General features: G+C 45.2%; 2 protein-coding genes and 1 long non-coding RNA gene across 7 annotated transcripts; 1 reads left to right on the plus strand and 2 right to left on the minus strand.

The window, feature by feature from the left end:
* Nucleotides 1–57,949: 57,949 nt before the first annotated feature.
* MSL3 (MSL complex subunit 3) lies at nt 57,950–180,652 on the minus strand. 2 transcript variants are annotated; one of them, XM_029604347.1, is made up of 13 exons: nt 180,498–180,652; nt 168,878–168,960; nt 157,443–157,538; nt 127,536–127,639; nt 119,967–120,055; nt 118,526–118,648; nt 113,844–114,004; nt 113,142–113,300; nt 96,124–96,386; nt 93,833–93,942; nt 85,773–85,872; nt 65,569–65,653; nt 57,950–58,847 (listed from the first exon to the last, which is right to left on the minus strand). In XM_029604347.1, the coding sequence occupies exons 1-13, from the start codon at nt 180,594–180,596 to the stop codon at nt 58,748–58,750; spliced, it is 1,572 nt and encodes a 523-aa protein (XP_029460207.1). In that variant the 5' UTR covers nt 180,597–180,652; the 3' UTR covers nt 57,950–58,747. The 2 variants fall into 2 exon arrangements, with proteins under 2 accessions (XP_029460207.1, XP_029460208.1); XM_029604348.1 differs by lacking the exons at nt 157,443–157,538; nt 168,878–168,960; nt 180,498–180,652 and adding an exon at nt 147,580–147,635.
* A 297-nt stretch (nt 180,653–180,949) lies between these two features.
* Nucleotides 180,950–207,260, plus strand: LOC115092922. Of its 3 annotated transcripts, none has more exons than XR_003857112.1 (4): nt 180,950–181,197; nt 183,436–183,586; nt 183,940–184,249; nt 206,546–207,260. It is a non-coding gene; the product is annotated as an uncharacterized LOC115092922 (long non-coding RNA). The 3 variants fall into 3 exon arrangements; XR_003857113.1 differs by having other exon boundaries at nt 184,119–184,249; XR_003857114.1 differs by having other exon boundaries at nt 180,950–181,049.
* On the minus strand, nt 205,979–237,074 carry PIGA (phosphatidylinositol glycan anchor biosynthesis class A). 2 transcript variants are annotated; one of them, XM_029604350.1, is made up of 7 exons: nt 236,758–237,074; nt 235,738–235,881; nt 231,084–231,847; nt 212,441–212,573; nt 211,293–211,425; nt 208,937–209,143; nt 205,979–206,768 (listed from the first exon to the last, which is right to left on the minus strand). In XM_029604350.1, the coding sequence occupies exons 3-7, from the start codon at nt 231,790–231,792 to the stop codon at nt 206,496–206,498; spliced, it is 1,455 nt and encodes a 484-aa protein (XP_029460210.1). In that variant the 5' UTR covers nt 231,793–231,847; nt 235,738–235,881; nt 236,758–237,074; the 3' UTR covers nt 205,979–206,495. The 2 variants fall into 2 exon arrangements, with proteins under 2 accessions (XP_029460210.1, XP_029460209.1); XM_029604349.1 differs by lacking the exon at nt 235,738–235,881.
* Nucleotides 237,075–288,358: the final 51,284 nt, after the last annotated feature.

Here is a 288,358-nt window from a genome sequence, read left to right on the forward strand (position 1 = left end):
CCGTACGAAAACGATTCGCGGCGGGAAATCGCTCCCTGACCCCCGCTGGACCTCCAGGAACTTTTGGCCAGCTTGTGGGGGGCCTCCTGACCCCCACGAGACTTGCCAAAAGTCCAGCGGGGGTCCAGAAGGACCTCCTGCCGTCCAATCGTGTTAGTCTATGGCCGCCGCCATTTTTCGGCGCCATTTTGGAAAATGGCGCCGGCTGAAGACAACAAGATTCAGGAGCAGGAGCCCGTTCCGGACCGCTGCCGTTCCGGACCACCGCTGGACCCGCAGGTTATTTAAGTCATTTGGGGGGGGGGGTTCGGGAGGGTGGGGGATTTAATTTAAAGGGTCGGGGGTGGGTTTTAGGGGGTTTTAATGTGCCGGTTTTGCGATTTTTCGATTTTTCGATTTTTCACGATATTTTACCCCCCCAAACGGCAACAATACGATTCCCTCCCCCTCCCAGCCGAAATCGATCGTTAAGACGATCGAGGACACGATTCACATCCCTATTTATTAGTAAGAAAAGCTGTTAGTTGAGACGAATGGAAAAACAAATAGGAAAAAACCTGGAGCTTAATCAAGCATTTACAAGGAAATTTTTACACACTACAGGTGTCTTCCTCCGACACCTGAGTCCCACCACGGCGGGGTTGGCGGGTGGCGTCCTCTCTTCCGGGAATAAAGTTGTTAAGAGCTCTGGGGTGGGTCCTAGAATTGCTGAGCCCCGGTGAACATGGGCATCCATTTGCCCTTCCATTGGAAGGGGGGGAGAGAGCTTCCAGAGCCAAATGCTCCCTTGCCCTTCGCTTGTGGGCCGAATGCGGCATTTACTCAGACATGAACAAGTGGAAAAGAGAGATGCCCAGGTTCACTTCGCTAAAGCGCCATCTTGGATCCTACACTGTTCGCTCACCATCGTATGATTACTTCTCTCTTAGTCCCAAGTAAGCATAAGCATTACTTTTGTCTTCTACCTCCATGTAGTTGATAATCATTTTATGCCCCTGAAAAAGATTGGGAGTTCTGCAGATGTCCATGTCTTCAAGATGCATTTTTCCCTCACTAAGGCTTGGATTTATCAAAATGCACTAAATACCGCATGTGATAGAAAAAGGGGCGTGTTTTATGGTAATAGGCAGTTTATCGCAATTTGCGCTAATACCTGTGCGAAGAGCTATGTTACCGCAAATTGCGATAACTTTTTCGCACTTTGAGATAAGTGCGGTATTCGCAAAACGGTAAACCCAGCCCACTCCCTCCCCTAACTCCTCCTCTTTTTCGGATTTGCATTGCACCATACTTTATGGTGCTATCGCATGCGATAAGCCCTTAACGCATGCGAAAACGACTTATAGCATTTTGATAAATGACCCCCTAATATGGCTATCTTTGTCAACATGTAAGTGCAGAGACCATCTCTAGCTTACCCATTAAAATATTCTACATTGAGACTGTAAACAATTTGATGACAATTTTACTTTGAAAAGGAAGTAGTGATCCTATAAAAGCAGACTGTACACAGTTTCTTTGATTGTTTTATAAAGTTAGCTTTTCAGGCACCACATTTAATACAATTGAGCTATATGGTTATTCTCATTTCATACACTTTTCCTAGCATAATATAGATCCTTGATAAAAGTTTAAGTTGAATTTTTTTTTTTTTATAGTAAATGGATAAGAAAACTCAGCATGCTTGAGAAATAACTGCTAGGCAGAAAATCCAAAACAGATTCCCCTATGTCATTCTGCCATCTAGCTGCAGATCAGCTTCTTCCAGGTGGGAGAAAATTGTTAAAATGCTTGAAAGTGAAACCTGGCTGCCATGTAGAGAGATTAAATCCAAGTATCTAGCACCAGTTCCAAAACAGCATTACCATCCATACTCAAAAAAGAACAGCCATGTCTACAACAATCAGAATTTGGGAAATTAAATTATTTGAATTGTCCCACAATTGACCTGCTCAACGCTAATCACTCAGGCCATTTTAACCCCTTGATCATGCTATTGCCTATAAATAACATTGTTTATGTCTGCTGGAAACTCTAGTCTGCTTCCAGGTAACAGGAAATGTTCTGGATAGGCAGTTATTCTTTACTGAAGAAGGAATCTTATAAAGACATGTATGCAGTAGCATGCTCAATGTCCAATCAGGGGCAATAGTCTTTTCAGAGTATTAACCAAAAATCTGGATGTGTCCTTTAGCCAAACAAAGATACATCTCAGCTATGCGGCTAAACTATACTATATATTCTCCAATTAGGAAGAAAAAAAAATTGTCCTTCACTAGTGGGAAGCAAAGATTATTTTTAAGACGACATTGAGCTTAGCATCTCTCCAAATAAGTTAAGAAACAGAGCCCTCTAAAATATTAATATTGAGGAATATAAGCAGCAATGGCAATATTTGCATCAGGTAATTTAGCTAAAACTTATTTCTACGTGAAACCCAGTAAGTACAGTGTTAAGATGCTCTGAGAAGTGTTTCTAAGTTTAGAGGTGGTAACGTATTTATCAGCTCAGAAGAATTGAGCTGGCATATACTCTGCACTGTCTGGTAAGCTGCACTGCTCCTACTTTGAGATAGATTATAAAAAAATTAAAAGACTAAAGATTTTTCTCTTATTGGCTGTTAGTATTCAGTGTTTACTAGTGCCCCTAACATTTTTGTCATCCCAGATGTGATGGGGAGAGGGGAGGGGGGAGCATGGGTCAGCGTGGCAGGGAAGTCTTTATATCCCCACGTAAGGAAACCCACTGATTTGGGCATTTTACAGCATGCCAATTGCAGAGACACAAATTTAACTTTTACATTTTTGTCATCTTAGGTTTACCTCAAATACAATGGGAAGACTCACGTAATAGATTCAGCGAGAGTATAAAGTTGATATACAGGCCTTTGGAGTTCCATTGGCAGGATCAGTTGGTTATAGTTACCTCTGGAATATTGCAGATTTGATTGGGTGAGCCTAGGCATACCCCAGGCACATGGGGTAGTTGGTTGGTTCCCTGAGATGTGCTCCGCCTAGGAAACAGTTTACCTCTATGGTACTGGGAAGGAGATGTTAGATTAGCAATAGATGTGCGGCACATGAAGTTTCTCAAAGTGCTTTGGGTTATCCAATATAAATGTATGTTTTGTCTGCTTTGCCAGAGTAACGTTAAATTTTGGGAAATGCATAGAGATCAAAATCCTTCCCATTATGATAAGTAACTATATATTTTCAGGTCGGGCCTTGTTGTCTCTTCCTTTTTCTTCTTCATGTGTACCATGAATGCCATGCTGGCAGTGCTTGTGATGCTTAGTAGAGAAAAAAAAAGTGGTGTGGAGTATCTGTGAGAAATTATGGACTTTAATTGCTATGCTTTGTGCGTGCCAACAGATAAACAAAACTGCGCATATTTAGGGGTAGATTTTAATAGGTGTGTGCGCGCTACCCAGCACGCACACATGGACATGCCGATTTTATAACAAGCGCACGCATGTTATAAAATCTGCAGGCTGCGCGCACAAGCACACTGGATTTTGTAATCTGAGCATGCATGGGGTGGGGGGAGGGGCACAGTTTTGTAAAATTTGTGCGGCAATGCATTGCGGACTTCCCCGGTTCCCTCCCGGTCCATTCCAATTAAGGAGTGGACTGGGAGGGAACTTCTCTACCACCCTGCCCATACTCCCTCCCCTCTTCCCCTGTCTTCCTACCTTTTTTTTTTCTTCTTTAAGAAATAAAGTTGCACATGCCAGTAGGCTGCTGGCGCGCGATCCACCAACACGGCGGCAAATGGCCGCTGTACCAGCTGCCTCCAGCTCCGCCCAGCCCCCTTTTGCGAGGCCCGGCTCTTGTGCATGTAACGGGGGTTACACGCATGGCCGGGCCCCTTCTAAAATGCACGCACAAGGCCCAACCACGCATGTTACCCCGGAATTTGCACACGAGGGGGGGTCTGTTAAAATTCGCCCTTTAGTGTATGCTTGTAATTTGCAATTATTTTCTGCTTGATAGGAAAGCTCGAGAAGCAATCGAAGGTTTGGCAGTTGGGATTTAATGCCAAGAAGTGCAGAGTCATGCATTGGCGGCATGGCAATTAGAATGAGCCATATGTTTATTTTAAAAAATGTTTTTGCCGCACAGTCCACCAATCGCAGCGGCATACAGTAACATACATAATTGTAAAAACAAACTTAAGAACATACAAACATAGCCTTACATAAAAAACTTTAAAAAAACATACAATTTGCAATGATATAAAATATCAGCTCCTTTCATTGCCTTATATGCCATTCTATCATATTTAATTGTAAAATGCTGCCTTGCAGTAACTTTAAAAAAGCTTTTTTTTTTTTTTTTTAAACTTCTTTAGCACCTGTCAATGTGGAGAGAGCTGGGCATGATGTTCCATAGCCTTAGACCTGCAACTGAGATCGCTCTTTCACGAATCATCCCTATATATGTGCTTGATGTATTGATGGCAATAAAATAATAATGAATAACACTAAATTTTCATAATCAATTTTTATTACAATAGTTGTTCAATACAAAATAACATTGTGAAATACATTGTTATTTCACAATTTTACAATATTTCACAATATTGTTATCGTATGCAATAATGGAATGTAAACACGATTATGCCCATCGGTCACAGACGGCTGCGACCTCTGTTGTTCACCTCCTTTTTTGCAGCTTTGACTCCGTGGTGAAGACTTGCGGCCTCCGCCAGCTACCACCGGCCTGCCCACCGTTCCCGTGCCTTCCTGCAGGCCGCGGATGCTGCAGACTACCATCTTGCCCTCGGAATTCCCTAGGCACGTGCGCGCACAGACCAGTATATTTAAACTGGCTGACCCTGCCTACCGACGACTTGGCAATGAGTTCTCTCATTGCTGAATCCACTTCGCTTGCTACAGACCTCCCGTTCCAGTTCCTGCTCCTTTGGCGTGAGACGCTCTGGGTACCTACTCATCGGGGGCCCTTCCTCATCTCTGGCTATCCATTCCTCGGAGGGCCTATTGCCTTGGACTATCTTTTACTTTGTTTCCCCAGGACTCCCCTGGAACCTCTACTACTGTGAGTACTTCTGCTCTACCGACCACTACCATACCATCCTTGTCTGGAACCCTCATCAGTGTACCCCACGCTGCGGATCACTACTGTGACATCTCTTGTGAGGAACCCTCATCGGTGTACCCCATGCTGTGGACCACCACCATGACACCTCTAGTGAGGAGCTTTACCGCTGTACCCCGCTCTGCGGATCATTGCCATATCTTCTACAGAGGTATTCCCCTTGGGTATACCCCACCACACAGACTCTGTGACTTTCTCCTTCACTCCCCGCTTCATGGGCAGTGCCTCTCTATTCTCTAAAAGACTCTATTCCACAGCTGTGTCTGATGTCTGCTGAGACCTCACCTCCTGACGGTGAGGCTCACAGGGTTCATCCCTGTGGGCGGTACCATCTCGCACCTCGGCCCAGGGCCTACATACCTACTAATCCTAACAGATTGCCAAGTCCATGGACCCGGCACAGGTCTTGGCGATTCAGGCTATCCCTGGCCTGGCCCAGCGAATTATAGAATGGCAAAAGGTATTAGAGACTTTGGCTAACGCCATTAATCAATTGAGTAATCGACTGGACTCTGTCCCAACGCCTGTCAAGTCAAGCCCTGCTTCACATGCATCACCGTTCCAGCCTCCAGTGCCCTTGCCGGCACCCCCACGTTTTGCAGGTGACCCTTTGTTGTGTAGGGGCTTCTTGAACCAGTGCAGCATGCACTTTTCCCCGACGTAGTGTCCAAAACTACGTATATTTTGCCCCTTCTGGACGGAAAAGCCTTGGCCTGGGCGTCACCTCTCTGGGAGCGAACAGATCAGATCCTCAATGAATTGCCGGGCTTCCTTGCCCTATTTCGCTCCATATTTGATGACCCCAGTCGCAAGACCATCACCGGATCCACGCTTCTGCATCTGCAACAAGGTGCCAGGTCATTGACTGATTATGTCATCAAGTTTAGGACTCTGTCCTCAGAATTACACTGGGATCTGGGCTACTTGCATGCCATATCCTAGAAGGTCTAAGTTCACGCATCAAGGAAGAATTAGCAGCACGAGAACTCCCTGAGGCATTGGATTCTCTCATTGACCTCGCCAGTCGCATTGATCGCCGTCTGCATGAGTGATCACACCAGGCTAGTGGATCCAAGAGGATGTCTTCAGATATTCCACGCATTCGCCCAACACCATCCATCCAGACCGCTCCTACACCAAACACAGAGGAAGAGGAACTGATACAAATGGGTCACAGTCATCTATCCGCAAAGGAGAAGCACTGCCGGCAAAGATCAGGTCTTTGCCTGTATTGTGGCCAACCGGGTCATGCGGTACCTTCCTGTCCACTCTGTTCTGGAAACTCCCAGGCCTAGGATCTGCCGGAGGACTCCTCTTAGGCCTGACCGCACCCTCACCTTCGCTGACACTGTGAGTCTCAATGAACTTGGGTGCTCTGGAATTTCACACCCTGGCACTGGTGGACTCTGGGGATGGTGGAAATTTTATACTCAGACAACTTGTGGGATACCTTTGGATTCCCACCATCTGGAATCCTGCGCCATTGCTACTTTCTTCTATTCATAGCGAACCGTTACCAGGCGATGTCACCTTCTCCACTGTCCTCATCCAACTTTGCACCGGGTCATTGCACATGGATACCATTTCTTTTTTGATCCTGGATAAGGCTATACACCCTGTGGTTCTCGGACTGCCATGGTTACAACTGCACACACCACAGTTCAAATGGGGCACTCTACAATTGTCCCACTGGGGCAACTCCTGCCATGGAAAGTGTTTGGAGGTCGTGTCTCCGAAGCCTTGCCTAGCTACAACAACATCCATTCCGGGTCTTCCGCTGCAGTACTCTTCTTTTAAAGACGTGTTCTCCAAGAAAGCCGCGGACACTTTATCACCTCACCGCTCATTTGATTGTGCTATAAATGTATTACCCAACACAGAACCTCCCTGACTGAGGTTTCTCTGACTGAGACAAAGACTGAGGTTTCTCTGACTGAGACAAAGGCCATTTCTGAATACATACAAGAGAATTTGGTGAAAGGCTTCATTCAGCCTTCTAAGTCTCCCACTGGAGCCGGGTTCTTTTTTGTGGGAAAAAAGGATGGCTCCCTCCGGCCGTGCATAGATTACCGTGGCTTAAATGAGATTACCCAGAAGGCTCGCTACCCCCTGCCATTAATCTCTGAACCTTTTGACAGGCTTCAAGGAGCCAATATTTTTACCAAATTGGACCTCAGAGAAGCCTATAATTTGGTTAGGATACACCAGGGCGACGAATGGAAAACCGCATTTAACACCCGCGATGGCCATTTTGAATAATTGGTAATGCCGTTTGGATGTCGCCAAAGTTCTACAACGCTTAAGGGATAACCAGTTATATGCCAAGCTGGAGAAATGCTCCTTTCACCAGGAATCTGTCTCTTTTCTGGGTTATGTGGTCTCAAGCCAGGGGTTCCAGATGGATCCACAAAAGACCAAGAGTATTCAAGATTGGCCTCAACCAACGGGTCTTAAGGCGCTTCAAAGATTCCTTGGTTTTACTACTACAGGTAGTTCATCCACCATTATTCTACACTGACCGCCCCACTCACAGCTATGACTCGAAAGGGAGCCAATCCCTTGCAGTGGTCATCTGAAGCTGTGGCCGCCTTCCAAGAACTCAAGGAGGCATTCCTACAAGAACCATGTTTACGTCACCCAGATCCCCGATGACCCTTCATCGTCGGACGCTTCGAACGTCGGGGTTGGAGCAGTCCTCCGGCAGCATTCAGCCAATCACACCTTGCACCCTTGCCCATTCTTTTCCTGACGCTTTCCCGAGCGGAGCGTAATTATGGAATTGGGGACAAAGAATTACTGGTGATTAAACTGGCCTTTGAGGAGTGGCGTCCCTGGCTCGAGGGAGTGCAACACCAAATCAAGGTATACACTGACCACAAGAACCTCGCATACTTACACCATGCTCAACACCTGAATCACAGGCAAGCCCGCTGGTCTCTTTTTTTTTTACCCGGTTCAATTTCCTCTTGAGGTACCAGGCAGCCAACAAGAACACCCAAGCCAATGCACTCTCCCGTTCATTCATCATGGAAGATGTCCCAGATGTTCCACAGCACATTATCGATCCCACGAGAGTCCTCCTCTCTGCCACGCACAGGGTGCCATCTGGCAAGACGGTGGTTCCCCGACCACTCAGAAGGAAAACTCTCCACTGGGCACATGATTCCTTGCTCGCAGGCCACCACGGACAAGCTAGAACTCTTTCCACTCTTCAGAGATTCTACTGGTGGCCCACCATGAAAAAAAAAAGACGCTGAAGTATATGTAGAATCATGCCCCACGTGCCCGGCAGAAGCCGCTGGCAGGCCAACCTGCACCTAGTGAGCCGTGGACACACATAGCCACGGATTTCATTGTGGATTTACCCCCATCTAATGGCAACAACACAATTTGGGCCAGCATGGATCGCTTTTCGAAGATGGCTCACTTTGTGGCGTTACCTGGTCTACCTTCGGCCCCGGAGTTAGCGAAATTGTTCATTTGCCACATTTTTAGTCTCCATGGACTCCCAAGACAAATACTCTCTGATCGAGGGGTCCAATTTACAGTGAAATTCTGGAGGTCATTATGCAAGAAATTAGACATATCCTTGGACCTCACATCAGCCTACCATCCGCAGGCCAATGGACAGACAAAGAGGACGAACCGTACTCTAAAGCAGTTTCTCCGGGCATATGTGAACTCTCAGCAGAATGATTAGTCAGACTTACTACCCTGGGCCAAGTTTGCCTTAAACTCCCACCAGTCTGCTTCTACTGGGTCTTCACCCTTCCAAATAGTATATGGACACCAGCCTCTGCTTCCCCTTCCAGTACCCCTGTCTGTGTCGTCTCTGGCAGCACAGGCCTCTGCACAAGAATTACACTAACTTTGGGAACACACCAAACAACTTCTACAGCAAGCTGGTCAAAAAGCAAAGAAGTTCTACGATGCCCATCATCGGGCAGCTCTTCAGTTGAACACTGGAGATAAAGTGTGGCTCAGCACACGCTTTATTTGTTTGAAATTACCCTCAGCTCACTTCGTTCCCAGATACATCACGCCTTTCCCCATACTTTGCCAGCTGGGCCTGGTCACTTATAGCCTTCATCTACCCACATCACTTAAAATCCACAAAGCCTTCCACATCTAGCTATTAAAGCAGGGGTCAGGAACCCATGGCTCGTGAGCCAGATATGGCTCTTTTGAGGGCTGCATCTGGCTTGCAGACAGTCGCCACACTTTCCTGCTGACCCATCTGCTCCCCGGTCCTCCTCCGCCCGGGCTTAAAATTCTGTCAGCCCGGGCGGAACGCAGCAGGACAGCTGGAGTCAGCGGCACCGGCGTGCTCTCTTCTTCCCACCCCCTCCCCCCCGCGGCCCGGAAGAGGAAGTGGAGAGTATCGGGTGCCTGCACGGCAAGAAGAGGCCACGCTAGTGCGCTCGGCATCATCCCGAAGAAAAGATGACTGCAGCGCGGCTCGGAGGAAAATGAAGAGGTTCAACCGCGGCCGATGGGACTCCGCCTCCGTGAGGGCTGAAAATGAAGGAGGTTAGCGTTGGGAGGAGGCTGCTGCTGCCGCGAGTTCCCGGGGTGGGGGAGAGAGAGAGTGAATGAGCAAGCAAGCTGTGTTTGTTCGCTCATTCACTCTCACTGTCTGTGAGAGAGAGAGAGCATGAATGTAAGTTTACCATTGGGAACCTGTATGTGTAAGTTTGTGATTGAAAACCTGTTTGTGTGAAAGAGTATGTGTGTATGATTGAGATCCTTTGTGTGTGAGAGAAATCATGTGTATGTATGATTAAGAGCCTGTGTGTATATAAGTAAGAGAGAGATCATGTGTGTCTGTGTGTGATTGAGAGCTGGTTTAGGTGAGGGAGCATGTGAGTATGTGATTGAGAGCCTGTGTGTAAATGAGAGAAAGAGAGGACATGTTTGTAAGCATGTGAATGAGAGTCTGTGTGTGAGAGAAAAAGACAGCATGTATTTATGTGATTGAAAGCCTGTGTGTGTGTGTAAGCATGAAAAGATAGACAGCATGTGTGTAAATGTGTAATTAAGAGCCTATATAAGTGAGAGAGAAAAAAACATGTGTATATGTGAGTACTGAGAGCATGTGTGTATAGGTGTGTCATTGAGAGCCAGTGTGAGAGAGCGCTGTTATGTGACTGAGAGAGGAGAAAGTTCCAAGCAAACCACCCCACCTCCTGCTAATTCAGAACAATCTCAGGACACCTAGATATCAAACGTTCCCAGGTATGCAGAGCAAAAAAATTTTTGTATCCTTATTATTTCTCATTACTGGGTCTGTGTGTCTGCTATTTTGAAATATTTTGTTGGTATCTGGAAATTTTTTATATGAGTTTTTAATTATTGGATATTCCACTCATCAGCTGTTTCGAAATATGTTCTTTTGTTAGTACAGTTTTACTGCTGATGATTTTATATTTCTTGATTTGTTTTATAAGGATGTGTGATGTTTCTTTTTTCCTTTGTTACACTGCATACAGAGACTCTGGCTTGTTGCAGTTTCCAATTCATTTTTTTCTGCATGCTTCTTGTTATGCGTTTTGGTCTCTTTATTCTATGTTAGGTGAGGGACAGCACGTGATTCAGGTGAGGTTTTCTGCTGGCGTGTAGTTTCTGTGTAGGACTCTATAGCAGCCTGACTTGGTCCGTTTTCCTAATAGGAGATGTATTGGTGTCTTAAGGCCTGGTGTAATATTTTCAGAGACTTATTGTACTTTAAAAGTGTGATCTTACATAAAATGCACACATTTACTTATATTTAGTTTTAAACATATTGTATGGCTCTCATGGAATTACATTTTAAAATATGTGGCGTTTATGGCTGTCTCAGCCAAAAAGGTTCCTGACCCCTGTATTAAAGCCTCTCATCCTTTCTGAATTCTCTAAGAAACCACCTTGTCCTCAACCTGATACATTATATCCTCTTCAGCAGCCAGAGGTTGAGGTTATCTTGGATGTAAGGAAGCGCGGAAGGCATTGGGAGTATCTAATCTCTTGGGAAGGATTTGGCACCGAAGAGAACAGCTGGGAGCCTGAGTCAATATCCATGATAAAGAACTGATCAAACAGTTCCATACTTCTCACCAAAGAAAACCAAAACCCCTGGGGAGGGGCCCTATGAAGGGGGTACTGTTACACCCGGTCACAGACTGCTGTGACCTCTGTTGCTCACCTCCTTTTTTGCAGCTTTGACTCCATGGGGAAGACTTGCAGCCTCCCGCACAGGCCAGTATCAAGCACGTCATGGCGTCAGTATCAAGCACGGATGACGTCAGTCTTCTAGGATATTTAAACCGGCTACACTGCCTACCAACAACTTGGCAACAAGTTCCCGCATTGCTGAATCCGCTTTGCTTGCTACGGACCTCCCATTCCAGTTCCTGCTCCTTTGGCGTGAGACGCTCTGGGTACCCGCTCCTCAGGAGCCCTTCCTTGTCTCTGGCTATCTACACCTCGGAGGGACTATTGCCTTGGACTATCTTTTACTTCATTTCCAGGACTCCCCTGGAACGTCTACTACTGTGAGTACCTCTGCTCTACGGACCACTACCATAACCATCCTTGTCTGGAACCTTCATCGTTGTATCCCATGCTGTGGACCACTACCGTGACATCTCTAGTGAGGAGCTTCACCTCTGTACCCCGCTCTGCGGATCATTGCCATATCTTCTACAGAGGTGTTCCCCTTGGGTATACTCCACCACACAGACTCTGTGACTTTCTCCTACACTCCCCACTTCATGGGCTGTAGGGAATGTGCAGAAGGGATGGATTAGTCTGATTCGGTATTGGACCCAACTCCATTGCATCCATTTTCGGGGAACCCGATTTGTCCATTAGTTACATATGGTATTCGTTTCCTATTAAAGTTGAAAAAAAAAACAAAAAACAACCCATCCCAACCCTTTAAATGTAATTAACTACAGCCCCCCACCCTCTTGACCCCCCCCCAAGGCTTGCCAAAAGTCCCTGGTGGTCCAGCGGGGGTCCTGGAGCGATCTACTGCGTGCGGGCCGTCGGCTGCCGGTATTCAAAATGGCACTGATAGCCTTTGCCCTTACTATGTCACAGGGGCTACCAGTGCCACCCTGTCACATGGTAGAAGCACAAGATGGCACCGGCTGTCCATTGCTCCTAGCATGTGACAGGGGCCAACCAATGCACCGGTAGCCCCTGTGACATAGTAGGGGCAAAGGCTATCGGCGCCATTTTGAATACCGGCAGCCTGAGTGCAGGAGATCTCTCCAGGACCCCCACGGACTTTTGGCAAGTCTTGGGGGGGGGGGGGGGTCAGGAGGGTGGGGGTTTTATTCGTTAATGATACATTGCATTCGTGGAGGTTCGCCATACGTTTTGGGAACCCATGAATGCAACGAATAGGGACCTATAAGTTGCGGATTGCGCATTCATTCAAAACGAATGCACATCCCTAATGGGCAGTGCCTCTCTATTCTGGAAGCTCGACCGGAACTTGTTTCCGGTTGAGCGAGGTAATGTGGGCCCGTGCCCACGGCGAGGAAAGGAGGGGGGGGGGGGCGCGTTAGGAAGGACGCAGGAGAAGGGCAGGGGATTGGACATTGGAGGGTTGCCAGGGGGATGAGGGGCTGGGTCGGCAGGGGGGGGGGTGGAGTCATACGGGGGGATAAGTTAGGGGAACGAGGGGGCGTGCGCGCGAACGGACTCGTGCGTCGGCGCGGCGGAGAGCGGCTGGGGAATTTCGTTGGTTCCGTGGGGGTAGGCCGGGACGCTAATCGGCGGTGTTGGGGGCGCGGCGGTGGGCTACGGCGGAGCGGCGTGCCATGGCGGCCCGGGAGCGAGCGGACGACGACCCGAGCGGCGCGGAGTCCTCGGAGGCGGCGTGGGTACCTGGAGAGGAGGCCGGCGCGGAGTCGGAGGCGGAGTCCGTCGGTCGGGCGCTTTACAGGCACGGCCTGGCGGTGCTAGATCGGGTGAGCTTCTGGGACGCCGCTGCAGAGGCCCGGGGTGCTGTGGGGGAGTCGGCTGGGACCGTGGAGGCGCAAGGGGGCGGTGCCGTTGCTTGCGGAGGGGGCGTGGGGCCGGTAGGTGCGGCGGAGGATGAATGGCATGGCCGTGGGCCCAGTGTGCGGGTCTCGCGATCGCGGGGGCGGGGCCGGGCCAAGGAGGCGCAGCGGGGGGGCCTGGCCGGGCCGAGTGGAGTCGGAGCTGCGTGGGCGAGGGGGGCGCTTGAGAGCGGGGAGCCGCGTGGCCGGGGGTTGGGGCGTGTGTGTACGGGAGCGGGGACAGGGCCCGGACGGCGGGTAGGTCGGCCGGGGGCAGGCCGGGGGCGTGGTACCCGGGGCGGTGCAAGTGGGGCGGCCGCCTCAGCAGAGCGTGTTGCGGTGGCCGCGGGTGGGGGCCTGGACAGGAGGGCGGCAGCCCGGCGGGGGGGTGTAAAGGGGGGCGGGGGGGGCGAGGGGTGGCCGGAGCCGGTCGAGGGGTGCAGGGGATGACTCTGGGGTTTTGGGGTGGTCGGGGGTGCTGAGGGGGGCTGGTTGGGAAGAGTGGGGGGGCCTTGGGGGGGGGTAGCTGTACTGGCAGGGGGCCGGGGGGGACAGGTTGCGATCCGGCAGAGGGCTGGAGTGACGGGGCGGGTTGGGCGCCCTCCCCCTCGCTGGCTGTACTGTCGTTGCGGGGGGTGGCTGCGGAGGAGGATCTTGCGGAAGCGGGGTCGTCCAGTCGGGAGGCTTGGCGGAACGTGGCGCCTGGGGCCGGGCGGAACGTGGCGCCTGGGGCCGGGCGGCCAGGACTGGCGGTGAGACCCCCGGAGCCAGGAGCGAGCCTAGGGGACCTCGGAGCGGCAGGTGAGTCCGTTATTTTCCCGCGTTTGCCTGGGGGTGTGCGGGGAGGGGTGGCTCCCGACACGGGGGGGATGGAGGGGGCGCAGGGGGAGGTGCAGGGGTCGGTTGCGGTGGATGGGGGGGTAGCGTCGGAGGCGGGACCGGGGGAGTTCTTCGGACTCGTCGACGTCCAGTTCCGCATCGTCGTCCTCTTCGTCCTCCTCGCGGGAGCGGGCGACTGGGGTTGTTCCGGACAAGGGGCCGGCGGTGCCTGGCGCCCCTGCGCTTGTGGCCCTTACGGAACTGTGGGAGGAGGTGCCTCGGTCGTTGCGGCGGCGAATCCGGCGGCGCCAATTCATAGATATTTTTCAATTGATGGAGGGGCGCAGGGGGCGCCGAAAGGGGAAGAAGCGGCGCAAGAAGAGTGCCCAGGCGGGGGGCGGTGCGCCGGCAGTGGCGCGCAACATCCATAATTGGATGCGCTCGTTCCTCCGTTTGGCCAGCGTAGTGGGGCATTGGGATCCTACGCAGTACGGGCCGCTGCTGGCGTACGCGGATGGGATCTTGGCGGTGAGTAAGACGTACGAGGGCTGGTCGTGGTTAAACTACGACGAGCGCTTCCGCGATCGCATGGAAGAGAACCGGTTCATGTCCTGGGGTTCCCAGGACGTGGGCCTGTGGCTCACACAGATGGCGGCCAAGGTGTCGCCGGGGGCTTCCGGTCTGGGGGTGTCGGCGGGGGGGGGGAGGGGGGGCGCGGCCCTTTCGGAGCGGGACGCCCGCGGTGGGGGGGGTCAGGCCGAGTACGGGACGCAGCGATGTTTGCTGGCGATACAACCGGACCACTTGCATCTTCCCGGACTGCAAGTTCCGGCATGCGTGTTCCATCTGCGGAGCGAGTCACCCCGCTGTCCGCTGTGGGAAGCGGCCAGCGGAGGGCGCGGGAGCCACTCCCGCAGCCAAGGGTTCCGGAAAGTAGTCTGTCGCGGCTGGCCGTCACGCCTGTGAGGGTGGCGGCCATGCTCCCCTGGCTTCGATTGTATCCGGAGGGGCGGGTGGCTGAATTGTTGCGGGATGGGTTCACTGCGGGTTTCCGAATTCCGTGTCCAGAGGGGGGTGTGGAGGGCGGGGGGGCGAATTGTCCGTCGGTCCGGGGGTTGGTGCGGGTGGTACGGGAGAAGTTGCAGGGGGAGATCGATTTGGGTCGGATCGCGGGGCCGTTTGCGGAGGTGCCGTTTCCTAACCTGGTGCTGTCCCCGTTGGCAATAATCCCCAAGAAGGAGGTGGGGAAGTTTCGGCTTATCCACAACCTTTCGTTCCCCGAAGGGCGTTCGGTGAACGACGGGATTCCGCGGGAGTTCTGCGCGGTGCGGTACGCTTCCTTCGATTCGGGGGTGCAGGTGGTGCGGCGTTGTGGCCGTGGGGCTTTGATGGCGAAGGCTGACGTGGAAGCAGCGTTTCGTTTGCTGCCGGTGCATCCGGGGAGTTTTCATCTGCTGGGCTTTCGCTTTCAAAGTGAGTTTTACTTTGATAAGTGCATGCCGATGGGCTGTTCGATTGCCTGCGCGTATTTCGAGGCGTTCAGTACCTTCCTCCATTGGGTGGTGGCGCAGCGGTCGGGTTCTGAGGACATCGTGCACTATTTGGATGACTTCCTTTTTGTGGGGCGGGCGTCATCGGGTGTGTGTCAGGAGAGCCTGGGATGCTTTCAGTCGGTGGCGAGGGAGTTCGGGATTCCGCTGTCCGCGGACAAGACCGAGGGGCCTCGGACCCGGCTGGTGTTCCTCGGGATAGAACTAGACTCAGAGGCGATGGTGTCGCGGTTGCCGCGGGATAAGGTGGAGAGGTTGCGCGGGTCAGTGCGAGCGGTGCTGGACCGGCCTAAGACGTCGCTGGTGGACCTTCAGTCTTTGGTGGGGAGTCTAAATTTCGCGTGTAGGGTGATCCCGATGGGTCGGGCGTTTTTGCGGCGGCTTACGCGCGCAATGTCCGGGGTTCGGCGGAGACACTATCGGATTCGTATAACGGCGCCGATGCGCGTGGACTTGCGGCTGTGGGATACGTTTCTCCAAGGGTTCAATGGGGAGGCTATTTGGCAGTCGAGCCCCCTGTCCAATCACACGCTGGAGTTGTGGACGGACGCAGCGGGATCGGTGGGGTTCGGGGCGTACTTTCAAGGGGCTTGGTGTGCGGCCCGCTGGCCGGAGGACTGGGCGATCGCGGGGGTCACGGGCAATATAACGTTTCTGGAATTGTTTCCTATTGTGGTGGCCCTGCATGTCTGGGGGGAGCGGCTGAGGGGCATGCGGGTAGTGTTCTGGTGCGATAATCAGGGAGTTGTTGAGGTCATCAATAAGAGAGCGGCGCGGTGTTTGTTGGTGTCCGAATTGTTACGGGAGCTGGTATTACGCTGCATGATGATCAACGTGACTGTTTGGGCCCGGCATGTGCCGGGGGTGGACAACAGTGTAGCTGACTCCCTTTCTCGTTTCAAGTGGGAGTTGTTCCGAGAACTGGCGCCAGAGGCGGACCTGTGTGGAGCTCCAGTGCCGCCTTCCCTCTGGAGGTTTGGTGCCCTGAGGCATGGGACTTGCTGCGGGCCTCGCTCGCCCCATCGACATGGTCAGGTTATGTAGGCGGCGCCAGAAGGGTGGCGGGGTTCTTTTCTGCACTGGGGTGGAAGGGGGGACCAGTCTCGGATGTGGCTTTGGCGCATTATGTGGTATGGGCTAGGAGGGGGGGGTCGCACACGGGCGGCCGTGGGGAGACAGTTGGCGGGATTCTCCTTTTTTATGAGGGCTCATGGGTGGGGGTTCCCTTCTGGGCGCTTTGTGGTGCGGCGGATGTTGGCGGGCTGGTTGCGCATGGCGGGACGCCCTTGTGATGATAGATTACCCATTACGCATGACATTTTAGTGCAGCTCTGGGACGTGCTGGCGGGGTTGTGTGCGTCGGAGTACGAGACCTTGCTGTTTCGAGTGGCGTTTGTGTTCGCTTTTTTCGGCGCCTTTCGGGTTAGTGAGTTGGTGGCTAGGGCGGCGGGGAGGGCGGACAGCTTGGGATTGCTGGCCTGTCACGTGGTGGTGACCAGTGGCTCGGTGGTGATCCGGATTCCGCGGTCTAAAACGGACCAGCAGGGCAGGGGGATGGCGGTGGTGCTTTCGGCGGTTCCCGGCTTGCGGACGTGTCCGGTAGCTAACGCGGGGCGTTATTGCCAGGTGCGACCGTTTGCTCCGGCAGGATTTTTGGTGCACCAGGATCGGCGCCCGTTGACGCGTTATCAGTTCGAGGCGTTAATGCGTCGGGCTTTGGGAGTTGTGGGGCTGGATGCGAGCAGGTTTGGGACGCATTCCTTCCGGATTGGAGCGGCCACTGCGGCTGCGCAAGCGGGGTTGGAGGAGGGGGTCATACAGCGGATTGGGCGGTGGAGGTCGCAGGCGTTCCAGGGGTATATTCGCCCGGGGCCCGGGCTCTCCTGGCAGTAGTCTAACACTTGTTTCCTTGCAGGTGCGGCGGCCGAAGGAACGTCCGTATGGATCTTGGGGCACTCGTATGTGCACTGGGCCTACAGACATGCCTGCGGACGACCTTACGGGCCACACTTGGACTTGACCAGCAGAGGGGTGCGGGTGTACTGGCTGGGGCGGCGGGGCATGGGTTGGGAGGAGTTGCTCCCCTGTGTTCGCAGGGAGCGCGCGCGACTGGGGTCGCCGCGGGCCCTGGTGGTGCATTTGGGGGGCAACGATTGGGGTACGATGTCGGGGAGACAATTCATTCGTATAGTCAGGAAGGACTTGATGGCGGTGTCCCTCCTGCTGCCAACTACGGTGTTGTGTTGGTCGGACATTATTGTGCGACCGGCGTTGGGGGACCAGGTCCGGTGGCGCAGGAGCCGGTCGAAGGCCAACCAGCAGATAGGGGCCTGGTTGGCCCGTCTGGGGGGCCGGCATATCCGGCATGCGTGGTCGTGGGGGCAGGCCTCGGGGTTGTTCCGGGAGGACGGTGTTCATCTGTCCTTTCTGGGGACTGACCTCTTTCTGATAACCATTCAGGAGGTCCTTGAAGACTTGTTCCCGTGTTAGGGCCGCATCTTTGGGGGGCACGGGCATGGGATGTCCGTGTCTATGGCGGTTGGCCCGAGCCAGACTGTTGTTGTTGTTAGACTATGGGGTTTCAGCTGGTACAGGACGGAGGTTGACAACAGGGGGCCGTTGTCAATGTTGGGGGCTCCTTGCTAGTAATGGTGGCGGGAGACCCTGGGGGGCCTGGCTCCTTGCAAGACTGGCGGCGGGAGTCCACCTGGGTTCGGCTCCTTGCAAATAAGTGGCGGGAGTAAGAACCGGGGTGTGAGGCCGGATCAGTGAGCCGGACGGCAGGTAGCAACCATCCTGCCGGGGGAGCGGCGGATGGTCGGGGTACTCGGATGCTGAAACCCGGAGGCAATGTTAATGTTATAGTTAATTGATGGCTCGGGCCTGTGTATTTAATAAAGCTGCGGCCTTATTTAACCCGACTGTCTGTTGGTAAGTTATTGAGAAGTGAGTGAAGGGAGACGAGCGAGTGTGGTCACGTGTGCCCATATTATGGAAGCTCGACCGGAACTTGTTTCCGGTTGAGCGAGGTAATGTGGGCCCATGCCCACGGCGAGGAAAGGAGGGGGGGGGGGGGGGGGAAGCGGGGGCCCGATAAGGTTAGGGTCAGCATGCGGGCAGAGGGGGGGGGGGGGGCGTTAGGAAGGACGCAGGAGAAGGGCAGGGGATTGGACATTGGAGGGTTGCCAGGGGGATGAGGGGCTGGGTCGGCAGGGGGGGGGGTGGAGTCATACGGGGGGATAAGTTAGGGGAACGAGGGGGCGTGCGCGCGAACGGACTCGTGCGTCGGCGCGGCGGAGAGCGGCTGGGGAATTTCGTTCCCTCCCTCCCGCCCTCTGTGTTAGAAGGGTGGGACCATGGTTTGGTTGTCGCAGTGGGGGAGGCGGTTGGCCCGAGCCAGACTGTTGTTGTTAGACTATGGGGTTTCAGCTGGTACAGGACGGAGGTTGACAACAGGGGGCCGTTGTCAACGTTGGGGGCTCCTTGCTAGTAATGGTGGCGGGAGACCCTGGGGGGCCTGGCTCCTTGCAAGACTGGCGGCGGGAGCCCACCTGGGTTCGGCTCCTTGCAAATATGTGGCGGGAGTAAGAACCGGGGTGTGAGGCCGGATCAGTGAGCCGGACGGCAGGTAGCAACCATCCTGCCGGGGGAGCGGCGGATGGTCGGGGTACTCGGATGCTGAAACCCGGAGGCAATGTTAATGTTATAGTTAATTGATGGCTCGGGCCTGTGTATTTAATAAAGCTGCGGCCTTATTTAACCCGACTCTCTGTTGGTAAGTTATTGAGAAGTGAGTGAAGGGAGACGAGCGAGTGTGGTCACGTGTGCCCATATTATCTAATAAAGACTCTATTCCACAGCTGTGTCTGACGTCTACTGAGACATCACCTCCCGACGGTAAGGCTCACAGGGCTCTTCCCTGTGGGCGGTACCATCTCTCACCTCGGCCCAGGGCCCACATACCTACTAATCCTAACATACATAAAAAATGTTAACCACTTATAAACCTATATCCAAATATCATACAAAAAACATACCATTCTATCGCATCCTAAAACAGAACATACATAAACTATTCTCACACTCACAATTAAAAATACAATACTCTTTATAAATCATTCCCAAGTTCAGTATTTTTTTACATCATTTCCTGCCCAACATGTTTCGCTTAGCTAAAAGCTTCTTCAGGGGATTTCAAATATTTTTTCTCACAAAAATATTTTCTTCTGGGAATTATTCAAATTATGTAAATGATATCTGAAAATATTTTTGCTCAAAGAAATATGTGAAAATCCAATTCACCACGATGTAAAATTTTTTCTCATAAATATGACAATATCAAAAATGTACCAACTTATACTTCATCTGTGATCTTCCATATAGAAAAATAATCACTCCTATTTCACAGTTCTCCTCATAGGGTTGTACATCAAAAGATGTTATCCTTTTTTATTAATAAATCCTTCAAAACAGGATGGAACATCTAGAAGTCCAGTACTTGCTGATCTTAGGGAGCAAGTAGGGTTAGATGCAGATTAGCTGCTAACCAAACCATATCTAGTTTATAGATTTTAAGTAATATGGTTAATACTAAGTGAACTCTATAAAAGACTAGGGAACCGAAGTTCTTTAAGAATGGGAGTCATATGATCATATTTAGAAGAGCCTCTCACCCTAGCTTGATGGACTCTATAACAGGGTACCATCAAGCTAGGGTAAGAGAACATAGAACACATTTTTTAATCTTTGTGAGACTTTCCTCACTCCAAATGAAGTCAAATCTTCACCAAGGAGTACTATACTATTCGTACTTCTCACTCTACATGCGAAACAGGCCCCTAAACCTTAAACCACCACTAACACCTCATCTTGACCTATCAGGTGGCCATATATATATATATATACATATACATATACACACACACACACACACATATACATATACACACACACACAAAATGAGGCCCTCCCCAGAGGCGCTCTCTCCCTCTACGCCACACCACTCCTCCCTCCTCCCCTCTCCCCAAGCCCAGAAATGGCCAAAATGCAATTCTAAAAATTTATCGCGAATTGCGTTATGGCCATTTCAGACATATCGCACAGCTTAACGCCAGGGGGAAAGCTGTAAAGTATTTCTGGCGTTAAAACCATGCAATAGCATGTGTTATGCTATCACACGCTACGATATGGCCCATAATTTAACTAAAACCCAACTCCTCCCCTGATCCCACCCACCTCAAAAATTTGCATTCACGCACGCAATACTATACTTTCACATGCGTTAACATGTGAAAGTAATGCATAATGCATTTTGATGCATGATCCTTTAAGATAGCTACTGGAATTGGTTACAAGAAAACAACCAAATTCTTTGTACACTGAATGCAATATAGAAACTTATGAGTTAAAGTACATTAATTCCTTGTTTTATATAATGTTGCATTTGGCTTAGAAAATGCTCATGTCTGGATTCTTCTATTTAAGGAATGATTATGATAGATGGATATAACAGTATGACAAATTGCTTATTGAAATACAACCTGCACAATGCTGAAAAATGGATAAATGTATAATTTGGGAACAGGGTTCAAATCATATTTTAAATACTAGCATTTAAGCAAAAGATTTAAGGATATTACATAAACATTCATCAAAATGCAAATGTATACCATACTATATATATATATATATTTATTTATTTTTTTAAAGCTTCATATGCACAACCAAGTACTTTACAAGAGCTGTCTCTTATGGTTTTTATTGGATCTTGTGGTATTAAGTCAGAGCCACAGGAGATGCTGGAAATATTAGAAAAATATTTACCTAGCTTTATATTTGGAACTTTTATATACCGACATTCATGTGCAAAAGTACATATCATATCGGTTTACAGCGAAACGGTAGATGCATAAACGAATGCGTTACATTGAACAGGAGATACATAAACTGGGATGAAACTTATAAAATACTATGATATACCTGGTAAATAACAGGGTAGTAAGACAGAACTTAAATAGAAGGTGTGTAGTCGAACAGTGAGGGGCTCAAAAACTACAGGAAATAATCTGGAGACCACCACGCTGAAGCATTCCTCTCTGAAGTAAAAAAATATCATCGGAGGTGGAGAGAAGCGGGAGCTATTATTTCTTAACATTTACCCGGGACAGGAGAAGCGCCTTACCCAGAGAACTGTTGCCTGCTTCAGCTGACACCCGACGCTGATTGAGAGGCGGGGACGGAGGCGGACCCGGAAGTGACCTATTTAAACACAGGAAGTAGTGTCGTGCAGCAGAGCCGGCGCGCAGCTTAAGCCGCGCACGCGGTTAAGCTGGGCTTAACCGGGATTTCGCTGGAACTTCGCCTCGAATTTGCAGCATTTGTTTGGATCCCTTTTTTTCTCTAAAGCAGGTATTTAAAAACTTAACTCCACGTTTCCACCTTATGAGATCATATATATATATATATATATATATATACATACATACACAAATACATACACGTGAAGGTAGTGTGAGTCTGTGATCTAGAAATTTACTTTCATGCCACATTCCTCTCGAAAAAGAAAGGCCAAGGAGCGTCAAGCCTCTGACGTTACGATGGCTAAACCGGTATTAGGTCCTATGGACTCACACATTCTTCGTAGGATAAGATTGGAGGCAGAGAGCTCGCTGAACGGTAGGGGTGGGGAGAAGAAGAGGCTCCGCCGTTCCTGAGCTTTTATTATCATCTCTCTCCTCCGAAGGGAGAATAACACCACCTAACCCAGCCGATAGACACCAGGTGAAGTGGGGGGTATCTGGACTAACCGGAAAGGAAGCCCAGTCTGAACCTCCTTTGAGGCATTCATCCCACCTGGAAGAACAGAAAGAACAGCTTACCAACCTAGAAGTGGTGGAAACTCAAATGGAGTGACTGAGGTAAACTCTGGGGGAGAACCAACTGGGCTATCCTTGATACAGTTTCAAGATTTGGTAAGACCTCAAAATTTTACAATGGAACTGATATGGGAAGCCATTAATTCATTAAATAAAAATATTGGTTCTCAAATGTCAATATTACTGGGTAATATGAAAGAGATAGAAAATAGGATATTGAAATCTGAGAAAAATAATGTACAGCTTAAAAGTGAAGTTAATTCCATTAAGGATGATATAAGGAAAGTTAACGATATACAATGTGCGATAATAAAAGAAAATCAAGATATACATTACAAAGTTGAAAATTTAGAAAATGTTAGTAAATGTAAAAATAATCGTTGTATAAATTTTCCTAAATCAACAATTTCTACCCCAATGCACCTATGGAGGAGGTATTTAATGGAGGTACTGGATATACCAGAGACAACATTACCTATTCTTTCTAAAATATATTTTCTTCCTCCTTTGAAGAAACCCCCCGAAGATGCATTGGGAGAAAATATACCTATGCAAGAATTAAAACAGGTTCATGTAGATGAGAATTTAAATATTTCAGAGATGTTGGAGACAACAGAATTTGATTTAGTAAAACCAGCTACACTTCTTGTCACTTTTATGCTGGAGTCTGACAAAGAATGGATCTTTAGGAAATATTTTCAAAATTGAACTAAAGAATTTTTAGGTTGTAAAGTTCAAATATTTCCAGATCATTCTCGCCAGACACAGAAACGTAGAAAACAATTTCTCTTAAGACCTCAAGCTTTACAATTGGGAATGTTTTTTGTTCTAAAATATCCCTGTAAATGTTTAATAAAATTTGAAGGGAAGACATATATATTCCTACAGCCCAACCAATTAACAAATTTTTTGGTAGACAAAGGGAAGCCATTGATGAGTTCATCCCCAGAGGTATCTTAATTTACTCATAGTAGGAGTTCTAGACCCCTTAGTAGTGAAGGTATCCTACAGTCATATTTCTTTTTTAAGTTTATACTATGTATAAAATTAGAGTAACGTAAAGGATCTCATATGAGGGCTTGATAGACAGAATTGAAGGAAAGAATGAATTAATTAAATCTATAAATGATGATGTATTTGGTTGATTAATCCTGTATTCCTGATTCAAGTGTAAATTTTACTTGATGTATAAACATTAAATTTAAAAAATATATATATACATCATCGCTTATTAATTACTGCTGCCCTTGGCTCCTTGTTGAGATATCTAACAGCCTACACCATATTGCCAGAGAAGCCAAATCAACTCAGGCTCTTGAAAAGATATTCCTAGGAGACTCTGTTAAAGGCCTTCTCTGCATCTAAGCTGACAACCAATGGATGGCTGTAAGTTTTGGGCTTCAAAAGAGCTACAATTAACTATTAATCAGCAATATAGGCCTATAGAAATTACAGGATTCGTCCTTCCTATTTTATATGTAAAAAAAAAATTAATGCTAAATTAGAAAATTGATACAGAGGTTTACCACTCAAGGCATGAATAAAAACTGAAAGCTTGGTCCTATAATAGATTAAACATTTTATAATACTTATTACCAAGACCATTTGGGACTTTTCAGGTTTAAGTGTGGAACCCGGACCCCTTTCTGGGGTATCAGTAAGCCCTGGAACAATACATGTTAGTGCAGTTAGAGAGGGATAATTAGTGGGAGGATCCATTCATTGGCAGCCCCTCCCATTGAGGGTGCTGTAATGGAGATCCCCTGCAGGGGGGGGGTTTTGGCAGAGCTCTGCAAAGGGCTCAAGGGGCAGTCTTAGTTGGCAGTTTGAGAGGAAGGTTGGAGATTTTTCTGAGTTGTATTTTCAGCCTACCTGAGGCCTTAAAATCCACCGTGATCCTCCAGTGCAGGTAGGGGCTCCACTGCTGTAATCTCCTCCCAAGGTGCAGCATTGTTGTCCAGGGCCTAATTTGGATTTTTTTGACTTTTGCTTGGTAGGAGCCTTGTTGAATATCTGGGCCTTTCCAGGACGCAGTGAATGGGGAACACTATATTCAGGGTGCCCAGGAGAAGGGAAGACCTGCCCTTGAAGTGGTTGTGACCGGTTGCAAGGGATCTCCGGTATTATTTTTGGGGAATCAAAGAAGATATGTTTGAAGACCTGGGAGGAAGCATCTTCTCTGCTCCTCTTCCTACCCATCTGTGGACCTATGAGACCTGCAGTTCCATCCAGGAGTCCTCCCATTAGGAACCCCATCAAGACAAAGGACATTTAACTGTGAGTAAGAATACATCTGTCAGAGAGGATCCCGATCTGGAGTCTTCACAACCCCTAGGGAGAGAGAGAGAGAGAGAAATCACTCCTGTGCAGAGACAGTTTTTTTGCCATCTGGGAAGGGTTTTTCCATCCACTAAAGGGGGCCCTAACCAAAGAGGGATCACAACCTAAGCCAGGAGGGTGGCTGGATTCCCAGCCTGGAGAAGACTCTTACACAGATAAAGGACCAAGATCTTTACTAAAGAGGCAGAGAGACTGTGGTGCTGCCATTTATATTTAATGTGTCATCAATCCATCCTTGTCTACAGTAAAGTTTACTATTTTGGACACTAACTCAGTGGTCCCTGCATATTCTTTGGGCATGCAACACACTGAGTGTAAAAATTCACCTCTCCCAAGAAATTCAAGAGAGGTCAGTCACCCCATATTGGGATCTGAAAGGACCACTCCCCCCCCCCCCCCAGTCAAAAGGATCCACACCTTGGGATTTAAAGGACGTAGAAGAGCTAGTTAGGGGCCCTGCCCCAAAGAGATCATAGTTTATTTTTTTTATGGCCCCCACCCATGCCAGAGATGCACAATGGTGTGGTGTTACAAGGGTATTAATAGAAAGTACTTCTGAAGAGGAAGTGAACAACATGAAAAATGGAAAGCTTCAGTTGATCTAACTTGGGAAGGTACATAATCTCTAGGACATATTTAAACCAGAGGCATTGTAACCGTCTCTAAAAGTCAGTAAGGAGGTCCAGACAACTGATCCGTAAAGATAGACTTTTATTGCCAGCAAGATGCAGCTAAGACAAAGGCTCAGTACAACTGCATGCCACGCCCCCTTAGGAGCAAACTTTTATGCACTTTACAACTCTTATCTTTCACACATGCGTTCTGGTTTTGCTGAACAAACAATTTACAAACTGCTGAACAAGCATTAGCTAGCGTGGTCCTCTAGTAGGTGTAGCTTATGATCAGTCTATTGTTTCGTCATTTAATTGACGTGTTAGACATTTTACAGCGGCGTTCGTATTAATACAATACAAATTATTATTCCAAAATGGAGTCACATTACACTAAATGTTAGTGCGTAACTGCGTCACTACGCATTATGTGCCGTTTGCGTTGCAAATATTAGTACATTAAAAATGGCCGTGCGTTTCACTGCTGGCGTGGTTAGACGAGACTTTTCAGTTGTTCAGTCTTCAGAGGTTCACGAAATTGAACTCCTTCAGCATCATTAACTATGGGAGCACAGAATAATGCCTTGAGTCTGCTCAACAGTGCCCCAAATCTCAGCCACTGTTACACACAGCCTGCACTGCATCTGTTTGTGTTTCAGCAGCTTTGGACTAACTGCAAGACAGAGAGTATTAAGCCTGTGTGCCTCACTTTCCAGCTTTAACTCAGCATAAGGAAGAGTTTTGAGTCTCTGCGTTTTGTGTACCCATTCCTCGCTCTAGGGGTAAGGCTTTCTGGGGTGCAGTGAATCGCAGCAAGAGAGCCCAGATCAACAGGCCCAGCACTGGACAAGAGGCAGAAAGTGAGACCACAGCTATTTAGGGTAGCTTTGAGGCAGTTACTGAGCTCCTACTACACCTTCCCCCACCCGCTTCCCTGCGTGATCAACCTCCAGCGAGCAGCAGCAGTGCTTCTTAACTGTGATTTCTGCTTCCTCCTCTACCAGCTTTACTGTGATGTTTGAGCCATGTGGGGCCCTGTAGACTCACAGGATCAGGCCCTCACAAACTTCTTAGTAAAGCCAGCAGAGGAGGAGGAAGCAGGTAAAAAGCACCGATTGTGCTTTCTTTCTGTTGGATGGAGGGTGCATCTCATGACATGAAGCTATGCAGAAACAGATGTTAGAAAGAGGATTGTACAAAAACAGGAAAAAAAAAAGGGGGAGAGGGGAGGAAAGGAGGAAGGGGTTAAGAGAATGGGAAAAGAATAAGCAAAGGGAGGCTGGGGAACAAAAAAAAATGAATTGGGGCAAGGGGAGCTGAAGGGGGTGAGATGATGAACGTGGAGGGCTAGAGGGGTAATAGTTAGGGGTCTTTGGAGGGTAGTGTGAGCAAGGAGAGCCGAAGGGGGAGATTACAAGTGAAGGGGGTTTACGGTGAGTGAACAAGGGGGGCTGGGGTGGTAAGATTGAGATGGAGAGGAAAATATGACACAAGAACAAACCCCAATGGGGGCAGCATTTCATTATTTTGATCCAGATTGGAAGATCAAGAATAGGCAAGCACAGTCATCTCTCATATTAAATATAAAAGTAAAAACCTGCTCTTTTTAAAATCATATTTAAATTTTATTTTGGGATTTTTAGCCAGACTTTCCAAATAATGGTCAAGGCAGCTTACAGCAGGTTTGTTTTTTTATGCTTTAGATTTCAGATACAATAAGTCCCTACCTCAAAAAGCTTACACTTGAAGGGGTGAATTTTCAAAACTTTACATACATAAAAATTAGCATATGCTCATGTAAGTAGCCTCTTTTTGCATATTCCATATTTTATTTTAAAAAAGTCAATATGCATGTATTTTCACTTTTGTGCGTACATATACTTGCATTCATAAAAATGGGAAGGTCTATGGGTCTTTCAGGGCAGAGCCAACATTTATGCATGTAAGTTGCTATTTTAAAAAACACACATTTGCCAATTTGCATATATTTATACCTAATTAGCTGGCATAACTGATAATAAACATGTTTTATGTAGTTCTGACTGGGTGGGAGGTCTGGATGAACTTGGGGGAGTTCTGTCTGTAAAGCCAGGAAAGTCTTGATGATGTGGAGAAGGACTGAGCAAACTGGTAGACTAATTGGTAAACTGGTTAATTTCATTTACAAGTGCATGTTTTAAAATTGGCAGACCTCTGGGAGTAAGTCCCACTATACTTTGGTGCATAAAAATATATGCTCAGATTTTGTTAAAAAATAGGAAAATTATGTGCATTCATTTCATTGATAGATGTGGTTTCAATTCATTGAATGTGCATATATTGTGGGGTAGAGATTTATTTGTATTTATTTAAAATTGTTTATATACAGTCTTACAATGAAATTAGTCAAAACAGTTTACAGTTAAAACATACATAGAAATTGTAAAACAGTTATTAAAAAAAAAAATCAAAGGTAGAGACTGACTGTGACTACAAATGATTAGGTAAGTTGAGAGATATATGAGTTGAAGGCTGTGGAGAACAGATACATTTTTATATTTTTCTTAAAACCTTTAGGGTTTATAATTTGATGTAAGGAGTCAGGTATGGAATTCCAGAGTGAGGGACCAGCAACGTATAAGGCTCATTTCCTGGTGATGTCAAGTCTAGCTAGGCAAATGGATGGAATGTTGAGAAGACATTTGTTTAGGGGCCAGAGATGTCTATTGGGTTTGTACATAACAGAGAGGGGATCACAGCCAAATAGTTTATTTACTTGGTTTTATATACCGGTGTTCTGGATCAATCACATCTATTTACATCAGTAAATATATTTTAAAACATAACATAACACACAAAATAACTTACATCAACCTAAAATACCTTATAAAATACAGCATCAATAGAGTAACCTAATATATAGTAAAATTACACAGTATGAAACTTAAAGTTGTATAGTTAAAATACAACAAAAAAAAACTTAAAAAATCTAAATCTGCATTCCTTCTCTAAGTGCTTGCTGTACCAATTATATTACATTCCCATCTTCTCCAAATGCTTGTCTGAAAAGCCATGTTTTGAGTTGGGGGTTTTTTAAGTTGAAAAAATGGGTTCCAAACTTAACTCTATTGGCATCGAATTCCATAATTTTGGCCCAGTTAGAGATAGAGCTCTCTGTTGTACCTTGTTGAGTCTCGCCGTTTTCAAGGATGGGATGGTTAAAAGTCCCTTCTGCCCTGACCAAAAGGTTTTGTTGGGGGAACATGAATGTGTAATAACGCATTTAACTATTCAATATTCTTATTCAAAGATTTATGGATTGTACACAGTGCTTTATAATTGTACTCTGCAAATTATGGGAAGCCAGTGAAGTTCTTTTAATAGGTGTGATGTGATATTTTTTAGTCCCGGTTAAAACTCTGGCTGCTGCATTTTGCTATAATTGAAGAGGTCTAATGGATGATAGAGGCAAACCCAATAGAAGTGCATTGCAATAATCCAATTTTGAAAAAATTAGATTGCAATACAGTTCTAAAATCGCTAAAAAGTAAAAGGTTTTAATTTCTTTAAAATATGCAATTTATTAAAACCACTCCTGTGTTGGAGATGAATTTTTTCATATTAAGTTCGCAAACAACCATGACACCTAAATCTCTGGCATGGTCTCTTACACAGTAGATCAATGAAATTTTATTGTATATCTTAAAGTTCTCGTTGTTTGACTTGTTACTTAATAAGAATCTGTTTTTTTCCTCATTTAAAACCAGTTTTAATTGAAATTGTTAAACGTGTATTTCTCCACCAACAATTGTTGATTCATTTAAAACTGGGTCAACAATTGTTGAATGGCGGAGAAATACACTTTTACCAATTTCAATGCATCTTCTATAGATTGTGTTATTGGAACCACAAACTGTACATAGTCTGCATAAACAAAATACGTTAAACCAAGACCTGACAGAAGTTTGCATACTGGCAACATATATAAATTAAAAAAAGAGTGGCTAATAAAGTTGTCCCTTGTGGAACACCTGTTTCTAATGGCACCTGTTCTGATATTTTAACACTATACATCCGATTACTAAGATATGACTTGAACCAATTAAAAGGTATTCCTGCCATGCCTATTTCTGATAACCTATGAAGTAGAATATCGTGATCGATCATATCAAAGGTGGCTGAAAAATCTAACAAAACTAAAAGATACATTTGACCAGAGTCTATTCTGCTTAGGATAGTGTCAGACAGATTGTATATGAGTGAATGAATAATGGATGGGATTTTATATTGAATTCTGAAGCTGATTGGAAGTCAGTGTAAGGAATATAGTATAGGGGTTATATAATTTTTTCGGGGGGGGGGGGGGGGGGGGAGGAACCAGTTACAACACAGACAGCTGTGTTTTGAAGCAGTTGTAAAGGCCAGAGAGAGGAGTCAGGAAGACAAAGATAAAGAGCATTGCAATAGTCAAGTCCAGAGCAAATTAATGATTGAAGAACTATATGGAGGTCATGGGGAAAAAGAAGGGGATGGAGGCATTTGAGTATGTGTAGTTTGAAGAAGGAATTCTTTATTACAGAGGATATATGGGAAGACATGGACAGAACAGAGTCAAGAAATACTCCAAGGCTTCTGGCTTAAGATAGAATGGGTATAGAAAGGCCGTTAAAGGAGGACTGCATAAGGAGTGAGGTACTGAGGATAAGTATAAAATTTAGGTTTTGGAAGTGTTGAGTTTAAGAGGGTTATGGGATAACCATGTATTGATTATGATGTAAAGACTTACTATAGAAAGCGTATTGGACCAAAAATTAGATGATATGTGCATACATTTTGAATAGAATATCAAGTCCAGAAAGCAAGTGACAGAACTTAGTAGACATTAAATACAATAGCTGATAGGAACATTGAGAGAAATAAGTGTGTGGGGCATGTCTCCAGGTGCAAGGGCACTTGTAGTCTGTCTGTTAGGCCATTCAGGAGTCTTGGCTCAGGTGGAGAGTAGTTTATGCCAGCAAAGCCTCAAATCAGGGATCATTACCTCTTTGTCCTCAGGCTCTACCTTAGCCCTTCTCTCTATAATTCTCAGCCTAAGACGTTCAACCCTAAGTAGCTCCCCTACTGCTAGCAGCTATCTAGACTCCCTCTCTGTGAAGAGTAGTATGAGTGTGAGTCCTTGGTGCTGCGGCATAGCTGACACAGCCTTGTAGGCAAACCTACAATGCCAATGCTGGCAGTTGGAGAATTTGCCCTGGAACAGGAGAGACTGGAACTTCAGCTATACCAGCTGCCTCCCCCACAGATTGAACCCTTGGATTCTGGCAACCAGAAGGTGAATCCCTAGAGTGGTGGGTAGAGAGAAAGTCCAAGGTACACTTGGGTCAGGGCTGGCAACAGGCAGACGGAATCAGAGACAGGTCATGGTCAGGTCCAGGTGGCAGGCAAAATGGGGTCAGGTGGTCCAGGCAAGAGGTCAAAATCCAGAACTCAGGCCAAAGGTGGATGGAGACACACTGAAGATACTAGATGAGATGGACAAGGAAGGCTAGATGAGGCAGGCAAAGGCAACGCTGGTGATACAGGAACTCTGGATTACTGGCAACATGTACTGCTAGGCAGAAAATCTGTTGCTGAGGTGCTGGGAAAGTCAGAGGAGTATTTATGTGGTAACAGCATGCTGGCATCATCAGAGTGCACCACGGAGATTTTCCCACCACGGGCCCTTTAAAAAAGTATGTTGTTCATGTACGCACACCTCAAGGAAGCCATGATCAGGGTAGAATGGTGGAGTCCCTTGCCACTACAGCAGCAGTCAACATTGGTAGCAGGTGAGCAGGGTCAGCCAGGTCACTGTGACGTTGGGGGTAAAAGCAGCAGCTCATGGGGCTGACCCACAAGCCACATATCTTCACTCTCTGTTAAGACCCTGTCTTAAGCCTGCAGAGTCTTTCTATCCATTCAATAGATCAGGTGGACCTAGTCTAGGACTGCTATCAAACTACTCTCAGTATCTAGGATACTGACCTGTAAGTCTGGGCTCTTTACCACTCAGGCATTATCTTAGGTATGTTCTAGTTACAAACAAACTCCAAAAAGCACTTAAAACAACTCTCCGTGTATTTCTCTGAAATTTATTTGCAATTTCCTCAGAACCACCAGTGCAGCTCAAACAGAGACCATAGCAATTTCCCCATTTTCTCTATCCCTTTTATACACAATTCTTTTCAGTATTTAGGCTTGGAAAATACAACAAAGTAATTGCTATTTGAACAGCTTCAAAGCTCTTAAGTTTCCTTAATACATTTTCTCCCTCACTTTTCAGTGCCCATCAGAAAGGATCATTGTCTTTTAACTAAGGACAGCATACAAAACACTACTCTTAGGAGAACACACAGAACGCAAACAGCTGGCTACTCGAGCTTCCCCTTTCAATTTAAGACTGTAGTGACTTAAAACAAAACAATAAATCTCCCTAAAACAGTCAGCCAGCTCTGCTTTAACACAGTAGCTTTCTGAGTTACCATCACTTAGAACTCGAGCCTTCACACTTGCAGCGGTGCTTAGAAAAAAAGACACAACATGCAGCAACACTTCAGCCCCACACAATTACCCCTCTTCCTGCACATAGGTGTGTCACAAGGACCTATGCCTTCTGAAACCTATCTCTGGCTAATGCTTAATTTTCTAAGCTCCCCAATAACTAATAGGTTCTAACCACTAACTGCTTTTCAAAGGAAGAGAACTTAACTTTAGTGCTGGAGATGTGTTAAAGCTGGTTCTGGCTCCTCTCCCTCAGAGGCTTCTTCCATGACATGGCATAAGGAAGCTCAGGTACTATGTTGCCTCCAGCTCCTATAACCCTCCCTTTGCTGTTTGAATTTAAGCAGCTGACAGCCAATCACTATAATTCTGAGCCACTGTGATTCAGCTGCTCCTTGCTCTGCCTTTCAGTCCAAAGCAGCAAGGGATTATGGGCACTGTAGTTCTCATAGCAGCCATCTACTAAAGCTAACATTCAGGCCGCTACATTACAGTGCGCACCGTTATCCCGCGTTTGGACACACATTTTCGACGCGCTAGCTTTACCCCTTATTCAGTAAGGGGTAATAGCGCGTCGAAAACACGCTTCCAACATCCCCGAAACTAATAGCGCCCGCAACATGCAAATGCATGTTGATGGCCCTATTAGTTATTCCTGCGCGATTCACATGGGGCAGATTTTAAAACTTGCGCGCGGGCACAGATTTGTTCATGCAAGCCGGCGGGAACAAATCTACGCCGGATTTTAAATCGGCCCGCGGCTTGAAAACCGGATGCTCAATTTTGCCGGCGTCCGGTTTCTGAACCCATGGCTGTCAGCGGATTTGAGAACAGACGTCGGCAAAATTGAGCGTCGGCTGTCAATCTCACTAACAGCTGCCGCTCCTGTCAAAAAAGAGGCGCTAGGGATCCTAGGGAGAGTGGCCTGTGTGTGCGCTGGGAGAGCGGGCGCTCGCCCGTGATTTTTACTGTATCGGCCTGAATGTCTTAAATAGGAGCATCTACTCAAGCTAGTTAACTGCTGGAATGTCTCATCCTGTTGTTTATACTCCCTTGTCATGTGCAGAGACTAACAAAAAATTATACTACATCATCACAATAAGGCCGATGCAATACCATGGGGTGGCCACAGTGCATGGCTCAATGTGCAATTGGATGCACATAACCCCCAATGCAAAACGACAGTTAGTGTGTCCAAAATGCAAGTACAACCGAACACGTAGTTCATAGCGCTCATTGCATGTAAATTCATATTGATGAGGCTATTGGCTATTTCCCCCGATGCAAAAAAAAAAAAATATGCGCCCGGCGCACACATTTTCACCCTAAAAAATTAACACCTGCCCCATGGCAATTTTAAATCGAAGGAACCAAAAAAGGGACACTCAATTAACGAGCATCCGTCTTCCTAACCCTCTAACAACCACCTCTCCTGGGTACCCAATGGCAAGGAGGTGCTAGGGATGCAAAATTTTCCCTAGCACCTCTTTTTTACTGCAGAAGCTGATTTAAATATTAAAATATTAAATCGGGCACCCGGGAGAGGTGGCATGCGTTAAGAAAGCAGGCGCTCAGTTATGAGCGCCCATTTAACACGCACCAATATTGCATCAACCTGAAATTGTATATCTACTCATGGCCATATACTCGCACGTATGCCACTGCGGAACTTTTTTAAAAGGTTTTTTTATGTGGGTACCTGAGGTAATGATAGATAAAGTGACTTACCCAAGCTCAGTATGGAAGCACTAATGCCAGGTCATTCTGTTTAAAATAGCTACAACCCTTTCATTTGAGAGAGAGAGAGAGAGAGAGAGAGAGAGAGAGAGAGAGAGAGAGAGAGAGAGAGAGAGAGAGAGAGAGAGAGAGAGACTTCCTATAATGCCTATGCCCTAGACAGGTATTTGTATCCCTATGGGAGGGCCACCTAGTAACTCGAGGTGGGGATTAGGTATGAGCGTAGGGGGTTGTGGGCCACTTTCACATTCAACATGAGACCTACGGAAAGAACAGTGGTCTCTAGTGAAGATTTGCTGGCCGTCGGAGTGAGGAAACTCACTCCAAGAAGAGATTTGGGCAACGTTCTCTCAACCTAGCTTGTTGTTGCCCAGGTAGAGTGTCCATCAAGCTAGGTTGAGAGAACGTTGCCCAAATCTTTTCTTGGAGTGAGTGTCCTCACTCCGACGGCCAGCAAATCTTCACTAGAGACCACTGTTCTTTCCGTAGGTCTCATGTTGAATGTGAAAGTGGCCCACAACCCCCTACGCTCATACCTAATCCCCACCTCGAGTTACTAGGTGGCCCTCCCATAGGGATACAAATACCTGTCTAGGGCATAGGCATTATAGGAAGTCTGTCTGTCTGTCTGTGTCTCTCTCTCTCTCTCTCTCAAACAGGCTGTCTGGGAATATCATGAACCATGATACTCCTGGCTGGACACTTTCGTGTACTGCGATGATTCATTGGTTGTTTTATCGCGGTGCACGATATTTTCGCGATTTGCGACTCCAGTTCCACGAATGGCGAAAACATCGCGTGCGGCGATGTTTCCCCACTGCACGAAAAATGCCTTATTTGCATAGGACACGCCCCCCTCATGCGTTACCACTGCGATATTGGAAAATGAGGCCCATAGTCGCCCCTCATAATACTTGGGAGAGGGGGTTGTTGCCATACTTTGGAGAGATGCAAGGTAAACAACTGGAATAGGGCAACTTACTGATGCTGGAATCTGCTGCTTAACTGAGGTCTTTACAAAGAATTATTTTGCAGTCAGAAATGGGGTTTAATTCTTCATAAAGCTTAGCAAACAAAAAATAAGAAGAACATAAGAAATTGCCATGCTGGGTCAGACCAAGGGTCCATCAAGCCCAGCATCCTGTTGCCAACAGAGGCCAAACCAGGCCACAAGAACCTGGCAATTACCCAAACACCAAGAAGATCCCATGTTACTGATGCAATTAATAGCAGTGGCTATTCCCTAAGTAAACTTGATTAATAGCTGTTAATGGACTTCTCCCTCAAGACCTTATCCAAACAATATGACAATATACATTTGGACTTAAAAGTAGGTGCCTTCCACACATTTCTTTTAACACTACAATATACTTACTATCATTTTTTATAATTTTCTTGAACATAACCTCTGTGTAGCAAGATAGCTAAGGAGCAGGAATAAAAAGGAGGTGTGGCAATGGGAGGAAAAATATTGGTCTCCCCCTGCTCTGCACAACTGAGTGCTCCAGATAGTTACATTTCCTACAACCTGAGAGCATGTGCTGTCTGCTTTCAAAAAGGTTAACATTTATTTTCATTTTACTGGAAAGTGAGCCCTTGCATATTAAGGAAGAAAATATCACCCAACTCCTGCATGTACACTCAATAGACAGTATTCAACCCAAACTTAAAAATGAGAAGATTAAAGACAAGAGAAAGAATAAAAGAGAACTGATCCATCCTAAAGCGAATGAATCTGTTTGCACATTATATCTAATCTCGATGGGATGTTAACGACACTCAGATACAGCATTATAGCCCTATTCTTATTAAAATGGCTTTTACTATTTTTAGCTTCTTCTTAGTTTTTTCTTCCATTTGATTTTAATGATAGTGCCAGTGTTGTGATTGTTACTCTATTTTATTTATTTTTATGTTAATTTGTATAGTTGGTCAGAGCAAACTGTTCTCATGTTAGTTTGTTTAAATGTTTTTTGAAGTCAAGTGCAAACTGTTTTATGTTAATTTGTTTGTGTTAAATGATATTTTATGCATGTCAACTTTTATTCTGTTTTACTACCTAGATAAGATGTTTGGTAGGTGGAATATAAAAGTTTAATAAATGAAATAAAAGATAAATTGTTTTTTGGGTTGGCCAAAATATTCCTGTAGGCTCAACATCGTCACAGTTTCTAAGTCCATACTGAGTGAACACTTTCAAATTGACCAGATATAAGAGGGCAACTTTGAAGCCAAGATAATAAAGTTATGTGCAAATGAGGGAAATTATTGTACACTTCTTTGGGCTGACAGCTTAACAGAAAGGTATATGAAAAAAGAGCTTCCATGTCTTGATCCTCCTGGTGGTTCTGTTTTCTGTATGCTCTTTAATATCACAAGAAGCTGACAATCATTTTGTACTCACTAGAAATATAATCAGAAAAAAGGTCAATGGCACCTTAAAGTATGACTGATTTTATTGGTGCAGTATTAAAAACTGAAAATGAAGATTTCTATTTTATTTTACCTAGTAATTTCAATGTTATAACAAAAACAAAAAGTGGAAAAATTTATTTTCCATTGATTTTTCTCCTGTATAACAAAGTAATGTTTTCCACAAATTTTGTTATAACATTGAAATTCCCAGGAAAAATCTAAAAAACTGAAGGTCCCTAAGTATAAAAGGGTGGTAGGAGGAACCACAATCACGCAACATAAAAATCTGCATGATCAAGTCATAAATCATGAAAAACACGTTTTTATACATGAACCCAATATTCTCCTGAAAACTAATTGAAAATAAAAATAAAGATATTTTAAATTTATAATACATGCCCAGGCATGAAAAGAGGAGCATTTAAAATATCTACAACCAATATTTAGATTGATATGATCAACATTGCCATTGAATAAAAATTAGGCATGAGGATACATGAATTAGATAACTTACCTTCAAAAGAAATCCCCAAGGCTCTCCTACACTGTTAAAAATAATTTTGTAAAAATAATAATAATAATTCCAGGACTCCATGTAAAAAAAGAGACTAAACAAGGGGAGGGCAAACCATGGCATATGGGCTCCTTTCATCTGACCCACTCCAGGTACCCAACTATTCCCCATTCTGAAAAGACCACAGATGCTTCCCGAGTGGATAGGAAAAGCCAACTGTCAAAAAGGGTAGGCCTTCCCAGTAGGAAATAGCATCTAGAACAGACAGTTTTTGAACTTCATTTGAGAAATTATGTAGACTATTAAAATGTAGAATTTATAGACAGACGAGAGAGTTAAATTTGTGACTTTCACACTTGATATTGGAAAGTGAATCAAGGAAAAGGACATTGAGAACTCCCTCAAATTTTGGAAAATGAATGACTAGGAGCCTACTGCAGGATAGGTAAAAATTGAAGCTTCCCTAACTTTCTACAGTTTTCATGGGAATTAAACTAGCCCATATTCAATTACACAAGGCCCCATTGTAATAAGCTTTAACTGGAGAGCATAGGCTCCCATTGACGTTAATAATGCAGATACAAAAGGCTACTAGATCGTGGTAGTCATAGTTGATTTTTATTCATAGGTGTTCTTTATGTTTATTTAATAAGTAGCTTCTACCAATGTGTGTTCCCTTCTTCCCACCAGTTTCAGTGGTAAAAAAAACTATAGCCCCGTGAACTAAACAACTTAAAAGTTAAGTTGCCTAGGGTTAGGCTGTTAAAGATCATGCTATCTATGAGCTACAAGTCATTTTCTATCCTGAAGATTATGGCATTAGAGAGTATATAGGTTTTTACAGCTTCCTAATACTAAAAACCATATGAGTAAAAAAAACAAACAAACAAACAATAGGAGTTTTATTAGATGATGATATCTTTGAAAGGTGCAAACAAGGGCAATGCTAGCCATGTGCACACAGAGCTCATGCCCCAAATTTATTAGCGGTGCCTGAATTTCACGCAGCTATATTGTTTGTTCCCAATTCCAGCTCCTCCTTTTCTGTTCCCTGTATAGAAGTAAAGTAATTGTTTTCTCTTCTGCACCATCTACCCCAAATTCACCCTTCCCATTCCTGTGCCCACAAGAAAGGAAGAGGGTGAGATTGAGCAGATGCTACAGGGAGGATGTGGAGAGAAACAGGGGCAGAGTGACTGGACAAAAAGGGAGCAGATCAATTTGTTTTCTGGGCTATGGTATCTTCTGCTCTAGTCTCATTCCCTCTTACCCTATCTCCTTGTTTCAACAAGAGGGGTGGGTCTGGACCAGATACAGCCATAGCCAGTAACCCCAGCATTCAGGATTCAGTTGAAGGCAGAATGGGGGAGGAAGGAAAGCATCTTAGAGCACAATCAGGCTGTCATGTAGGCCAAGTTGGACTCTGGGTGCACTCCCACAGGAATGGATTAGGGTTTTCCTTCTGCCTAGCCAGTCCCCTCTCCCACAGGTTGAGCCCAGAAGGGCTTGGCCTCTATGGCTGAACATCATGATTGCTAGACATAGGGCAGGCTGGACTGGATACTGGAGCAGACTAACAGCAGGATACCAAACAAGGACTGGGGCTGGATATCAACACAGACTGGGGTTGGATACTGAGCAAGGACTGGGGCTGGATATCAACACAGGCTGAGCAGAGCATGACAAAGATCAGACAAGGGCAGGACCAGACAAGGCAGACAAGAACAGGGCCGGACAAGGACAATACAGAACATAGAACACTGAGGCTCAAAGGCAGAAGTTCCATAGGCCACAAAGTAAGGAAAGGCCTGAGCAAGCCGCAAGCAAGGAGCAAGGTAAGAGCAGGCCCGGAGGCCACAAGTCATGGAACAACTTAAGAGCGGCCAGGTCAAAGATCCAAGGGTGACTCCATGAAGAGGCACTGAGGTACTAACAAGGCAGGGTTAAATAGGCCTGGAGCTTGGGTATAGTATGACTAGCAAGGAGGTACTTGGCAAGGCTATAGGTGAGGCTTGCTGAGGACTTCTGGAGGGAAGACTATGCAGCAGGCTGTACCTTGGCACAGAGACTGTAAAACAGGTGAAACTGTGACACAGGGAGCGGTAAATGATTGAATAGGAGGGAGAGGAGGAAAATAAGGAAAGGGTGTGAGATGAAGAGTGGGTGGTGCAAGAGGATAAATAGGGGGATGAATGTCGGTGAGAATATGAGAAGGAGAGGTGAATGCAGTATTCTCCACCCTTTCCCCTGAAGTCAGCAATGCAAAGCTAGGCTGGCTGAGGTAATGAACGAGAACCAGGGTATGTGGTTGCATGAGAAGTTTAGAAGGAGAGGGATATATGTGGGGGATCGCACAAGGGAACAAAGCATGGGGGAGGAGGTGCAAATGAGCTGGTGCTAATGGGATAGAAGAGAGGGGCTGTATGAAAGAAAGTCAGAGGTGGTGATGGGTGTGAAGAGAGTCAGAGATGGGGTAGGAGTGAGGACAAAGGAGCAGGTAGCTGAGAGAGAGCCACACGGGGTGATAGGGGAACATGTATAATACACATCCAGAGAGGATAGTGGGGAAGGGGATGATGGAAGGTGAGTGAATCAGAGACAGGGTGATGAGATAATTAGGGGTAAAGGAGTTTCAGTGAGGATGGTGGGATAAGACAGACAAATTGGAGGAAATGGGAGAAGGTGAGGTAATTAAAATGAAATGGATGAGAGTGAGAAAGTCAATGTGGAGATGATGGTGGGTGGTATGAGAGGGGGATCCAGAAGAGACTGATGGAGGGAACAATCCAGTGAGAGGGAGATGGAAGGTGAGAGGAGCAGAGCTTCATTTGTGAGGAAACAGCCTGGATTGCAGGTCCACCGCTTCTTTTCAAATGTAAGACAGAGGAGCGGGGAGTGTTCTGCTCCAGCCCCTCCACTCTAGGCAGCCTGCAGGGAAGAAGGGGATGCGCAAGCAGAGCAGACCACAGTCACTCTGCCCCCTCCACTCCTGAACTTCAGGAACAGGAGAGGACGGTGTGGTCCTGTGGCAGACATTGCAGCACAGAGAATAATCACAAGAAGGGGCTGAATTAGCACAAGTTTGAAACTTGTAAGCTGGAATGCCAATCATCAAAGCTTCAAGCCTGGCTACTTTGCTATTAATCACACGTTTCAAACTCGTGCAAATTCAACTCCTGTGTGTATCTGTTACTTAGGACTTTATTTCTGGTGGCATAACCTAGAACATTTTTATGCCACCTTTTTTCTTGGACCTGAGGAAGTGGTGTAAATCAATTCTGGTGGGTAAAGCTGGAGGTTGAACACTGGTGGGAGCTGGTGGTGGAGGATCACTTTGGTAAGGAGGAGTGAGTGTTTAAGAAAAAAGAGTTCCTGGCCCCACTCCCTCACACAGGTCACACCACACCATGACCCTGATCTTTGCCCCTCCCACAGTTCCACATCCTATTTCTCTACAGATTAAATCCTAGAGAGAAGCAATGAAAGGGAGAGTTGGGGAAAATTTTGGGACAGGGAGAACTGGAGGGTAGGAGGAGGAGAAAGAGGATAGGAATGGGAGAGAAGGTATGAGATCCAGGTGTTAAGTGGCTAGAAAGCATAAAATGATGGTGATGTAAAGGATAGATTTAAAAGCACAGAAGAAAAAGCACAGAAGAAAAATTAGATGTCAAGGAGGAAATGATGAAGCTAGGAGAGACAGAAAAGTAAGATGGAAAGGAGAGCCTGGAAAAAGAGTGAAGAAGGCGAGACGAGGTCATCAGGGAAAAAAAAGACAGAAACCAAGGCAAAATAAATCCGTTCATTTAACAAAGGGAGAAAAAAAAGAAGTGATTGGAATATGTAACAAAGTGATCGAGTAGCTGTATTGATCCTAGAGAAAACTGTATTATCTGCATGCTGTGAAGGCTTTTATTGGATCAATGTAAGTATTAGACAAAAATATTATGCATGCGCTATCAAGACTACAGCGGTCTCTTCATGTGAATGTCTCCAATGTGACATCAGAAGGCGGAATCTCTAGTTTCAAAAGCTTGTGTACAATATTTTAGATAATTTGTACACTGATGCAGTAAAAGATTTCAGAATCTGCCTAGAAATCCATGTTTGGAATGTAATTTTCAGTGTTATTGTATGTTCTACATAAAATGTATTTTTTGTTATATGGAAAGAGGTAGTGGAGGGCTAAATTTTGTGAAAGTGTCTTAGCATGTAGATCAGAACTGATGAGAGCGCCTTGATAAGTGGTGATATACTGTCAGTTTCTTATCTAAGAATCAGCTATTATAATGCATCTCTTTAACTCTTCCAGTGCAGATGGTACCAATTTATTAAACTGTCTCCATAAGGCTAGAAGATTTTCTGTAACACTACTATATCCTGTGCTTTCACACACTCCTTCTTGGGTGGGGGTGAAGACTGATCATGATTGTTGAATTTAATCTCAGGCAAACCATGTGAGCCCGTGCCCAGTCTCTTTGGTGCCTAGCAACACCCCGAGGCTCCAATGTTAATAATGTTGGTCTTTCAATAAGGGTAGTACAACCTTTCAAGAACCCAGTTTTCACCAGCACTGGAACTGTATTAAGACAAAAAAAAAAAAAAGGTTATGCCTTGACTTTACACCTTGAAGTACCAAACCATAATACAGCCCTCTAACTTGGAAATACCTTTTTCATGAGAGAAATGAACAAGTGTCATAGTAACATAGTAGTGACGGCAGAAAAGGACCAAATGATCCATCCAGTCTGCCCAGCAAGTTTGAGGTAGTAACTGCCAGTCGGTGCAGGTTACTAACCTTAAGAGAAATATGAGAGTAACTGTCACTGTGTGCAGTTATCCCCATACCTTATGATACCCATAAAAATTTCAGCTAATAATTTTTTACTGGGCAATGAGCTTTCTTGAAAATGTATAGTTGCTTGATGTGCTTTGCTTATGGACTTAGCTATAGCAGTCCTGTGCTTTTTCCCTTATGTCTGCATATCAGTACCCTAGACTGTAGAAGTCGGGACCCTCAGTTGTTCTATGAAACCAATTCCCCTTTTCCCTCCTGCTATTTCCACTATCCATTTCCATCCTCTAGCCATTGAAGTAGGGGGCAATGTTGCAGTTGCATTAAAACCATCAAGGCTATTTGGTTAATAATAGTAATTCCATGCCTGCTGCTAAGGGTAGTAACGGACTGCTGCACCAGCAAAACATGCACCTGCAGGCTTTTCTCATTTTCATCTTCTAACCTTTAGAGATCCATGGGGGCGGATTTTAAAAGATTTACGCGCGTAACTGCTCTGCGCGCGCTGAGCCTATTTTGCATAGGCCAGGCGATGCGTGCAAAGCCTCGGGACGCACATATGTCCCGGGTCTTTGTGAAAGGGGTGGAGAGGGGGCGGGACCAAAGCCTCAGGCACAGTAGGCGTGCCGGGGGATCGCGCGCTGGCACTCAGCCGGTGCACGCAACCTACGCCTGCCCAGAGGCAGGCACAACTTATGAAATAAAGGTTAGGGGGGGTTTAGGTAGGGCTGGGGGGCGGGCAGAAGGAAAGTTCCCTCCGAGGCCGCTCCGAGGTCACATGGTAGGAGCAATGCCCACTCCTACCATGTGACAGGGGCTGACCAATGGCACCGGTAGCCCCTGTCACATGGTAAGGGCAAAGGGTCACCGGCACCATTTTGATTACTGGCAGCCGATGGCCCGAGTGGGGGAGATCGCTTCCAGGACCCCCACAGACTTTCAGCAAGTCTGGGGGGGGGGGGGTGTCAAGCCGGTGGGGGTTTGTAATTAATTAAATTTGAAGGCGTGAGGTGGGTTTGGGGGGTTTTTTTGTTTTGTTTTTTAAATGTGCCTTTTCTCCCCCCCCCCAAAAAAAAAAAAACCCGATAGGAAAACCACATGAAATTTCATGTGTTTTCCTTTCGTTTTGTCAGCCCCCCCCCCCAAAAAAAATGCAACAAAATAGGAAATAAAGACGATATTTCCTATTTTGTTGCAAACGAATGCACATCCCTAATATATACTCAGATCCTTCAGCTTCTGCACACAGGTCTTCCCATACAGACTCCACACCATTTTGGTCATCCTTCTCTGGCCAGCTTCCATCCTTGAGCTACAGTCTCCAGCACTGAACACAGTACTCCAGGTGACGCCTCACCAAGGATTTGTACAAGGGCATTATCACCTTTTTCTTGTTGGTTATTCCTCCCTCTATGCAGCCTAGCATTCTTCTGGCTTTAGCTATTGTTTTGTCACATTGTTTCATCATCTTCAGATCACCAGCCACTATCACCCCAAGATCCCTCTCTTGGTCTATGTACATCAGTCTTTCACCCTCCCTCATCCACAGTTCATTTGGATTACCACAATCCAAATGCATGACTGCACTTATTGGCAATGAACCCCAGCTGACAAATCTTCAACCATTCTTCAAGTTTTCTTAAATCACTCTTCATTCTCTCTCCTCCTTCAGGCATGTCCACTCTATTACAGATCTTAGTATAATCCGCAAACACTATCTTCTATCCCTGCTGCAATATCACTCACAAAGATATTGAGCAAAACAGGTTCCCAATACAGATCCCTGTGGCATTCCATTTAATCCCGATCTCTCTTCATAGGTTCCATTTATCATTACACATTATCTCCTATCAGTCAATAAGTTTGTAATCCTTGCCACCACCTTCATTCTCACTCCCAAGCTTACCATTTTATTCACACGCCTCCTATGTGAGACTATCTCAAAAGGTTTGCTGAATCTAAGTAGATCACATTAAGCGCTCTTCCTCAATCCAATTCTCTAGTCCCACAAGAGTCAATCAGGACCTTCTCCTGGTGAATCCATGCTGCCTCGGTTCTAGCAACTCACCAGATTGTAGATAATTCACTATTCTTTCCTTAAGCAGCGTCTCCATTAATTTTCCCACCACTAAGGTGAGGTTAACCGGCTTATAGTTTCCAGTCTCCTCTCTGCTACCACTCTTATGAAGCAGTACTACCACCACTCTTCTCCAATTCTGTGACACCACTCCCGAATCCAGAGATCTATTGAATAGGTCCTTCAGTGGTCCTGCCCGCAAATCTGAGCTCCCTTAGTATCCTGGGGTATATCTCATCCAGCCCCATGGCCTTGTCCACTCCTCCCATACATTCTCTTCTGTAAATGGAGTTTCATTTACTCCATCCCCATCTATGGTCTTGTTAAGCAACAACGATCCTGCTCCAGGATCTTCTTTAGTCAATACAGAACTGAAGTATTTGTTTAATATTTCTGCTATTTCTTCATTACTCTTCCCACATTGTTCCTTGTCACCTTTCAATTTCACTATACCACATCTGGCCTCCCTTCTTTCACTGATATACATCTTTGTCCATCCTTTCTTCTGCCTGACTTTTTGCTTTCCTTATTTCTTTCTTCATCTCCTTCCGGTTTAACAGATATTCTTCCCAGTGTTCCTTTTTTGGGGATCCTTTATACTTCTTGAACACTGCTCTTTTTGTCTTTATTTTTTCAGCTACCTCCTTAGAGAACCAGATTGGTTACTTTTTCCTCTTAGTTTTGTTTATTTTTCTAACATATAGATTTGGTGCCTTTATAATAGCTCCTTTTAACTTGGCCCATTGTTGTTCCACCTCATCCATTTTCTCCCACTCTTACAGTTCCTCCTCCTGGTGCTTCCTCATTTTGACAAAGTCCGTATTTATGAAATTCAAAACTCAGGTATGTGTGTGACTTCTCTGTATCCTATTCGCAAAATCGACCCATACCGTCTGATGATCACAGGTGCTCAAGTAAGCCCCTACCTGAACATTAGACACATTATCACCATTAGTGAGCATTAGATTGAGTATCACACCCTGTCTTGTGGGTTCCATTACCCTTTGTTTGAGCAGAGCACCTTTAAGGGCAGTCACAATTTCTCTACTTCTCGTAGATTCCGCAGAAGGTATACGCTAATCCACATATGTTATGGCTGCGGGCCCAACTCACGTCATGTCATGGTTGGCTCTCTACTCCTGCTGTACTCGTGGCTGTAGCTAGTTGCCACCACCACATTCCTCCAGGCTCTCTGTGCTCCCCATGCTGGCTGGGACGCCACCAACCAGCGTTCCGACCCTGGGCCTCCCTAGGCGTGCGCGCCATCTGTCCTCCCTTTAAAGGGCCAATGGTGGGAACTTCAAGCTCGTCCATGACTGATGACGGGCCCGGGCTATTTAAGGACCACCTCCAGTCGCCACTAACCGACTTGGCAACAAGTTCCCTGGTTCCTTTCTGGTGCTTACTCCAGTACCCAGACCTGTTCTTCCTGCTCTACGGTTCCCTGCGCTTCTCGTCAGTATCCTGTCTCAGTGCTTCCCGCTCCTTGGGGCCTGGCTCAGCGCTTCCACACCTGGGATCCTGTCTCAGCACTTCCCGCTCCTCAGGGCCTGGCTCAGTGCTTCCACACCTGGGATCCTGGCTCAGCACTTCCCGCTCCTCTGGGCCTGGCTCAGTACTTGCACACCTGGGACCCTGGCTCAGCACCTCCCACTCCATGGAACCAACCTCAGCATTTCTTCATCGGAGATCCTGCTTCAGTGCTTTCACTCTTCAAGTCCTGACTCAGCACTGAGACATTACTGGACTGTGTCTCTGGGTCCCCGCCCCTTGGGACCCTCTTAGCGCTTCTACATGACAAGGTCCTGTTACTGCACTGCTGTGTCTCAGGCAGTCCCTCTGTGCTCACACCTGCTACAGCAAATTCCTTGCTGTAGCACTGCTTCAGCATACTACATTACTCCTCAGGGCCACTCCATTTGGTCCTGCCCTACTGTCCTCGGACCTGCAGTGGTCTCACCCCTTGAGGTTTTCTCTCTCCCTTCTTCTGAATGTACCTTGGTCTTGGACTATACCTAACCTCACTGACACTCTCTCCTTCCAGTCGCCTACTCTCTCCTGGACCAGCACTCCTAAGACCAGCCGGCCCCAGCACCCAAGGGCTCAACCTGTGGGGAATGAGGGCTGTTCCTGGTGAAGTTCCTGTTTGCCTCTGTTTCTGGCCAGCCTCGCTTCCTGACGGTGGGGACCTGCGGGGCCCAACCTCTCAGGTAGCGTCAACCCCATCTCGGGCCACGGGTCCACAATTCCTAACATCTGGCAGAGTAAAATCTCCAACAAGCAACACTTTGCCCTTCTTTCCCACTTTTTGGAAGCTCTCGATGAGTTCTATGTCTAGTTCTTCTGTTTGTCGGTGGACTGTAGATCACAACAGTAAAAATGGAAGCACCATTTTTTTTTTATTTTTTTTTTTAACAGTCCATAATGTTTTTTTTCTCTACCCCACATCCCTTGCAATTCAGTTGCTTGGATATTGTTTTTGACATAAAGAGCTACTCCTCCCCCTTTCTTTCCTCTGTCCTTTAAGTTGTAACCGGGATGATTGTATCCCAATCCTGAGAATCCGTGAACCATGTCTTGGTAACAGCAACAAATGTCCAAGTCCACCTCCACCATTAGGGCCCTGCAGGTCTGGGATTTTGTTGTCCAGGCTACGAGCATATCTAGTCATAGCTAGGGAGGAGGAATAGAGGGGGAGGGAGTAGGGAATAGGGAGGAGGAATAGCCTAGTGGTTAGAGCAGTGGACTATGAACCAGGAGACCAGGGTTTGAGTCCTGCTGTCACTCCTTATGACGTTGGGCAAGTCACTTTACCCTCCATTGCCTCAGGTACAAAAAACTTAGATTGTAAGCCCTCTGGGAATAGAGAAATACCTACAGTACTTGAATGTAAACCAATGTGATATCTCAATTGAGATCAAATATCGGTATATAAATAAATTAAATTAAAGCTTTACAGCTGCCCTTCATAGTCACCTTTTCTGCTTTTTTGAACTCATTGATTTTGTTACTTTCTCTTCCTTCTTCCCATTTTGATTGGGGGTAATATGCCAAATTCACTGGCCACCTCCTGCCACCCCCGCTCCATAGTTTAAATTCCTGATAATATATGCTCTCAATTTTTCACTTAGCTCCCTCTTTCCTGACATAGACAAACATAGACCATCCCTTACCATAAAATCTTTTATTCCTCCATACATTGCCCCAGCCTCCAATGTATCCAAAACCACATTCTTTACACTAGATTTTGAGCCAGGCATTGAAGTTATCTATATGGTATAACCTTTCCTTTCCCATGAACTGGTAATACTTCTGAAAAGACCATAATCTTTACCATGTGAATAATCTTTTTCCATAGATTTTGGAAGTTTATCTGTACTTTATGAACACTGTTTCTAGCGAGGTCATTGGTCCCCAGCTGGATGTTAACACTGATATTAAAGTTCTTACTTTCTTCTATAATTGTGTTGTCTGTGGAAGGCATTGCAGAAGCAGCCATTTAAAAAAAAAGAGAAGTTAATTCTAAAGGTACTATTATGTGCATCCTGAAAACTGTGCACTGCTGCCTGCATTAGTATACAGGTTACATTTAAGAACTGACCTATCAGAGGGCCTTACACATGTTTCACGTCAGAAATATCAGTACTGCTCACTGATTAGGGATTGGTCCAGACCAGGATTTCCTGATATCAGAAAATTACTGGCCTATATTAGGAGCATGAGCACAAAAATTAATGCTATTTTTACATAGCAAAAAATGAAAGTAGTTCTGTTATTCTGAAAAGAAAGAAAAACAAAACAAAACTGAGCAGATAGACCTTGGAAATTATGCAGCTGGGACATATATGGAGTCCAAATATTTAATTTCACTAAGTAACCTGCAGCACTCATCATATTAATTGCGTGGGAGTAGTATTAGTTTCTTACTACACCAAGCCAAAAAATCTTCTCATTTCATCTGACTTTTCAGGAAGAAATTCCTTCTCATTTAAAATCAGAAAAGCTAAAATCTGCCTTGATAAGCTTTTCCTGTCCCTTAGGAATAAAGACAGTTGTAGCTCCTTTTGTAATGGGCTGAATGCTAGCCTGGAAACATGACAGGAGCTCAACTGGCAATTTCTTGCTTAAGGACAGATGAAAGCATTTCTTTATTCAAGTGGAAATTATTTTATTAGCACTTGGGTTAATTTACCAGATTATAAGACTATGATGGTAGAAGACAGAAATTCCAGTTGGTTCCTTATGACAAGTACACTAGCAATACCTGTCTCCATGCTATCTCAAACAAATTCAGAAGAACAGAGTGATCATATCTGAATAGGGAACATTTGAAAATTAGGCTAAGAACTAGAGTTCTTAAACAGATAAATGTTTAACAAAAACAAAACAGTGCAATGAGAAACACATTTTTTAGATTTTACAATAAAATGTGGCTTAGCCCAAATGACAAATCCTCTGAATAAAACTAACCTCCCTTAATGACATTATTTGTCAAAATGGAACTCTCTCAAAATCAAAGCTCATAAAGTCTAAATTTCAGTCTTACCATTCTAGTAAAGTCCAGAACCATACAAGTCAGGTGAATTCACTTTAGTCTAACATGTTTACAACGCTATAATGAATTTCATGCAGTCCGTCCCCCCCTCCCCCTTCCAGGAGAGGTCCTAATGGAGTCACATTCTCTCCTGCTCTAGCTACCTTATCGATGGTCCCATGACTCAGCAAGGCCAGCCCTATTTAGCCCTGCCTCTCTCCCAACTCTGTGCCTCTTCATGTCACTTTGGCTCTTTGCATTGCCCCAGCTTGTCTTGTTACTGTGTGACCCCCTATGGGTTTCTTGTTTCGCCTTGTCCTGTGGCCTTTGGGCCTTCTAGCCTCACTCTGTCATGCAGCTTGCTTTGGCCTCCTTATCTGTTTCTTCCCTGTCTGGTTTTATATGTACCTTGCTTCATATTTGATTCCTATTAGCCTGTGTTCTACATTATTTGTCCTGTTCTCAAAGTCTTGTCCAATCCTAGTCTTGTCCTGCCTTGTCCTCCCTATGACCCCTGCTCGGTATGGGCCTTCACTTCCAGCCCTTGTCTCAGTCATCTGCCTTGCCTCCTGAGCCAGTCCCAGCCCTGGTCTCCCGTGTCACTCCCCAGCTCCCACCTGGTTGCTTTGTGCTGTCTTAAATTGCCCTCCTTGTCAGCATTCCTAGGACCAATTTTGTTGTTGCTTTGGACTGTCTCTGGCCTTAACTTTGTCTGTTCGCTGCCTACCGAGACCTCTTGCTTGGATTCTGACTTCATCTGAACTCTGCCTATGTACTACTCCTGGAAAGCCCTGCCAGCCACCAGAACCTGTAGGCTCAACCCAATGGGAGATGGCTGGTCAGGCAGAAGACCTTGTCTGGCTTCAGTCTAGAATCTGGACCTGCTCCTGCTGTGGAAATCTACCATCCAGCTGATTCCTCACTCCGTGACACTCAGCTGCAAGACAAGCTTGCCCTTCAACACATTTATAATTTGAAGATAGCTGGATATATCCTGTAAACACTTCTTACTACTTGTGCTCTATTCAAGGTCCTTGGTTTTAAGAAAGGATAATTGCAATCATACCCTCACACCAGATCTGCACCCACGCTAGCCCTGCTCCTGCTACTTCAATCCTTGCAATTAAAAAATAATAAGTTCTGGACCATCTCTAGCTATAACAAATAGAAAAGATGCTCGAGCAGTTCATTAATAGTGAATTTGGTATGCCTCTGCACCCAATCAAGAAGCTTGAATTATGCTAGATTCTACTCATACAATGGTTAGAAAGTATAAATCACATCTGTTTAGTTGAAACAGCTAAATGCTTTTCATCGATTAAGGCAGTTAATATTCTTAATTTTCCACTCAAGTATTGACATCAAATGCCAACTCTCCAGCGATAACAAGTTTGCTTAGCTGTGATCAGAATTCTCCATCAATAGCAGGATGAATTAGCCATTATGAATGAGTGATATCATCTAACAGTGCCAACATGGACCAAGCTTTCAAACTCAGTAAAGCAAATGTTGCTTACCTGTAACAGGTGTTCTCACAGGACAGCAGGATGTTAGTCCTAACATATGGGTGACATCACAGGATGGAGCCCAATCACAGAACACTTTTGTCATAGTTTCTAGAACTTTGACTGGCACCTACTGGGCATGCCCAGCATGGCACTAAACCTGCAGCCAGCAGGGGTCCCCCTTCAGTCTTGTTTAAAGCTACAGGAAGTGCCGAAAAATAAAATAAGAAAACGTAAAGAACCCAACACCGCGGGGCGGTGGGCGGGTTTCGTGAGGACTAACATCCTGCTGTCCTGTGAGAATACCTGTTACACGTGAGCAACATTTGCTTTCTTACAGGACAAGCAGGATGGTAGTCCTCACATATGGATGAGTACCAAGCTGAGGATGTCCGAGAAATGCACCAAATGTACAAGATGTGCAATAGGCACAAGGACTGGAGTGGAATTTGGTAGAGGGCATCCTGAACCCTAACAGGCAGGTGGAAGGGTGTTGGTACGTCAAGTTGTAAAAAGGTTGCGCAAGACAGATTGGCCAAAGATGGAATCTTGTCTTCCGGCCTTGCTTAAGCAATAATAGGCTGTAAAGGTATGGAGAGAACTCCAGGTAGCAGCCCTGCAAATGTCAGGAAGCGGCACAGAGCGTAGGTGTGCTACCGAAGTCGCCATGCCCTTCACAGAGTGTGCTTTAACACTGTCTTGAAGTGGAATGCCTGCTTGCTGATAGCAAAAGGATATGCAGTCCACTAACCAGGAGGAGAGAGTCTGCTTACGCACAGGCTGCCCCAATTTGATGGAATGGAAAAAGAGACAAACAACTGAGTGCTTTTCCTATGGGCAGCTGTATGGTCTAAATAGAATGCTAGAGCCTGTTTGCAATCAAGGGTTTGCAGAGCCTGTTCTCCTGGATTGGACGGGGCCTGGGAAAGAAGGTAGGTTGTATAATGGATTGATTAATGTGAAACTCCAATACTACCTTAGGTAAGAACTTAGGGTGAGTGCGGAGTACTGCCCGATCCTGCAGAAGTTTAGTGTAAGGAGGATAGATAACTAGGGCCTGTAACTCACTAACTCTGCAAGCAGATGTGATTGCCAAAAGAAAAAATCACTTTCCATGTGAGATAGCGAAGATCACAGGATTGGAGAGGCTCGAATGGTGGTTTCATGAGCCAACCCAAAACCAGACTGAGGTCCCAAGAAGGGGCCGGAGGACACATTGGAGGCTTGAGGTGAAGCAAGCCTTTCAGAAAACGTTACGAGGGGTTGTACCGAAATAGGAACGTCCCCGATACCTTTATGGAAGGCGGCCACCGCACTGACATGCATTCTGATGGAGGCAATTTTTAGACCTGATTCTGATAAGTGCCAGAGATAGTCTAGAAACTTTGTGGTGGAACAGGTAACGGGATCAAAGGATTGAGAAGAACACCATGACTTAAACCTGTTCCATTTGTAGAGGTAAGACTTTCTCGTGGAAGGCTTCCGTGAAGCAATCAGGACACGGGAAACTGGCTCCGAAAAGTTAAGTGGCTGAAGAATTAACCTTTCAACATCCAGGCCGTCAGGGACAAAGCTTGAAGATTGAGGTGGCGTAGGCACCCGTCGTTCTGAGTGATCAGAAGTGGGTCCGTTCCCAAGGGAATGTGCTTGCAAATGGAGAGATCCTGAAGTATTGGAAACCACACTTGGCGAGGCCAGTGAGGTGCTATCAGGATCATGCATCCTTTGTCCTGACGTAACTTCACAAGAGTCTTTGATAGAAGTGGAGGGAATGTATATAGGAGACCAGTTGCCCATGAGAGGGAAAACGCATCTCTTGGCTGAGAGTGTTGACTGCGAGTGAGAGAGCAAAAAGTTCTCTACTTTGCGGTTTTGAGGTGACGCAAAGAGGTCTATCCGAGGATAACCCCAATGTTGGAATATTGAGTCCGCTACTGTGGGGTTGAGGGACCACTCGTGCGGATGGAAAGCGCGACTTAGCTTGACCGCCAACACATTGTCCACTCCCAGCAAGTAGGTGGCCCTGAGGTACATCGAATGGGAGAGGGCCTCCGCCCATATCTGTGCAGCTTCCTAACACAGTAGCTAGGAGCCCGTCCCTCCCTGTTTGTTGATGTACCACACGGCCACCTGGTTGTCCGTCTGAATCAGGATGACCTGATTGGAAAGGCGACCCTGAAACACCCTGAGAGCATATCTGATTGCTCACAGCTCCAGGAAATTGATTTGGTGTTTGGCTTCCTCTTGTCTGCAAATCGGCGAGATGGGCTCCCCAGCCAAGGTTGGAAGCATCGGTGGTGAGAATTATTTGAGGGTCTGGAGCCTGGAAGGGTAGGCCTTGGAGGAGATTGATCTGATTTTACCACCAGGCTAGAGAATGACGGAGTCAGTGATGTGGACAGTGGTCGATAGAGGTTGGACAGACTGAGTCCATTGTGACCGCAGAGTCCACTGCATGACTCTCATGGCCAAGCGGGCCATTGGGGTAACCTGTACTGAGAACGCCATGTGTCCCAGCAGGATGAGGAAGTGGCATGCAGTCGTGCGGTGCTGAGACTGTAGCTGGTGTGCGAGAGAGATGAGAGTGAGAGCTTGCTGTTGAGGCAGAAATGCCTTTGCCTGTAAGGTGTCCAAGTCTGCCCCTATGAATGATAAAGTTTGAGATGGGACTAAGCAGGATTTCATGTAGTTGATGAGAAATCCTAGCAAAATCAGAGTATGTAAAGTAAGACGTAGGGAGGACAGAGCAGCTTGCTGAGTGGGAGCCCTCATCAACCAATCGTCTAGATAGGGGTAGACTTGAACACCTTGAGTCCTGAGGAAGGCTGCTCTACTACGAGGCACTTGGTAAAGACTCGTGGTGCAGATGCCAGGCCAAATGGTAGCACTCGGTACTGATAGTGCTTGGGGCCTACCAGAAAACTCCATCTCATTGCAGATTCCTGAGTTATCGCATTGTGTGTGTACGCGTCTTGGAGATCATAGAAACATAGAAACATAGAAATGACGGCAGAAGAAGACCGAATGGCCCATCCAGTCTGCCCAGCAAGCCTCACACATTTTTTCTCTCATTCTTATCTGTTCCTCTTAGCTCCTTGTTCTATTCCCCTTCCACCCCCACCATTAATGTAGAGAGCAGTGATGGAGCTGCATGCAAGTGAAATATCTAGCTTGATTAGTTAGGGGTAGTAGGGGCAGTAACCGCCGCGATAAGCAAGCTACACCCATGCTTATTTGTTTTACCTAGACTATGTTGTACAGCTCTTGTTGGTTTTTTTTTTCTTCTCCCCTGCTGTAGAAGCAGAGAGCCATGCTGGATATGCATTGAAAGTGAAGTATCAGGCACATTTGGTTTGGGGTAGTAACCGCCGTAACAAGCCAGCTACTCCTCGCTTTGTGATTGCGAATCCTTTTTTTCTTCACCCCTGTCGTTGAAGCTATGCAGGATATGCGTGAAGCATCAGTTTTTTGTTTTTGTTTTTTTTTTCCCCCTGCCGTTGTTTGTTGTTTGTTTGTTTGTTAATTTTTTTTTTCCCCTGCCGTTGAAGCAGAGAGCTATGCTGGAAATGCGTGATGTATCAGTCTTTCTCCCATGCCGATGCAGCAGAGAACCATGCTGGATATGCATGGAAAGTGAAGTATCAGGCACATTTGGTTTGGGGTAGTAACCGCCGTAACAAGCCAGCTACTCCCCGCGTTTTGAGTGCGAACCCTTTTTCTTCTCCCTTGCCGTTGTAGCAGAGAGCTCTGCTGGATGTGTGAAGTATCAGTTATTCTTCTCCCCTGTCATTGAAGCAGAGAGCTATGCTGTATATGCATTGAAAGTGAAGTATCAGGCATATTTGGTTTGGGGTAGTAACCGCCGTAACAAGCCAGCTACTCCCCTCTTTGTGAGTGCAAATCCTTTTTTCCATTACCTTTTTGCTGAAGAGGAAGGAGATAACCCAAGGTTACCATCTTGAACTTTTCTTGGTGGAGGTACTTGTTGAGGGTACGTAGGTCCAGAATTGGACGAACACCGCCTGAGTTTGGGAGGGAATTAGAAAGTACAGGGAATAGAATCCTAGGCCTTGATGGGAGAAGGGCACTGGCTCTATTGCTCTGGACTGGAGGAGGAAGGAGACCACCTGCTCCAGGAGTAGTGAGTGGTCGGATGTTCTCCACGTCGGTAGAGGTGGGGAGTCCGGTGGGATGGAGAGAAAGTTCAGGTGATAACCTTGAGAGATTATGGCAAGGACCCACTGTCTGAGGTGACTGTGTGCCACCTGTTGTTGAAATGGCACAATCGACCTCCCACTGGTATCTGAGGCAGTGGAAACTGGCTGCTGCTCTCTATGCACGAGTCAAAAGCCGGAAGCAGGGCCCGGCTGAAGAGCTGCTTGTGGCTTTTGTTTACGAGGTTGACGAGACTGGGCCTTTTGGAAAGGTCTCGTGGAACGAGTTCTAGACTGTGGTGGATAGGACTTCTTTGGACAGAATGACTTTTTAGTATCCTTCCTGAATGGCTGTTTGGAGGAATACTCAGAGGGCATCAGAGAGCTGGCAAAGGGTCTCATGATGCTCCTTGAGTTCCGCCACCATCCGCTGAATCTGTTCACCAAACAGATTATCTGATCTGCCCTGCATAGGTGACAATCTGTCTTGTACCTCAGGGCCCAAGTCCGAAGACTTAAGCCAGGCCCATCTTCTTGCCGAAATAGCAGTTGCAGATACCCTGGAAGCGGTGTCGAAGATATCATAAGAGGATCTTATTTCATGCTTCCCTGCCTCAAAACCCTTGTGTACCAGGATTTGAAGCTGTTCCTGGAATTGCTGCAGCAGGGACTCTGCAAAGTCCTGTATCTGCTTGAATAAGACCCTGTTGTACTGGGTCATATACAGCTGGTAAGAGGCGATCCGAGAGATGAGCATTGATACTTGGAAGACATGCCGGCCAATGGCATCCAGGAATTTCTGTTCCTTACCTGGGGGAAAGGAAGAGTGGGGTTTTGATTTTTTTGCCCTCTTTTGGGATGATTTTGCCTGATGATTTTGTACTGTGCAATAATCTGTATATAGGTTCTGTTAGAGCTCAATCCCTTAGCATATACCCTTAGCATTTCCTCTTTGATGTTTGTATTTAATGTAAGAGCTCCTTCCTTTCTTTTTATATATGTTACCTAGCTACTATATTATCTGTTATTTGTAAGGGCTCCGCCCAATGGTTTTTTGTTCACTGTAAACCGATGCGATGTGCGAACGGACATCGGTATATAAGAAATGTTAAATAAATAATAATAAATAAGATTCTACAACCACAGATTGGTGATCCAGCTGAGGTTTCTGGAATCCTGGGGCTGACTGGACCAAATAAGTGGTATCAGCTTTTCTGTTGACTGGAGCAACAGAACCAGGGTGGTCCCAGTTCTTTTTAAGGAGATCCAAAAGAACCTGATGAATAGGGATGGAGGTTATTTCCTTGGGAGCATCCAGGAATTGCAAGAGCTCCATCATTTGATGCCTATCATCTTGTTCAGTCTGCAATTGAAAGGGAACCAATTCAGACATTTCCTTCACAAAATTTATGAAGAATAGGTCCTCTGGAGGAGAACGCTTCCTGCTTTCAGTAGGAGAAGGTGGCGATGGCAAGTCATTGGTGTCTGGAGATGAATCATCAGTCCAGGTGTCATAGGGACAGGCACCTGTCCCCTAGGAACCTGAAAAGGATGGAATTCCTGAAGATCCTGGTCTAGGCTCTGAAGGCATCGAGGGAAGAACTGGAGGCACCGATGAAGGCATCGATGGATGAATCATTGGTGCATCGGCATTGGCAAAACTCCCGAAGGAGGAATGCGGAATGGTGTTTCTCCACCCAATGACAGGGTAAGTGGGGAAGGCACCCGAGCCATCAGTGACCCAGGATCCATCGGTGGAAAAGCGGCTATAAACGCATCTATCTTCGAGAGCAGCGGTGCAATGCTGCCAGAATGGGATCGATGGCCGGTTCCGCAACAGGCACCGATGTCGGTGCCGGAGGAACTTGGAGTCTGTGCATCGCCTTATCGATGGCCTCCCGGACCATCTGGTCCAGTTCTTCATGGAGACCTGGAGCAAGCAGCCCCGGCTCTGGAAGGGAAGAAGAAGGCAGTGGCATAGCCGGAGGGACCACAGTTAAAAGCAGAGTCGCGGCTCCCGATACCCGTCCGGGTGAGGGTACCCTCGGTGACCTGGTCGCAGATAGGGTAGATGCCTTTTCTGGATGGGGTTTTTTCAATGGCAGCTCGGACGATGGCGAGGTCGAAGATTTTTCTTCCTCGATGGTCCGAGACTTCCGGTGTAGATGCCAATGTTTCTTTCTACAATCCCTTCGTTCCTGAGGAGGGGTAGAGGTAGTCGAAGGCCGAGAAGTCGTCGACGCCAGGCAGTCACCGGCCGGTGGCCAATACTGGCGCGAAGTGGACGGTGCCAGTTCAGACGATGTTGATGCAATAGACGGCGTCGGGGTTTGAGAATGGAAGAGAAGTTCCATTTTCTCCATTCTGGCCTTGTGACCTTTTGGTGTCATTAAGGCACATTTGGTGCAGGTCAAGACATCATGCTCGTACCCAAGACACATTACACAGACTTTATGAGGGTATGTTATGGACATGGTGAGAGTATAGCCCAGGCATCGACGGAACCCCGATGCCATGGCCTTTGAAAAAATTGAGCCACGGTACAGTCGATGGCCAGTAGGCTGCGAGGGTCAAACTCGATTGGAATCGACTGAAAACAGGTAAAAAAAAAAACTTACCGGAGTACCGCGGAGTGAAAAGTTTTTAGTAATTCTGTGAGGAAAATTCCTGTCAGGAATCTCTGTGGAACTCCTTAACGCGTGGCTACTGCTGCATGGAAAAAAGAAGACTGAAGGGGGACCCCTGCTGGCTGCAAGTTTAGTGCCATGCCTGGCATGCCCAGTAGGTGCCAGTCAAAGTTCCAGAAACTTTGACAAAAGTGTTCCGTGATGTCACCCATATGTGAGGACTACCATCCTGCTTGTCCTGCGAGAAATACTTTACTGAGCATGTGTGGGAATTCTTGTGCATGCATGCTCAAACACTTCAGTCTCTTCCAGCGCTTAAGTTTTAGCAAGGTAGTCTTTTCAGAGAAGCGAGTGAGTATTAAAAATGGCTAATTCATCCATTTATCTAAGCAGATAAGCAAACTTGCTTTCTCCAATCGAGAAGCCAGCATAAATTAGACATTATGTATGAGAAGTCCCAAGCAGAGGGTAGTACTAAGGAAGCACTTGCTTAAAGACAACATAGCCTTAATAGGTGGGCAGTGGACTACTGCGTGAGCAGGCTGTGCAGACCTACTTGGACAAATGTACTGTTTCCTTAGGACTTACTTAGGGAATAGCCACTGCTATTAATTGCATCAGTAGCATGGGATCTTCTTAGCGTTTGGGTAATTGCCAGGTTCTTGTGGCCTGGTTTTGGCCTCTGTTGGAAACAGGATGCTGGGCTTGATGGACCCTTGGTCTGACCCAGCATGGCAATTTCTTATGTTCTTATGACAGGCTGTGTATACAATAGTGGGACGTTAAAGATGTACAGAGACAACCGATAGTATCTTTGCATATATCTTCCATAGAAGTACATCTAAAGTTGCCATGGCTCTCACTTGATAAGGCTAGTCAACTAGTACATAACAGTATGCACTACCCTCCGCTAGTCTACTGGACATCTTCCTCCACTAGTGAAGAGATGCTCTCATCCCAGAGATCATATATATTTATTGGGATAATGCTTGAACAGATTCCTTTGGCTGTGGAGACGCCACTAAAGGTCCCACATTTACCAACAAGTCAAAAACATGACATTTACCACAGCCGACATGTGGCCAAAAATGAGGATAGTTTTACTGTCCTCCTGAATTAAGGCACTTACTAGCCCCACCAGCAATGCAGCCCTTTTGCATGGAGAAACTTTTTCCTGAAGTTAGTCTATTCATTCTCCTATAAAATGAGTTCTTTGAACCAGAATCAGGTTTGACTTGGCAAATGGATTTCTTGAGGGACTGAAAGAAATGGACCCATCACAAACACATCCTGGTATGGGAATATGCAGATTTCCAGCTGATAAAGCTATGCAGCTACTACTGCGAGATATTTCATGAACACCCTCAGGGTCACTAAGTAACCAAATAGGTGCACATCCTTTATCACAAACCTGAGGAACTTCTAATGGGTGGAATTAATGGGAATGAATATATAAGCATCTTTCAGATCCAGAGCACACATCCAATCCCTTAGTTGAATTAAAGGTAAAATAGTCTGGAGGAAGTTCATCTTGACGGGTTCACAAGGACGTGTGCAGGTGCATGCTCAGTAAAGTTTTTATTGAGCTCTGACAGCTGGGACCATGGCGGTACCATCAAATGTCATCTGTGCATAATGGATAATTCATGCCTGCTTGTAAGAGAACTAATGGAACAGCTTATTCTTTACTATTGGCTTTAATGGCCGAATCATTAAGGGAGTCAAAAGTTATAGGTGGTGTCTGCAAGCTACATTTTTTATTTTTATTTCTATTTTCAAAATATACAAGGAATAATCCCACATTGGAAAAAGAATGTGATAAACTGGGAAATAAGCAACCACAAAAAAAAAATGGGAAACAAAAGAAAAAAATATATATCAGTTATATCAAGCCCTCAAATTCTGTGTCTGACACCCACACACAACTTTAAAGAATGATGTATTAAAAAAAAAAAAAAAAATTCAAAGCAGCAGATATTTGAACAATCAAAAAAGTCACACCAAGTTTTCTCACTCTTATTTAAAACAATGTATGTTTTTTCTAGGACAGCCTCACAAAATATTGTGTATGAAATGAAATCCACAAGACAATGTTGCTTAAAGTCAGTTTTCATGCTGTAAATTCATCCGTATTGAATGGAAAAAAAAAAAAATTCAAACTGGGTTTTCATGAAATGCCCTGTTAATGCAAGGGGCTTTTTCTCCCCCAAATGTATTTTTCTGATGCAATTCTACTCAGTCCAATGCATTAGAAATTAGTGCAAAGCTTCCTCAAAACATGTAACGTAATGCTCACATACAACACCTTGAAGGATTCAGAATGCAGTGTCTGTATAGCTCAGACAAAAAATAAAACAAAGTGGTCCATCTCTACCACAGATTCAGCTTTCACAGAAGGCACTCCATGAAGAAAAAGCTATCTTTACATCTTCCACTGTTGGCTAAAGGGAAAAAGCAGCAGCATCACAAGCTTTTCTTGCTTATTTGTTCATGGGAGGGAAAAAAAAAAACAAACCCCCAAAAAATACACTTCAGTAGACTGCCCGAGGATTTTTGGTGCTGTAATAGGCCTCACATGCAGCTACATAAGCTGATTCTGGAAAGAAATCATCATGATACTCAGCAAGAAATCTGGAAAGAAAAAACAAAATTTATCAGTCAATGTTGCAAACAAAAATAAATAAAAGTACCTACTTTACCAATAAATTATCCAAGATAATGGAAATGTTTGTCCCTCAGCTGAAAACTACAAGTTAAGAGGATATTTGACCAAGGAATTTATTCTACTACTGAAAAAAGTCAAATTCTAACTGGAACAAATTTAGTTTCCAGTAGCTATGCAAAAAACCTTACCTAAATATTGTTTGTTTCACTCAGTCTCTCATATTTTATTTATTTATTTAATTTATTTAAAATCTTTTCTATACCGTCGTTTAGTAAAGCACCATCACAACGGTTTACAATGAGGCACGTAAATATATATTTGGTTGAACTCTTACTAACAATGTGCCAGAACATTTATCGGTAACATGTATTCATAATATAAGGTATATGTTGTGTGATCTGGATCTTGTCCTTTTCAATGATTAATAGGAAAAACCATACAATCATTGTACTTTGTACTACAGTTCTCTTAAATTATTCTATTATAATGTTGAGTAAAATGATAATGTATAGGTATGGTGTGGTATTTGGTGACTTTAGCTTGTTCATGATACCACCAACTATAATAATAATAATATGTACTTGTCCAAGAAACATGCACACATTGCATAGATGGTTGCCATATTAACAGTCATGAATCTGACCCAAACAGCAGGAGGCTAGGGGTTGAGAGGTAGAGAAATAGCCAGCAGATGTGGCATGAAACACTTTTCTCTGCAAGTAAGACCAAGGATTAGGTTGGCTGTAGGGGAAAGGAACAATGGAGTCAGAAAATAAACATCAAGGATAGATATATATTTGAGGTGGCTCAATGGATGGGGAAGCAGGAAATCCTTTATTTAAACAAGTATTGTTGCAATAACAAATAAATTTGAAAGCAAATGGTTTGCGGCTTTCTACCAGTTTCTATTCATACAGCCTGATACAGAAAGGATTGCGGGAGAACGGGTGCTCCGTGTTGAGCGCCTGCTCTCCGAACACGTGCCCAGCCACCTCTCCTGGGAACGTGATCCTATATTTAAATGAGGGGTCGTGCTAAAAGGAGGCGCTAAGGACGATTACGTGTTCCTAGAGCCTCCTTGGCCCAGGAGAGGTGGCTGTCAGCGGGTTCAGGAAACCAGTCGCTCAATTTTCTGAGCATCTGTTTTCCCGAACCCGCTGACAGCGATTGGTTAGGAAAACAGACACAAAATTGAGCGTCCATTCGTCTAACTGGAACAGCTGGCACCTTTTTTTTTGTTGTACATTTTTGATTCCTCCGACTTAATATCACTAGGATATTAAGTCAGAGGGTGTACAGAAAGCAGAGTTGCTTACCTGTAAACAAGTGTTCTCCCAGGACAGCAGGATGTAGTCCTCACATATGGGTGACGTCACTGGATGGAGCCCTATCACGGAAAACTTTGTCAAAGTTTCTAGAAGCTTTGACTGATACTGGCACACTGAGTGCACTGAGCATGCCCAGCATGCCATTATCCCTGTGTCCACAGGGGTCTCCCTTCAGTCTTGTTTGTAGCAAAAAGCACAAGCAAAAAATAAAACAAACATTAGGGGACCCAACTCCGCGGGGTGGTAGGTGGGTTCAGTGAGGACTACATCCTGCTGTCCTGGGAGAACACCTGTTACAGGTAAGCAACTCTTTCTCCCAGGACAAGCAGGATGGTAGTCCTCACATATGGGTGATTAGCAAGCTACAGGCTGACTTGCATTACAACAAGCCAATAGCAGACAACTCGTGAAGAAGCACAATAATTGGGGTGCTATTGGTAAAGATGAGGCAGCCTGACATCACAGCAGGTGGTTGTGGAAGGAGTTGGGGATTATCGAGGAAGAAAGCTTTTCAAGACAGGTTGGCCAAAGGCAGAGTCTTGACAGACTTTCATTGATAAGTAGAAGGGGGCTGCGAATGTGTGAAGATAGCTACAAGTCGCAGCCTAGGAAATAGCGGCCATTGCTATTGAATGATAGTGTGATACCGATGTTGTCATGGCCGTTATAGAATGTGCCTGTACTCACACCTAGAGAGGAAGGCCTGGTGCATCATAGCAGAATTCAATACAGTCTGCTAGTCAGTTGGAGAGAGTCTGTTTGCCCACTTGAACTCGCAGCTTGCCTTTTGTCATTCTATCTAGACTGCAAGTGCACTCTTACAGTCCAAGGAGTGGAAAACCCTCTCGCCTGGTGAGAGGCATTGGGAAAAAGTGGGCAGAGTATATTCTGAGTAAGGTGAGAGGCTGTGTCTACCTTAAGAAGGATATGAGAGTGAGTACGTAGGACCACTCGGTCACGGAGGAACGCAGGGTCGGGTGAGTATGCAACAAGGGTGTGTAACTCACTGACCCTGTTGGCAGAAGTGATGGCTACGTGGGAAAGAAGTTCCCATGTCAGACTGTTAAGTTATAGGAATGTAAAGGCTCGAACAGGGAACGTACGACTCTTGTTTTTATCAAAATAATTTGTATTAACCGGAAGACGTTACACACACACATGGGATAACAATAGCATATGCAACACAGAAAACAGTGTACAATACAAGCATTGCATATAAATGTTCGGTCCAACAACCGATCCCTCTGTAAACGTGTTCCCTGGTTTTCCTTTTTTATCCCCTCCATCCAATCTTGGCCCTACCACCCCCTCCCCACCCATTCCCATTCACACCACATGCATACCACATACAGACCTCCCTTCCTCCCCCCATTCCCACCCTCCCTCGGAACCTCAATTAAGACCATATGGGCTTATAGCCATTGTTACTGAGCTCAGTTTGTAGAGCACTAGGAAACAGGGCATAACAGGCATTCCAACAAGCACTATATATCTTGTCCAGCTTTCTCTTTCCCGAGCGGAAGTCCAGATATTCCATCTGTAGTAGAGAGGCCATCCTGCCAAACCACGCATCAACTGAAGGTTGCACCAAGGGATCGGTTCAAAGAGCCAATATGGTATGACATGCCATCATAACCGCTAGGCATTCAAACATTGCTCTGGAATGTGTACTGGGACCCTGATCAGTTTGTTGGTGGGCCAGTAAAAGGCGACCCATATGAGAAATGACAGTACCAGTACTTTTATGAATCACGTTAAGAACAGACTTCCAAAAAACCTCGACACGTGAACATGCCAACAAGTGATGGTATACATTGCCCTCAGCAGCGCCACACCGGCTACATAGAGGAGACTGTGTAATCTTCATATGAAACCGGTGAACATCACAGTAAATGTTATGAAGAATTTTGAATTGGACCTCACGTAGCCCCACATCAGGCAGCAACCAATAAAGAGCCGTAAAGCAGCTCTTCAGGTAGTTCGGAGCCACTGGTGAGTCTAACAAGGCAGTCCAGTGGGTCGTAAGATGCTGCAATCGGCCTGGGTGACCCAATGATTGACCTAGTTTTTTCCAACCAGTAATCGTATTATTGAGGCAGGCAATGTCAAAAACCTTGGTAGCAAACGTCGTTTCTGCTGTCAGGTCCTCTACAGACCAGACAAGGGACTGGATATAATGACGGGCTTGCAAGTATGCATAAAAGTACTTAGTAGGCAGTTGAAACATGCGGGCCAGAGTAGCAAAATCTTGGATGACGTGAGAGTCTGGTTCTAACAAATGAAATATGTATACCACCACATTTTCAGCCCAAGCCTGGAAGACAGCCCTGCTATCCTGCCCCGGCACAAAACTTGCATTCCCCAGAAAAGGCAAAAAAAAAGGGAGGCTATGCCCCGCAAGCCCCATTGTCTCCGCAACCAGCGCCAGGCTTGGATACAAGGTTGTAAGAATATTCTGGGGTATGTCAGAGTAGTCCGCAGCCCTGGGCGCAGCTCAATAACACTTAAAGGGGAGCTAGGCTGAGACATCTTATTTAACATCCCTGGTGCATTATAGCAGTAGGTCTCCGTTATCCACTCACCCACATACCGCAACTGACATGCCACATTATATATAGCCTGAAATCTGGCAAATTAAGCCCTCCCTGCTCCCGGGGGTGCTCCAAGACGGTATAAGCCAATCGAGTCCGCTTCCCCTTCCACAGGAACTTTTGTAAACTAGCACGCAATTGTCGAAGATCCGCGGCTTTCAACCAACAGGGAATCATGTGTAGCAGATAAAGAAGGCATGGCACCAGTACCATTTCTCCTACCCTGTAGGGAAAGTGGCAATGGGGTCCAGAGCTGCAGCTGCGCCTGAAGCCGAAGGAGACATGGGACAATATTCAACTCAGAGCCATATGAGCTGTCGGGGTACCCATTCGCCCAGATATTTGATCTTGTCAGGGGCCCACTGAAAAGGAAAGGGACCGTACCAAGAGCCAGGCAGGTGAGCATTCAGGGCCAAAGCCTCTGACTTTCCATAATTGATTTTCAGCTCTGCCACCAGACGAAACTTATCAAAAAGGTGAATAATAGTAGGCACACTGGTGCAAGGTCGTCCCACAAACAAAAGGATGTCATCCACAAATAAAGCAGCCGGATAGCCAGGGGTTCTAAGGCAAACACAAATAGCAATGGGGAAAGGGGACATCCCTGCCGGACTCCGCAATATAAAGGAAAAGGGTCGGTAGGCCCCCCGTTAAGCAGAATAGAGGCGCTAGGGTTACGATAAAGAGCCTGCAACCATTGAAGATATGCCCCCGAGAAGCCGTAACGTTGCAGGGCCCAGAACACATATTCCCAGGATAAGGAATCAGCCTTTTCCGCATCCAAACTCAAAACCAAAGCCTCCGCTGTCGATTGATAGCTTAAGACTGCCAAACACCAGATATTACAAACCCCCTGCCACCCTTTGACAAACCCCATCTGATCTTTATGAATAAGGAGGGGCAAAATTCCATTTAACCAGGCCGCCAGGACAGCTGCCAAGATTTTTACATCTACGTTTAGTAAGGAAATGGGGTGTGATCAGAGATAGAAATTGTACCAATACTGGACTCCGTCACCCTCGGGAAACAGCAGTCCGATACCAGCAAATAATCCAACCTGGAATAAGACTGGTGGGGGTTGGAAAAAAACGTAAAGTCAGAGTCTCCGGGATGCAAGACCTGCCAAATGTCCATTAATTGCAATTCGTCACATAAGGTTGAAATATACATTTCAACCTTACCTACCAATTATTTGCAGTTAACCGTACCATTTATTCATGTTATTTGACAAATTTTGTAGTCTATTTTATATTTCATATTCAATATTTATTGATTTACGTTCTATTGTTCAATTCTTTGTTTATTGTTTAATGTAACGCCGTACGTTTTTTGTTCAATACCCTGTTCTTTGTTTAATGTAACGCCTTACCAGCGACAGTTTTGTTCTATGGAAACCGACTTGATTCGATATGTATATCGAGAATGTCGGTATATAAAAACCCTAAATAAATAAATAAATAAATAAATAAAGAGATTGACTCCTTTACTCCTGTCCTGATTAGGCACTTCCAAGGAGGGAAGGGGAGTCAGAAGAGGAGGAACATGCTGTCCTGCTAATTATCCCATAGCTCCTGGTCTCCTGTGGCAATTTGGCCAGTACCAGTCAATTCTGCGGCAATGGCCACATCCTGCAGCCCTTATGGCATTGCAGGAGACAGAGAAGCTTGGCAATAAGGAAAATTAAGAGGAGAAAGGCTCAGTGTAACAAGAACAATTTCTGATGCCAAAGAAATAGTCACTTCACATCTTGGACATGCAACTTAGCACTGAAACAAGATATAACTTGCCGTTTAAAAATATTCATGTGGAAAGACCACACCAGCGCTGCTGGAGACAGTGACATAAAAAGCATACAGTACTAGTGATGCCATGAGAGAGCTGCATTAGAGAGAACAGAAAACATTCCTAGTATTGAGAAGAAAAACTGATACTTCACACATATCCAGCATAGCTCTCTGCTTCAACGGCAGGGGAGAAGAAAAACAACCAATAAGGGCTGAATAACATAGTCTGGGTAAAACAAATAAGCATGGGTGTAGCTTGCTTATTGCGGCGGTTACTACCCCTAACTAATCAAGCTAGATATTTCACTTGGATGCAGCTCCATCACTGCTCTCTACATTAATGGTGGGGGTGGAAGGGAAATAGAACCAAAGAGCTAAGAGAAACAGATAAGTATGAGAAAAAAATGTGTGAAGCTTGCTGGGCAGACTGGATGGGCCGTTTGGTCTTCTTCTGCCATCATTTCTATGTTTCTATGTATTAAATCCTATTTAGTCAGTAAACTTTAAATGGCTTAATATAGCAGTTGTGTTTGAATGAAACTTTTCAAGCTCTAGCTCTGGAGAAATACTGTATATAGTACCCTCAGCTTGTTAAACTGTAAATGCATTGTTATAAAGGACTCCTAGACTCCCCAATTCAGAAAGAAAGGTAAACAAAACAAAAGATGCTTATATTTGTATATAATGTTTTAACATCTTTTTAAAAAGAATAAAGAACTATGCAGATGTACTGTTTTACTGCTATTGGCTCATGGAAGTTATGAATATGCTCTTCTATATATTCTTTATAGAAAATATCAACTAGACACAACATTTTCTACCCCTTTAAATTGATGACCTGAAAGATAAATCCTAGAAGAGAAGTAGTGATCCTTCATGGCAGAGGTTACCCCTTTAAAAAAAAAAGTTACCATCCACCAAGTAGCATATTAGGAGTATTAAAAATCACAGTGGAGTTTTCTTTTAAAGACATATAATGGTTACCTCAAAAAGAGCTCAAAATGCTTTATCAAAGCCTTCAGGTTTTTGTCCGAAAAGTACATCTTCCCCATTATTTCTGGTAGCTTTACTGCAGATGGAGGGGGAAAAAAAAAAGTTTTAGATTATGTAATGGTCTTTAAAACAGAATCTTTTTCAAAATCAGTGTGGCATGCTAGCAGCCATGTCAGACCAGGAGAATACTAAAGGCTTGTAGGGTGTGAACTTTAAAAGGACCAAAAAAGCATCAATATTTGCAATCTCACAGGTTTCTTCAAGAGGTTTTAAAAACTTGTGCACTACAATCTTTTGGTGGTTCTAAGACAGCTACCCACAAACACACACACTTTCACTTTATAAAAACAGGAACAATTATACATTTAAAATATTATTAGCAGCGCGCGCAACCTAAGAGCATCATTCCAAGCTGTGTATGCCTAGCACAGGAGCCTCTCCCAATGTTTAGAAGTTTTCAGAGGTTCTCAGGTCACTCAAGGATGTTTACACACATTCAGGATCAACTGCCTCACATCTCAAAAAGGAGAGGACCACAGAGCGAGCCACTACTGAGATGCTAGCTTCAAAGACCACATTATATACATATAATCAGTCTTCTAAATAAAAGCATCTCAATAGTCACAATGCCATAATTAGTATAATAAGGGCTATATGCACACAATGAACTCCAGATTCACAGGAATATAATTGTTTACAGAAAAGAAGCAATCCTAGTCTACTGGTTGCTAGGGAATAGTCTGTCATGCCAAACCTAGAGTCCTACCAAGAAGCATAGTCCAGGCAATAGTATTAGGTGAATGTGTAAACCAAACTACATGCTGACAATTTGCAGAGCTCAAATCTCACTGAAGTGCAGACCAAAATTACCACTGCCATTATATGGGCTTCCAGCCTGCCTAGGTACAACAATAAGAAAAAAAAAACTATTGTAAATACTTATGTTGTCAGTCAGATTCAAAGGCAATTGGTCCATCAAGTTCAGCCTCATCTGGGGTAATCAGATGAGGAAGAAATACCTCACTACACACCTCTAAGCAAGTTCTACAATACAGAAAATGTATTCCCAGCCTCAAATATGGCAATAATCTTTTACTAAATCACTATTTTTCCCAAGTGTCTGGCACACCATCCCAGCTGCCTTACAATAACAAATAAAAATGTTATAATGCTTAGTGGAGCAATTGGAAAAAAAATGGGGGATTAGGCACTTGCTACAGCCAGCACAAATAGATGATTAGTGTTGTAAACAATTACTCTGACAACATTTTCCAAAGATTCACCAACGGCTTGTTTTACTAACTTTTCTTTCTCCCTCAGGCCCAGAATGGGCCTGAGGGAGAAAGATGGCCCCTTGTTTTGCTTGTCATTTAAGACTGCTTGCAAGATCCCCGTAGGGTTCACTGTTTATACAATATATTTAAATATATATAATCTATATTCTTCCTTCAGAATGTCCATTTCAGAGCATTAGGCATATCCACCAAATCAGAACTTTGTGTCGTGTACTCTTCACCTACATATGCTGAGGCCTTCAAATGTCAGATCGAGCAACTTGAAGCAAATCTCTTAGCATAGGAAACCTCCATGCTCTTAGTTCTAGCTTCATCTCAAAGCAAATCGAGGACAGCTTCAATCTGAACACCGGTGGCTTGTTTCAAGGACCCTGGTGACACCTCTGCAGACATTTGGGCCAGCGCCAAGAAGATTGGATTTCTCAGGCAACCACACATGGAACCTTACCCTATCAGGGTATGGCTGTTTAAGGCAACATCTTCAAACAGATCTCAAATACGAGATATGTTTTGTCTTTTGCCTGAGCCATTACTAAAAACACTGCATCCATAGAGACACTTCTACACATGTACAAAGCCTGTATAAATTAAGCCAGTACTGAAAGAGACTTATTTAGATTCCCCTACTCCTGAAAACTATAGGCCAGGGGTCAGGAACCTTTTTGGCTGAGAGAGCCATAAATGCCACATATTTTAAAATGTAATTCCATGAGAGCCATACAATATGTTTAAAACTAAATACAAGTAAATGTGTGCATTTTATGTAAGATCACACTTTTAAAGTACAATAAGTCTCTGAAAATATTACACCAGGCCTTAAGACACCAATACATCTCCTATTAGGAAAACGGACTAAGTCAGGCTGCTATAGAGTCCTACACAGAAACTACACGCCAGCAGAAAACCTCACCTGAATCACATGCTGTCCCTCACCTAACATAGAATAAAGAGACCAAAACGCACAACAAGAAGCATGCAGAAAAAACTGAATTGGAAACTGCAACAAGCCAGAGTCTCTGTATGCAGTATAATAAAGGAAAAAAGAAACATCACCCATCCTTATAAAACAAATCAAGAAATATAAAATCATCAGCAGTAAAACTGTACTAACAAAAAGAACATATTTCGAAACAGCTGATGAGTGGAATATCCAATAATTAAAAACTCATATAAAACATTTCCAGATACCAACAAAATATTTCAAAATAGCAGACACAAAGATCCAGTAGTGAAAAATAATAAGGATACAAAAATTTTTTTGCTCTGCATACCTGGGAACGTTTGATATCCAGGTGTCCTGAGATTGTTCTGAATTAGCAGGAGGCGGGGTGGTTTGCTTGGAACTTTCTCCTCTCTCAGTCACATACCAGCGCTCTCTCTCACACTGGCTCTCAATGACACACCTATACACACATGCTCTCAGTACTCACATATACACATGTTTTTTCTCTCTCATATAGGCTCTTAATTACACATTTACACACATGCTGTCTATCTTTTCACGCTTACACACACACACACAGGCTTTCAATCACATAAATACATGCTGTCTTTTTCTCTCACACACAGACTCTCATTCACATGCTTACAAACATGTCCTCTCTTTCTCTCATTTACACACAGGCTCTCAATCACATACTCACATGCTCCCTCACCTAAATCAGCTCTCAATCACACACAGACACACATGGTCTCTCTCTCTCATTTAAACACAGGCTCTCAATCACATACTCACATGCTCCATCACCTAAACCAGCTGTCAATCAGACACAGACACACATGATATCTATCTTACTTATACACACAGGCTCTTAATCATACATACACATGATTTCTCTCACACACAAAGGATCTCAATCATACACACATACTCTTTCACACAAACAGGTTTTCAATTACAAACTTACACATACAGGTTCCCAATGGTAAACTTACATTTCATGCTCTCTCTCTCACAGGCAGGCTCTCAATCACAGACATACTCTCTTTCACATATACAGGCTCTCAATCATTCACATACATGCAATCTCTCACACACACACACACACACACACACACACACACAGGATCTCAAACACACATGCTTGCTCGCTCATTCACTCTCTCTCTCCCCCACCCCCACCCCGGGAACTCGCGGCAGCAGCAGCCTCCTCCCAACACTAACCTCCTTCATTTTCAGCCCTCGCAGAGGCGAAGCCGAAGTCCCATCGGCCACGGTTGAAACTCTTCATTTTCCTCCGAGCCGCGCTGCAGTCTTCTTCCCGGACACTAGCTGGCCTCTTCTTCCCGCGCAGGCACCCGATGCTCTCCACTTCCTCTTCCGGGCCGCAGGAAGAAGAGGAAGTGGAGAGCATCGGGTGCCTGCGCGGGAAGACTCCCGCGCAGGCACCCGGCTGGCACCGGATGACTCCCGCGCAGGCACCGGATGACTCCAGTCGTGCCGCTGACTCCAGTCAGCACGCCGGTGCCGCTGACTCCAGTCAGCGGCACCGGCGTGCTCTCTTCTCCTCCCCCCCGCGGCCCGGAAGAGGAAGTGGTGAGCATCGGGTGCCGGCGCGGAAGAAGAGACCACGCTAGTGTGGTCTCTTCTTCCCGCGCAGGCACCCGATGCTCTCCACTTCCTCTTCCGGGCCGCGGGGGGGGGGGGGGGGGGGGGGGGGGGGGGGGGAAGGAGAAGAGAGCATGCCGGTGCCGCTGACTCCAGCTGTCCTGTCGCGTTCCGCCCGGGCTGACAGCATTTTAAGCCCGGGCGGCGGAGGACCGGGGAGCAGCTGGGTCAGCGGGGAACCGCGAAGTGTGGCGACACTTGTCTGCGAGCCAGATGCAACCCTCAAGAGAGCCATATCTGGCTCGCGAGCCATGGGTTCCCGACCCCTGCTATAGGCCTATCTCAAATTACCTTTGTTCACAAAAAATAATTGAAGACAGTTTTCATTCAGTTCTCAACTTTTGACAGAAACAGTGTTACATCCTAAACAATCTGGATACTGAGAGGCTACAGCACCGAAACCGCATTACTTGCTCTTCTGTCAAAAACTGGCCTATGCCTTGACTGGGGAAGAGAAGTGCTTGTAGTATGTTTAGATATGACAACAGCTTTTGACACTATTGATCACCAATTGTTATCAAGATTGTGGCCACTGCTGCTCCTCCACCCAGCAGCAGGTGGTAGGCTCCAAGTTTTAGGTACCTAGGTTTTTTCCAGCCCCAATTCCATGCAAGATATCAATTATACTGAAGAAAATGTTCCATTTATAGCCAGTGAACATTATACTAATATTTTTCATATTAAGCAGAAATCAGATGAGAAACATTCCATAGAAATCAACCTAATAAACGAAGGTTGACCGACGTGCCGCAAATGCGCAGTAGAGAGCAGCTCTACCGCGCATGCGAGCACGTCGGTCACAGTGTGCCTCTTAAAAATAAAAATGGTGCTTTAGGAGCGGCGGCAGCGGCGGCCCGAAGACCCGGAGCGGCGGGAGCGGCGGCCCGAAGACCCGGAGCGGCGGCCCGAAGACCCGGAGCGGCGGCCCGAAGACCTGGGCAGGAGCGGCGGCAGCGGCGGCCCGGAGCGGCGGCCCGAAGACCCGGAGCGGCGGCGGCATGCGCGCGAGGGAGGGACAGACGGACGGAAGGAAGTCTGTCCCTCCCTCGCGCGCATGCCGCCGCCGATCCGGGTCTTCGGCGGAGATCGACTGAGGGGAGGAGGGAGAGAGGAGTGACTGAGGGGAGGAGTGACTCAGGGGAGGAGGGAGGAGTGACTCAGGGGAGGGGGGAGAGAGGAGTGACTCAGGGGAGGGGGGAGAGAGGAGTGACTCAGGGGAGGGGGGAGTGACTGACTGAGGGGAGGGAGGAGTGACTGGGGGGAGTGACTGGGGGAGGGGGAGATAGGAGTGACTGGGGGAGGGAGGAGGGGGGAGAGAGGAGTGACTGAGGGGAGAGAGTGGGGGAGGTGGGAGGGAGAATGAGGGGCAAGGAAATGATCCAAAAAAAATGTTAATGTAGCCCGTTTTAACGGGCTTAACGGCTTGTACATTTATAAACCAGGGTATTCTTAGGAAACTAAAGTCCTGTGTTCTAACCATACAAATGATTTAGATTCAAACTTCCTCTTATCTTTTAAATTTGTAATATAAAATATTGGCATTTGAGGCTTCTCGAAACCTAATGCATTTGCTAATATATGAAATTTTACATCAGAATTTAATGATTTATAACCCAAGCTCCTGGGCTTTAAGAGGCTCTGCAAGTGCGTCAGATCCACATCTTTCTGTGGCAGACAACAAACTGCCAGGCTCCAACAGTATAACAGACAAGAGTGCCTTCACTAGAGATGCAACAGCCTGGAAGAACATTTTCCACTTCACTTCTCTCCACCCCGAGAGGTCAGAAGTAGAAAAATTGAAAACTTCTGAAACAAATCTCACAATGCTTTTCATGACAGATTTTAAAACTATTTACCTAATACTCTTTCAAAATACTTACTGTATGTAAAATGAAGATGTAAGAATTAAAAAATATTAGATAAATTTCAATTCTGAGCAAACTCTTGCAAGTAGCCATAAGTTGTAGGTGATAGAATTTTCTTCGAGGGCTGCCAACAGGTCTGGTTTTACAAGATATCCCTAATGAATATGCATGAAATAGATGTGCATAGAATGGAGGCAGTGTGCATGCAAATCTCAAGCATATTCCCCATTTGGGATATCCTGAAAACCAAACCTTTTGCTGGCCCTCAAAGGACTAGATCCTCGCGACATTAGATCAGTTAAAGAAACAGAGCCGTTGCACAGGGTTGAAGCCTTGTTGATTGGCATTACTGCTCACAAGTTTCAAACTTGTACCAATTCAACCATTTTCTGTGTGAATTAAAATAGTAGAGAGCCAGCTAGGCCATAGGTAGTTTGCATATACCATTACAACTTAGTAAAGGGAAATGGGGGGGGGGGGGGGGAAGAAGGGGGAACAGGGTTTTTGACAGAGGTGACTGACAGTAACACTTAACAGTTCAAAAAGCCTCTGTTTGATAAGGGATTTTGGTTTTCTCACTTGTCCTTTTGTGTTTGTTTCAGCATTCTACCATCTTAAATTTCAAATGTTTTGCATTCCTCTGAAATTCCCTATAAGGACTTTGATTGTGAGGTTTAGGGATCTTCCTTTGAGAAATGTTCACCTACTGTGTATCACTCTGTCCTTCTCTATAAATGTGCTATTTTATGGCACTTGCCAATTGCTCCAATAGACAAAAGGTAGCAATATTAATGGCACTGCTATTGCATTTGACTGGGTTACTATATAAGCAACAGTCTTAGGATTTGATGTTGGCAGAATACAGAACATCTGCAGGTATTTAGTCCAAGAGTAATCTGGGACTCTGCCAAGTACATTGTTCCTGCAGTATAGTAACTGGGCCTTTGTTCAACACAGCCTCCGATACCTCTTGCTTCTCTGCTACTTCATATTCTTCAATCTTCTGCAACACTTGAAAGAAACTGGCCTATGCTTGGAAATTCACATGAGAGTCCTTATTGAGGTGCTATATATATATATATATATATATATATATATATATATATATATATATATATATATATATATATATATAAAAATATAAATATAGCACCTTATTGAGGTGCTATATTTCAGCCTATGCAAAAACTTCAGTTTACCAAATTCCATGAAAATAAACACAAAAGTTCAGAATCAGAGGCTATTCATCTTTTTGGACTTCAATTCTGATTACAGACCAGGAGAAATTTTTCTTACTTATTTTCCTTTTCCATTAGTCCTGCTACACCATTCCAGCCCATGACAAGTGGGTTAATTCCCTCTAACAGCAGATGGAGGCAGACAACACTAGTTTCCTCTGTGACATCACAGCCACTACTTCGGGGTGGTGCTTAGCAGCAGGAATCCAGTATCTTTCTGACAAAGCTTAGGATCAGACCCCACCAATTTAAAAATTACAAATGACAACCTGAGAAGAAACTTCCCTGCAACCAAAGGGAGGAAACAAAAACACGAACACCATAAAGGAAGCAAAAAATATCAACCAGCTATGAACAGTCTGCAAAGAATCTGTAATGATACAGCCTCGTTTCCCGGTTGGGTCCTGGACTGGTGTAGCAGGACTAATGGAAAGGAAATTAACAGGTAAGAAATGTCTTCTTCCATTTTGTTCTGCTATACCAGTCCAGCCCATGACAAGTAGGAAGTACCAATGCATCATCTACCCAGGTGGAAGGAAGAGTGGGCTGCCCGAAGGACCTCCACACTATATGCCATATCATCACGCGCCATCATGTCCAGTCGATAATGCTTCACAAACTTACGCAGAGAAGACCAAGTGACCACCCTGCAAATATTAACTGGTTCAAGCACCTACACCTCTACCCAGGACGTAGACTATGCCTGGTGGAATGCATCCACAACAGCTCCGGAGGCTTCTTGCCTCTGAGCATTCAAACCAAGTCAATAGTCTCCTTTATCCAAAGAAGCCAGAGTGGCCTTTCAAGCCACCTCTCTATGTGGATGCCCAAAGAGCACAAACAGCCTATTCTGACTTCCAAGAAATGGAGAATAATCCTCCATACATCCAGACACCTGAGGAACTGATACTTAGGCAAAGGCCAGTAAGAAAATCATCTGAATGATATGAAAAGTGGAATTTATCTTTGGGAGAAAGGATGGCATCAGTCAAAAAACCCTTGCATCTGACAAAATTACCAAAAAGGGATTTCAACAAGATAAGGCTTGGAGCTCTGAAACCCATCGGGTGGAGTAAATAGCAACCAGAAATACCACCTTCAATGACAGATCCTTCAAAGACATCTTTCTCAAAGGCTCGAAAGGAGCTGCTAGCAGCCCCAGCAAAGCCAAATTAAGATCCCATGGGGGAACAATGGTTCAAAAAGGAGGGCATAACCGCTTTATGGTACTCCACAATCAACCCCAATAGCACAAAATAGCTGCCACCAGCACTTTCAAAGAATTCAGCGCTAGTCTCTTGTCCAAGCTGTTCTGAAGAAAGGCCAAGATACATGAGATAGTCACTCGTCAAGGGGATTCTGACCAGGACTCACAAATAGTCACCAGACACTAATGTAAGCCAGGGAAGTGAACCATGTCCTCAACTTCAACAAAACAGAAATATTCCTTCTTATGAAGTAGTATCCACTCAAGAGCCAGACCGTAAGACAGAATGGAGCTGGATCCTCCATGACTACTTGTCCCTGAACAAAGAGGCCCCACACCCCTGGGAGGCAGAAGGGCTGGCCCACTTGGAGGTGTACGAGATCCGTGTTCCAAGATCTGTGTGCCAATCTTACGCCACCAGAATGACCCATTTACCCTCCAGTTCTATCCCTTGCAACAGCCAGCCTATGAGAGCCCACAGGGAGAAGGCGTACAGGAGTTCCCCCACCAGCCAAGGCTGCACTAGGGTGTCTAAACTCATTGACCGCTGCTCCCTTCGCTGACTAAAGAAGCATTTCAACTTCATGTTCCGATGGGTCATCATCACCTCAACCTGTGGATGACCTCACCGGCGACAAATTCTGCAAAAGGCTTCTGGGCTCAATTGCTATTCTCTGGATCAGGGATCTCAGAGATTCCAATTGAGAAAGTTGATTTGCATGTTTTCTTGCCCAGTGATGTGTATTGCCAACAACCACAGATGCCTCTCCACCCAAGGAAAAAGGAGAGACGCCCCTGCTGAGACTTCCCAGCTCCTGGTTCCCCCCTGCTGACTGACATGCTACCATGGTGGTGTTATCTGAGAGGACTCAAACAGCCCTTCCCCTCAGCAACAGGAGGAAGTAGAGAAGCTCCAGGCAAATAGCCCTGGTCTCCAATAGGTTGATGGATCACAAAGCCTCCTCCAACATCCAGCTCCCCTGGGCTACCTACCCGAGATTCACATTCATTATTACCAAGACCAAGGAAGGAGCAGCTTGGCTTACTTCCTTCAACAAACAAGGGGAGCAGCCACCAATGAAGAGACTCACACCCCAAATGACTCCGAGGAAGACATACCCTGTAGCCCTGAAATTGCAGAGATCACCACACTAGAAGAGAAGAGAGGCCAAGAGAGGGTGTATATGAGTTCTGGCCCACAGCCATTAGCCCGAGCACCTGCAAATAATCCCAAGCAGAGGGAAATGGTAGATCCAGGAAGCACTGAACCTGACAGAATATCTTGCATACTCTCTCTTCCATGAGAAAACCTGACCGATCCACATATCGGACTGGGCCTCCAAGTACTCCAGTGATGCGTGAACTGAAGGCGTTTTTGGCAAAATAGACCACCTAGCCCAAGACTAAGACCTGAACCATCCGGTGAGTCATGCAGGCTGCCTCCAGATGAGACGGCACGCAGATTAACTAATCCTCTAGATACAAGTAGACAGCAATCCCTTCCTGTTTAAGAGCCACTGTAACTATGACCATTACCTTGGTAATTACTTGCAGCTTAGTCGAAGACTGAAAGGTAATGCCCAGAACTGGAATGTTCCCACAGGACGCAAAAATGCAGAAACCTCTAATCAAGTTCCTGAACGGGGATGTGTAGACAGGTCTCAGACAGATCCAGGAAGCACAAGAACTCCCCCTGGTGACGGTGGCAAGAACTGATTAGAGTTCCCACGCAAAAACACAGAACATGCAGACTGTGGTTCACCCCTTTGAAATCCATGATAGGGCGAAAGGAAATCCTCTTTTGGCACCATGAAAGAATTACTTTGGTCCCGCTCAGAGCACCAGCACCAATGACCATAAGAGCTGCAGCTTCAAAATTTTGTGAACTGCCCACTGCTTGGCCAGAGAAGAGCAGAGATATCATAAATGCACCTCAAATGGGCTGATGCAGACCTAACGTGTAACCAAAGAAAACAATGTCCAGCACCCACTGATCAGATATTAAGAGTGTTCACTCCCTGTAGAACTCTTGCAGGCAGCCCCCCCACAGGAGTCAAGAGTGAGTGAATCCGCTGAACCTCTTGAGAAAGCCCTGGCATCAGTCCTCTGTTTTCTGACTCCACAAAAGGATTGACCACAAATTCTGGGAGAGAAAGAAGATCGCAGAGGTAGCACAAAATAAAAGCAGTCTACCCAGTAGACTACCTGAAGGCACAGAACTGCCCCCAACCTCTACTTGCTCTAAAATGAGTGGCCCTTATCCTCTAGTAGGCACTGGGGCTTAGGGTTTCTGATTTTATCAACTGGTCCAGATCCTCACCAAATGGCAGCCTGCCCTTAAAAGGCAACTTACTCAAGTGGTCTTGAACCACGAATCTGCCATCCAATTGCTCAGCCAGCACAGCAGCCGCCTCACTGTGAACAAAAGGGCCACTGGTTGGGCTGAGCTCTGTAGCAAATCATACAGTACGTCCGCCAAAAATGCTATGGCAGACTCTATCTTGGCCACCTTCTTAATCTCTGGAAGCTGCTGGATCCACTTGAGGGCATAGACCACCAGAGACAAACAAATGGAGATCTGAACAGTTACTGACAAGACAAAAACTCCTCAGAGGGGGTTCCATCTTCCTATCCTGCAGGTCCTTCAGAGAAGCTCCTCCCTCCACAGGGATGGTAGTATGACTGGTCACAGCTGTGACCAGGGCTTCCACAATCAGAACCTGAAAAAAAAAAAAAAACTACTGTAATGTAGCCAGTGGAAGAGGATACAGCCATTGTATGAGTTTGACTCCCCGCAGGTCCAACTCCGGGGACTCCTTTTCCACTATCATTATCTCCACCACCTCTGGATGGAGTAGAAAAGCTGTAGTGATCTTTCATTTTCTCTTGATCATATCCCACACCAGAGTCTACTGAGGCTATGACTCCTCCAAAAAGAGAGACAAGAAATCACTCGCTCTATGAGGAAATCTCTCTCTCGTCCCTGTGAAACAGGTGAATTACAGAGTTATCCTCTGGCCCCAAGAGAACTTCCCCTTCTTCCAAAAATGCTGAGTTATCGGCATCCCTAGGCAACTCTGCATCCTCTCACAAGAGCCCCCAGTGATTCAATGGTCCCTCATGCCCTTTTGGCAGGGATCTGCTGGCAACTTGCCACTAGCCCCCTGAAGTGCCTAGAAGAAGGCACAAAAGGCCTGGTAGAGAAAATGAAAAAATACATCTTGGGAAAAATCTCCCTGGAACCCTGGGATTAAAGAGGATGCCCCCCCCCCCCCCCAATTGAACAGCCAGCTGAAACCACAGCTGGGACCAAAATCTAAGGCAAATTGACACCCCACCCCCCGGCACCTGCCAGCTCACTAACTCCTACGTCTGCAAACACGGGAGCTCCAAGACAGCTTCTGACTCAGATGTAATCACAGCAGAGCATGTGTTGAGGCCCTCTGTGCTTGGCATCCCAAACAAGGTAGCAGCAGGCAAGGGGGGGAGCCAGACCTGCCACAGCGCAATCGCCCAGGTTCTCCCCGGACTGTATAAAAGACCAAACACATGGATCCCTTTTCTGTGGCGACCTGAAGCACCCTGCAGTCCTCACATTGCTGTGGGCAGACCTGTCCATCTTTCCTTCGTGTCTGTGCATTAAAACCACATGCTAAGCACACTTAGTTCCCCCCAGCCGTGACTCACCCCTGGATTGTCTCCAGAGTCTCTGCAGCCCAAACAACCCTTTTGTGCACAAGCACTGCTGTACGTCTTTTTTTTCTCAACTTTAATCAGAGTATGCAGAAAAGAGAAGGAGGAAAGGGGGGTAACTGGTAATTTCCTCTCAGAGGGAGAAAAGGGGATAAAAAACTCAAAGACTGAGAAATTACTACTTAACTGATAATTTTGTTTTCCTTAGTAGACAGATGGACTCAGGACCAGTGGGTTATGCACCTCTGCCAGCAGATGGAGACTGAGCAAAGTGAGATCACAGTATATATACTCCTGCAGTGACATCAGCCTGCCAGTTTTCTCTTCAAAAGCAATTGTGGACAGACTAGGGAAAAAAAACCAAAACTTGATCAAAAACAGCCATTACTGTCCTCAACCAACAGGAAACACTGAACTCAGGCAATGAATGTATGTATCCCACTCTAGGGACAGAATAAAACTTATCAGTAATCCCCTGGAACATGTAGCCACACAGAAGGACCATTAACACAATCATTCGGCAACCAAAGGCAGGAAGCTGAGTTCATCTGTCTACACTAAGAAAAATAAAATTATCAGGTAATACATTTCTCCTTTCCTAGCATGTAGATAGATGGACTCCGGACCAGTGGGATGTACCCAAGCTACTCCCAAATAGGGTGGGAAGCTGCTTGCAGTCCAGTCAAACACGGCATGTGCAAAGGTTGCGTCCTCCCAGGCCTACATATCCAGAAGATAATACCAGGAAAAAGTGTGTACGTCGCAGCTCAGCAAATGTTGAAAGGAGACAACAATCTAACTTCTGCCCATGACATTGCCTGAGCCCTAGTGGAATGAACGCTAAACTGAGTAGGTAACAGCTTTTCAGCATCAACATACACAGCCGTGACTTCCTCCTTAATCCAGCAAGCTATTGTAGCCCGCTAAGCTGGATCGCCCTGTTTTCCTCCACCACGAAAGACAAAAAGGTGATCCATCTTTTGGAAAGGTTTAGAAGCCTCCATATACCGTACGACATGTCTCTTGATATCCAAGGGACACAACAGGTGATATTCTTCTGCACTTCTTTCCTTATCCAAGGACGACAAGGAAATGGACTGATTCAAGTGAAAATCCGAGACCACTTTAGGCAAGAATGAAGGAACAGTACACAGCTGTAATAGCTCCTGGAATCACCTGAAGGAACAGCCCCAGGCAACACAAGGCCTGCAGCTCAGAAATTTGACATGCAGAACATATTGCCACCAGAAACACTGTTTTCAAGATCAACAACTGTAAGGAAAGGCTACGCAATGGTCAAAACGTAGGGCCCACCAAGAAATCCAACACCAAGTTAAGACTCCTCAAGGGAAGTGGTAACCACAAGGGAGGACAAAGATGTTTCACTCCTTTCAAGATACAGGCCACATCAGGATGAAATAAGGATTCACCATTCACCTGGCCCCTGAAACAGGCAAGAGCCACAAACTGTACCTTCAGCAAATTAAAGTCCAACCCTTTATTTAACCCATCCTGCAAAACTTCCAAAACGAGCGGGATCTTAACTGAACGAGGAAGAACACCTCGATCCTCACACAGAGCCTCAAACATTCGCCAAACACACACATAGGCTAAGGAAGTGGAGAACCTTCGAGCTCATAGCAAAGTGGCAATAACAGCAGCAGAATATACACGCTTCAACAAGCGAGCCCTCTCAAGGGCCATACCGTAAGACAAAACAGAGACATCTTTGTGAAGGACATGTCCCTGCTGCAACAGATTGTGCGGCAGAAGACAAAGAGGGGTCTCTATCAGGAGTCTTTGCAGAGCTGTATACTATGGTCTTCTGGGCCAATCCGTTGCCACCAGGAGCACACCCCCCCCCGTGGCCTTCAATCCTGCAAACTATTCCAACATGGGCCATGGGGGAAAGAGAGTAGCTTGTCTTCTAGCCAGACCTGCATGAGAGCATTGATACCCAAGGACTTTGAATGTCTTCTGCAACTGAAGAATCAAGGAACGTTCTCATTGTGAGAAGTCGCCAACAGGTCTAGAAACGGAAGGCTCCAGCAATCCACTATCAGCTGAAATGCCTCATCCGACAATACCCATTTCTCCTGGGTCCAGACTCTCTCTGCTGAGAAAGTCTGCTCTTACATTGTCTTTACCTGCAATGTGAGAGGCAGAGATCACCTGGAGATGCCCTTCCACCCATTCTATAAGTTGGTCTATTTCCTGCAACACTTGCTGACTCTTGGTTTCTCCCTGTTGATTAATGTAAGCCACCGTCATTACGTTGTCTGACATTTCTCGGACCACTTGACCCTGCAGTCTGCTGAACTGCAAGCATGCCAACCGGATCGCCCAGACTTCCAGGCGATTGATGCTCCAGAGAGACTTCTACATTCCAGCATCCTTGCGCTATTAGTTCCTGATAGTGAGCTCCCCAACCCTGGAGACTCACATCTGTTGAGAGTACCAGCCAGTCTGGTGATGTCGGGGGAAACTCCATTTCTCAGATCTGCCTGCAATCACCACTGGAAGTGAGAGCAGATTTCCATCGGCAAGTGGTGCCGAATTGAATAGTCCTGAGACTGTGGGTTCCAATGAGACAGCACGGAGCGCTGAAGAGTATGCATATGCACTCTCGCCGCCCATGGCATCACCTCCAGGGTTGCCGCCATCAAACTGAGCATCTGTAGATAGGACCACACTGTTGGGCGTATAGTGTTTATTTTATTTATTTATTTTATTTATTTAAAAGTCTTCTATACCGATGTTAGTCGAAACATCACCTCGGTTTAATGGAACAAAAGCAAAGGAAATTACAAGTAACAGGGGAAGGGTAAGGGGTACAAAAAACCATAAGGAGAGCAGAGATGCATAGGAACAAACAACAAGTGAACTATAATGTCATAAGAACAAGGTCATAGTCAAATTCAGGTCATGATCCATCACAATTCAATATTCATCAAGGGTGTTGGGGAAAGGCTTGTTTGAATAGCCAGGTTTTGAGCTGGGCTCTGAATTTGGTGATGCAAGGTTCAAGTCTGAGGTGGGTTGGGAGTGAGTTCCAGTGCATAGGTCCAGCAATGGAGAGCGCCCGATCCCTTGTAGCTGTGAGGTGTGCTTTCTTTAGGGATGGCACATGGAGGGACCCTTTGTTGCTGGTCCTTGTCGGTCGATTCGAGCAGGTAAATTGGAGGGGATCTGCCAGCCAGTTGGAGTGATGGGAATATAAGGCTTTATGTATAATGGTCAGGGATTTAAAGAGGATGTGGGAGGGAATAGGGAGCCAGTGTAGGTCCTTCAGTATAGGGAAAATATGGTCGTATTTGTGAGCGTTGGAGAGGGTTCTGGCTACAGTGTTCTGTAGTATTTGGAGGGGCTTTAAGGAGGAGTAGGGTAGGCCAAGAAAGAGGGAGTTACAGTAATCCATCTTGGATGCCAGTGTAGCCTGGACGACAGTGCGGAAGTCACTAGCGTGAAGGAGAGGTTTCAGGTTTTTTAAGTTTGAAGAAACCCTCTGAGTATGGCACTGATATGACACCAAGAGTGTCACCTGTAACAACTTTCGAATCAGAGCTTTTGTCAGGAAAACTTTGTCCTGCCTCATGTCGAACCAAACACCCAGATTCTACAATGACTGAGATGGCTGAAGACTGCTCTTGGCTAGGTTCACCACTCAACCGAGCTACTGCAACAGGGAGATCACCTTGCGGGTCACCAGGTGGCACTCTTCTAGAGTTTTGGCTTGAATCAGCCAGTCATCAAAATATGAGTGTACTAGGATTCCATCTTCTCTCAACTGTGCTGCCATCACCATCACCACCACCTTGGAAAAAATTCTGGGAGCAGTGGCTAGACCAAAAGGCAGCACCCAAAACAGATAATGGCTCCCCGACACCGCGAAATGCAGAAAATGTTGGTGCTCCAATCGGATGGGAATATAGAGATAGGCCACAGACAGATCCAGGGAGGTCAGAAATTCCCCCAACTGCACGGCATTTATCACTGAGCACAAGGTTTCCATGTGAAAATGAGTCACCCACAAATGACTGTTGACAAATGGTGCCGAATCTTCATCAGGCTTATTACTCCCAGAGCCAAGCCTATCACATGGGGGTTATAGCGGGGGTTGAGATCCAGGATGGGATGAAAGGAGCCCTCCTTTTTGGGCACAACGAAATAAACGGAATATCACCCCGTACTTTGAGACGTAGACTGTGGAACCACAGTCCTCAGACTGAGGAGCCTTGACAGCGTAGATTCTACTGCCTGCCTCTTCTGCAGGGAGTGGCAAGGAGTTACTATGAACAAGTGCTGAGGAACTCTGCGAAATTCCAGCGCATATCCTTCTTGTATCACCTCCAGGACCCACTGATCTGATGTAATCTTGACCCACCTCTGATAGAAGAGAGAGGGGCATCCCCCTATCTCTTGTTCCCGAGGATGGGTTGGCAAATCTTCATTGTGAGGCTCAGGAGAATCTACTACCTGAACTTGCGCCTCACTTGGGCTGTCTGGGATGAAAGGACTGAGACCTGCCGAAAGACTGAGTCCTCTGAAAGTCTGGTCCTCTGTAGGGACGAAACCACTTGGAACCCCTGAGATGACCCCTCATACAAAAGGAGTGCTGCAACTGCTTCCTATCCTCTGGCAACTGAGGAACCGGGAATTCACCCCACTTACTGGCCAGTTTCTACAAATCGCTCCCAAACAAGAGCGAGTCTTTAAAAGGCAATTTTGTAAGATTTAGCTTTGAAAGTTGTGTCGGTTGACCAATTTCACAGTCATGATCGATGCCTGGCCCCTATTACTGAAGCCACTTCTCTAGCCGAGGTACAGACCAAATCATAGCCTGCAATGGGTAAAAAGGTGGCGGCAGGTTCCATAACTGTTCTGGAATTCACTCCAGAATCAATCTCCTGAGAGAGACGTAGACAAGAGTGAGCCACCAGAGCACAACAAAAAGCTATCTGCAATGTCATTGCCACTGCTTCCAATGCTTGCTTAAGGATGGCCTCAATCTTTCTCTCATGCATATCCTTCAAGAATGTTCCTCCCTCCATGGGGATAGTCATCCGTTTAGAGACAGCACAGACAAGCGCATCCACTTTCAGAAAATGCAGACGTTCTCTCACACTGGATCCAGGGGGTACAGGCCTTCCAAGGTCCAACCCCCTTTGAAATATGCCTCCAGAGCATCCCATTCAAGATCAATCAATTCTTGAATAGCTTCCATAACAAGGTATTTACGCAAAGAAACCAAAATGGGATTTTTCTTTGGCTCAGACATTGAACTTGCCCCAGGCACTCCTAGCATCTTCAAATTCTGGGAAATCAGTGCTGGCAGTTCATATCTACGAAAAAACCACAGTCCTATATGGTTCCAGTCCCAAAGGAATTTCCCAACTTTTGGAGAGTCAGAATCCAACTCATCATCAGTACCATCTGGATTCCTGTCAAGAGCACCCACAGCTAACAGAGGTGTGCTTTGGTGCTTAAACGTACCAGAAAAGGGAGAGGCCACCGCCTCAGAATCTGACCTGATTGGATCAGCCGGGGCTGGGGACTGCGCCTAAAGAAAGGATTGCAAGCCTTGAAAAAATTCTAACCAAGGATCCATGCCAAAACTAGAAGGCACTTGCGGGGGGGGGGGGGGGGGGGGGGCCACTAAGCTACCATCCCCTGCTGAGGAATCGGTCAAGGGAGTGCCAAGGTCAGGGATTCCTCCAGACAAATCCTTAACCTGGCCACCATCATTCTGGGAAGAACCAGGCTTAGTAAATCAGAGGAAGATAATTCTCCCTGAGCCTCTAAGCAGTGCTGACACATGTTAGAGGGCACTCCAGGCTGAGATGTCCAAATATGACAGGCAACACAAAAAGGCAGGCATTTAGGTTTCTTGGTCACCAGCACCATTAGTTCATCAGTACACTCAGGCACATGAAGACGTGTGTCCAGCCAATTCGCACTGAAAAATTTTAAGCACATAAAATTTATGCACACAAAAGTTAGGCACCCCATGTCTGTGTGCTGCAAAACTAAGCGCACTGTCACCACGCCAAACCTGTGCGCATAACCGATACGTGTTAGAACGTGCGGACAGGAAGCGCCCAAAAGAAACTGGGCGCATTCAGTAGCACAGCCGGATGCACTGCACACACAGACAGTCCTGTAGAGAGCAGCCAAACGTGCAGAAAAGTGCACAAAAACGCCGCTGCGGCCTACCATGCGGCCCACACGAAAAGCCTATAACAGTGGGGCATAGCCTACCCGGGATGCTCAATCCACCAGGCTGCCCAGTTCCCTTAACCCCCATGGGACCGGGAACGAACGTCGGAACAGCGCACTGAGCACGAGACTTTTTAATTTTTTTAAACTTACCTGAACTCAGCCCTTCACAGAAGAGTACAGACGCTGTCTCTGGCTGCAGGGGGAGAGGGCATATGTAGTCACTGCCACACTCTGCTTCCTGCCCCCGCTGCCTTTCAGTTGTTCAAACAACTAAGTCAAAACTGGCTTAAAAACCAGCTACCGGACCAAGGCACTCATCTGAGGGTTCACGGAAATCACCTCAGGAATTCTCAACTGAGGGAGGGACCATTTGGTATCACTGCAGAAGAGCAAGGCTTTTTTCTTCATAAAATTCTCCTTCTAAAATCTGAAGCAATCCCCAGTAGGGAGAAGCATGTCTGCCATCTGCTGGAGACTGAGAATACTAGAAGGCTGATGTCACTGCAGAAGTATATAATAAATACTGTGACATCAATTTGCTCAGTTTCCATCTGCTGGCAGAGGTGCATAACCCATTGGTCCTGAGTCCACCTGTCTACGTGCTAGGAAACTTCTGTTTTCCTTTATTTTTGTGCTCAATCTGCTCCCCCGACCAGCTCAACCAGATACCTCCACAGGGGCTGGGAACAGGTGTTGGGCTTGTATTGCTGTCTGAAACCAGTGGAAATCACAGATCAGTTGCCAAGCTGCTGCAGCAACTCAGTCCTACCATGTACTGAAAGCAGAAAATACTGGATTCCTGCTGCTAAATAGTGGCTATGATGTCAGAGAGGAAAATAGTGTTGTCTGCCTTCATCTGATGGTAGGGGAAAGTAACTCAATTGTCATGGGCTGGACTGGTGTAGAAGGACAAAATGGAAGCTAGGGATCCTAGTATTTTTAAAAAATATTATAATTTTTTCTAGTTGGAATAGGTTTACAAAGTTTAATTGAATATCCACGTTTACTGCTAGTTAATACTGTGATTTTTTTTATGCTGACAGTTTTTTTCCCCAGAGAACTAAAGGCAGTTTGATAACTGGAGCTCAAAAAATGTTTTTCTTCTTTTTCTAATCTAGATAATGCTGAGTACAGAAGATCCTCTCCTAAGTTCAGCTAATTTAAAAAAAAAAAAAAAAAAGTTTTTTCAATGTTGATAGTTCTTATTTTCAACTTCTTTCCCTAAAATCTCAGACCTGTTCAGATACTTGAATTGCAGCAGCTTGATCTCTGGCACTGGACATATTTTTAATAACTAAAATACATAGGAAATGTAAAACAAAAAAATATATATAAACTAAGGCATTTTAAAGTCTTGTGCTGAGCAGCAGTGTATCTTGAAAATAGTAAAGTTTTAAAATATAAAAATAAGTATGATGTATTTCTCAACTCCCAGTTTCCATCCCCCCCCCACTCACTAAATAAAGAAGGAAAAAAAGGTTTTTTGCAACCATTTCCAAATTTCTGTAAATTTTACATCTCTAGCCTCAGAGCAAGTGATCTGTCCTAAAAGAGGGTCATTACAGTTCATGTCAGCAGCAAAACTGCCTGTTCTGGGGTTAGGTGGCAACACAGTGAGTTAATAAAATAGTTAACACTAGAAATGTACATGTGTTTCTATAGGAAGATGAGTAGCACATAAGTCAGAGCCCTCACACAAAAGATTCAAACATCTTACAACGCAACTAAAACTACCATAGTTTAGTTTTGCTACCTTTTATTGGACTAAAGAAAGTAGTAATAGATGAAACTTTTGAGACCACACAGTTCCTTTCATCAGATGACTGCTTGACCTATTTGGTCATGAAAGCTCATACTTTTTTTTTTTTGTTAGTTTAAAAAAGGATCACAACCTACAAAAAGTTATATTGATCCTGGAGAGAAGTGAAACCTATCAAGAATTCTCCTTGTCACAGTTTCAAGTCAAAGCTATCCCCCAGAAACATTTCAAAATTATTACACCAACCAGACAAATGCTGCCAACAAGAATCTTGGCTTACAGTACACTGAAAAATAATTAGTATTTTTTACCAAACAGTCTGAGCAAGTGCTGTGATCCGTAGATATAAGAGGGAGGAGGGGGCTGATCACTCTGAGGATAGTTTTCCGGCATCAATTTCCATGACAGCACCTGAGAACAAGATTTCAGAAATTATGAAAGAGTATACCATGCTAGCACACAACAGCCAAAAGAATAGCTCGTATCTCTGGTGGGGTGTCCTGATATCGTTCATCACTATCACAAAGACATACTTTTGACAATCGGATGGGAAGAATGCTAGCTAACAAGCTTTGCAGTGGCATGGACCAGAATATCTTACTGATAAGATACAGAAATATACCCTCACCCAATCTCTATTTGGTGGGCAAGTGCCCTCTTTGCATTCCCACAGTGAGGAATTGTAAATTGGTCAGTACCAGTACTCAGGCTTTTGTGCCTGCGATTCCTATACTTGGGTCTCCCTCCCTGGGGAAGTACAACAGGACAGAAGTTCAGACAAAGACTTACCTTTTTAAAGAGGCTTTTAAGTAGTCTTGTTATAGGAGGTATAGTTGCAGAATGTTTAGATAATTGGTTCAGTGTGAGGAGTTTGGTGGCAATTTTTTTTTATATTTGTTAGCTTTTATTTTTAATTCAGGGTTGTATTTTGTTTATATTACTGTATTTATTGCTTTCTACTGTGCATCGCCTTGAACTTTTTAACATGTTAGGTGATAAATGTGATTGAACTAAAATATCTGAATATTTAGCTGTAACTTGTTTTTGAGAAAAAAATTTCATGAGGGACCCAATATCTATTCAGAGCAATCTAGTCAAGTTCAATAAATTCTATATGAATAGAAGGGGGTTGAAGGTAAGTACAGAACTATTTTTAACTAAAATATATTGCTTGTAAAAAGGTCACTTAAAAAAAGAGGGATGATGTCCTATGAGACACAACTACAGACAAAGAAGGGAGAATGTGTTTTCAACATGAAAAGACAACACAACTGACCAATTCATTTGCCAGGCATTCTGAAAATACACTTCACATCAAATGTGGCTTTTAGAGAAGCAACAGACTAGAAATGGTAAAAATTTAAAATGAACTGGAAATTAGTGTTAATGACGTCCAGATAATATACAGATCTATGCTATGGTTATCTGTTTAGTTATCACACTGCATGATTTACATTGTAGATCAGGACAGAGAATAAATTTGAAAGCAATTTACCCAACTATACAACTTTTTATCCAGCTAAAATTACTTGGCTACAATCATGTGTCTGCTTCCACAGTATGTGTACTTTTAGCTGTAAAGAAAAAAATACAGGTGTGGGTGGTGTTTAGGTCAGAGGAAATTCGCACTCTCAATGTACTTGCACCGTTTTGTCTCCACTCAGCTTCCTGCACAGGTTCAAAAGTACACAAGTGCTTTTTCCTCATGTACTTTGCATTTGCTAATTGTCAAAGTAGACTGCCTGGGTCATCTCCCTTTGAAAACTGCCTAGAGTGTACATGGGCTAAAGTGCCTGCATACATGGTAGACATTGGCTGTTCTATACTGCCAAGACAGTTGGTGGAAACCCAAGTGCATTACAGGGAAATACTGCATGCAATTAAAAGGAACCATGTATTGGAGTTTACTAACATGGTAGTAACAACCCACCAAGTAGGATTAGGCTCAGTTATTTCTAAAATGTCAGAGGAAAAAGTCACAAACAAAAAACACCAAATTCAGAAAATGCAAGAATTTATCTCAAACTCATAACAGTGACATCCTAGGAAGTAAGGTTTGCAACGTCAGCTGACAGAGCAGGACTGGAGAGCATGAGTTCTATTATGGGAGCCTTTGATATCTCACTCATTTTTACAGATTACAGCATGCATAGATACTAGCTATGACAAAGGGTGAATGGTCAAAGTGCAACAGGTGACCACATTATGACTTCAAGACTTAGCTGAATAGCTCAAATGGAGCATGGATTTAGGAAGAGACTTTTTTTTTTTTTTAATATAACTGAAGTAAATTAACTCATTAGCGGGCCGTTACAGTAAGATGAGTGGGAGAGCCGGCGAGCGTCCGCTCTCCTGACGCGTGCCCAGGCCACTCTCCTGGCCACGCGATTCAGTAAATAAAGATATGCAAATTAGGGCCCACAGTAAAAGGAGGGGCTAGGGACACTAGCGCATCCCTAGCGCCTCCTATTTGACAGAAGCAGCGGCTGTCAGCGGGTTTGACAGCAGACGCTCAATTTTACCGGCGTCTGTTCTCGAACCCGCTGACAGCCACGGGTTCGGAAAACGGACGCCGGCAAAATTGAGTGTCCATCTTCCAACCCGCAGGCAGATTTTTTTTTTTTTTTTTAATTTTTGGGGCCTCCGACTTAATATTGCTATGATATTAAGTCGGAAGGTGTACAGAAAAGCAGTTTTTTCTGCTTTTCTGTACACTTTCCCTGTGCCGGCCGAAATTAACGTCTGCCTTTGGGCAGACGTTAATTTCTGAAAGTAAAATGTGCGGCTTGGCTGCACATTTTACTTTCTGTATCGCGCGGGAATAACTAATAGGCCCATCAACATGCATTTGCATGTTGCGGGTGCTATTAGTTTTGGGGAGGTTGGCTGCGCGTTTTCGACGCGCTATTACCCCTTACTGTATAAGACTGTTGAGAGGGCAGGACATATCCAGCCACAATAGTAGTAGTTGGTCCATCTGTAATGGTCATTTTTCTACCACATACACAGTCCTTGAAGCCACAGATACTGGGCTTCTTGATGCCAGACATTTCTGTGAAGTTTTTTGTTTTTGTTTTTTTTTTTTAAATAGCACTTAAAAATGCTATTTAAAAAAAAAAGCTTAACAAACGATACCAATAAAGAAACACACAGAGGAAAAAAAAATAGTGTACAAACCTGTGCTGTAGCTCAGACGAAAAGACTGAGCGACTCACAAGAAAACTACTACACATGCTCAACAGAGCAAAAGCTCTATGAGCTAAGAGAAAAGGGTCCATTCAGTGCCAATGAACAACATCAGCCATATGTCATGGGTGATTCAGCACCATTTGTCTATGGAAAATGTACTTTATGCAGAGAAAATTTTCATTGTGTAATGTCTGAGATCAACTATAAAATTATTTGTTTCTGAACGTTTATCTTTACAGAGCAATTAAACAAAAAAAAAAAAGCAACCAACTTACAGGGTTCAAAATAGACTAACACCACACAAGTTAGCTACACTATATTAGACTAGTTAACTTATACCTCCAGGCCTATTCAATCCTCATCCGAGCAGACAAGGCTCACCAGGGGCCCCTTATCTCCAGAGGGATGGATGGGGGCTTCATGGACCACATAGGTCCAATGGTGTCTTTATGGGGAAATGGGTGGTGTCAGGAGGGACAGAAATATGTACTTGAGTCTGGAAAATTGGCTGCCTGCACTAACCTCTCGCTTTGGGCTAGTTCATGCAGGGAAATCCAAGCTGCTTAACACAGCAGCATTTGCATAGCTGTGCTGTCTTTAATGCAACCATGACAATGCTGTGCTGTGTTCTGCATCTTTAGTACAAATATACTGCTGGCATTAAAACCAGCAGGTAACTTGCATTACCACGCTGGTTTTTATTATCCAACATTACCCTTCAGTACAGTCAGATATATGAGTCCACAAACAAAGAGACAAGGTTTAAAGCCTCTAGATGAAATCAATCTTTTCTCCTTGTTTATGGATTACTGTTATTGTTAGCAAGGAAAGCCCTTTTCTTTCTGCAGATAGAGAGAAATAAAAACACTTGCTAGTACTAATATTTGTGGTGAGATGTTTTAAATAATGTATATTGGTTTTATTTACATTTTTATTTTATGTGTTGTAAACCTTGGTCAGTTTGCTGTATGTGCGGTATAGAAAAATTGAGAAATAGAGAAATAAATATGCATGAGCCCCATCAAACATCAGCAACCTGCTAATTCCACATGGTTAAAATGTATTTTCAATTACACCACTGACTCAAAGTACCACTTGACTGTAGCAGACTAGATGCTATGCCAGGAAAACAGATGTATGGAGTTTATAAACCCTTACCACAATGTGTATTTTATATACCGGGAGACGAGAATAGATCCCAAGCTTTATTCATCAACAGGAAAACAAATTGAAATTGTAATCCAAAATCTCCACAAACCCTGGAACCTCAACAGATAGTGTTCCCTGATCCTAAAGCCAGCTTCGGGTCAATAATAAGCCAGTTTACTGGCCCTTGAATCTTCATCTTCTTTGGAGCACTCGAGTAAGCCTCTAATATTCTCTCTATACCACACAAACAGATCAACATGCTTCTTGGTTTCCCTATCCCTATACATCACCATGTTTGCCATGGCGAATACTCCATACCAATCATCAAGAATCAACGTAAACATCAAACTAAGCCTCTCCCACAACACTACAACCGTCATCAAAGGCTAATTCCAATAATGATTTCACCAATCACACAATTCCTCGGCCTTTCTCTGTTATCTCTTACTCTATTCAATGCTCAATCACTTTAAAAAAAAACTCATATCTTAAACGACTACCTTACTGAAGTAAACCCAGATATCTGTGCAATCACAGAAACGTGGTTTAAACCTTCAGATTTAGCTCTGTTAAATCAACTACCAACTCAGCTTTATGATTTTTTCTCCATACCTAGAACCAAAAGAAAGGGAGGAGGTCTGCTTCTCGCAGCCAAGAAAGGTCTAAGAATATCTTTATAACATTCATATACCACATCAAAATTAGAGCTCTCTTTCTTTAAATCTGATCATTTACAAATTGGCCTAATCTATGCTCCACCAGGATCTTTAGATTCTGACCCTTCACCAGTCATTGAATTCTCTGCCAAATACTTCAACCCAGACAAACCTGCCATCTTACTGGGTGATTTCAACTTACATGTCGATGCTTCACCACAATCCCCAAATTGTGTTACCCTACTCTCGGCTCTCAACTACATGGGCTTCACACAAATTATAAAAGCCCCTACCCACAAAGCAGGTCACACTTTAGACCTTATTTTCATTAATCAGTGCATCTCAAACACAAATACAATCACATGTTCACCTGTCCCTTGGTCGGACCATCAAATCATCAACACGACCTTCAAGCTTTCACAACATCCTCCACTTTCGTTCCCAAAAAACACTATTCAATTCAGGAAACCTTGTTCTACAGACCTTCTCATCAATCAGTTCACTAATGAATTATCACATCTCGATCTCTCCAACGCATCTACAGCCACCACCTCATGGTGCAACATCACCAAAAAGATCGCAGACATTACCTGCCCTTCCATCACAAAAGTAGTACAACCTTCGCCAGACAACAGGAAACCCTGGTTCACCCCAGAACTGAAGCTGCTTAAACAAGAGCTAAGAAATAAAGAACACACTTGGAGGAGAAACCCATCCCCCACAACATTAGCTATTTATAAAACCTCCCTCAATGCTTATAGGATCACCATACTGAGAACAAAGAGAGATTTTTTCTCAAAAAAAATACATCATTTCATATTTGATTCAAAAGCACTTTTCTCCTACGTTTCAGCTCTCACTAAACCATCACCTCCTACCATTCCTGATGATCAAGCACTCAACAAAGCATCAGAACTAGCAGAATACTTTAAGGATAAAATTGACAAACTGACTATCTCTTTCTCATCATCTTTTTCATATCCCCCTTTCCCTCACATTACCTCACCTCAACTAAATACAACGCTGGAAACTTTCGAGACCACTTCAGCACTTGAGATAGAAAACATACTTAAAAAAATGAAACCGTCATCTCATCCCTTAGACACAATTCCTACTAACCTTCTCATCGCAATAAGAAACTCCATATCAAAACCAATTGCAGACATCATTAACTGCTCTCTCTCCCAGGGTCTAGTTCCTGACCAACTTAAATTAGCCATTCTCAAACCTCTACTTAAAAAACCTAACCTTCCAACCACAGATCCAGCTAACTTCCGCCCAATAGCTAATCTGCCATTGATCGCCAAAATTATGGAAAAGATAGTCAATAAACAACTATCTGAATATTTGGAAGAAAACAACATTCTTGTATCTTCCCAGTATGGCTTTCGGAAATCGTTAAGCACTGAATCTCTCCTTATCTCTCTTACAGATTCTATTCTATCTAATATGGACAAAAAACAACCACATCTTTTGATACTACTAGATCTCTCTGCAGCCTTTGACACTGTCAACCATTCATCTCTATTAAAATGTCTGGCAGATATAGGCATTAAAGGAACAGTCTTCAGCTGGTTCAAATCCTTCCTAGCAAATAGACAATTCAAAGTAAAGATTAACAACAAAGAATCACAACCGATCCCTTCCAACCGGGGGGTCCCTCAGGGTTCCTCCCTTTCCCCTACCCTCTTCAACATTTACCTCTTACCTCTATGTCATCTACTTACTAAACTAAACCTAACTCACTATCTCTACGCGGATGACATCCAGATACTCATCCCAATCTCAGAATCCTTACAAAAAACCTTGGCTCACTGGAACAATTGTTTGCAACAGATCAATCATCTTCTCTCCAGCCTTTGCCTCATTCTTAACAACAACAAAACTGAGATCCTAATCATCAATCAAGACATCAACATCAAACTTCTAAACCCAGCTGACCTACTCAACTCATCCACTCCCATATTAAATCACTCACCACATGTTCGAGATCTAGGTATCATGCTAGACAATCAGCTCAATTTTAAAAAATTCATAAGCACAACCACCAAAGACTGTTTTTATAAGTTACAAGTCTTAAAAAAATTGAAGCCTCTTCTTTGTTTCAACGATTTTCGGATGGTCCTACAAGCCATTATTCTATCAAAAGTCGACTATTGCAATTCGCTTCTCTTTGGCCTTCCATATTCATCCATCAAACCCCTCCAAATGCTACAGAACTCTGCAGCCAGAATCCTTACCAATACGAATAAAAGAGATCACATCACCCCCATTCTCAAGCTCCTCCACTGGCTGCCTATAAAGCAAAGGATCCTATATAAAGTACTCACCGTAATTCATAAATCCATTCACAATATCTCTCCTCTTCAATTATGTAACCAACTACGCCCTCACTCCTCCTCTAGACCCATCAGAGGAGCATATAAAGGCACACTCTATGTACCTTCAACAAAATCCTCGCATCATAAACGTGCCATATCTACAGCAGGCCCCATTCAATGGAATGCGCTCCCACCAGACATTCGGCTTGAGTTCTGCCACTCTTCATTCAAAAAAAAAACTTAAAACCTGGCTCTTTAGCCAAGCTTTTCCAGGACCATGATCATCATTTTTTCCCCTCCAACCAGCAAGAACATATCTTCTTCACAAACCCCCATTTTCCATACCACTACCTACTTCGGTATCTAATCTCTTGCTGCAGGACACTTGAGACTTTCTCACTTAAACGTTATAATTTTTATGCTCAATAAGACCTGTCAACTTAATTGTTTAAGTCTTTTTTTTTTTTTTTTCTCCTTTATCTTTTGGTCATCAATGTTACAACGTTATTGTTAAATTTTGAACTTATGTACACTGTTCCAAGTTTCATAACCTTGTTCTATGTAATGCCTTTTGGCAATTTTCATGTTCTGTTTCAATGTAAACCGATGTGATCTTTATTTCATATAGGAACACCGGTATATAAAAATCTAAAAATAAATAAATAAATAAATATATGTGTGTATTATATATTAATCCTGTCGTTGCTTTGCCTTCCAGCAGCTTTCCGATCTTCTGCTATAAGTGTTCTTTGCACAGCTGGAAGCTGGCATTCAGTACTGAGAAGTTCTGAAAGTAAGTCTGTTACACCCCCTGCCCACCCACTTTTGCCATTTCTTTCACAGGAAAACAGCATCCCCAATTTCAGAATAAATGGGCATTAAACATTTATGTTTTTCGGAAAGACGAGAGGTGTATGAGAAAAGGACAGAAAAACTTGCAGGTTCAACCTGTTTGAAATTGCTTTAGTCAAAAGATGTTGCACAGCGTTTCAATCTCTTCAACTAGTGTTTAAGAGTAACTGCTAGACAATTGAGTGCAGATTAAGGAATACCTACCTCATTCAATTCATTGTTTCTTCTGCCTTCGAAACCAGCAAAGACACTACTGCCTTCCTTGCTTGGAGTCAAAGTGACAGGTGAGGATGATCCACTATGAACAGGTGTTTCTATTAAAACAAATATTTACAGTCATGGTTTGCTAAGACTTTCCAAACACACAAAGCAATACATGTCACTGTGTTCAGTCATTAATAAAATGTTTGCCATAGATACTGGCATCTAACAATTTTAAGTCCATCGGTAAACTACAGTATATGCAGCCAGCATAAGTAGGGCTTCTGATCCTAGGGGGTTTATAAAAACAAAATTGAGGGGTTTATTTTCGAGGCAATTAGGGATTAGTCAGGTACTAAAAATCTGGGTTTAAATTTAAGTGTTTTTGTGATGCAAAATGTAATTTTTGACCCATTTTTAAGGGGAAACCATTTAATAAGCACAGTGTATATGCATGCGAGTGGCTAGAAGGGGAACCAGGAAATAGGTACGTGGCTGAAAGGGGTGGCAGCTTGGGTGTGTGTTCCTCACCATCGTACTCCTCATTACAGTCCCTCCTCTCCACCGCACTTCCATTCACTCTCCTATGTGCCGTCCTCTTGGGCTAGCAAGTCTTGGGCTCTGGCTCCCTACCAGCCCACTCAGATGACATTACGCTACTGCTCGCAGCTACCAGATGTTATAGTGCCTCAAGGTAGGCCTATGTTGGATTTTTACAGTTAAAAACAAACCAAAAAAAACCCCACAATCAGACCCCTTCAGATGGTACAGAACTCCACCGCCAGGATCCTGACCAATACTAACAGAAGAGAGCACATCACGCCCATACTTCGGAGCTTACATTGGCTACCCATCAAATTCAGAATTCTCTACAAAGTCCTTATGATAATCCATAAAGCCACTCATAACCTAACGCCTCTTGATCTTAATTTTCCTCTTCGTCCCCATGAATCTTCCAGACCACTCAGATCTGCCTACAAAGGCACTCTTTACACCCCCCCCAGTAAAGACCACCTTAAGGAAACGCGCCCTATCCACCCGCTGGTCCCTCGCAATGGAATGCTCTTCCCCCTGATCTCAGGCAAGAACCATCCCATCTATCCTTAAAAAAACAAACAAACTTGGCTATTCAGTCAGGCGTTTCCTTAACCGGATGAACCTCCCTCTAAATCAGGAATGCTCTCCTCTCCTGTCTGGTTTGAACTCTCTATCTGGACTAGAGGGGACCATTCTTAATAGTGTACTATCAGTCATAAGTTCTATTATGTACATATGTACTCGCACTTATTGCATCATGTTAGTTTTTGTTCATTTGACAGTTTCTCTAATAGCAGTTTCTCTAATAGCAAACTTAGTTGTACCCGTGTTCCTAGTTCTATGTAACCCCTGTTCGATGTAATGCTTTTCGCAATGTTTCTGTTACACTGTAAACCGATATGATATGTAATTCTCAACATGAATGTCGATATATAAAAGTTCAAAATAAATAAATAAATAACATTTCTCCATCGGGAATGTTTTAGTGGAGTTTCAATGTGAGCTCAACACTCAAATGTATTTAACATATATACAGAAAAATCCTCAGACAAACAGGAGAGAGGGGCTGCCAGAAAATCTTTAATAAAAACTTTAGGAAGAGAAATTTGCTCAATTTTAGGCTGAACAAGCTCATATAAATTGTCTAATTTTCTGTCCAGTAACTACATTTTTAGTTTTCCTCCAGTATGTTTATAGACTTAGGGGGTTATTTCCTAAAGCTATCGCACGCTTGGGGCGGCGTCAGCCCCGGAAGAGGAGGCGTCTGTGCGGCACTGGGGTTGACGCCACGAAGACTGCACCGACAGTGAAAGGTAAGCACCTTTATCGGTGTCAAGTTTTGCGCCGAATAACTACACCTTTTATGGTGTAGTTATTTGGCGCGATGCCAGCGCACCGCGGAGGTACTATCGCTGCTGGCTATCGCAGGACCACCCCCCCCCCCCGTTACTGCCGAATTCACTATGCCTTGCGGCATTAGTGAATCCAGCCCTTGGTTTGGTATCTGTGACTCAAAGAAAATGTGCAAGGAAAGAAAGAAACTCAGTATATAATCAAAGAAATCATCAAGAGGGATTTCAATAACCACAATGAATCCTCTATGTAACAGATGGGCTAGAAGCAACCAAATGTTTAAAAGCTTGTTGTGCAAGAACTAAACTGCTATAGTAAATATTGAGCACCATTTGCTGCAGGGGACAAAAAGGATGGACGCATGAGCTCTAAAGCAGGAACCGTAAAATGAAAATGCAACCTACTCTTATCCAGGTAGAGAAAGAGCTTAGGCATGGAAGCAGATGTCTCGAGATGTCGCCGCTTGGGCTGAGGGGAGGCACTGCTCTCAGACATCTGATCACAGCTGGAGGTGTGTCGCGTAGAACGCCTCAAGGACTGGACAGCTTCAGGGTCAGTTTTTCGTCTTTTGGGTGTGGTTGACTCTCCGGTCGTAAGCTGGCTGTCTGTGGACTGAGGAGTTGGGGGATTCAAAAGTGGAGGACTTGGGGACACTTCCTCTTGGTTTCTGGGAAAAGAAGTGTTAAATGTTAACTTATAGCCATTTACCAGTTAAAAGTTCTAGTCTACTTATGCTGAATATATTAAGTATGCCAGATTATGGATAGGATGGCTGTTTGATGAGCGCATCTATCCATATTGTCCCAAAATGTTGGTGGTTTTATTTACAAAGTTTCACCATTTACAAAATGTGGTTACCAGCTTTGATTTAATACAACAGAGAAGCTTATGAGATGTTAAAATGACTGTTTTTTTGTATCTTTCCCTGCAAATAAACTTTAGCATGGCTAGACCTAGCTGCAAACTATGTGGAAGTCTGTTTTTGAGGGGAGCGAACATCTGAATTTTCCACTTTTCAAAGTTAGTGAGTGATGGGGCAAGCAAAATTGGTTTCTTTTGAAAAAAATGTATGGGAGTATTGAATTGAGGTCAATATCTTGGTAGCAAAAACAAATATATGGTGTGATATCAAACATTAGGAAAAAGGGACTAGATGTGTCAGGTATACTATTAGATAATTCCTTATAGTTGTTGCTTATACCAGAATTGGTTCAAATGGAGTGTCACACAATACTCGCAGAACTAGATTAAGGTTCCAGGGAGGACAGACCTTCCGCACCGGAGGACACAAATTCTTAGCTCCCCGAAGAAACCTCTGTACATCCGGATGAGAAGGAAAGGCATAACCCTCAATCTTTCCTTGCAAGCAGGCTAGAGCTGCTACCTGCACCCTAAGGGAATTAAAAGCAAGAAAGACGTTTAGCTAAACCCTCTTGTAGGAAAGACAAGACGTGAGAAATCGAGGCACGAATCACCTGTATCCCTCTGTTGGTACACCAAGCCTCAAACACTTTCCAAACCCGAACATATGAGAAGGAAGTAGACTGCTGCCTAGTCTCCAAAAGCGTAGCGATCACTGACTCTGGATATCCTCTCTGCCTCAAGCGATGCCTTTCAAAAGCCAAGCTGCTACACAAAAGTGATCTGCCTGGTCGGAAAATATGGGACCTTGATGGAGAAGTTCCAGAAGATGACTGAAGTGTAGTTTAACGTCCACCACTAGATTGACGAGATCTGCGAACCACGGTCGATGTGGCCATTCTGGAGCTACTAGAATCACCTTCCCGGGGTGCCTTTCCATGCTGCGCAACACCTTGCCCAGAGGCCACGGAGGGAAAACATAAAGCAAGATCCCCCGAGGCCAAGGCACTACCAGAGCGTTGACTCTCTCGGCCCCGTACCCCCTCCTGCAACTGAAAAACTGAGGAGCCTTCGCATTGAGCCAAGTTCATTTTCTCCTCTGTGAGAAACACTTTGCCTTGCGTCGAAACGAGCCCCTAGATAGCCTAGTATCTGGGATGGCTCCAAATGACTCTTCCCCCAATTGACCACCCAGCCAAGAGACTCTAGCAGGCGAATAACTTTTTGAACCGAAGAACGGCATCCGTCCAACGATTTCTCCCGAATTAGCCAGTCATCGAGATAAGGGTGCACCAACATCCCCTCGCGCTGAAGAGCTGCTGCCACCACCATTACTTTGGTGAATGTGCGAGGAACCGTAGCCAGTCGAAGGGGAGAGCCTGAAATTGGAAATGCTGACCCAGCACTGCCAACCTCAGAAAATGCTGATGCTCCGGACGAATGGGAATATGTAGATACGCCTCCATCAGATCCAGGGAGGCCAAAAACTCCCGAGAGCGCGCCGCCGCAATTACTGAACGTAAAGTCTCCATTCGGAAGCGCGGTATCTTTAAGGACACGCTGACCGACTTGAGATCCAGGATGGGTCGAAACGTACCCTCCTTTTTCGGCACCACAAAATAGATGGAGTAACAACCCCTCCCCTGTTTGTGTGGAGGAACTGGGATCACCGTCCCCAACTCATGCAACCTGCACAAAGTCTCTCGAACCGTGTGTTGCTTCGCCAAGAATCCACAAGGGGAGACTAAGAAGAGGTTGAGAACGGGGCGTGCAAACTAACACGTAACCGTCTCTTATCACCAAGAGGACCCACTGATCCTGTGTAACTTTGGTCCACTGCCCGTAAAACTCTGCCAGACGGCCCCCTATATAGGGTACGGCGGAGTGAACCGGCCTTGCTTCACTGGGAGGACGACCCCAGCCGGACCCCCAGTCGAGGGGGCCCTGAAAGGTCTTCAGCCACCACGAAAGGACTGACCCCAATTCAAACCCAGAGGTTGAAATGGTTCCTGGGACTGCGACCCCACTGGACCTCTAGAAGGACAAGATCACCTGCTGTCCCTAAAACGCGACCGTGACTGAAAAGCCTGACTATTCCTAGACTTGTCTTCCGGCAACTTGTGTACCTTCGTTTCACTCAACTGCTTTATCAGCTGCTCCCCAAACAGACGAACCTTAAAGGGCAAGGAACTTAATTGGGCCTTAGAAGACACATCCACAGACCAGTGACGGAGCCACAGCAAACGTCGGGCTGTGACCGCAGAACTCATAATTCAAGACAGCGAACGCTCCAAATCATAAAGAGCATCAGTCACATATGCGACCAACGCCTCCAAGCGATCTGCATTCGACGTGTCGGATCCAGGTAGCGTTTGCCCATCCTGAAAACCCTGCACCCAGCGTAAACATGCTCTTTGCATAAAGCCGGAGCAAATGGCAGCCCGGAGCCCCAAGGCTGCCCCCTCAAAAATTCACTTGAGATGAAGCTCCGACTTCCGATCCTGAATATCCTTGAGTGCCGTGACCCCTGCCACCGGATTCATAGTCTTCTTAGTGACCGTGGAAACCACAACATCCTCTTACTGAAGTGCAAAAAGCTCCAAGGTGTGTTCTGGCAAGGGGTAGAGTTTGGACATCGCTCTACCCACCCTCAAGCCGGAGTCTGGGGAATCCCACTCACGTTCAACCAACTGCCGTACCAACTTATAAGGAAAAGCAGAAGGAGGAGCCAGAAGGCTATCCAGGACAGGGTCCTCCCCATCCAATTCTGGAACCTCCTGAGGAGCTTTCAAACCAAGCTCCTCGAGGAAGCAGAGGGTCCAACTCCTCCCTCTGGAACAATCTTGGGGTCATCACCCTCTGCCACCGAAGGTATCCCCATGTCATCCCTCTGATCCACATCCAGGGATGCCAGATCCTGTATGCCCCCCCATTACACCCCCCCTCCCCCAGGGCTGGGAAAATGGGATTCCCGAGTCATGCAGCCACCGACTCAGCGCCCAGAGGCTGCAGGCATGGACTCTGAGGTGCCAGGGGCAACTGTGGGCACCCTAAACCTTCCTGCTGCACCAGATAGGCCTGGTGCAGCAGGAGAATAAAGTCCAACGAAAAGGGGCACGAACCCAGAGGTCAACTTGGGACCTGGTCTCCCCCAGGCCCCTAAGGCAAAGGGACCTGCTGAGTAGCGCCTTCGGAGAGGCCCTGCCCCTCGGGGGGGGGGGGGCCGGGATGGACCAGAGAGAGCCATAGAGTAAGATCCCCTCCCCCTCCAAAAATGGCAGCGTGCGCGAATCCAGCACCAAAATGGCTGCCGCTCACATCCCGAGGGAGCTAGCGGACCCAGAGTCAGCAGGGACATCAAAAAGTGGCCTGATCGTGGCAGCTGCGTGCTTGTGTAGGTGCCATTTGGAGACTCCTGGGAGGAGGGAGGGCCCTTCCCCGAACAGAGGCCTGCCTGACCGAGACACACTGGGACTGCCCCACACGTGTGGCAAGCCAAGCCGCAAACCATGCCAACAAAATAAACATAAAGGCAAAAAAAGAACCTACACAAACAAGGGGAGTGGGGGGGGGGGGGGTGTCACCCCGGAGCCTTACCACTAAGCCAGTCTTTTTTTTTTTTTTTAACTTTTTTAAACTTTAACAAAAACTAACAGGGAAGTTTCTCTCCTAGCGTTGAAAGGAGCTGTCCAGCTCAAATCAGCCACTGAATAAGGAGTAGAGAAAACCCCTGAAAAGAAAAGAAGGGCATGAAAGCATGGCCGGCCTCGTGAGGGGAGGGATCTGGACCACCAGATTTACATCCCATGGAGCAAGTTGGACCTCAACTGGTCCACCTCAACCAAACAGAGAATGGTTCCCAAAATGAACCAGCCCCCTGGGAGGAAGGCTCACTGGAAAAAAGAATAAGCAAGGGTAAAAGAAGAACTGCAGGTTTATGCACCAGCCATCTGCTGGAGACAGAGAAATACTGAACTACTGGAGGTAGCACCAGGGCTTATCAAGCAGTGTCAGCGAGGCTTTTCTCTGTCTCCATCTGCTGGCAGGGATGAATAAACCCAGGCGTCTGGACTGATCTGGGTACGTACAGGGAATTCAATTTGATGACCCCTTCACCCCTTTTACCCTCTTTAGACTGACCCTGAAAAGCATACTCTGGATGGCTCATTTTTTATAAGGCTTCTTTGGAAGCTGATGTGACTCCATTGAATTTAGGGGAATAGAGGCCTTACTAGGTACAAACTTAGATTGTAAGCCCTCTGGGGATAGGGAAGTACCTACAGTACCTGAATGTAAACCGATGTGATATCTCAGATTGAATGTTTGTATATAAATAAATATTGAAATTAGTTTGCTTTATTAGCAGCAAAAAGGTTGCAGTTTGACTAGTTTAATATTGAGCAGGAAGATTATTTTTTTTAGTGGTGGACTTTAATATACAAATGGATAATTGAAGATCATCAGTTGCAGCTCAATTTTTAGGTGTAATGAGTGTCTTGGGTCTGCAAATAAATAAAATAAAAGGCTAAATCCATCATGCAGGACATACAATTAATTTATTACTATGTTCTGAGGATTTGTGTAAACAGCAAATAGTAGATTTGCAGACAAGTATGATATGGTCAGGCCATTGTGCAATAGGAAAAATTTGAGTAGGGGGCAATAGAACAAAAATGGTAAAGAAGGTGCATGCTAAAATGGAAATTCCCAATTTTAAACAAGAATGGGGGAAAGAAAAAAAAAAAAAAAAAAAAGGATTCCTCTTGTTTTAATGTTGAGGAATTAACATAAGAACATAAAACTTGTCATACTGGGTCAGACCAAAGGTCCAGCAAGCCCAGTATCCTGTTTCTAACAGTGGCCAATCCAGATCACAAGTACCTGGCAGGACCCCAAGGGATAGATAGATACTATGCTGCTTATCCCTGGGATCATTGGATTTCTGCAACTCCACCTTAATGTTTTATGGACCTTTTCTCCAGGAACATGTCCAAACTTTTTTTTAAACTCAGCTACACTAATAGCTTTCACCACATCTTCTGGCAATAAATTCCAGAGCTTAATTATGCATTGAATAAAAAAGTATTTTTTCTTATTAGTTTTAAGTGTATCATCTAGTAACTACATTGTGTGTCCCCTAGAATTTGTACTTTTTGAAAGCGTAAACAGATTAACATTTTCCATTCCACTCATTATTTTATAGACCTCATATCTCTTCTCAGCTTTTCTCCAAGCTGAAGAGTCCTAACCTCTTTAGCCTTTCCTCAAAGGGAATCGTTCAATCCCCTTTATCATTTTGGTTATCCTTTTCTGTACCTCTTCTAGTTCTGCTATATCTTTGAGATGTGCTGACCAGAAATGCAAGATGAGGTTGCACCATGAAGTGAGAGTCATTATGATATTCTCTGTTTAATTCTCCATTCCTTTCCTAATAATGCCTAGCATTCTATTTGCTTTCTTGGCTGCTGCTGCACACTGAGCAGAAGATTTAAGTGTATTATCAATGATGATGCCCAGATCAATTTCCTGAATGGCAACACTGATGTGGTGCTTACAAGCCCACCATTACAGACATTTATTTTATTTATTTAGGGGTTTTTTTATGCCGGCATTCGTAGGTACATCATGTCGGTTTACATGGAACTGAATTAAACAGGAAAAGAGAGGTACATGAAACTGTAACAAAAGTGAAAGCAGTAAAGAAGCAGTGAAACACTTTTTGACATGTCACAGATGAAGTCATTCTTGTTCTAAATTTTATCATAAGCAGTTTTGTAAGTACTAACATTATAATCTCAGCCTTGTACTTGTTTTCCTAGACAAAACCTCTAGAAGTTAGATAAAAGATGCTGAACTATAAGATTAAACAACATTTTTGAATACAAGGCCAGTTTACATTCCAAGCCATAGATAACCTAATCTGCATACTAGACAAGAATAATTAGCATAGAAGCTGAGAACAAATTACAATATATCCATTCATATTATTTGTTTACAAAAGAAAACCAATCATAGAAATTTTTGGCAATTATATAATCTCGCTTATGGGCGGATGAAACAAATGTAGAAATCCTATAAATAGTCTTGCTATCAGTAAAATCACTTAAGAGTGTTATATTGGTGCTTTGCGTAGCATGCTGCCTCTCTCCAAAGTAAACCTTATATTATTTTGTAGCATTTTAATAAAAAGTTTGTTTTCTCTACCGCTGTTGGCTTTAAACATCTATTTTCAGTAAAACACAACTCTTCTGAGTGACTAAGGTGAACATCACCATGCGAACTGATCTCTCGCAGTCTTCCCGTGACTTCGCACGAATCAACCAATCATCCAGGTAAGGATGGACTAAAATCCCTTCCTTGCACAGGAAGGCTGTTACCAACACCATCACCTTGGTGAACGTTCAAGGAGCTGTGGTGAGACCAAATGGGAGGGCTCGAAATTGGAATTGCTGCCCCAAGACCTTGAAGCACAGAAATCTCTGGTGGCTCAACCAGATTGGTATGTGGAGATATGCCTCCGTGAGGTCCAAGGACATTAGAAACTCTCCTGTCTGCACCGCAGCCATTACCGTCCCCAGGGTCTCCATTTGAAAATAGGAACCCAAAGACAACTGTTTACCTTCTGCAGATCGAGGATGGGACGAAGAGTGCCCTCCTTCTCGGGGACCACAAAGTAAACAGAGTACCGGCCTTGTCCCTTTTGTGCCTCCGGAACTGGAACAATAGCCCTGAGCTCAAGAAGTCGCTGCAGAGTCCCCTGCACCACCTCGCACTTGTTGTGGGAGGTCACGCGAGACTCTACAAAAACCTCCCGAACCGGTCATGAAAACTCTAGAGCGTAGCAGTCTGATCATTTCTAGGACCCAGCGGTCCGAGGTAATCGTTGCCCATTCCATGTAAAAGTTGGACAATCTGCCTCAGACAGCTTCAACGACGGAATGGGTACTCATGGCTTCATTGGGAGGATTTACTGTTTCCTGCACAGAGCGGCGACCACCGCGAAAGGACTGCTGGCGTCCCGGAGTTTGTTTAGGACCAGAAGGCGTGGTATATCTGGTGGCTCGGTACCGGCAAGAATCTCGAAAACGAGCCAGAGGAGGAAAAACCTTCTTCGAAGATCTCCTATCTTCCGGCAACTTATTGCCCTTGGATTCCCTGAGCAGCTTAACCAACTTATCGAGGTCGTCCCTGAAAAGGAGTTTGCCCTTAAAAGGGGAGATTACAAAGCTGGGATTTCGAGGACAAATCTGTTGCCCAATTTTGCAGCCAGAGGAGCCGACGTGCCGCCACCACAGATACCATACTTTGCGCCGAAGTGCGCACCAGGTCATAAAGTGCATCTGCCGCATAAGCGATGCCCGCCTCTAACCAAGCAGCCTGCAGTGCTCCACTGCCGCCGGACTCCAAAGTGTAAGAGTCCTGAAACCCAGCACAGGCACGCCCGCTGCATAAGGCTAGCGCAAACTGCCACCCGAAGACTCAAAGCGGCAACCTCAAAGACCCGCTTTAACTGGATCTCTAGTTTGCGGTCTTGCATGTCTTTCAAAGCTGCCACCCCAGCTACTGGAATAGTGGTCTTCTTTGTGACCGCAGAGACCGCCGCATCCACCTTCGGAATCTTCAGAAGGTCTAAAACATCTGTAGACAGGGGGTATAGTTTTGCCATAGCCCTGCCCGCCTTAAGCCCCGCATCCGGAGCATTCCACTCGAAGGTTACCAGATTGCAGACCTTCTTAGGCAATGGGAAAGAGGTTGTAGGACCCCGTATGCCATTGAGGACTGGATTAACCCCTTCGTTGTCAGATTCTTCCAGAGACACCTTAAAGCCCAGGACCTCCAAGACCCATGAAATAAGGGACCGCAGCTCCTCCCGCTTGAAAAGGCAGACCACACTGGGATCATCTCCCTCAGAAGGTGGGAGATAGTCACCATCCAGATCATCAGTATCCCCGTCTCCAGAATCACGTCCAGGTCTGCCTCCGGAGTCCCCGGGGCTGGCGCAGCGCCTGACCCCGTGTTTGGGTCCTGTGGCACCCAGGGGGTGTCTCCCAGCTGGCGATGCTGTTCCCCCTCCCCCCAAGACACTGCTGCTGCTTTGGGACCCGGTGCCTTCTTCGCAGGAGGTACCGCCAGGTCCACCGGTTGTCCGCTCTTTTTAGACACCATATGCCTCCTAGCTAGGAAGTCTGGGTGCATAAACAAAATGAGTTCAGGAGAAAACACCTTTGGGTCCCCATCATCCCCCTCCAGAGAATCACGTGGGGTAGCATCGCCCGCGAGATCTTCCCCCACAGGGGCTAAAACGGGAGGAGAATCCTCATCCCTTGATAAGCGGTGTGAGGCAATCCCCCCCCCCCTCTGCAGGGGGGTGGGGGGGGGGTCAACTGGCCCCAATGAGCCCTCCAAGCCTGAGGAGCAAGCTGCGCAAAGGGAAGCCGCATCCAGTGCCTGACCGCGTGGCAGGCCAGCAATTTTGTGTGAGGGCCCATGCTACAGGCCACACGGTCTGACTGTGAGGGGAGAAAACCGCTGCTGGGAAAAAGCGTGGGCACCTTATTCGTACTATTATTTATTTTTAATAATTATGATAGGAAAATTAGTTTCTTACCTGATAATTTTCGTTCCTGTAGTACCAAGGATCAGTCCAGGACACCTGGGTTGTGACTCCGCACCAGTAGATGGAGACAGACTAAAACTTGTGGGCGGAGCCATATATGCCCCTGTGCCAGTCACAGCCCCTCAGTCATACGGAATGTTAAAGTAGAACATAACCAGAGAACCAAACTAGCTATTTAACCATAAAACGGGGAAGAACACCCCTACTGGAAATAGACTCCCCAAACGAGAGAGCGAACAAGCGGAACAGATTAATTTAAAACCATGAGCGGACTCTCCATTACTTCAGCGCAGCACTGCGGGCGGGATCCTGGACTGATCCTTGGTACTACAGGAACGAAAATTATCAGGTAAGAAACTAATTTTCCTTTCCCTGTACGTACCAGGATCAGTCCAGGACACCTGGGATGTACCAGAGCAAACCCACTGAGGGTGGGAAGCAGAGAGTCCCGCTCGGAGAATCCTCTCTCCAAAACCCCCAGGATCGGTAGCCCTGACATCCAACCTGTAATGCCTGATAAAGGTATGCCACGATTTCCAGGTAGCCGCCCTGCAAATCTCTTGAGGCGACACCTGCGAAGCTTCCGCCCAAGACGTTGCTTGAGAACGAGTCGAGTGAGCCCTCAGGCCCACGGGAAGTGGCTTTCCACGCATCAAGTAGGCCGCGCCAATGGCCTCTTTGATCCAACGGGCGATCGTAGCGCGAGACGCTGCGGCCCCATTCTTTGGACCAGAGAACAGGACAAACGGATGATCCGTGATCCGAAACGGATTAGTGACCTCCAGATACCGAAGGAGGGCTCTCCGCACGTCTAGCTTCCGTAAGTCCCTTGCTTCCGGAACCGAGGACGCCCCACCCGCGAAACGGGCAGCTCCACCGATTGATTCACATGAAAAGACGACACAACTTTCGGAAGAAGGAAGGAACCGTCCGCAGAGAAACACCGGTATCAGAAATACGCAAGAAAGGTTCCCTACAGGACAGGGCCTGTAGCTCGGAGACACGCCGCGCCGAAGCAATTGCCACCAAGAACGCCGTTTTTAAAGTGAGATCCTTAAGCGTTACGCGTTTCAAGGGCGCAAACGGTGCCGCACAGAGAGCGGAGAGAACCCAATTGAGGTTCCAAGCCGGACAAGGGAGCCGTAATGGAGGGCGAAGATGCTTAGCCCCCCCGAAGGAAACGAGAAACATCCGGGTGAAACGCCAGGTACGCACCCCGGACCTTACCTCGCAAACAACCAAGCGCCGCTACCTGAACCCGTAGGGAACTGCACGCTAGACCCTTGGCCAGCCCTGCCTGGAGGAACGCCAGAATGTCGGAAACTGAAGCCGAAGTGGGGTCCACCCCACGCTGCACGCACCATTCCTCAAAGACCACCCAGACACGGACATAAGCCAGAAAAGTCGACTGTTTCCTGGAACGCAGCAACGTAGCCACCACCGCATCATGCCGCGAGACAGAAGTGATCCGCATCCTCCAAACAGATGGGGCCCTGGCGGAGTAGGCCCGCCATTCCTTGGAGCCGAAGGGGCGCCGTTACTTCCAGCTGGACCAGGTCTGCGAACCACGGCCGGCGCGGCCACTCCGGTGCCACCAAGATCACGTTGGCCGGGTGCAACTCTATGCGCCGAAGAATCTTGCCGATCATCGGCCACGGGGGAAACACGTAGAGCAACACGTCCGTCAGGGAAGCACCAACGCATCGACGCCTTCTGCCCCCCGTCCTCGACGTCGGCTGTAAAGTCGCGGAGCCTTCGCATTGTGCCACGTGGCCATCAGGTCCATGTGGAGCACCCCCCCACGTGTCGCAAATGAGCCGCCTGAACGTTGTCGACTCCCGCAATGTGAGATGCTGCTATGTTGCTGAGATGCAGCTCCGACCAGGCCATCAAGCGTTGAGCTTCCTCCGCCACCTGGGGGCTCCTTGTCCCGCCCTGGCGGTTAATGTAAGCCACGGTGGTCGCATTGTCCGACAACACCCGGACTGCCTTTCCTCGCAGCAAGGGCAGGAAGCGTTGTAAAGCCAGACGGACCACTCTGGTCTCTAGGCGATTGATAGACCATTGGGCTTGCGACACTGACCATTTGCCCTGGACCGAACTCCCTAGGCAGACCGCCCCCCCAGCCGGAGAGGCTGGCGTCCATGGTGACCACTGTCCAGCCGGGTACCAGAAGGGAGACTCCCGAAGACAGATGACTGGAATCCAGCCACCACAGCAGGCTGGACCTCGCGTGTCCCGCTAGAGGAAGCGGTAGGCGGAAGTCCTCCGAGACCGGCTTCCAGCGGGCCAGCAACGAAGCCTGTAATGGTCGCAGGTGAGCAAACGCCCAGGGGACCAGCGCCAGCGTGGAAGCCATAGATCCAAGGACCGTACCCGCGGTCGACGGAGCGACAGTAAACGCCGTACCTGAGACTGCAGTTTGCATACCCGGTCGTGTGACAGGAACACCTTGCCTTGCTTTGTGTCGAACATCGCTCCTAGATATTCCAAGGTCTGCGTGGGTGCCAGATGACTTTTGCTGAAGTTGACCACCCATCCTAGGGACTGCAGGAGATGGAGAACCCTGTCCACTGCCAATCGACACTGATTCTCAGACTTCGCCCGAATCAGCCAATCGTCCAGATAAGGAGGGACCAGGAGACCTTCCCGGCGCAACTGCGCTGCCACCACCACCATCACCTTCGTGAATGTATGGGGAGCCGTTGCGAGCCCAAACGGGAGCACCCGAAACTGGTAATGCCGTCCCAGAATGCAGAACCTGAGGAAGCTTTGGAACGCCGGCTGAATGCCTATGTGAAGATACGCCTCCGTGAGATCCAGGGAGGCCAGGAACTCGCCGGGCCTTACCGCGGCGATGACCGACCGAATCGTCTCCATTTTGAAGTGCGGAACGCGCAGGCATCGGTTTACCCCCTTGAGATCCAGGATTGGTCTGTACGAGCCGTCTTTCTTTGGGACGATGAAGTAAATGGAGTAACGGCCCCTGCCGTGCTGGCTGACCGGGACGGGGGAAATGGCTCCCAAAGCTTCTAAGCGTCGGATGGTGCCTAGCACCTCTTCTCGGGGGCCTTGCAGGGTGAGACAAGAAACTTGTCCGCCGGAGTGCGAACAAAATCTAACGCGTAGCCGTGTCTTATCACGCTGAGGACCCACTGGTCCGACGTCACATCGGCCCATCTCCCGAAAAGGACATCAACCGCGCCCAGACGTTGGGAATGGAGTGCAGGGGCTGCGGCGGGAGATGGGCCGACCACTCTTCATTGTGACGACATGGGCCCCGTAATCGCAAGGGGACCTCCTTGCCTCCCGAAACGCTTTCCCCGAAAGGACTGTTGCTGCCACTGCGAAGTACGGGAGGAAGCAGACCTATATGCATGCCCGGACGACCTTTGAGGGCGCGACTTCCTGGGACCCCGAAAGCGGGACCTAGCCGAAAAGAAGACCGCGCCCTGGATCTATCCTCGGGCAGCCTAAAACCCCTGTTTTCCCCCAGGGAAACCATCAAGTCATCCAACTCTTTGCCAAACAGCAACTTGCCTTTGAATGGTAGCGCCCCGAGGCGAGCCTTGGAGGAGCCGTCTGCTGCCCAGTTGCGTAGCCACAGGAGTCTGCGCGCCGAAACCGCAGCCACCATGGATCTCGCCGAGGTACGTAGCAGATCGTGGAGCGCATCTGCGCCATATGCTATTGCTGCTTCCAACCTATCCGCCTGCGCTGCCTCGCCAGCAGTAAGATCCGCATTGGCCTGGAGAACTTGGGCCCAGTGCAAGCTAGCTCTCATAGCGAAATTCGTACATATGGCCGCTCGAATACCCAGCGCGGAAACCTCGAAAATCTTCTTAAGCTGCACTTCCAGCTTCCTGTCCTGAAGATCTCTGAGGGCTGTCGCACCTGTGACAGGAATAGTGGATCTCTTTGTTACTGCAGACACCGCCGAATCCACCTTGGGGAGCTTAAGAAGGTCCAGCGCATCCTCCGGGAGCGGGTAAAGCTTGTCCATGGCTTTGTTGACCTTCGGCCCCAAGTCCGGGGTGTCCTATTCCCGGAATAGGATGTCCGTAAAAGAAAAATGAAACGGAAAAGCCACTACAGGGCCCGTGAGGCCTAACAGGACCGGATCCATGTTCGCCTCCTGCCGAACCACTACCGGAGGTGCTTCAATTCCCAGTTCCTGGGGGATGGCCGGAATTAGGGGAGGCAGTTCCTCCCTGCGGAAAAGCCGGACCACCTTGGGATCGTCTCCCTCCGCTGCTTGTGATGCCTTTCCTGCTCCGGATGGAGCGGATCCGTCCCCTGCCACCTCATCGGCCCCTTTAGGGGCTCTTCAGGGGAATCAGTGTCCGCCCCCGTGGAGGAATCCGGGTCCGCCTCCTGTGGGACGCCACGCGGAGGCCGTTTCCCCCTGGAAGCACTCGGGGGCACATCCATAATCCCCGAGGGTCTGTTGGACTTCTTCGGCGGTGGAGCCCTGCGGGACTCCCTTCGGCCGCGCTTGCTCTTACTTTTCTTACACTTCAGGACTTTGCGCAGCAAAAACGCAAAGTCCTCAGAAAACGAGCTGGAAACAGAATCAGCCTCAGCTGGGCTCCCCGGGGACCCTGGGTCCCCCGAGGGACTCCCCCCCGCCGGGCCCCGCTGAGGAGACAGCGCGGGAGGCAAGGCCGCAGGCCCTGCCGCTTCCCGCGCCATTTCGCGGCCCGTGGCTAAAATGGCCGCCACTCCCGCGCTGAGCGGGAAACAATCCTGGGGCCTTTCCATCGCGCCCCCCCCCCCCCCCCCCCCCGCGCGGGCCGTACTCGAGCCCCCCGAGACGCCCCGGACGAACCTTCATCGCCCGGGATACCGGAAGCGCATAGGCCGTCGCGCGCCGAGCCACAGGCCCGGCAAGCGGAGCCGCGATGCAGGCCGGCGAAAAGGCGCGAAGACGGCCGTCAAAGGAAATCAAAAATAATAAAAGTCGCGCGAAACGGCCTCCCCCCTGTCAGCGGCGCCCCCCCCTAGAGCGGCGACGCAAGGAACAGAGAGCCGGCACAAAACAAAAGACAAACTTTTTTTTTTTTTTTTAAACAACAAAACGCCTGTCGCTGTCCGCGGTCCTGGAGCCCTAGTCCAGCAGGGGTGAGTGAACCGGGCTCCCCGGTGTCACCCCTGACGCTGCTACTTAGAAAAAGCCGGGTCCTCGTCCCTAGCAGCGGCCTCAACCGGGGGGGGTAGTCCCCTCAGGACCTCTCAACCCCCCCGGGAGGTAGGGCAGACGGACGTCAGCGACAATTTGGCAAAAATTCCAATTAAAAGACAATAAAGCCTAAACTGGCCTAAACCAAAAAGAAAACCAACCCTGACGGAGTACCAGAATCAGGGCAGGGAGGAGCTGTGACCGGACCTGCACCATCTACTGGAGACAGAGTAAGACTGAGGGGCTGTGACTGGCACAGGGGCATATATGGCTCCGCCCACAAGTTTTAGTCTGTCTCCATCTACTGGTGCGGAGTCATAACCCAGGTGTCCTGGACTGATCCTGGTACGTACAGGGAATTTGTTTTCAGTTTGTTTATTTATATTTTTATATTTTGTGTAATTTTTAATTGAGCTTTATTTTATATTTTGAGTTTTTGAATGATATATTGTACACCGTTTTGACTAAACTTTGTTTGTAAAAGCGGTATATAAACATTTTTAAATAAATAAATAAGGAAGAAGAAAGCAAAAAAAAAAAATAATAATAATAAATGCCGGCAGCCCGAGAAGCAGCAGCAGTTCTGAAAACGCGGCGAAACGCGCTGCAAACAGGCCCAAAGCCCAACTCACCCTCTTCCTTCAGATAACAGCCCGGAGCTGAGGGAACACACTGCACAAGTCCCGAATCGGCCGCTGCACAGACTCCTTACCTCGGAGAAAGATGTCCGCCGGTTAACTTTCTTCTTTTTTTTTTGTAAAAACTTTATGGAGCCAAATTAGTGCAAGAAGAAAGGGAGCAGCTAAAGCAGCTTTGGTGGGGAGTAGTCAGGAGCCCCTGGCCTTCCACCACAGAGATGAAGCGGGCAAAACCCAGACAGGGGTATCCAACCCCTGGACGCCAGGCTTCCACTGAGGGATGGCCCACGAAGGTGCCTAACACCTCAGGAAGCGACCCTAATCACAAAGAAAAATCTCTTTAATCTTGTCAAAAAAACTAACTAAAAACTAGTAAGACTGCAGGAGTGCATCTCTACCACCTGCTAGAGTCAGAGAAATACTGAGGGACTGCAGGTGGCACTCTTGTATATATGGCAGTGCCCACAGATTTTGCTCTCCACTCCACCTGCTGGTAGGGATAACACAACCCACTTCTCTGGACTGATCCTGGTATATTCAGGAACTTCAGATACCTAAAAGGTTTTAATTATGCACGAACTTTGAACCTTTTCTGTTGGAAAGAAAAATAGAACTAGGGGAGAGACACGACTAAACCAACATCATGAAATATTTCTTCACAGAAAGAGTGGTGGATACCTAGAATGCCCTTCCAGAGGTTGTGCTGAAGACGAAAACAATCAAAGAATTCAAAAGGGCACGGGATAAACACTGTAGATCTCTAAAGGCTAGAAATGAGAAAAGTGTGCAGGGGGATAACTTGCTGGTGCAGTGGTTACTACCCTTAGCAGAAGACATGGAAATTACTACCTTAACGCAACTGCAACATTCCTCCCCACTTAGACGGCTAGAGGACAGAAATGAAGAACAGCATGCAGAGGGGTAACTTGCCAGTGCAGCAGTTACTACCCTTAACAGATGCTCCCTGCTTAGACAGCAGGGGGAAAAGAGGAATTGGGTTCAGACAACCAAGAGGGCCCCGACTTCTATGGTCTGAGGTACTGATATGCAGACAAAGGCAAAAGCACAGGACTGCTTCTATGGCAAGTCCAGAAAGCTCATCACCAAGTAAAAAATGTTACTAGCTGAAATTTTTCTGGGTATCATAAGGTTTGGAGATAATTGCACAGAGTGACAGTTACTAATCTTAAGCTTGCTGGGCAGCTTGCTTTGGTCCTTTTCTGCCATCATTACTATTTTTCTATGGATGTAAATATCAGGTGAATATGCTCTCACTTTTGCATAAATGTGTCCATGTGAGTGCAGTTCATTATGGGATTGTCTCAGTGTGAGAAAGTATGGGCCCCGATACAAAAGATGTTTCTTCTGTTCACCGTTCCCTGATAGTGTGATATATGTATTCTCTTTTTTCTGGTACTATTGCTCTATTGATGCCATCGGTTTCTAGTTTGTATTTCTATTTTTTTTTCTGTTCTGTTAATCAATAAATAGTTTGAACTGAAGAACAAGAATATTTTAAAATATATCAAATCATTCGTTATATGTTTCTAGATGATTCATTTTGATAAACTGAATAATTTCTTTTGTAGCGAGTCAATAAATAGAATACCTAACTGCTATACACAAGACTTACGGTGAAATAACCAAAACAAGAAGACTGAAACATGTGGACAAGCTAAAACCATGAGAAATATACGTTTTTTACTTGTTAGTAATAATAATAATACATAACAAAACTACTTGCTTATAAAAAAAGATGTTTTCACTGAGTTTATTTCCTAAGACCTAGAGCTTCACACACACAAAGAAAAGAATACAGCTAGAATTAAGCAAGACAGTGAGAGAAATCTCATATACCTGTTGATATGCAACAGCTATAGCTTGTTATATTCAAATGCTGCAATCCATAGTATAAAAAAAGAAAAAAAACTGGATTTAGACACTAGCGTGTGGCACGTTCTATTTAGGGGGTTCAAGTATGGCGAGTCCAATACTTCCCCCATTCAGGTCCAGTTCTCACAAATCTTTCATGGAGGAAAACTCACTTAGTCTCAAGCTGTAACAAATTGAAAAAGTCTTATATATTAACAGTATTACTATCCTAATGCTTCTAACAGACCACCTTACCTGTTCACATTTGGTGTGTTTTCTTGAATTGGAAGAAAAAATTTGGAGGATGTCACCTTCTTAAACTGAGCTTGCTCATATGGATAGAGTAAAATCAATGGGAGAGTGAAGTCAAAGGTTATCCTCAACCCGTCCACCATCTCTTTACAAAGCTCAACACTAGAAAAATAAAATGACAGTATAATATGTCACAGACTGGCTTCACACCAATGATTCTCATGAAGTTCAATGAAAGGTTACCAGCAGTCTGAACTTCACTGTTATCCCCTAATGTCTATAGAAATGCAGCTGTTAATTAAAAGAACCACAATTCTTCACATTAGAAAAATGAGAATTTGAGGTTCTCTCCCTCGGTAAGCATCCTTGACAGCTGAAGTAGGCTGCCTTGTTAGCATCTCCCCTACCATCTCTACACTGTTCCTGCTAGTGCCAGTTCTGAACAGAGCCTTCTATAAATAAGAGAGAACACTTTTTCGATGATTTAAAACTGTATCGTGGAATAAATCTCCTCCTTTAGAAGGGTCAGGCATCTGGAAGAACATACAGCTTTGGATTTTCAAGAATTACTTTGGCTACCATGTTTACAACAGAGAATAGCCCATTTCAGGATTTCTATTGTTACCCAAACCATGATCCCTACCAAACAGTCAAGAAATCACACTAAGAGGGGATGTGGAAAGATTTAAACCTTTCATTTCTTACTTCTTCTCCGGTGGAATGTAGTGCAGATTCATGTTGACGGCTGAAGTAGTCTGATGGTGTCGGAATCTCTCATTGGCTGAGAAAGCAGCATTAATTGCAAAATGTCTTACATAGGACTCCAAAATGTTTATGATGTTTGTTTGGCATGGCAACTTCACTAGCTAAAGTATAAAAAAAAACAAAACAAAAAAAACAAAAAACTGGATTTAGACACGAGTCTGTACCCTAGAGATAATAAATAGTACTTTACCACTAGTCTATGCCTTACATACTCCAAATACTGAACCCTCTTATCTCTACAAGATTAGTCAGTCAATAAGGTAGCTAGTAAGCAGTAGGTAGTGTGTTTATTTTTAAAAGTCTGCAGAACTGAGTGTTCTGCAGACTTTTAAAGAACTGAGTTTTTGTATTTAATACAAACTGAGTGTTTGTACTGAAAAAAAAAACCCAACCCAAAAAAGTAGCCAGAAGCTAGAACTAAGCTAGGAGCAGTGTATACCTAAGTAAAAAAGTTGAATAGTTCAGCTCAGTTACTCACTTTGGAAAGGTGTTGAGGTAGTGTGATTGGGTTTGAATAGGGACCAACATTTGTTAATCAAGAGAGCAGTGAGTCACTCTGGCTGACTAACTGAAGTTAGACTGTATTTCCCAGCCCACCCACCCCTACCTCATCCCTTAATTTATAGGCAGGTGCCACTTTCACAAAAAAAAAAAAAAAAAAAAATCAACAAAAACTGAGAATTCGATAGACCCCCGGTAGGCCACTACCAGACACATACGGGCGGATTTTCAAAGCCCTGCTCGTGTAAATCTGCCCGGATTTACACGAGCAGGGCCTTGCGCGCCGGTGCGCCTATTTTCCATAGGCCGCCAGCGCGCGCAGAACCCCAGGACGCGCGTAGGTCCCGGGGTTTTCGGAAGGGGGCGTGTCGGGGGCAGGGCCGCGCTCTCCGGAACCGCCCCCGGGTCCGGTCTCGGCGCGCCAGCAGCCCGCTGGTGCGCGTGGATTTAAGTCTCCCTCTGGGAGGCGTAAATCCATGGATAAAGGTAGGGGGGGAGGGTTTAGATAGGGCCGGGGGGGGTGGGTTAGGGAGGGGAAGGGGAGAGGAGGGCGAAAGAGAGTTCCCTCCGAGGCCGTTCCGATTTCGGAGCGGCCTTGGAGGGAACGGAGGCAGGCTGTGCGGCTCGGCGCGCGCTGGCTGCCCAAAATCAGCAGCCTTGTGCGCGCCTGCTGCGCAAACAAAAGTACGCGATCGCGCAGTTTTTCAAAATCTACCCCATAGTGAATTCACTAATACATTTAAAGGACATTAGACACATTCCTACTCCCACAGCAACCTAAAACTAGGAACTGATCAAAATTGAGATGAAGGCAGCAGCCTAGCAGCAAGAGTGGGGCTTCCCAGTCTTTTGCATAGAGTGTCACATGTATGATTTTTTACCCACCGGTGAGAAGTTGTACATGTGCATGCGATGCAAAGAGCTCCTGGCTCTCAGAGAACGAGTCCGATCTCTGGAGGCTAGAGTGGCAGACCTAGAGGAGCTGAGGCAGACAGAGAGGTATATAGATGAGACCTTCAGGGACATAGTAGTCAAGTCCCAACTTCAGACTGGCAGCCCTGGTGCTGCCTTGGAGGAAGAGGGTCTCATGATGGGAGAGCATCAACCAGGTGCAGCAGGAAAGGATCCTGTAGCAAGGACCTGCTCTCCAGGTGATGCATTGTCTTTTCGCACTGAGGATATCTCCCCAAGGCCTACTGCCCAGGAGGGAAGGGTTAGGTCGGCCGTCATAGTTGGTGATTCGATTATTAGGAATGTAGATAGCTGGGTGGATGGTGGGCGTGAGGATCGCCTGGTAACATGCCTACCTGGTGCGAAGGTGGTGGACCTCACGCGTCACTTAGATAGGATTTTAGACAGTGCTGGGGAGGAGCCGGCTGTCGTGGTTCATGTGGGCACAGACGACATAGGAAAATGTGAGAGGGAGGTTCTGGAAGCCAAATTTAGGCTCTTAGGTAGAAAGCTTAAATCCAGAACCTCCAGGGTAGCATTCTCTGAAATGTTCCCTGTTCCACGCGCAGGTCACCAGAGACAGGCAGAGCTCCGGAGTCTCAATGCGTGGATGCGACGATGGTGCAAGGAAGAGGGATTCAGTTTTGTTAGGAACTGGGGAATATTTCCATCCAGGAACGTTATCTCTCTAGCGTGACCCGATGATACATTTACCCAGTCAATATTGGGGTAATTGAAGTCTCCCATTATTACTGCACTACCAATTTGGTTAGCTTCCCTAATTTCTCTTACCATTTCACCGTCTGTCTCACCATCTTGACCAGGTGGACGGTAGTATACCCCTATCACTATAGTCTTCCCCGACACACAAGGGATTTCTACCCATAGACAGTAGTTTCTACCTTAAGCTTGCTGGGCTGACTGGATGGACCATTTGGTCCTTTTCTGCCATCATTTCTATGTCTCCATGGCCAATCCAGAGTCACCAGAAGCACAATCTCAATATGACTCAATCTTCCAAATTACTCTGTCATTCTGAGGCCATTGTTGGAACAGAACATCAATTCCCAATGCTCTCAGGTCCTTTCTTCGACTGTAGCATTGCTGTAGCTTGCCATTAAATCTAGATATGGTTTCACCCATAGAGAAACTGAGTTGAAAGAAGTCGTCTGCCAGTTCCCATTCTCCTGGGTCTAAGGCCTGCCTGCTTAGAAAGTTGGCCCTCACGTTGTCTTTTCCAGTAATGTAAGAGGCAGATAACACCTGAAGATGTTGCTCTGCCCATGCCATGAGAGCATCTATCTCCACTGATACCTAAGGACTTCTGGTTTTGCTCTGATGATTTATGTAGCAACAGTCATGGCATTGTTTGACATTCTCACCGCTCGAAGTAGCGTAGACACATCAAGCAATTTGCATGGAATTCCAAACAATTGATGGTCCACTGTTGTTCCTCAGCATTCCACTGACCTTTCACCATCAACACTTGACAGTGAGCCCCCCCAACCCAGGAGGCTCACATTTTTTTCGTGAGCACCAACCAGTCCAGTGTCTCCAAGGGTACTCTTTTCCCAAGGTGGTTCCTTTACAACCATCACTGCAACTGTTGCTCACGTCCATCATCAAGTTGAGCCTTACTGTGTACTCTTGTGATTGCAGATTCCCCCTTGATAGCACCACAAGCTGAAAAATGGCCACATATGTGCTCTTGCCCAAGGTAGTACTTCCACTGTAGCCACCATTGCCCAAGACCTGCAAAGTCCACACCGTTGGACTAATGGCCATCCTCAAGAACTGAACCTGAGTCACCAACTTCCAGATGCGTTTCTCTGGCAGAAACTCTGCCCTACTCCATACTGGATCACACTCAGAGGTATTCCAGAGTCTGTATATGTTTAATACTTGATTAATCACAATTAATTACAAATGTAAAACAAAGTGATGTGTTGGCTGTAAACTGCTTTTGGCTCAGTTCACTACCTAGCCTAGCTCTTGAAGTAAGTAGACCACTTTGCGAGATACCAATTAACTCTCTTCCGCACTCTTAGTTCAAATCAACCAGTCATCCAAATATGAATGTACTAGAATGCCCTCCTTGCACAGAGCCACCACTGCTACCACCAATCCCTTGGAGAAGGTTCTGGGTGCCATAGCCAGACCAAATGGTAGGACATGAAACAGATAATGGTTCCCTAGAATGGCAAAATGAAGAAACCACTGATACTCCTGTCGAATGGGGATATGTAGATAGGTTTCCATCAGATCGAGAGACATGAGGAACTCCCTTTCTGTATCACCATGATTATGCAACGTAAGGTTTCCATTCTGAAGAGAGTCATGTGTGAATGCCAGCTAACTTCCTTCAGATCCAAGATCAATCAGAAGGAACCCTCTTCCTTCTTGGGAACAAAATAAACAGAATATAGCCCTGTATTATACTGTGATCTGGGAACTAGAATTACAGCCCTGAGGTCTATCAGCCTTCTCAACGTGACCTCCACTGTCACTCTCTTCACTAGCAAGTTCCATGGAGAGACCCTAAAGGCATCCAGAAGAATTCGGACAAATTTGAGCATAGCAGTCTCTTATTACATCCAGAACCCATTGGTTCATTGTGATTTGTGATAAAAGTGAAATAGATATCCGCCTATCTTCAGAACCAGTCGAAGAGCCCCTACACCTTCAATGCGAAGACAGAAATGCTCTGATCCCAGAGCCTGCATCCTTATTTAGCTTTTTAGGCCAAAAGGACAACTTCTGATTCGCCACACCTTTGTAAGGAAGAAAATGATAGGCGTCCCTGGAGCAGCCTCTCGCCCCAACACTGTTTTCTTGCTCTCCAGCAATCACAGAACCTTGGAGTCACCCCATCTATTTGTCATCTTCTCCAACTCACTCAAACAGTTAGGTCTTATTCTTTTTCAGAAGGAAAAGGAGTCCGTGACCAGCCAGAAAACTAACAGCTGAAAGAGATGGCGTGACCGGTCATGCCTGCAGTGATGATGTAAGGGTTGTGCAAGATCGATAACATTTAATTGAGACAGTTAAGAATTCTATGCAGAAGGTTGCCTTCAACAGGCAGCCTGTGCAACTCCTTCAGAACTGGCATAATGTAGATCCTATAACCAGAAAGAGAAAATTAAATTAAAAAAAAAAGTTCTGCATTATACCCGTTTCCTCTTGTTAATGTGGTAGCAGTCTTCCTCAAGTTTCTGTTTTAAAACCTCTGGAATTTCAATGTTGATAGTTCTTTCTTCCATTTCCCTTTTAGAATGTGTTTCTTGTTCCTCTTTCTGCAACAATTAAAAAAAAATTTTAAAAATTAAAATATTAAATAAATGGCAGCTATAACGGAGGTGGGGGAAACAGGAAAGAGAATTAAGTCAACTAGTGAATTCTGATAAGCACATAGTGTTCTATTAATGACAGAAAAAAAATTATTAAAATCTTTTTATTCCTTGTTTGCACCATCTACTGGACTAAGCACTGCTACTTGCTGTACCCAGATGGCTAAGCACAGGAATAGTTAACATAGCTCAGCAAACAGAAAAGAGTAGAGCAAAAGCTGAAGAGCAGTGTTAGGGAGTTTCTCCAGGCTGAAAGCACAGTAACCAGTCCAGTTAGTTTAGCATTCCCCCTTTATTCTAGCAATAGCATTTCTACTATTAGCTCCATGATGGTGCTTCCCAATTGTGATTCTGTGGCATGATTTTACTGTCTTCTGAAATAGGTCTCCCAGAAAACTAGCAACACTATCATTCAATCAGAATCCCCATCTTGGTGTACAATCTTTTCAAGTTTCCTATCTAACTCCAAACCATTAGACATACCACTGAACCAAAGCAATTCTCTAAGCATCAGTCCTACTTTTATTATTATTAGTAGGACTGTAAATCACAGAGATCTTAAGAACTGGCATTTAAAATCTAATTAAGGATCAAAAGTATGCATGATGGCTTGGGGTTATTTGTTAGCTTTTGCTATTCAGGCAAGACTGACTTCTAACATGTTTCATACTAGAGTTTCAAAACAGACTACACCTCTTAAACCAGCCCAATTCTACTGCACAGTTTTTAAACTGCCACCCTTACTTTCCTATTTTTTTGTTTTTGTAAAGCATTAGGACAAAGTCACATTTAATGTAAGAAATATTCTGCGAGACCAAAACTATGACAGAATTAGCAGTTAATAAATCTTTGCTGCACATCAGGAATACAATAACCTGTTTACTATGAACAGGATAAACAGAGAATACCATGGGACTTATTCACAGATCTTCGTATCCGTTAGCCTAGTTAGCATGTAAAGTCCTTAAATGAAAGGACAATTCAATTTATTCTTGAGCTTAAAATATAGAGGATATAAATATATAAAAGTTAGAGAAAGTCTAAGCTTCTGTTTCTTCCACTCTTGACAAAAATCAAAAGTAAAAGACTAGAAAACCCATATGGATATCACTACAAAATGATTTAACCTCACTCTCTAACCCTGTAACATTCCAAGGCTAAACCGAGGTGCGGATTTGGACATCATTTTGTTCAAAAAGAGGCATAAGCGAATTATGCTTTATTCAAGAAAGATCTCAAAAGAAAAAAAAAAAAAAAGTCGTACCATTTCTGGTTTTTCATCAATGTCACTTTCTTCACTTTTTATTTCTTCATCCGTTTCTTCATTACTGTCATCAGAAGAACTACTTAATGCTGTAGGAAAGAAATTATCTGTTAACAATTCTTTCATGCACAATCTCTCCCCTGTCCCTTCCTACTCAAAACTTTTAGGAAACCAAAGTGTAAGCTAGCTACAGTTTGTGGTGATCCCGAAAACAAAGGAAATGAAAGGCAGCTTTAGTAATTTGATATATTTTTATAAATATTAAAAAAAAAAAAAAAAAAAAAAGTAAGAAGCAGCTCAGGAATTTTTTTTTTTTATGAAACTGAATGGTGGTAGTTTTCAGGAAATTGAAGGTGAATTTAGAGCACACAGAGTCCATTTTAGAAATGTAAGCTAAAGAGACAAGTTCCACTCAGTTATGACTCTGCTTCACCAGCCCTACATTAATTTTAGAGAATGTTTGATCAAGTTAGTGGGGCTTGAAAATTAAGTAATTTCTAAAATTAATGGCTCCATAGCCCTGCCAAGTATAATCACAAGATAGAGAAATACAGTACATACCAGCTGTCTGTCTGTAGGAAAACCTATACATACAGATGTTAATGCAGCTAACATCACTGCATAGTTTCCTTATAAGCAGATCAGACAAGACTCACATTTCTATGTGCAAAACAGTTTGCAGGCCTGAGAAGCAGGCACATTGAACCACCAGTCTGGCCAGTTACCGGCCCAGGTCTTCCAGGCCCTAGATTAGCCGGGGCTGGGGATGCTGAGAAGGAATCTGTCATTGTAAAATGGTGACACCTAGTGGCTGGATTTAGGGTCCACGACAGCAGTGGTTCTGGAAGGGGCTCTAGAGCATGGCCCCTGAACAAATCTGCAATGAATGCATCAAAGTAAGTTTAAGAAGTTGCCATACTGGGTCAGACCAAGGGTCCATCAAGCCCAGCATCCTATTACTAACATTAGCCAATCTAGGATATAAGTACCTAGCAAATACTCAAACATTAACACATCCCATGCTACTATGCCAGCAATAGCAGTGGCTATTCCCCAAGTCAACTTGACTAATAGCAATTTATGGACTTCTCCAAGCCTATTTTAAACCCAGCTAACCGCCCTAATCACATCCTCTAGCAAAAAATTCCAGAGCTCAGTTGTGCACTGAATGAAAAAAAAGTTATGATTTGTTTTAAATGGGCTACTTGCTAACTTCATGGAGTGCCCCCTAGTCCTATTATTCGCCGATGTTCAGATTCTCCTACCAATCAAAGATTCGCTACATAACACACAAACTCTGGGAAATCTATTCCAGTTCTATTAAACGGCTTCTTACTCACATGTCACTATCCCTAAATGACTCAAAAACCGAGATCCTTTACATCTGTAATAAAATGACTGAAAAATTTGCATTAGCCATCACTTCAAGCCTGTCCTCGTCTAACACCAAGCAGGAAGCTAGGGCTCTTTCTGTTATATTCGATAGCGAATTTAATTTAAAAGTCCTATATAAAATCCATAGTAAAAATTGGCTTTTATAAATTGCAGATTTTAAAGAAACTGAAACCTTTATTACATCATAACGATTTTCATACAGTTCTCCAAGCCTTGCTGTTGACTAAGTTGGATTACTGCAATGCCCTTCTTTTGGGCCTTCCTGCATCATCTATTCGCCCTTTACAGTTGCTGCAGAATGCAGCCGTGCGCCTGTTGACAAATGTCAAGATGTTTGATCATATTACTCCCATTTTAAAGGAGTTACATTGGCTCCCTGTACAGGCAAGAATCCAGTATAAATGTCTCACTCTTATTCATAAAACCATTTATGGTGACAACACAGAATGGTTGAATGCATCTCTCCATATTCACACCCCCGCTCGTAATCTGAGATCTTCGGGCAAGGCATTACTCACAGTTCCATCACCAAAACTAGCACACCTAAACACAGTCAGGGAAAGGGCACTTTCGTTGGCCGGGCCAAAACTCTGGAATTCTCTCCCACCCAATATACGATTAGAGGCTAGCATACAGACATTTAAGAAACAGGTTAAAACATGGTCGTTTGAGCAGGTTTTCATTAAGATACAGTAAACCACAAAATACTACTAAAAAGACTTGAAGAAATTGGATTATGTAACAAAACAATAAACTGGTTCAGATCCTACCTAAACAACAGGTTCTTTCAAGTCCAGATAAACTCATTATCAGAAAAATTTAACCTTGAAACAGGAGTACCTCAGGGTTCAGCGCTGTCTGCTACCCTCTTTAACATATATATGCTACCCTTATGTCATCTGCTGGCAGGCCTAGGGATAATACATTACATTTACGCAGACGACATTCAATTAATTCTACCAATAGACGACACAATTGAAAAAACATTAAATCTAGCTAACATGTACCTAGACATAATTAAACAACTACTAAACCAGATGGAACTGGTTATCAACATTGACAAAACTGAATTCCTTCACCTTGAGAGAAAACATACTAAAATCATTCAAACACCGATAACCCTAAGAAATAACCAAAAAATTGAGCTAGCCGAAAAAGTAAGGAATCTGGGAGTAATAATGGACCCAGAAATCAACCTGAAGCAACACATATCTATAAAAGTAAAAGTAAGAGAAGGCTACGCAAAACTTATGGTCCTCAGAAGATTAAAACCATTTACTCACACCTGCCCACTTCAGAACAGTATTGCAAACACTTATCTTTTCTAGCACTGACTACTGCAATGCACTCTTACTAGGACTCCCAAGCACATCGATAAGACCACTCCAGATACTAACGGGAAAAAAGAGGAGGGACCATATAACCGAAACTCTAGCAGACTTACATTGGTTACCCATCGAATACAGGATAAAATACAAAGCCTTATGCACCATACACAAACTAATATATGATAAAGAAGCAGATTGGCTAAACACAGCCTTACGAGTACACGTTCCACAAAGAAACCTCCGCTCAGCAAACAAAGCACTACTAACAATCCCTTCAGTAAAGTCAGCAAAATTAACCCAAGTGAGAGAAAGGGCTTTATCATTGGCTGGGCCCATACTATGGAACACAATGCCACCCAAACTCAGATTACAGAATAATCTCAAAACTTTTAAGAAAAATCTAAAAACATGGCTCTTTAAAAAAGCCTTCACTAAAGAGTGTGGAGGGTAGAGAATGAAAGTACAAGGTAATGCAGATGAGAATGAATTTAATCAATCCTACTTTTAAGAAGTAATATTTCAAAGCGATAGTAACTCAATAATATACCTGGACTTGACCAACATTACTCAAATAATGATTTTATTTATGAAATTGTAACCGAACTTTATTGGCACCTGTTAGAATGTAAGATATCCTACATTTACTTACCTTAGTCTGTGCCTATTTGTAAACTGTTGCGATGGTATATAACTTAGCGACGGTATAGAAAAGTTTTTAAATAAATAAATAAGACAGATTAACACCTTCAGGGACTCCCTCTAGGAATTCTTAGCGCTAGTTAAAAATATTTAATATGTTTTAATTTTTTAGTTTTTATATCATGTATGGTTTTATACATTTTAAATTGTATTTTATTATTTTGTAATTTATTTATAGTTAAGTATGTTATCAGGAGATATAAATTTATAGACCCTTAAGGGGTTTTAATTCAATTATGTTCCATTTTTTATTTTTATTTTATTATAAGTTTTTGTGACAAAGGGCCTCATTTTCTAAAGTATCGCAGGCCTGCGGTACTTTAGAAAAATGCGGTAATGAGGGGCGGGGGGCCAAAGTATTAATGGCTTGTCCAACTTTTATGTAAACAGAAGTGAAGTGTATACGATATGTTCGGTATATAAAAAAATGCCTAAATAAGAGTAAATAACCGATTCACATTTACCCATTCTAATCCTCATGATGTTGTAGATCTCCATCATATCCTCCCTCGGCTCTCTCTTTTCCAAGTTGAACAGCCCTAACCTCTTTAGCCTTTACTCAGAGAAGCCATTTATCATTTTGGTCTCCCTTCTCTGTACCTTCTCCAGTGCAACTATATCTTTTTTTGAGATGTGGCAACCAGAATTGAACTCAGTACTCAAGGTCTGGTCTCACCATGGAGGTGAGGTATTATGATGTTCTCTATTTTATTCAGCATCCCCTTACTAATAATTACTAACATTCTGTTTGCTTTTTTGACTGCCCCAGCTCTTTGAGCTAACAATGTCAGCATATTGTTCACTATGATGCCTAAATCTTTATCCTGGGTGGTAGCATCATATAACTACAGCATGAGTTATTTTTCCCTATATGCATCATTTTGCACTTGCCCACGTTAAATTTCATCTGCCATTTGGACACCCAATCTTTCAGTCTTGCAAGGTCCTCCTACAGTTTATCACAATCCGCTTGTGATTTAACTACTCTGAAAATTTTGTATCTGCAAATTTGATTACCTTACTCATCGTATTCCTTTCCAGATCATTTATAAATACATTAAAAAGCACGGGTCCCAATACAGATCCCAATGGCACTCAATATTTACCTCTCTCCACCGAGAAAACTGACCATTTAATTCTATTGTTTCTTGTATTTTAACCAAGTTTTTTTATTTTGCTTTTAAGAAGTTCAGTAGGTGAGCAGTACTCTGTTCAGGAAAGGAAAATTGGTTCTTACCAACTAATTTTCATTCCTGTAATACCACAGATCAGTGGGTTATGAACTCCCACCAGCAGATAGAGTCAGAGAGCAAAGCTTTGATGCACTGGTATCCCAAGTGTGCCACCTGCAGCTTGGGATACTCATATAGGATAAAAAAATCGAATTCCCGAACAAGGGCAAACAGGAAAAAACTCCCTCCAGGGTCCGAAACAATACCTGAAAATCAGGTTTGAACCACCGTTCATAACAAAAACCAAATATTACAGAATTATTCTGATAGATTCCCTATGTATAGCAGCTAACCGTTAGGTAAATCAGTCTTTCAGCAGTAGCACCCAGGCAGGATCCTGGACTGATCTGTGGTATTACAGGAACAAAAGTTAACAGGTAAGAACCTGTTTTCCTTTCCCGTACATACCCAGATCAGTGGGATGTACCAAAGCCACATTACACCGGGCGGGAACCCGAAAGACCCGCTTGCAAGACGCTCTCCCCAAAAAGCGCTTGATCTGGATCCCTAACTTCCAGACAATAATGCCTTGTGACGGTATGAGGGGAAGACCGAACTGTGGCTCTACAAATTTCCTCAGGCGACGACAACAGACAGACACTCTGCCCAAGAAGCCTTTTGCGTTCTTGTCGAGTAAGATTTCAAACCAGTCTGGACGGGGCAACCCTTCCCGATGTAGGCCATGCAAATTGTTTCCTTCAGCCAGCAAGCCAAGGATGCCTTTTCACCCTTCTTCGGACCTCCAAAGAGCACAAAAAGGTGATCAGATTTTCAGAAAGTGACCTTCAAATACCGAAGGAGAACCCGGTGGACATCTAACAGATTAAGATCTCTTCCCATAGCGGGGGTCACGAGCCCAATAAGGGAATCCGGGTAACTCCACGGACTGATTAACATGAAAGGCAGACACCACTTTCAGCAAAAAGGAAGGGACTGTGCGCAGGGACACCCTATCAGCAGAGATGCGAAGGAAGGGATCCCTACAGGAAAGAGCCTGCAATTCTGAAATACGCCTCGAGGAACAAGATGACCACCAAGAACACTGCCTTCAAGGCGAGTTCCTTTAAGGAAGTGTTTCCCAGAGGCTCAAAAGGGGGATCACGAAGCGCCCTCAACACCAGGCATAGTTTTCGAAGAGGAGGACAAAGGTGTTTCACCTCTTTCAGTAAACTGACAATGTCTGAGTGGCTGGCTAGAGGCCTGCCACCTACCTGCCCTAGGAGACATCCCAGGACTGAAACCTGAACATGCAGGGAACTATAAGCCAACCCTTTAGATAATCCCTGCTGCAAAAACCCCAAGACCTGAGGAATGGTCACCAACAACTGCACTACACCCTGCTGGTCACACCAGACTTCAAACACCTTCCACATTCAAGTGAATGCCATAGACGTCGAGGGCCGCCTGGACTGAAGCAGGGTGGAAATCACCTGTTCCGAATAACCTCTCATCTGAAAACTGCCGCCTCTCCAACACCAGGCTACGAGAGAGAAGTGATCCTCCCAATCTGAAAAAATGGGCCCTTGTTGCAGAAGGTTTGGCAGATGAGCTAAGCGTAGTGGACCGGCACTCTGGTGCCACCAGAATTACCGAACCGGGATGGTCTTCTATGTGCCAGAGAACACGCCCAATCAGGGGCCAAGGAGGAAAGGCATTCAGGAGGATTCCAGTTGGCCACTTGCAGACTAGGGAGTCTACTCCTACCGCCCCGATTTCCTTCTTTCGGCTGAAGAAGCAGTCCATCTTGGCGTTGACATGGGTCACCATGAGGTCCAGTTGGGGAACTCCCCATCGGGCACAAATGTGATTCCAACCCTCCCAGGATAGTTCCCACTACCCAGGATCCAGCCATTGACGACTGAGGAAGTCCGCCAACACGTTGTCCACGCCTGCCACGTGAGAGGCTGCAATGCCTTCCAGATGAAGCTCAGCCCAAGCAAAGAGGAGGTGTGCTTCCTGTGCCACAACCGGACTCCTGGTTCCTCTCTGGCGATTGAGATATGCCACCGTGGGGGCGTCGTCAGAGAAGACTCAAACCATTCTCCCCGGCACCAGGGACTGGAATGCCAACAATCCTTTGCGGACTGCCTTTGTCTCTAGGCGATTGATAGACCATGACTGTTCGGGTAAGGACCAGGTTCCCTGCGCCGCATGACCAAGGCACACTGCTCCCCAGCCTTAAAGGCTCGCATCCAAAGCTAAGAATAATAGAAAAAAATCCCCAAAGGGGCTACTTCCCTGTACCGCAGACACTGGGAGCCTTCGGGTTGCTGAGGGAGCCAGTCCCCTGGCTATCAAGGGACCCGGAACCACACAGGCTAGCACCACCAGTGGTAATCAACCCCCCGTTCGCCCAGCTCTACCTGAGGGATGGCCCAGACACTGAACCTAGCACCTCAGAGAGCAAGAAAAATCTGTCTCACACAGGTTTACACGACCACCATCTGCTGGAGTCAGAGAAATACTGATGAGCTGCAGGTGGCACACTTGGGATACCAGTGCCTCAAAGCTTTGCTCTCTGACTCCATCTGCTGGTGGGAGTGCATAACCCATTGGTCTGGACTGATCTGGGTATGTATAGGAAAGGGAGCTACACAGGCAGCACAAAAAAAAAGTGTTGTATGCAGGGAACTGCTAGAGATTCAGTGACAGGGGTCTTTATGTATTTTTCCCTCTTTCAAGCAACAAGGGAGGGAAAAGCAAGAGGAGAAGTTTTCTATTCTTACAGTCCTAAAGCTAAGTACTGGAAAAAGGAAGAGTGTTTCCCCCCAAGCAGTGAATGACCAATCTTACTCAAGGAATTCAGGGAACAAGCACGTCCTGCCTGGGTTCAGGAAAGTTTCATTTTTTTTGGGGGGGGGGAGGGGGGGCTGTCTGAAGTGGACCTGGGACCAACTCAACAATTACCAACTTACATTTCTCATCATTCTCCTCTTCCTCCTCCTCAGTGGGAAGGCTTTTCAACACAGAGTCCACACCAGGCAACCTACAACGTTTCTTCTTCTTTCCTTTCCTTCTCCTGAAAAAGGAAAGTCTGTGAGCTCAGATGCACAATGCAAGGATATTCTATGGCTTTCCAGAACATACACTGTAAAGCTACTTAAAAAAAAAAAAAAAAAAGTTTAAAAATAAAACATTTGAATAATTGGATTTTGCTTCCTGTTTCTCCTGCTATGAGATAGAAGTGCAACCAAGTGCAAATTAATATTATATATCTTAATGGAAGATCACTAAATTTGAATTCTTGGTCCTCCTCCAAATGATTAGTTGATAAAAGCAGGTTTGCTTACCGTAAACGGTGTTTCCGTAGATAGCAGAATGAATTAGTCATGCTGTCATGGGATCTGTCAATCAGGTCCGGGAGGCGGAACTTTACCAAGCAGAGATTAGATTTTAGCTCTCTGCGGCTGCGTGTGTTCCCGCGCAGGAAAGTAACAGATTCTCCTCAGTCTGTGATTAAGCTGTAGTGTAGTCGAAGAGATGGCGACTGTCAGGGAGGAGGGCGGGTCAGCATGGCTAATTCATCCTATCTACGGAAACACCGTTTACGGTAAGCAAACTTACCTTTTCCCGTCGATAGCAGGGCTGAATTAGCCATGCTATCATGGGAGTCCCAAGCTCCCGATCATGTTGTTTATGATATATATGTTTGTACGTGATCATTAACAATGTGGCAGTCACTGTGAACAAGAGGATAGAGATTGCAGGATTGCTTGCCCTATCTTCGCATCAGTGGCTGCTTGTTGATCAAGGCAGTAGTGAGATGTGAAGGTATGGCGTGATGACCATGTAGCTGCCTTACAAATGTCTATGGGCTGTACATTTTTAAGATGTACCAAGGAGGCCGCCACTGCTCCGACTTGTTGAGCGTTAGGAACACAATGTAGCTGTAGTTTCTGCTTGTCGTAGCAGAACGTGATGCATTGTGCTATCCAGCTGGAGATGGTGTGTTTAGCCACTGGTAGTCCAGGTGCCTTTGGGTCGAAAGAGACAAAGAGTTGAGAAACCCGGGGGTCCGAGTTTGTTCTCTCTTTGTAGTATGCTAAGGCTCTTTTGCAATCTAGTGTATGCAGTAATTTTTCCCTATCATTTGCATGAGGTTTAGGGAAAAAGATGGTTTGATTGAGATGAAATTGAGAAACCACTTTTGGTAGGAAGGACGGGTGAGTTCGGAGAACCACCTTTTGGTGATGAAACTGTAAATATGGAGGGTAATGGACAAAGGCCTGTAATTCACCGACTCGTCGTGCTGATGTTACTGCAACCAGGAATACCACCTTCCATGTGAGGTATTTAATGTGTGCCGTCCATGGGTTCAAACGGGAAAAGCATGAGCTGTTCAAGAACTATGTTGAGGTTCCACGGAACTGGAGGCTTAGAGAATGGAGGACGAAGGTGAGTTAACCCCTTAATGAAACAAGATAGTAAGGGGTGATTGGATATAGGAATATTGTTAACTGGTTTGATATGCCCCTATGGCACTGAGATGGACTCTAATGGACAATGTTGCGAGACCAGCTGCGTATAGTGTATGAAGATAATCCATGAGTAGCTCAGGTGAGCAGTCCAATGGTGGTACACCTTTGGAAGTGCACCAGGTAGAGTAGCATTTCTATTTATAGCTATAGTTTTTCCTCATTGAGAGTTTCCTGGATTCTAACAAGATGAACTATGCAGAAGTGGAAACTCCTTGTTCTGTTAAAAGGAGCCTCTCAATCTCCACGCTGTCAAGTGTAGTGGGTGTAGGAGCGTCCCTTGATCTTGGCAGAGAAGAAGATCTGGACGATTCGGTAATCAAATTGGGTCCGTGATGGACAAACTGACAAGGAAACTGTACCACGGTTCCCTCGGCCAAGCCTGGGCTATGAGTATTAGTTGAGCTTTGCCCATTATTGTAGAGATTACTTACCTGATAATCTCATTTTCCTTAGTGTATGCAGATGGACTCAAAACAAGTGGGTATACCATGCTCGTGCTAGCAGTTGGAGACGGATCTGACTTCAGCACGGGTACATATACCCCCACAGGAAGTGAAGCAATTCAGTAATCTACCTTGCAAAGCTGTCATAGCTCTATGAGTACTGACCGATCGATTAATTAAACAGGATTACCCTGACCGGTTGATAGTAGCTGGAGACCGCCAGGATTCTCAATCGGAAGGCGTCGACACCCGGCAGGGTGGATGCCCTATGTAGGAAAACATGGCTCACCTTGAGCCTGTGAAATCCCATGAATATTGGCAGCCGGGCGGGATGCTGAGTCCATCTGCATACACTAAGGAAAACGAGATTATCAGGTAAGTAATCTCTACATTTCCTAGCGTGTAGCAGATGGACTCAAAACAAGTGGGATGTACAAAAGCTACTCCTGGACTGGGCAGGAGGCTGCCCGCGGTCCGTGCAGGATTGCCCTCGCCTGGACATCCAGACGGTAGAATCTGGAGAAGGTATGGAGGGAGGACCACATCGCCGCCTTACAGATCTCAGCAGGCGACAGCATCCGGGTTTCTGCCCAAGAGGCCGCTTGCGCTCTGGTAGAGTGAGCCTTGACCTGTAGAGGTGGTGATTTTCCCGCGTCTACGTAGGCTGCCTTGATAACTTCTTTGACTCAGCGGGCGATAGTTGCCCGTGAGGCCGCTTCCCCTTGCTTCTTCCCGCTGTGTAGAACGAACAGATGGTCCGTCTTTCGTATTGCTTCAGACACTTCCAGGTATCTGGACAGTAGCCTGCCGATGTCGAGATGTCATAGAATTCGACCTTCTTCTGACTTCTTCAAACCTTCTGTGGTAGGTAAAGAGATGGTTTGGTTGAGGTGGAAGCGCGAGACTACTTTGGGTAAGAAGGAAGGGACTGTGCGAAGATGGATGGCTTCTGGCGTGATTCGGAGAAACAGATCACGGCAAGACAGTGCTTGTAGCTCTGAGACGCGTCGTGCCAAGCAAACAGCCAGCAGGAACACCATCTTCAAGGTTAACAAATGGAAGAACAGGCCTCTAAGTGGACGAAAGGCGTGTCCCGCTAGAAAGTCCAAAACTAGGTTGAGGTTCCACAGAGGTATGGGCCACTTCAGTGGCGGACGAATGTGTTTGACACCTTTCAGAAAGCGTGAAACGTCTGGGTGTGCGGCGATGCTATTGCCATCACTCCGGGGACCGTAGCAGGAAAGTGCCGCCACTTGGACCTTGATGGAACTGAGGGACAGACCCTTCTGAAGACCATCTTGTAGGAAGTCCAAAATGATAGGAATCTGAGCGGCATGTGGATTGGTGCTATTAGCTTCGCACCAAGCTTCAAATACTCTCCAGATCCTTATATAAGTTAGAGATGTGGAGAACTTGTGTGCTCTAAGGAGTGTATCTATTACCGGTCCTGAATATCCCCGTGACTTCAGTCTAGCCCTCTCAATGGCCAAACCGTAAGAGAGAATTGAGCCGGATCCTCGTGGAGTATGGGACTGTCGCAGCAGGTCCCTGTGCGGCGGCAGGGGTAGTGGATTCCCTGCCAGTAGTCTTCTCATGCCTGCGTATCAGGGTCTTCTTGGCCAGTCCGGGGCCACTAGAAGAACTAGGCCTCTGTGCCGCTGAATCCTGTGTATAATGGCACCCAGCAGGGGCCATGGTGGAAAAGCGTACAGCAGGATCTCCTGGGGCCATGGTTGTACCAGTGCATCGATCCCCTGAGACAGAGGATCCCGCCTGCGGCTGAAATATCTGGGTACTTGCGCGTTGGACCTGTCCGCTAGTAGGTCCATGCCCGGGGTCCCCCACCGATTCACAATCATCTGGAACGCTGTGGGTGACAGTTGCCAATCCCCGGGATGTAGACCTTCTCTGCTGAGGAAGTCTGCCGCGGTGTTGTCCTTCCCAGCGATGTGGATGGCGGAAATGTCCTGGAGATTTGCTTCCGCCCAAGTCATCAGGGGGGCTATTACTAGGGCTACCTGTTGGCTTCTGGTTCCGCCCTGTCGGTTGATGTATGCCACCGTGGTGGCGTTGTCTGACATCACTCTGACTGCTTGGTGTCGCAGTCTGTGGGTAAATTGCAGGCACGCTAGCCTGACTGCCCGTGCCTCTAGTCGGTTGATGTTCCATCCCGACTCTTCTCTGCTCCACCGCACTTGGGCGGTGAGTCCTTCGCAATGTGCGCCCCAGCCGCTCAGGCTGGCGTCTGTAGTGAGCAGGGTCCAGGTCGGAGAGGACATCCTGGACCCCCGGTTCATGTGGCTTTGCTGCAGCCACCATCGCAGCTGATTCCGTACCCTGGCTGGTAGAGGTAGGTGTACGGTGTAAGTTTGTGATCACGGGCTCCACCGGGATAGACGGGCGCGTTGCAACGGCCTCATATGCGCCCGTGCCCATGGTATCACCTCCAGAATGGATGCCATCAGGCCGAGGACTTGTAGGTAATCCCAAGCTGTGGGCCGGACGGCGTGCAGCAGGGCCTGCAGACGATTCTTGAGCTTTTCTCTTCTTTTGGGAGTCAAGCTGACTGTCTGCCTGAGTGTCAAATAGGACTCCTAGGTATTCCTTCGACTGAGACGGCTGTAGGGAACTCTTGCTTAAGTTTACTACCCAACCTAGGCTTTCTAGAAGAGCAATCACTCGGCTGGTTGCCTGATGGCTCTCTTCTGGCGATTTTGCCCTGATCAACCAATCGTCCAGATAGGGATAGACGAGAATTCCCTCCTTCCTGAGGGCCGCCGCCACTACTACTATGACCTTGGTAAAGATCCGCGGCGCTGTGGCTAACCCGAAGGGTAACGCCCAAAACTGAAAGTGTTAGTTCAGGACTTTGAAGCGTAAATAGCGCTGATGATCCCGATGGATTGGGATATGCAGGTAGGCTTCTGACAGATCTAGGGATGTGAGAAACTCCCCTGGCTGTACTGAATTTTTTGACGGATCGCAGGGTCTCCATGCGAAAGCTGGGTACCCGTAGGTAGCGGTTGACTGACTTGAGGTCCAGGACGGGCCGGAAAGTGCCCTCCTTCTTGGGCACTATGAAATAAATGGAATAATGCCCAGAATGTATCTCCCCTGCAGGCACTGGAATTATGGCCTTGAGGGAGAGAAGCCTCTGTAAGGTAACATCTAGTGCTGCCCTCTTGAGGGGTGAACAAGGAGATTCCACAAACTTGTCTGGCGGGAGTCGAAGAAAGTCCAGGTAGTATCCCTCTCGGATGATGGTGAGGACCCACTGGTCCGAGGTAATCTCGGCCCACCTGCGGTAAAAGAGGATCAGCCTGCCCCCTATGGCTGCTACCCCCGGATGGGCCGGCTGATTGTCATTGTTGGGTACGGCCGGGGCCGGAACCCGAGCCGGCTCCCCTCTTACTGTGCCTAGGCCGAAAGGACTGGTTCCTGGCCTGCGACCGAGGTGCCTGGTAGCGAGTCCCGTAAGGGTTGAAGTGCTAAGAGGTTCTACCTCTGGGTGGTCTAGAAGACGGGCGCTGTCTCCTGTGTGGTCTGTCTTCTGGTAGACGAGGTAAAGGAGAGGCGCCCCATTTATTGGCCAGCTTCTCCAGGTCGCTGCCGAACAGGAGAGATCCCTCGAAGGGCATTCTTGAGAGACGCGTCTTGGAAGAGGAGTCGGCCGACCAGTTACGTAGCCAGAGCTGCCTCTTGGCTGCCACTGAGGATGACACTCCCTTGGCTGCCGTACGGACAAGGTCGGAGGCTGCGTCAGTAAGGAACGAAAGAGCTGATTCCGTCCCTTCTCCCGGGGCGTTGTTCCGAGCCTGAGATAAGCAGGAACGCGTCACCACCGTGCAGCAAGTCACAATTCGTAGGGACATGGCTGCCACCTCAAAGGCCTGCTTCAGAATGGCATCCATACGCCGGTCATGTGTATCCTTGAGGGCCGTCCCTCCTTCCACCGGGATAGTGGTGTGCTTTACAATTGCGCTGACTATGACGTCTACCTGAGGGCACGCCAACATGTTCTTAGTTGCCGGGGCTAAGGGGTACATGCCTGCCAAGGCCCGACCCCCCTTGAATGGAGCCTCCGGTGCAGCCCATTCCAGATCGATGAGCTGCTGTGCCACTTGTAGGAGGGGAAAGTGGTGAGAATATTGGCGCAGGCCCTCTAACAGGGGGTTTACTCTAGGTTCCCCCGGGGTGTCATGGCCCGGAAGGGCCAGTTCCGACAGGCATTGCGAGATCAAGTCTGGAAGATCCGCCCTAATAAAGAAGCGCCGCATGGTCCGATAAGGTTCTACCCCCGAGGAAAGCTCTCCCTCCTTGGGGGGGGGGGCTCATCTTCTGCCGGATAGTCTGAATCCCCATAATTGGGGCTATCAGGTGGTGAGTGGCCGTGCCTAGGCCTCGAGGGTCCAGGGGCCGGGTCATTCTGGACGTACGGACCCGGTCGGGGAGCCGACTGCATCGTGACAAAGGTATGAATTCCTTTGAATAACTCCACCCAGGAGGATTAAAGCCATATCTGGCCGCATGGGAACCAGGCCCCCCTGGTTCGCTGGCTGCTCCCCGCTACTTGCCGGCTCCGGGGTGTTCCTGGTAAGAATGCCTGGCGGTGACCGGCCCTGGCCCGGTACTCCCAGGGCCTCTTCACATTGGGCACATAGGGAGTCTGCATCCTCATTCCGTGTGGCCCTGAGGTTGCATGCAGAGCAGAGATTGGTGCCTGATACTGGAGGTACCAGCACTGCCGAAGCCTGGTCACTCGTTTTCCATGCCGCCGGTGAACTCAATAAGAGTCTGCGCTATGCGCGAAAGCAGGCGCCTGGAATCAGCGCTCAGCTACGTGCGCCTAAGAACTTGCGCCTAGCCACGTGCGCCTATAATCGGGCGCCTAAGGACTTGCGCCTAGCAACGCGCGCCTATGAACGCGCGCCTAGCAACGCGCGCCAATGAACGGGCGCCTAGCAACGCGCGCCAATGAACGGGCGCCTAGCAACGCGCGCCTATCACCGTGCGCGTAGCAATAGGCGGGACGCTTCAGGTAGAAGATGATGGCGAGCAGGCGGACGAAATGGCGGCCTACTGAACTGGCTGCCCCATAGGCACACTCTGCTTCTCCTCGGATCCTCGGAGACCAACAAGTAAATATATACGCCTTACCTTGTCTTCGGCACTTCCCGGCTGCAACCCGGGCAGTCTCCGGCTGCGGGGGGAAGAGGGCGAGTACCTTCACCGTCGCGCTCGAGGAGGTGCACCCGCTGCCTCTAGGCTGCGCCTGAACTCATCTCGCTCGGGGGCCAAGTCCACGCTGGGACCGAGGCTGCCTCTAGGCCTCGCCCGAGCCCTTCTCGCGCGGGGGCAGGTCCCTGCTGCGAGTCGGCCACCGGACCGAGGCACTTATCTCCGAGGGACCACGGAAATCCCCTCGGGAACTCAACTGGGGGAGGGACAGACTGGTATCACCGCAGGAGTGCCGGGCTCGTCGTTAAGAGATATCGTCTAGAAATTTAGTCGTTAGAATTTGGAAGAACGCTCAGCGAGCGTGAAGGAGCTCCAAACTGCTTTGGAGATGGAAATTACTGAATTGCTTCACTTCCTGTGGGGGTATATGTACCCGTGCTGACGTCAGATCAGTCTCCAACTGCTAGCACGAGCACGGTATACCCACTTGTTTTGAGTCCATCTGCTACACGCTAGGAAAGCAGTTTTGAATTGTCCTTGTTATGAGTAGTATGGGAGGAAAGGCATACAGGAGGCCTGTCGTCCATGGGATGAGGAAGGTGTCCTGAGCGATCCTGAATTGGCTTGGTCTTATCGAGCAGAATGGGAACGTGAGCGTTGATCTCCGTTTCAAATAGATCTATCGCAGGCGTCCCCCACTGTATGAAGATGTCTTGGGCGACTTCCGAATTGAGTGCTCATTCGTGAGGATGAAAGGTGTGGCTTTGCCTGTCCGCTCTTGTGTTTGCCACTCCTGGTAGGTAAGTTGCTTGCAGATGTTTGCAATTCCGGTAAGCATGTTCGAAGATTGCCAGGGTCTCCTTGCAAAGGGACCATGAACCGGACCCTCCTTGTTTGTTGATGTAAAACATCGCCACTTGATTGTCCGTGTAGATCATGACCCTGCAACCTTTCAGGTGGTCTTGAAACACTTGTAGTGCATTTTGAATCGCTCTGAGTTCTAATAAATTTATCTGCAGGGTTTGCTCTGAGATTGTCCATAAACCCCGTGTTTCGTAAATCTCGAGATGTGCTCCCCATTCCGTGTGAGACGCATCTGTGGTTAAGTCTGCGTTGTGAGGAGGGGAACTGAATAATGCTCTCTTGGACAGGGTGGAGTCTAGAAGCCACTATGGTATGTTATGTCCTGTCTCATCTCGGAGGTCAACGATAACTTCTGTGTCAACTGCTGTGAGTGTTTCCATTGACGTTTTAGTCCCCATTGCAGGCGTCTCATGTGTAGCCATGTTGGGGACCGTGAAAAGAGCCGCTGCCATGTGGCCTAGGACTACTAAAATTTGTCTCGCCGAAGGTGTCCGAGTATGGTTCAGCACATGGAGAAGTTGACGCAGCTGTGTTACTCTCTCGGTTGGAAGGTATGCCTGGTTGCAAGTGGTGTCCAGGCATGCTCCTATGAATTGCAATTTGTGTGTTGGTTGTAGGTGTGATTTCTGAAAGTTGATCACTAGTCCTAATTGCTGTAAGCAGTCTATCACCTGGTTCTTTAAAAGTAACGGAGCGTCCTGGGGAGTCACGCACCGGGCATCACGCACCCGAAGGAGCGCGACCTAAGGAGCCTGCTCCTTAGTGCGCTCCTTTGTGAGCCTCTTTGGGTGTCTCTTCTATGGACCCTAACGTACGGGAGACCACTTAACTTGTGCTCTCCTCAAGAACCCCATTGCCACCTAACTCCCACCAAAAAAGGCTGGCCACGGTCCTCCGCTGAACTGTCCAGGACCAATGAGGATCACTTTACTCCTCATACAGACTATAACTATTATCTTCGCAACTCAGATCTTATCCACCTAGTCCCTTGGACCCGGTCGGATCCAACAACAACCGGCGCACCACCGCAGGGTAAGGGCCTACCCCTCCCCCCCGAGCCGGCACTCAAATGCCCGCAAGGCCCACCTGCTAGCTTGCATCTATTGTACTGTACCATCAGTGCTTAGCCCTGTATCTCGCACGGATTCTCATACTTGTAATGTATCCACCTGCATACTGAAAATTCTTCACCTGCATTCTGTATTATACTCTGTTTTATATTATATTATATTCTGTATGATATTCTGTATTATACTTGCACTCCACCTGCATTCTGTATTATACCTACACTCTGCACATGTATTGCATCCACCTGCATCTATTGTATTGTAGCCACCTGCATCCACCTGTTTTCTGCACATGTATTGTATCCACATGATAACTTAAATGACATTACAGCACCTCGCATGTATAACCTAAGTAAAGCCTTTCTAAACAGTCACGCTATTTACCTCAAAGGACAGATACACCGCCAGCAACCGGTCAGACAACTCCATTCACAACTACGGAGGACAGAGCACTCCTCCAGCCGAACCAACAAACTTACAAACACTCTCAACAATCTTCCCAACCTCTCTTCAATCAGACAGACACCTTCTTTCAACCATTCTTCGCAGACTAAACCTCCTCCAGAATTCCACGCATCATGCACATTTACAACATCCCAATCATGCACAACCAAAGGAGAATACCTTCAACTAACTCCACTAACGTCATACAAAAAAGAATTATCCCTATCATGACATCTCCATTGAACCAACTTCTAGGCCTCACGCTCCTATCAGTCACCCTCTTCAATGCGCAATCCTTAACTAAGAAGACACATATCCTCAATGATTACCTTTTGGATTCCAACCCAGACATCTGTGCCATCACAGAAACCTGGTTAAAAAACTCGGACATAGCCTTAACCAACCAACTACCCATCCAGACGTATGACATTTTCACCTTCCATAGACACAAAAAAAGAGGAGGTGGACTCCTCCTAGCCTCCAAGAAAGAACTCAGACTGACCGCACTCTCAATCAAGACAAAGTCCAAATTGGAAATGGGTCTAGTCAAGTCAAAACATCTACAAATACTCTTAGTCTACGCTCCCCCGGGAGTTCTAGAAACGGACCCGTCACCCCTCATAGAATCCATCGTGAAACATATTAACTCAGACCTTCCAACAATGATCATGGGGATTTCAACCTCCATACAAACGCAACACCTCTTTCTGCAAACTGCGAAGCCCTCCTCACCACCCTCAGCGCTATGGGATTTACTCAGACCATCAACAGCCCCACACATAAAGCTGGACACACTTTGGATCAAATATTCATCAACTCCAATTTCACATGCACTATAGAACCTTCTTGTACCCCGATCCCTTGGTCAGATCATTTCCTGATAGAATCTTCCTTCTCCACACACAAACAGACACACACCGCCCCACTCCTTTCCACCATTCAATTTAGGAAAGCATGTCCATCGGATACTCTCAGCGATCAGCTCTCCAAAGAACTTTCTAACTTAGACCTAGCTAACCCCGACTCAGCCCTATCCTCCTGGCAAAAGATTACAGAAGCGGTCGCAAACAAATGGTGCCCTTTAGTCTCCAAATCAATCAACCCAACAAAACAGGGAAATCAACCCTGGTTCAGTACTGAACTTAAACAAATGAAACAGACCTTACGCCATAAGGAAAACAGATGGCGAAAAACCGCTAACACTTCTACCCTTTCTACATACAAGGGATTCTTACATCACTACAGGACCGCCATTCTACAGAAAAAAAAGGAATACTATGCAAACAAAATACACCATTTCCAATATGATGCCCAGGCCCTATTGCCTGCGTGACACAAATCACCAAATCTACCCCCCCACCTATTCCAGACGAACAAGCTCTTTCCAAGGCTAATGAGCTCGCTACATTCTTCCAACAGAAGATCTTAAATACACTCGCCCTCCTGCCTTCAAATACTACACCTCCCAAGCCAGGTGAGAATCTCCAATCTCTTACTAGACCCAAATTTGACAGTTTCGACTCAATCTCCACTAAAGAGATTGAATCCCTTTTAAAAAGGCAGAAACCATCAAGCCATCCGGCTGATAACATCCCATCGAGACTCCTGCTTCTCATCCCAAATGTGATCTCAGGACCTCTGACCGGCATCATAAACAGCTTTCTAATGCAAGGAAGCTACCCAGACAGTCTAAAAACCGCCTCACTCAAGCCCCTCCTCAAGAAACACAACTTAGATCCTAATGTACCAGCTAATTTCAGACTCATCTCTAACCTCCCATTTGTTGCCAAACTAACAGAGAAACTGGTAAACACCCAGCTTTCTGAATATCTTGAAGACCACAAGATCCTATTCCCATCGCAATATGGGTTCCGTAAATCACGCAACACGGAAACCCTTCTCATTTCACTTACTGACCATATTATCATGGGGTTGGACAAAGGACACTCCTTTCTGTTGGTCCTGTTAGACATCTCGGCGGCATTTGACACCGTCAACCATACCATCCTGCTGGATCGCCTAACAGACATCGGCATCTCCGGATCTGCCCACAACTGGTTCAAGTCCTTCCTCAGCAATAGGACTTTCAAAGTAAAAAACAATAAAGAGTCACCCCTAACTAAATCAACTCTTGGCGTACCTCAGGGTTCCTCCTTATCTCCTACCCTCTTTAATATTTACCTCCTCCCCCTCTGCCAATTGTTAACAGACCTCAACCTAATTCACTATTTGTACGCAGACGACGTACAGATTCTAATACCGATAACAGAATCAATCTCAAAAGCGCTCACCCATTGGAACAACTGCCTTCTATCCATCACTAATCTACTCAACAGTTTAAACCTGGTTCTTAATGCCTCCAAGACAGAGCTGCTCCACATATCCTCAAACGAAATCAATATCTCCCCACCATCTCCACACATCTCTCACATTACTTGCAAGCAGGTTAGAGACCTTGGGGTAATACTAGACAATCGTCTAAACCTTAAGAAAATGGTCAACACAACCTCCAAAGACTGTTTCTTCAGATTACAGATTCTAAAACGACTTAAACCACTCTTATTCTTCCACGACTTCAGGACAATCCTCCAAGTGCTACTGTTCGCCAAAATAGACTACTGCAGTGCCCTTTTCCTAGGCCTTCCCAAATCCACTACCAAACCACTGCAGATGTTACAAAATGCGGCTGCGAGATTGCTGACCAGTACCAGCCGCAGCGAACACATCTCTCCCATCCTCAGGAACCTACACTGGTTACCAGTTAATTTCAGAATTCTATACAAATCAATCACCGTAATTCATAAAACTATCCATCATCATCTTCAACTCGACCTGGAAATCCCATTCAAACTCCACTCCTCTAACAGACCAACTAGAGATACTCTCAAAGGCACCCTGAAATTTCCCCCTACTAAAGCTTCACGCCTCTCGATGACCAAAGACAGAGCTTTTTCGATAGCTGGCCCAACTATCTGGAATAGCATCCCTTCAAGTCTGAGTGGAGCCTTGCCTGTTAACTTTTAGAAAAAAAGACTTAAAACCTGGCTCTTTCACCAAGCCTTCACCGACCCACCAGACAATCACTAGTTGTCCTTCACGCTTACCCGTTATGATGATTATACTCACGAATGGACTCTGACTCTCCCAGGTTAAAGCACCATTAAGCTTTAACCCGTACGCACTATGGCATCACTTCATATTTATTTCCTGCCTTATCTTCTTTCCAGCTTGTTGCAAGCTTCCAAGTTCTCTTCCCTGTTGATTGTAACTTTGACTCATTCCTACTTCTGTTTATCTTTCGTTTACTTGAATAGTTACCCCAGTTTTTTATTCTTGTTAATTGTAAACCGATCCGATATGGTTATTTACTATGAAGGTCGGTATATAAAACTGTTAAATAAATAAATAAAATAAATCACCTGATGGAGGTGATCGATTAAGATGCTCGGAGCTGAGGCGATTATCAGCCAATCGTCCAGATATGGAAATATGGTTATACCCCGTTGTCTGAGATGAGCCACCACCACCACCACACATTTGGTGAAAACCCTGGGTGCAGCCGATAGTCCAAAAGGAAGAACCTTGTACTGGTAGTGTTGATGCTTGTAGCGGAAGCACAGATATCGCCAAGAGGATGGATGGATTGGAATGTGTATAAGCATTCTTTAGATTGATGGAACACATCCAGTCGTTGGGTTGAATCAGAGGTAGGATCGATTTCAACGATACCATCTTGAATTTCTCTTTGGTTAGGAATTTGTTCAATTCTCGCAGGTCTAGTATGGGACGAAGGCCACCCGACTTTTTGGGTATGAGGAAGTATGGAGAATAAAACCCCACCTATTGGGTTTTCGGGGAAATCCGTCGAATGGCCTGTTTGCGAAGCAAAGCAATTTCCTACCCCAGTTGCGGTTGGAAGCTTTGAATCTTTAGAGTGGAAAGGTGAGGTAGCATGGGTTTTGTGGTAAATTGGAGTTGGTACCTGTGTCGTACTCTCTCTAAAACCATTGATCGGATGTTATTCTTTCCCAGGCAAGAATGGATTCTGCCAGGTGGTGCTTGGTGTTGTGGTGGTGGCTGGGTTACTAAAAAGATGGTGTTGATTTTACTGCAGCAGCCGATTGTTGTGCCTGCTGTCTTTGGTTACATCTCTGCCCCTACGTTGCTTCAGGGTAGGCTGTTGCGGCGTAGAACGCTGGTAAGATGGATACAGCTGTGTACGAAAGGACTGATAAGACCTGTAAGGTCTACGGGCATATGACTGTCGACGAGTGGATCAGACATGACGTGTGGTCGAGTAGTGAGGTTGTGATGTTAGGGATTGAACTGCTAGAGCTTCCTCTTTCAATTTCCCCACTGTGTCCTGAAAACGCTCTCCGAATAGGTTGTCTCCCGTACACAGGAGGTTCGCCAGTTTCTCATGCAAATCTTCCCGTATCGTACTGCAACGTAACCATGCCATTCTACGGGCTGCAATTGGCTGTTGCAGATGTATTCGAAACATCTTCCAGGGCCTCATATAATCGACCACAGAAGGTGTCGAGAACAGTCTTCCATATCGTGAAGAGGCGGTGGTATCTGATCTGCCGTCAAGGAAAGCATACCTTTTGTGGCTTGTATGCACTCAAATAGGTATTGTACCATGTAGAATTGATAGTGCATAATGCGGGCATTCAAGATTGAGTTGTGGTACATCTTCCTGCCAAACTCGTCTAAATATCCGTTATCCTTACCTGGTGGATATGAGGTATGCGACTGTTTTCTTGAATCTCTGCATCGCAGACTCTACCACAATTGAAGCATGCGGTAATTATGGCATAGAGTAAGGTGATGTTTTCTGCATACGAAATTTCATATCTGTTTTCCTTGAGACTGCTGACAGAGAGTAAGGTGTTTCCCACGATTTCTTTAAGACTGTATGTAGGAGTTCTTGCGGTGGAAGAGATGTTGGTTCTCCTGGAGTATAGAAAAATTTTAGGAGACCAAAGATTTCTGATCTAGGGTCTGTCTCCTTTTGGACCTCTAGGTGTAATATGGTACCCAATTTTTCTAAAAATTTGGGGTACGCAAGGACCTCTGGAGGGGAATATGGTTCCTGCGGTTGTTCCTGTGGGTCTGATGGGAACCCGGTAGATGATGATGGGGAGGTTTGTGGAGATGGGGAATTGATATGTGTATCTTGGTTTCGAATTGGTGAAATTGGTCGTTTTGTTATTGGGGATGCCGGAGGCTCCGACTGTTCCCTAGAAGTATGAGTATTATGTTCTGGGGAACACAGAGAGATCGTTAGACATCTTAAAGGATGATTGAAGAGTTTCATAAAATCCTGCTAATGATTGGGATAACTGAAAAAATGCCTCTTTTGTTTGAGGAGGCATTGTTGAACGACCAGATTGTTTTGGTAACTCACATGGTTTAGGTTGCACCGGAGGAATTTGAGGGGAAGCACTTGGCACCTCATACTTCTGCCCCATCTTGTCCTCTGCGGTCCTAACAGAGTTATCTGAGGATGTAGCTGCAGCGGAGAAAGTGATTTGTATGATGTCTTTACGGGGTAAGGTGCCAGCACTTTGTGTGTAGGATGACCTAGAAGTAGAAGGGCTCACTTCCCATGTATCCCTGGTCTTCCCAGGTTTTCGATGTGAGTGACGCGACCGCTTATGGTGATAGCATCCTGTGTGAATTCCACTTCCTGACGGCGATTGTCTTATACATTTTGATTTCACCTCTGTAGAATTGGAATCTGAAGAGTTGGGATGCAGTACCTTTGGAGACTGATGTCTTTGTTTTAACCCATGTGGTATTGCATGATATGGGTGTTTGGACTGTAGAAGTTCACTGTGCTTTGATTTCCTCGTTGTCGTGTGCTCCAATGCCTTCGGCGCCATGTGCGCCAATGTTTTCTGTAGATTGTGCGCATGTGTCGACTTGTGTGCACAAGTCTTCGGCGCCGTGCGCACCGATGTCTGTTTGGGCGCAGAAGGTTTATGTGCTGACGGTGATTTAGGCACAGAAGGTACTTTGGGCACATAAGTTCTAGGCGCCGAAGTTCTAGGCGCCTTTGTTTCCTGTGCCAATCACTGAGGCTCTGTCGGTCCTCTCTGATCCGGTGGCCTATGCTGTCTCAGCAATTCCTTACCTCCAAGCCTGGAGGACTGAGGATCCCACGAAGATGCTCATTTTTGTATTGGAGCAGTTGTTGAGGGGCCAGGTGAAGAATGGGCCTCCGATGACTCCAAAAAACTGAAGTTCCCGAATTCTATAAGCCCGCTGTTTTTGGGCTCTTGGGGACATTCGGGCACACAATTCACAATTTTTTAAGTTGTGTTCTGGCCCCAGGCATCGGTAACATCGGTCATGGCCATCCATGACAGACATTACCTTGCCACAGGTACAGGGTTTAAACCCCGACTTTTTTGATATTTCTTTAGAAAAACAATAAATGCTGAGGAGAAGTCAGCACTGCGTGCAATCCCGCTCGTGGAAAAAACAGACTGAGGAGAATCTGTTACTTTCCTGCGTGGGAACACATGCACAGCCGCAGAGAGCTAAAATCTAATCTCTGCTTGGTAAAGCTCCGCCTCCCGGACCTGATTGACAGATCCCATGACAGCATGGCTAATTCAGCCCTGCTATCGACGGGAAAAACATTTATATATGTTACTGTTCAGTGATATGTTCCTTACAGGTAACATTACTGGGACAGTGGAGAATGCCTGCATGGTTAGTTTCCGATAAAGACTCTACCTACTAGATTTTCTGGGTGTGATATATAATCAGTTGAACAGTGAGGGGTAATTAAGCCAAGCACTACTAGAGTCCAGTTACACATAAAATTCTAGGACAGCTCACCTGGTTCCAGCACTGCTCCTGATCTCCTGCTTTGGCTAAATCTAATTTAATCTAACTTTTTTTTTTTATTGTGTATATTCCCAATATTGTTTTATCTCTATTTAGTCCCTCCCACTCCTAGAGTGTTTCCTTGTTAAATATCTCTTCTAAAGGCTTAGGATAAATGACTAATATAGGCCTGAAGTATTACTCTCTCAACTAGTTTATTAGTCACTATTAACAAAATGTCCTTTATTCAGTGCAACAGTTGTGGTGCTTATATCTCAAGGCCTATCATTTGGAGAATTAAGGGTTGTCTCATTTGCCTTCAGCTGTCTGTCATGAATAAAGGAGCTAATGCACCTGAAAGAGATGTTATACAAGATTCAAATAACCTCCCCTTCCTTACAGCAACCAGAATATTTCTCCCAACTCTGAGGATTCAGAAACCCAGGTGTAAATGATTTACAATGGTAGAACAAGACTTGTGACTCAGACACGCAGTCTCCCCAACTTTAAAGCACCCTGAATATCCACCCCTACTCCCTCAGAGAAGTCTGACATCCAGGATTCAGAATACCAGGAATAATTGGATTACAGTGGGTTCTGGTAGAATAAGGCCTATGATGAAGAGACACCCGCTCTCCCTGCCCTTAGATTACACATTTTCTGCATTGGAGAATGAAGAAGTCCAAGTAACAGAATATGAAATGAGGTCTGAAAGGGAAGTAGTTACCCAATGCACCCAGAAACTCTTCAACATGATCAAATGTCAAAAGAAAGCTGCTTCTGCTGGCAGATTCAATCAGAGAAACCAATTTGGGAACTAATTTTGATGGGGACACAACAGTTAAATGCCTTCCAGGATCCTCCACTAACAGAAATGCAAACTAGGTGGTGAACGCACTTATAAAAGAAAGTAAGAACTATGATTTTGATGCTATCATCCATCTGGGGATAAACAACCTTGCTAGAAACTGTGTCCATAAAGTACAGAAAGATTTCCAAAATCTAGGGGAAAAGATTAGACAAGTATTACCTGTTTATGGAAAGGGAAAGGAAAGATTATGCCATATAGAGAATTTCAATACCTGGCTCAGAACCTGATGTAAAGAATGTAGATTTGGATACATTAAAAGCTGGGGCCATCCACGGAGCAATAGATTATATGGTAAGGATGGCCTACATTTATCAATAGCAAGAGAGAGGATGCTAAGTGAAAAATTCAGATCATACATTATCAGGCATTTAAAACTAGGGAGCAGGGTGGCAGAAGTTGGCCAGTGAATTTGGCATGTCACCCCCAAGCAAAACAGGAAAAGGGAAGAGGAAATAACACAATCAATCAGCTCAAAAAAGCAGAAAAAGTGAATGTGAAGAGCAGCTGGAAAGCTATAACTACAAAAGCTCTTAGTCTGGGCAACAAAGTCACAGACCTGTAGGTCCTAATGGCGGAGGCAGACTTGAACATTGTTGCTGTTACTGAGACATGGTTCACGGCCATCCCCGGGTATAACTTGCTAAGAAAGGGCAGAGGACAGAAAGGGGAGCAGGAGTAGCTCTTTATGTCAAAAACAATATACAAGCAATTTTAGTCTGCTGGATGTGGATTGGATACCTTCTGTGGAATCTGCGAAAAAAGTAGAGAGATAATGGATGCCCTTCAAGGGGCTCCGCTCAAACAAATGGTAATGGAACCCACGAGAGAGGGTGCGATACTCGATCTGGTCCTCACTAATGGTGGTAACGTCTCTAATGCTCGAATAGGGGGCTCACCTGAACACCAGTGATCATCAGACAATGTGGTTTGATTTTGCGAATAGGGCAGAGAAGTCACACGAAGACCCGAGTTTTGAATTTCAAAAATACAGACTGTGTCAAAATGGGGATGTACCTGGAGGAAACCTGGGAGAAAATGGGTGAGGTGGAACAGTGGACCAGGTTAAAAGGAGCTATTGCAAAGGCAACAAATCTATGTTAGAAAATTAAACAAGAAGAAAAGGAAAAAAAAAAACTGATCTGCTTCTCTAAGGAGGTGGCTGAAAAAATAAAAGCAAAAGAATAGCATTCAGGAAATATAATGCCCCCCCCCCCAAAAAAAAAAAAGAAAAAACACAGTAAAGAATATTGGTCAAAACTGAGGGAGACAAAAAGAAATAAGGAAAGCAAAAGGTCAAGCTGAAGAAAGGATGGCCAAAGAAGTAAAGCGAGGAGACAAAACATTTTTCAGATATATTTGTGAAAGAACGGAGGTCAGAAGTGGTATAGTGAAATTGAAAGGTCACAAGGAGCAATGTGTAGAGAGTGACAAAAATGGCAGAAATATTAAACAAATACTTCAGTTCAGTAGATGAAACTCCATTTCCAGAAGAGAATATATGGGAGGAGCTAGGCAAACAAAGTGGACAAGGCCATGGGGCTGGATGAGGTACACCCCAGGATACTGAGGGGGCTCAGAGATGTGCTGGCGGCTCCGCTGTGTGACCTGTTCAATAGATCCCTTGAAACAGGAGTGGTGCCGCGGGACTGGAGAAGAGCGGAGGTGGTCCCGCTTCACAAGTGGTAGCAGACCGGTTAACCTCACCTCAGTGGTGGGAAAAGTAATGGAAACTCTGCTGAAGGAAAGAATAATGAACTATCTACAATCTGGGGTTGCTAGACCAGAGGCAGCATGGATTCACCAGGGGACAGTCCTGTCAGACAAATCCAATTGATTCTTTTGATTGGGTGACTAAAGGATTGGATAGAGGAAGAGTGCTCTGTGATCTAATTGCATTTCAGCAAAGCTTTTGATATGGTCCCACACAGGAGTAAAATGCAGGAATAAAATGAGAAGCTTGGGAGGGAATGCCAAGGTGGTGGCATGGATTACAAACTGGTTGACTGATAGGAGACAGAGTAAATAAAACATACTCTGAAAAGAAAACAGTGATAAGTGAAGTGCCACAGGGTTCATTTTTGGGACTGTTCTGCTCAATATCTTTTTGTGAGCAATATTGCAGAAGAGACAGAAGGTAAAGTTTATCTATTTGCAGATGATACTATCTGCAATAGAATGAACATGTTTGAAGGAGCAGAGAGAATGAAAAGGGATTTAAGAAAGCTGGAAGACTGGTCGAAGATTTGGCAGCTCAGATTCAATGCAAAAAAGTGCAGAGTCATGCATCTGGGGTGCGGTAATCCAGAAGAGCTATATGAGATGAGGGGTGAAAAACTGATGTGCATGGAACAAGAGAGGGATTTTGGGGCGATAGTCTCTCGAGATCTGAAGATGGTGAAGCAATGTGACAAGGCAATAGCTAAAGCCAGAAGAATGCTGGGCTGCATAGAAAAAAGAAAAAAAAAATGAATGTCCCTTTAAAAAAAAAAAAAAAAAAAAAAAAGGGAGGTAATAACACCCTTGTACAGATCCTTGGTGAGGCTTCACTTTGAGTACTGTGCAATTCTGGAGTCCATATCTCAAAAGGGACAAAGAAAGGATGGAAGCAGTCCAGAGAAGAGGGACCAAAATGGTGTGGGACCTGCATGAGAAGACCTATGAGGAGAGGCTGAACGATCTGAATATGTACACACTGGAAGAGAGGAGATGCAGGGGAGATATGATACAGACCTTCAGATACATAAAAGGTTTTAAATGATGCACATTCGACAAACCTTTTCATTGGAAACAAATCAGTAGAACTAGAGGTCACGAAATGAAACTCCAGGGAGGACGACTCAGAACCAACGCCAGGAAATATTTCTTCACAGACAGGGTGGTGGATGCCTGGAATGTACTTCTGGAGGAGGAGGTGAAGACGAAAACTGTGAAAAAATTCAAAAGGGGCATGGGATAAACACTGTGGATCCCTAAAGGCTAGAAGATGGAAATGAAGAAAAGAATGCATGGGGATAACTTGTTGATGCAGCGATTTTTACCTCTTAACCAATAAAAGTCTTCTTACTCTTGATGCAACTCCAATATTGTTCTCTGCTTCAACAGCAAGGCATATCAGGGAATTGGATTCAAACAGCAACCAAAGAGGGCCCTGACTTTTAAGGTATGGGAAACTGATAAGCATGGGGGTAGCAGATACTCCCACTAGCTTGCTGGGTAGACTGGATGGACCATTTGGTCCTTTTCTGCCACCATTTCTATGTTCTATATAAGGAATTCCCTAATTTTTTGTTAAAGAAGTGGGAGATATTTGAGGAAACCAATAACCAGCATAAGAATGACACTGTTTTGTTTTGGAAAATAGCCAAAGTTGTAATGAGGGGAGGGGGAAATTATTAGTCATCTAGTAAAGAAAAATAAAAAAAAGTTGGATTCTGAAATCCTGGATCTCCACAAAAAATTAAGGAAGGTGAAACGATATATTTTCTGGGAACTCTAGGGAGTACCAAGAAAAAATTTTTTCAAATTGAAAATTCCTTAATGACAAGCTCCATTGTAGAGCATCGGCTTCACTGTTCTCCTTAAAACCAACTTTTTATTTTTGGTAACAAAACTGGACTTTTTTTTGGCAAATCTAAAGGAGAGCTCTGTTTTATTTCTGCCTTACAGCAGTTTTCTGGTAAATTGGTTAACTAAGCAAAATTTGTGAAATTTTTAAACAATTTTATCAGAAATTATATACTGCTGATGTGGAAAAAGGCAGACAATTTTTGGCACAAACATCGTTGCCGCGACTTAGCCTGCAACTGCTAGAGTACCTCGATCGTCCTTTCCAATGTACTGAAATTGCGGTTATTTCAGAACTTAAAAATTAAGTCTTCTGGACCAGATGGTCTTACAGCTCATTTTTATAGAACACTTAAACCAGCTGTAATGGATACTCTTAAAATGGTTTTTACCCAAATTATTGTATATTTTACAAATGGCACATATGGTTAAAGAAAATAGATAATATAAAAATAAATAGAATTTGTTCTCGATTTTTATGGAAAGAGAAAAAACCCAGGCTATCTTTATAAAAAATGTTCATATCAAGAATATGGGGAGGGGGGGGGGGGGGGGAAATTTTCCAAATTTCAAGTTTTATAGTATAGCTTGTCTTATGTGGCTGGTGGGAGATTGGCTTTGGAAGCCGAATTATTCAGATATTCATAAGGAAAAAAAACTTTGTTCCCATGTACATACCCAGATCAGTCCAGACTCCTGGGTTTTGCCTCCCTGCCAGCAGATGGAGACAGAGAAAGTTTTACTGACCCTACCATATAACCTGGTGTGCCATCTGCAGTCTGGACTTAGTTTAAAAAAAAAAAAAAAGTTGGCAATTCCTCCCAGGAGGTTGGCAGGCCCTCTTGATCTTGAGGTGGACGAGCAAGGGGTTGGAGATGTAGTCACTGGGGTTGAAAGCAGGTGGATCCAGCTCCCTCTGCCCCAGGAGAATCAAAGGGGGGGGGGGGGGATGTGACAGAGTGGCAGCGCAAGTCAGGAGGACTTGTGCAGGCGCTGCAGGAAGCCCCAGACCTATTTCCCCGACAGTGTGGGAACAGCGGCCATCTTGGACATATTCGCAGAGATATTGATCATGTTTGTTATTATACTATTTTGGCTTTGATACAAGTCAATACTGACTGTAGGTGGAACACTAGGTTATATGCTAGTGTCAGTAAAACTTTGTCTCCATCTGCTGAAAGGGAGGCAAAACCCAGGAGACTGGACTGATCTGTGGTACTACAGGAATGAAAGTTAGCAGGTAAGAACCAAATTTTCCTTTTTTTGCCCTAGATTCTCATTATGTTCTACATGCCAGAAATAAGGACTTACCAGTTATGGTTAGAAGGTCCCTGCTGGTTACCACAATGAGAAGAACTTCAAAATTTGTTAGGAGCCTAATGTCACTATCATAGGATGCCTCCTATTAGTTATCTTTGATGGGGAATCCAGAATTCTTAGTGGAGAGCTCTAGCAAAGTATTTAGAGTTGGCTTTGAATAGGGGTGGAATATTTCAAAATTGCATTGGATTTAGGAACGTCTAAACCATACTCACTTCATTATCAAAGCATCTAGGGATGAAAAAAAAAGTTGGATTTTTTTTTTTTTTTTTTTTTTTAGCAGATATGCATATCGTAGACTACATAAAGGTTAAATTTAGTTTGACCCCTGAAAACTATACGTCTGGGGCTTTTCAGAGATTTATATAAGATGGAAAAGCAGTCGTTTTCAATGTTATACAAATACTTACACCCTGTTACTGATTATAAGTATATAAAAATATTGGCAGACACATGGAGCAAAGATTTGACCAGTTTGTGATGTTGCTTTCTTAAAGAGTTGCTTACTCGCAGTCACTTCCAAAGGATATCTAACTGCAGTTCAAATTTGGATGAGCCTGCATAGTACTTTGAAAATTATTCCTGGCTGAAATGTTGGACTGATTCTAGGAAGGGAAGGGTGGGTAGGAGGATGGTGGGATGGTGCTGTGGGGTTGTTAATATGTTCATGATACATTGTTTAAAATGTTTAAATTGTTTAAACAAAACAAAAAAAAAAAAGAATCAAATCACACCCATCAAATTCCATGTGCCTTATCACATCATCATTTACGTACGCCGAACATGTGGAGCTCCTCAGTGGACGTTTACTCTAAGCTTCCGATTGAATACTTAATCACCCCTGGAAACTAAAGGACACTCAAACCTTAATGGTTTGAAAACATGGCAACAACTTGGACTTATAAAGCTCAAAAAGGAATTCTGCACCCTGCCCCTTTACAGCATTGATATTTGTTCAGTAATCTAAAGTTTCTCCCTATGACCAGCTCTGACAGATTTGCCACATTAATACAGTGGCAGAAATTCTCCACCTGCATTTTTCAAGCAGAACTTCTTATAACAGGCTAGGCAATGCCAAAACTGGAGTGCCACACCCAGGTCTGGTTTTCAGGGCATCCACAATAAATAAGCATGAGGTATTTGCATATACAGGCTATGCAAGCAAATATATCTTCCTGCTCATACCCCAGATCAGTAGATTTATGCATCCCTACCAGCAGATGATGGCAGAGAACAAACCTTTGAGGTACTACTACATAACCGAGAGAGCCATCTGCAGTCCCTTAGTATTTCTCTGTCTCCAGCAGATGGTAGAGGTGCAAACCTGAAGTCTGGAAGTGTTTGAAAGAGATAAGATAAGGATTTGGCTCCCCAAGGTATTAGGTTGCTTCATGGGCCATCCCTCAGGTGGAGGAGGTCAAGCAGGGGCTTGGTAATCCCTATCAGGTCTCGGCCCTTTTTTTCAGGGGGGAGGTAGATAGCCAGTGGTCCTGGTTCTCTCTCCCCCTCAGAGGCCTGACTACTCAGCCTCCTATCTCCAGAAGCAGGGAAGTAGCTCTGGCCCTTAATTGCTTGTGGCCTGTCTTTTTTTTTAAACTAAATTAGAGGTGAAGCAGGGAGATTGGCAGTAGCAGCAGCAGATCAGTGCAGGGCTGAGGAGCAGGTTAGTATTTGTTTTCCTGTCGAGATGCAGCCAAGAAGGAGTGGGCCAAATTGCCTGCCTTCATTGGGGCAGGTGAGTGCTGAATTTCAGCACCGGGACAATGGAGAGTGTGATCACGGCAGCTGAGTGTATTTTTAGGCCTGACCGTGTGTGCAAGTTCTACCACCCCGACATACCAGCTCCTGCACAGCGCAGCAAACTTTTGCCGCAGCTGCGGTCTGAGGCAAACTTGCCTTGATGCAGCCTCGTTTTGTTGCAAATGTGGGGGGTGGGGGGAGGAGTCAAAGGAGCCGGCAGCCATTTTGGCTGCACATGCAGGCTGCCATTTCTGAGCCCCAGGATTCCCTTCCCACACTCTTTCCTGTGGGAAAAGACCCCGTTTGTGGCAGGGGACAGGGTGGGGCTCGTGAGGGAGCCAATCAGGACTCTGCCTCCTCAGACCAGGCAGTCTTTTCCACAGGTTTTGCGCTTCTCCTTCATAAGGTTTATTTAGCCAGGAAGAAGTTAGGGGCAAAGAGGGCCTTGCCTAGGAAGTCCCAGACGGCCAAAAACACTAGAGGGCCTTTGGAGTCAGGAGGGATCCCACGGGTGCTGGGATTCAGGCGAACCTTGGAGGAGGGAGATTCGTCAGATAGCCTGGATGATCCTGAGCAACTTTCAAGAGGTCCGGTGGTACCAGACAAGGACCCTATTAGTGCCCTGGGAGATCCAAGGCAGAACATGGATTGGGATCCATTAGATGTTTTGGGGGCCCCATGCAGTATCTGGATGCTCAGGACCCAGCTGCGGTTCCGGTCGTGGAAGAAGATGACCCGTGAGTGGTCTGGCTGTTCTGGAGAGAGGAACTGGGTCAATTGATTCCCCAGGTTCTGGAAGAGCATGGCATTAAAGCCATCCAGGAAGAATCTGACAAGGAAAGGGTGAACCCGCTCCTGGAGGGATTGCAGGGATCCCCTACCACTTTCCCGTTACCGAAGCAGGTGAAGAAATTGGTGGATCGGGAGTGGGAATCACCCAAGGTGGGCCTGAAGATCACGAGAGCTATGGGGAAATTATATCCCTTGCTGGAACAGACTTTATAGTCATGGAGAATTCCCAAGGTGGATGCAACAGTGTTAGCGGTTACTAAGAAGACAAACATCCCAGTGATGGGAGCAGTGGCTCTCAAGGATCTCCAAGATAGGAAGCTGGAGATCCTGCTCAAGCAGCATTTCGAATTCTCAGCTTAGACACTTCGTGCAGCAGTGTGCAGAAGTCTGATGCAGAGAGCCAGTTTGTCCTGGGTGCAGAAGGCGCATGACAAGTGTTCAGGAACGACATCTGAAGCAGCACAAATGGCCCATTTTGAGGCGGGTGTGGCCTATGCTCTGTATGACATGGTCTGGACTTCTGCCAGGAGTATGGTCTCTGTGGTGGTGGTGTGAAAACTTTTGTGGCTGCAAAATTGGTCAGCGAACGTGTGGTCTAAGGCCCAGCTGTCGAACCTCCCCCTTCAGGGGGAAGCTGCACTTCGGGGAGGACTTGGAGCAGTTCGTGAAGCAGTTGACAGAGTCAAAAGGCAAAAAGTTACCAGAAGACAGGAAGGATCTTAGAAGTCCTTTCCACCTCGAGTACATTTTCGAGAGGCTAGGAGATTGAGCGGGCAGAGCCCCTGCACCACAGAAACAGAGTTCGGGCAGACAGCAGCCCTTTCAGAATCGGCACAGATCCCAGAGGAATGGTGGGTCCCAAGGGGGGAGTGGAAGCAAGGTTGGACAATGAAGGTGTGGTGTTCCACTTCTCTCTGGAAGCTATCGGAGAGAGACTTTCTTTTTTGACGAGGAGTGGACAAGAATAACATTGGATTGGTGGGTCCTAGAGTTAATAAGAGATGGTTAAGCCTTAGAATTTTCTTGACCGCTCAGGGACGCCATTGTAGTCTCCCACAACAAGCAGGAGGCAGTGCGGGACACGCTTCAGCACTTTCAACTTCTTCGCGCCATTGTTCCAGTGCCCCCTCAGGAGAGGGGACAGGGCAGGTATTCCATGTACTTCATGGTGCCAAAGAAGGAAGGGATCTTTCGGCCCATTCTCAATCTGCAGAAGGTAAACGCTGCCCTCTGAGTGCCGCTGAGCACAGTGATAACGGCAGTGCACAAAAGGGAGTTTCTAGCATCCTTGGACTTGTCGGAGGCCTATCTTCATATCCCCATTCGACCCAAACATCAGTGGTTTCTGAGGTTCATGGTTCTGGGTGAAAATTTCCAGTTTCGAGCTCTTCCCTTTGGACTGGTGTTGGTGCCACACACATTCACAAAAGTGATGGTGGTAGGGGCAGCGGTACTAAGGAAGGAGGGTGTCCTGGTCCACCTGTACCTGGACAATTGGCTGATACGAGTAAAGTTGGAGGTAGAATGTGTTTGCTCAGTCCAACAGGTACTCCAGCTTTTGGGGGCATTGGGCTGGGTGACGAACCTCACAGAGTCATCTGAAGCAGACTCAATCCTTGAAGTATCTGGGCACTCGCTTCAATACCCGGCTGGGGAAGGTGTTCCTGACTTCAAAGAGAGTCCTCAAGCTGCAGTCAGGTGCTTCGGTTGCTAAACCTGTCGGTGCCCAAGGTCTGGGATTACCCACAGGTCCTTAGGTCTATGGCTTCCACGCTGGATTTAGTGCCATGGGCTTTTGGTCACATGCATCCTTTACAGGGAATCCACTGTCAGAGGAATTCCAGCTTCCTTTACCACTGCCAGAGGATGCCAGGTCCAGTCCTTCGTGGTGGCTGTCACGGCGCAATCTGGAGAAGGGAAAGGATCTGAAAATACCAGACTGGGTACTGGTAACCACGGATGCCAGACTCACTGGATGGGAGGCAATTTGTTAAGGGAAATCAGCCCAGGGTCAGTGGTCATTAGAGAAGGTGGCTTGGTCAATCAACTGGAATCCAGGGCAAGTCGGTGCAAGTATTTTCGGACAACACATCGACGGTAGCATACATCAAGCGTCTAGTGGCCCTGGAGCTGCAGGAGCTGTTCATGTGGGCAGAGAAACATCTGGAGAGACTAGCTACTTCTCATGAGGCCAGAGTGGACAACGTGCAGGTGGACTTCCTGAGCAGACGTCCGGATCCAGGGAGTGGGAGTTGTCAGCAGAACAACTTTGCTTCACCCTTGCTGCAAGCAAAGTGGGGCAATCCAGTGATAGACATCATGGCGTCTCCAGGAAATGTGAAAATGGATCACTTTTTCAGTCACAGTCGAGAAGTTGGATTGGCGGGCATAGATGCTCTCGTGCAACTGTGGCAGACACACCTCTTGCTGTACGTGTTTCCTCTATGGCCGCTCGTAAGACAGGCGCTGCGGCGCAATGAGATTCATCCGGGCAGAGTGATTCTGGTGGCACTCGAGTGGCCTCATTGGCCGTGGTTTGCGGATCTTCTGCATCTGGCAGTAGATGGGCCCATTTGCTTGGCTCATCTCTCAGGGTTACTGCGACAGGGACCAATATTTTCAGAACAAGTGGCCATCTGTTCAACTAGGTCAATTTCTGTCTAGCGGCTTGGCTTTTGAGAGGCAGAAGCTCTGTTGAAGGTATGCTCGGAGCTGGTGATTACAATTTGGCTTCAGGCTAGGAAACCTTCCACTTCAGTGGCTTGTGACCAGATGTGGAGAGTTTTCGAATCCTGGAGTTCGCTGAATAGAATACAGCCCTTAAAGAGGTGGGCATTCTGCAGATCTTGGCCTTCCTGCAAAGCAGGTTGTCTAAGAGGTTATCGTATAATTCCCTTCGGGTTCACGTAGCAGGTTTGGGTTCCACTATGTGGAAGAATTCAGGGCAGACAGCTGGCAACTCATCCGGATGTGGCTCATTTCCTGAAAGGGGCGAATTATGTGTGTCCTCCGGTGCGGAAGATCTGTCAGGCGTGGAATTTGACTTTGGTTTTTTGGGTGCTGTGTGCCCCCCCCCCCCCCGCCCCCTTTGAGCCAATGCGAAGAGAGTCGTTGAAGGATTTAACCCTAAAGACTGCCACCAGGAAAACAATCTGTTCAACTAGGTCAATTTCTGAGCTGCAAGCGTTGTCGTGTAGGGACCCTTTCCTCCGTTTTTCGGACGATGGGGTTTCTTTATGCATGGTTCCTTCTTTTTTTGCTGAAGGTAGTGTCCTCCTTTCACCTTAATCAGATGGTCGAGTTTCCGGATTTTCCAAATTTGACAGCCAATTCCTCGATGCCTCGGGAACTTCACTTATTGGATGTGCATCGTATCCTTTTGCGATATCTCAAGGTGACTAATCCTTTTCAGAGATCGGATCATCTGTTTGTACCGTTCAGTGAAGCAAAGAAGGGAAATAAGGCTTCCAAGGGCACTATTGCTCGCTGGTTAAAAAAGAGACTATAGCTTCAACTTACATCTGCAAGGGCCGGCCAGTGCCAGAGGGGTTGCAAGCGCATTCCAGTAGGGCGTAGGCGCCCTCGTGGGTGGAGCGTCAACTGCTTTCTCCACAAGAGATCTGTCATGTGGAGACGTGGTCTTCTCATCACACTTTTACAAAACATTATCGCTTAGATGTGTGGGCTCCAGAGGAAGCAATGCTCGGGAAGAGTCTATTGCGCGCGGGTCCTTCAGGTTCCTGCCCAGACGAGGGGTTTTAGGTACATCCCACTCATCTGGACTGATCTGGGGTATGAATAGGAAAGGAAAACTGGTTCTTACCCGCTAATTTTTGTTCCTGAAGTTCCACGGATCAGTCCAGAGACCCGTTTCTCTTCTATCCTCACTTCTGGATATGGCTAAGCTGATTGAGCTGGTATTTCATATGATCAGAGTAATGAAAACTATACATAGTTTGGTATATGTTTTTGTTAAATCAAGGGGGCCTAGTTTGCAGGAGGTTCCAACTTTAAGTCTTTGTTCGTCCAAGGTTTATTGGTTTGGTTTTTTTTTTTTTGTTTTTTGTTGTTTTTTTTTTTTTTTTTTTTTTTTTTTTTTTTTTAAAGTTGGACAACTTTGCTTGGGTACAGGTCAATACCAAGGGACTGCAGGTGGCACTCTGTTATGTAGCAGTGCCTCAAAGTTTTATTCTCTGTCTCCATCTGCTAATAGGGATGTATAAACCCACTCGACTGGACTAATCCAGGAGCAGAATTGCCTACCCCTGCCCTATAACTATTACAATTACTTTTCCTCCTTTTCTATTAGCTGTTGTATAGAAGTGAATGACACATTGGTTTTGCCAATATTTCAGATTTGTGCTTAAAGCATGTTTACACGAAAACTCAAGTATTAAAATGCTTTGATATTTCCACAACCCCATTTAACCACTATAAAAATTTCATTTTTCAAGAGCAACCAATACATGAGGCAAGAAAAACCACAAAATCTGTGTGAGGAAACAGTTTTAAATGACTAATTCAATATTTAAAATGTTTTAAATTTAATTGTTAAGCCTCGGCACAAAGGGCTTTGCTTCAGCAAAAGTTAAAAATAAAAAGGAAATGTAATGACCAGTGTAAACCATTTACAATAGTAAAACACTGGGACTATGTGTAGCAGAAAAGGTGAAATTGGACAGACTGGACAACTTGGGCTTTTCCAAAACATAATACTACATATGTAGCTGAAAAGTAGTTAAAAGCAAAGGTTTAAATCCATCCAATTGACTAAGCCTAAAAAAAAAAAAAACCAAAAAAACCCCAACATGTACATGTTAGAGAGGAAAATAAGAGTATATTAATGGATGGGTCACATGTTAAGGGGTCACTCCATCAGGAACAAAAAAAAAAAGGGGGGGTCCCCAAGGAATGCATTCAAAGTCCTCTTTATTTAAAAAAATAAAAAATAAAAGTTAGTTTACCAGTCTGCTTTCCCCCCAAGGTGGCACAATGACCACAGTATAAGTGCCATTGATTTTCCAGAGAAGCAGATGACAACCCAATAATTTACCAAGCAATCCTGTAACCCACACATATCAAACCATGGTCTGTAACCAGACTTTCTGCTGGATCATCTTCCTGAAAGGGAAAAGGAGCCCTGTAATACTTGCACAACACTTTAAATTATCCAAGATAATTCCCTTGTTCAAAATCAGATAAAAAATAAATAGTTTCTTACATGCGAGCCACAGCTTTTCTTGCCAATTTTCTTTGTAATGTGCGGTTTTCATCCGTGTTACGAAGAACATGATCTTCTGCTGCCCATCTATCCCAGCTAGGGAAAGAAAGAGAAAAGTGGGAAGCACACAATACAGTGGCACATCTAAAGCATAAGAGAGTGCATGATACAGCAGCCTGAAAAAAATCCAACCACGTGCTGAAAAAGATGCAGTGAGTGGGCCGAGAATTTTATTTAAAAGCTTTTCTAGACCGCCTATACAAGCTTTCCGCGGATCTAAGCAATTTACAAAAGAACGTACTTATTTAAAATACAAAACTCAGAAAAGAAGAACACTAAAAATGACATTACATTATAAATGAGAGACAAAAAGTTAAGATTTAGGTTCTGGGAAGGCAAGAAAAAAAGTTGCGTTTTGATGACATTTCTGAATTTATTTTTGATGAAAGTTGTTGAATGTAGTTGGGTAAGGAGTTCCAAAGAGTGGGCCCTGGTCAGATTCAGTCTAGAAGTTTTGATGGTGGGGACGTCTAAGTAATTTTTGTCCATTGAGCATTTTGTCCATTGAGCATAGGTAACGTGAACAGAGCCATACTGAGTATAAACTATGTATGAGGGTATGAATAGTGGTCAATATTTTATACTGAACGTGCTGGTGGATAGGCAGCCAGTATGTGGCGTATGTTGAAAATCAGTCTGGCAACACAGTTTTGTATTATTTGGAGGGGATGAAGAGTGGAGGCAGGGAGACCTAAATAAAGAGAATTGCAATAATCTAGATTGGTAAGTATCAAGGCTTGGAGAACATATCGGAAGTCGTGTGGATCTGTCTTAGGAAATCTTGGTCTCCTGAGGAGAATTAAAAAGTTAATAGTACCCTCTGCTCAAAACTATTGCCCAACAAAATATAGTTCTTTATTTGCATGGCAAAATTTTACCCATGTGTTAGTAAAGGAATATTTAGAAATGGAAGGAGAAAATACAATATATAATTGTCTGGGCATACTCCAGCTGCCCCAAGGATGCTATGCTATACCAAATTGAAACAGCCCCAGCCACAGGGCAAAGATGTCCCACAAATATTCAGGAGACTGGATTTGTTGTTAAATTACTTATCTTTCCAAAGCTGCACTCAAGGCAAAATTACAAATTTACAAACAGAGGGCTTACAATCTAATTTTGACCTGTTTATCTGTGACCTGCTAGCAGCCATGAATAAGACTGGGTGTGTTTTGGACCCTTGTTCAGCTAAACTTGAATAAGGCTGTGGGAATGATGTTAAGGGAGGTAGTGGCTTTAAATTGTCAATCATTGGACTTGATAGTTTTATACCATCTGTTTTGAAACAAAAAACAGTTGTCCGTTTTCTTTTAAAGGATCCAGCAGGTCTAGCAAATCCTACCAGTTACCACCCCATCTCAAATAATCCTTTTGTGAGCAAGCTTACTGAGGTCTATTTTTTTAAATGAGTTTGAGATTCTGGACCAATTCCAGTTGGATTTTCACCAAGAACAGAACACAGAGACCTTGCTGATCTCCATGCTGGATTCCCCCCAAGATGTCATGTTGATGAATGTAAGCCAGTACTGGTCCTTTTTCTGGATATTTCATCAGCTTTTTGATATTTTGAACAAGGCTTTGTTAATGAACAGATTACATGCTTTGAGTATGGACTCTCAGTCTCAAATGATTCCAGTCAGTCATTTTTGTCCCATCGTTGGCAATCAGCTGTTTTGGGTAATCAATGCTCTACTTGGAAGATTGTGAAAACAGGAATCTACAAGGTTTTTGTTTAATATCTTTTTACATCCTTGGGGGAAAATGCTGGATTCCTTAGGTTTGCAATATCAGATTTATGCAGATTTTATCTCATGCCAGCATGATTATCAATCATCTGCAGTTTCTAAATGTTGTGCATAATGGAGAAATTAATTATCTGATAATTTCATTTTCCATAGTGTAGACAGATGGACTCAGGACCAATGGGTATAGTGTACTCCTGATAGCAGTTGGGAGACTTGAATCAGATTTCAATCTAACGTCAGTCTACATATAGTCGTGCAGGAAACTTAGCTCTTCAGTATTCTCCTCAAAAAACAAATTTTGGATATATGTGTGTTTTAATAACTTGACTAACTTGGACTGGGTAAACTGATTTCCAATTGGAGACCGCCACTGCACTCAATGAAAAAATGCAGACACCCGGCAACTATGGATGTCCTGAACTAAGGGTAATACCTGGCTTACCCGTGCTTGATTTGCTCTCGGGGATTGTCCCCGGAGGTTTCTGGATTTTTGGAGCAGCCGTGGGCAGGATGCTGAGTCCATCTGTCTACACTAAGGAAAACGAAATTATCAGGTAAGTAATTTCTCCATTTCCTAGCGCGTATCAGATGGACTCAGGACCAATGGGATGTACAAAAGCTACTCCTGAACCCGTGGTCCACATCATTTGCCCTTGCAAATGATGTGTCCTCCTGGGCCTGAATATCCAGGTGGTAGAACCTCGAGAAGGTGTGAAAGGAGGACCACATCGCCGCCCGACAGATCTCGGCGGGTGACAGCATCTTGGTTTCTGTCTAGGACACTGCCTGGGCCCTTGAGGAATGGGCCTTGACTTGTAGAGGCGGATGCTTCCCCTGCCCCTACGTAGGCCACCTTGATTACTTCCTTTGATCCAGCGGGCTATGGTTGCCCATGAGGCCACTTCCCCTTGTTTCTTCCCGCTGTGAAGGACGAATAGGTGGTCCGTCTTTCGTACGGATTCCGATCTTTCCAGATTTCGGACTAGGAGTCTGCCGACGTTAAGATGGCAAACAAAACATGAGTCTTCAGAGTCCTTATGTTCGTCTGGAGATAGCAGCGAGACGGTTTGGTTTAGTTGGAAATGAGAAACCACCTTCGGGAGGAAGGAGGGAACAGTGCAAAGCTGTATGGATCCCGGTGTGAATCTGAGGAACGGTTCCCGACAGGATAGTGCTTGAAGCTCGGAGATTCGATGAGCTGAACATATTGCCACTAGGAATGCAATCTTCAAGGTCAGGAGCCATAGTGACAGACTGCGTGTAGGTCTGAAGGAAGTTCCCGCTAGGAAGGCTAGTACTAGATGAGATTCCATAGGGGCACCGGCCACTTTAGTGGTGGTCGGATTTGCTTGACCCTTCTCAGGAAGCGGGAAACGTCAGGATGTGATGATAGACTGATGCCGTCCACTTTGGCTCTGAAGCAGGCCAGCATGGCCACCTGAACCTTGAGGGAGTTGAGAGACAACCCCTTCTTCAAGCAGTCCTGCAGAAATTCCAGGATCATGGGGATTTTGATTGTTCGCGGAAGGATGTCGCGGTCCACACGCAGGCTTCGAATATTCTCCATATTCGTATGAAAGTTAGAGACATGGAGAAATTGCGTGCTCGGAGCAAGGTGTCAATCACTGCCTTAAAATATCCGCTCTTCTTCAGGCGAGTCCTCTCAATGGCCAGACTAAGAGAGAATCGAGCTGGGTCTTGCCTGAGAAGGTCCCTGTGTGGAGGTAGGCACAGAGGGTTCCCCGCAAGAAGTCTTCACATGCCTGTGTACCATGGCCTTCTTGGCCAGTCTGGGGCCACTAGAAGTACTAGCCCTCTATGGTGTTCTAAGAACATAAGAAAAAGCCATACTGGGTCAGACCAAGGGTCCATCAAGCCCAGCATCCTGTTTCCAACAGTGGCCAATCCAGGCCATAAGAACCTGGCAAGTACCCAAAAACTAAGTCTATTCCATGTTACCATTGCTAATGGCAGTGGATGATCCCGCCCAGTAGTGGCCATGGGGGAAAGGCATACAGCAGGTCTTCCTGTGGCCAGGTCTGGACGAGCGCATCGATTCTCTGGGATTGCGGTTCTCGTCTGCGGCTGAAGAACTTGGGTGTTGGACCGGGTTGCCAGAAGATCCATGGCTGGGGCTCCCCAGCGGTTTACTATCAACTGGAAGGCTGTGATCGACAGCGTCCATTCCCCTGGGCCTAGACTCTCTCTGCTGAGGTAGTCCAGTGACATTGTCTTTTCCTGCGATGTGGGCGGCTGAGATCCCTTGCAGGTTTGCTTCCACCCCCGCCATTAGGGTGTCTATTTCCAGGGACACCTGTTGGCTTCTGGTTCCTCCCTGGCGATTGATGTAGGCAACTGTTGTGGCGTTGTCCGACATGACTGACAGATTCGCCCCGGAATCTGACTGAACTGTAGGCAGGCTAGTCTGACTGCTCAGGCTTTCAGTCAGTTTATGTTCCATCCCGACTCTTCCTTGTCCCATTGCCCCTGGGCAGTCACTTCCTGGCAGTCGGCACCCCACCCTCGAATCTGTGGTGAGCAAGATCCAGGTCGGTGGGGATAGTCTTACTCCCTTGCTCAGATGGTCTTCCTGTAGCCACCATTGGAGCTGGGTCCAAACCTCTGCCAGTAGCCGGAGGCAAATGGATTTGCTCTGGGACATTGGGTTCCATCGTGACAGTAGGGAACGTTGTAGTGGGCGCATGTGGGCCCTTGCCCATGGTACTACTTCTAGGGTTGATGTCATGAGACCGAGAACTTGGAGGTAGTCCCGTACCTTGGGGCGCACATAGTCCAACAGTTTCCTTCTCCTTGTAGGGAGAAGAACAACCCTGTCTTGTTTGGTGTCGAACCGGACTCCCAGATACTCTAGCGACTGGGAGGGCTGCAGGCAGCTCTCAGCTGTGTTGACGACCCACCCGAGATTCTGCAATAGATTCTTGACTCTGGTGGTCACCTGGTGACTTTCCTCTGGAGATTTTGCCCTGATCAGCCAATTGTCCAGATACGGATGTACGAGGATTCCTTCTTTCCTCAGCGTCACCGCCACTACCACCATGATTTTGGTGAACAACCGAAAAGCAGTAGCTAGTCCGAAGGGAAGTGCCCGGAACTAGTAATGATGGTCCAGTATCGCAAGCGCTGATGGGCCTGGTGGACCGGGATGTGGAGATAGGCTTCAGATAGATCCAGTGAAGTCAGGAATTCTCCCGGTTGTACCGCCCCTAATGACTGAGCATAGGGTTTCCATACGGAAGTGTAGTACCCTCAGGTAGTGATTGTCGGTCTTGAGGTCCAGGATCAGCTGCAACATTCCCTCCTTCTTGGGGACGATAAAATAGATGGAATAGTGACCAGTATTTTGTTGGTGCATGGGCACAGAGGTTATCGCCTTTAGGCCGAGTAGTTTTGTTAGTGTGATTTCGACTGCCGTCCTCTTGGAAAGGGCATGGCATGGTGATCCACAGCATCCCTCCAGACAGAATTTGTGAGAAGTCCAGATAGTATCCCTCTTGAATGATGGTTAGGACCCACTTGTCTGACATTATCTCGACCCATTTTTGGTAGAAAAGGGTACATCTGCCCCCTATGGCTTCTTCCTGTGGATGGGTCTGTTGATTCTTATCGTGGGGTGCGGTCGGTGCCTGTACCTGAGCCAGCTCCCCTCTTGTTGTGTCTGTTACGAAAGGACTGGGCCCTGCCTGCAGGGAGAGGTGTTTGGTATGTGTTTTTGTACAGTCTAAAAACACTGGGCTCCTCTGCCCTTCGGGGAGAGGAGCGCTAGGTTCTTTTGTTCCTGTCCTCTGGTAACTGGGGTACTGGGGATTCGCCCCATTGGCTAACTTCTCCAGTTCGCTTCCAAACAGGAGGGATTCTTTAAAAGGCATTCTCGTGAGCTTCATCTTGGAGGTCACGTCGGCTGACCAATTTCGGAGCCATAGTTGCCTTCTGGCTGCCATTATGGATGAGACGCCCCTGGCTGAGGTGCACACCAGATCAGACGTCGCATCTGTGAGAAAAGATATTTCCAGTTCTGTTTCGGTGGAAGTGGTTGCGTCCCTGGAAAGGAGCAAGCAGGCACGTGTCACAACGGCGCAGCAGGAAGCGATCTGCAGGGTCATTGCTGCGACATCAAATGACTGAGGATGGATTCCTGACGTCTGCCCTGGGCATCCTTGAATGCAGCTCCTCCTTCGACTGGGATGGTAGTGTGCTTAGAGATAGCACAGACCATGTGCCCACTTTTGGGAACCCTAGGAGTTTTTTGGCCGTGGGTTCCAGGGGGTGTAGGGCTTCTAGAGCCCATCCTCCTTTGAAGCTGGCCTCCAGGGCATTCCATTCCAGGTCAATCAGTTGTTGTACGGCCTGCAGCATTGGAAAATAGCATGAGGCCTGATGGAGACAGACCAGAACTGGGTTCATCTTTGGCTCCGCCGTGGTACTTGTGCCAGGAATGGCCAGCATCTTCAGGCTCAGAGACACGAGATCTGGTAACTCGTCTTTGGAGAAGAATCACATCATGGTTCGGTATGGTTCCATCCCTGGAGGGATTTCCCCTTCCTCCAGGGAGTCAGGCTCTTCCCCTGAGGTGTCTGTGTCCCCTAGGGAGAGGCTTTTGCGTGGCTGAGGCACTTCTCGGGGGGGGGGGGGGGGTGAGAGGGGCTTGGAAGGTCTTGCCATCTTGCTATTCTGGTGGAGACTGTGGCTGTGTCACAGGCGGTACCGATTGCGCCTGGACAAGGTTTGCAGCCCTTTGAAGAATTCCACCCAGGGAAAAAGGTCCCTGGGTCCATATTGAATCCAGTGGAGTTTCCCCGAGGAGCCCATCTGAGGGGCCGGGTCGGAGATACAGAGGTCCGGGGAGCCAGATTCCTCTACTGGCTGGAAGGGGCCTTGCTTCGGTTCCCCCCCCGCCCCGAGTCTCTTCACACTGCAGGCATAGGGTAGAGGCCACTTCAGATTGCACAGCTCTCAGGTGGCAGGCTGGGCAGAGGGCTTGTCCCTTGGCCGGCAGGGCCATGATTTATGCGCGTGGAGTGGCTCAAAACTCATCTGTGCGCGTTGGCGCGCGCGCCGGGAGACTTAGTTGTGTGCAGGCCGCTATTTGTGCACTTAGTGGGGTTGCACGCACCACTGTGCGCACAGGCCTATCTGTGCACCCGGCACAGATGCGCACAAGTCGTTTGTGCACCCGGCTCGCCGCTCTGCGCACAGCTCAGTTGAGCAGGCAATGCGGCGATCAAAGGGGGGGGGGGGGGCGCAGACAACCACCCCGGAGGGACTCCACATGTGAGGGCCCTTGCACCGGTTCGGGGTCTAGCCCAGACAGGGCTGCTCAACCCGATTTAACAGACGCCGGAAGGATGATCTGTGCAGCTAACCGAGCCTCTGAGCCCAGAGACTTAAAGAAAGTTTTCCACCTTACCTTGTCTCGGCGCTTCCCAGTCTCGTGCCGGGCGGGAGTGGCAAAATACCTTCACCGCTGCGCTCGGTATCGCAGCCGCTGCCTCTCAGGGGTTAAGTCCACGCTGGGAACCGGCTACCGGACCGAGGCTTACCTCTGAGGGATCACGAAAATCACCTCAGGAATTCTCGACTGGGGGAGGGACCCTTAGGTATCTCCGCAGGAGAAGCGGGGCTAGTCTTGAAGAGGTAAGATTTTCTCTTTGGTTTGGATTTTCTAACACTCTGCGAGTGTGTGAGGTGTCCCTAACTGCTTAGGAGACTGAGAAATACTGAAGAGCTAAGCTTCCTGCACAGGTATATGTAGGCTGACATCAGATTGAAATCTGACTCCGTCTCCCAACTATCAGGCTTACAGTATACCCATTGGTCCTGAGTCCATTTGCTACACACTAGGAAACTGGTTGTCTTAAGCTGTGGAAAAAACAAAAGAAAACTTTAGGTTTCTCAATCTATGCTGTAAATTCCTGTGTCACTGAATTTTGAGTTCTTATGTTCTACATATGACATCAAAGGCTTGTAATTTGGGAGTGCATTTTGACAAGCACCTTACTACGAAGTCCCAGTTTTCAGAAGAGTTGCTTGTTCACCATTTAAAACCATTAAAAAAAAACAAAAAAAAACCCACACAGGATTTTAAGTCTGTAGGTCAGATGTTCATTTTATCAAGTATTGATTACCTCAACATTGTCTACCGTGGATTTCTGGCAAAGATAATGAGGGTTCTGCATCTAACTTAGAACGCAGTAGCATGGCTGGTTACACTGGTGGGATCTTATTCCCCTAAGCTGTTCAAACTCCACTGGCTCCCTATATGTTGGAGAGTTAAATTTAAAACTGATTTTTCAAGGCTATGCAGGGGAATAGGCCTAACATTTTCACTACTTAAATATGCATCTACCTGCCATTTGCATTCATGCTGGGTATTCCTTCTGTTAAATTGCTATTGATAGAATCTTGAAAATCTCTTTCTGCAGCAGGCCTATTTCGTAGAGCTCACTGCCTTTTGATCTTTGCTTGGAGGAAGATTATTTTTATTTTAGGGAGAAAGCTAAAGCCTTTGAATAGTGTGGATATGTCTACTGAGGTCAGTAAGATAGTAAGAAGCAGGATAAGGATTTTGAGAGAGGAATGGAAAATGTAGTTTGGCTTTATTGTTGAAGCAAATGGTCAGGGTTCCAGTATATTTTTATATTGGTTCATTATTGTGTTGGCTATTTTTCTCTTTTTTTGTTAAATCAATTTTGTTTTGGTGGTTGTGTTTTGTGTTTTTGTTGTATTCTGCTTCTGTATTTTATGTATTTGTTATAACCCACCAGGAACAGGTTGTTTGGACTGGCAGGATAAAAATATTTGTAAGCTTTGTACCCAAGGTAATGGAGGGTGAAATGACTTGCCTATAGTCACAGAGTCAATGGGAGAAGCAAGATTTGAGCCCTGGCTTCCTTGATTTTCAGCCTACTAATAGGAAACCTCTCTAAATTCTCAAGACTGGTCAGCACATTTAAAGGACCATAAATCATTACAATTTGGCTACCTGTTGATGCCACCACAGGCCAGGAATTCACAACAAGAGTAATTTTTCCTCCCCAGAGAGACTACATCATTTTACTACCTTTAAGAACATGTTTAGGATGGGGGAGGGGTAGTATGTATTGATTGCCAATGCAAAGCTATTACACACAGGGCTTGAATTAAGTGCACACATGGAAAGTTACTGAAAGTGTTCTGGGATCAGAGAGACAAGTCTGAAACAGATTACCCAAGTTCAGCAGTTCTGTAACAAATTCTGTGAGGGGTGCTCGTTTAAAACAGTGGTTTGCTGGCCTCCGGGGTGGGGGGAACTTCCTAGGAAAGAATCCCCCATAAAATATTAAAATACAATTTATTTTTAAATCTTCAGCCAGACCAAGACCTTAATTTTTTTTTATACATTTAACACCAGCAGGATGATCTTGCATTTAAATTACAAAAGATATTTGAAATTTATTTTTTTTTACCTGCTCTCACAAACAATGAAGGGAGATCAACATCTCAAAATGTCCATTTTAAGCCCCACATTTCTGCAAGATGTAGCAAATCTTGCAAAAATGCAGTCCCAAATATTAGTGCACACAGATATAGATAGGCAAGTCTGAAATGGTGGGATTTAATTTAGCCAGAAAGAGCTAGTTTATTAATGTTAAACCAAAATAATCTTGTCCTCTGAAGTGATTCTAGAACAGCAGCAGAGAAAATGACAGCTGATAAAAGATCACAGGGCCCATTCTAATCTCCCCAAAATTACTTCTCTTTGCATTATTTGTTGACTCCAGAAGCTCTTTCCTTTCTTAGGGGTTAGGGACCAGTAATTGGAAATATATTCAAAATCTACTACAGAGCCAGTCATAACCTGCTGGCAACCTGCAGCTTCCCAAAGCAACTCACAGCCCGTTGCAATGACTGCTTTGACAACTAGTCAAATCCATGGGATGACCACAGACTGGTGGCACACTTGACTGGCTGACAGGGTAGATCAGATCACTCTTTATAAAAAGGGCCCCTTTAACCAGTGGCGGAGGTGGGGTGGGGGAATATAACCTCTGACCGTGAGCAGTGACACTCACTTAAAACTTGCCCTCAGCCAGAGCAGACTTATGAGAGCACAGCACTGCAGTAATGAATTTTATATCAAAATGAGATCAGTGGTTTATGCTCTGGTCACTGCTGGAAAACTCGGCACTGATTTCAAGGAGAACAAAATTCTGTGCTTTTGTTCCAAACCATTGCTGTCTTTTGCTTTGTGAGCACACATGCACAAGCCAGAGGTTTAAGATGTGGGAGTTATAGCAGTGGGTTAGGTTCCATTAATACCACTTGCTTAACAGAACAGGTAGCTAGTCGCGCACCCTGGGCTCTCTCTCATGTGTCACCGTGCATTCATGTCCAACTCAGAACAATTTTATAAAATGCACTCTTAACACACCCACACATGTCTGCCCATTGGCGGATGGTCCCTGGTTCCATCCCCAGGTAGGTTGGGGATGCTGCAGAGGCTCCCAGGGGAAGAAGTCACAGCCATTGCTTAAAAGTGATGCCTAGAGGCCCAATTCAAGGTTCATGCTTACAGAGTCCTGGAAATCCCCAGTTCAGGGCCTTCACTACAGTGACTGGATTAAAACCAGGAATGGCAACTTTCAAATGGGTGTGCAGGTGCACATATACATGTGTTGGCATGCGCCCAGATACCCGGCCAGTTTATAACATGCGTGCACATGTGCATGTATGTTATAAGATAGCTAGGCATGCGTATGTGTGTGTGCCTTTTTTAGCTTGTACATGCCCAGCAGTATAAAGTCTGGTTTGAGCAGTGTAAGAGAGAGAATTTTATAATAGGAGTATATCCATGCCATGACCAGTCTGACCAATCTACAGCTAGGTCCTCCAAACCTCCCCTTGTTATTTAGCCTGCACTCCCACCCACTTACCCCAAACCATTCAAACCCCTCACAGATACCTTTTTAAACTTACACCTCCTCCAAAGCAGAAGTAAAGTTACACAGCACTGGACCTATATCTCTTGGCCCCACCCCAGAATGCCAAAACCACACCTTCTTCTGATGCAAGATATTCGCACATGAGCACTTGTGTGCGCATTTGGGCACCTTATGAAATCAAGTGGATGCATGCATATGCTACATGCATGCGTATCCAGAGTCTACTGCATGCCCACCTTCTAAAAATTCACCTTTAAAGTTGAGCGGGGAATATAAAACCATGCAGCAAAAAAAAAAAAAAATAAATAAAAATAAATTAGATTGCTGGGTGGTTGTAAATGAAAGCTCATTGGTACCAGATCCCAGCCAAGGTTCCAACAGAGCTGGAAGTATAAAAAAGCAGAAGGAAAATTCTGGATTACCTCCCCCCTTCCATGTTAAACTAGAGCTGCTCTCAAAAATAGTTACTGTTGTTAGAATACAGAGAAAGAATCGGGGATATAAAATTTTACACCATTATCTTCACCTTTTCAAGGTTAAAGCCTCAAAGACAAACAAATATTAAAGCACCACCCAGCAGCATTCATGCACACATTTCAAGAACTAATAACAGCTGAAAAGTAAGTTTTTTTTTCAACCATGCTGAACTGCCGGCCATCAACCTTTTGAAAGGTTTGAGAAGTGGACATACCTTCTGTTCCAACCATTAAAATGGATCAGATATTCCGGGACCTTTCTGCCTTTCTCATCTTTTCCAACAAGAATATCGACAACCTGACAGAGGAAGCAAGGTGCAATTTTGCAGATGATTAGAGCAAGAAAAAAAAAAAAGGCCAAGATAAGACACCAATCATTAATGTCCTACTTCCCTATTACTATTTGAATCCAAATTAAGAAAAGGTCTTCCTAGTTTAGCAGGATTAAAGACACATTGAGGCCAATGTTAAAAAAATAATAATAATAATTAAAATAGACCTAATTGTTACTTCCACAGATCACAAGGAGTGGTGAGAGTAGGGAGTGTGATTTGAGCTCTGATTTCCCTGGCTCTTAGTCCAGTAGGCCACTCCTTTAACAAAGAACTGCATTTGGGAGCCAGCAACATAGACTAGCCAACTGGTGCACATAATTACAAAACAGAAAGAAGCATATACTGTACATGAAAAAGGAAAATTAGTTTACCTGATAATTTTCGTTCCTGTAGTACCACGGATCAATCCAGTCTGCTGGGTTTTGGGCCCCCCCCCCCCCCCAGCAGATGGAGACAGATGTTTATAAAACAAAGCTCCGCCTTATATAGGAGAGTGCCACCTACAGTCCAGCAGTATTACGTAATGTCAAAGCATGATGGCTCCCATAACATACCATAATTATGTACACTAACCCTTGAACTAGAAAAATTACAACTGGGTCACTGAACCTGTAGAACCACTTGAGGTTAATCAAATCAAATCTCTGCAGACGTGGAAAAACTGAGGAAAAAACCTTAAGAAACGAGCGGACTCTCCCCCATGTTCATGACTCTGTTCGGACGGGACTCTGGACTGATCCGTGGTACTAGAGGAACGAAAATTATCAGGTAAGAAACTAATTTTTCCTTTTCCTATACGTACCCGGATCAGTCCAGACTGCTGGGATGTGCCAGAGCTGTTCTTACCTGGGATGGGATCCAGAGAGGTCCGCTTGCAGCACACCTTCTCCAAATCCTCCAGACTCCACAGCTTGTACATCCAATCTGTAATGCCTTGCAAAAGTATGTAGTGACTTCCACGTAGCTGCCCTACAAATCTCCTGTGGAGAAACCAAGTGACACTCCGCCCAGGATGCCACTTGCGACCTAGTAGAGTAAGCACGGAGCCCAACTGGGAGAGGTCTACCCCGTAGCAAATAAGCCGAGCTGATAGCCTCTTTCAACCATCAAGCAATGGTAGTTTTTGAAGCCCTGTGACCCCGTTGAGGACCACTCCATAACACAAAGAGATGGTCTGACATATGAAAATCATTGGTAACCTCCAAATACCTCAGCAACACCCTGCGAACATCCAGTGATTGATTGATATGAAGAGAAGACACCACCTTCGGCAGAAAAGAAGGAACTGTCCGCAAAAGAAACTCCCGAACCGGACATCCTCAAAAAGGGTTCCCTGCAAGAAAGAGCTTGGAGTTCCGACACTCTACGAGCTGAAATAATGGCGACCAGAAAAATCACCTTCAAGGTAAGATCCTTCAGTGTCGCCCTCTTTAAAGGCTCAAAAGGTGCAGCACACAAGGCGGTAAGCACCAAATTCAGACTCCAAGATGGACAAGGCTGTTTGACCGAAGGATGCAAGTACTTTACTCCCCAAAGAAAATGAGCTGCATCCGGATGCGCCGCCAACGCTCCGCCTTGTACCGAACCACGCAAACCACCAAGAGCTGCTACCTGAACTCGTAAAGAACTGCACGAAAAGCCCTTGGACAGCCAACTTTGAATAAAACACAGAATATCCGACACTGAAGCTCGGGTTGGCGAAACATCTCGTTCTAGACACCAGGACTCAAAAACCTTCCACACTCTAACGTATGCGAGATTAGTGGATGTCTTACGTGACCGGAGGAGAGTGAATACCACTGCTGGGAGAATAACCTTTGCGACTTAAGCGGCACCTTTCAAAAGCCATGCAGATAGACAGAAGCGATCGACTTCTTCCAAACAAACGGGTCCTTGGCGAAGTAGGTCCAGGATCTCTGGAAACTGTAACGGACCTGCCACCGCTAAATTGAGGAGGTCCGCAAACCATGGGCGCCTTGGCCATTCCGGCGCTACTAAAAATTACTAGTGCTGGGTGTACCGTTGGAGTACCCTGGCGATCAGCAGCCAAGGCGGGAATATGTACAGTAGAACATCGGTGGGCCAGGGCATCTACCCCTTCCACTCCTGTCTCTCGGCGATGAGCGTAGAACCTTGGAGCCTTGGTGTTCGAAACGTTGCCATGAGATCCATGCTGGGCCTGCCCCATGCTACGATTATGCGCTGAAAGGCATAGTCTGCCAACTCCCATTCTCCAGGATCGAGATGATGCCGGCTGAGGAAATCCGCTTGCACATTGTCAACGCCTGCAATGTGAGATGCCACGATGCTAAGTGTTGTTCCGCCCAGCTGATCAACAGACGTGCTTCCACGGCCACAGGGTGGCTCTTGGTTCCTCCTTGGAGGTTGATGTACACCACCGTGGTCGCATTGTCCGACAACACCCGGACTGCTCTCCCTTGCAGAAGAGGGCAGAACGCTTGTAACGCTAACCGCACTGCTCGAGTCTCCAGCCAATTGATCAACCACTGAGATTCCTCGGGTGACCACAGTCCTTGTACCGATCTCCTCTGGCACACTGCTCCCCAGCTGGAGAGACTGGCATCCGTTGTGACCAGTCTCCAGTCGGGCACCTCCAGAAGAACCCCACGGGATAGATTGTCCATCACCAGCCACCACACGAGACTGTCTTGCGCCATCCTTGTAAGCGGCAGAGGGATAAGGAACAGCTCAAATATTGGGTTCCATCGGGACAGTAATGCGTACTGCAAGGGCCGCATATAAGCAAATGCCCAGGGCACCAGCTCTAATGTTGAAGTCATGCACCCGAGAACCTGTAGATAATCCCAGACCCTGGGAATACTCTTGAGTAACTAGCCCCTGACCTGGTCTTGTAACTTGGAGATGCGTTCCATGGTAAGAAAAACTCGTCCTTTCCCAAGTGTCGAAAAGAGCTCCCAAATATTCCAAGGATTGAGAGGGTACGAGCCTGCTCTTTGAGAGGTTGACCACCCAGCCCAGCGATTCTGTGAATCGCGTCCCTTGCCAGCGTTTCTGATTTCGCTCGAATCAGCCAGTCATCCAAGTAGGGATGAACCAGAAGACCTTCCCTCCGGCGATGGGCTGCCACCACCAAAACCTTGGTAAATGTACTGGGTGCGATAGCAAAACCAAAGGGTAGAGCCCGAAAGTGAAAATGCTGGCCCAGAAAGCAGAACCGAAGAAACCTTTGGTGGTCTGGACGGATGCCTATGTGAAGGTAAGCTTCCGTAAGATCCAGCGATGCTAGAAATTCTCTGACTGAAGCAATGACCGACCGCAGGGTTTCCATGCGAAAGCGAGGAACCTTTAGACATTTGTTCACACTTTTGAGATCTAGAATGGGCCGAAAGGATCCCTCTTTCTTTGGCACCATGAAGTAAATGGAGTAGCAACCCTTTCTTTGTGCCTCTGGAGGAACTGGGACGATGGCCCATAACTGCAGAAGTCGCTGCAACGTCTCCCGTACCGCTGCTCGCTTTGTGACATACCTGCAGGGGGAGACGAGAAACCGATCCCGGGGCTGACGTGCAAAATCTGAAGTGTAGCCTTGTTTTAACACAGTCAGCACCCACTGGTCTGTGGTCAATCTTGGCCCACTCTCGAAAAACAGGGACAGCCTGCCCCCTACCACCAGTACCGAGGAGTGGACTAGCACCCCTTCATTGTGAAGACTTGGACCCTGGGGAAGGCTGAGGCGAACAGAGTCTGCCGAATCTTCGACCCCGAAATGGCTGGGACCAGGGCTGTTGCTTCCCTGGTACTGGGCGAAAGGAAGAGCTGGGCGCCTTCGCTGGTCGATACTACCAATTCCCTCTGAATCTGGCCAGAGACTAGAAGGAACCTCAAGAGTGAGGTCTGTCCTCCAGCAAACGATGAACCTTATCTCCCAGGGATTGAATCATATCTTAAAAAACCTTTCCAAAGAGTAGCTTACCCTTAAAAGGCAGAGATCCCAGTTGTGCCTTAGACAACATGTCCACCGACCAGTTTCTTAACCACAAGAGCCTCCAGGCGGAGACTGCCGACACCATGGACCTTGCCGATGTCCGCAAGAGGTCGTGGAAGGCATCAGCGCAGTAAGCCACCGAGGATTCTAGATGGCCCGCCTGAGCAGCCTCCTCAGAGAAGCCCGCATTGGCTTGTAATTGCTTTACCCAGCGGATTCCCGCTCTCGTTGCAAAGTTACTGCATATAGCCGCCCGAACTCCCATGGCTGAGACCTCAAAAATCCTTTTGAGTTGCACCTCCAACTTCCTGTCCTGTAGGTCCTTGAGCGCTGTCGCCCCTGTGACTGGGATCGTGGTTTTCTTGGTGACAGCAGAAACCACCGCGTCTACCTTAGGGACACACAACATCTCCAAAGCCTCCTCTGGCAGAGGATACAGCTTATCCATGGCCTTACTGACTTTCAACCCGAGATTCAGGGTATCCCTTTCCATTTCTCGGCTACAGAACATCGGCCCACCGATGTTCTGTAGCCGAGAAATGGAAAGGAAAAGCGGTGGCAGGACCTCTCAGGCCAAACAACACAGGATCCATCTTTCCAGGTTTGGATTCCTCAGGAGGGCTGTCAATGCCCAGCTCAGTGAGAATAGCCAGGATAAGCGGTACAAGTTCCTCCTTGCGAAAAAGGCATACCACCTTAGGGTCATCACCCTCCGTGGCCTACGAGCCTCTTTCCGCCTGTTGTGGATCAGGATCCGCCTCATCCGCTCCATGCGGCATCTGGGGGTTGGGAATCCAGATCTCCGGGATCTGAATCTTGCGTTGAAGAATCAGTACCCCGCTGAAGATCCCCAGTGCGGAGGGGATGCTTAGGCTTGACTGGACCCGCACCCTTATGAGTCTTAGCGAGTTTGTGCGCATGGGACTTAGTCCCTAGAGAGGCCAGTTTGCCCCCCTCATGCAGTTTCCCTGCTTTTTTTTTGCCTTAAAAGCTTTATGCAGCAAAACAATGAAGGATGAGTCAGAAGTCCCCTCAGGACTGTCCTCCGTAGCGGGAGAAGCAGTCTGCACAGATTCCCTGTCCTCAAGGAGCCTCAGCTGAGGAGAAAGTTGAGGAGGAAAACACCCCTCCCCCATGGCTGCCTGAGTAGCAGAGCGGAACGTTTGCAATATGGCCTCCGTTCCCGCGCTTAACTGAAAAGGATCAGGTGCAGGCTGAACAGCCCCAGTTGCTACCGAAGAGATTCGCGCCGGCTTAGTTTTCGGCACTTTCTTTGGATTTCCCTGCACCGGAGAAACCCTCTCCCCCCGGTAAACATTCTGCACACAGTCCCTCACGGGAGAGCCGCACGCACGACATGCGGCATCGGAGGAGCCGGCAATAAAACCAACACCAACACACACAAAAATCAGCCTCCCCCAACCCGAAAACACAGTGACCCCCCCCCCCCCCCCACGATGAGAGGGAGAAGGAGAGAGACGCCCGACAAAATGAAAGCAAAAATTTTTTTTTTTTTTTAATTAAATTAGACTTGCCTGAAGTGGTCCAGGGTGCTGATCTGTCTGGGTGGAGTGAGCCGGGCTCCCCAGTATCGCACCCACGCTGCCCAAGGCTAAACAAATAGAGTCCTCAACCCTCGTTGGCAGCTGCTTCAAAACCAGTAGTGGATGGCCCTCTCAGGACCTGCCGACCCTCTGGGAGGCTGACCACAGAATCACTGTTTGGGTTTTTTTTGTTTGTTTTTTTAAAGAGACCAATCCACTAATTTAGACAAGAAATCTATTAACTAATTCTGACTAACTATCCCAGAAAATAATATACCCTGACCAGACTGTAGGTTTTGCACCTCCACCATCTGCTTGGAGACAAAGTAATACTGCCAGACTGTAGGTGGCACTCTCTTATATAAGGCGGAGCTTTGTTTTAAAAACATCTGTCTCCATCTGCTAGAGGGGGGCAAAACCCAGCAGTCTGGACTGATCCGGGTACGTACAGGGAAAACAGTTTTTAAAAGCTGCAAGAGCACCTTGCCAGATAATTAACAAATGTTGATGCATCCATGTAGCCTGATTTTGTTTCATTGGAAGGGGATGGAGCATGTACAGCTAGCCTGACATTGAGTGAAAAAATTGATTTGTCCACATATCTGTCATTAATCCATTTTTTGACCCTGAAGGCTCAGCCAACTTCCTGCCTGTAATCAAGGTTTCAATTAAACTTTCTTTGCAGATTACTTTTAAAAAAACAAAAACAAAATTGGGACAAACCCCAGAAATAAGAAAGCAGATACAAAATATCATTTGCTTACTTGTAAACAGGGATCTCTGTAGATAGCAGGATGATTTAGCCATTACACATGGGTGATGTCATCTGATGGCCATTCCATAATTTAGGGCCAGCATAAGAAAATTCTTAATTGCATCTCCTGCAGCCTATAACTAGTGTAAGGAGTAATGGCAAGTCAATTTTGTCCTAATGACCAAAGCTGACGTGAAACAGAGTAATGTTTTAAGAATATATTCAAACAATGAGCATTCTTCATAGCAGATCTTATGAATATGACTTTAATCTGAATCCTGTATTCTGTTAGCAGCCAGTATAACTAACTGTATTTTGGAGTTAACAATTCAGATGAATTCAATAGAAATGGCCCTCAGATGAGCTTATGAAGTTGCCATGGCACTCACTTGATGAGCATGAACAAAGTCTGTAATCTGTAAGCCAGACAGTGTATAACAATGAATTAACGTTCATTTGGCAACTGTCCTTGCATTTCTATTGGAGCCAAAGCACACAACTGAGAACCTTGGAAAGGTTGAGTCCTCTTTAGGTAATATGACAGGGCTCTATTATGGTTCAACAAGCAAAAAGCCCATTCTTCTCTGTGCGCATTAGGTCTTGAAAAGAATGTAGGTAGTACAATGGCTCGCTTAATGTGAAATATAGATACGACTTTTAGAAATAACTTGGGATGGGTTCGTAGAACCACCCTATTGTGAAAAAAACTGCAAGTAAAACTAGAACAAGGGGGAAAGCAGACAGTCACTCAGCAGTGCATGGTTTGGAGAAATGTATCTTTGAAGAAGGATACTAATGAAACAGGAGAGTTAGGGCATCTCAACAGAGAGGTTCCAATAAAAGCAAATATAGTCCATGTGCCTATACATAAAAAAAAAACCTACTGAAAAGCAGGCTGTTAATACAAACAAAAAACACACTTTAAAATGTCTGTATGCCAATGCCAGAAGGCTAAGAAGTAAGATGGGAGAGTTAGAGTGTATAGCAGTAAATGATGAGATTGACATAATTGGCATCTCAGGGACCCGGTGGAAGGAGGATACCCAATGGGACAGTGCTATATCAGGATACAAATTATATCACAATGATAGGGAGGATCAACTTGGTGTGGTTGTGGCACTTTATGCCAGGTGGGTACAGAGTCCAACAGGATAAAGATCATACAAGAGACTAAATGCTTAGTAGAATCTATATGGGTAGAATTCCCATGTGTGTTGGGTAAGAGTATAATGATAGGAGTATACTACTGTCCACCTGGAGAAAATGGTCAGACAGATGATGAAATGCTAAGAGAAATCACGGAAGCTAACCAATTTGGCAGTGTAAATATAATGGGAGATTCCAATTACCAAAACACAACAGAGCACCCGCTGCACTTCAGCCAATAATATCCACAATAAAAGTGCAGACCATCTATATTAAGTCCCAATCAGGATAATGCAAAGGAATTCTGGAAATCAAATTCTTTTATTGTTTAGTCTTTAAGATCATGAGAGATCTTGAACAAGTAGATGTGACTCGGTTATTTACACTTTCGAATAATAGAAGGACTAGGGGGTATTCCATGAAGTTAACAAGTAGCACATTTAAGACTGATCAGAGAAAATTCTTTCACTCAACGCACAATTAAGCTCTGGAATTTGTTGCCAGAGGATGTGGTTAGTGCAGTTAGTGTAGCTGGGTTCAAAAAAGGTTTGGATAAGTTCTTGGAGGAGAAGACCATTAACTGCTATTAATCAGTTTACTTACAGGCCGATACAGTAAGGACGCATAAGAAAAAGTGCAGCAATGCCGGGCGCCCACTCGTTTGACATGCGCACATTTTGGTTCACAAACCACTCGATTCAATATTCTAATTAGACGCAAATCCAAACAGCGGTAAACAAGCGTCCAAAGCGTGTCAATGAAGCGGTAGGCATTCGCAATCCATTTTACTGTAGAGCGCGATATACAGCGCCTATACAGTATCCAGGGTGCGCTGGGACCTGTCATTTGAAATGTCATTCCACCAGGTAGGTGGATGGTTCTTTTCTACATGATCGGAGGCCCTGCTGCCTTGAGCGCCGTTCATGGACGTCCAAGGTCGGGGCTTCCATTCACGGACCTTCCTGCCTGTATCCGGGCGTCCATGATCGTAGGCTGGACGTCCATGAACGGAAGCCTCGAGCTTGGACGTCCATGAACGCTGCTAAAGGCAGCGGGGCTGCCTAATTCTAGACGCAGGAGGAGGCATCCGTATAGGCATCCATGCCGCCACTGGACCCCAGAACCTCAGGACGCCTAGCAGACGCCGGACGAAGGCTTCCAAAGAGGCGTCTATGCCTCCGCTGGACCACGGAACCTCAGGACACCTAGCAGACGGATGAAGGCCTGGCAAGTCTCCCATCTCTCCGGCGTCCATAGAGGCATCCATGTCCGGAGCCTCAGAGACGCCCAGAGATGGATGGTACACTTGAACCCAAACAGAATACATACCTCCTCCGGTCTTGCTGCTGGGTTCTACAATCTGCCGAGCATTTCTAGCATTTCTCATTCTGCTTCTCAACAGAATGAAAAATAGCGCCAGAGCCAGTATATGCATGTTGTCCATGGCGCTGTCCAGTATGAAGCTGACTGAACACCACACTAACGCCAGGGTCAGGGTAGGCAGTAAATATGCAGGTTAAAGACGCGGTAAATAAGCGGGATAAAAAGGCGATAATTTGGGTGCACGTTACTGTATCGGAGGGAATAGCTAATTCGATCATTAACATATCATATACATGCAGCGGGCGGAAAGGGATACGCGTCTTTTTCTGCAAGTGATAAGGACGCGTAAAAGCAGATACTGAATCGCGGGCCCACCTTACGCGCTCAAAACACGCGTCCAAAGCGGGTTAAAAAATGGGCAAACGCGGCCGCGCTTTACTGTATCGGCCGTTAGCGATTAGTCACTGCTATTAATTGCATCAGTAGCATAGGATCTTCTTGGTGTTTGGGTAATTGACAGGTTCTTGTGGCCTAGTTTGGCCTCTGTTGGAAACAGGATGCTGGGCTTGATGGACCCTTGGTCTGACCCAGCATGGCAATTTCTTATGTTCTTATGTAGTTGGCCGCTGAACCACAAATTAAGAGTGAACCCCTAGAAATCAGAAGCTATTTGATTCTGGAGACATTCAGTTACAGGTCCATTAGCTCCTCCGATGAAGGGCACTTACATTCCATTAGTAGGACTTGCTAGAGTTCTAGTAATAGAAACATAAACATAGATATAACAGCAGAAAAAGACCAAACAGTCCATCCAGTCTGCCCAGCAAGCTCATGGCAGCATCTGCCGCACCATACAGGTCTCCCCCATACCTAACAGCCTCCAAGACCATCAAGCCAGGGGCCTTGTTGGTTGTTGTTATAGTCCAATTCCCATCACCTCTTGCTGTTGAAGCAGAGAGAATGATGGAGTTGCATCAACAGTATGAAGGCTTATTGGTTAAGGGTAGTAACTGCTATACCAGCAAGTTACCCCATGCACTCTTTTCTTCGTTTCCATCTTCTAATTCCCCTTTTTCTCTTTCCTCCTTACCGGTGAAGCAGAGAGCAATGTTGGAGTTGCATCAGCAGTATCAGGCTTATTGATTAAGGAAAAGCTTGACTCAAGGGAAGACTTTCAATAGATCGCAGCAAAGCAGCTGCTCTGCTACATACAAAACCCTGACCCAGAATCAGGTCATCTATGAATGATTTAACACCAAGCTCCCCACGAACGTGCAGTGCACTACGATAGAGAGGCGACCCCCTTCTGTCTGTGCTCCGGATCCAAGGCGAGCGATTCTGGTCGCCAGCCATGCAGCCAGCTATCCCAGGGCAACCGAGGCTCCACGGGACTGCAGTATCATTATGTTTAGGGGAGGATTCTGACTTAGAGGCATTCAGTCATAATCCCACAGATGGTAGCTTCACCCCATTGGCTCCTCAGCCAATCACATACACCAAATGTCTGAACCTGTGGTTCCTCTCGTACTGAGCAGCATTACTATTGCAACAGCACTTCATCAGCAGGGTAAAACTAACCTGTCTCACCACAGTCTAAACCCAGCTCACGTCGCCTATTAGCGGGCGAATAATCCAATGCTTGGTGAATTCTGCTCCACAATGATAGAAAGAGCAGAAATCAAAGAATCAAAAAGAGATATCGCTATGAATGCTTGGCCGCCACAAGCCAGTTATTCCTGTGGTAACTTTTGACACCTCCTGCTTAAAACCCAAAGAGTCAGAAAGATCATGAGGCCCCATTTTCACGATCTGTATTCATACTGAAAATCAAGATCAAGCAAGCTTTTCCCTTCTGCTCCACAGGAGGTTTCTGTCTTTCCTGAGCTCACCTTAGGACACCTGCATTACAGTTTGACAGGTGTACCACCCCAGTCAAACTCCCCACCTGCCACTGTCCCAAGTGGACTGCACCCGGCACACGCCAGGCACTTGGAGCCAAAAGTGAGAGCCCCTCTGGCTTGCCCCCTCACCAGGTAAGTGAAAAAACAATAAGATGAAAGAATGAGAGGCTCATGAGGCAGCACGCCCAGAAACTCCCATGCTTGCTTAGTATAAAGTTCTATTGAGCTCTGAGAACTGGGTCCATGTCAGCGCCATCATATGCTGTCACCCACGCGTTATTGCTAATTTATGCCTGCTAGTCGACAGAGAAACATAATTACTGATTGAAAAGAGGAGACAGGCACAGAGATAAACATTGGAGAGCAAAGAGAAGGGGGGATGGGGCAGTTACAATGCAGTGCCAAATTCAGGCATATTTCCCCAAAAGAAATGCAGATGCACCCCACCCCTAAAAAAAAAAAAAAGCAATATTTGATATTAATATGAACCAATAGCTTTGTCATTCCATTTTAGTACACCTATAAGTATTAACAAATATCCCAGGTTCAACTTTTTCAAGTCAATAAAGAATATGAAGAGGTAGGGGCAGCTCGAAGCAAGGAGAGAGAACATTGAGAGCAAGACAGGGAAGGCCCATGGGGAGAGAAGCAGGACATCCGTCAGGCAGGCAGGAAGACGAAGACACGGCAGAAGAATGCAGAGAGATGTTCAGCTAGAAGACGGGCAAAGGAAGGTGACAACCGGGGAGACATTCACCAGAAAGGTGGGGGAGAGAGACAGAGGACCACTCAGCTTGAAGACATGTATCCATCCTGCCGCTAGGCCCCGGCCATGGTGAAAGCGGCCCTGGTCTCGCTTCCTCACCTTGGCATCATATAGCACTTTTGCCTTGGTTGGATCCGGTTCGAAGCAGAGCACTTTCTCCCCTTTGTGGAATTTAAATTTCATTCCCCGAGAGTTCATTTGTTCATCATGGCGAGCGGGAGAAGAGGAGGGGAGGTGCTAGGGGCGGAGCCTGACGTCACCACCGCCGGTGCAGCTCGCGCCGTGGCCATCTTGGATTCACGCAAAAGTTGCTTTGTAATCACTATTAGCAGATTGGGCTATTTCACATCCAATTGGGCTATTTTTTTTTTCATGGTTGTGCGGGAAAAATATTACGGGAGTTTAGCTAGTTTTGGACTGGGCGACTGGATGGCTGAGTTACTATAGCAACCTGCGCCATTTTTCTTTATGTAAGGAAGTTCCTCCAAGCAAACACTCCGTGCCAGCAGTCGCAGAGTGATGACTCGGCCAATCAGTGAAGGCAAGAACAATCGAGCAGCAGACAGCGATAGACGCTGCCTCGAAGGCCCAGGGTCGCCAAATTGGACTACTTCACGCCCAATTGGACTACCTTTTTTTTCTCGATGTGCGGTAAAAATATGTTGAGCGGGTTGGGTTAGTTTGGGACTGTACAGCGAAATGCTAGCAGCCCTCTGTTTTGCTATCACCTTTTTCTTTGCCTGGGGCAGCTCAGGCAGCAGTCGCAGAGTGACAATTCATCGGCAGTGGCCAATCAGAGGTGAAGGAACAGCGGGGCAGATACAGAAAAGGAAAGTTGCTAGAGAGAAAGAAGGTGCAAGTAGTCGCACCGAGGGAGATTTGCTCACTCATAGATTTTGAGAGAACATAGCTTTCGGCTTTCACACCTGAATTTGCCGAATTATCCCTCTTTTCGCCCCGAAGCAACTGATTTCCCACTTTACTCTGCTGAAGTCTCCTAACCCAACTGCTACCTGGGGAGAATGAGACTGAGTTAAGAAGTGAGATTAAGAGAAGCATTTTTTTTTTGCCTGACAATTACCTTCCTGGGGCAGAGGGGAGCGAGAGTAGATGAAGGACAAGAGGGGCGCAGAAAAGGATTTTTTTTTTGGGGTGGGAGAGGATGTTGATCAGCATGAAAAGAGAGCAAAGTCAAAGAAGGTGGAGTGTGGGGATTCTGGTGCAGAGTCAAGGGTACAGTAAACCAGCACTTCTCAAAACTAGTCCTTGGGGCACACCTAGACAATCATGTTTTCAAGACATCTACAATGCATATGCATTAAATAGATTTGCATGCACTGCTTCCTTTATATGAAAATCTTTCTCATGCATTTTCATTGTGGAGATCCAGAAAATCTGACTGGTTAGGTGAGCCCTGAGAACTGGGTTGAGAAGCACTGTGATAAGCAGAGGAAACTGGTTAAAAAGACAGGAAAAAGAGAGTATGATTAAATGGTCTGTTTTCACAATGGGGGAAAAAAAGGTACAATGGGGAGTGCCTTAGGGATCTGTACCTAGACCAGTGCTTTTTAATATATTTATAAATTATCTAGAAAGAGGTAGGATAAGTGAGGTGATTAAATTTGCAGATGACACAAATTTATTAGAGTAGTTAAATCACAAGCATGATAAATTGCAGGAGGATTTTGTGAGACTGGAATTTTGGGTGTCCATATGGAAGATGAAATATAATGTGGACAAATGTAAAGCGATGCATATGGGGAAAATAACCCCTGTTGTAGCTACACAGAGTTAGGTTCTATTTTAGGAGTTATCACCCAGGAAAAACTCCTGGAATTATTAGGAAGGGAATGGCAAATAAAACAGAGGATGTCATAATGCTTCTGTATCACTCAATAGTTGGACCACACCTTGAATACTGTGTGCAATTCTGATTGCTGCATTTCAAAAAAATATAAAATTGTATTAGAGAAAGTATAGAGAAGGTCATGGAAAGGCTCTCATGAGGAAAGGCTAAAGGAGTTAGGGCTGTTCAGTTTGGAGATGAGATGGCTGAGGGAGGATATGATAGAGGTCTACAAAATAATGAAAGGACTTGAACTGGTAAATGTGGATCAGTTACTCTTTCGGATAATAAAAGGACCAGGGGGCACTTCATGAAGTTAGCAAGTAGCACATTTAAAACAAATTGGAGAAAATTATTTTTCACTCAGTGTAAAATTAAGCTCTGGAATTCATTACCAGAGGTTGTGGTTAAGGCATTTAGTATAGCTGGAATTTAAAAAAGGTTTGGAGAAGTTGCTGGAGAAGTCCATAAACTGTTATCAATAGTGAATAGCCACTGCTTGCTGCCAGCATTAGTAGAATGGAATCCATTCAATATCGGTGCACTACTGGATATAGACAGCTATCTTAAAGCTAGATGGATAATTTTATCTGGCTAACTTTAGGACAGCTATTTGGCATGACCAGAGTTAGCTGTATACGATTATATGGCTAACTCTGAATATCAAAGTCAGCTGGATAATTTAACTCCTTCCAGAAATTCCCCAAGAATGCCCACTAAGTTATCTAGCTAAAGTTTAGCAGGATATATTCAAATTCCCAAATATTCAAAAGCTGATCAATTTTTTCAGATAACTTATGAGATATCCGGCTAAATGCCTCTGCATGTGAACCTCAGTCTCTGTCTCAGGACTCAAAAAAAAAAGTGCCAAGCTCCCTCCAGCAATCTAAACTTTAAAAATTGACTTTGGTTTATTGGATAAATATGTCTATATTGTGCGTTTTTTATTGCTATGCCAACTAGATTCCCTTTTAGGGGCCTTTTGTCAGACATTTTTTGTTTTATATATTCCTATTTTCTGAATTTCTACAATTGTATAACACTTGCTATTGTAAACATTTTATAAATTAAATAAAAACCTGATACCCTCTCTCCCTTCCCAACCCAACCCATGATTGGAAGGAAGAGAAGCATACAGACTTCCTCAGCCCAGCACCCACTTGATCTTCCTATGTTCGCTCACCATTGCAGTTGGATTCATCAGACAATGTACCAACCACCATGCTGATGACGACTCTTCAGTCTTCTGCTGCGGCCACCCCATGCAGTTGCACAGTCTGCACACCAAATAGTGCTGGGCCTGGAGGGCAGTACAGGACGGGAGAGATGGGGAGGCTGTTGGGTACGTTGTGCAGGGGGGAAAATGATTGGGAAGGGATATTGGTAAAGTGTTATGTCAGGGATGCATAGTTCCTATTGTTATTTTTTTTTTTTTTTGCTTTCTCTCACCCCTGTCCTTTCTCTCAAACCTTAGGTAAAAAAATTAGTTTCTGTATTGGGATTCCCAATGGGACTGAGTAATACTGGAATGCACTTCTGTGTATATGGTGAGGGATGGGTGTCACAACAAATAAATATTATTTATGTAGTTACATATAAATGTGTTAATACATCAGAAATAAAATAATTGAAAAAAACATTTATATCAACTTTTTTTGGTCCTCTAATTGGGCTACATTTTTTCCCACTGTGCAGGAAAAATATTTTTGTGCAGGTTGAACTACTTTTGGACTGGGCAGCTGAGTGCTAGCAGCCCCGTGTGGTGTTGCATTTTTTTCTCTGCCTCGGGCAGCCCAGCCAGCAATCTCAGAGTGATGGAGCAAGTGGTTGCATAGAGGGAGAGCTCTTCCGACACACTACATTTCTGCTTTTAGCTCCACCGTACTGCTCTCAGCATTTGAGAAAACAGAGCTTTCTACTTTCAACACTGAACCTGCTGTTGCATCTGATCTCCCCACTTTATCCTGCCTTGTAACTCAGCTGCTGCCTAAAATGGAAGAAAGAGGTGAGATTAAGGGAAGAATAAATGTTTTTCTGCCGAATTGAAGATTAGCTTCCTGGGGGAAGAATGAAAGAGTAGCACTGTAAGATAGGTGGAGGACAAGAGAGGGAGAAAGGGGGTTGAGGGAAAAGAGAGGGTGTTGAATACCATAAAAAGAGGACAAAGACAGGGATAGAATACTATGGATTAGGGATGTGCAGAGGGACGCCAAAAGTTGCATTTGGGATTCGTATTCTTTTGGGGGGCAGATACGTTGCATTCGACAAGGGGGGGCCCCCCCCCCCGATACGTTTATGCGTTCATTCTTATTCGTTTCCCGGCTAAAATTGAATTAACTACAACCCCCCCCCCCCCAAGACTTACCAAAACTTCCTGGTGGTCCAGTGGAGGGTCCGGGAGCCATCTCCTGCACTCATGCCCTCGGCTGCTGGTATTCAAAATGGGGCCGATTCAGTAAAAACGTGGGAGAGCGGACGAAGGCCCGCTCTCCCGGCTCGCGCACCGGCCACTCGCCGGCGCGCGCGATTCAGTATGTAAATTAGGTGGTGCGGTAGAAACGGGCAAAAGGAGGCGCTAGGGACACTAGCGCGTCCCTAGCGCCTCCTTTTGACCCGGAGCAGCGGCTGTCAGTGGGTTTGACAGCCGACGCTTAATTTTGCCGGCGTCTGTTCTCGAGCCCTTTGACAGCCACGGGCTCGGAAACCGGACGCCAGCAAAATTGAGCGTCCGGTTTTCGGCCCGACAGCCGCCGGCCCAATTTAACTTTTTTTTTTTTTTTTTTTTACTTTTTACACCCTTCGGGACCTCCGACTTAATATCACTATGATATTAAGTCAGAGGGTGCACAGAAAAGCAGTTTTTACTGATTTTCTGGGCACTTTCCCGATGCCCGGAGAAATTAGCTCCTACCTTTTGGGTAGGCGCTAATTTCTGAAAGTAAAATGTGCAGCTTGGCTGCACATTTTACTTACTGTATCCCGCGGGAATACCTAATAGGACCATCAACATGCATTTGTATGTTGAGGGCGCTATTAGGTAACGCGCGTCCGAGGGCAGACTGAGCGCACTGTACTGTATTGGCCTGAATGTCACAGGGGCTAGCGGTGTCATTGGTCGGCCCCTGTGACATAGTGAGGTCAAAGGCTATCGGCGCCATTTTGAATACTGGCCTCCAAGGGCGTGAGTGCAGGAGATGGCTCCCGGACCCCACGCTGGACCTCCAGGGAGTTTTGGTAAGTCTTGGGGGGAGTCAGGAGAGTGGGGAGGTTTGTTTAAATTCACTCCTTTAGACGACCGAATAATTTGGCGAAGATTCGTTATATTTGTGGGGAATCGCAATACGTTTCGCTTCACCACGAATACAACGAATATGGCCCTATACGTTGCGGATTACCAATACGTTGGAAACGAATGCACACCCCTACTATGGATTCTGATACAGTGTCAAGGATAGAATAAGCAGAGGAAGGTAGGGGCAGAGGGGGAAGCAGGGCCACTGCTGGCTTTTTTGCTACCCTATTTGAGCATTACTGTCCTTCCACCCCCGCTCACCTGATTCAGTCTGTGTCCTGGGCCTTTTATTTATTTATTTTAAAACTCTGCTCCCTTTGGTGATCTAAACTTTACAAATTAGCTTGGATTTATTAGATAAGTATTTAGTATCTGTATTGTACTGTTTTCTTTGTATTGCTGTGTCAAATAGATCTCACTTTAGAGACCTTGCATCAGAATAAGCATTTTTCTTTGCATCTAGTCAGATGAATCCAGAACAAATGGGTTATGCCCCTCTGCCAGCAGATGGAGACAGAGCAAACTGACCTCACAGTATATATACTGCTGCAGGGACATCAGCCTGCAGATGGTGGATGTGCATCTCCCTACTGGGGATTGCTTCATTTTGAAAAAGGAGAAATAAGGAAAGTAAATTTGCCTCGCTCTCCTGTGGCGATACCAATTGGTCCCTCCCTGAGTTAATTCCTGAGGTGATTTCTGTGGTCTCTGACAAATACCTTGGTCCGTTAGCTGATTTTTCAGCTGGCATGGACTTGGCTGCTTGAACAGCTGAAAGGCAGAGGGTGCAGGAAGCCAATTGTGGCAGTAACAGCAGATGCCCTCTTCCCCACAGCCGGCGACCCACTCTGCATTCAGCCAGGTAAGGCTGTGCTCCGGTTAGTTTAAAAAAAAAAAAAAAGTTATAGAGAGACTTACAAGGAGGTTGTATGTTGTATAGGGCTTCCTCCTCCAGTCTCTGTGATTGGCGTGCCGGTCCAACGTTCGTCCCGCTCCATGGGAGGTTGAACAGCTTCTTTAGGCTAGGCCTCACTCCAAGGCTTTTCACTGCGTGCTGCATGGTAGGCCGCAACGGCTATTTGCATGCTTCCTCAGGCTGTCATCTACAGGATTGTCAGGCTGGCTTATGTGTCTAGCTGTGCATCCAGATTGTGCGCTCAGTTTTGGGCACATTGTCGGGCCTTGTAGTCTGTGCGCTCACGTTAAGCGCCGTTTGTACACAAGTAGTGTTATGTGCTCAAGCTCTTGTGTGCTTAATTTTTTTGGCCACCAAGGTATGCAAGCCTAGGCTTTGGCCACATAATTTTTGAGCACCCAGTTGAGCAGATAGATAGATAAAAAAAAAAAGTAAAACAGCTAGACATATGCCTCTGGTCACCGCTCAGCGCGCTGTCAGCCATTATGGCGCCTGGAGTGCCTGTTGATTTGTGCCAGTGCTGTTTGGAGGCTCAAGAGATATTGTCTTCCTCTGATTTCACTAAACCTGGTTCTTCCCAGCTGGATGTGGGTCTGGGTAAAGATGACTCAAGTGGGGTGCCTGATTTGTAACTCCCCTAACTGGTTCCTCAGCAGGGGAAGGTAGCTCAGTGAGTACTCCTCGATACCTGCTGCTCTGGATACTTCTACCTTTTCCTGGGTAGAATTTTTCCAGGAGTTGCAATCCTTTATTCAGGTACAGTCCTAAGCCCTGTCCAATGCTCCCAGAGCAGAGGCACAAGTGGGAACCTTGCCCGGACCTTCTATAAAACACAAGAGTACTCCCTGAGCAGCAGCAGAACTTCCGGATAAAGATCCGGAGGGCACGGATGACGCCGCTCCTGACTCTCTTGATGGTGAAATTCCCCCAGGATTAGAACCGTATAGAACTATGTTGTGGTTCTTTCATAGAGATGAACTGCCAGCTCTGATTTCCTAGACCTTGAAAATGCTTGCAGTTCCTGGGGCAGAATCAGTGTCTGACCCAAAGAAAAATCCCATTTTGGTTTCCTTGTGTAAAGCCTCTTGTTTTTTCCCCATGATGGAGGTCATTCTCCACGGGAGGTCAGTGGCATTAGCTTCCGGTAGTTTGCCGGCACCTTCCCTTCATTTTGGGCTCCTCTTCTGCGGCTCAGCTCGCAGTTGGGGAGGGGAATTTCCCACCTCCGTTGTCACCGCAGCAGCCAGCACTGCGGCCAAAATCTCCTGTGCTGCTCAATTCTAACGTGCAGGGAGATGTCGGGGGGACGGATTCTGATGATTCTTCCTCCTCCTTTTCATCAGAATTTATTTTATTGCTCCATAAGGCGTTTAAGGCCAGAAAAGCAAGTAAGAAGCAGTCTGCTATTAAGACTGTCTTTTTGTCTCCTTGTTCTAAGTCCATGAACCGGCCCTGGTCTGGGGGGCCCGCTAAAGCAAAGCACCCCTTACACACTATGGCACCACAGACCAACTCTGACACATCCTCGAACACGGCTGATCAGGATGGTCAGGGCCTACCAGCCCAGCCCCCAAGAGGAGTGGAGGGAGAGGGGGACCAGCAGCAGAGTGCTGGCCTGGGGTCCCATGTCATCGAGGGAAATGACCCTAAAGTGGTCCGCCTTTTCAGGAAGGAGGAACTCTAACAACTCATTCCTGCCATTTTAGGAGAATTAGGACTTGAGGACTGTGTTGTTGGGCCTGAGGGTGTCCTCCTACGTCCTTCCCTTTCCATTTCTCGGCCTCTGATCTGTTCTTCAGAGAATGGGACAGCCCAGATTTGGGGTTGAAGGTCACAAAGGCGATGGACAAGCTTTATCCTCTGCTGGAGGCGGCTTTGGAGATTCTTCGCGTTCCGAAGGTGGATGCAGCCATGGCGGCGCTCATGAAAAAGACTACTATCCCAGTTACGGGATCAACGGCACCTCAAGGATCTGCAGGATCGAAAGCTGGAGCTGGAGCTGCAGCTTAAGAAGATCTTTGAGGTCTCTGCGCTGGGAGTCCGAGCAGCGATTTGTAGCAATTTTGCTTTGAGAGCAGGACTGTGCTGGGTGCAACAGCTATAGGCCAACGAACTCTGTCTGAGGGAGAAGCTCTTCAGGCAGGGCGCCTCGAGGAGGCGGTGGTTTATAGTGCGGATGCCCTTTATGACCTTTTACAGACGTCTGGTTGGTCCATGGTCTCTGCTGGCTCAGCTCGTAGGTTATTGTGGTTACAAAACTGGTCTGCGGATGTTTCTTGTAAATCCCAGTCCTTGGGCGAGAATAAGGTTCATCGGCTACCTGAGGATAGACCAAGGTCGAGAGGATCTTTTTCTTCTATGTCCCGCTTTCGTGGGGGTAGAAGATCTAACGCCCACTTCTTCCTTTCGACAGAATGCTGGCAGACAGCAGTCATGGTCTCAGGCCTTTCGTGGGCGATGTTTCGGTAGACCCGGTAACTCCCAGTCTACCCAAGGCAGCCGGTCCATTCCTCGGTTCCAGTGTTAGGGGCAGACTGTCTGTTTTACAAGGAATGGACCAAAATCACATCGGACCAGTCTGTTCTGTGATAAAAGCACAGCTATGCTTTAGATTATGCATGCTGACCACGCCAACAGTTTCTGATCTCACCATGCGGGTATACCACAAAGCGTCGGGCGGTAAGGCAGACATTGCAGCGCCTTCTTGATCTCGGCGCCATTGTTCCAGTCCCTCCGTCAGCACAGAAAAGGGGGAGTTACTCCATTTACTTCATCGTGCCAAAAAAAGGAGGGGTCCTTCCGGCCCATCCTCAATTTAAAACATGTCAACAGATGTCTTCGAATACCCCGCTTCCGCATGGAGACGTTAAGGTCCCTCATTGCTTCAGTTCGACCGGGGGAGTTCCTAGTATCTCTGGATCTGACTGAGGGGTATTTGCACATCGGAATCCGGGCAGCACATCAGAGGTTCCTGAGGTTTTCTGTCCTGGGACAACACTACCTGTTTCAAGCTCTGCCCTTCGGCTTTGCTACAGCCCTCAGGACATTCACCAAGATAATGGTGGTGGTGACAGCGCAACTACGCAGAGAAGGATTGTTGGTGCACCCGTATTTGGACAATTGGCTAATTTGGGCAAAGTCGGAAACACTTTGCCAGGCAGCGATCCACCGTGTACTGCAATTATTGAAGGCACTCGGCTGGGTGGTCAATATGGCTAAAAGTCATCTAATCCCTTCCCAATCATTGGAATTTTGGGGAGCTTTGTTCGACAGCCGACAAGGGAGAGTTTTCCTGACATCTGACCGTATTGTCAAATTGCAAGGGCAGGTGAGAGTATTGCTATCCAAGCATCCTCCGAAGGTCTGGGATTACTTGCAGGTTCTGGGTTCCATGACTTCGACTCTGGAACTGGTTCCATGGGCCTTCGCTCACATGCAGACTTTGCAATCAGCATTGCTTTCCCGTTGGAATCCAGTTTCTGAATAATTCCATCGGCTCCTGCCACTGACTGAGTCTGCTCGGTCCAGTCTGGATTGGTGGCTGAGCTCGGACAGTTTGAGCTGTGGAGTTCTCTTGGTTGTACCCGACTGGACGGTGGTCACCACGGATGCCAGTCTTTCCAGTTGGGGAACAGTTTGTCTGAGGAAATCAGTGCAGGGGCAGTGGTCTCCAAAGGAGTCTCGATGGTCAATCAATCGTATGGAGACCAGAGCAGTACAGCTGGAGTTGCAGGCCTTCCTCCCACTGATCAAGGGGAAGTTGGTCAGGGTGCAGTCTGACAATGCGACCACGGTGGCTTACATCAATCGCCAGGGAGGAACCAAGAGCCAGCCGGTGGCAGCGGAGGCTCACCTATTAATCAGCTGGGTGGAGCAGAACCTGCATCCCACATAGCTGGGGTCGACAACGTTCACGCAGATTTTCTAAGTCGACATCGTTTCGATCCGGGAGAGTGGGAGTTGGCGGACAGAGCCTTTCAACTCATCTGCGACAGATGGGGCACACCTTGCATGGACCTGATGGCGACGTTCAAGAATGCCAAGGCTCCGCACTTCTATGCTCGCCGCAGAAACACGGGAAGATGCTCTAGTTCTTCCCTGGCCAGCGACTGTCCTGCTTTACGTCTTCCCTCCTTGGCCTCTAATTGGCAAAGTCCTCAGGTGGATAGAGAAACACCCATCAGAAGTGATCTTGGTGGCTCCCGAGTGGCCGCTTCGACCGTGGTTTGCGGATCTGGTCAATCTAGTGGTGGAGGGTCCCATGCGGTTCCCGTATCTTCTGAACCTTCTTCATCAGGGGCCCATATGTTTCGACCAGGTCAATCGCTGTCTAGTGGCATGGCTTTTGAGAGGCAGCATCTAAAGGGCAAAGGGTATTCTGATGCGGTGGTGACTACTCTTTTGAGATTGTGTAAACCTTCAACTTCCCTGTCTTATGTTCATGTCTGGAAGGTTGAGTCTTGGTACGTAGACCTGGAGATTGTGCCCACCCGGGCATCTGTATCTGATATCTCGTGTTTCCTTCATGCTGGATTAGCTAAGGGATTATCGTGTAGCTCCTTGAGGGTGCAGGTGGCAGCTCTTGGTTGTTTGCGCGGCACCATACACGGGGTGGCTTTGGTTATGCATGCTGATGGCTCTTGCTTCCTGGGGGGGGGGGGGGGGGAGGGGGCGAAGCATTTATGCCCTCCAGTGAGTCAGCCATGTCTGCCTGGAATCTAAACTTCTTTACGGCTTTGTGTGCAGTGCCCTTTGTGCCTTTGAAAAGGGCAATGTTGAAAGACCTCACATTGAAAGTGGTGTTTCTAGTAGCGATTTCCTCTGCTCATAGAGTGTCCAAACTTCAGGCATTGTCCTGCAAGGGGCCCTTCTTACGGATTTCAGATTCTGGTGTATCCTTGTGAACGGTTCCTTCCTTTCTTCCAAAAGTGGTTTCCTCTTTTCATTTGAATTAATCGGTGGAGCTGCCGTCCTTTTCCGATCTGGACAGGTCAGATCCTCTAAGGACTTAAGAAAATTGGATGTGTGCAGGGCTCTGCTGCGTTATCTGGAAGTTACCAACAATTTTCGGATCATCTCTTTGTACTCTGGAGCGGTCCGAAAAGAGGTAATATGGCGTCTAAGACCACGGTAGCCCGGTGGCTGAAGGAGGCGATAAATTCCGCGTATTTGCTACATGGTAGGCCCTTACCAGTAGGGCTTCGGGCGCATTCTACACGTTCTCAGGCGGCTTCCTGGGCGGAATGTCAACAGATTTCACTGCAGGAGATTTGCAGAGTGGCTACATGGAAACCCTTGCATACCTTTGCGAGGCATTACACAGACTGGATGTCCAGGCTCTAGATGCGGGAAATTTTGGAGAAGGTGTGCTGAGAGCGGGCCTCTCCGGATCCCATCCCAGGTAAGGAATGCTCTGGTACATCCCAGGAGTCTGGACTGATCTGGGTATGTACAGGGAAAAGAAAATTGGTTCTTACCTGATAATTTTTGTTCCTGTAGTACCACGGATCAGTCCAGAGTCCCACCTGTTTGACGCATAGAGGTAATGGAGAGTCCGCTCATTCAGCATTTGTTTATTTCTGGTCTGCAGATCAATCTTTTTTTACCCTGTTTCAGGGCTTGGTTCACAGTTAGGGTTAGTGATCCAGAATTTACGGTTCCTGTATATTTATTTATTTAATTTTATTTATTTAAAACTTTTCTATACCGTCGTTTAGTAGAGCATCATCACAACGGTTTACAGTTAGGCACAAATATGTTTGGTTTGATTTCTAAATTATCCAAAAGGTGCTAGCATTATACAGTTACATAGTTCAATAATATACTCTAAATGGGGAATGGGTGTGGTTACCATTTATGATTGTTAGCGTAATCATGATTATACTGTCTTTCAAATATAAATACTTAAATATGAGAAAAATAATTAAAAATAAGCAACTGCATTTTTACTGGTGACTTTCAGCTGTTTTTGTGTTGTTATTCAGCTACCTCACTGTGAAATGTTTTTTTTAAGAGCTATGTTTTTAAGCCTTTTTTGAAGAGCTTTAATTCTTTCATTAGTCTTAATTCCAGGGGTATTGTGTTCCATAATAAAGGTCCTGCCAATGATAGTGCTCTCTCTCTGACTTGGGTCAACTTTGCTGTTTTGACTGAGGGTTAGTAGAGCTCTATTGGCCGATCTGAGACTTCTTTGAGGGACATGTAATCGTAGTGCGGTGTTTAGCCAGTCAGTATGTTAGTCATTTATTAGTTTATGCACTGTGCATAGTGTTTTAAATTGTATTCTTTGTTCTTTTGGGAGCCAGTGTAAATCTGTAAGTGTCTGGGTGATATGATCTCTTCTGCCTTTACCAGTAAGTATTCTGGCAGCCGAGTTCTGTAGTATTTGCAATGGTCTGATAGTATATGGCAATCCTAGGAAAAGTGTGTTACAGTAGTCCGTGCTGGCAAATATTAAATGTTTGTAGTATTGTACAAAAGTGTTCCTGATTTAATAAAGGTTTTAGCCTTCTAAGGACGTTAGTTTGGCGTAGCCTTCTCTTGCTTTTATTGATATGTGTTGTTTAAGGCTCAGTTCTGTGTCTATAATTATAAAACCCATCCTCAAAAAACCGGACTTAGACACCACTGATCCAGCCAACTATCGCCCAGTGTCAAACCTCCCGTTCCTCTCCAAAATACTAGAAAAAATAATTAATAAACAAATTACAGAATACATAGAAGACCACAACATTCTCTCATCTTCACAGTTTGGTTTCCGTAAACACCATAGCACAGAAACCCTACTTATCTCCCTCTCGGAAACCATACTCAAAGCCATGGACAAAGGACAGCCCCACATACTCGCACTTCTAGATATATCGGCGGCATTCGACACAGTTAATCACAACATACTCATTAAACGCCTCAAGGAAATTGGCATCACAGACAACGCCCTTCTCTGGTTGCAGTCTTACCTACAGGACAGGAGCTATAGAGTAAAAATCGGCCGCAATGAATCCAAACCGGTCAAGCTATCACAAGGAGTTCCACAAGGCTCATCCCTATCATCAACCCTTTTTAATATATACCTCATACCCCTCTGCATACTGCTCTCCAACCTGGGCATCCAGCACTTCATATATGCAGACGACGTACAGATACTCATACCTATATCAGACTCTATCACTAACGCAATGAAGACTTGGAAATCTGCTTTGTCTGACATAAACAAATTACTCACTGACAACTTTCTGGCACTCAACACCAACAAAACCGAACTACTCATCCTCTCTCCCCCCAGCATTCCCACACTCAGCCTTTCTTCCCCCTCGCCACCAGGCTGCCCCCCCACCCAATTCATCCGCAGCCTAGGCATATGGATAGACAACCACTTTAACCTCAAAAAATTCATTTCTAACACCATAAAGAGCGGATTCTTCAAACTCCACACCTTGAAGAGAATCAAACCACTCCTACACACTTCTGACTTCCGAACAGTACTGCAGGCCATGATCCTATCCAAACTGGACTACTGCAACGCTATCCTACTAGGCCTCCCAAAAAATACCCTTCAACCGTTACAGCTCCTACAGAATGCTGCCGCCCGCATTCTCACAAATACTCACCGTCACGAACACATCACCCCAGTTCTTCAATCCCTACACTGGCTCCCAGTAAACTCCAGGATAATCTATAAATCCCTCACCCTCATACACAAAGCCATTCACAACCAAAACATGCACTGGTTCCCTGAACATCTCCACATCCACAACACAACCAGACCAACTAGAAAACAGCACCAAGCCAAACTCCTGACACCCTCCCCCAAAGTCAAACATGCCACGATCAGAGAAAGATCATTCATTATAGCAGGCACGTCCCACTGGAACAAAATGCCACCCCATCTACGCCAGGAACCCTGCCATAAAAAATTCAAACAGAATCTGAAAACCTGGCTCTTCAAACTAGCATACCCCGACTAACCAACCACGCCCAAATCTACATACCCGACCCTCACGCCCCTCCCGTCTGACACGCCTCTACTGAACTTAACAACCATGACCCCCCCTCATCCCCGCCCCCTCCCACATCCCTGTCCCCCTTCCTCCCACCCCCCTCCTCCTCTTCCCATTTCAACAGCCCCATCCTCCTCCTCCCATTTCAACAGCCCCATCCTCCTCCTACCCCTCCATATCCGCCCTCTTACCTGTCACTTTGTGAATAGTTAAAGAACCTATTTTTCTTCTACCCTCCTAAGAATTACCTCCCCTTACCCGCCCATATTCCAATCACCTTTTCTCTTCTACTCTCCTTATTAGTTTCACGTAACACCTGATAAACCACCTATCCCAAGTTGAACAGTTGTCATAATGTTTATCTATTCTAATCTATAGTAAAGCTAAATAATGTTTATCTATGCTTATCTATTCCAAATTATTGTAAAGCCTGTTGCTACGTTACGTTACAATGTGAACCGGGGTGATGTTTTTAACGTGCCCCGGTATATAAAAAATTCTTAAATAAAATAAAATAAAAAATATAATTACTCCTAGGCTTCTAGCTTTATCAGTTAGCTCAAAGCTAGAACCATTCTGGTTTGACACTGAGTAATACTGGCAGACTGTGGGTGGCACCTTGGTATATAAGGCAGAGTCTGTCAAAACTTTCTCTGTCTCCATCTGGTGGAGGGGAGGCAAAACCCAGGAGTCTGGACTGATCCGTGGTACTACAGGAACGAAAATTATCAGGTAAGAACCAATTTTCTTTTAAACCATGTCTTTCTATATTGTTGTGTTATTTTATTCTTTATAATACTCTCCACTATTTTTCCTAGCATTGAAGACAGGCTCACCGGTCTATAGTGTCCTAGATTACCCCTGGAGCCCTTTCAGATATAATGGACAATTTTAATGATAGGTTATACATTTTTACTAATAGATCTGAAATTTCATTTTTTAGTTATTTCAGAACCCTGGGGTGTATACCTTCCAGTCCAGGTGATTTGCTACTCTTTAGTTTGTCAATCTGGCCTACTACATCATCCAGGTTCACTATTGCTGTGGCCACACCACCATTCACTCTCTCACCAAATCTTGCTTTCTAAAATAGCTTCCTCTCTAGCTGGTTCCTGAAGCAATTGTTCCATGAAGCAGTCATTTATTCCTTCCAGGAACTTTACATCTCTAGCATGTTCTGGAAATACATTTATCCAGTCAGTATTGGGGTAATTGAAATCTCCCAGTAGTGTACTGCCAAATTGCTTAGTTTTCCTGATCTCTTTGCATTTCATCATCAGTCTTATCATTTTGGGCAGGTGAACAGTAGTATACTCCTATCACTATTCTCTTACCTAACCCACACGGGATTTCTACCCCTAAAGATTCTACTGTGCATCTAGTCTTTTGTATGATTTTTAGCTATACGCTCCTGGACATAAAGCGCCACCCCCCCTACCAAGTTGATCCTCTCTACCATTGTGATATAATTTGTATCCTGGTGAAGCAATGACCCATTGATTATCCTACTTCCACCAGGTGTCTGAGATGCCAATTATGTTTCTCATCATTCACTACTATACTTTCCCCTCTTACTTCTTAGACTTCTAGCATTGACAGACAGATATTTCAAAGTGTATTAACAACCCGTTTTTCAGTTGATATGGATAATTTGGAATCCTTTAGCTCAGGTGATTCTTTACTTATAGGCACGTGGGCTACTTTTGCTTTTATTGGAACCTCTGTTAGGATGCTCTCCTGTTTCATTAGTATCCTTTGAAGATACTTACCTACGAAACATGCACTATTGACTGACTCTCAGCTTTCCCTCTTGTTCATTTAAAAGCTGCTCTATCTTCTTTTTAAAAAAGTTAGTGCTAGCAGCCTGGTTATACTCTGGTTAAGGTTAAAAAAAAAAAAAAAAAAAAGACTCCCCCCTTCCCCAAGAGGTTGCCCAGTTCCTTACAAAACTGAATCCCTCTTCTCTACACCATCATCTCATCCATGTAATGAGACTCTGGAGCTCTGCCTGCCTCTCTATAGACCTGCACGTGGAACAGGGCACATTTCAGAAAATGCAACCTTGGAGGTTCTGGATGTCAGCTTTCTACCCAAAATCCTAAATTAGCATCCAGGACCTCCCTCCCTCATTTTATCTCGTTGGTACCCACATGAACCACGACAGCTGGCTCCTCCCTAGCACTGTCTAAAATTCTATCTAGGGGATACGTGAGGTCCGCCACCTTTACACCAGGCAGGCAAGTTACCAGGCAGTCCTCACATTCACCAGCCACCCAGCTATCTACATTTCTAATAATAAAATCACCAACTATGATGGCCAACCTACCCTTCCCTCCTGGGAGATTCGTCCTTACTACAGGATCACCTCCTGCTACACCAGCATGATGCTCTCTGACCAGGAGACGTTCCTGATCCAAGGCAGCATAAGGGCTACCAGATTGGAGTTGGGGCTGAATGGACCAATTTGTATTTATCTGCCTTCATCTTTATTACTAGGAGTTCCTCATCAGTTTATTTATTTATAGAACAATTATACACCCTTTCAAAAAAAAAACCTAGAGCGCTTTATAGACAAAATATAAAACAAGCAAAAAATAGAATTACAAACTAATTATTGCATCAAATTTAAAACATACAAAATATTCAAATAAGTTACATATTAAAATTACTAAATAAGCCATCATGCCAGCCTGTTGTACTTTAAATGACGATATCAAAAATACTGGTACATCAGGTATGTCTTAAATCAAAGGTTATTTTAGCCAAATATATGTAGGCCCCTTACTTCGAGGGTCTGTATTGTGTAACAGACTCTACTATTGGGCAGGGTCACCTTACTTTAATTTTAATATTCCCTCATCCGTCCTGTCCTTTTTTAGTATAATTTTTTCTTTATAATAAAATCAAATCAATAATTGACTGTCAAACAATCTTCATAAATCAGTAATTGACTGTCAAGCGATCTTCATAAATCCACATAAAAGATACAAATACTCATCTACTCCAGTTTCTGGTAGTTCACCCGTCTGGTTGGATACCCCCTGAAGAAGGACGACGAGGTCCGAAACACAGCTGTGTCGGGTTAACAACCAGACGGGTGAACTACCAGAAACTGGAGTAGATGAGTATTTGTATCTTTTATGTGGATTTATGAAGATCGCTTGACAGTCAATTACTGATTTATGAAGATTGTTTGACAGTCAATTATTGATTTGATTTTATTATAAAGAAAAAATTATACTAAAAAAGGATAGGACGGATGAGGGAATATTAAAATTAAAGTAAGGTGACCCTGCACAATAGTAGAGTCTGTTACACAATACAGACCCTCGAAGTAAGGGGCCTACATATATTTGGCTAAAATAACCTTTGATTTAAGACATACCTGATGTACCAGTATTTTTGATATCGTTGTTTGACAGTTCGGTACACTGGAATACAGTGGTTTTGGGTAAATAGGTTGTGATTGATATTGTACTTTAAATGACCACAGAGTTTAAAAACCATAAGATAACATATTTATTGGAAGGATTTAAATATACAGCTCCCATATAAACCAGACTGATCTATGGATTTCAAGGACCAAATTCGAGTAACTGTTATAGTGTATTTTAATGGAATTTATTTTATTTATTTTTTTTTATCAAGATTGCAAGTGCAACCTCACTTTTCAGGGAATTTGCTTATACTAAAGAAAAACTTGAAAAAATAGGAGGGTAATTTTGTAAAGGCATTTCTGCAGGAAAACAAAGTATTTTACCCACAGAATGGTCTTTTTAAAAACTATTTGCCCGAATATCCTGATCATGCATAAGTTTACCTGGGCTACGCAGAGGCATTCCTTGAGCCAGAATTGAGGAGAGGTTTGCACCAACATGCATAATTTTGCAGTTTCAAAGTATGTGTGCAAATTTTCCCCAAATATTTTTTCATGAACATAAGAGCAGGTCCGAAAATGTTTAAAACAGACTTGTGCGCATTAAGTCCACTTGGAAAATTGGTGTAACCTGCACTCGTATTTGCCACCTAATTCAGAAAGGTGGCAAATACGAGAAAATGACCCCCTGAATGTGCTAATGCACCTGTACACACTGCATAATCAGACATCATATCAAGTTAATCTTTTGCAGTTAGAGCATGTGGATGATTTTTAGTCATTTATTGCAAGCAAGACAACCAACAGAGCAGTAAACCAAAACAATGCAATAATGGGAATAACCAAAATCAGTACAGTACAATCCAGCTTAAATCAGAAACATCTAATATAAAAATAGGGTTCCATAAGTTTGTTCATTTGTATGTGTTTAAATAAAAGTCTGAAATAGATGTTGGCAAGATTATCTCATGACTCTCAGCCTTCACTGTTAGCAATATTGAACATGCGTAGTGAGTTACAAAGGTTAAAGCAGAACTACATAATAATTTAAAATTTCAAAAACAGTAAGTGCAACTTTTCAAAAGAATAAAAATATTGATCCATGATTTTTTGTAGGAAGACTGCATTAAAATATACAAAAAAAAGGCATTTTATGCCCAAACAAATATTCATACTGAGGAAGCAGAGATGTGAAATGGCAGAGCAGGAGACGAGTTCAAAATTCTCCCATGTTCACAATCCGCTGAAGTGCTTCTTTATAAATCAGTGAAGAAATCTGGCAGGAAATATCCCCTTCCCCCACCACACTCCCACCAACCCTATAATATGAAGTGCTTGAAGAAACTACCTTCTCTGTTTAGAGCCTGCTAAATTCTCTCTCTCTCTGTTTCACCACTGGGGAAATTTTGACTTTCTAAGTTCCTTGGAAGCTCCATATGCTTCTATTCAAAGATGCTTACAATGCTTGTTCATCATTTTGTCCACCTGTTCTGACATCTCCACAGGAAAAAGGTTTGCTGAAGGCTCAGTGCATGTGCAAATTGTAACACTAGACAGAATTATGTTGCATAATTCCATGGTAAATTATATAGGAAGATCTCCAGTTAGGTTCCCTTTCTATGTACAGCTGCTTCTTGGGCTGTCCAACCTTTCTATGTACAGCTGCTTCTTGGGCTGTCTAATGAAATAAAGCAAGTTTGCTTACCATAAACAGTGCCCTCTGTAGACAGCAGGATGAATTAGCTATGATACGACATCATCAGATGGTGAACAGACCCTTCTTTCTTAGCTTATAGAGCTTTTCCTACTTGTGAATGTGCAGGAGTTTCCATGTGGCTTTGCCTCATGAGCCTGAGTTGATTTTAGAGCTCACTTTAGCTAGACAATTCTGCAGGGGGAAGATATTAAACATGGCTAATTCATCCTGCTGTCTGCAGAGAACAATGATAAGCAAACTTGCTTCTTTCCCATCGACAAGCACGGCTGAATTACCCATGACACATGGGGAGTCCCAAGCTGAGGGATTTACTGAAAACGCAATATGGACCCCATCATGGAGACTCGACTACTAGGTGAACAGGATATGCAAAACGGCTTGGCCAAATTTACTGTCATTTCTTGATAGGTTATCTAGACAGTGATGGGACGTGAAGGTGTGTACAGATGGCCAAGTTGCAGCTGTGGAGATGTCCTTGATAGGTACCGCTTGCAGATGAGCCACTGAAGCAACCATGGCCATCATTTAATGAGTCTTAACAAAATATGTAATCTGGAGGCCAGTGCGTGCATAAAAGATTGCAGGATACAGTCTCCTAGCTAATTGGGCAGATGATTAGGATCCTAAGAGATGAATAGTAGACCCCAGATGATGTGAGTTCTGTCACTAGTAAGCCAAGGCTCTCTTACAGTCCAGTGGACAAAGGACTTTTTTTTTACTTTCAAGTGCATTTGGCCTTGGAAATAACATGTATAGCACAATGGCCTGATTTATATGAAAAGATGGACACCACTTTTGTTAGAAACTGAGTGGATGCGGAGCCCGCCCCCCCCCATCCATTGAAGAACTACACATATGGCGAGTAATATGAACCCAGATACACTAACTACATTCTCTGGCAACAAATTCCAGAGCTTTATTATGCATTGAGTGAAAAATAATTTTCTCCGATTAGTCTTAATTGTGCTACTTGCTAACTTCATGGAATGCCCCCTAGTCCTATTATTCGAAAGTGTAAATAACAGAGTCACATCTACTCGTTCAAGACCTCTCATGATCTTAAAGACCTCTATCATATAGGCACTCAGTCATGCTGAACGCCTTATTTACTGTTCAAATGGTATGGCATATACATTCTTTTGTGACTAGGTGCAGCTATGGCCCCTATGCTGTGTTGCCCCTAACTGAGCCAACCAATGGCTTCAGTTTCTGCAAGCAATTATAAGTACTTCACTCTATATTAAGCACTGGACCACCTTTTTCTCAAAGTTGTCCAGCAGCCTGCAATCTTTCCTTTATGTAGTGTTTGAAAATAACCTTGTTTTTTTCACTTGCTTTAGTGCAGATTCCACGACAACTAATTGGTGGAACAGCTGCACCACCCCAAATCCCAGGGTTTTCTGGATTATATATTTTAGATCTAATTTCATGGCTACTGGAGCACACATATCCTTGTCTAAATCTTGAAGGACCAAATGAATCAGAATGTTGGTCAGCTCTGCTGGGGTGTCTAGGATATGGAAAAGGCCAAAAAAAACTTCTGAGCAAGGGTCTTTCTCCTTATGAACTTTAACTCCAAATAGCTTACCCAACTTATTTAGAAAAATAGAAGAAATCCTTGAGTGATGTGTGTTCCAGAGGCTCGAGGGGATGGAGTTTGGAAAGAATTCCCATCAAACCTTCTTCTGACCCAAGAGAAGGGACCCCCCAATGATGATGTAGGTGACAAGCAGGGACCACATTAGCTTTGGAGAGGAGTATTGCTGGGTACATCTTTCAACTGGCTAGTCCCTGCTATGAGAGAGTAGCGGAGTCAGATCCCCTCATGGGGGTTCTGATGGGGTGGCCCCAGGTTTGGTGCCAAGAGGCTCCCTTCTGAGGCAGCAAATCTGATAACCTGGAAAGGAGAGGGTGAAGAGTGTCCTCCTTGTTCTTAGCCACCAGGAAGGCAAAGAAAATCTTCACCAAGGTCTGTTGTGTCCTTGGGCCAGGTGTTGTCAATGGCACCAGACTCTGTGGTATTTCGCTGGTGCGAATGTCTCAGAGGAGTGGCACTATATCTTCTTAAGTTGCCTCAAGCCCGTGGAGTCCACAAAGTTGCTTGCAGACGCTCAAGAATTGAGTTTTCAGATTTTGCTCAACACCAACAAGGTGAAAGAGTCCATGGCCTGCTCCAAAGATGGGTGTGAAGGTCTGCATGAGGAGCTCCTGCTCAGAACTCAAGGAACTAAAGAGGTTCTGCTCTGGAAGAAGGAACAGCTGCAGCTTTTCAAAGACTTACACAGCAACTTCATCGTCCAGGCTCTGGCTGAGTCTGCAGTGACATCTAGCCACAATGGTAGAAGATAGGTGCATCATGGTCAGGCCAGAGACATCGGTAACAAAATCAACGATAGACATCTTCTTACCATACACGCAGTCCTTAAAGTCACAGACTGTGGCCTTCTTGGAACTTGATGAAGATGAAAAAAAAAAAAAAAAAAGAGCTCAGGAAGCAACTCTTCACTATACTCAGCAGGGCAAAAGCTCTAGGAGCTAAAAAGTGAAAGGACTGTTCAGCACCATTAAATGATGTCACTCTTGTCATGGCTAATGCAGCCATGTTTTTCAACAGAGAAACATTTTTCAAGAGAATGACTAGAATTTGAAGAATTGCCTCCATGATGTATTTGTTCACACCAGGCATTTCCTTACTGCGCTCCCACCCTTACCACTGGTCTTATTTACTCAAGGTATATGCCCTAAGAAATAAATTGAAAAAACCCCAATAGTACAGAGGTATCTTTTTTTTATAATTTTGCTAGAATATATTGGGCCATATTTAAAACAGGTTTCTCCTCATTCCAGGTGAATGGGATAAACATTCCATTATGTAAAGCCCATTGTGTGGGTTTTCATATTTTTTTTTTCGCTGTTGTAAAATTCTCTAAATAGCCAAAACCAATTTCAACTTAAATGTTGGCGTTTTCTATGATGATCAATGGCATAGCCAGAGATCCTGACTTCATGCAGTGTATCTCAATGCTAGTGCTTTGTCTCCATTACATCTGGTTTTCAGAATAGCAAAAATGAAGTATTTGCATACGTAGATCAAATATATGCAAAATCTCTTTGATGTATACCCTTAAAACCAGATATGTTTTATTTCTTTTGGGTTTGGAGAGGAGGTGCTGGAAGGGGAGTAATGTTAATGACAGAATTCCTTTGTATTTCTAGACCGCCTTGCTTAAGTTTAGTTCAAGGCATTTTTAGAACATTTTTCTTTCAGGTGCAAGTCATTCCTGCTCCAAACAGCTTACAATCTAAGGGCCTCATTTTCAAAAGTATTTACATGCTTAAAACTGGGTTTTACAAGTATAAATGCACCCTACCTATGAAAGTGGGCTTTAGAAAATTGCTACAGCATATGCCATTGAATTGTCAATAGGTTTTACCCATGTTAAGTGCACTTACCATGGATAGATAGCAATTTTGAAAAGCCACGATAGAATGTTACATGCTTAACTCCTTTGAAAATTCACCTGTAAGGGTAATGAGGCAGCAGGAAATATTGTGATCTTTAGCAAGTCACTTTAAGTATCAGAGGGAAAAGTGGAATTTGAACATTGCTTTCCTTGGTTCACAGCCCATTGCTCTGACCACTAGGCCACTCCTCCTTAGCACATGTAGTGAATCTGGCCAAGCCACAACTGAGTACCACCGAGTTAGAGGATGTGTGTTCTTACCAGAATGTTTGAAATATTTTCCCCCATTATATTTCAGAGAGAACACACACAAAAATACTCTCTGGTGCAATCTGAAAATCCTTGTTGCAATTCTTAAATCCCTTTCAATATAAGTAATTGCAAAGAAATGACTACATTATTACAAGGACAAGTAGTAATGCATTGCACGTGTTATTTCCTATGAGTTTAACACAATGCAGGTTTTCCCTTTGCCTCTTTTGGCATGTCCAAAGATTTTGAGACAGATGATATGGGAGTGGGCCTGTGCCTGGCTATAGTATACAACAATGTTCCTATTAATTACATAAACACAGTGACCTTGGCCACCTGAAAAAATGACTTAAGTATCAGTGCTCTCAGTAATAAACCAATACTGTTCTGAAGCTATAATACAAACATTCTTTTTCACCTGAGCAGCTTAGTTCAAATTTGTTCAAAAGCTTGTCTTCTCGTACCATTGAAGAAGTTTATGTCTCTTATCAAAATTAAACTTGTGCAACCCTAGTCTGGCACATCAGGGTAACTCGTTCAAGACATTTTCAAAATGTATATACTAGGAAAATAAATCTTCTATGAAGCATTTTCTTAATTACTACTCTTCAACATCTTAGTGAACAAGCTCACCAGATGACAAGAGTAAAGGTCACAGTGCTAGTTTCAGAATTCCCATCCTTTTACACTGCATTATTGGATTATTACCCTAGTTGAACTATAAACCTGCAGAAGATAGGCATCTACTAACGGAAGTTCAAGAAACTCTGTCTTGTAAGTGATCACAAGCATTCTTTCAGAATATATGGCTGTAGCATCAAATGATGTCAAGTGAGACCAAATGTATAGTGGCTATATAAAACCTACCCTCCCTTCCAAAATGCCGACTTTGTTGTTGCCTTGGAAGTAAAATGCATTAGTGTTGTTCCATAAAGCCAGACATCCTACTGCACAAGGGCCAATTGAAAAATGTATTCTAGAATTCCTTAGAAAATGAAATAGAAACAAGCCTTAGAATGGCTTGCTGGATAAGTGTCCACTCCCCTTGTACTTCTGTAGCAATTCTAAATACTTATATAGCTCCAGTGTAACCAATCGCCTTCAAAAGCGCACACACCAAATGAATCGCCTCCCATCTATGTAAAACTGTACTGATTCATATGATGATAGGATACATTCTGCAGTTCCTTTTGGTTCTCTTTGCTGCGCAGTGCACTTCAAAGCAAAGACCAACCATGAGCACCAAGGAGCTGTCAAAAGAATTCTGGTACAAGGTTGTGGAAAGAGACAGATCTGGGGATGGATATAAATTAATTGCAAAGTCCTATTCCTCAGCGCACCATCAAGACAATTAAGAAACGGAAGATGTATAATGCTATCAAGACCCTGCCTAGATCAGGCCATCTCTCCAAACTGGATGACTGAAGGAGGAGACCTATCAAGGAAGTAACCTCGAGGCCAATGGCAACTTTGAAAGAACTATAGGATTTCACAACCAAGACTGGTCAAAGTGTGCAAGTAACGATATCCCAAGCACTCAACAAATCTGTCCTATATGGTAGGTGGCAAGGGAGCCCACTTTGAATCTCATTTGAAGTATGCAAAGGAACACCCGGAGGATAATGTAGCCATGTGACAAAAAATTTGGAGGCTCTACAAAACTAAAATAGAACTTTTTCGACTGACTACAAAGCATTACATTTGTAAACCTAACAGCAAATTACCAGAGAATATTATCTCCATGGTGAAGCATAGTGGTAGTACACTCATATTATGGGAATGTTTCTCATTGGGAGGGAGTGGGACATCTGTCGGGAGAGAAGGGACAATGAATTGAGAAAAGTACAGAAGAGTCCTTGAAGAAAACCTCCCATCCTCTGCAAGAAAGCTGAAATTGGAAGAGAAGTTCATCTTTCAGCATGAAAAACAACCCCAAGCACACAGCAATAGGTACACTGGAGTAGCTAAGGGGTAGATTTTCAAAGGGATATGCGCGTACCCCCTGAAAACCTACCCCGTACCCCCCTGCGCACGCAGAGCCTATTTTGCATAGGCTCGGCGGCGCGCACAAGCCCCGGGACCTGCGTAAGTCCCGGGGCTTGCATGGAGAGATGTGCTGGGAGTGACGCGGCGTTTCGGAGGCGTGTCCAGGGGTGTGGTTCAGGCCCGGGGGCGTGATAGCGGCCCCTGGACCGGAAAATGGAGCGCGGCAGACGGCCCAGCGCACACAAAGTTATGCCTGCTTCCAGCAGGCGTAACTTTCGTGATAGAGGTAGGGGGGTGAGCAAATGAAAGTTCCCTCCAAGGCCGCTCCAATTTCGGAGCAGCCTCGGAGGGAACGGAGGCAGGATGTGCGGCTCGGCGCGCGCAGGCTGCCGATTTTGGGCAGCCTTGCACGCACCGACCCCGGCTTTTAATGGATACGCGCGTATCTATTGAAATCCCGCGTAGTCTTGTTCGCGCCTGGTGCGCGAACAAAAGTACGGGTGTGCGCAGATTTATAAAATCTGCCCCTAAATGTCCTAGAGTGGCCCAGTCAGTGCTCTGATCTCAATCAAATCAAAAATCTGTGGCATGACTGGAAAACTGCTGTCCATTAATGTTCCCTAAGGAACCTGACGGATCTTGAACATTGCAAAGAATGGTCTAATACTGACAAATCTACCTGTGCAAAGGTGGTAGAGAACTATATCAACACTCATAGCTATAACTGCTGCCAAAGGTGCTCAAAGGAGTGGAGACTTAACAAGTTGTTGGTTCTCAGTTTTCTTTTTTTTTTTTTGGATTATGTATATACTTTTTCCCCCAAAACAACAATTTTGGTCTTGAAAGACATGGAGTACAGTGTACTGATGAGTGGAAAAAGAATACTAATTTAAATGCATGTGAGTCTGACACAGACACAACAAAATGTGAAAAATATTCAAGGGCGTAGACTTTTGATAGCCACTATATATTGACAGCAAGAACCACAGACTGTTTACAACAAATATTGTAGAGGATTAAACTGGCCAGCTTTTTCTGTTCCTATCTCAGTAGTCAATTGGGACCTTGCAGTTTTACCTATAAACCCCATCATAAATGGATTCACACATAGGGTGATGAAGACATCAGATTGGCTGTGTCCACTACATCTCTATTAGTAAATCCATTCAAGAGCATGGTATAAATGGAATACAACTGCAAAATTAAAAAAAAAAAAATATATATAAGATGCACCCACTTTGTTTTGTTTTTTTAATTGTCTAGTAATTTAAGATTCTGTCTGTCTTCTCTTTTTTTGCCAGTTGCAAAGTATGGGCGTGTCCAAGCTCCATTAGGACCGGTGGCATCAACTGCAATGTCAATGATGGAATCTGGAGTTATCCATCGTAGCAAGAGCAGGAAAAGGAAGCTGAAAACGGCAAACAGAGCAAAGATGCAGCCAGTGACGGCCCCACAATGCGCAGTCAGTCTCTCCAGTCTTTCGCACATGGGCAGCACAGTCTCACCTGCCACCCTGTCGTACACCTATAAGAGAGGAGCAGGTGTACAGCATATGAGTTTTACACACTGCATTATAAATACAGAATAAAACCTGTTCATTCAAAGTGGCAAAGGCAGAAGCATAAAGTCAAATCTGTAGCACTTTTCAACACATCAGAAAAGCACTTATATCACCTGATGATAACTAAGAAAAAGGTGGCCCAATCAGGTTCAAACTTCATGGGAAGGCCTACCATGGTTCTGAAATTTACCCTTAACCATCTGTGATAACTCCCAGGCTTGCACTAAGCTTTCTTTTTCTATTGTATTTTAAGCCCTCTTGGGCTTGTTTCTTCCCCACCTCCTTTCCACACACACAATTTTGGGGTCTAATGAAATGGTGCCTGGTCCATGTTGTTTCTTCCTTTTGGTATTTAGATTTGTCTGTTTCTAGCCTGGTAGATTGAGGGGCTCTCTGCATTTCTTTTTGCAAGATTTTCTTGCAGTTTGTTATGGTGAAATAACGCCCCCCCCCCCCCAAAAAAAAAAAAATAAAGGATTAAAGTAAATCGATGGTCATCACATATTATACAAATCAAAAGCAAGGGAACTGGGCCAAATGAATAGCACAGTAATGGGTGGTGGCTTTGCTTTTAATTCATTTTGGTGGTGTTCTCTATTGTTCTGTTTTAAGATAATTGTGTGTTTGCCTTGTAACCCTCCCCTATATGGGGTACAGGCTAGAAATCCATAAATAAAAATTTAAAAAAAAAAATAGTTTTATACCTTTACTTCTCTGTGCTATGTTCAAAACAGTGAAAACGTTTTTTTTTTTTTAAAAGCTATAAAAACTCTTGACTACCTGGTTTTTATTTTATGAATAAGAAAGGTTTATTTACTCGAGTTATTGCCCACATCAGCACTGAGTAGCACAGTACAAAAGCCCATGCCTCAGCTCTTCTGCCAGTTTGGGTTAGTTAGCTAAAAGAAATCAATTAAACTTGGACTAAACTAGAGCAATTTTTATAAAATCTAAAGTTCACGAAAACTAAAGCCAGTTTTCTTTCTAATTTGCACAAGCATTCATGTTAGTAGAATAAGACTAGGCAAAAACAAACTCTGCCCGAGGATATGCAAATCTAACTTGTTTCAGCATGGACTCCACTTTTCACTTATTACCTTAGGTATTACTGCTGTTTGTTCCAGTTACTTACTTTAAAATGCATGACTCCAACACTGTTGTAACCAGATAATGCAAAAATGAGCCAGGCTTTCAAAAATGCACGTGCATGCAGGTGAAGTAACATAAAAAAAATCTTTGCACAGCTGAGAAGAGGAAGGAGCACTGCAGAGTTGGCTGCGGGGAATGAGAAACACTGCACTTGAGGCAGATGCATCTTGGGTCTAATTGGTGCCTGGAAGATGGCAGTAGGGAGGAAAGAAGGATGTGGGGAAAGAAGAGAAGTGGAATGAGAGAAGCACAGTGCGAGGGCCAAGAAAGAAAACAGGAGAATGAAAGAGCTGGGAGGAAGATAAGGAGAATGAGAGGGCTGCAGTGGTAGTGGGAGGACTGGAAGACAGAGCTGCACCTGGATGGGTAGTGGAGGAAGCACGTGAGGAAGCTGCTCTGGAATGAGCTGGGCTGCGGCGTACAGGGGAAGAGTGAGGGCTGCATGGGTAGGATGTAAACACGAGAATATTCATCTCCCAGAAATCCAGGTTTGATTTTAAAATTGAGTCAGACTCTAAATAAGTTTGTGTATCAGCATATATCTGAAATAGATTTAAAATAATCTGTCACTTATGAAAGGAGAAATATCTTAAGAGGGTGTACAATCTGGGAGAGAAACTGACTGTACTCTGAGGCCTGGGTACAGGTCAATACTGAGGGACTGCAGGTGGCACTCTCAAATATGTAGCAGTGCCTCAAAGGTTTTCTTCTCTGCCTCCATCTGCTGGTAGGGATGCAAAACCCACTTGTCTGGACTGATCTGGGTATGAACAGGAAATTGGAGGTTGCAAGTTATCAGTTGCACCTACATTTTGGGCTTGTCTGACACACCTGGCTGTGCATGCAGGGCTTCCTTACAAACTCCAGGCCATACTATAAACAGAATGCATGTGACGATAAAACTAGAATTTGGCTTCAATCTGTCGCCCGTAAAAACACGAGGATGGCATTCTAGTCCTACGACACAAATGGACAAACCTACTTTTTCAGTTCTCTCGGCAACATTCCTCCAAGTATAGAAAGTTTTAACCGTGTTGTGAATCGACTCGGGGCTTGGTGATCTTCCTGCCTGCTGCTGAGCGATCGCCTTTTCTAACCCACCACACAGAGATTTCACTGAGGGCTCGCAGAGAATGATGAGATTCTCCGGTAGCACCTCCGGGATTCCGCCAACCCTCGTGCTCACCACCTTTGGAAAAATAAATAAATAAATAAATCACTACAGGTGGCAACAGAAAATATATAATTAGAATCTTTCCAAATATGAACTTTACTGCAGACTCAAAGGGAATACATTCTAAACTGGAATACTGAAACTGAAATTCTTATGCAAAAGTCATTCACTGGTCTCTCTTCATTAATCTTGGGGCGGATTTTAAAAGGGTTACGCGCGTATATTACGCCCCTAACTCCAAAAACCTGATCCTGCGCGCGCCGAGCCTATTTTGCATAGGCCCGGCGACGCGCGCAAGCCCCTGGACGCGTGTAAGTCCCAGGGCTTGAAAAAATGGGTGGGGCGTGTTCATAGCCAGAGACCTCTCCACTGCCGCTGGGGCCAGCGCGCGCAACCTATGCCTTCCCGGAGGCAGGCGTAAATAAAACAAAATAAAGGTGAGGGGAGCGGAGGGAATGGGGAAAGCCATCGGGGTTCCCCTAGGGCTCAGCGCGCGCAAGTGTGCACTCCCTTGCGTGTGCCGACCCTGGATTTTATAACATGCGCGCGCACAAATCTACACCCAGTGGGTTCAACACTTTTGTTGTTGAACCCAGTGGGTTCAACAACAAAACTGGTAAGTTTTAGATATCAATACTTATTGAAGACAGATTTCAAAATAATGTAAATGTTATTTCAAAAGTACTTAAAAATCCTGAGAAAAGTAAACCTGGGAAAGGGAAAAAAGTTGTTCTGTTTGCTTCCAACTGAACGTGAGAGGCAAGTGGGTGAGAAAGCATTTGTTTTCCTTCCCCACAGAAGTTCACTCCAGTTATGACTTTAAAATGATATTCTATAAGCACAGTATTTTTTTTTTTTTTTAATTTAGAGCCCAGGTCTTTGGCATGTGCAAATTGGCCCTGTTTTGGCAGCACCTTTAGATCTTGTGACCTGGTGTGATCATTTTTGTTTATAACCAAATTTGCAATTCTTTTTTTCTGATTTGGCTGCTAACCCTCATCTATTGCATGTACGGTCACTCCGTTCTTTCAGCACCAAGACATGATACCACAAGCAGAGGAGTTATGTTTAATGGAAGTCCTGGCAACAACAGATACACTTGGAAGTGAAATGTTACCAAGTAAATGTTTTCCAGCATATTGGAATCCCCTTAGAGGGGTATTTTTTGTCAACACATGCAAGAAATGATTGAGGATTTGTTTTGTTTTCTTAAGAAGTTATTGCTGTGCATTCAAGTGCTACACAATAATAATTCATAAAATCATCTGACAAGAGATTTTTTTGAATGACTGGAGCATGGCAATTAAATGCTAGATAGATTGTTAATCACAGTTATCCAGAATCAGATATTTGACGTCCTTTCCATTTTAAGAAAACACACGCTTTATTACTAGTTCTTATCACGCATCATAACAGAGATGGAGCAGCATGCAGTATATACCAAATCAGGAGGCAAATGGAAATAATGTATGAATTGAACCTGTCTGTTCTTGAGTGCCCCCCTCTGCTTTTACTCTCCGTGCCAAAGGGGCCATTCTAGGACAGAAAGATGCTTTAAGCTTAATCTGGTCAATTCTTCCTCCTCCTCTCAGTTGTACCACCTCTTTTTCATATTTCAGCCACTCCATTCTTAAGCAGCCTTCATGTAGGTTTAGATTCCTTCTCAATCCTTTAGCATGCCAATCTGTATCATATCGCAAGCATGCATCATCACTTACCAATGATATGAACGTATCAATCTGTTCTTCTCCCAGGCTGCTGTTACTAACACTTTTCTGATCCCACCTGCTAGCCCTCCAATTAACAGTTAGTTCAACAGCTCCTCTTATTTCTTTCCGCTGGCTCCTCACATCACAGGGTCTGCTCACCTTTTCATGATTTTATAGATATGTATTGTGCTTTAAATTATGCTTAAAATATTTAAATTAAAACAAAGTTACTTGTAGTGAATTGGAAGTGAGTATTTATTGAATTAGTATTAAAAGTATTATTGCTGTACTATATGAATATTGAAACATTACATGGTGCCTAAGATATCCTTTTCACAAAAATGCCAGTATCCTGGCGTGCTACCGACTCGTTTTATAAACTAAAGCCACGGTATCTTTCCATTCCGATAACACAACTGTGTTACCAAATTCTTCACCCAAGGAAAGTTCTTTACCTGCAAACCACAACTCGCAGCTTCCACAATGGCCATGCAGAACGCTTCAGTGAGTGAAGTATTCAGAAAGATGTGTCCCTGGACCAAAACATTTCGAACATCCTGATGTTCCAAAGCCCCAAGGAGGCGAACCCTGTATAAGACCAACAAATAATACAAGAAGCATGAATCTAACCAGCAAAAAATTGTAGTGATGGCCCTGGGGGCCGGGGGCCTCTTTTCACAACCCTGCAATCACGGTTCTTGAATCTGGCCACTAGGCACCACCCTTTAGCTAAATCCACAATCCCCTCCTCACCAGGGGACAGGGCGCTGCCTCCGCAGCACTAATCTCATATCATTGTAAAATGATGAGCCTGATTGACTAAAGCTTTTCTCCCATTTGCTTCTATGGGGAGGGGGGGGGGAAGATTAGTAAATCAGGTCCTTTATGCTTTCATTTCAAAATTAAATTGCCACATCATTCCCACAAAAATACATGTTTCTTGATTTCCCAGATGCTGGCATAAATGGTTCTTATTCACAATAGTAAAAACAGCTGCCCAGCATTGCTACTGAAAATTAGTTGAAAATCAACCAAAACGCTATTGTACATGAGCCCATGTATCTAGGTACAACAGCCAGCGCATAATATATGATAACCAGTGGGGAAGGCCTGTCAGCAATGATAGGCAAAGAAGGCAGGTACAGACCACATACTCGCTGCCCCAACATTCCTCACGCTCCCGGGACTGCACTGCCTGTCAGGCTCACAGGGAGCACCTGCATACTTTTCCCAGCAGCAAATTCCTGACCAACAAGGTCATGGATGGGGGTAGAGTAGCTGCAACCCCATCTACAGACGAGAACGTATGGGGAAGAGTTAGAAAAACTGAAAGTGGACAAGGCCATGGCGCTGGATGTGGTACATCCCGGGATACAAAGGGAGCTCAGAAATGCGCTGGCGCTCTTTTGTAACATAATGAGTAGTTTTATCACCTACCACTACAGTTCATGTCTATAATGCAGAGAATATACCCAGTTATGTTCCTTTTTATTGTAAGTCAGTAGATTTGGAAAGCTTGTTAGCTGAAGAAAAGCCCATTAGCACCCGAACATATCAAAGAACAAATATAGCCAGCCTGCAGAAACAGCACAGGGCATATTACCTATCATGAAGCTGATATCGTTCCCGCACCTCTTCCAGAACAAGTCGCTTTGGCCCTTCACCTCCAACTAGGAAATGCAAATCTGGATACTTCTGACAAAGCTCTGGAATTATGCCGCCTAATAAGTCTATCCCTGTCGAGAAAAAAAAGAGAGTTCATTTAACTCCTCAGGTCAGCCTCAGCTTTAAACAGATACCTTCCTGTTCACAGAAAGCACAGTCCGAGACTATTTGTAATACAGAGAATTTGAGACTATAATAAGTAAGTATAAATCGAGAAAAAAAAAAAAAAAAACAAAACTGGACTATCTGGCCAAGGAAATGAGTATAGACAGCACCAATCAGATTTAGAAAAAAATCACTTTTATCAAAATTACAATCTTAAACAGTAGTATGACTGCAACAAGCTTCCAAAATGCAAGGAGCAGCAATGTTTAAGACAGCAGCCTAATTGTGGTGATTCTGTGGATTATCACAGAACTTGGTAAGAAGACATGGAAGGGGACCTGGATATTGACTTAAATACTGGTCTTGTAAGAATCATAGAGTACAATGACCAGACCTAAGGTGACTTGCAAGTGGGGGGTGGTGGTGGTGGTCAGAACTGTAACAGACTTTGGACATGCTTGGGTCAGAGTTGGAGGGCAGTAGTTGGAGAAGGGTCAGGTGAAAGACACACAGTGTTGGGGCACTGTGTTGGTTTGCTTATGGGAATTTGTGCACTCAGGATGGCAGAAAACCAGAGGAAGAATCTCAACTGGGCAGATTGGATAGGGCAATAGGAAAATTAGTTCTTACCTGTTAATTTTCATTCCTGTAGTACCAAGGATCAGTCCAGACTGCTGGGTTATGCCTCCCTTCCAGCAGATTGAGTCAGAGAAAAAACTGAAAAGGCACCTACCATATACCCTGGTGTGCCACCTGCGATCCCTCAGTATAATCGATATCAAAGCAGAATGAATGTAACATATGGTAACAACCAATGACTAGATCAATACAAAACAACAACTTCTGAAACAAGTATGAAGTGTTGATAAAAAGAACGATGTGGTATCTGTCAAGATGCTCTGATAAATCTGTAAAAGAAAAATATAAACCGACAAGCGGGACTCATACTCCTTTGGGTGGGCGTCTGGACTGATCCTTGGTACTACAGGAACGAAAATTAACAGGTAAGAACTAATTTTCCTTTCCCTGTACATACCAGGATCAGTCCAGACTGCTGGGATGTACCCAAGCTGCCCTAAAGGGGGTGGGACCTGGAGAGTCCCGCTCGAAGAACACTGCTGCCAAACGAGTCCATCTTCAGATCCCGAACATCCAAATGGTAATGCTTGGCAAACGTGTGCAAAGATTTCCAAGTAGCCACCCGGCAAATTTCCTGAGGCGAGACACAGTCGCTCTCTGCCCATGATGCCGCTTGTGAACGAAGAGAATGGGCCTTAAGTCCCTCCGGAATGGTACGCCCATGACAAATGTAAGTTGAAGCAATAGCATCTTTCAACCAGCGGGCAATAGTAGAAGCCTTAGTCCCTTTCTTAGGACCACTCCACAAAACAAAGATGGTTGGACAACCGAAAAGGATAGGTAACCTCCAAGTACTGCAAGAGAACCCTTCGAACATCCAACCTCTTAAGCTCCTTCTCCTGAACAGCGTTCCAATCCTCATCTGAGAATGCCGGCAATTCAACTGTCTGGTTGACATGAAAAGCCAAAACTACCTTAGGCAAAAAGGAAGGAAGGAACAGTGCGAAGAGAAACTCCCGAGTCAGTGATGCATAGGAAAGGCTCCCTACAGGACAACACCTGAAGTTCTGAGATTCGTCTAGCTGAGCAAATAGCCACGAGAAACACCGTCTTAAGCGTTAAATTCTTCAGCGTAGCTCCCTTTAAAAAGGTTCAAAAGGGGGGCTACACAGACCACGAAGAACCAAATCCAGACTCCAAGACGGACAGATAGAACGCACCAGCGGCCTTAGGTGTTTTGACCCCCTTCAAGAATCTAGCCACGTCCGGGTGAAGGGCGATGGAAGTACAATCAATCTTACCTCGATAACAGCCCAAGGCTGCTATCTGTACGACAAACCTTTCTTTAGGCCGTCCTGCAAGAAGAAAAGAATATGACAAACGGCGGCCAGCTGCGGGGACACATTCAACCCACGGCACAAAGAGTCAAACACCTTCTATACCCGAACGTAGGTAACCGAAGTAGAGGTTTTACGAGCGTGTAGGAGGGTAGTAATAACCGCCTCCGATTAACCCTTCTTCCTCAATTGCCGCCTCTCATAAGCCAAGCCGCTAGACAAAAGCGACCGGCCTGATAAAAAAATACTGGGCCCTGCCGAAGCAGGTGAGGCAGATGGCCTAGATGTAAGGGACCATCCACCGCCAGGTTGATCAGATCTGCAAATCACGGCCTCCTTGGCCACAAGAACAACCTGTCCCCTGTGGGATTCGATCCGGTGCAAAATCTTCCCCACCAGCGGCCATGGAGGAAACATGTAAAGGAGAACATGCGTGGGCCAAGGAAGAACCAGAGCGTCCACACCTTCTGAACTGTGTTCCCTTATGCGACTGAAGAAACGAGCTGCTTTCACATTCAGATGAGTTGCCATCAAGTCTAACCTGGGGGTCCCCCACCATCGGATGATAAGCCGCAGAGCCTCGTTTGACAGCTCCCACTCTCCGGGATCTAGCTGCTGACGACTGAGGAAGTCCGCCTGAACGTTGTCGACCCCGGCTATGTGAGATGCCACTATGCGAGACAGGTGACGCTCCACCCAATCCATCAACCTGCTCGCTTCGGAGACTACTAGTCGACTTTTTATGCCCCCTTACCGGTTTATGTAAGCCACAGTGGTTGCATTGTCAGAGAGAACCAGAACTGCCTGGTGGCGAACCAGTGGAAGAAAGTGGCGTAGCGCCAAGTGAACCGCCCTGGTTTCCAAGCGATTGATGGACCACTTGGTCTGTGGCAGCGTCCAAAGATCCTGCGCGGACCGCGACTGACAGACTGCCCCCCAACCCGTCAGGCTGGCATCCGTCGTCACGATGATCCATTGAGGGGGCTCCAGATCCATGCCTTGGAGTAAGTGATCCAGTATCAACCACCAATCCAGATTGGACCTGGCTGGCTCGAGGAGTGGTAATGGCAGCTGGAACTCTGCCGATTTGGGATCCCAACGAGAAAGTAGCGCCCTCTGCAAAGGACGCATATGAGCAAAAGCCCAAGGAACTAACTCCAGCGTGGATGCCATAAAACCAAGAACCTACAAATAATCCCACACCACAGGTAAGGGAAGAGCTAACAGATGACGAACCTGAGACATTAGTCACTCCATCCTCCCCTGTGGTAGGAAAACCTTGCCCAAACTGGTGTCGAAACGTGCTCCCAGAAATTCCAACATCTGGGATGGAACCAGCTGGCTCTTGGAATAGTTGACAATCCAGCCGAGGGATCTCAGACAGTTCAAAAAGTACTGCATCCTCGCAGAGTATCCTCGACTTCGCCCAAATGAGCCAGTCATCCAAGTAGGGGTGTACCAATATGCCTTCCCTCCGAAGGCTCGCTGCTACCACCACCATCCCCTTGGTGAAGAACCTCATGGCCGTAGCCAGCCCGAAGGGCAGGGCACAAAACTGGTAATGGTTCCCCATGATTATGAACCGCAGAAACATCTGATGAAATTCCTGGATCCCTATGTGGAGATAAGCCTCTCTTAGATCCAAAGAAGCCAAAAATTTGCCTTTGTGGACAGCCGCAATGATGGATCTCAATGTCTCCATTCAGAAGCGCGGGATATGCAACGCCTTGTTGACCTGCTTCAAATCCAATATTGGGTGGAAAGTGCCCTCCTTCTTGGGAACGATTAAGTAAATGGAGTAGCGACCAGTCCGCTGCTCGGCTGTGGGAACCGGAACAATGGTTCCCAGGGCCCGCAATCGAGTTAGTGTTTGTGAAACCACTTGCTGTTTCATTGAGGACCCACTGGGAGAAATGAGAAACAGGTCGCGAAGGGGGTCGTGCAAAATCCAAAGTGTAGCTGTGATTTATAATGTTGAGGACCCACTGGTCTGAAGTGATCTTGGCCCATTCCTTGCGAAAGTGGAAAAGTCCCCCCTCCCCCCCGACCTGTGGAACTGAGGGATGGGCCAGAGTCTCTTCATTGGGACGCCTTATTGTTGGCGAAGGTATGAGAGGCGCCAGTTCGCAGGGGCCGCCTGCCACGAAAGGAATGCGCCCATGCTTGAGATCTTGTGGGTGGTTGTCGTGGAGCGTATGAGGAAGAGCCCCTCCCAGAGTGGAAGCAGCGCTGTCCACAGAAACGGCCGAGAAATGTGCCAGGAGAACGGAATGATCTGGGCTTGTCCTCCAGTAGCTTGTAAACCTTGCTCTCCCCCAAAGAGTGAACCAGCTGTTCTAATTCGTCACCGAATAAGAGCTTGCCCCGAAAAGGAAAGGCACCCAATCGCGACAGAGGAAGCATCTGCCGCCCAGTTACGTAGCCATAGGAGCCGCCTTGCCGAAACTGCAGAAGCCATAGTGCGGGCCGAGGTGCGGAGAAGATCATACAAAGCATCCGTGGTATATGCTACTGCAGAGTCCATGCGGTTCGCCTGTTCAGCTTCTTCTAGAGGAAAATCCTGTGCCGTGAGCATTTGTTGGACCCAGCGGAGGGTGGCCCTCTGCATCATGCTGCTGCATACCGCGGCCCTCACTCCTAAAGCCGAAACTTCAAAAATCCACTTGAGCAAGACTTCCAGCTTCTGATCCTGAAGGTCCTTGAGAGCCGTGCCTCCTGTAACGGGGATGGTGGTATGCTTGGCAATGGCTGTGACCGCCGAATCCACCTTGGGGATCTTAAGGAGCTCCAAGGGCTCATTAGGAAGCGGCTAAAGGTTTTCCATAGCTCGGCTGACACACAGGGTAGCTTCCGGAGTATCCCATTCCCGGGATACGATCTGAAAAAGTTTTGGATGGAAAGGAAATGTTTGCGGTGGAGCGCGGAGTCCCGATAAAACAGAGTCTCCTGGTGAAGTATCTGGAATTGCCTGTGGGACTGGGATATCAAGTTCCTGAAGTACATGCAAAATTAATGGGTCCAGCTCCTCTTTGTGGAACAAGCGGAGTATCTGCGGATCATCCCCCTCCACTTCCCACATCATCACCCAGATCCTGGAGTGAGGGGGTCCTGAGAAATAGGATCCGCAGCCGAGACCTGAATAGGAGGTCCAGCAGCTTGGACCATGCAAGGCACTCCCGAACAGAGCTGTCCTGGCCTGTTGGGCCCTTAAAATACTTAACTGGGACAGGAGACCGATTTTCCCATTCAGTTTCAGCTTCCACATAAGCTTTATGGAGAAGTAAAACAAACTGGGAAGAAAATGGGTGAGGTCTCTTTAAAGCCCCCCCCGCTGGAGGAAACTGAGGTAGACTAGAGTCCCATTGAAAATCGCGTGGTCTCTGAGGGCTGAGTGCCGGCGGGGACAAAGGAGGAAGCTCCTCTCCCTCCCCCATAGAATCGGCATCGCCATCGGGCTGAATCAAGATGGCCACTGTCTGATCCGAGGAAGGCAAGATGGCTGCCGCCTCCGTGTTCGGGAGCGTGCCTGGCCTCTGCCTCCCAGGGAGCGATGCGGAATTGTGTCTCCTCTGGCGTGGCAGAGCTGCTCCCCTGCCAGAAATCAGCCGCTGCGAAGGCCCCGGGAGCAGAGGCGCCCCACGGCATCTGAAAAGGAGCGAAAATGCTGTCGGGCGGCCAGCCACCCCGTCCGGAGGCCTGGGTGAGTAAGGCAGGCGCGGGACAAACAGGTCGTTATTTAAATAAAAAACCTTTCCTCTCTGATCTCTCTCTTTTTTTTAAACTTTAATAAGCAACACAGGGGAACACTCTCCCTGACCCATAGAACTACTGAGCCTACAGAGGAATTAATCTTCTCTGCAACAAGTGTCTCCGAGGAATGCAGCATCTCTGGAGAAGAGGGGGAGAGTGACCGGCCCACCGGTGAATCCTCCCCCTTCTAACTCAGCGGGCAGGGGACCAAGGTTACTCAGGGAAAAAAAGGCTATAGGGCAATGCCCTGCCTTGCCTGCCAATGCCCCCTTTTTTTTTTTTTTAAGGAATTGATCTAGTCAGAGGATTCCCCATAAGATTAAATCAAACTTGACAGAGGAACCCTTCCCAATTTAGAGGTGATCTGGACCGCAGGTTATGCTCTCTCAATCTGCTGGAGTCAGAGAAATACTGAGGGATCGCAGGTGGCATACCAGGGTATATGGGAGGTGCCTTTTCAGTTTCTCTGACTCCATCTGCTGGAAGGGAGGCATAATCCAGCAGTCTGGACTGATCCTGGTACATACAGGGAATGGTCTTTATCTGTTATCAATTACTTTGCTACTAGAGAACAATTGTAGAGGATACTCAGGTAAGCAAGCTCCTGGGACTTGTGACGTTAAATCCTGCACTTCCACCGACTCCCTGTGTTACATTCTCTATTACCCAAACTGTAATTGGTTAATATTAATATTACTTGTCTTTCTGCCCCCTTGGATGCTATTACATGCATCAGACACCAGAACTTTCAACCAGACTTTCTGTTGCAGTGGATGTTTCTGACATATTCTAATTGCAGACTCTGCTGGGATCCCGAATGGATGAAAGGCACTATTCAGTGTTTTATTATTATTCTTAGCTGTGACAACAATGAAGTCATGTACTGTATTTGGGGCACAGAAGCCCAAAGGCTGAGTGCATGATGGGAGTAAGTTACTGACAACCATTAAATCAGATTGAGGCCTTAAAAGTGATTATATTTGATGAGCTCAGCTTTGCAGGGGAGTGACAAGGAGAATTAGGTGTATTTATATTTGTTTCAGATTTATTGTATTGCTCCTATTATTGGTATTTTTGTAACCTTAACAAAACAAAAATCCAAGGGAATAAGAAAAAAATCAAAATATAGAAAAAACGATTATACATCAAATGTCCATTTTTTCTATATACAATAAAATGAATCAATTCAGACCCTAACTAATTACCCTCAAACTACAGACAGATACAAAACATACAAACCTTGTACTTAGGAGTATACTCCTTTGAGAATTTATATTATATTCTATTGTTAAAAACTGCATTTTTGAACTGAACAACTCATTGTAAATTATACACTTCCATTTTTTGGAAACTTTACCTTCTACAGGTTTATACACCATGTTAAAGTTACTATCTTTTCTTCTTCTTACTCCCAGTTGCATGTTTCCTTGTTTATTGTAACTGCATTTATAATATGTATATTACATATTTGTTCTCGGTTCCGATTACCCCATTGTTTATTGTAAACCGGCTTGATGTGATGTTATCACGATTGCCGGTATAGAAAAAATTAAAATAAAATAAATAAATATACATTGTATCTAATTTTTTTCATTGAGGGAAACATTTTTTGGATATGTTTTAATTTGTGTTGGAGTTAGTTCTGTAATTGGTGTAGATGTAATAGTTTTTAATTGTATATTTTGTATTTCAATAGTCTGTGGTTTGAGGGTAATTAGTTAGGGGCTTAACACATTTTATTGTAAAAAAAAATTCTTTTGGTAACATTTTCTTAAAAAAAAAAAAACATTTGATGTATAATAAACATTTTTCTATATTTATTGATTTTTTTATTCTCTCGGATTTTTGTTTTGTTCTACAATTTTTTGGGGATTTGTACTGTTAGTACCTTCAGTGCTTTTTCGCCTTTAGGTTACTTTAACCTCATTTTGTAAACCACATTGAATGGGCTCACCCTCTTCCCCTCAAACTGTGGAATAAGTGCTGTATTAAATTAAAGTAATTAAAAATGTGATAAGACGATCTAGTTGAATGCTGGAGGGCACAGAGAAAGTTAGGACCAGCAAAAAGAAAAAAAAAAAAAAAAAAAAAAAAAAAAAGGAGGCAGTTAAATCTCTCTACAGCTTAGTGTTCAAATCCCATGTAGATTATGGTACCCAGGTTGGGTTTTGGTTTTTTTTTGAGGGGGGGGGGGGGAGTTTTGTGGAGGAGTCACATCTCTAGGATGGAGAATAAAGGCAATCTAGATGGCTATCAAAGCAGCAGGTGTCTGCAGCCCAGAGACAAATATTTTTCAGTGGACAGAATGTTCTAGAGCAAGGAGCCATGAGAGACTGAAAATCAGACCTGGCTGTCTCGTAGAATAGGGGTAGACTGGAATTGTCTACCCCTATTCTACGAGATATCTTGCCGAATTCAAAGAATTCTGGAAAAGCTATTAGTAGAATTTTGTAATCTGACCACAGCTTTTAAAGAAACCTAAACTATGCTGCTAGCATTATAGCCACTGAAAAAATTGGGATCCCAATACAAAGCCAGCTATACCAAAGAGAGAAACTGTAACAATGCACTTTGAGGCCTATATACTAAAGAATTTCTCCCATTTTGTGTCTATGGGAGAACTGCTTAGAACACAGGGCCTTTCAATTGTAATTTGTGACTTAACTGAGTATTTCGTTACAAACTGTTGAGATAAATGTCCACCTTCACATATTTTAATTTTTTAGTTGTTTCACAACATGTTCTTCAGCTGTGCTCCACAGCGACTGCTTAGTGTGTGTCTGCGGCCTAGAGACTCCAATTACTAACCTGTCACCAGAATAACAAGTTGCTATGGTGTTACAACTTGAGGATTTCATGGAGAAACCAAATATGCTACACTCAAGGCAGTTAAGTTTTCAGCATGGTTCTAGCTCAGAGATAGCCCTGAACGCATGGATAAAGGGAGTAGCCTTGTGGTTACAGCAGCAGGCCAGGGAAGCTAGGGCTCAGATCCATTGCCTTAGGTAGATTGTAAGCCGTCTGGGGACAGAAAATACTGAAAGAAGAGGATTATTTTCAGGTACTGTGTGTCACAAAAGGTGTAATATAAATAAAAACAAAAAAATAAAGCAGCTCTTTTTGATGCCTTTGTTACAATCATGATTTACTTATTCAAAGGTCAGTAGATGTAGGAATCCAGGGGTTTGCCTCAACCTGGTTTAAATCATTTTTAAGGAATCAGCCATCCAGGTTCACATGGGGCCCTGAGATATCAGAAATGAGAGAAACATGTGCTGTCCCGTAGGGTTCAAATGTTATCCCCAATTCTATTTAATGTATATTTGGCTCTGCTGGCTACCCTGATTCAGGATTTGGAATACTGTTATTTATGTGGTTGATGTCTAAGTCGTGGCTTATTTTAATTCCAGTTCAGTTGACAGAGAGGGAAATTTCATTAATGCTGCAACCAAATTTCAAAATGGCTGGAAAAATTTAAGTTGAACGTTAATCTGAAAAAGTTAGAGGCTATAAGGTTAAATAAGAGAAATTCAATTACAGAATCAATACCTAAAATGGATGGTATTGCCATTCCCTTGAAGGAAGTGGTTACCATTAGGTAAAACACTGGATAGTTACAGTAGTAACAAAGACTACCTAGTATTACCTTTGATTTATTCGCCATCCGAAACCGCTGTTGGAAAGATCTGATCAAGTCAAGTCTTTGCTTCATCTTGATTAGACTGCTGCAACTCACTTTGAGTTGCAGAATGGGTACATCTTTCAATTCTTTACTTTTATATCACTCAAGTGCCTGTCCAGGTTTGACCATATGACTCGTTACCAAAGGAACTTCATTGGATGCCAGTGGGGATTTGAATAAGATTCTAGGCATGACTTTTAAAGCACTATATAGTGGCTTGCCATGGCATTTGGCAGTATTAGTTCCATATAGCCAAGCTCATGCTCTCCAGTCTTCTCAACACAAACTACTTAGGGTTCCCCCCCCCCCCCCTCCCCATCAGATATAAGACTTTAAGAAACCGAATGCACATCATTTTCGTCTTAGGCCCGACTTTAATGGCATGCTCTCTGGATATCTAATTATGGAACATTTAGGAAACAAATTAAGACATGACTTTTGAATACATTTTTTAATTGGACTTTTAAAAAGGATCTGAAGAATTAAGTCTAAGATATCATGTTATCTTGAAGTCTTGTATACTGCTATAGCTATTTTATTTTGGAGTTTTAGTTTGTTGAGTTTTATATAGGTCTGAGGCAGAATATCCATAATACGGATGAAGTTAGGATGATGCTTGGTTAGCAAAGGTGTTGGTGCTAGGACAAAAGGGATTTCTTTTTATACATTGATGTTTTGGTTTTATTTTATGAGATTTATTGTAAACTGATTTGATGCTTGCAATGTTGGGCAGTATATTAAATGTTGTTATTAAACTTAACACCATAGAAAATGTGACTTTTGTGCAGTTAGAAATAAAATAGCAGACATCATTATTTTGTGCCATAGAGCCACTTCTTAGGTGTCTAGCTACTAAGTCACATAAAAAAAAAATCCCCAGAGTGGTAGGTATTAGACATTTTTAACACACACATTAACAAGAAATCCACAACACAAATGAGATGTCCATTGCAGCTGCATTAAAATAGCTGGGGATGGTAAATTTAAAACACCTTTACAAATATTGTGGTAGTGAGTAATAAGCACACTACCACAGTATTTGCATATTTAAGTTCAGCTGCATTAAAAGGTGACACCCTCATGTTATTTTTAATGCTGCTGGGTTAGTACTGGTAATGCTAATGAATCTCTATTAGCATCTGATTTGGCCTCTGTTGGAAACAGGATGCTGGGCTTGATGGACCCTTGGTCTGACCCAGCATGGCATGTTCTTATAGCCAAGTAGTTTGAACTTTAGAAAGGACATACCATATATAAACAACCTGAACAAGCATTCCCACAAATGTTTTTGGGTTTGTTTTTTTTACTGCTTCTTCTGTCCAGAAGTGAATAAAGAAGTGAGAAGTATTAGTAATTACAAAAAAAGTTTAAAAAATAAAGAGCAGAATTGTGACTAAAAGCTCCCAATAGGATTATCACACAGCATCCAGACCTATTAAAAGCACATGAATGAAAACTCACACATAATACCATAATGCACTACAATAACATCAACAATAGGGCAAGGAACTGACCTCATCTCAAATATGAGAAAATGGTTTGATGTAAATCCAGGAGTGGCCAGTTTCCTGGCTGGAGTATAACGCTAGGCTCTGAATGCACTTTTACATCATGGTAAGTTTTGGAAAGAATCTAAATAAGAAAAGCTGATCAGTATCCCTCCACCCCCCTCACATTTCCTGCAGGAGGCTGCCTCCTGAGGAACTAGAGGTACAGGGCAAACCAGCTTTATTATTCAGATTTTTTTTTCTAAAGGATTCCATGATGCAAAAGTGCACTCTCAGCATACTGTTAACCTTTAGAGCATTAAAGACAAAAAGATATCCAGTGCCAATCAAGCCCAGGCTAAAAGGAAAATTGGTTCTTACCTGCTAATTTTTGTTCCTGAATTACCCCAGATCAGTCCAGACAAGCGGGTTTTGCATCCCTACCAACAGATGGAGGCAGAGAACCAAAGACTTTGAGGCACTGCTACATAACGTAGGGGCCGATGCAATACATTTGCGTAGAAAGCGGGAGCTGAACAATCAGTGCCTGCTTTCTTAACGCGCCCCGGGGGGGGGGGGGGGGGGGGGTGCCATGCAATACTTAAATTAGGTCGTGTTAGCAAGGAGGTGCTAGGGGTGCGCAAGCAACCCTAGCGCCTCCTTCCTAACACGAACCCGATCGGCGTTGGCGGTCCGCCGATTAGGAAACCCGACACAGAGTTTATCGGCATTGGTTTTCCTAAACGCCGCACAGGCAGGGGGTTCAGGAAACAGACGCTTGTCTTTCAAGCATCTGTTTCCTGCACCCGACTGCCAGTGTTTTTGGGGGGGGGTTTCTATTCTTTAACTTTGTTTGTTTTTCCTCCTACTTAATATCGCAATGATATTAAATAAGAGGCAGTACAGAAAAGCAGTTTTTCTGATTTTCTGTACTGGTTCAAGGAGCGCTCAGCAATTAACATCTGCTCCAGGCAGGCGTTAATTACTGAGCGCTAGATGAGCATCCTAGATGCACATTTTTTTTTTTTTTGCATCAGGAGTGAATGCTAATAGCCTCAATCACATGCATTTGGATGTGATTAGCACTATTAGACTCACTCCGCATAGAACACACGTTGAATAGGCGCTAATCCCCTTATCACATTAGGGGATTCATTAGTGCCTATTCAACCCGCATCCGAATGCCGGTTATTCAGTGCACTCAGCTGAACGCACTGTATTGCATCGGCCCCGTAGAGTGCCATCTGCAGTCCCTCAGTTGACCTGTACCCAAGCCAGATTAGAGATCAACCAACCCCAAACGACTGAGTAAATGAGGGGAAAACACTTAACCCAAACAATATAAGACCCATGAACATAGTATAACCACTAACAGTCCAAGGGAGAACAAAACAACCAGACCATCTTCTGAAGGCTCTGAATATGTACAACTTAACAGTTCTTCCCAGAAAGTGTGACATAAGACAGACTTGCCACAATGGTCTTGAGTAAAAAAATACCCAGGGATAGGTCTCTGGACAGATCTGTGGTTCTTCAGGAACAAAACATTAGCAGATAAGAAGTTTCTTTTCCTGTTCATTTCCTAGATCAATCCAGACAAGTGGTATGTACCACAGCAACCCTACACTGGGCGGGTCCGCGAAAGACCCCCTGGCATCACACTTTCGCCAAAGGATGATTTACCCAGATCCTGAACATCCAACTGATAATCGCCACTCTATAAATCTCCTGCAGCGAAACCAACCAACACACAGCCCAAGAAGCTGCCTGCGCCCTAGTAGAGTGAGCAAGCAATCCATCCAGAATTCTTCCTCCTTTGCAAATGTAGGCCGAGACAATTGCTTCCTTCAGTCAATGCGCTATTGTGCCCTTGGAGGCCTTGCAAACCTTGTTTGCACCTCCAAAACAACTCAAACAAATGATCTGATTGCCAAAAACTGTTGGTGACTTTTAAATAACACAACAGCACCCGAACATCCAAGAGATGAAGCTCCCTGGACTCTGACGATTAGGCCGACCAATCGGGAAAGCAGGAAGTTCTACCATCTAACTCAATGGAAGGAATGAGGGACCAGTAAGCAGCAACACACCCTCATCCGAGATTCTCAGAAAAGGCTCCCTACAGGATAAAGCCTGCAGCTCCAAAATTCAAGCTGAATGAATTGCAACCAGAAAAACTACCTTTAGAGTGAGTTTCTTCAAAGAAGCCTTCCTCAATGGCTCAAACAGAGATCCACAAAGCACACGCAAGACTAAGTTCAAACTCCATGCCGGACACAACCTATAAACCGGTGGATACAGATGCTTGACCTCCTTCAGAAAACTCACCACATCCGGATGCGAAGCCAACGACCTCCCTTGGAGCTTGCCTATGAGACAACCCAAGGCTGCCACCTGAACCCACAGACAAGCCCTTGGACAGGCTGCGTTGCAGAAAGGCCACCCCCAATGGGTCAAGGACTTCCACCACACACCAACTGTCAAATACTCTCCATATCCGGACATACACCATAGATGCTTCAGGCTAGGAGGCCAGTCACAAAGTGGAAATCACTGGCTCTGAGTAACCTTTCATTTGCAAACATCTCTCAGAAGCCAAGCCATGAGACAGAAGTGATCCGCCTGATCTGAGAAAATAGGACCTTGCCTTAACAGCCCTTGTACATGAGCCAACCTCAGGGGCACATCCACTGCGAACTGAACCAGATCCGTGAACGAAGCAACAACTCCGGCACGACCAGCATCACTCGACCTGGATGTCTCTTGATGCATCATACACCCAGCCTATTAGAGGCCATGGAGGGAACACATACAGAAGAACACCTGCGGGCCACAGAAGAACTAGTGCATCTATGCCCTCGACTCAGACCTCCCACTTGCAACTAAAGAAACCTGCCCTTTGGCATTGTTCCTGGACACCATCAGATCCAGACCTGGACTGCCCCAATGGGATCAGATAAGATCGAAGGATTCTACCGACAGCTCCCATTCTCCTGAGTCCAACTGTTGTCAGCTCAGGTAGTCCACCTGCATATTGTCCATTCCTGACAACGAGAAGTGACTATTCCCTTCAAATGTAGCTCTGCCCAGACAAAAAGTTTCTGAGCCTCCTTGGCCACTGCACGATTCTTCGTCTCCCCCTGCCAATTGATATATGCCACTGTAGTGGCATTGTCTGAAAAAATTGACCATCTGATCCTGGATCAGCAGGAGGAACTCCACCAAATGCTCTGCGCACCACCTTTGTCTCCAACTGGCTGATCGACCATGTCGCTTCTACTGGTGACCACTGTCCTTGCACTGACTATCCCCAGTAGACCTCCCCAACCCTTGAGGTTGGCATCAGTGGTCACCACCACCCAGATCGGGAGCTCTAGATCCATCCCCTTTTTCCAAATTTGGCCGAAAGAGCCATCACAAGAGACTGGATCTGGAGGCCCCGAGCAGCGGCAACCATTGATGAAACTCCTCTAACAATGGATTCCACCACGAGCACAGCACCCTCTGAAACAACACATATGAGCAAATGCCCAAGGTACCAAATCCAAGGCAGACACCATCAACCCCAGCACCTGAAGATAATCCCAAGCCCTGGGGATTGACATCCTCAGTAACCGTCCCACCTGAGCTTGCAACTTCTGAATCCTCTCGGGAGGTGAGAAAAACCTATTTGCGGGTATTGAATCTCGCCCCCAGGTACTCCAGCATTTGGATGGGGTACAGGTGACTCTTTGCCCAATTGACAACCCAGCCCAAGGATTGCAACAGATCCAGCACCCTCACAACAGACTGTCAACATTATTTTTCAAATTTTCCTCAAATCAACCAGTCATCTAGGTAAGGATGAACCAGGATTCCCTCCCTGTGGAGAGCTGCTGCCACCACTACCATCATCTTTGTTAAAGTACATGGCACCATTTTCAGACCAAAGGGGAGGCCCCGAAACTGGAAATGCTGCCCCAGGGCTACAAAATGCAGGAATTGTTGATGCTCCACTCTGATAGGAATTTGGAGATAGGCCTCTGTCAAGTCTAGAGACACCAAAAATTCTCCTTGACAAACCACCGCTATAACCATCCATAACATCTCCTCCTGGAAACCAGGAACCCGCAGTGAAATATTCACCTTCTGCAGATCGAGAATGGGATGAAAAGGACCCCTCTTTCTTTGGGACGACAAAATTAATTGAATACTGACCGCGGCCTTGCTCCACCGTCAGCACCAGGACTATTGCACCCAGCTCCTGAAAGCGCCCCAATGTAGTTCAAATCACTCACTGCCATCCTCTCGCCCTGCAACGAGATATCATAAAAGCATCCCAGAGGGATCAAGAAAATCTAACGCTTAGACATCTTTTATTACCTCTAGGACCCATTGATCTGAGGTAATTCTGCTCCACTCCTCATAAAACAGTGATAGACAGCCCCCCCACCACTATATCAAGAGAGCGGACCCCGCTGGCATCATTGAAAGGTCTTACCGGCCCCAGCTCCCTCGGAGCTCTCTCTGGGATTCCTACGGGCCCCCTCAAAAGGACTGCTGCCATCCAGAACCCTGTCTCTGCCCCATCACTGGCACAGAACCCTTCATGCAATGAAAACAGCATCCTTCCAAAAACGGGAACAAAAGGTGGAAGAGTCTTCCAAGCCGCTTTCCTGACCTCCAGCAGCTTATGACCCGTTAACTCTCCCAGCACCTTGATTAATTGCTCCAGGTCCTCCCCAAACAACTATTTTCCCTTGAAGAGAAGATTAGAGTTGAGACTTGGACCACATGTCAGCTGACCAATTTCGTAGCCATAACAAACATCATGCTCAGACCGCCACAACCACACTCCTGGTCAAAGTCCGAATCAATTCGTTAAGAGGATCTGCCACATACACAATGCCGGCCTCCACCTGGGCTGCCTGGCTATCAGCCCCAGACGCGGCTGAAGACTTCTCCTGAGCCTTCTGGACCCAGCGCAAACATGCCCTCTGCATGAGGCTACTACAGATCGCAGCTAGCAGATCCAAAGCTGAGACCTCAAACATTTGCTTCAGATGAATCTCTAGCTTACGATCCTGCGTGTGTGTTTTAAGCCACTGACCCCGCCACGGAGATAGTCATCTTTTTGGTGAAAGGCCGTAGGAGGACCCTGGAGTCCATCCAAGATCATGCCCACCCCCTAATTGTCTGATTCCTTTCCTTGACAAGTTTAATACTCAGCTCCTGCAGGACATGGGGAATAAGTGGCTTTAGTTCCTCCTTACATAACAGACGAATCATACGGGAATCATCTTCCTCAGTACTGGAACCTCCTCCGGATCCGCCATGTCCTTATATACTCCCCTGATCGAGGTCCGCTGGATCCCCAGGATCCACCCCAGGATCATTATCAGAGTCATCCAGGTCAGAGTCCCCTGAACCACCAGGATCATCTGGATAATCCAGTCCTAGGCAGCGAAGATGGTCTCCTGACCCCCTGGTCGAGGAGGTCCTTGGCAACTTAGCAAAGGGACGAGCCTGATGGCCCACAGATCGCTTACCCCCCCCCCCCCCCCCACACACACACACACACACACTCTTCCTAGCCAGGAATGCTTTGTGCATAAGGAGAACAAAATCTGTGGAAATACCCATGTCCTCCTCTTCATCTGACCCAGGGCAAGCCTGATCCTCTATCCCCCCCCCCCCCCAACTTCTGCGCTGATGTAAACACTAATGACAACAGAGGAGGGGAATCTCCACGCTCTGATTCAGTTTTCCTCCTGGACGACACCTTCCCCCTGACTAAAGACCCTCCAGGTCCCCTGCCAAGTCAGATACTGGACCCTGGGATTGTGTGGTCCTACGCCCGGGCTCTGTCCCCCTCCCCCAAGGAACTTCCCCGCCCGAGGTACAATTGTGGCATAAAGCCAATGAATTAAGCTGCCCCCGAAGCGGCACCCTTTCCCACGATGTGACTTTGCCGGCAGCACCATTTTAGGCACACGCAGGTGGGCCTGCTACACACTGTACGGGTGCAGCACACAGGAAATCCAGGAAAGCAAACAAGAGTAAAAACATCTGCCCAGCCCCCAACTCCCCAAACCGTTTGTTGAGAGTCACTATCCCTGTGAAGCTCTTTACCCAGCTTTGGCCTGCTCTGCCCTGCAAGGGGACACCCCGAACGCTGCCACTCCGCTTCTCTCTCTTTTTTTTTTTTCTTAAACTCTTAAAGAGGCAGGAGCAGCCCAACCAAAACCAAACTAACAGGCTGGTCACCCATCTGGGAAGAAGCCTTCAGGGATGCAGAGGGAGACAGGACCCCCTGGAACCACTGTGGGTCAAGCTGCCCAGGGATTTCCAACCCCCCTTTTGTCCAGCTCCACCTGAGAGATGGCCCATGAAGGAACCTAACACCTCAGGGAGTGTCATCTCTTCTCTAACCTCTCTCTCTCTTTTTTTTTTTTTTTTTAAAGACTCCAGGCTGCAGGTTTGCACCTCTACCATCTGCTGGAGACAGAGAAATACTGAGGGTTATATAGCAGTGCCTCAAACTCTTTGGTTCTCTGCCTCCATCTGCTGGTAGGGATGCAAAACCCACTTGTCTGGACTGATCTGGGGTATGAATAGGAACACTTGTAGACGTCCCATCTCTCTCCCCCCCCCCCCCCACCCTTAGGAGGAAGCTAGCTGAGGAGCAGTTAACGTCTGACTGCAAGACAAACAAGGCAGTGTTAATAGCTCCTGGGAGGAAGGGGCAGGGCAAGGTAGTCACCCCTCTGTGTCCATAAGAAATGCCATGCTGGGTCAGACCAAGCCCATTGAGTCCAGCATCCTGTCTCCAACAGTAACTAGGTCAGGTCACAAGTACTGACAGATCCCAAAAAAAATAGATCTATTTCTTGTTGCTCATTCCCAAAGATAAGCAATCATAAGCTTTGGCTTTCCCAAGGCTACCAGGCTTGTAACTGTTAGTCTGCCCGGCTGCCACACGAAGTGCAGCCTCCCCCAAAAACTCGATTTAAAAATCAAATATAGATTGAAGCTGTAATGAAGAAAAAAAAAAAAAAAAACTGCTACCAGTCAAATGACTGGCATTTGTCAGCAACTTTATAAATGCAGTAAAAGGATGTGCAACATGCACAACTAATTCCACATAAGCGACAAAGAAAAATAATTTTTCCTACTGAACAGAGATGAACATCTCCAAAGCCAGTCTGCATCTTTTTTTTTTTTTTTGTAGTATGAGAAAAAATGCTGCTCCTCAAAACATCTCCCAATATTTGGCCATCGAGATTCATTTTTTGCAGAATAGGAGACTCAAGTGCAGAAGCCTTTTTTGCAAAAGGTTTTTGTTTCTGTTTTGACTGCACAGGGAATTCAGTTGTAAAGCAGCTTCACAATTGCCAAGAACAGCAGCATATAATCCTGTAAAACTTCACCCTTTTTTTTAAAATACCATCGTTGAATTTAAACTCTTTTTCGCTGGTGACAAAGATCAAACCATTGAGAAACATTTTTGTGTGGTCCATTTGCTCTCAACTATTAAACATCAGAGAGAGATGTACTCTAATGGAGAGGCCTTTAAATATATATGATTAGTCATTTAACAGTAAAGAAAATGTTAAAAAAAAAAAAGATCTCACTTCAAGATGAACATTTGGACCTCATTACCTTTTCTGTAAACAAGTCTGCTGACAACAACAATGGTGATCGCACTGTCATTCCTTCTGTCTGGGTCAGGCATGAATTCAGTGGGGTCTACGGCATTGGGGATGACGGATACTATCTCAGGATTCAGTGCGGCTCGAAGGACAGTGTTCTCTTTGCTCGTGTACGAGACACAGATTATGTGATTGGTATCACAGAGGGACACAGTGAGCAGCTTGTTAGTTAGCACTGAACTGACATCAGCAAATCCAAAAAGAGAATGGTCCGTAAACACAGTGTGCAGCCCCATCGTCTTGGCGTGGAACAGGGCATCATGGGCCATGGCAGAAAAGGAGCTGTGGGAATGGATTACAGTGATTCTCTCGCGCACAAATATGTACCTGAGCAGGGGCAGGCTGTGAAAGAGGGTGGTAGCCGTGGACTGGTTATACATGACCTTCAAAGGCAAATAATAAACTTTCAGGCCACAGGTCAGGTAACGGATGCCCCTTCTGTTTCCATAGGCATGGGTAACAATTATAACCTTGTGTCCTCTTTCAATCAGGCACTGGGAAAGCTGATAAATGTGACTCTCCACTCCTCCCATGTTTGGATAAAAAAAATCGGAAACCATGCATATGCGATGAGCTCTCGGCGACGGCTTTCCACAGCTGACACTATGAGAGTTGCTAGGCCCAGGCAGCGTGTCTGTTTCTCCTGTGCCGCATGTCATGGCAAAGCCAGGTTTTAACGACTGCAGTTCATTTGTTAGTAGTCAGATATGTTACCTAAGGAGAGAAAAAAAAAAAAGGTACAAAATGTATTGCCGATTGTAAAACAGAAATCTGTCAATTTTATTAAGTGCCAGATAAAAAAGAAAAGCAAACAATTGCATTTGCTTAACTGTGGAGGTACGATTCATAAAGCCAGTATACAGTTTACATACCAGTTTTAATTTGAATCTGATTTTGCATAAAGTTCCTATTTTAGGACAATATATCTGGTTGAAAAAAAAAAAAACCCTTAACCTTGAAGCAACCTACTGCCAACCCCTCCTCTCCCCCAATAAAGGCATTTATCCAGTCCGATACATTTCAGTGCCACCAAAATTACAGCTTGAAACCAAAACTGTAGAAAAAATTAAAAAAAGAGCTTTGGGGCAGATTTTAAAAGCCCTATGCGTGTAAATCCAGCTGGATTTACGTACGCCGAGCCTATTTTGCATAGACCCGGCGATGCGCACAAGCCCCAGGACGCGCATATGTCCCGGGGCTTGAAAAAAAGGGCGGGGGTGTGGCGGAGGGAACAGGGAAAGCCATCAGGGCTCCCCTAGGGCTTGGCGCGCGCCGACACCGCGCATGTTATAAAATCGGGTGTAGATTTGTGTGCAGGTACTAAAATATGGCCCTTTATGTGTAGATACAAAAAAAACCCCAACAAATGCTAGAAACTTTCTTCAAATGGGAGGAAATGCTAAAATACAACAGATTAAAAATTCACACAGTCCCAACCTTTTGCAAATTCAGAGTCATCTGTGGAAAGCCTGTCCAGAGCTCACAGCATGATCCTATTATTAGGAAAGTCTTCTTTAGCTGGGAACTAGAGGGATGCGCAATGTGACTAGTAACCACCTCCTTCCTGGCCGCTGCCTGACTGAGAATATCTTAAGAATGTAAAGTGTCTTACACTGAGCCATTGGAGTTCTCATATTCCTGAAGAAGGGCCTTAGTAGTCCCCGAGAGGCTGGAAAGGATTGGCAAGTACAGCTTGGCGAAATTTTTAAAACTTAAAAGTACTGGGGAGAAGTAAAACTATTGGGGTATATTATTTAGTGTGCTGGTGTGTTTTGTTTTAAATAGGTAGGTGAGAGCGCACTGTTAAAATTAAAATGCAGATCAGACACTCCAGGCCTCAACTGGGCAGACAGAATCCTTAGTTTAGAAGAGAACAGATCAGATACCAGATAAAAAAAGAGAGAATTGTAGACCCTGCACATTCAGGCATTAAACAACTACTACAGAAAATGTGCTGCATATGGCTTGTAGATGACACAAAATTGTTCAGAGTAGTTAAATCACAAGCAGATTGTGATAAATTGCAGGAAGACCTTGTGAGACTGGAAAATTGGGCATCCAAATGGCAGATGAAATTTAATATGGATAAGTGCAAGGTGTTGCACATAAGGGAAAAATAACCCATGCTATAACACAATGTTAGGTTCCATATTAGGAGCTACCACCCAAGAAAGAGATCTAGGCGACATAGTGGATAACACATTGAAATCGTCTGTGCAGTGTGCTGCGGCAGTCAAAAAAGCAAACAGAATGTTGGGAATTATTAGAAAGGGAATGGTGAATAAAACGGAAAATGTCATAATGCCTCTATCGCTCCATGGTGAGACCGCACCTTGAATATTGTGTACAATTCTGGGCACCGCATCTCAAAAAAGATATAATTGCGATGCAGAAGGTACAGAGAAGGGCTACCAAAATGATAAGGGGAATGGAACAGCTCCCCTATGAGGAAAGACTAAAGAGGTTAGGACTGTTCAGCTTGTAGAAGAGACGGCTGATGGGGGATATGACAGAGGTGTTTAAAATCATGAGAGGTCTAGAACGGGTAGATGTGAATTGGTTATTTACTCTTTCGGATAATAGAAAGACTGGGGAGCACTCCATGAAGTTAGCATGTGGCACATTTAAAACTAATCAGAGAAAGTTCTTTTTCATTCAACACACAATTAAACTCTGGAATTTGTTGCCAGAGAATGTGGTTAGTGCAGTTAGTGTAGCTGTGGTTAAAAAAGTTCTAGGGGGAGAAGTCCATTACCTGCTATTAATTAAGTTGACTTAGAAAATAGCCACTGCTATTACTAGCAACGGTAACATGGAATAGACTTAGTTTTTGGGTACTTGCCAGATTCTTATGGCCTGGATTGGCTACTTTTGGAAACAGGATGCTGGGCTTGATGGACCCTTGGTCTGACCCAGTATGACATGTTCTTATGTAGAGAAATAGGCAATAGTAGTAAGAGGAGGAGAGGCAAACACAGTGAGGCAGAGAAGCTATGGATAAGAAACTCCAGGACATTCACTTTAGTCCTCAGTGGGCACTAATAATAATTACCCCTAGCTGAGTCTTGTTAGAGATATTACAGATAGGATGAAATGCATGACTGCCATAAACCTTGCCCATAATCTGCATGTTCCCCTGTGAACCACAATAAGAATAACCCAGGAAACTGAAGAACAGGACAAGTCCTTGTATCATAAGCTGTCCTTTATTCCATGATATATTGGGCTATTATGATCCATGATTACAAGTCAATAAATTCCACCTGAAGGTTACATACATTACCTCGATCACAAGCAGGGACACTATCACTATACATTTTCAGTCTCTCTCTGTTTAATATACTTAATAAAAAAAGAGGACAAAAAACAGGAAAGAAAATCAAACAAATGGCAAAGATCTATTTTTTAAAAAAAAGAATTGTTTATGCTCTTCTAAACACTTAAGAAATGCCTCCTTTTTAATTATTTCAATGATACCTGCCTCATGGATTGAAAACATCTGAAATGGAGGTGTAGCCTAGTGGTTAGAGCAGTAGCCTTTGAACCAGGGAGACCTGCTGCTCCTTGCTGACCTTAGGCAAGTCACTTTACCCGCCATTGTCTCAGGTACAAACAAATTGTGAGCCCTCTGGGGAAATAACTACAGTACCTGAATATAATCTGCTCTGAAGCACCAAAAAGCAGAATAGAAATATAAACCCTTACACATTTTCAGACAGAATCATGTATAACAGGTCAGATTTACAATAACTCTTCCTGGAAGAAAAAAAGACTGCCTACACCCTCAATTGAAAAGCCCGGACAATGCAGCATACAGCTTCAAACTTATCACAAACGTACACACACTGTATTCTTTCCCACCCATCAATCTTCACCATTTCTTGCTTGATTACCGCCTTAGCAGAGATACCACTAATCTAAACTTACCTCCAAAGCACAGGTTTTACCACCAGCTTCTGCTTATTCCCAAGTACAGCCAGGTCTCCTCTCTTTTTTGTCCCCTCCAGCTATCATTGGTCCTCCCCACTGTTAACATTCCCAGATTATAGGCTAATATAAACATTAGTGCTCTCTGCCCTGTTTCCTTTATCTGGGTATCACCAACACTGTCTTAACAGATTCCCTTTCTGAATCTTATATCATGGCCTTAGCACCACAAGCTCTATCACAATATCATCCAAACATCCAGGAAAGCAGCCAGCCTCACAGTGAGCCAAGTCCTAGCCATGAGGTGTGTCTCACAAAGGCTTTTCACTGGTGCAGCATACACCACTCCATCCCAGTCTTCCTAGGTGATGCCCTCTGAATAGCAACAATCTACACCCCTGTCCTCCTGCAGCAACAATGGCTGCCACCTTGGAGGTGACAAAAAAATGACAGAAGTTTTTTTCATGAAGAAATGTGCAGACCAGCAGATAACTATTACGGTATATTTTTTAAAAGGGGAAAAGCCTAACAGCAAAGTGTGTAGAAAATAAAAAGGAAGACAAGGCAGAGGAAAGGTAAGTTATAATAATGTAATAGGTAAGACTCCATTATTTGTGGAGATCTGTCAAGTTGCCCAGTTCTAGGAGAGAAACATCTTGGTCAGTCTTTCACCTTACATCTCAAAGCATGGTGGTATTTGTAGCTCCTGATTCTTCCCATTGCATTCAGTGCCGCAGGTTCCATAATGCATCAGATCGGGATGGTCAGAAATCTAAGATTGTCTTAAAATCTCCCTCCTGGAACTGGGTAACTGGCAAGCTCTGCAAAGGGAAGTCATTTATAACAAGGAGATTTCCAAATTAATCACCCACAAGCTTTGGGTCCTGCCAGGTAAAAAAAAAAAATAATAATAAAATAAAACAAAAATCCCTTGACAATTACTGCCAGATTAAATATGATCTCTTCATCAATTGTTTTATACCCCCTCCCCTCGGGTATTATAAATATCAGGCACCAAGAGGGGGCAAACCCTAGAAGATCTCCCAGTGATTCTAATGAAAGAAAATGAGTATACGAGTGCAGGTTCACTCACCTGGAGAGAGGGAGACAACGCTCAAGAATTTCCAGGGCCAGCTCCAAATATCGGGCCCAAACTCCCACCTCTATGTTGTGAAAACACACTAAATTGCCACGCACCAGAAACGTTCATTTTTTTCCCTTTTACTTCGGAGAGCAAAAGTAGCAGGCAAGAAAATAACTACACATAATACATAATAGTAAGTTCTCATAACTGTATCAAATAGGCACCACAATGTTTTAACACCAATTTTGATAATTAGAAGAAGAGCACTTAAACTGAGTCCTTCCCAAGGGATAGGAGAAACGAAGAAAGGGGGAAACATCCTTCTACTTGTTTATTTCAATGCCTCAGAGTTCTTTGTGAAAAGAACTCTGAGGCATTGAACAGTTCTATCCTGTGCAAAATAATTCAAAAAATTCACCAGAGGCCTCTTCCACACAGTTTTGGGGAATATGTTGCAAGGATCGTTACTGGCTGCAGACATAGGGAATATTTCAGTCGTGGTGAAAAAAGAAAAAAAGAGCCCTTACCCCATCCCGAATGCAGAGGGAAACAAAAGTTTTAACTAGCAGGATATTCCCAGAGATCATAAGAAACTATTTTTTTTTCCACTCACCGCGCTTCCCAGGAGGGCTGCCCTGGACCTTTCGATGCTCTCCTCCCAGATGTTTAGCCTTTCTCAGCTGCAAATCTGAACCAAAGCGAGTAAGGAAACGGCAGTGTGCTCCAGCTGGAAACCTGGCAGGCACCGCGCCAGTCACATCCTCTCTCTGTCTTAAAGCAATGCAGGGGCACCTTCCGGACGTCTCCTGGGCTTCTGCTCAGGGAAACCGATTCCCACTCTGCCTGCCTCTAATCTTTCAACATCGGAGCAAACGACACAACACTTCGTGTGGTTCTGTTCTAGCCCAAAAAGTTGTAACTCACCCTCACCCTCTTCACTGGGAAAGCAGAAACAGGAAGTACAAATTCTATTGGTGCTAAAAGAGGAGGTAAACTCCCATTGGCCAAACGGCGTCAGCTGAGTTCTGTAGCATGTGGAGCATGCTCTGTCGTCTGTATAAGCATCACCAGCTCTGAGACACTATACTCAATGTTTGTTAATTACTATTATTATTTTGTATTTTTTCCTTTCTTTTCTTTTAATAATTATGTTTAGTATTTAGGCAACATATGTAAAATTGTCATACCAGTAAAGATATCTAAATCTGAATATGTCAGCTTTCCTCCTCTCCTGGATCCAACACTCTTACAGGCAAATGGTACAGTACTGAAAACTCCCTGCACCTGCATATGTGGGAGCAAGGTGTCCAAACAGAGCATTTTAATGTCTGGCTGCTCAATTCTTGTAAACAAAAGTCCATCTTTGTTCCAGACCATATGTTGAACACAGCAATGTGTTTCTATGTTGCAAGTAGAGGTTAAGGTACTGAAGGAGGTTAAGTAGAGAGTTTACACCCCCTCACAAATATTTTCTGAATGACCTGTGTGTATATATATATACACATAAATTACAGATGACAGAAGTTCTCTAATTTTTTCTTTCGAGGGTTCAGTCAATGAGCAATCTCATATATTAAAGGACCAAAATCACCTCTATTTCTACATCAATTTTACAGCTGAAAAATCAGAAAGAATTCTTATTAATTTGTCCACTGATAATGACCCACTGTTCAATGTTCCTCCCTCCTGCACTCTTCTTTTCATCTCTGTTCTCCTCTACCCTTCCTTCCCTCATCTCCTTTCTCTCTCATCTCTATCTTCCACCCCCTTTCCTTCAATTCTCCCTCCATCATCTCTCATCCCTCATCTCTCCAGTGTTTTCCTCCCTCTTTGTTTTCTCTTTGTTTTGGCACTCTAGGTGACTGCACTCTAGGTGACTGCCTAGTTTTCCTAATGGAAGCACTGCCCTGGAGTCACCACAGTCCACACTGCTGCCTGCTCAGGATAGTGTGGGCAGGTCAGGAAGAGTAGAGAAGAAAGCTTTAGGGGAGGAAAACATGGGAGCAGTGAAGGAGAAAACAAAGAGGGAGGAAAACACTGGAGAGATGAGGGATGAGAGATGATGGAGGGAGAATTGAAGGAAAGGGGGTGGAAGATAGAGATGAGAGAGAAAGGAGATGAGGGAAGGAAGGGTAGAGGAGAACAGAGATGAAAAGAAGAGTGCAGGAGGGAGGAACATTGAACAGTGTGCGAGAGAAGAAGGGAGCGAGATGTGTATATGTGTGTGAGGAGAAGGGAAATATATATGTGTGGTCAGGCTGTCATTCGTCCTATTATCCCTCCTGTTTAGGAATGCAGATGTCAATTCTTGACTGCTATGGTTTTATGTATGTCAGGTTTATTTATTGTGTTTTGCCTCGTGTTATTTGGTGTGAAGGTTGGTGTGAGCCCTTGGTGCTGCAGCATAGTTGATGCAGCCTCGTAGGTGAACCTATGAAGCCTACGCTGGCAGCTGGCGAATGCACCCTGTAGTAGGACAGACTGGAGCATCACCTATACCAATTGCCTCTCCCACAGGTTGAGCTCTTGGGTTCTGGCGGCCAGCAGGTCCCTAGAGCAGAAATAAAAGCAAGAGTCCAATAGCACACCGGAGTCAGGACAGCCAACAGGCAGACAGAGTCAGAGATAGGCCAAGGTTGGAGCAGGCTGTAAACAGATGTAGTCAGGTCCACGCAGAAGATCAAAATCTGGAAAGTCAAATCAAGGGAGGATGAAAACACACTGAAGACACTGGACAAGATGAATGAGACAAAGCTGCACAAGGCAGGCTAGACAAAGGAAGCAGGAGAAGACAAGGAGAGCAGAACATGGCAAAGATGAGGCTGGAAGAGGCAAGGCAAGGCTGGAGAACACAAAGCAAGGCAAAAGAAGGCAAGATTTATTTATTTATTTATTTATTTATTTATTTGTTTGTTTACCTACCATGATTTATATTCCGCATCATCATCAACATTTTTGTTTGATGCGGATTACAACAATATTAAATACAGAAAATACAGTTAAAACAAACTAAAAATTTAAAAAATGAAACAAAAGATCTCAAATAAAAGTAAGCCTAAACAAATATGCCTTTAACGCTTTCCTTAAGCATCTGTATTCTGTGATTTCATGCAATTCAGTTGGAAGGGCATTCCAAAGTGATGGAGCAGCCTTCAGCTAAAGCATGACATCTAGTGTCTTGCAGGCAAACTGCTTTAGCTGAAGGAAACATCAGCAATAGATGAAGGCGTGGAAACTCAGGAATGCTGGCCACATGCACTGCAAAGCAGGAGTCCTGTTGCTGAGGCAAGGACTTGCTGTGGGGCCTTGGCTTAAATAGCCCAAGAGGCTGACGTCATCTGTAGGCATCGCTCAGGCGTTCCCGTCACTGTGCACATGTGTGCAAGTCTATGGGAAGGCTGGGTTGTGGTGGCATGGCGGCTTGGGATGCTGGGTCTGGTGGAGTTCCTGCCATGCTGAGGCCGGACCATGTCGGGGCCAACAGGAGGGGCAAGGCAGCATGGGAGGCTGACTCCAGCAGCTTCCAGACACGCTAAGACTGACCAGCATTGGGGGTGAGTGCTGTAGCTCACGGGGCCTACCCACAGATCACAAATCTTAACAGTATGAATGTATTTTCTCTGCCCAAAGAGGGTTTATATTCTGAGTTTGTACCTGAGGTAATGAAAAGTGAAGTGACTTGCCCAAGGTCACAAGGAGTGTCATTGGGCGAAATAGGATTTGAACTCTGGCTTCCCTTCTCAGAAAACAGAAAGAGGCTAGTGACCACAAATAGAAATTCAAAAAGAATCTTGTGAAAAAGTATACATTAGGGAATCTCAGACTACCATAAGAGACCAGCTCCAGGTATCTGGCCCGGGTACCTTAAGTCACCCTCAGGACGGGAATCTTGGTCCCAGGGTCTTTCCATTAGCAGGGGGGTAAGTAGGGAGGCGCAGGAAGGAACAGGGAGGCTCCAGAGAGGAAAAGGAAGTAAGAAACATAGGCAGTTTGCTCATAGTTAATTACCACATCTCTGTTTCAAATATTGCTGAGATAAGCAGGCCTTTTTGCTTGTTTTGTTTTGGAATTAATAAAAGTTTGGTGAAGAAATGGCTGGAGTCTAGATTCCTCTGTCCTCCAGCATATTCCTCATGCTGCAGGCCACTCCCACAGCTTTACAAATCTGTTGCGCTCAGGGGTAGACCCTTGTCCTGGGGCAGAAATGGAAAGCCTCCTGAAAGGGAATAGGAGGTAGCTGCCCCCAGGGGGCGGAGCACTGGAGGAGACAGAGGCTGGGAAGAACTTCACCACTGGAAGCTCGAGGTCCCCTCGGGAGGAGCCCATAGGGGCCTGGGCTGCTTGGACTTAGGTGGGCCTCGCAGGGTCTCCTGAGAGAATGAAAGTCCGGCGTGCCCACGGAGACAGGGGGAGCGTGATTGGGTTCAAAGGTGGCTGCTGGTTGGATCAAGGAGAACCAGAACAGAGTTGGTGATGGCAAGGCAAGCAACAGAGCCAGAATCTGGAGACGAAGTCTGGCAGGCAAAGGTCAAGATCCAGAGGTCAGACCAAGGAATAGTCAGCGAAGCAGGGGTCAGGTACCGGAGGTCAGATGAGGTCAAAGGCAGGCTGAGGTCTTGAGGCAGGCGGCAGGCAGGCAGGCAGGCAAGTCAGGAGCATGCTGAGATCAGTACCAGTAAGACAGTCCGAGGTTACTACCTGGATAGACAGACAGACGAACACAGGAACAAGCAGGACACGGAACTAGGATGCAGGAACAAGTCAGGAACAGAACTGGAACAGAAGGATCCTGGAATGAGACTAGGAACAAGCAGGAACAGGTACAAGCGCAGAGGCAATCTTAGAACAAACCGACCCGATTGCCAAGGCAAGGAAGTAGAGACAGGAACTTCCTTATAACGAGGGATCAATCAGGGCGCGCCGCGGAGCTAGGACCCACCCTTGGCCCTACATGAGTCCGGGCAGTCCGCACGCATGCGCGTAAGGGCGTGGCAAACATGGCCGAGGACGCCGAGCCTTGGCGTGAGGCCTGGCGTGCAGTGGTAGCCCCGGCAAGCACCACCAAGGGAAGCCGGGGCCTGGCAGGACTGGATACTACCGCAAGGGATGTTCTCCCGAGACCTGCTATGGGACCATGAAGGTGAACAGGCCCGCGGGCGGGGTGCGTAACAAAATCTAAATAAATAAAAAATAAAATGAACTATACAAATTATAAATATTTTAAAGGAACATCAAAAAGTCAATGTTTGTATTTTAATAATGGGTTATTACATACAGAACATAAAATATATCACATAAAATAAAATTCAACAGCCCAAATAAATCACATAAATTCAATTCAGAGAATGTCATAATTCTGTATTGCTTTATGGTGAGACCACAACTTGAGTACTGTGTGCAATTCTGGTCACCAAATCTAAAAAAAAATGTATAGTTGCACTAGAAAATGTACAGAGAAGGATGAACAAAATGATAAAGGGAATGGAACAACTCCTTTATGAAGAAAGCCTAAGGAGGTTAGGACTGTTCAGCTTGGAGAAGAGATGGCTGAGGGAGGATATCATAGAGGTCTATAAAATCATGAGAGGAATTGGTTATTTACTCTTTCAGAAAACAGAAGGACTAGGAGTCATTCCATGAAGTTAGCAAAAAGCACATTTAAAACAAACTGGAGAAAATTCTTTCTCACTCAATGCACAGTTAAGCTCTGGATTTCATTGCCAGAGGATGTGATAAAGGCAGTTAGCAAAGTTGGTTTTAAAAAAGTTGGTTTTAAAAACGGTTTTGACAAGTTCTTGGAGGATAAGTCCATAAATTGCTATTAATCAAGTTGACTTAGGGAATAGCCGCTGCTTATTACCTGCATTAGTAGCTTGAGATTTAGTTAATGTTTGGATTCTTGCCAGGTACTTATATCCTGGATTGGCCACTGTTGGCAACTTCTTATGTTCTTAATCAGCAACCTGACATGATCATATTTTGGCTTTCCACTAGCATCAGGGGTACAAATAAGTATTAGTGGAAAAAGATAAGTACTTTAAGAGTGCCTCTTATATTTATGCAGAGGAGGCTGTGGGATACTGAGTTATCTTTCCAGGCTGGAGACACAGACACTCACTGACTCTTGCATTTTCTTCATATACTTTCAGCTTTATTTAACACTTCCAGCTTACAAACAATAGTAGACTGCCTTACCTCCAATGGCGTAGTGACGGGGGGGGGGGGGGGGGGGGGGGCGCAGGGGAACCAAGGTCCTCAGGCGCCAGGTTGTAAGGGGAGCCTGAGGGCAGGGGATCCCATCCCACCCAGATAAGAAAAGAGCCAGCAGCTGCTGGGAGAGCCCATCCTGCCTGGCACCAAAAGAAGAGGTGGATGTCAGGGAACCCATCCCACCCAGCAGCAGAAGAGGAGGAGGCCCATGGCCGCTGGGAAAACCCATCCCACTCAGCAGCAGAAGAGGAGGCCCACGGCTACCAGGGGGAACCCATCCCACTCAGCGGCAGAAGAGGAGGAGACCAGCGGCCGCAAGGGGGAAACCCATCTTGCCCAGCAACAGAAGAGGAGGAGATCTGCAGCTGCCGGTGTGTTGCTACACTTCTAGGTTCCCAGTTGGCAGAGCTGCTCCCCCTGCCTCAGCGAGATGCAAACTCTTCCTCCACCCAGGCTTGAAATGCTGATAGCCCAGGCGGAACTCAGCAGGAAGAGTGGAAGATGCACTCGCAGTGACACTAGCAGCATGATATCTTCTTCCTACCCCTGTCGCCCAGAAGAGGAAGTCCTGTGCAGTGGCCGCATGCACGGGAAGAAGAGACCATGCGAGCAGCATCGGTCCAAAAGAGAAGATCAGCGCAGTCTGGAGCCAAAAGAAGAGTAACATGAGGGTTGGAAGAGGAGGAGGCTTCTGTTGCCGCCAGTTTTTTGGTAGGCGAGAGAGTGTGTGAGTGAGTGAGCATGTGTGTGTGTGAGAGACAGCATGTATGAAAGGGTGTGATTGAGAGCCTGTGTGGGAGAGAAAGAGAGTGAGCATGTGTGTAAGTATGTGATTGAGAAATGGTTTGTGTGAAAAAGAGCCTTTGTATGTGTGATTGAGAGTATGTGTGAGTGAGAGAGAGCATGTGAGTCTGTGATTGAAAGCCTCTGTGTGTAAGTGAGAAAAAGAGAGCTAGCATGGAATGGAGGAGTAGCCAAGTGATTACAGCAGTGGGCTATGAATGGGGGAGACCAGGGTTCAAGATCCACTGATGCTCCTTGTGACCTTGGCCAAATCACTTTGCCCTCCATTGCCTAAGGTACAAATTTAGATTATAAGCTACCTGAGGATAGGCAAATACCTATAGTACCTGAATGTAATCCACTTTCAGGCCTTATTGAGAGCCTATGTGTGAGGGAGATCTTTGGTGTGTGCAAGAAAGACACAGCATGTGTGTGTGAGAAAGGCAAAGAACATGTGTCTGACACAATACCATGCACTCAGGCTGGTGCACAGGTTAAATCCATAACCCCTTATGCAATAAGGGGATCAGTGCTCATCACATGTAAATGCCATGGTGATGAGGCTATCAGCCTCAGTGTTGCCTTTTCTTAGGTAAGGGGGTAACTGTTTGAGTGCTGGAAGTTAGTGCTGTTCTGGTATGGGAGGTTTACTATTTATGTACTTTCTGTTCAGAGAGAGTACTTATCTTTCCCTTTTGTCATTCTTAACAATGAAAGTAATACTGAGCCTTTTTTTTTTCCACCTTGGATTGTAATGAATAGTGCATCACACATGTGAGCACTGTACATCAAATGTGTCATCATGGGAAAAAGGTTGACAACCACTGCCCTAGAGTGCCGCCAGTTTTGGGGTCAGTGACAGCAGAGCCTGAAAAGGAAGTGGTGAGTCTGCACGGGTAGGAAGAAGGAAAAGCCAAGCACTAACTGCTAGAGAAAAGAACAGTGCGTCCTCAGTGTCCTGACATGAAGAGGAAACTGCTCATCTCCCTCCCCCCCGCCCCTCCGTATGCAGTAAACAATGCAGCATTAACTCCCATGGCCTCAAGAAGAGGAGGCTATGAAATTCAATCCCTGGATTGTGTTATGGTTTTGAGGTGTTGGAGTGGATTCTTGGGTACTGTGGTGATGGACACTCCCACAGGGAGGAGCCCCATGAGGAACCACAGTGCTAGGCTAGACTCGAGACATGCAAACACAGAGATTTGTCTTTTATTATATAGCTGGGTGATACCATCAGAGGTGATCCAGTAGTAGCAATCCAGGGACCCTCGGCAGAGGAGACCCGTCTCACAATCGTTAATGTTAGCAATACACGATAGTATTGGGAGTTCTGGTTGCAAGTTCCCAGTGCAGAGCTGTAGATGAGACAGACTGGTAAAGATTAGATTACTCACTAAGTTAGTAGCAGTATAGATGTAGATCCCAGCAGGCAGAAGTAGTTGGATTACAGACACCCAGACAGGGAGAGCAGGCCTTCGAGGAGCAAGTACCTGGTATCCCAGATAGGCACCTGAAAGAAAGCAAAGGGCCCCCGAGGAGCGGGTAACTAGGTTAGATGAAATACCCCGAAGGGCAGAGAGAGCTTCCAGCAGCAGCATGGAAGCGGCGGAGTAGCTCAGACCGGAGGCAATCCAATCCTTGCTAACTTGATTTGTTAGCAAACGAAGGGCAGGCTAAATACTCGGATGGCATGACATCACTTGAGGGGGACGCCCCCGAGGTTCCCGCCATGACGTGGATAAAGATGTGAGTGGTGTGCGCGCATGCACCCTAGGAGGCCCTCAGGAGAAACATGGTGGATAGCCTTGCCATAGCTGTTCCGGGGACGCTGGAGAGAGCAGCAAGCAGATGCGGTGGTAGCCATCTTCCCAAGGCTAGCGGGGAGAGCAGAGAGAAAGGTGAGGCACAGAGGTCGAAGGTGTCTGATACCGACGGACACAACAGTACCCTTCTTCAAAGGGCCCCCTCCAGACCCCCTACCTGGTCTTGGTTTCTGAGGATGCGATTGGTGGTATTGACGAAGCATCTCTTTATCCATGATAATAGCCAAAGGTACCCAAGAGTTTTCTTCAGGTCTGTAACCCTCCCATGACAGGAGGTATTCCCAAACTCTGCCTCTCTTTCTTACATCAAGGATGGCTTCAACCTTGTACTCGATGTCTTCTTCTGCATCAAAAGGAGTAGGTTCAGGTGTCTTGGTGGAAAACTCGCTAAGGACAAGCGGTTTCAGTAGCGAGACATGGAATGCATTATGAATCTTCATTGCTGGAGGAAGTTTCAGACTGTAAGTGAGCGTACCCAATTGTCGGACGATAGGAAAGGGTCCGACAAAGCGTGGAGCAAACCGAACTGATGGTAGCTTGAGTCTTAGATGTTTTGTAGACAGCCAGACCTTGTCACCAGGCTGGAATTCAGGAGCTTTGCTATGATGAGCGTCATAGCCCTTCTTAGCTCTTTGTCCAGCTTTTTGGAGCATCTTTTTAGTCTTTCTCCAGAGTTGTTGAAAATCTTTGGCAGTAGCTAGAGCTGCCGGGGATGACACTGAAAGTGGAAGTGGTAAAGGTGGTAAGGATAGTCATCCGTAGACCACTTCAAAAGGTGTAGATCCAGTAGATGATGCTGGATGGGAGTTGATGGCGAATTCAGCCCAGGGCAACAGTTCAGCCCAGTCATTCTGACGTGAACCAATATAGGCACGAAGGAACTACTTGAGTTTTCTATTCATTCTCTCAGTTTGGCCATTTGACTGAGGATGATATGCAGAGGTGAAGTCAAGTGTGCTGTTGAACTTCTTACACAAAGCCTTCCAGAAATTGGCATGTTTTGGCATGCCATGTAGGCGAAAGATGTGGCTGATGAATAGTTTCACAAGCTCCATGGCTGAAGGCAAGCCAGAGAGAGACACGAAGTGAGCCATCTTCGAGAAATGATCCACTATAACCCAGATGGTATTGTTACCTCCAAAAAGTGGTAAGTTAACCACAAAGTCTGTAGCAATATGAGTCCAGGGCTCATCTGTTACTGGTAAGGGATGAAGCAGGCCCCAAGGACGTCCGGCACAATTGGAATACGCCGCTACATACGCAAAAGTGTATTCCTTCATGGTGGGCCACTAGTAGTACTTTTGTAGCTTTGCCAGAGTTCTTCGTTGACCAGGATGTCCAGCCAGTTTCAAATCGTGAGCCCATGCTAACAGTTTCTTTCTTAGATTGCAGGGCACAATGGACTTGCCCGCAGGTACCGGATGTGTAGTGGATAGAATAACTTTCTTCAGGTCGATGATATGCTGGGGTTCATCAGGAACGTCTTCAGAGAGAAAAGAGCGAGATAGGGCATCTGCTCTGACGTTCTTATCTCCAGGGCAGTATTTTAGCACAAAGTCAAATCTATTGAAGAACAGGGGCCATTTCGCCTGTCTGTGGTTAAGGCACTGGGCATGACGGAGGTACTCCAGATTCTTATGACCGGAAGGCTCCTCTACATACTGCTCCCAGTACCCCCACAAGAGGCATCCAGAGCTCACAGCAAATGATCCAGGGATTGAATTCCACAGCCCTAGCTTTTAGAGGTCCCGCACCCTTTGCAGTAAAGGAGGACCAGAAGGCTCCTCTGCATACTGCTCCCAGCATGTCCAGAATTTACAGCAGGCGATTCAAAGATTGAATTCCAGAGGCTCCCTTTGCAGTAGAAGAGGACCAGCAAGCGTTCCAGGGACTGAATTCCAGAGGCCTGGCTCCCTTTGCACCAGAAGAGGACCAGAAGCCTCTTCTGCATACTGCTCCCAGTATGCAGAAGCCTGTTGTGAGTAGTATGCAGAGGAGCCTTCCAGTCCACTTCTACTGCAAAGTGTACGGGGCCTATAGGAAGCTGGGGCTGTGGAATTCAATCCCTGCATTGCTTGCTATGAGCTCTGGATGCCTCTCCCGGGGAATTTTGGGAGGAGCATGCAGAGGAGCCTTCTGGTCCTCTTCTACTGGAAAGGGTGTGGGCCTCTGGAAGCTGGTGCTGTGGAGTTCAGTCCCTGGCTCCTTTTCTAGTGCAAAGGGAGCAGGGCCTCTGTAATTCATTTCCTGCATTGCTTGCTGTGAGTTCTGGATGCCTCTTCCAGGGGATGCTGGGAACAGCATGCAGAGGAGCCTTACGGTCCTCTTCTACTGCAAAAGATGCGGGGACTCTGGAATTCCATCCCTGGAATGCTTGCTGGTGCAGGCTGTGGTCAGGGGCAAGTGGAGTTCTTGCAGTGTCGAGGTCTGAGCAGTGGTCTGGGTAGGCAGAGCTCAAGCAAGACAATGAGCAGTCAGTGGTCCTAGGGCAGGCAGAGGTCAAGCAGCATCGAGAGTCAGACCGGTCAAGCCAGGAATGAAAACTAAGGCAGGGCCAAGAGTCCAAACTGAAGTCAAGCCAGGAGTACAATGTGAGGGGATGAGGCAAGGCAGAACAACAGGGAAGGATGCTGAAGACAGATGAGGGACCACAAGACAGGAACTCAGGAGAAGACCAGACTGAGGAAGGAACAGCAACAGACACACGATCTCAGAAGACTCACAGCAGAACCAGGAATACGAAGACAAAGCTCAGGAACAAGATCAGGATCAGGACCCAGGAACCAAGAACTCAGAGACAAACAGCAACTCCGAGGAGTTTGACCTATTGCCGAGGCATCTGAGGTAGGTCTGAGCAGGCCTTAAATAGGGGAAGGCCTGTGATATCATCCGGAGTGCCATGGTGGATTTCCCACCACAGGCACTTTAAATTTGCCAGAGCTGAGCGTGCACTTACCTAGAGATGCCCCACTCAGCTGAGCAGCATCCCTAGCATGGTGTGTCGGGCCTGCATGTCAATCTGCCGTGTCTTTCTATGTGGACCAGCCACAGTGTTGGTGTGCCCCTTCTGTCTCGGATCTGGAGGTAAGTGCTGCCGGTCGCATGATGGACTTGCGACCAGCCAAACACAACACAATACCTTACTTATAAAAACAATGTTAAACAACAAACAATAAAAATAATCTTTACTATGTTTTACTTTCTTTCCAGCTATCAATATCTCTTTGAAATTCCATCTTGACATCAACATTCTACAGTAAAACATCAAATAAGTATTAACAATTATAATAACTTTTACTTTATTTTACTTTTCTATTTCTGTCTTCTAACCTGAAGACTTGATTCTTTGTGTGTTCTATTTTTCATTTTTTAGAATAGTACTGAAGATTTCATGGTAATAGCCTCAAGAGTGCTTTAAAGTAAGTAAAGTGATTCTCTCGCATGTTTGCTGTCTTTTCTACTCTCCTTTCCTGTTGTTTTTTTCTCTCTCTTTTGTTAATGTTTTCTTTTCTTTTTTCTTTTTTTTTAAATCACTGTCTTTATAAAACAGATCTGTATGTTAAGGTGGTGTGTACACACTTAAATGTTCTGTTCTTTGTTGTTGCTTGTAGATTTTTGAATTCGCTGCATGGATGCATTGGTAGTCTTCCCTTCATTGGCTTTGTTTCTCGCTTCTTGGCACCTACTACCTATCGCTTTACAAAATCAATAAAAGAGTCTAACTCCCTTTCACTGCTTTGTCTTGCAATATCTATACGTGTTCCCTAGTGTGAAATGTCTTTGAATGCTTAGTGTATTGATCAACTAACTAATAAAAGAAATGATAATGTATAACCTTATCTAAGCTAGTCAGGAAGAATATGGTGTCATTAATTTTTTACCTAAGTTTCTCTCTTTAAATTTCATCTCGCTGTAAGGGTGTGTATTTTCTTTGCTTGGAGAAATTCTCTCTCTTTATGGATACATTTTTTATCTTTACTTTGACAATGAGCTTATAGCTATTCTCCCCTGAGCCCTTTGAAACTTCTCTTTAAACTATAGTTTATTTATTTATTTATTTATTTAAGGCTTTTATATACCGATGTTCCTGTACTAGTACATATCACGTCGGTTTACATAGAACCAAAGTTGGAAATTACAACAAACAAGAGGGTACAGATAACAGGGCTAACTTCATATGAACTTATAGATAAAGCAGCAAACGACTTAAAATAAAATTACATTATTATAAATATAAGTATAAATATACAAAATATAAATAAACATAAACAATAAACAAACTTGGATTTACAGCAGACTTGAAATGCTTGAATGTATTATAACATTATCTATTATATATATATAATATATATACATTATATATATATATATATATAATATATATATATTATATATATATTATATTATATATATATATATATTATATTATATATATATATATTATATGTAACATTATAACATTATAACATACAGCTAGTGGGGAAATAGTGAGGGCAAATTCGGCCGAGGGCAAGAGAGCGGCCCAATTATTTTACTGGGAGTTGACATAGGAGCAGAGGAATTGTTTCAGAGTGTGGTTTGTCCTCTCCGCTTGGCCATTCACCTGAGGGTGATACGCAGTAGTGAAGTCAAGGGTAATCCCAAATTTTTTGCAAAGCGCTCTCCAAAATTTCGCAGTGAATTGGGTACTGCGATCAGACACTATGTGTTTGGGGAGGCCATGGAGCCGAAAGATAAACTGAACAAAAAGCTGTGCGAGCTGGGGGGCTGAAGGGAGTCCTCAGAGCGGGACCCCCTTCAGCCTCCCATGGGAATCATGAGCCCACCGGAGTACTCTCTCCTGGAGTCGGCGGGGTATCACGGTTTTCCCTGGGGGTACAGACATGGTGGTTGTGAGTTGCACCTAAGCAGGGCTGATGATGTGGCTTTGTGGTACTGAAGTGTCGTCAGGAATGAAAGAGCGGGGCAAGGCATCGGCTTTGACATTTTTGGTTGCGGGGCGGTATCGAAGCACAAAGTTGAATCATGAGAAGAAAAAGGCCTATCGGGCGTGTCGTGGATTTAGATGTTCGGTGTGGTGCAAATACTGCAGATTCTTGAGGTCATCGAGGTAGACGACAATGCACTCATAGAGCATATCTCAAAATACCCGTCTCGGGTGTTGAAGGCTGTCTTCCATTCGTCACCACTTTGGATGCGGATCAGGTTATACGCTCCTCAGAGGTCTAGCTTAGAGACGATGTGGGCCCCTTGTAGCTGATCAAATAGTTTGGAGATAAGGGGCAAGGGATAGCGGTCCTTTCGGGTAATGGCGTTTAGCCCACGGTAGTCGATGCATGGGCGGAGCGCCCCGTCTTTCTTTTCCATAAAAAAGAATCCCATCTCTGCGGGAGAGTTGGAAGGATGGATGAAGCCTTTGGCCAGGTTCTCCCAGACATAGTCTGACATGGCTTCAGTTTCTGCTCAGGACAAGGGGTAGACCCAGCCCCCGGGTGGTTCAGTGCCGGGGAGTAGATTTATCATGCAGTCATACTGAAAATGGGGCGGAAGGGTGTCCATGCCTTCCTTGAAGAAAACATCTAAGTAGGAGGCGTATTGAGCCGGAAGCCCCAGAGGAAGGAGAGTGGTCGGCTTGAGACAAAACTTGTGACAGGAGTTCCCCCATTGGGAGAGCTGTAGGGTCATCCAGTTGAACTGGGGAAAGTGCCTTTGGAGCCACAGGAGGCCCAGGATGATAGGATGGATCGCCTTTTCTATGATGTGAAATGTCAGGGTCTCCTCATGGAAGGCGCCTGTACATAGCTTGACCGGGGAAATGACATGGGAGACTCGGCCCGGCAAAGGTTCTCCTTGGATGGACGACAGGATGAGCAGAACTGGAGCGGAAAAGGTGGAGATCCAGAGATGCATGACCAGCTGCGGCATAATGAAATTTTCCCCGGCCCCTGAGTCTACTAGGGCCAGCATGTGGAAGTCCTGATCTGCCATCTGGATGGTCACAGGAAGCGTACGAGAGGGAGCGGGATGCATCAGGCCCAGGAGGAGTCCCTCTCTGCCACTTAGGCCTGGGAGTTTCCCGGCCACACCGGGCATGATGACAAGATGTGTCCAGCTTCTCCTCAATAAAGACATAGCCCCGCACGTAGGAATCAGTGGCGTTCCTCCGGAGCTAACTTGTCTCGGCCCAGCTGCATTGGTTCCTCTGGAGGGGATTTGGGTGGAGTGGTCCGTCCAGGTGATGGTGAACACCTTGCACGCAGGAGAGTGGAGGAAGACCTCCTGGAGGACTGCTGTTCTCTGGTCCGCTCCTGGAGACGATGGTCGATGCGGTTAGTTAGTTCGATAAGAGCATCGAGAGACGTTGGGAGTTCTTAAGCCGCCAATTTGTCCTTTATGCGAGCTGTAAGTCCCTCCAAAAAGATGGAGTGTAGGCAATCCTCACTCCAGTGAAGCTCCATGGCCAAGGTCCGGAACTCAATCACATAGTCGTCCAGGGGCCGGGAACCCTGGCGTAGATGTAGGAGTGAGGAGCTAGACGTGGCCTGTCATCCGGGGTTTTCGAAGACATTGCGGAACCGTGCAAGGAAGCAGGATAGGTCCCAGAGTATCGGATCTGCCCGCTCCCACAGTGGAGAGGCCCATGCCAGGGCCTTGCCATCTAGCAAGGAAAGGATGTAGGTGGTCTTAGTAAGCTCGTCGGGGAAGAGGGCAAACTGCAACATAAAGTGCATACTGCACTGGTTCAGGAATCCTCGACAGGACGCCGGGTTCTCCGAGAAGCGTGGGGGAACCGGAAGAGGAAGGACCGGCCAATTTGCAGTCATGGCTTCCACGAGCCCCAGTGCGGAGGATGTCGAAGAAGCCACCGGAACCGAAGAATTCAAGCGAGAGTTGAGCTGTTCCACTGCGGATGCCAGAGCCTCCAATGCCCGTTGTTGCTCAAGAATTTTCTGAGCAAGTCCAGGGATCGCCTGCAAGGCGGAGGCCTCCGCCAGGTTCATGGACTTGGCAAACTGTTGTGTTGATGGATGAGAATGTGGACCCTTTGCCCGAGGAGAAGTTGGCGCTACCTGAGAGGGTGAACCCCCACAGGTCCCCACCTGTGTAGCCGCGCGTATCTTATAAAATCTGGGATCGGCACGCGCAAGCCTGCGTGCGCCGAGCCGCGCAACCTGCCTCTGTTCCCTCTGAGGCCGCTCTGATTTTGGAGCGGCCTCAGAGGGAACTTTCTTTTGCCCTCCCCTCACCTTCCCCTCCCTTCCCCTACCTAACCCACCCCCCTGGCCCTATCTAACCCCCCCAACCTTTATCCATGGATTTACGCCTACCGGAGGCAGACGTAAATCCGTGCGCGCCAGTGGGCTGCTGGCGCGCCAAGACCCAACCCGGTGGCTGTTCCAGAGGGCGCAGCCATGCCACCGGAACGCCCCCGGGCCGGCGCCACGCCCCGGGCCCGCCCCCCAAACGCCAAGTCACGCCCCCGAAATGCCGCGTCATTTGGCAACGCCCCCGACATGCCCCTTTTTAAAAGCCCCGGGACTTACGCACGTCCCGGGGCTCTGCGTGCACCGGCGGCCTATACAAAATAGGCGCGCCGGCGCGCACGGGCAGGGCATTTAAAATCCGCCCGCATGTTTTTAGATCTTTCTTAAATTTTTTCAAATTGTCCTTTACTCTGAGATGAAAAGGCAGGGTATTCCACAATTTTGGCCCCGCGACCGAAATTGCTCTGTCTCTTACTTCACTAAGATGTGCTGATTTTATAGTGGGCACTGATAATAAGCCCTTATTTGCGGATCTTAGTTCTCGCTGGGGCGTGTGAAGTTTAATGGTTGAATTCAGCCAGTCAGAATTTTTACCATATATGATCTTATGAATCATACACAATGTCATGTGTACAGAGGGTGTACAGAAAAGCATTTTTTTCTGCTTTTCTGTACACTTTCCCGATGCCGGCCAAAATTAATTTCTGAGAGTAAAATGTGCGGCTTGGCTGCACATTTTACATTCTGGATCGCGCGGGACCAACTAATAGGCTCATCAACATGCATTTACATGTTGCGGGCACTATTAGTTTCGGGGGGGGGGTTGGCCGCGCGTTTTCCACATGCTATTACCCCTTACTGTATAAGGGGTAAAAATAGCGCATGGAAAACGCGCAGCCAAATGGGGGCTAATGGTCGAGCGCACTATACTTCATCGGCCCGATAGTTAATGATGGCAGATAAAGACTAAAATGTTTCATCTTTGCTGTTCTGGCATGTATGCTCCTTCATGTTACATGCATAAAAAATGTATGCTTATAAAGTGACAAAAGAAAACAAATGCAGATCCCTAGTCCAAAGAGCCTTTTATAAACTACTACAAAAAGTTACTTAATTGCCTATTTTCCAAAATGGATCTTTTAATTTGGGGAAATGTTCTGATTCTGACCTTACATTTATTTACCAATTTTTTCATCAGATTCACAAAGGTCAGCAAATCATCAGGACATGTTTTATTAAGTAACGGTTAATGTACCCTTTACTATTAGCCTGCTTTTAAGCAACACTGTATTGACTTTCTGTAACATAAACTGAAAACTAAGATTCAAGAACCTGCCAGAAATAGTCTAAAATTAAACATCACAGATGTTGCACAACATTGATTAAATGCAATAGAGTAAGCATTAAAACCAAATAGAGGGTGCAAGTTAATCAAATTATTTTGGTCCTTTTTCTGACATTTAGGGGTAGGGGGTAGATATAAATAACCTACATTTCCTGAAGCCTTAATATTAATTGTAATATTGCTTATCTGGGAAGGAAGTGGCAGGAGGGAGTGGCAATGGTAGCTATAGCTGCAGACAAAGCATACCTTAGTAGAACTACCAGGGATTCTGGGCTAAAATTGCTAGTGACATGCACCATGTCATAAGGGGGTTACCTGATTGCACCAATCAAATTGTAGTGTACGTTTTTTCTAGGAAACGTAGGACTACAAATCCACAGATACAATGCAAGCTAAAACTAAAACTGGCTCAGCTAGTCTTGTGGCATAGAACTATTTGGAAACCTCTTCTTAATTCTTAAATATGAAATGGCAAAGACAATTTTCAGAAGCCATTTACCCAGCTAAGTAAACTGTCTGAAAACTACCCACCCCTCTACATGGGGAAAAAGTATGCATGGGGATCAACAATGCACCTACTTTTACCTGTGAGAAACGTAGATGGGATCAGAGGTGGGGTCAGGTCATGGGAGCTGGTAGTGCACGTAGTTTTGCAATTTCCAAAACAATGCACATTGTTTTGTAGAGGAAAGTATCCACATACAGGGATCCTGTTAGTCCCCTACTCGAATTTAGATAGAGGGATATACCAATTGGTGTGGGGAGAGACAAAGGGATAACTTTATGGGTTTACAGTTCCCCATTGTGGAAGCTGATGAATGATATGTCCCTCTGGCACTTAGAGCCAAGGCACCATTTTATCTTGTGGATCCTCCTTTTGCTTTAGAGGAGGCGGCATGTCTTGTGCTCTTCTCTTATTTTTTATTAACTTCTGTCTCCATGGAGCATATTATTTGGATGAGAGTTCTTTCCACCCTTAATTAATCTATTTAAGATTGGAGTGCTCAGTCCTTTGGGACTCAGTTAAGCTTTACTTAATTTTGCTCTTTAATCAAATGGGAGAGTTTCCCTTCCAGGAAGAGGAATCTGAGATCACCAGGATCCAAGGAGAGGGTGATTTTCAGCCATCCTGCGAGAGGAAGAAGGAGAGAGGGGAGAAAGGGATTGGAATGGAACCCCAACTGGGCCTGCAAACATCTACAAAAGATAAGGAGAAGAGGAGCTACAGGAGAAGGACTTGTGCCTTTTAGGTACAGTGAGGAAACTAAGGAGTTCTAAGGGCAAAGAAGGAGGTAGGAGACACAAATTACTGCATAAAATAAATTCCACCTTTGATACTTTACGACATTGGGAGGGAAGCCACTAACTTGCCCTATATCAAATGGGAAGGAAGAATTATACTAATTTAAAAAGTAAATTAAACTGCTTTAACATCTTGAGCTTGATGAGGACTATGAAAAGTCCTTACGTTAAAAAACTTCTAATTACTAAAAAAGCACTTGTAATATCTTGAAAGAGAATGCATGAGCTATAAATAACTTTAAATAATCATTTGCACCTTATCAATAAAAGAGAAATGTTGGATACTACCAAATAACTTTCCTGTGTCTTATTTAGTGGTTATTTTGCAGATCATATATGCTGTGTTTATCAGTGCTGTGTGTAAAAGGCCTAAACATGAAAACTTAAATAGCAATGACAGAGCCTTGAAATGAAACGTTCCCCCAACACAGGAAACCCTGGATATATAAGCAATGAAAACCAAACTAGAGGGAAATGAAGTCCATAAACTGTGATGAAAAATAATTTATAAAATAGAAAATAGCAAGACACCTCCACACCCCCCACAGAGTAGGAAAATCTCTATTTTGCCGAGCGACCTACAATCATACCAACACTATTTTGCCTACAGTAAATAGAGAAAGTCACAAGGCTGTAATTAGATCATACAGGTTTGTCTTCCAGAACACACTGAAGTCGAAAAGGTTCAAAAGATATTATTCTAATATATTAGTATTCATTTCAGGTCGAAACCAGAATTCTTTAAATCCATCTTCCAAAAACACTCCTCTTGCATCTAACCTTTCAATTTTTTTTTTTTTTTACACTTTAGTTTAAAAAAAATCTTTTTGGCTGATTCAGCAACTATTTCAACTAAAATGGGTGAGTAATTGAAGACAGTTATTGTGCTACGCGTGAAAAGGGGATCAACAATATCATTCATCATATTTGGTTACTAAGGAACTGACAAGAAAGGCTGGTAAAATTATCTTCAGAAAAAAAAGAAAAGATACTTAAGCATAAGCTTGAAATAAATGAAGGCTCAGTTCCCAGCAATTTATCATGTCTCTGTTTATGGAACAGATATAAAAGGAAGTGAAAATTCATCATTCAGCCTGGAAAATAAGGGTGTTGGAAGGAAATAGACTCCAGCAGGTGGTTGTCACCCTCCTAATCTAGTTTCCAAAATAGCTTGGGAATTAAAGTGTAAACCCCATGCTAAAGGCAAGACATGCTGAAGATCTCCAAGTCTGAAGAAATGTGTGCAAGTTTTGTCCAGTGGTTCTGCTGTCCTTGAGGCTTACAGTCTTGATCAACTCATATTAAAACACATTTATACTTCCACCCCTCCCAAAAGTTTTCTTTCATAGATTTTCATCGCAGAAAAGAAATGTATTAAATTGCCGTGTTAATAGGACACAGAACAACGAGTATGAATGTATAACAGCATGACACGCAGTCTTCTCTTTGGCAGTAACAAATGTGCTATTTGTGCTAGCCATGCAACTTTTTCATTTTTGTTACAATCGCTAGTAAATCCCATTGTTGAGTGGGGTGGCATTGCATAATTCAAAGCCTATTTTTACACTTCCATTAAATTCCATGGAATCTGCGGTCAATCAAAGAAGGAGGGGGTAATGCCTGCTTCCATGGTCTGACGACAGCCAATCTTCCTGTACGCAACGTGGAGTCAATATGGGTATCAATATTCAGATGGCAAGTCACTGTACCCCACTCCTGTCCCCTATCTAGTAGATTCAGGCTAATATGCTCTGGAACAAGGATACTCAGAATGACCATAATTTAGATTATGGATCAAAAACACCATAATGTTGGGGAACTATAAAGGTACGCTATACGGGTTCCTTTTTTTTTTTTGCATAGCCTCTCCAACACTTATCACCAGTACTCTTTATTAGTTGAGAGATGTTTCCAGCTGTGTAATATAACCTAATCAACATTATAAATGACAAATTTCAAACATTGAGCGGAGTGGAACACCTCTGTGCTCTTTCACATTGCGCCTTCCATGCTACCATTTATAGGGAAAACATTAGTTAATCTTCCATACTTATTACCATTACCAATGCTCTGGAAATTTAACCCAATCAGATCTTTGATGTCTGGAAGTGCCTATAAGATTAATTCCTTATCAGAGGTGTCTCTAGTAGGGATGTGAATCATTTTTCTAACGAATTGAAATATCGTACGATATTTCTAAATTTGTTAAAAATCGGTTAAAAGAAGGAAACGATCAATTTTACCCCCGATTTTTCATAAAATTGTTTTTCAGGTTAGTGCGCACTATTTTGTTAGTGCGCACTAACCCGAAAAACGAATTTTCACTAAAAAAAAAACGTGGAAACGCGGGAAAATGATTTTTTCCCTCGGCCAGACAATCCTGATAGTGGGAACGATTGGGCACCCAATTCACATCCCTAGTCTCGAGCAATACTGGCCTTCCTACTGTTAGCATATATGGCCTAAGCTGCAGTCACGTGAAAAATGAACAGATCAGAACGTTGAATATTGATTTTAAACCTTGTCAAAAGTTACAAAATATTCTTCAGAAGCTTAACTTGATTATTTGCAAGTTGCTTACCAAAATAGAGATTTAGAGACTGAATTATCAATCTTTTCCTACAGATACAGAGGGGGTAATTTTTAAATAGCCCATTTAGTTGCAAATTACATGATCGCTTTTAGTCCATGTATCACATGATAGGGCAAAGGTGTGCCTGAGGCCGGCTAGCATTGTTTTGAAAATGGCATAGCTGGACCCAGAGATTATAAGTAAGTGCTAAGGGGAGATGGCGTTTGCAACTGGGGGGGCAGGGATAGGTTAGTGCTTTCGCTGCCTCTTCCTATGATTTCCACCATTAAGATGGATTTTATTTGTACAAATTAGAATTTCTGATAGACAGACTGTATCCCTCTTTGTAGAGTCAGTCCCATGTGTTTGAGACAGGATACCAGTTTTTCAACAAAACAAAAGGGAAGCTTTGATAAAATGAGAAAAATAGAAAAAACTGAAAGGAGCAGCTACAAAGGTAACAAGTGTACAAAAGGCATGGACATTGTTAAAAAATACCATCCTAGAAGCACAGTCCAGATGTATTCCACACATTAAGAAAGGTGGAAAGAAGGCAAAACAATTACCGGCATGGTTAAAAGGGGAGGTGAAAGAGGCTATTTTAGCCAAAAGATCTTCATTCAAAAATTCTAATAAGGATCCAACAGAAGAAAACAGGATAAAGCATAAACATTGGCAAGTTAAATGTAAGACATTGATAAGACAGGCTAAGTGAGAATTTGAAAAGAAGTTGGCCGTAGAGGCAAAAACTCACAGTAAAAATGTTTAAAATATATCCAAAGCAGTCATGGGATAGGTGGCGATGTCCTTTCGTGGATTACAAACTGGTTAAAAGTCAGGAAACAGAGAGTAGGATTGAATGGTCAGTTTTCTCATGGAAAAGGGTATACAGTGGAGTGCCTCAAGGATCTGTACTAGGACCCGTGCTTTTCAATATATTTATAAATGATCTGGAAAGTAATACGAGTGTGGTAATCAGATTTGCAGATGATGCAAAATTATTCAGAGTAGTTAAATCACAAGCAGATTGTGATAAATTGCAGTAGACCTTGTGAGACTGGAAAATTGGGCATCCAAATGGCAGGTGAAATTTAGTGTGGATAAGTGCAAGGTGATGCATATAGGGAAAAATAACCCATGCTATAGTTACACGATGTTAAGTTCCATATTAGGAGGTACCACCCAGGAAAGAGATCTAGGCGTCATAGTGGATAACACATTGAAATCGTCAGTTCAGTGTGCTGTGGCAGTCAAAAAAGCAAACAGAATGTTAGGAACTATTAGGAAGGGAATAGTGAATAAAACGGAAAATGTCATAATGCTTCTGTATCGCTCCATGGTGAGACCGCACCTTGAATACTGTGTACAATTCTGGTCACCACATCTCAAAAAAGATATAGTTGCAATGAAGAAGGTACAGAGAAGGGCGATCAAAATGATAAAGGGGATGGAACAGCTCCCCTATGAGGAAAGACCACAGAGATTAGGATTGTTCAGGTTGGAGAAGAGTCGGCTGAGGGAGGATTTGATAGAGGTGTTTAAAATCATGAGAGGCCTAGAAAGGGTAAATGTGAATTTGTTATTTACTCTTTCAGATAATAGAAGGACTAGGGGGCACGCTATGAAGTTAGCATGTAGCACATTTAAAACTAATCGGAGAAAGTTCTTTTTCACTCAATGCACAATTAAACTCTGGAATTTGTTGCCAGGGGATCTGGTTAGTGCAGTTAATGTAGCTGGGTTTAAAAAAGGTTTGGATAAATTCTTGGATGAGAAGTACACTACCTGCTATTAATCAAGCTGTCTTAGAGAATAGCCAATGCTATTACTGGCATCAGTAGCATGGAATCTACTTAGTGTTTGGGTAATTTCCAGGAACTTGTAGCCTGGATTGGCCTCTGTTGGAAACAGGATGCTGGGCTTGATGGACCCTTGGTCTGACCCAGTATAGCATGTTATGTTCTTAATCATAATTGTAAGAGAACAAAAATCAAAGTCCCTCTCTCTTTCTTTCCCACAGCAATCATTACAGTTTCTGATAGCCAAAAAAACTCACCAGTGTCTTTTGTGACAGATGAATGGAAGGAGAATTACAGAAATATAAAATATCAAATAGTTCAATAGCCTTCCATTGTTGTAAATAGGAAAGCTAACTTTACCTCTAACCTTTCATACTTGTTGTGTAGTTTTTTTATCATCACAAATTCACAGTACAGGGATAAATATATCACATGAGAAAAGAAACAGGAAGTAAAAAGAGCTGATAAAATAAATAAAAGGATCTGAATGGAAATAATAACATTCCATGAAATATCAGTCGCCCAGGGCTTAAAAAGTGGAAAGTTGGCTTTAACTATCTCATTCTCTGTGTCTTCTTGAATACAGGGGAAAACACTAACACGGCCTTGTAGTCTTATATTTATTCTTTCCATCGGTTGCTTGACTGGTGACGTCATTCCATCTAATCTCTTAATAGAAGAATTTGGGTTTTTTTGCTCAGTACAAATAACAACATTCTGATGTTAGAATATATTTTTGTAATACACAGCTCCATAGATGTAATGATGGCGATTTACAATATTTAAACTAATGTAAATGTTGCATTTAAATGCACCAGTAGCTGATTTGTTTCTTAGCCGTAGGAACTGCACTACAAAAGACATCTGTTCGTCAGATACTCTTCCTATAACATACAAGGTACATTTTAACAAAGCAAAAATAAGGGTTCCAGTAGAGGAAAATGAGGAAGGGGCTCTAGATTGAGCACCTGACGGTCATACTGTCTTTGAAAAAATGCTTTGTGATATCACTTCCAGGCAAGAAGCTCATCTGAAATTACAAAATTGCTTACTATGTGAGACTTGTAAAGTAAGCTCTCCCTTATAAGATTTATAAGGACACAAGGTGTTGCTATATTTATTCTTTATAATTACTTATATCATATTTATTTTGTGTGTCATTTCAGACAACTACCATAAGGTGCATTTGCTAAATTAAAATAATGCATACCAGTAACAGTAATTATTATTATGAATTCAATTTATCATAAGTGGGATTAAGTCCTACGGCATGAAAATTACAAAAATACTTACAGCATTCAAATTTACTAGAGGTGTGCATTTGTTTGCAACGTATTGGACCACCAGGGACTTTTGGCAAGTCTTGTGGGGGTCAGGAGGGTCCCTCAAGACTTGCCAAAAGACCCTGGTGGTCCAGCGGGGGTCTGGGAGCGACCTCCTGCACTCAGGCCGTCAGCTGCCAGTATTCAAAATGGCGCCGATAACCTTTGCCCTCACTATGTCACAGGGGCCGACCAATGGCACCGGTAGCCCCTGTGACATAGTAAGGTCAAAGGCTATCGGCGCCATTTTGAATACCGGCAGCCAATGGCGTGAGTGCAGGAGATGGCTTCCGGACCCCCCGCTGGACCACCAGGGAGTTTTGGTAAATCTTGGGGGGGGGGGGTCAGGAGGGGGGGGGGGTTGTAGTTAATTAAATTTTAGCCGGGAAACGAATAAGAATGAATGCATGAACGTATCGGGGGCCCCCTTGCTGAATGCAACATATCTGCCCCCCAACGAATACGAATACCGAATGCAACATATGCGGTTCCTCTGCACATCCTTAAAATTTACCATTGATTGACAAAGGATCTCTAAGAACATAAGAAATGCTATACTGGGTCAGACCAAAGGTCCATCAAGCCTAGCAGCCACCACTTTATCATTTATTTTCTGGTCACCCTTCTCTACCCTTTTTCAAGTTCTGCTATATCTTTTTTTAGATAGGGCAACCAGAACTGCACACAACACTCAAGGTGTGGATTGTATCATGGATTGATACAGAGGCATTATGAGGCAGGTGTAAAAGGTAAAATAAAAGTCAGGGGGCGTTAGAATAAAGCTAGGGAGGGGAAAGGTTAGGGGAAGGGGTGGGAAGGTCAGGCTAGGGGGGAAGGGAAGATCCCTCACAGGCCACTCCGATTTCAGAGCGGCCTGGGAGGGAATGGGGGAAGGCAGCACGGCTCAGTGTGCGCAAGGTGCACAATTGTGCACCCCCTTGTGCGCACCAACCTCCGATTTTATAACATGCGCACGCCTGCACGTGCATGTTATAAAATCAAGTGTCCATGTGTGCGTGCCTGGTAGCATGCGCATATGGCGTGCTTGTGCAGCTTTTAAAATCTACCCCTTAGGGAATTGCCTCTGCTATTACTGGCATTATTTATTTATTTATTTATTTATTTATTTAATTTATTTTACTATACCGATGCTCAAGACTAGGTCTTATCGTACCGGTTTACAATGTAACTGAGGGGAAACCAATTAACATCAAGGTAGAAAGTAAAGTTACATTAAACAGGGAGCGTAAAACCTGGGCAATGGAAGACAGTACAGAATTTAAACTAAGAAACAATTAGAGAGAGATAAATATATAATCAACAAAAACTATAAGATACATAAACATAGATTTATCCTAGGCAGTTATTAGCATGGTATGTCCAGTGGGAGAAGGAAAGGGTGAGGTTGGGTGGGGGGGAAGGGGAGAGGGAAAAGAGGGGGGGTAGGGATTGGGGAGGGGTGGGAGAGTGAGAGTCAGTGATGGTTGAGGAGATCCTTCAGCGGTAGGCTTCTGCGAACAGCCAGGCATTAGTAGCATGGGATCTACTTAGGGGCGGATTTTCAAAGGGTTATGCGCGTAACCCTTTAAAACCCCTCCTGTGCGTGCCGAGCCTATTTTGCATAGGCTTGGCGACGCGCGCAAGCCCCGGGACGCGCGTATGTCCTGGGGCTTTGAAAAAGGGGCGGGAAGGGGGTGGGGCACTGATCCAGGGGCGGGAAGGGGGTATGACTGAGGCCTCTGGCATGGTGGCCGTGCCAGGGGAATCGCGCACTGGCAGCTGGCCGGCGTGCACAAGTTACGCTTGCCAGAGGCGTAAATAGGACAACAAAGGTAGGGGGGGGGATTTAGGTAGGGCTGGGAGCAGGTTAGATAAGGGAAGGGAGGGGAAGGTGGGGGGGAGCGGAGGAAATGGGGAAAGCCATCGGGGGCTCCCCTAGGGCTCGGCGCGCACAAGGTGCACAAGTGTGCACCCCCTTGGGTGGCGACCCCGGATTTTATAACATGCGTGCAGCTGCGCACGCATGTTATAAAATCGTGCATAGATTTGTGCACGCCAGGTTGCCCGCACAAATCTACGCGCTCGAGTAATTCTGAATATCTGGCCCTTAGTGTTTAGGTACTTGCCAAGTATTTGTAGCCTGGTTTGGCCTCTGTTGGAAACAGGATGCTGAGTTTGATGGACCCTTAGTCTGACCCAGAATGGCAATTTCTTATGTTCTTATATGTTCTTATGTGATGGCTAAGCCCAGAGTGATGCTGGGCTGCATAGAGAGAGGCATAACTAGAAGGATAAAGGAGGTAATAATGCTATTGTGCAGATCATTGGTGAGGCCTCACCTAGAGTACTGCATTCAGTTCTGGAGACCTCAAAAAGGACAGAGACAGGATGGAAGCAGTTCAGAGAAAGGCAAGCAAAATGATGATCGATCTGAACCAAAAGACTTATGAGATGAGACTGAAGGACCTAAATATATATACCTTGGTGGAGAGGAGAGATGAGGCACGATATAGACCAGGCCCGGTTTTCAGAATATCCATATTGAATATGCATGAGATATATTTGCATACAATGGGTTCGGTGTATGCAAATCTATCTCATGCATATTCATTGTGGATATCTTGAAAATCAGACCGATTTGTGGTGGCTCATGAGGACTGGAGTTGGCTACCCCTGATTTAGACCTTTAAATACCTGAAAGGTATTAATGATGCACAAGACTCAAATCTTTTCCAATATAAAGAAAGCTATCATGAGTCATGATATGAAACTCCAAGGGGGTTGACTTAGGAAAAAGGTCAGGAAATATTCCTTCACAGAAAGGGTGGTGAATGTATGGAATGCCCTCGTGGAAGGGGTGGTGAAGACAAGAACAGTAATGGAATAATTCATAATGGCAAGGGAAAAACACAGAGGCTCCCTAGTGGCTGAAGGGCAGAAATGAAGAAACAGGGTAACATGTGTTAACGTAGAGGTGTAATGTTTCTACATGGAGTAAGCTGTATGGAGCAGCAGTTACTACCCTTAACAGAAGTCAAGGAGCTAATATGCACAATATGGTAGTTGCTATTCTAAAAATGCTAGGCAGACTGGATGGACCATTTGGGTCGTTTTCTGCCTTCATTTACTATATTACTATGTTACTATGATTTCCATATGCTTTTTTAAATCTTGATAGTGATGTTCTTGTCTTGTGTGTTAATTTACATAGATGAGCCTGAGTCATGTCACTGTGACACAGAAAGTTTACAACAAGTTTCATAATCCACTGGGAGAGGTCATGTCTTGTCTTGGCTCACAGCAAGCATTTTTAGAAAGATGTGTAAAAATGATATGCTGCTATCGCTGATAAGATCTTACGTTCTTGCATATTACATCTGTTAGAAATGGGATATTCTTAGAACAAAACTGAGTCAATAAACTTTCAATTGCAAGACTGCAGTTCATTTTCACAAGAAACAAAACTAGAAAAAAAGCGTAATTTTCACTCTGCAAAATGTAGTCATCACTGCAATAAAAACTGATGCATTTCTGGCTTTAATACAACAGAAATATTTATTTATTTATTTATTTATAGCTTTTCTATACCGACTTTCCAATAACAGAATTACTGATCAATTCGGTTTACATTTTAAACTTTAACAATATAAAATATAAAAACAAAACAAAAAAAACCCCAACAAGCTCTAAAGAGCTGATTCAAAAATACTAATTACCCATGGATACAAAACAGTTACCCCCAAAACTTGAGTTGTGAGTTTGGCATTCTGCCTGAGGTACATACTGTGGACAAAAATTAAAGATGGCATAATACATAGGCTGTTTTCAATTGTCTTATACTCATGAGAAATATTTTGCATTTCCATTAATGGCATTTTTCACAGCATTTATTTACCAGGTATATTATTACTATAGGCTTGTTAAAGCATTAGCTCAGTGCTTAGCCTTTTACTTCCTTTTCCTGTGTCTCATGTTCATTCTTACAGTATCTCTGTGCATGGAACTCTAGATGAGATTTATGCAGGTATATAGTGGAACACTGGCTTAGGGAATCTCCAGTATATACCCTTGGTATATTAAGTATTTCTTGAATAATTTGTGTTTCCTTCTCTGTACACTCTAAGGCAAAATATCTTGGAAATCAAAATAAAATGTATGCCATGCATTAAAAAAAGTCAAAGGAAGACTTAAACAACTACTGACTATCATGGACTGACAAGTCAGGAAGCAACCCCACAGAGGCAGTAAAAGGCTGCAGGGCTGACTGGAGCTGGTCTTCTTCCTATCCAACTCCCTTCCCCACAGGTTAAGCCCTGGTGGCTGGCAGGATTTAGGCAGGTCCCTAGGGCAGCAAAAAAACCCAAAAAAACAAGAGTCCAAGAGCAGGCCAGGGTCAGGACAGGCAGCAAGCTGGAGACACAAAGATAGGCCGAGAGTCAAGGCAGGCAGTGGGTAAACGTAGCTAGGTCCAAGGCAAGCGGTCAGGTCCAGGCAGCAGGCAAAAATGGTCAGGGTCAAAGCTAGAGGTCAATACCAGGAGGTCAGGTCAGAATGGACAAAGACACAAGAAGGCCCTGAATGAGACATGAAGAAGGGGTGAGGTTGGACAAGAAGCTGGACATGTCATGGCTGACGAGACAAGCAAGAGAAGGCAAGGCTGGATGAGGCAATGCAGGAACAAGAAATTCAGGAACAACCAGAAAACAGGAATGCAAGAGCAACATGCACTGCTAATGTAGGAGACCAGTTGCTGAGGCACAGAGGAAAGCACATCTAAGGTTTAAATTCCCAGCTGCATGACATCATCAGAAGGCACTCCAGCAAGGCTTTCCATCCATGGGGCCTTCATAGGCTGGCACGCGGTGTGTGCGTGCGCCTAGAGGCATTACCAGCAGGAGGAGAACAGCAACGACTGTTGGCATCCTCGCTGCGTCAGAGGTAGCATGGCATTGGGGTGGGCTGGCAGTGGCATGGATGAGTGCTGTGATTCATAGGGCCTCCCGTGAGCCGCTAGTCCTAACACTCAAATGCCATGACCAGGTCTGATTTTCATAATATTCACAATGAATATGCTTGAGATATATTTTCATACAATGGAGTCACTGCATGCAAATATATTTCATGTGTGTTCATTTCAGATATCCTTCAAAATATACTTGTTAGTGGCATTTAAGGAAAGGCATAGACTACTCCTGCAAGAGAAGGTTTAGCCAAGAGATTCGTAGAAAAATCCCTACCGAGGCATTTAAATCTCTTTTCTGTCAGACTGCAGCCTCCAGAGGTTCCTGAAATGTAGAGCTACCCTGCATGCTGTTGAAATCCTCAGATAGCTGCATTCTGACAAGAGAAGAGATATACCTGCTGACCACAGACACATATTCTCTGGATCTAACATCTGTAACATAGTAGATGACAGCAGATAAATACTAAGGATGTGCATTCGTTTTCAATTAATGTGGCATCCGCAATGAATATGTCCCTATTCGTTTGATTTGTGGGACTGTGAAACGAATGGCAATCCCTCACGAATGAAACATATCATATTAGTTTCATTCGTTTGGTTCACAGTGCTTTCTTAGCAGCCTTTTGAAATAGGAGAAGGTCATGTGGGAGTATCCATAGCAACACCAGCCCTTTCCTGTGATTCATAAGTGACCTCACAGCCCTGTCATAGAGTGGGCCAGACAGGTTGGCAAGGAGACCAGAATGCTAATGTATCAGAGCAAAGCATTTTTCTAATTCAGCCAATCATTGCTCTGTGATGCTGTTCTTGCTGTATTTTCTACCTTGAGCTAGTATACCACAGTGCACTTTCTTCTTGTGTTCTATCTGAGAAGGTTGTTTCCTGTTTGAACTCTCTCAGTGTCTCAAATCTTTATTCAATTGCTATTGCTACAATTTGCTATTGCTGAAAAAGATATTTGCTCTTTTTTGCTGCTTTTTTTTACTGCATTTTTTTTTATTGAAAGACTGTCTGTCTCACCCACTGAGACAAGCTGCCAGCAGTGGCATTTTGCTGCTGATCTTACCCCCCTGGGGTAGGTTGCAGGCAGGATTCGGGTGGTATGTGTGGGAAATAGTGAGAGATTTGCAGTTGCTGTCTGGTAGTGGGAATTCATTGTAAAACAACTTCAATCAGCATCACAGTGAGTTCTGTAAGAATTTGCTGGCTTGCAGACTCACAGCAGGAGTAGTCAGGCTGAGGCTTCCAGTGTTTTATCTGGAGTTTCAGTTTTTGTGCACACAGAACAGTCTCAGTTGTAGTGTACAGCAAGGCACTGCACTGGGTGTCTGTGTGTGTATGTAGTTTTCCACCCTCACATATATTGGTACAGTGATGTTCTTTTAATCCAAATCCCCAGTAGGCATCTGGCATTTTAATTTTTTTGTGCACACAGAGCAGTCTCAGTTGTAGTGTACAGCAAGGCACTGCACTGTGTGTCTGTGTGTGTGTTTAGTTTTCCACTCTCACATATATTGGTACAGTGGTGTTCTTTTAATCCAAATCCCCAGTAGGCATCTGCAGTTTTAATTTTTTTTGTGCACATAGAGCAATCTCAGTTGTAGTGTACAGCAAGGCACTGCACTGTGTGTCTGTGTAGTTTTCCACACTCACATATATTGGTACAGAGATGTTCAGTCACCAATAAAGAAATAATCCTTTTAATTGAATCCCTGATGTCAGGGAAAGGTAGATGTGGTCGAGTGATTGATACTGGCAGAGAAGGCACTTCAAAAGGCAGTCCCCCATTAAAGTTAAAAAGGGACCTGTTCCAATCTAAAGTCTCTGGAGGGGCAGGCAGTTCAATCCAGAAAAAAATTAAATTTAAACATGATGCACCACCACTAGCTGTTTCTGGCCCTGTTGTTTTGGAGGTGAAGGAAGGGGAGGCTAAGCCATCCAAGACAAAAGAGCGAGACCCAAAAGCAGCAGTGCAACAGTAGACTCTGGTTAGTGCTGACGATGTACTGCAGTCAGTGTTTGCTTCTGATTCCGATGAAGAATCATCTTGTATGGGATTCCCTTAATCAGAAATGGAAGAATTAATAGCTGAAGAAGGATTAGTTAGTTCTGTCTTAGCCTCCACTTCAGTGCTGGAGGAGAGAGAGGAAACTGATGATGATGAGGAAGAGCAGTCAATGCAGGCACAGAGTGTGACTGATGCCCCTGGCATTGCTTCTCCAATGCCAGCATCCACCCTGAAGGCTATTAAGAAGGGATCACAAAAGAAATCTGTGATCTGGAGCATCTTTAAAGTGAGGGAGGACCCGTGTTTTGCTCAGTGTAATTACTGTGCCAAGTATATTAGCAGAGGCAAGCAAGTGGGACATCTAATTAATTCTGGAATGATGCATCATATGCAGAAGCAACACCCAACAGTACTGACATCTGGGGATGGTGACAGTCCCAGTCAGGGGACCCCTTTGTCCAGGCAGCGTAAAGTGGTTGAAAAGGATCAGAGTCATCCCACGCCCTCAGCCCCTTCTAGCAGTCAAGTGGCAGGCCAGCAGCCCCCTGCCATGCATCAGAAGCAACAACCCACCATGGAGGAAATGGGTTCATTAGCGCTATCCCAGGAAAGGAGGTAGGCAGCCTCAAAAGTTGTAACCAGGAGCATCCTGTCCTTAAAGCATCTTCATAGAATTTACTCAAGGGACCCACCACTTGTTCCTTCAAGATTTTATAATAATCATAAGAAAACCCATCTGGGCCTAGTACTTTTCCCTTCTCGCTCATACTTATCACATTTAATATTTCATAAGCTTGTATGGGCCTGTTGATTGTGCCATTATTTTGGGATGTTTTGGAAAAGCTTTCTTCCTCTATTTCTCCTCATTTCAGAATACTAAGACTCATAAAACTTTCACAAAGTCTCACATATCTCCATTCTGGTAGTGGTCCAAGGTCCACGCACGGTTTTCAATTTTTCTATATAAGTCTTCCCCTTCCAGACTTTTATAGCATTTGCTAATAATTTGTCAGCTTTATTTCCATATTGAAAAAATGTGTGTTCAGAAAATTGGAGCATCTTTTATACTCTTTGATAAAGACAAGAATGCAAATTTTCTAACACCTTGTGATAATCCTCTTTAAGTGCCTTAGTCAGGTGACTTATTTTTTCTTTAATCTTTTTCAATTTTTTTTCAACTGAAAGATCAGCTGCTTTTCAGAAAATAAAACCACCTTGCTTGTTTCCCAAGAATTTATGTGATGTGCATTATGTGTAACAAAATCAGCCCACCTATTCCGTAAAAATAGCTGGAATTCTTTATCCTGTCTAAAGTATGAGGGAAATTTCCAAAAGGTCTCTCCCCTTTCCATCTCCACTAATCTTAAGTCTATCCATATAGGTATAAAGACCAAAATGCTAGCTATACCAATTTTAGCAGAAATAATGTTGGGAAAAGCCTCTTCAGCTCCCAAAAGGTAATAATTTCTTGGTAAAGAACCGTGGACTCTGGGATATGAGTGTAGTCCCTAACATCAGGATTTAAAACTCTCCAAACATCCAAAACATTTAAACTATTACAAATGTATGTTATACCTTTTCTGTCCTTAGAGCCTGCTGTTCTGTTCGACTTTTGGGATTTGTCTAGAAATGGACCTTTGACACAATTAAAGTCCTCCACCAAAAACAACCAACCTTTCCTATTTAGAATCAGTTGGTTTGTGACTTTTTCAATGAATTTGTGATCATAATGATTAGGTCCATACAGATTGTACAGCGTGATGTGTTTCCCCCTCAACTTGCCTATAATTATTATATGTCTGCCCTCTGGAGCAGAGATCTCTGCCTCTGTCTGAAATGTTACATTTTTATGTACCAGGATAGCTACTCCCACTTTCTTCTCCTTTGCTGGTTCATTATAGCAGGATCCCACCCAATCTCTTTTTGATTTCTTACTCTCTTAAGTCAGAAAGGTGAGTTTCTTGGATACAAGCTATTCCCACCCTATTTCTCCTTAACTCATACAGTAATTTTTGCCCTTTTTATGGGGGTGCCTAGGTTATTAACATTTAATGAAATTATTCCGATGGGATCACCTATTCATCTGATAGTTCTGCGACTATAGTTTCCATTCCAAATCAATATGTTGCAAGTCTCCCAGCCTAGTCTCGCAACTATCTACTCTGTTCTCTCTCTCTGATAAAGCTATGAACTTCCCATGAACTTCCTTAACAAGTTCATGGGAAGTTTCTTTTTAAATCAAGACAAATCAGAGGCATTGGAGATTTATGGAAATCTAAAGGATCAATGGAGCTCCTCTTTCCTTTTGAAATGGGTACAAGATGAAATGAGGCATTTAGGTATAAAAATCCCAGTGGATATTGATCTTTTATACAGGGCAAATGTGACTCCATTATTGAAAAGTATGGAGAAGAATTTAAAGCTATGGGCCTATTTACCATTTTCCCTAACAGGCAGGATCCATCTGCTTAAAATGCTGGAGATTCCCAGATGGCTTTACCTAATAGAGATGTGAATCGTGTGATCGATCGTCTTAACGATCAATTTCGGCTGGGAGGGGGAGGGAATCGGATCGTCGCAGTTTGGGTTTTTTAAATATCGTGTAAATCGTGTAAATCGTAAACCGGCAACCTAAAACATCCCTAAAACCCACCCCGACCCTTTAAAATAAATCCCCCACCCTCCTGAACCCCCCCAAAATGCCTTAAATTACCTGGGGTCCAGAGGAAGGGTCCCGGTGTGATCTTTTACTCTCGGACCTCCGTGCGTTGTAGAAATGGCGCCGGCGCTACCTTTGACCTGTCAACAGGTCAAAGGTAGCGCCGGCGCCATTTTGTTTTTTTGTCCCCCGACGTCAGGAGTGTAGGAGATCGCTCCAGGACCCCCGCTGGACCCCCAGGGACTTTTGGCCAGCTTGGGGGGGGCCTCTTGACCCCCACAAGACTTGCCAAAAGTCCAGCAGGGGTCCAGAACGATCTCCTACCGCGAATCGTTTTCCGTACGGAAAAATGATTCAACTGCAGGAGGTCGTTCCGGACCCCCGCTGGACCCCCAGGGACTTTTGGCCAGCTTGGGGGGGCTCCTGACCCCCACAAGACTTGCCAAAAGTCCAGCGGGGGTCCGGAACGACCTCCTGCAGTCGAATCGTGTTGCCATACGGCCGGCGCCATTTTGCCGGCCGTATGGCAACACGGGGGACAAAAAAACAAAATGGCGCCAGCGCTACCTTTGCCCTGTCATATGACAGGGCAAAGGTAGCGCCGGCGCCATTTCTACAACGCACGGAGGTGCGAGAGTAAAAGATCACACCGGGACCCTTCCTCTGGACCCCAGGTAATTTAAGGCATTTTGGGGGGGTTCGGGAGGGTGGGGGATTTATTTTAAAGGGTCGGGGTGGGTTTTAGGGTTGTTTTAGTGTGCCGGTTTTCCCGCCCTCCCCCTTCCCCTCCCCCCGATTTACGATTTTTTGACGATAAATCGGGGGAATTGTTATTGTATCGCGGCTCTAACGATTTTTGATGATTTAAAATATATCGGACGATATTTTAAATCGTCAAAAAACGATTCACATCCCTATTACCTAATGCAGATGCTGCCCAGCTGGCTGACTCAGGATCCTATACGGGAGATAAATAGATCATTTCTATAGAACAGGAAAAAAGCAAGACTGCCCTTAATGGTTTTAATGAAACTCAATTTGCAAGGTGGATTAAGCTGTCCCAACCTAGTATGATACAATTTAGCATGTATGTTAAGACATGTTACAGACTTGTTTTTGGGATCCTTTTGTATCTCCCCTCAAAATGTTTTGCAAAATTGGTTTGCTTAATGGTCCCTGTCAGCACTGTTACAATTAGAATCAAAAGAATTTCCATTTGATCTTGATCAGTAGATGGTGATATCTTCCTGTAGAAAAACATGGCAAACTTAACACATTTTTTGACCATTTGTGGGAATCCTCAATTCCTTCCAGGAATTTAAGGAATTACAAAAGAAAAATCTTACTTTCCTTAAACAAATATTTATTTAAAATATAACTATATTATACAATTTTCAAGAGTTGCAAAACAAATTCCATTTGCCATAAAAAGATTTTTATGCATATTTACAACTTAGACATTACATCATGTAGCTGCAGCAAACAAATTCACAAATGGGACTAGAAGGCAAATTAGTGGAGACCCTGATAGGAAATAAACTGGAGAAACCTTCATGTGCTAAATTTTGAAAAGCATTATTGAAACTTGAGACGCAGGAAGATTTCCAGAGTATAATAAAGCTCTGATCTAGTTGGGAGGAGGTCCAATTTACATATACAGATATAATTTATTATTTTAAACACATTCTGTATATTTCAGAGAACATTGTTTAAGGGAGACACAATTCAAATTCATGTGGCAAATCTACATATCGCACGTTAAGAGCATTCAAGGCAAAAGTTTGTATTTCAGCGCAATGTCCAAAGTGTGTAGAAGAAGACCGTGATTTTATTCAAGCTTTTTGGAAATGCCCCAAAATATATACATTCTAGGATCAAGTATGAAGGAAATGTTCCACTATTCTGGGGATAACCATTTCCACTTTGGCCTATCTGATAAAGAGAAATCAGAAATTACCAAAACAACAAATTTTTCTAGATAAGACAGGGCTGATAGGGAAAAGCATAATCCTCTCTCATTGGGCCAAGTCTGAACTACCTAGTCTGCCCCATTGGGAACATAGATTAACACAACTATTCACATTTGAGTACATGTCAGCAAAATCTCTCTCCAATGCCAAGCAGGAGGCATTGTTGGAATTATGGCAGGGTTTCATAGACGAGTTGCATCCTGTGACAAAGAACACAATTTTGAATTTGTAGTTCTGAATAGCTTCCTTCCTGATAAGTTGTTGTTGGAGGAGGGAAACGGGGAGAGAGAGGGTAGGGTGAGAGAGAGTATAGATTCAGAGTTTATGCAGAAATGTCCTGATCCATGTATGTATTTTATTTTCCTGAATTCTCTAAAATTGTGAAACTGGAGTTTTGGTTAACACTGTTTCGGATTTGTATTATTCTGATAAAATTCAATAAACAGATTAAAAAAAAAAAAAAAGGCTCAAACTGCACATGCATGGACCCGTGCACACTTAAGGAATAAGAGGGGTGGAAAAGGGGCAGGGTATGGGCGGGACATGGATGTTCCAAGGCAGGGCCAAGACTTACATGTGCAACTCAGAATTTTAAAACCAAAAACCACAGTGCACGTACACTAGATATCCATGTAGCTTTCCTGCTGATCCTGATGAGGAACAAGTCTCTAGATCTCGAGTTTTAGGGCTTATAGAACAGGATGAAAGTTCCGGATCAAAGTCTGGGGAATGGTCAAGAGAACATGAGACCCCTCAGGGCCATAAATGACTAATTCATCGAACAGTTGGCCCTAGAAACAATGAGAGGGACAGCTACTTTAGGATTCAATTCTCAGCAGTAGGGCCGCTAAGTAATAGTGATCACAATGCAATCAATTTTGACATAATTATTGGAAGAAGGACATTAAGTAAAGCTACTACAGTAGTATATAACTTTAAAAAGGAAGACTTTTTTCCTAATTAATTTCCTCATTCTAACAGAGCAGTTGCAAGGGTTAAAAGTTTGCATGAGACATGAATGTTGTTTAAAAATACCATTTTGGAAGCCCCGGTAAAATGAATTTCATGCATTAAAAAAGAATGAAGGAAGACTAAATGAATGCTAATATGATTTAATGGTAAGGTAAAGGAGGCAGTTAAAGCTAAAAGGGCATCATTCAAAAACTGGAAAGCAGACCCAAATGATGAAAATAGACAAGATCATAAGTACTGGCAAGTTAGATGTAACTCAGTAGTTAAAGAGGCCAATGGAGACTTTTATAGGAATATTTTAACAAATATTCCTTTTATAGGAATATTTTAACAAAAGCCTGTGAAAGAGTCAGTTGGGCTGTTAGATGACCAAGGGACAAAAGGGATGCTCAGGGAGGACAAGGAAATAGCAGAAAAACTGAATTAATTATTTGCCTTGGTCTTTATGGAGAAGGATTTTATGAACACACCCACACCTGAAATATTCTTTAAAGGTAGAGATTCTGAGCAACTAAAACAAATATCTGTGACAATGGAGGATGTAATAGATCAGATTGATAAACTAAAAAGAGTGTCAAATCACTGGGACTGGATGGCATCCACCCCAGCATTCTAAAAGAGCTAAAACATGAAATTGCTAGCCTGTTATTACTAATCTGTAACCTATCATTTAAAACAGTCACAATTCCTGAAGACTGGAAGGTGACCAATGTGATGCCGATTTTTAAAAAGGGCTCCAAGGGTGATCTCCTGAGCCTTACATCATCAATGCCAGAGAAAATGGTAGAAGCCATTCTTAAATGTTATAATCTGGTATGGTTGTGGACCCTGGATCGTAGTGAGAGCTGACTCCACCCACAGGGAGGAGCCCCGTGGGGACTCACTATGATAGGCGTGGCCTCAGCTGAGACAGACACAGATGTAAGAGACTTTATTATACTGGAAACGTGGGTAAAACCCACAGCGTGGAGAAAAGACACAGTCCAGAGTAGTAAGGCTGCTCGATGATGATATCCCTGGTAGTGGCCCACAGAGCGGAGTACGCCAGGGAATTCCTCTCGTAGAGATATACCTCTCAGAGTAGATCCGGTAGTGGCCCGCAGCATGGGGTATGCCGAGGATCAGTGAGTAGTTGTTCAGAGAGGTGCAGGAGGTCAGCAGCACAATATAGATGATGGTACTCACTCCATAGTGTAGAAAGGTAGCAGGGATGAGCACGGTAGTGGCCCGAGGCTCGGGGTACACTGGTGGTTCCATCAGCAAGATGGTAGAATTGAGAGTAGCACTCACAAGGCTGAACAGGCAGGGTCCCAATGAGGAAGAATGGATTCTCCAGGCAGGAAGGCCCTCCGAGGAGTGGATAGCCAGAACGTTACAAGGCCCCCGAGGAGCGGGTACCTAAGGCATTCTAAGTCTAGGAGTTCAGGAACCAGTTCAGAGTAGTGAAGCAAAGTGTCTCCGAAGGAGTGGAATAAGCAGAAAGGACGTTCTTGCTAACTCGTAGGAAGCGCAGGCTGGATGGTATAAATACACTTGGTGGGTGATGTCATGTGGAGGGGAGGCCCCCGAGGTTCCCGCCATGACGTGAATAAGAGAGGGCCAGGTGCGCGCACACGCTTGCCCTAGGTAATCACCGATTCAAGATGGCGGATGGGATTGCCCTCGCCGTCCCGGGGATGCCGAGGAAGTCGGCATTTGCAGGCTGAGGCTGCCATTGCTCCAAGAATCGCTGGTGCAGGGAAAAGAGAGGTGAGTAGCAAAGGTCTCAGCCGTCTGTGACCGACAGGTGCAACATTAAAAACAAAATCACTAGCCAAATAGATAGATATGGCTTAATGGGGAAGAGTTAACATGGTTTTATCAAAGGGAAGTCTTTCTTACCAATCTTTTAGATTTTTTTTGAAGGTGTAAATAAACATGTTGATAAAGGTGAGCCAGTTGATACAATGTATTTGGATTTTCAGAAGACATTTGACAAAGTCCCCATGAGAGACCTCTCAGGAAATTACAAAGTCATGGGATAGTAGGCAGTGTTCTATTGTGGATTTGTAACTGGTTAAAAGATTGAAAAAGAGGGTAGTATTAAATGGTTAATTTTCCTAATGGAGAAAGGTCATTAGTAGAGTATCATGGGATCGGTACTTGGACCTGTGCTGTTAAACATATTCATAAATGACCTGTAAAAGGGAAGGATAAATGAGGAAGGTAATTAAAGCTACCAAATTTGCAGATAACACAAAATTATTCAAATTTGTTAAAATAACAGTAGATTGTGAGGAACTGCAGAAGGAACTTGTGAGATTAGGAGACCAGGCAACTGAATGATAGATGAAATTTCATGTAGAAAAGTGCAAACTTATGCACAGCACCTATACAGTATCCTGGGTGCACTGGTACCTGTCATTTCAAATGTCATTTGAACAGGAAGTGGATAAAGGAGAAGGGCTGACTGACCCCTTAACTGACCCCCTAACTTCCCCCCAAACTTTCCGCCAGCCCCCGCTCACCTGCCCTGGCCGCGTCCATCTCCCGCGCTGACAGCTCCGGAGCAGCCCCAGTCCTCTCTCCCCTCCTCCCGAGGACAGCCGGCGGCGAGAGCGGGCGCTCCCCATAGCTCCCTATTCTCTAAAAGGTAATGAGTGCATGCCGTGACCTCGGACATCGCACTCCGTGACCTGAGCACCCGGCTAGACGTCAGAGGTCACGGCGTGCGACGTCCGAGGTCACAGCGTGCACATCACCTTTTAGAGAATAGGGAGCTATGGGGAGCGCCCGCTCTCGCCGCCGGCTGTCCTCGGGAGGAGGGGAGAGAGGACTGGGGCTGCTCCGGAGCTGTCAGCGCGGGAGATGGACGCGGCCAGGGCAGGTGAGCGGGGGCTGGCGGAAAGTTTGCCCGATTCACTTTGGTCTTGTCCCGGGGAGTGAGGGGGTCAGGCAGTGAAGCGGGGCTGGCTGGGGCTGCTCCGTGGCCCGTGAAATTTCATCTCGGCTTGCCTGACGCTCCACACTAACACAGGGGTAAGGGTAGGTGGTAAATTAGCAGGTTAAACATGCGGCAAAACTGCAGGTTTAAAAAGCGATAATCGGGGCGCGCGTTACTGTATGGGAGGGAATAGCTAATCCGATCGTTTACATCTCATATACATGCTGCGGGCGGAAAGGGTCACCCATTGATTTAAAGAGGCGGTAAGGATGGGTTAAAAGGGATAGTGAATCGCGGGTTGGACTAACGCGGCCAAATTGTGAGTAGAAAGCGGGTTAGAAGCAGGGTAACCGCGGCCACACTTTACTGTATTGGCCTGCAAGAAAGAAAAACTAGGTATTTTCTCTACAAAGTACATGCATTTAAAGTGTGTAATTACGTTATTTACATGTAAGCTAATTTAAAATTGCCCTCTAAGAGGACCAATTCGAAAGGGATTTACCCTGATAAATCCCCGGGAATGGCTAAATAGCCGTGGTCCTTCAAATGACCACCAGAAAGATCTCCTGCTCAAACTCCCGAAAGTATCCGCGTTGCCATTCCCCAAATCCCGGAGAATAATACGAGTTAAAGGTAAGCGCTCAAAGCGATCAGCAAGGCGCAGGCACACAAAGTCGTTGAGGCGGCCCCGTCAAGTACAAATTGTTCCCAACTCTCTCTCTCTATCTGCCAGCCAAGTGCAAGGCAACCCGAAGGTGTGCTGGAAAAGGAGGCAGTGAAAGCCCCAGATTGTGCTACGCGGCGACAGCGCGCAAAAGGAGCCCAGAAGTCGCGCTGCGTGGAAGCTCGGCGCGCTAGTCGGGAGCGGCGCTTCCTGCTGCGCCCTCCCCTTTTCCCAGGCGTTAGCAGCGGCTCCCGCTGCCCCGGCACAGTGCAGCAGGCAGGGAGGGAGCCTCCCCCGACTCCTCCCCGCCCCAGGCAGCCGGCCAGAGCCCGCGTACCCAGCGAGAGGCAGGGACGTGCAACCTCTTACTTAGCGGGCGCGAAAAGCGAGCCGGCAATGTCCGCGCAAAACCTGCTCACCAGCGTCTTCTCCTGCTCCTCGCCCGCCGCCTCCAAGAGCCTGCCCAAGCGGCGGCTGCGCCAGACCCGCAGCCTGGACCCGGCCATCATCCGCGGCGACAGCGCCGAGGCGGCGGAGAGCCCGCGGCTGCCCCGGGGCAGCAGGTGGGGCAGCCGGGCGGGCAGCCCTGCCCCGCTCGCCGCGCGCCCCAGGCAGCCGGCGCTGGGCTCCTTCTCCACGCCTTGCACCCCGCTGGAGAAGTCGCCCTCGTCCAGCTTCCACTTCGATTACGACCCGAGGGGCATCAAGAGGAACACGGCCTGGGAGCTGCCCTTTCTGGCCCGGAGCTCCTCTGCCCTCAGCAGCAGCACCAACAGCATCTTCGCCTCCCCCAGGAAGTGGCTGCAGCAGAAGAAGCTGCAGCCCCCCAGCTGCCACTCCTACATCGGATGGAAATTGGAGGTAGGACCCTACTTTCCAGCCTTCTCCGCAAGGGAGCTTTGACAGCGCCAACTCTGTAGGCTAGGTTTGTATAGGGCATTTTGCGAGCGCATAGGGACTGGAAGTGAGAAAGAAATAGGATTTTTTTTCTTTTTTTTTTTTTTAACAGAGTTTCCAGGTTGCATGAAGTCCACAAAAATCTCCTTCTAAATAAATTCTTGCTCGCCCCTTCCCAGTCCAACCCTCCGCCGTGGTTTTGAGAAGTAGAATGCTTTATCCCCCGCAAGCTCAGATGAATCTGTCTACCTAGTTTAATTTATATACACGCACATGGAAGTCGGCTGTTAATTATTTGGCTCGGGGTTTTATTAAAACAAACGTACACGAACCTAGCCTGTCCCAGGTCACACGGCACTGGTTGTAAAGAACCCATTGTACCCATGCAAGTCTTAGGCACGCTTGGATTGAAATGTTATTGTTGCTATATTATGCCTTCTGTGAATGAGATGAATCATTTTGCATTTGCAACAGGTAGCTTGTTTAGACCCAGTGAAAACATGAACGACTGAAGGGTTTCCAGTAGTTAGTGGGTTACCAGCTCCTACTTTTTCATGTTACACTGTGAAACAAGTGCTGGTGGAGGTTGCTGGAGAAAAATAGTAGAGGTTGCATAGGCGAAATGTGATCCAGGAAATTGGAATATATGATATGACCCCTCCCACCACCAATTTGAAGCATCGGAGTACTGTTTCAAATTGTCACCTATATGTACACACACATTTGCAGGTAGTTACTCATTCATTTTTTAAGTTATTCTTGGAGTGACGTTGATGGAGATTCAAGGGAAAATGCTGTCAGAGTGTTTCTGGACAGGTTGTAGAAATCAGTGGGAATGACTGCAGTCTTTTTTTTTTTTTCAAATTTGGAAGATAGCTGCAATGCTTGTGCACTGTCCATGTATTCCTTCAGTTCTGTGTGGGCTGAGGGTGAAAGTTGAGAAATGTCGCTTAATACTTGTACCCACAAGAACAAGAGCTGTAATCTATTAAGATGCATTAGCAAATTGAGCTTTCACTTGTCCTGGTTTTCACTGTGGCAGAGGCACAGCAAAAAATCCGTGCCACACAGAAACTCAGAGGAGGCTTGTTGGCTTAGCATTTTTCTCTCTGTGTTGAGTAACTTTTAATGTAGTGCTATCTGAGGCTCCAATGCTATGCTTTTTTTTTTTCTTGTGGAAGCTGTGTTTGGAAGTGAGTGAGTGTAATACTACTTTGGCTGTACAACTGTTATTTATCTTCTAGTCCAGCAAATGTCCAGAATAAAAAAAATAAAATCATGCTTGGGCCAACATGTGAGCATTTTTCCCATACACACAAAACTGGACTGAAGCCTCTACAAATGTTCTCGAGATATGCGTTACTCTGCAGTCTGTCCCAGTTCTCCTTTGCTTTTAGAAATGTTAATGTTTACCCTTCATGTAGAAGGAAACCAATAGGTGCTACAAAGAGAAACATTAAACACAGGCTGAACAATTTCTTTTCTCTCTGTTTAAGTAGCAAAGATTTTTTAAATGTGTTTCCAGGGGACAAAGTTCTGTAAAGGTGTTCTGGGCAGTGTTTGCCCTGAAGTTGTAAGATTAGGTGCATAAGGCATTCCACTCCTGTAAGATATTGTTTTTGTTCTAGAAACTAAATAGATTGCCAATTTGCAGACCATGCAGCGCATGATCTTACAGTATGATATAACAATTCTCCCAAACGGCACAGGATGGCTCCGTGAATTGGCAAAAGTTTAAAGAGCCTTTTAATTTGAGGTTACCGTTATCCAAATCTAGCTCAGATTGGTGGTGATCGAAAATCACTACCATTTGAAGCCATCTGGTGGCCCAGTAAGACGTTGGTTGTCTCAAGTCCACTTCCCAAGGGACAGGTGTCCACGTCACTAAAACAATCATTACAGTTTAGAACTGATTGTAGCCATGGTCAGCAGTCTCAAGAGAGAGAGAGAGAGATGAAAGTGTGTACAGACATAGACTGGATTCATATGCAAAGAAGCACAAGTAGAAAACTTAAATGCATCTGTTTTCTATGGACAACTTATCTAATAAAAAAAAAAAGACTATACCTTTTTGTGCATGCTTCTAATGAATTAATGAAAAGTGTTGCATTGACTACACTGGAAAATGAAATCCTGCGTTTAGCCATCGAACAAAGAGGGGCATGGGCAACCATTCTGCATGCAAGCTTCACCACACTGCCTGCCAACATGCCTCACCTTTGTTCTGATGGGACCACTTTTCCATGTACTGAAGGAAGGGCACCCAATTGGGCCAATTTTGCAAAGTCTGCTTCACCCATACAAACAACTACTTCTGCACGTAAATTCAGTTTAGGCACACAATTTTCTCTTTTTACACGCAAAGCAGACTTTGAAAAAATGTTTGGCTACGCATCTAGTGAACTGAAGCACAAGAGTTTATGCTTGCAAACCTTTATGGAAAATCAAAGTTAATGAGCTGCTGTGATATAAATTCATGCAAAGCAGCACATTAACTATTTGCAGCACTAAAGTGTGCACAAAAAGGACTTTGCAGCCTGTTTTTTGCAAAAAAAAAACAAAAAACCCCAAAACAAAACAAAAAAAACCCCATACCTCAATAAATATATACCGTAATTTTCCTTTCAACAGTTGCTAGCTTTGGGCTGTTTTTAATCAAAGAGGATTCTTTCAGTCTGTTTTCATGTCTCTTTTATGTCTGAAATTGTGTTGCTGTAATGAACAAGGTATAGCCTCCCTACTTTTGCCAGTCTTCTTAAGGAGCCATTTTATTGGAATTATTGTCTGAGAAACATACAGTATTGCATTCCTTATACTCAATATGCAACTCAGCAACCCCTCACTCGCAATTCCCTTCCTGTTTCTGAAGCCTACAGAGACATCTAGCAGGACATGACATAATTATAGTAATTCCCAAGTGTGCTTTTATCTGTGCATGTAAGAAATCACAGAGGGCTCTGATCATATTGCAGTAACTAATCCAGCACATTAATGTAAATATTTGTCCATTTTCATTTTGGTACTATGTCAAGAAGGATGTGGTAGCGGAGTACTTTTTTTGGCATTGTTGTAATTCCTTTAAAAATGTATCAAGCATGATCTCTTGGCCGTAAAATACCATGCATATGAATTTCCCTTTGGCTGCATTTCATTTGTGATGGAGGAGAGGGGGATTGGGAAATGTTAGGCACTGTGTGTAATGAAATTTAACAGCATGATATTCTAGATAGCCTTGAGTCTACCCCCCATGCATTTATTATGGGGAAAAGAACCAAATTTACCTACCTTCTATGCCTTCCAAAAGGACTCCCAAACTTTGAAAACGAAAAAGATCAGAAGTCCTCCCAAGACCCTACCTCCACACAAAGTTTGGTTCAGCCCAGTCTAGCTGTTTAAAAGTTAGTAGAGGGGGTGCACACAAAAATCAACAAACTGAATCGCACACGCTTGGCTCTTCAAATAGAACTGAGGCTAAAACAGATGATGAATATTATGCTGCTGAGATCCAATGGTAGTGTTGCTTCCTTGAAGGTTCGGGGTGGCAGGTTTGAATCTTAGCAATTTCCTCGGAGACAAGTAGGACTTAAACCCATGTCTTCTGGTCCCAGCATACAGCTCTAGCGGGAAGGCCACCTGCTCTCTGAAATGTTTGACTAGTACAGACTTTTCACTTCTCTTTGCATTTTCAAAAACAATTTTGCCACGGACACTCATTGTGATCTTAGCCATCATTTTATCTCGTATCCTTAGGCATCCACTTAGACTGTAACCCTTCTTGGGAAGAGACTTAATGTACCTGAATTTTGTAAAGTGCCCTGGTTTAATAATGTCACATTAGGTGTAAAAGAGTAAATATAGGCTTGATTGCACAACTCCTGAGCTGCCTAAATGGCCAAGTGTCTGGAGATATTCAGCTGTTGGCGTGTTTTCTCGTGCTGCACATAACATATGAATCAACTTGAGATATGTTTGACTTTGTTCCATGGAGGATGACATGGCTGTCAAATCAGCCTCTTGCATGAATCTGCTAATAGGAACAGGAAATTCCTGCCTTGGAGGGGACAGGGAGGAAATAATGAGAGAGCTTCTGCATAAAAACTGAGGAGAGCTATGGAGGCTGGAGGAGGCTATCTTGCAGCATAGAACAAACCCTGTATACTAGCAACTGGTAGGAAGCAGAGTGAAGGAGAAGAGAAGGGCGGAAAGGTGGAGGTGAGAAAGGAGAAGAGAGGCTGGATAGGTGGTACTCCCCACCACCAGTGATGGCTCTTCCCTTTTCAGCTCCGTCACCCTCGCCCCCACTCCCAGTCTCCACTGAGAAGCCTGCAGAAAACTGCCATTTTTGTTAGTCCTGTTCACTCTGCATTCCAAAAATGTGTGGTTCCAAAGAACAGTCTAGGTAGAAATTGGTTAGGGGAGTTTGTTTACTTGGATCTGTCCTTGAATAGCAAAATTCCAATCATGGGCAACAATCCAAAATAGGAACCTGTCCCCTATTTGCTACTCCTATTATTAGCAATGAAACCAGTAGAAAGTGTGATGTTCTAGGCAGCCCTGATTCCATTTTGCATGCAATATTACCAATGGGTATAAATAAATAGATTATATCTATTCAGATGTCTTCAAAGCTTTTGACACGTAATCACTTGTGAAATATATTCTGGAATACAGAACAGTGCAGTCGATCCTTGTGGAAAAACAATACACCCCTTCAAGCTTCTGTTCATTTTCAGACAGTCCAATTACACTGAACTTCCACTACTCACGGTCATTCCATATTGAGAAACCAGGTAAATAAGGAGCTTCTGACATGTCAGTAATCCCAATTAAAGTCTGTTCTACCCAATGGCTAGATCGAATCATTCATGGCAATTGGCCTGGTGGTTCTTGAGTCATGACGAGTTGAATTTACCCCTTCATGCATTTCTGGTGGGGGGGAAATGATTGACCTCTCCCTTCCTATACTGAACAAGTTCAATCCTTTCTAAATGAGTATGATCTGCTAGCGCTTTTTTGTTTTTCATTTTGGCCACTATCCATATAAAATTGTAACTTTTTGTAACCTTGGGCTACTTTTATCTCCCTGTGCTTCAGTTTATACAACTGTTATTGGGTAATAATGATAATAGAATTATGGTTTATCCCCAGCTCCCATATTTGGAAGCTGTCTTGCAGTCTGGATGCCAAAAATATTCTGGCAGGTCATTCATCCCAGAGGTGGCTGTATACGTCCGATGTATTAAATTATAACATCAGTTAGGATCCTGTGTGGATACAAGGCAGTAAATCGACATTATTATGTTGTTGGAATCATTAAAGAATTCACTTTCATAGACCCGGGTAAATGTGCTATCAAATGAAATAGTACAGAAAAATCTTTATTGACCTTTTTATTTTATTTATTTTTTTTCTACAGGCATGGGAAGGGAGAAGCTTTTAAAAAGTTCCCAACACTATACATTACTTCTTATTAATGATGGTTCAAGAGTTAATACAAGACTGAAAATCACTTTAATAGTTCTTCAAAAAATATAGTTCCCAAATCATACAAGCTATTGGCTTCTGTGATCCTCTGAGATCCCAAAAGACTTCTAGCACTGCCTACGCTCTGGTCTAGAGCCTCCTGTTATCTTGGACAGCTAATGATGATAAATCAACATTTTATTTCCCATACGGATACATAAATTCTTAGTTCTTTTCCATCTTTATTCTCAAATGATTCAGTTGCAAAGAGCAAACAGGACTGTGTGGCAAATGATTTGGAGCAAGTTGTGAAGTTTACAGTTTTCCCCTTGCCAAGTGAATTGTTTGCGCATTCATACCAGTGATGTGCTGCCAATTTATTATCAAGGGGCTTGCGTCTGAAAATTGTCATAAATCATAGTGAACAAGAATTTGCAGCTGTCCCAAATGTTTCATAACAGTATATGTACAGTATATATATATATTCCAAATTTTTGTGAAGAAAGAGATAAAACTACATATAGGCAGCATTTATTTTTGTCCTCCTCTCTATTGTGCTTTTCATCTCCTTTTTTGAAGAGAAGGTTTATGAGATTGGTGTATGTGTCATTACTAAATGTCATGCTTGGTGTCCTATCCATACTTAATTAGCAGGATATGCTTCAGGGCATTCAAGAGGATCTTGAGGAGAGCATTGTTTTTCATAGGGTCCACGTGTATGTGCTGGCACATTCTAGATGATAGGCTCCATTAGTTCTATATGTGTCATGGTCCACTATGCTGATGAGAGGAGGAATCAGGAGTGTCAATCTGATGTATTCCATAGGCGGACTTAGCAATCTGTTACAGACTGCCGGAGATAGTAGTAAGTGGATCCTTGGGCCGGTGGCAGATGACCACAGCCCCGGGGGAAGATTCCAAGAGGGACCACCGGTTAGGCTTAGAGTATGGAGACAGACACACACTAGTTCTTTTATTAAACAGGTCTTGAAACCACCAGAGGTGGCAGTAGTGAGCTGAAGTGCCCGGTAGGGCTGAAGTCCCTCAGGTACTGTAACAGCGATCCCTGGATGGCTGAGCTGTTGAGAAACTGTAGACAGTGTATGCAGAGTTCATGAACAGAACTAGATGACAACACTCACATATTGGTCTCTAGGAGCTCAGGAGCTGGAAAGGATAGGCCCTCGAGGAGCGAGTACCTGGTTCCAGGGAAAGCTCTGAGAGAGCAATGGTAACTCACAATGATGTAGATAATAATGACTTCCAGGCAGAAGAGAATCAGCAGATAGTCAGGAATGAGGGCCCTCGAGGAGCGAGTACAGATTCCTGTCTGTAACCTGAAAGGCAAAGAGAGAGAGCGAGGCCCCCCCGAGGAGCAGGTACCTCTGGGAAGTCCGAGGAGGCAGAGTAGATTAGGCAGGGAACCCAAACTGAACCTTAGCCCTTGCTAACTCAACTAGTAGCGATATCAGAGACCTTTAAATATCGGAAGCGGATGACGTCATCTCAGGGGGACGCCCCTGAGGTTCGCGCCCTTGCTGATACTTCACTCGGAGCACCTGTGCACGTGCGCCCGAGGCTTCAGGCAACATGGCTGATCTGCAGCTTCGAGCCGGCCCGGGGACGCCGGAGAGAGACGGCAGGGAGACGCCGCGGCAGCCAGCCATCCTTCAGACCTGGAGGGAGTCGCCACAGAGGTAAAGAAGTGAAGACATCGAGCAGCGACGGTCGCAACGATATACAACTTCTTTTGTTGGGTTTTTTTTGTTTTTAAGAAACAAAATGACTCACCTGCAAGTGAACAAGAAGTAAACAAATGGTAATGCACCCTGCCTAACTTTAATTACTGGATCGGGTCTTCTGCTTCCTGGGCTGGGGATGCTGTGACGGCAGTGTACACAGCCTCCAGGGGCAGGGAATCTCGGTCATTGTGCCCTTGGCCCAGGACTGACCTGCAATAATTGGGCTGAGTGAGCTGGGGGGGTCGGGGGTCGAGGGTAAAAAATTCCCAGGTAGTTGTGACTGGAGGCTGGTGACATTGGCACTGGAATTGGATCCCAGCCCTGGAAGAGGGGGCTGCTGGGCCCCCATTGGGTAGGATGAGGAGCAGTGCATTGGCTGTTGTGAAAGGGTCATTCTCCTGCACTCTGCAATCTGGCCATCTTGTATATTTTTTGTTTTTGCCCTGGCTCTATGAGCAGTTTTCTCTGTGGGAAGGCCTGAGCTCACCACTGCTAGAACCGCAGCTGTTTCTCTCACCTGCCGTTCACAGTGCTCTGCATCCAGCACCTACTGCTGCTCTGGTCCCAGTGGTAGGCCTTTATACGCTGTCGTGGAATAGCTTACCTGCACCAAACCAGCTGGGATATCCCCAACCAGTACTCATGGTACTGACTGCCAAGAAACACCCCCAGAAAAAGGCTTAAAAAGAACTTCAGGGCCAACACGGATTTCACATATTTACCATGGTGGACAGGATAAAAGAAAATAATTGGCTTATAAGGGATCCTGAGGCAGTTTGTGGCTGCCGTGGGCATGCAGGCCTCTTCCTGCCGTGGCTTGTGGGATGTCGGGAGAAGGGGTTGGAGCAAATGATTGGGCTACTGCCTCTGCTCTTCTCTGTAGCAGCAGTGAAGAGGGATTCCTGACACTGCTGGCCCAGTGGCTTAATGTCTCTGATGGGGAGGCAGGAGGAAGTGGTCAAGGGCTGTGGGGAAGCCCCTGCTGCTGTACATCCACGTTGGCCGGGCCCAGTAGTGATGCTATTGATGTCACAAGCCAGACGTGGCACCACAGGGCCCAAAAGGGGGAAGAAAGTGAAATAAACTTAAAAATAAAGGGAGGCATGTTGGGGACAATACAAGTGTCTGAGAGCCTCGGGCAAGCTCCCAACATGTGAATAATGTATCTTGGTTACCCCGGAAGTAAATGCCCTTATTACCCACAGGGAACATAATTAAAATAAATAGATGGGGCAGTTTGAGTGATGGGGTGCCCTGTACAAGCTCCCATTATTTTGATAGGTTTTTGGAGCATGTTTATTTGGCTTGGAAACGCACAGATAAAAAAAGGCTGAGTAAGTACCAGGATTCCATCCCAGGGTTTACTACTTGCAATTGCCTGAACTAAGTGTTACCATGGCAACCATATTAGTACAAGGAGTAGCATCATGGCAGAGAGGCATAGGATCCAATAAAAAGTCAACAAAAGGACACAAAGGGAGTATAGCCCCCCCCCCCTGTGATTTTGGGGGGTAACATAACTATTTTTAAACATGTAAGAAGTGGTTGTCATTTTAGCAGGGTACTGAGAATGCTGGGAGATGCAGGGATGAGGAATGTGAGAATCATTTAAAGTGTACTAGTTTTTGGTGATGTCATCAGAGCAAGGATATGCTCTAAAAGTAAGAATTTGTAGTGGAAACTTTTAGCAGAGAGATGGATAGTGTTTTGGAAAAGGCAGCAGCTCTGCTCATCAGCTCTGCCAGATCCCATATAAAACTTGGAGGAACCAACCAGCACCAGTGGGGAACACGTACAGAGATTTATGGGTGTGGGAATGCAGAGGATTAAATGAAGTAAAACCTGGTTTTGAGCCAAAGTGGTGTTGATTCCCTGCAACAAAATAAGGGACAGAGTAGTTATTTATTTATTTTATTTATTTATTAACTTTTATTTACCGACATTCGTGAAGCACATCATGCCGGTTTACAATGAACTCAGGTGGGAGATACAGTATAACAATATGACATTAAAACAATATGATATTACTAACGCAAGAGCAAAAACACGAAAAAAAAAAAAAAAAGTTAAATGTAAAAACTCAGAGTGGGAACCCAGGATATATTACACCTGTTCTTAAATGGAGGAATGAGTGGAAAAGCGTGAAGGGGAAAAGTGTTAAAGAACCTTGTGACATAATATATCTCATGCCACAAGGGAATCACACCTCATAATAGAGATCTTACTGTATAGAAGCTGACTAGGGAGATCATTGTCTTCCGTTTTATTAATAGCCACTGTAATACTACATTGTTTGCCTCTGATAATCCTCAACCTTTCTGAGAATTAAGGTACCACAATAAATGTCTGCCACTGTTGCCCAGGGCTTCTTAGAGAAAGATATCTTAGGGAGGTGCTCTGGCAGCTAGAATTCAAGAATATTTTTTTACTCAACGTAGAGATAAGCTTTGGAATTCACTGCCAAAGATGTGGGAAAAGCTGTTAGTGTAGCTGTGTGTTTACAAAAAAAGGATACATGTAAATGTTACAAACTGCTGGTGGCAATATTAACTTGAATAAAGATATTTACCAAAAAAAAAAAAAGTTTTAACAAGTTCCTGGAGGAAGAGTCCTTTAACCATTATTAAGTTGGACTTGCAGAAATCTACTGCTTGTCCCTGGGATAAGCAGCAGGGAATCTACTTACCCTTTGGGATTTACCGGGTACTTGGACCTGGATTGGCCACTATTGGGGAAAAGGATAGTGAGCTGGATGGGCCTTTGGTCTGACCCAGTATGGCAGATCTTATGTTCTTAAATATGTGGATGAAGAACAGGGGCTTTCCTGGCACTCAGTAAAAACTCAGAGACCAAGAGCTAGTCTGACCCTTTTACCTCTTTTTTTTAGTTGACTGCTCTGTGAACCTTATTCAGAACTTGAACCTCATTCTGAACTTGTCCAGAAATTGCAGTGCTCTTTGCTTTCCCCTTTTAGTTTTAAATGTACCACTTAGTAACTTCATTGTGTCCCCCCTAATCTTTGTACTTTTTTGAAAGTGTAAACAACTGGGTCACGTTTGCTCGTACCACTCCACTCATTATTTTATAGGCCTCTGTCATATCTCTCCCGCAGCCATCTTTTCTCCAAGCTGAACGGTCCTAATCTCTTTAATCTTTCCTCATAGGGGAATTGTTCCATCCCCTTTATCATTTTTATTTTTGTTTTCAAATATTTATTAATGAAACAATATATGAGGAAAACAACATATAAAAGAACAATAAACAAAATAAGGCTGCTGGATGGCTACTAAAAATCACACAATCTTCAATTACCAAAGGAAATATAATGGAGAATTGGAGCCCCAACCTTATGAGACCACTGTAGACGACCCTTATGTTCAGACGCTGCAATCTCATATGTACTAAATTGTGACACTGTGTCCCACCATATTTATATATGCAGTATGGTATTGTCTTTCTAACGCAACATTATTAAATTCAAAGCATTATCCCATTTAGATAACTGGTGAGACAGTGCTATAGATGTTCAAAT

The sequence above is a fragment of the Rhinatrema bivittatum genome, chromosome 5, assembly GCF_901001135.1.
Source record: "Rhinatrema bivittatum chromosome 5, aRhiBiv1.1, whole genome shotgun sequence".
NCBI classification, from domain to species: domain Eukaryota; kingdom Metazoa; phylum Chordata; class Amphibia; order Gymnophiona; family Rhinatrematidae; genus Rhinatrema; species Rhinatrema bivittatum.

Bases quoted from the DNA above. Each gene is read 5' to 3' on its own strand.
- MSL3 (XM_029604347.1), bottom strand. From the start codon at position 180,596: ATGAACTCTCGGGGAATGAAATTTAAATTCCACAAAGGGGAGAAAGTG. The intron at 127,640-157,442 runs GTAAGAAACTAT...TTCCTTTTTCAG, and splicing joins AGAAAAGCTGTGGCTCGCAT to GAGAAGGAAAGGAAAGAAGA. The intron at 58,848-65,568 runs GTAACCATTATA...TTTTCTTTCCAG, and splicing joins CATTTTGAGCTCTTTTTGAG to ATTTCTTGCTGAGTATCATG.
- PIGA (XM_029604349.1), bottom strand. From the start codon at position 231,792: ATGACATGCGGCACAGGAGAAACAGACACGCTGCCTGGGCCTAGCAAC. The intron at 211,426-212,440 runs GTAATATGCCCT...GGTCTTATACAG, and splicing joins CGATATCAGCTTCATGATAG to GGTTCGCCTCCTTGGGGCTT. The intron at 209,144-211,292 runs GTAAAGAACTTT...ATTTTTCCAAAG, and splicing joins CTGCGAGTTGTGGTTTGCAG to GTGGTGAGCACGAGGGTTGG.